Genomic DNA, 288,358 nt, shown 5'->3' with positions numbered 1-288,358 from the left:
CCCTATGCTATGAGAACAGTCTGGAATGACTTTTTTTTTTTTTTTTTGTAACGATTTAGTAGTTAAAGTCTGACCTGCTGGGGAAAGGAAAGAACAGAGGACATACAGACTCAGAATAGACAGGATCTAGCAACAAACGTGTCTGTAGCATGGTCACTTCTCTGGTATAGGGGGTTTTGAGGGCAAAATGGTGAAAAGCTATGGAAATAATGAGAACATAAGAGTGAGGTAGTGCTGAAAACATCAGCACTGAAATAGGGCCAATGAAGAATTCCACTATTCACTGTGCACTTGCTGTAAAGGCACTAAGTCTGGGATACGGCAAGAAGGAGGTATTCCAAAAGAAGCCACCCAGCAAGTAGAGACACCCTGATCAGAATGTCACCCTGATCAGAAAATATGAAAAGGGTGGATCGTCTGACCAGATCATTGTCCCTGGATATGCCTTGAGCAGAAGATAGCTGCTAACCACAGGTCACATAGGCTCAAATCAATAGGACCCAGCCTGTAGGTCCAGCCCCATTCCTGCAGGAGTCCATTATGGGGAAGAGGAGGCTATGGACAAGGATAAGTAATCTACAGAAGATGTCACAAAGTTGCCCAGTTTCCTGGTCACATGCACTGCTTCTGTTCTGCATGGGTATGGGACTGACCAGCACATTCCCTTCAAGCACGTAGGAGTCTATGACCCTGAGAGGAAGCCAGAAATACCAGAATGCCCCAGTTAACACATTGCCCATTTCTCCAACTGCCACAATGTTATGTGTGGGTGGGGTGCAGAAGATCTTTGCGTGGAATTGAAATATTCTTCAGAGAACACAGTGTCTATGTTGTATGCTCAGTGGTCTATGTGTTCAGATCTTCCTTTTACCACTTATTAGATTGACCTTGAGAAATTATTTACCTTCTACAAGTCTAAATTTTCCCATCCATCTGATAGGCTTGATAATAATAACGACTACATCATAAGATTATTTTGAGGACTAAGTCACAACATACAGAAAACATTTACCACAGTGAATAGCATATGGTAAAGGTCCTATATGGGGGATTATAGAAATATTTATGTATTAGAGAAAAAAATGTTAGTTCATGAACTGGCACAATGTTTCGTGTTTTATAAGAACATTATTGATCATTTTTTTTTAAATGCACAATGCCTCAAGAGGCTCATTGAGTAAAAAAGATGAAATTTCGGGTAGAAAAGGTAAATAGCATGACCTGGATGAGCTGGAGTTAGAGCATATTTAAGATGCTTGCTGTGCTATCTGTGCTGTTCTGTAAACACCTTCTGTGCCTTCCTGTCTTCAGCTAGAGTCGGCTACTCACACAGCCTCTGTGAGGGCCCAGGGCATGGGTTGGGAGAGTGTAGTCCTCAGGGCCATGTGGGGCATGTGGAAAAGAGTGTAAAGTGGATAGAATGCACAAGATGGGATGTGTAGAGTGGGATTGAGAATGCTGCAAAAGCAGGAAATCTGAGCTAGTGATGAGCAGGAGAAATGCAAGCCTCCCAGGAGTTCTTGGAGACACTCAAAAGGAAAATGGATATCCAACTACATGTGCAATGGGAGTTTGAGCAAATTTTATTTAAATCTTGAAGTACTGGGTAGCCACAGCAGGTTCAAGGACTCTGAGGACTTAGAAACAGCTGATACTTAGGTTACAATTATTAGTTTGATTCCAAACTTAATCATATTGGTCAATGATTGACAAAAATGGTGATGCATCTTGAAGTACTCATTTATCTGTGTTTTCATGAAGGCATTTGTGTTCTGCTGAAGGAAGGCACAGTGGGCTGAATATAAGCTTGCCAAAGCCAAATCCTAATCCCCAGAACCTGTGAATATGATACATGGGTAAAAGCGGTTTTGCAGCTGCAATTAATTTAAGGATTTTGAGCTGAGTGGATTATCCTGGATTATTCAGGCAGGGCCAGTGTAGTCACAAGGGTTCTTTTTAAAAAATTATTTATTTATTAAAATTTACATCCAAGTTACTTAGCATGTAGTACAATAATGATTTCAGGAGTAGAATCCAGTGATTCATCACCTACATATAACACCCAGTGCTCATCCCAACGAGTGTCCTCCTTACTGCCCCTTGCCCATTTAGCCCATTCCCCCACCCACAACCCCTCCAGCAACCCTCAGTTTGTCCTCTGTATTTAAGAGTCTTTTATATTTTGTCCCCCTCTCCATTTTTACATTATTTTTGCTTCCCTTACCTTATGTTCACCTGTTTTGTATCTTAAATTCCACATATGAGTGAAGTCATATGATATTTGTCTTTCTCTGACTAACTTCACTTATCATAATACACTCTAGTTCCATCCACGTTGTTGCAAATGGCAAGATTTCATTCTTTTTGATTGCCGAGTAATATTCCATTGTATATCTATACTACATCTTCTTTATCCATAAATCAGTGGATGGACATTTGAGCTCTTTCCATAATTTGGCTATTGTCTACAGCACTACTATAAACATTGGGGTGCATGTGCCCCTTTGAAACAGCACCCCTATATGCTTTGGATAAAACCTAGTAGTGCAATTGCTGGGTCATAGGGTAGTTATATTTTTAACTTTTTTTGAGGAACCTCTATACTGTTTTCCAGAGTGGCTGCACCAGTTTACATTTCCAGCAGCAGTGCAAAAGTGTTCCTATTTCTCTACATCCTTGTCAACATCTGTCATTGCCTGAATTGTTAATTTTAGTCATTCTGAAAGATGTGAGGTGGTATCTCATTATGGCTTTGACTTGTATTTCCCTGATGATGAGTGATGTTGAGCATTTTTTTCCTGTGTCTGTTAGCCATCTGGATGTCTTCTTGGGAAAAGTGCCTATTCATGTCTTTTGCCCATTTCTTCACTGGTTTATTTGTACTTTGGGTGTCGAGTTTGATAAGTTCTTTATAGATTTTGGACACTAACCCTTTATCTGGATATGTCATTTGTAAATAACTTCTCCCTTTCTGTCAATTGCCTTTTAGTTTTGCTGATTGTTTCCTTTGCTGTGCAGAAGATTTTATCTTGATTAGGTCCCAGTAGTTCATTTTTGCTTTCATTTCCCTTGCCTACGGAGACACGTTGAGTAAGAAGTTGCTGTGGCCAAGGTCAAAGAGGTTCTTGCCTGCTTTCTCCTCTAGGATTTTGATGGCTTCCCATCTTACATTTAGGTCTTTCATCCATTTTGAGTTTATTTTTGTTTGTGGTGTAAGAAAGTGGTCCAGGTTCATTCTTCTGCATGTTGCTGTCCATTTTTCCCAATACCATTTGCTAAAGGGACTGTCTTTATTCCATTGGGTATTCTTTCTTCTTTTGTAAAAGCTTAGTTGGGCATACGTTTGTGGGTCCTTTCTGGGTTTTCTATTCTGTTCTGTTGTTCAAAGTGTCTGTTTTTGTGCCAGTACCATACTGTCTTGATGATTACAGCTTTGTAATACAGCTTGAAGTACAGGATTGTGATGCCTCAAGCTTTGGTTTTCTTTTTCAGGATTGCTTTAGCTATTCAGGGTCTTTTGTGGTTCTATACAAATTTTAGGATTGTTTGTTCTAGCGCTGTGAAGAATGCTGGTGTTACTTTGATAAGGATTGAACTGAATATGTAGATTGCTTTGTGTAGTATCAACATTTAAACAATATTTGTTCTTCCAATCCATGAGCGTAGAATGTATTTCCATTTTTTGTGTGTGTCTTCTTCAATGTCTTTCATAAGCTCTCTATAGTTTTCAGTGTATAGATTTTTCACTTCTTTGGTTAGGCTTATTCTTAGGTATTTTATGGTTTTTGGTGCAATTGTAAATGGAATTGATTCCTTGATTTCTCTTTCTGCTACTTCATTATTGGTATAGAGAAATGCAACCAATTTCTGCGCATTGATATTTATATCATGCGACTTTGCTGAATTCATGGATCAGTTCTAGCAGTTTTTTGGTGGAATCTTTTGGGTTTTCCACATATAGTATCATATTGTCTCTGAGGAGTGAAAATTTGACTTCCTCCTTGCCGATTTGAATGCCTTTTATTTCTTTGTGTTGTCTGACTGCTGAGGCTAGGACTTCCAACACTATGTTGAATAACAATGATGAGAATGGACATCCTTGTCGTGTTCCTGACACAAAGCTATCAGTTTTTCCCCACTGAGGATGATATTAGCAGTGGGTCTTTCATATATGGCTTTTAAATCTTGAGCTATGATCCTTCTATCTCTACTTTCTTGAGGGTTTTTTATCAAGAAAGGATGCTGTATTTTGTCATATGCTTTCTCTGTATCTATTGAGAGGATCATGTGGTCCTTATTCTTTTTTTTTTTATTAATGTGATGTGTCACATTGATTTGCAGATACTGAACGAGCCCTGCATCCCAGGTATAAATCCCACTTGATCATGGTGATACTTCTTTTAATGTATTGTTGGGTCCAGTTAGCTAGTATCTTGTTGAGAATTTTTTCATCCATGTTCATTAGGGAAATTGGACTATAGTTCTCCTTTTTTTTAGTGAGGACTTTGGTTTTGGAATCAAGGTAATTCTGGCCTCGTATAAGTTTGGAAGTTTTCCTTCCATTTCTATTTTTTTGGAACAGATTCAAAAGAATAGATGTTAGCTCTCCTTAAATATTCAGTAAAATTCCCCTGGAAAGCCATCTGGCCGTGGACTCTTGTTTTTTGGGAGATTTTTTATTACTAATTCAATTTCCTTACTGGTTATGGATCTGTTCAAATTTTCGTTTTCTTCCTGTTTCAGTTTTGGTAATTTATATGTTTCTAGGAATTTGTCCATTTCTTCAAGATTGCCCAATTTGTTGGCATATAATTGCTCATAATATTCTCTTATTATTGTTTATATTTCCACAGTGTTGGTTGTGATCTCTCTTCTTTCATTCTTCATTTTATTTATTTGGATTCTTTTCTTTTTCTTTTTGATCAGTCTGGCTAGGGGGTTATCAATTTTGTTAATTCTTTCAAATAACCAGCTCCTGGTTTCATTGATCTGTTCTACTCTTTTGTTTTTTTTTTAATTTCAATATCATTGATTTCTGCTCTATATTATTTTCTGTCTTCTGCTGGTTTTGGGCACTATTTGCTGTTCTTTTTCCAGATCTTTAAAATGTAAGGTTAAGTTGTGTATCTGAGACCTTTATTCCTTCTTTAGGAAGGCCTGGATTGCTATATACTTCCTTCCTATGACTGCCTTTGCTGAATCCCAGAAGTTTTGGGCTGTCCTGTTATAATTTTCATTGGCTTCCATGTACTTTTTAATTTCTTCTGTTAACCCATTAATTCTTTAGTAGGACGTTCTTTAATCTCGGAGTATTCATAGTCTTTCCAAATGTTTTCTTGTGGTTGACTTCAAGTTTCATAGCATTGTGGTTTGAAAATATGCACGGTATGATCTTGATCTTTTTGTGATTGTTGGGGGCTGATTTGTGTCCCAGTTTGTTATCTTTTCTGGAGAATGTTCCATGTGCACTTGACAAAAATGTGTTTTCTGCTGCTTTAGGATGCAATGTTCTGAATATATCTGTTAAGTCCATTCAGTTCAGTGTATTATTCAAAGCTATTGTTTCCTTGTTGATTTTCTGCTTCGATGATCTGTCTATTGTTGTAAGTGGGGTATTGAAGTCTCCTAATATTATGGCACAATTATCAATTAGTTTCTTTATGTTTGTGATTAATTGATTTATATAGTTGGGTATTTCCACATTGGGCTCATAAGTGTTTACAATTGTTAGGTCTTCTGGGTGGATAGATCCCTTAATTATGATATAATGCCCTTCTTCATCTCTTGTTACAGTCTTTATTTTAAAATCTAGTTTGTCTAATATAAGTATGGTTACTCCAGCTTTCTTTTGGCGACCATTAGCATGATAGATGGTTCTCCATCCCCTTACTTTCAATCTGAAGGTGACTTATGTCTAATATAGGTCTTTTATAAACAGCATGTAGATGGATCTTATTTTCTTATATATATGTATACATAAGTATGTCTTTTTGATTGGAGCATTTGGTCCATTGGCATTTAGAGTGAGTACTGAAAGGTAGGAATTTATTGCCACTGTGTTGCCCGTACAGTTGGAGTTTCTGGTGATGTTCTCTTGTCCTCTATAGTCTTTGTTGATTTTGGTATTTTTTGTTTTGTTTCATCTTTTATCCCTCAGAGAGTCCCCCTTAAAATTTCTTACAGGGCTGGTTTAGAGGTCATGAACTCCTTTAGTTTTTGTTTGTCTGGCAAACTCTTTATCTCTCCTTCTACTTCGAATGACAGCCTTGCTGGATAAAGAATTCTTGGTCTCGCGGAAGATGGCGGCGTAGGAGGACGCGGGGCTCACAGCGCGTCCTGCCGATCACTTAGATTCCACCTACACCTGCCTAAAGAACCCAGAAAACCGCCAGAGGATTAGCAGAAGGGAGTCTCCGGAGTCAAGCGCAGACTAGAGGCCCACGGAAGAGGGTAGGAAGGGCGGCGAGGCGGTGCGCGCTCCACGGACTGGCGGGAGGGAGCCGGGGCGGAGGGGCGGCTCGCCGGCCAAGCAGAGCCCCCGAGTCTGGCTGGCAAAAGCGGAGGGGCCGGACGGACTGTGTTCCGACAGCAAGCGCGACTTAGCGTCTGGGAGGTCATAAGTTAACAGCTCTGCTCGGAAAGCGGGAAGGCTGGAGGACAAAGGGAGGGAGAGCTGCTGAGCCCCCGGATGGCAGAGCTCAGCTTGGCGGGGAACAAAGGCGCCAGCGCCATCTCCCCCGCCCATCCCCCAGCCAAAATCCCAAAGGGAACCAGTTCCTGCCAGAGAACTTGCTCGCTCCGCGCAAACACCCAACTCTGTGCTTCTGCGGAGCCAAACCTCCGGCAGCGGATCTGACTCCCTCCCGCTGCCACAGGGCTCCTCCTGAAGTGGATCACCTAAGGAGAAGCGAGCTAAGCCTGCCCCTCCAGCCCCCGTGCACCTTGCCTACACACCCCAGATAATACGCCAGATCCCCAGCAACACAAGCCTGGCAGTGTGCAAGTAGCCCAGACGGGACACGCCACCCCACAGTGAATCCCGCCCCTAGGAGAGGGGAAGAGAAGGCACACACCAGTCTGACTGTGGCCCCAGCAGTGGGCTGGGGGCAGACATCGGGTCGGACTGCGGCCCCGCCCACTAACTCCAGTTATACACCACAGCACAGGGGAAGTGCACTGCAGGTCCTCACCACGCCAGGGACTCTCCAAAATGACCAAACGGAAGAATTCCCCTCAGAAGAATCTCCAGGAAATAACAACAGCTAATGAACTGATCAAAAAGGATTTAAATAATATAACAGAAAGTGAATTTAGAATAATAGTCATAAAATTAATCGCTGGGCTTGAAAACAGTATACAGGACAGCAGAGAATCTCTTGCCACAAAGATCGAGGGACTAAGGAACAGTCACGAGGAGTTGAAAAACGCTTTAAACGAATTGCAAAACAAAATGGAATCCACGATGGCTCGGCTTGAAGAGGCAGAGGAGAGAATAGGTGAACTAGAAGATAAAGTTATGGAGAAAGAGGAAGCTGAAAGAAAGAGAGATAAAAAAATCCAGGAGTATGAGGGGAAAATTAGAGAACTAAGTGATACACTAAAAAAAAATAATATACGCATAATTGGTATCCCAGAGGAGGAAGAGAGAGGGAAGGGTGCTGAAGGGGTACTTGAACAAATTATAGCTGAGAACTTCCCTGAACTGGGGAAGGAAAAAGGCATTGAAATCCAAGAGGCACAGAGAACTCCCTTCAGACGTAACTTGAATCGATCTTCTGCACGACATATCATACTGAAACTGGCAAAATACAAGGATAAAGAGAAAATTCTGAAAGCAGCAAGGGATAAACGTGCCCTCACATATAAAGGGAGACCTATAAGACTCGTGACTGATCTCTCCTTTGAAACTTGGCAGGCCAGAAAGGCTTGGCACGATATCTACAGTGTGCTAAACAGAAAAAATATGCAGCCGAGAATCCTTTATCCAGCAAGTCTGTCATTTAGAATAGAAGGAGAGATAAAGGTCTTCCCAAACAAACAAAAACTGAAGGAATTTGTCGCCACGAAACCAGCCCTACAAGAGATCCTAAGGGGGATCCTGTGAGACAAAGTACCAGAGACATCACTACAAGCATAAAACATACAGACATCACAATGACTCTAAACCCATATCTTTCTATAATAACACTGAATGTAAATGGATTAAATGCGCCAACTAGGGGCGCCTGGGTGGCGCAGTCGGTTAAGCGTCCGACTTCAGCCAGGTCACGATCTTGCGGTCCGTGAGTTCGAGCCCCGCATCAGGCTCTGGGCTGATGGCTCGGAGCCTGGAGCCTGTTTCCGATTCTGTGTCTCCCTCTCTCTCTGCCCCTCCCCCGTTCATGCTATGTCTCTCTCTGTCCCAAAAATAAATGAAAAAACGTTGAAAAAAAAAATTAAAAAAAAAAATGCGCCAACTAAAAGACATAGGGTATCAGAATGGATAAAAAAACAAGACCCATCTATTTGCTGTCTACAAGAGACTCATTTTAGATCTGAGGACACCTTTAGATTGAGAGTGAGGGGATGGAGAACTATTTATCATGCTCCTGGAAGCCAAAAGAAAGCTGGAGTAGCCATACTTATATCAGACAAACTAGACTTTAAATTAAAGGCTGTAACAAGAGATGAAGAAGGGCATTATATAATAATCACAGGGTCTATCCACCAGGAAGAGCTAACTATTATAAATGTCTATGCGCCAAATACCCGAGCCCCCAGATATATAAAACAATTACTCATAAACATAAGCAACCTTATCGATAAGAATGTGGTCATTGCAGGGGACTTTAACACCCCACTTACAGAAATGGATAGATCATCTAGACACACAGTCAATAAAGAAACAAGGGCCCTGAATGATACATTGGATCAGATGGACTTGACAGATATATTTAGAACTCTGCACCCCAAAGCAACAGAATATACTTTCTTCTCGAGTGCACATGGAACATTCTCCAAGATAGATCATATACTGGGTCACAAAACAGCCCTTCATAAGTTTACAAGAATTGAAATTATACCATGCATACTTTCAGACCACAATGCTATGAAGCTTGAAATCAACCACAGGAAAAAGTCTGGAAAACCTCCAAAAGCATGGAGGTTAAAGAACACCCTACTAACGAATGAGTGGGTCAACCAGGCAATTAGAGAAGAAATTAAAACATATATGGAAACAAACGAAAATGAAAATACAACAATCCAAACGCTTTGGGATGCAGCGAAGGCAGTCCTGAGAGGAAAATACATCGCAATCCAGGCCTATCTCAAGAAACAAGAAAAATCCCAAATACAAAATCTAACAGCACACCTAAAGGAAATAGAAGCAGAACAGCAAAGGCAGCCTAAACCCAGCAGAAGAAGAGAAATCATAAAGATCAGAGCAGAAATAAACAATATAGAATCTAAAAAAACTGTAGAGCAGATCAACGAAACCAAGAGTTGGTTTTTTGAAAAAATAAACAAAATTGACAAACCTCTAGCCAGGCTTCTCAAAAAGAAAAGGGAGATGACCCAAATAGATAAAATCATGAATGAAAATGGAATGATTACAACCAATCCCTCAGAGATACAAACAATTATCAGGGAATACTATGAAAAATTATATGCCAGCAAATTGGACAACCTGGAAGAAATGGACAAATTTCTAAACACCCACACTCTTCCAAAACTCAATCAGGAGGAAATAGAAAGCTTGAACAGACCCATAACCAGCGAAGAAATTGAATCGGTTATCAAAAATCTCCCAACAAATAAGAGTCCAGGGCCAGATGGCTTCCCAGGGGAGTTCTACCAGACATTTAAAGCAGAGATAATACCTATCCTTCTCAAGCTATTCCAAGAAATAGAAAGGGAAGGAAAACTTCCAGACTCATTCTATGAAGCCAGTATTACTTTGATTCCTAAACCAGACAGAGACCCAGTAAAAAAAGAGAACTACAGGCCAATATCCCTGATGAATATGGATGCAAAAATTCTTAATAAGATACTAGCAAATCGAATTCAACAGCATATAAAAAGAATTATTCACCATGATCAAGTGGGATTCATTCCTGGGATGCAGGGCTGGTTCAACATTCGCAAATCGATCAACGTGATACATCACATTAACAAAAAAAAAAGAGAAGAACCATATGATCCTGTCAATCGATGCAGAAAAGGCCTTTGACAAAATCCAGCACCCTTTCTTAATAAAAACCCTTGAGAAAGTCGGGATAGAAGGAACATACTTAAAGATCATAAAGGCCATTTATGAAAAGCCCACAGCTAACATCATCCTCAACGGGGAAAAACTGAGAGCTTTTTCCCTGAGATCAGGAACACGACAGGGATGCCCACTGTCACCGCTGCTGTTTAATATAGTGCTGGAAGTTCTAGCATCAGCAATCAGACAACAAAAGGAAATCAAAGGCATCAAAATTGGCAAAGATGAAGTCAAGCTTTCGCTTTTTGCAGATGACATGATATTATACATGGAAAATCCGATAGACTCCACCAAAAGTCTGCTAGAACTGATACATGAATTCAGCAAAGTTGCAGGATACAAAATCAACGTGCAGAAATCAGTTGCATTCTTATACACTAACAATGAAGCAACAGAAAGACAAATGAAGAAACTGATCCCATTCACAATTGCACCAAGAAGCATAAAATACCTAGGAATAAATCTAACCAAAGATGTAAAAGATCTGTATGCTGAAAACTATAGAAAGCTTATGCAGGTAATTGAAGAAGATATAAAGAAATGGAAAGACATTCCCTGCTCATGGATTGGAAGAATAAATATTGTCAAAATGTCAATACTACCCAAAGCTATCTACACATTCAATGCAATCCCAATCAAAATTGCACCAGCATTCTTCTCGAAACTAGAACAAGCAATCCTAAAATTCATATGGAACCACAAAAGGCCCCGAATAGCCAAAGTAATTTTGAAGAAGAAGACCAAAGCAGGAGGCATCACAATCCCAGACTTTAGCCTCTACTACAAAGCTGTCATCATCAAGACAGCATGGTATTGGCATAAAAACAGACACATAGACCAATGGAATAGAATAGAAACCCCAGAACTAGACCCACAAACGTATGGCCAACTCATCTTTGACAAAGCAGGAAAGAACATCCAATGGAAAAAAGATAGTCTCTTTAACAAATGGTGCTGGGAGAACTGGACAGCAACATGCAGAAGGTTGAAACTAGACAACTTTCTCACACCATTCACAAAAATAAACTCAAAATGGATAAAGGACCTGAATGTGAGACAGGAAACCATCAAAACCTTAGAGGAGAAAGCAGGAAAAGACCTCTCTGACCTCAGCCGTAGCAATCTCTTACTCGGCACATCGCCAAAGGCAAGGGAATTAAAAGCAAAAGTGAATTACTGGGACCTTATGAAGATAAAAAGCTTCTGCACAGCAAAGGAAACAACCAACAAAACTAAAAGGCAACCAACGGAATGGGAAAAGATATTTGCAAATGACACATCGGACAAAGGGCTAGTATCCAAAATCTATAAAGAGCTCATCAAACTCCACACCCGAAAAACAAATAACCCAGTGAAGAAATGGGCAGAAAACATGAATAGACACTTCTCTAAAGAAGACATCCGGATGGCCAACAGGCACATGTAAAGATGTTCAACGTCGCTCCTTATCAGGGAAATACAAATCAAAACCACACTCAGATACCACCTCACGCCAGTCAGAGTGGCCAAAATGAAGAAATCAGGAGACTATAGATGCTGGAGAGGATGTGGAGAAACAGGAACCCTCTTGCACTGTTGGTGGGAATGCAAATTGGTGCAGCCGCTCTGGAAAGCAGTGTGGAGGTTCCTCAGAAAATTAAAAATAGACCTACCCTATGACCCAGCAATAGCACTGCTAGGAATTTATCCAAGGGATACAGGAGTACTGATGCATAGGGGCACCTGTACCCCAATGTTTATAGCGGCACTCTCAACAATAGCCAAATTATGGAAAGAGCCTAAATGTCCATCAACTGATGAATGGATAAAGAAATTGTGGTTTATATACACAATGGAATACTACGTGGCAATGAGAAAAAATGAAATATGGCCTTTTGTAGCAACATGGATGGAACTGGAGAGTGTGATGCTAAGTGAAATAAGCCATACAGAGAAAGACAGATACCATATGGTTTCACTCTTATGTGGATCCTGAGAAACATAACAGAAACCCATGGGGGAGGGGAAGGAAAAAAAAAAAAAAAAAAAAAAAAAAAAGAGGTTAGAGTGGGAGAGAGCCAAAGCATAAGAGACTGTTAAAAACTGAGAACAAACTGAGGGTTGATGGGGGGTGGGAGGGAGGGCAGGGTGGGTGATGGGTATTGAGGAGGGCACCTTTTGGGATGAGCACTGGGTGTTGTATGGAAACCAATTTGACAGTAAATTTCATATATTAAAAAATAAAAAATAAAAAAAAAAAAAATAAGTTTACAAGAATTGAAATTATACCATGCATACTTTCAGACCACAATGCTATGAAGCTTGAAATCAACCACAGGAAAAAGTCTGGAAAACCTCCAAAAGCATGGAGGTTAAAGAACACCCTACTAACGAATGAGTGGGTCAACCAGGCAATTAGAGAAGAAATTAAAACATATATGGAAACAAACGAAAATGAAAATACAACAATCCAAACGCTTTGGGATGCAGCGAAGGCAGTCCTGAGAGGAAAATACATCGCAATCCAGGCCTATCTCAAGAAACAAGAAAAATCCCAAATACAAAATCTAACAGCACACCTAAAGGAAATAGAAGCAGAACAGCAAAGGCAGCCTAAACCCAGCAGAAGAAGAGAAATCATAAAGATCAGAGCAGAAATAAACAATATAGAATCTAAAAAAACTGTAGAGCAGATCAACGAAACCAAGAGTTGGTTTTTTGAAAAAATAAACAAAATTGACAAACCTCTAGCCAGGCTTCTCAAAAAGAAAAGGGAGATGACCCAAATAGATAAAATCATGAATGAAAATGGAATGATTACAACCAATCCCTCAGAGATACAAACAATTATCAGGGAATACTATGAAAAATTATATGCCAGCAAATTGGACAACCTGGAAGAAATGGACAAATTTCTAAACACCCACACTCTTCCAAAACTCAATCAGGAGGAAATAGAAAGCTTGAACAGACCCATAACCAGCGAAGAAATTGAATCGGTTATCAAAAATCTCCCAACAAATAAGAGTCCAGGGCCAGATGGCTTCCCAGGGGAGTTCTACCAGACATTTAAAGCAGAGATAATACCTATCCTTCTCAAGCTATTCCAAGAAATAGAAAGGGAAGGAAAACTTCCAGACTCATTCTATGAAGCCAGTATTACTTTGATTCCTAAACCAGACAGAGACCCAGTAAAAAAAGAGAACTACAGGCCAATATCCCTGATGAATATGGATGCAAAAATTCTTAATAAGATACTAGCAAATCGAATTCAACAGCATATAAAAAGAATTATTCACCATGATCAAGTGGGATTCATTCCTGGGATGCAGGGCTGGTTCAACATTCGCAAATCGATCAACGTGATACATCACATTAACAAAAAAAAAGAGAAGAACCATATGATCCTGTCAATCGATGCAGAAAAGGCCTTTGACAAAATCCAGCACCCTTTCTTAATAAAAACCCTTGAGAAAGTCGGGATAGAAGGAACATACTTAAAGATCATAAAGGCCATTTATGAAAAGCCCACAGCTAACATCATCCTCAACGGGGAAAAACTGAGAGCTTTTTCCCTGAGATCAGGAACACGACAGGGATGCCCACTGTCACCGCTGCTGTTTAATATAGTGCTGGAAGTTCTAGCATCAGCAATCAGACAACAAAAGGAAATCAAAGGCATCAAAATTGGCAAAGATGAAGTCAAGCTTTCGCTTTTTGCAGATGACATGATATTATACATGGAAAATCCGATAGACTCCACCAAAAGTCTGCTAGAACTGATACATGAATTCAGCAAAGTTGCAGGATACAAAATCAACGTGCAGAAATCAGTTGCATTCTTATACACTAACAATGAAGCAACAGAAAGACAAATGAAGAAACTGATCCCATTCACAATTGCACCAAGAAGCATAAAATACCTAGGAATAAATCTAACCAAAGATGTAAAAGATCTGTATGCTGAAAACTATAGAAAGCTTATGCAGGTAATTGAAGAAGATATAAAGAAATGGAAAGACATTCCCTGCTCATGGATTGGAAGAATAAATATTGTCAAAATGTCAATACTACCCAAAGCTATCTACACATTCAATGCAATCCCAATCAAAATTGCACCAGCATTCTTCTCGAAACTAGAACAAGCAATCCTAAAATTCATATGGAACCACAAAAGGCCCCGAATAGCCAAAGTAATTTTGAAGAAGAAGACCAAAGCAGGAGGCATCACAATCCCAGACTTTAGCCTCTACTACAAAGCTGTCATCATCAAGACAGCATGGTATTGGCATAAAAACAGACACATAGACCAATGGAATAGAATAGAAACCCCAGAACTAGACCCACAAACGTATGGCCAACTCATCTTTGACAAAGCAGGAAAGAACATCCAATGGAAAAAAGATAGTCTCTTTAACAAATGGTGCTGGGAGAACTGGACAGCAACATGCAGAAGGTTGAAACTAGACAACTTTCTCACACCATTCACAAAAATAAACTCAAAATGGATAAAGGACCTGAATGTGAGACAGGAAACCATCAAAACCTTAGAGGAGAAAGCAGGAAAAGACCTCTCTGACCTCAGCCGTAGCAATCTCTTACTCGGCACATCGCCAAAGGCAAGGGAATTAAAAGCAAAAGTGAATTACTGGGACCTTATGAAGATAAAAAGCTTCTGCACAGCAAAGGAAACAACCAACAAAACTAAAAGGCAACCAACGGAATGGGAAAAGATATTTGCAAATGACACATCGGACAAAGGGCTAGTATCCAAAATCTATAAAGAGCTCATCAAACTCCACACCCGAAAAACAAATAACCCAGTGAAGAAATGGGCAGAAAACATGAATAGACACTTCTCTAAAGAAGACATCCGGATGGCCAACAGGCACATGTAAAGATGTTCAACGTCGCTCCTTATCAGGGAAATACAAATCAAAACCACACTCAGATACCACCTCACGCCAGTCAGAGTGGCCAAAATGAAGAAATCAGGAGACTATAGATGCTGGAGAGGATGTGGAGAAACAGGAACCCTCTTGCACTGTTGGTGGGAATGCAAATTGGTGCAGCCGCTCTGGAAAGCAGTGTGGAGGTTCCTCAGAAAATTAAAAATAGACCTACCCTATGACCCAGCAATAGCACTGCTAGGAATTTATCCAAGGGATACAGGAGTACTGATGCATAGGGGCACCTGTACCCCAATGTTTATAGCGGCACTCTCAACAATAGCCAAATTATGGAAAGAGCCTAAATGTCCATCAACTGATGAATGGATAAAGAAATTGTGGTTTATATACACAATGGAATACTACGTGGCAATGAGAAAAAATGAAATATGGCCTTTTGTAGCAACATGGATGGAACTGGAGAGTGTGATGCTAAGTGAAATAAGCCATACAGAGAAAGACAGATACCATATGGTTTCACTCTTATGTGGATCCTGAGAAACATAACAGAAACCCATGGGGGAGGGGAAGGAAAAAAAAAAAAAAAAAAAAAAAAAAAGAGGTTAGAGTGGGAGAGAGCCAAAGCATAAGAGACTGTTAAAAACTGAGAACAAACTGAGGGTTGATGGGGGGTGGGAGGGAGGGCAGGGTGGGTGATGGGTATTGAGGAGGGCACCTTTTGGGATGAGCACTGGGTGTTGTATGGAAACCAATTTGACAGTAAATTTCATATATTAAAAAATAAAAAAAAAAAAAAAAAAAATAAGTTTACAAGAATTGAAATTATACCATGCATACTTTCAGACCACAATGCTATGAAGCTTGAAATCAACCACAGGAAAAAGTCTGGAAAACCTCCAAAAGCATGGAGGTTAAAGAACACCCTACTAACGAATGAGTGGGTCAACCAGGCAATTAGAGAAGAAATTAAAACATATATGGAAACAAACGAAAATGAAAATACAACAATCCAAACGCTTTGGGATGCAGCGAAGGCAGTCCTGAGAGGAAAATACATCGCAATCCAGGCCTATCTCAAGAAACAAGAAAAATCCCAAATACAAAATCTAACAGCACACCTAAAGGAAATAGAAGCAGAACAGCAAAGGCAGCCTAAACCCAGCAGAAGAAGAGAAATCATAAAGATCAGAGCAGAAATAAACAATATAGAATCTAAAAAAACTGTAGAGCAGATCAACGAAACCAAGAGTTGGTTTTTTGAAAAAATAAACAAAATTGACAAACCTCTAGCCAGGCTTCTCAAAAAGAAAAGGGAGATGACCCAAATAGATAAAATCATGAATGAAAATGGAATGATTACAACCAATCCCTCAGAGATACAAACAATTATCAGGGAATACTATGAAAAATTATATGCCAGCAAATTGGACAACCTGGAAGAAATGGACAAATTTCTAAACACCCACACTCTTCCAAAACTCAATCAGGAGGAAATAGAAAGCTTGAACAGACCCATAACCAGCGAAGAAATTGAATCGGTTATCAAAAATCTCCCAACAAATAAGAGTCCAGGGCCAGATGGCTTCCCAGGGGAGTTCTACCAGACATTTAAAGCAGAGATAATACCTATCCTTCTCAAGCTATTCCAAGAAATAGAAAGGGAAGGAAAACTTCCAGACTCATTCTATGAAGCCAGTATTACTTTGATTCCTAAACCAGACAGAGACCCAGTAAAAAAAGAGAACTACAGGCCAATATCCCTGATGAATATGGATGCAAAAATTCTTAATAAGATACTAGCAAATCGAATTCAACAGCATATAAAAAGAATTATTCACCATGATCAAGTGGGATTCATTCCTGGGATGCAGGGCTGGTTCAACATTTGCAAATCGATCAACGTGATACATCACATTAACAAAAAAAAAGAGAAGAACCATATGATCCTGTCAATCGATGCAGAAAAGGCCTTTGACAAAATCCAGCACCCTTTCTTAATAAAAACCCTTGAGAAAGTCGGGATAGAAGGAACATACTTAAAGATCATAAAGGCCATTTATGAAAAGCCCACAGCTAACATCATCCTCAACGGGGAAAAACTGAGAGCTTTTTCCCTGAGATCAGGAACACGACAGGGATGCCCACTGTCACCGCTGCTGTTTAATATAGTGCTGGAAGTTCTAGCATCAGCAATCAGACAACAAAAGGAAATCAAAGGCATCAAAATTGGCAAAGATGAAGTCAAGCTTTCGCTTTTTGCAGATGACATGATATTATACATGGAAAATCCGATAGACTCCACCAAAAGTCTGCTAGAACTGATACATGAATTCAGCAAAGTTGCAGGATACAAAATCAACGTGCAGAAATCAGTTGCATTCTTATACACTAACAATGAAGCAACAGAAAGACAAATGAAGAAACTGATCCCATTCACAATTGCACCAAGAAGCATAAAATACCTAGGAATAAATCTAACCAAAGATGTAAAAGATCTGTATGCTGAAAACTATAGAAAGCTTATGCAGGTAATTGAAGAAGATATAAAGAAATGGAAAGACATTCCCTGCTCATGGATTGGAAGAATAAATATTGTCAAAATGTCAATACTACCCAAAGCTATCTACACATTCAATGCAATCCCAATCAAAATTGCACCAGCATTCTTCTCGAAACTAGAACAAGCAATCCTAAAATTCATATGGAACCACAAAAGGCCCCGAATAGCCAAAGTAATTTTGAAGAAGAAGACCAAAGCAGGAGGCATCACAATCCCAGACTTTAGCCTCTACTACAAAGCTGTCATCATCAAGACAGCATGGTATTGGCACAAAAACAGACACATAGACCAATGGAATAGAATAGAAACCCCAGAACTAGACCCACAAATGTATGGCCAACTCATCTTTGACAAAGCAGGAAAGAACATCCAATGGAAAAAAGACAGTCTCTTTAACAAATGGTGCTGGGAGAACTGGACAGCAACATGCAGAAGGTTGAAACTAGACCACTTTCTCACACCATTCACAAAAATAAACTCAAAATGGATAAAGGACCTGAATGTGAGACAGGAAACCATCAAAACCTTAGAGGAGAAAGCAGGAAAAGACCTCTCTGACCTCAGCCGTAGCAATCTCTTACTCGGCACATCCCCAAAGGCAAGGGAATTAAAAGCAAAAGTGAATTACTGGGACCTTATGAAGATAAAAAGCTTCTGCACAGCAAAGGAAACAACCAACAAAACTAAAAGGCAACCAACGGAATGGGAAAAGATATTTGCAAATGACACATCGGACAAAGGGCTAGTATCCAAAATCTATAAAGAGCTCATCAAACTCCACACCCGAAAAACAAATAACCCAGTGAAGAAATGGGCAGAAAACATGAATAGACACTTCTCTAAAGAAGACATCCGGATGGCCAACAGGCACATGTAAAGATGTTCAACGTCGCTCCTTATCAGGGAAATACAAATCAAAACCACACTCAGATACCACCTCACGCCAGTCAGAGTGGCCAAAATGAAGAAATCAGGAGACTATAGATGCTGGAGAGGATGTGGAGAAACAGGAACCCTCTTGCACTGTTGGTGGGAATGCAAATTGGTGCAGCCGCTCTGGAAAGCAGTGTGGAGGTTCCTCAGAAAATTAAAAATAGACCTACCCTATGACCCAGCAATAGCACTGCTAGGAATTTATCCAAGGGATACAGGAGTACTGATGCATAGGGGCACCTGTACCCCAATGTTTATAGCGGCACTCTCAACAATAGCCAAATTATGGAAAGAGCCTAAATGTCCATCAACTGATGAATGGATAAAGAAATTGTGGTTTATATACACAATGGAATACTACGTGGCAATGAGAAAAAATGAAATATGGCCTTTTGTAGCAACATGGATGGAACTGGAGAGTGTGATGCTAAGTGAAATAAGCCATACAGAGAAAGACAGATACCATATGGTTTCACTCTTATGTGGATCCTGAGAAACATAACAGAAACCCATGGGGGAGGGGAAGGAAAAAAAAAAAAAAAAAAAAAAAAAAAAGAGGTTAGAGTGGGAGAGAGCCAAAGCATAAGAGACTGTTAAAAACTGAGAACAAACTGAGGGTTGATGGGGGGTGGGAGGGAGGGCAGGGTGGGTGATGGGTATTGAGGAGGGCACCTTTTGGGATGAGCACTGGGTGTTGTATGGAAACCAATTTGACAGTAAATTTCATATATTAAAAAATTAAAAAAAAAAAAAAAAAAAAAAAAAAAAGAATTCTTGGCTGCATATTTTTCCAATTCAGCACATTGAATATATCCTGCCACTCCTTTCTAGCCTGCCCAGTTTCTGTGGATAGGCTGCTGCAAACCTGTTCTGTTTTCCCTTATAGGTTAAGGACTTTTCTCCCTTGCTGCTTTCATAATTCTTTCCCTGTCTGTGTATTTTGTGAATTTGACTATGCTATGCCTTGGTGATGATTGATTTTTGTTGAATCTAATGGGATTTCTCTGTACTTCTTGGATTTTGATGTCTCTTTCTGCAGATTAGGAAAGTTTTCCACTATAATTTGCTCACATAAACCTTCTAACCCTTTTTCTATCTCTTCATCTTCTGGGAATCCTCTAATTCAGATGTTATTCCTTTTTAATAAGTCACTGAGTTCTCTAATTCTTGTATCATGCTCTTTTGCCTTAATTTTCCTCTTTTTTTTTTTTTTTTGCTTCATTATTCTCCATAATTTTGTCTTCTATATCACTGATTCTCTGCTCTGTTTCATCCATCCTTGCTGCCATGGCATGCATTTGAGATTGCATCTAGGTTATAGCATTTTTAGTTTTGTCCTGACTACATTTTACTTCTTTTATCTCCATACAAAGGTATTTTATGCTTTTTTTTCAACCCCAGCTAGTATTCTTATTATTGTAGTTCTAAATTATAGTTCAGACATCCTACTTATATCTGTGTTGATTAAGCCCCTGGGTATCATTTTTTCCTGTTCTTTCTTTTTGGGTGAATTCTTCTTTTTGTCATTTTGGAGAAAGAAAAAGAATTAATAAAATACAAAATTAAAATTAAAAACTTAAAAACAACACAAAAAATCAAATAAAGGGAACAAGATCCTAGGTGTTTTGGTCTGGTTGTTGAGAAAAGCTTGATATAATAGAGAAAAAAAGGAAAGAAAAGAAAAAAATGTAAGAAAAAGTTTAAAAATTAAAAAAATATATATATGATAAAATAGAATAAAATGAAATAGAATTTTAAAATTTACAAAAAATAAACATAATACAAAGAATTAAATTTTTTTTGTTTATTTATCTTTGAGAGAACACAAGTGGGGTAAGGGTAGAGAGTGGGAGACATAGGATCTGAAGCGGGCTTTGCGCTGACTGTCTGAGAGAGGCAACCCTAATGTGGAGCCCCAACTCACAAACTGCAAGATCATGACCTGAGCTGAAGTTGGAAGTTCAACTGACTGAGCTATCCTGGTGCCCTGACACACTTTATTTTTATCTTCTATGTCTTCAACTGTATTTTTAGCAGTACCTATTTTCCCTTGTGCTCCTTTCAACTCATTTTGTTTTGTGAATGATTTTATATTTTCTCTTCTTTTCTGATTTTTCCCAGCTTATATTCTATCACTTTCTATTTCTTCACCAAACTTCTCAAACTCAAAGAATTATTAATATTACTGCTGTTAGTTAAATAAATGAGCCTATAAAAGAAATTGTGTTTCAAGTTGCATATGTGTCTGGGTATTCAGAGTAACGTCAAGGTATTCCAGATAATATGAGGAAATGTTGAGGAAAGAATGTTGTGTTACCACCTACAAATATAATTGTATAGTGGATTTTTTCTCAGGTGTTATCAAAGAGTGTATCCTGAAAATAGGGGCAATCAATGGATGAACCTTCTTATAATAGCTAATTCTGCTCTTATTGATAGTATATAGTAGAAGTGAGTTTTACTAGTATGTGTCATAAAGAGCAATGTCTAGTGAAGAGTTTGCTAATACAGTGCCTGGTAAGCCTCCTATGGTAAATAGGAAAATAAAGCCTAAGGCTCATAGTATAGCAGGGGATCATTCAATGTTGACTCCATGAAGGGTGGTGAGTCAGCTAAATACTTTTATTCCTGTGGAAATAGTAATGATTATGGTAGCTGATGTGAAGTATGCTCATATATCAATGTCTATTCCCAAGGTGAACATGTGGTGAGCTCATACAGTGAAACCTAGAAAGCCAATAGATATTATTGCTCAGACTATTCCTATCACTGCTCCATGTTCTTGTATTATAGAGGTAATTGCTTAGTTAAGATTTGCTCATGTATGTTAAATATCTGGTGGTAATTTTTGTTTGCTCCTTGGTAACATTATTCTAGTGAGTGTTCTTAACTTGTTAGTTGATTTTCCTTTTCCTTTCTTCTTCTGCTTCTTCTCCTTCTCCATCTAGTACTTTATGTGACTCCTGAACAAATTTATTTTTTAAAATTTATCAGTGAAACAGATCATTTCCCCAGTTATTTGCAGGAGTTTTAGGGAGTGAGAGAGGACCAACACTTTGTGGCAGAATAGCTGGATAGGTAACCATAAGTTTTGTTTATTTGTTTAACAATATAAAATCTCTCTTCCACTGCTGTAGAGACAGATTGCTTCATTAAAAATGGCTCCTTTCTATGACTTCTCATTTGGCTTTGCCTTCAACAATATTTGGAACCAAACTGAATTCCTGCAGTTAATGCATGTTCCTTCTAACTATTATTGTAGACCTGGGATATAAGTTTTTGTACCTTTGTATGTGTGCCTCTGTTCCAGGAAATGTACTTTTATTTTGGATCTTTTGAGCTATACAGCTGCAGCATTCGCCCCAACCCCCTCTGTTTCTTTGTGAGCATTTGCCTGCTTGATCCTCATTGATTTTGAAAGCTCTTTAACCTATTTTATGGTTTGGAGTTTTAACTGTCTTCTAGTTTTGCCAAAAACAACTTTAGTGTTTTGTTTCTCTTTTTCTTCATTGGTTTTGGATGATTTCCAGGAAAGGAAGGCAGAAATGCCAATTTTATGCCACTATTTTCAAACAGGATATTTCTATCTTAAATTTAGACATTCCTCATCCTTGCTTTCCTCCCCCCATTTACATTCTTCCTCTTTGTAATTTATCTGAGTTCATAGTCTCATCTGAATGAATTACTATCAAATTGTCATCTTTATCCCTGGCTTCTCTTCTTTCGATTATTCTCTCCTTTGCCTATTGTCATCTTCACATGGATATTTCTAAGAAATCCCTTATATTACTGTCCTTCTCTATACTTTTATGTTCCTGATCTTAGTCAATGGCATCACAGTTCTCTCAGGTCATCTAGCTGAAAATCCTAGAATTAAATTTGTGTGCCTCTTTTTGTCCATTCTATATTCAAAATTTTTCCTACATCATCTTTTTCTTTTTATTTCCACTGTTATCACTCTAAACTGGACCCCACACGTAGATACTGCAAATTATTATTCTTGTATGCCTTATCCAATGCCAATTCAACCATACACTGTGTCAGAGTTAACTTCCTTAAATACATCTCATTGTGTTATTCTTTTCCTCAAAAACCCCCATGGCTTACCAACATACACATAAAAATCTCTTTGACCTTCCTTAAATTGACATCTGGACTGTCTACCAACATAAAATTGTTTCCTACGAATACTCTTCATTCCTTTATTACATAACTTTATCGTTTGTTCTTTACCTGGTAGGTCTATTTCTTCATCCTCATTTGCTGATATTCAAGGTTCTGCTTAATGAGGCAATTTCAAAATATCCACTTGTAGTTATTTGCTCCTTTCTCTACACTCTTAAAATTCTTTTTTTTTATACTTATTTTTTGCACACATTGTTGCATGTTGTGCATGTGTTTGCCTTCCCCATTCCTATCAATTCCTGAAACACAGGAACAGTGCCTTTTTCACATTGTATTATCCATATCACATAATATATAGTATTTGCATAATGAATGTAATTTCTTGATTTGAATTTAAATAAGTTATGCTAACAGATATTTGTAGTATATCCTAGTGAATAAACATACAAAACTTATTTTATATACAATAATTATATACATATCTTATATATAATTATATATATTGCTAATATAGTATATTATATATAATAATATGTATTATATATATGTATTTTTTTTCTTTCTTTCTTCTTGGATTCTACTTTATTTGGTAAAACTCAGAAGCTAACAACCAATTCACTTCTCTCTGAGGAAGGCAGTTGACCAGAGACAAAAAGTGTTGCTTGGGCATCACCCAAGCAATATAAAACTATCTCCAGGTTTTATGCTCAGGCAATCCATGGCCTAGTGGTCAGGCCTCCAAATCCAAAGCTCTCAGAAGAAATAAAAGAGAGTAGAAGGGAGCTCTCATTTTGAGACAACAAAATCTTCTTGCTCCTCTTTTCCCCTACCCACAACCTGCCCATCCTGTAGCTTCAACAAAGATAATAGAAGACAAAGCATGAATGTGAGAGATAGACAGGCATACACACACACACACACACACACACACACACACACACACAATTTTCTTTCTTTCAAAGAGCTACAAAATCCCTGCCTGGAAGGAAGCCAATTGGCAACACCACTCAAGGCTTGGTGGTCCAAGGTGATCGTTGGAATCATGTGGAACTGATAAAATTAAGGGGAAAAAACATTTCACTGTCAGCTCACTTCCAGGTCTCCAGTGAACTGGTTTCAGTTTTAGGAAATCCTCATTTCCAAAAGAAGTGGACTGTGGCCTCTGGGGCAGCTGGTTTAGGGAAAGGCTTCCCATGATAAGGAAGTCAATGGTGGGAAATGGAGAATCAGGGTAGGAGGGCAAAGCCTTTGAGGAGAGTGTAGGAAAGGAGATCCTTGCCCTTGGATATTTATAAATAGATAATATATTATGATATATAATAAAATTATCAATATTATTTATTGTGTTATATAACATACACTTAAAATTTGTTTGAATTTTTATGTACTAATACAATATCTTTTAGTATTCCTTTAGTTTTTATTTTCCAGTATATATTTTTTAAAAACCCCTGCATCTACCTTTCCAATGGTTTGAAAAATTTGCATGGTTGAGGTGTATGTATCCTGGTTATCAGGAGATTTAACGCTTTTTAACTTGTTGTGGTGTTTACTGTCCTTCCTCTGCAACATATTACTAATTGATAGGTATTCTTTCCATTTATTTCTCAAATCACCAATAGCACAAGGTTGTTGTAGATTTCCTGAGTTTTGACAGTTTGGGGTTATAGAACATTGTTAGAGTGCTCAGCACAAAAACTTCCCAGCCACCTCTGCCATATGGAAGTTATCACTGCACAACCTTCTTAGGATTCTCCTTGCTGATTTCTTGCTCATCTATTCCTCCCAATCCTCAACTATTTTGCAAGATACTTCTCCATAATTCCATAACTCCCAAAGTAGTTATCTATTTTACCTTCCAGGAAAAGATTCAAAATTCTTGTTGCTTTATATATCAAGATGCTTTTATTATTTTTTAAAAATTTTTTTAACGTTTATTTATTTTTGAGACAGAGAGAGACAGAGCATGAACAGGGGAGAGGCAGAGAGAGAGGGAGAAACAGAATCGGAAACAGGCTCCAGGCTCTGAGCTGTCAGCACAGAGCCCGTCGTGGGGCTCGAACTCACGGACCATGAGATCATGACCTGAGCCGAAGTCGGACGCTTAACCGACCGAGCCACCCAGGCGCTCCAAGATGCTTTTAGTAGGTACAGAAAACCCTATGCAAAATGGCTTAAGTCACAAATGTTTATTACCTCATACATGAAGTACAGAGATAGGGAGGTTCTAGCTGGAGTTAAAGGTTAATGACACCATAAAGTACCCTGGTTCTTTAGAGTTTGTTTTTCTTATCTACAATCCTTAGTGTATTGGTTCCTTTCCCAGGCTACCTCTCTTCACAAAATATCTGCAGCAGTTCTCAGCATCATAATTAAACACAACATTGAGAAGTACAGAGAGATTGTCTCCTCCAGTTTCTTATTCTTAAGGGAAGAGAAATCTTTCCCAGAAGCCTCCACTCAGAACTCCCTCACATACCTATAGGAAGCCCCAGCCCTCATGCATCACTGACTTAGATAGGCAAGATTTACTTCTGAGTTAGGGATATGCCCACTTTTGCATAGGAATTCAAATTCTCAAAATATTGTAAGCATGGAAGAAGTAGGGAATTAATTTTGTATAGGCAACCAATAGTGCTTGCATACTTCATTATGCATTACAATTTAATACTTTCTGTTCTTTAAATTTTTTCTGCCTAAAAAGATCGATGGGGGAAACTCATCTTTATAATCATACCAATATAGTGAGGTATCTTCTCTAAAGAGAAGTGCAGTTTTTTTGTTTGCTTATTTTGTTTTGTGAGGAATTCTGCTTTCTTGGGCTCATCAGCTCAACCTGCAGCAATTAGCTATTACACAACATGTTTTTTCCATCTTATGATTTTTTAATTTTTAATTTGACTTCAATTTTGCAAGGTCTTAGTGAGAGCATATCTAGGTCTTTAAAATTACTCAATTTATTTATTTATTTATTTATTTATTTATTTATAAATGTTTATTTATTTTTGAGAGAGAGCATGCATGTATGGGCACATGAGCTGGGGAGGGGCAAAGAGAGAGGGAGACAGAGAATCCAAAGTGGGCTGTTTGCTGACAGCAGGGAGCCCGATGTGGGGCTTGAACACATGAACTGTGAGATCATGACCTGAGCCCAAGTTGGGCCCTTAACTGGCTGAGCGACCCATGTGCCCCCCCTTTTTAAAGTTTATTTATTTATTTTGAGAGAGTGAGAGAGACAGTGAGTAAGGGAGGGGCAGAGAGAGAGGGTGAGAGAGAATCCCAAGCAGGCTCCATGCTGTCAGCACAGAGTTTGACAAAAGGGGTCAATCTCCCTACCCTGAGATCAGCACCTAAGCCAAAGTCAAGAGTTAGACTCCCAACTGACTGAGCCGCCCAGAAGCCCCTAAAATTGTCTCCTTTTCATCAGGCAAATTTCCTTTTTCTTGTTGTAAGAATCAGAAAGAGAACTAGTGTCAACGGAGTATTGGGTTTTTGGCTTCATTGCCTTAACATCAATTAACACTTTGCCTTGACTCTTAATCTAGTAGTGATGAGGCACAGAAAACCACTGGATTACTTCAAGAAATTTATTCTGCCTGGTTTATATAATCTTGACTACTTAAATCCATGATAAATATCCTCTTTGAATGTACAAATAATGAATACAGCTAATAACTTTAACATTTGCTTATCACTATATCAAAAAGATGCATCAAATGTATATTTTTCAACGTCAATATATTTTAGTATCACATTAGTGTTTTCAAAAGATATTTTATGTTGTCTTGATAATATACCAGGTGGCATAAAGGTCAAAACTCCAAAGACTGGGGTTTAATGACCATGTCTGTATATATTTTTTCTTTTATAATACATAATCTCAAGACCTTGAATGTCATAAATGTCATCGGCTATTTCAATTTTAAGGGATACAAAATAAAAAGTAAACTGAAAAAAATTAGTATTCATGAGATAATACAAATCTGGAGGAATGTAAAATGTAATCCCATAGCCAGATTATACTTTTCTCACAAATCTTGCCAAAAATATGTGTGAATTATTTGATTATCATATGTAAGAAAAGACAACCAAATTAGGAGTCTTGTTTGCTTAAGGTTTAAGTAGAAACCAATTCAATTCAATGTGCACTTACTGAGAATGTATATAAGATATGTAAGCAATATAAAGATGATAAAGTACTTAGAGTTTAATTAACAAGTTGATACAAAAAATCATTTTAATTTATGTTACCTAAATCAAATTATAAACTTATTAGTATTACTTATATTTATAAATTATATATAGATCTTTTTATATACAGACTTTATATTTCATTATGTCAGATCCTATCACCAACATGATCTGCTATCAACTAATTTTGATTTGCTGTTGGAAGCCCTGATCACAACAGAAGAAACTCCAATGATACAAACATAACTAAGGATCCTACATTTAAAAACTCTTCAATAGAGTGCTTTGAATTCCTAAGAGGCAACAATAACCTACATTTTGAATTAAAAAATCAGAATTGAGTGAAATGAGATAGAAAATTCTATTAGTTTAACTAAGAACAATGTCCTGCAAACCTGAACCCAGTGTTCAGAAATCCCTGAAATCCCTGAAAAACACCTCCTGAAGAGCCAGGCCCTGGACAGTGTATGACCCTCCTTTAATATAGCAGGGCTTACAGGTGCAGAGCACACAACAAGCTTTTAAAATGCATAAGAGACAGAAAACTAGCCAAAATGATTAAACAAAAGAATTCTCCTCAAAAGAAATTCCGGGAAGTAGTGACAGCTAACGAATTGATCAAAACTGATTTAAGCAATATAACAGAACAAGAATTTAGAATAATAGTCATAAAATTAATTACTAGGCTTGAAAAAAGCATAGAGGACAGCAGAGAATCTATTGCTACAGAGATCAAGGGACTAAAAAATAGTCATAATGAATTAAAAAATGCTATAAACGAGGTGCAAAATAAAATGGAGGCGGCCACAGTGCAGATTGAAGAGGCAGAGGAGAGAATAGGTGAATTAGAAGATAAAATTACACAAAAAGAGGAGTCTGAGAAAAAAATAGATAAAAAAAATCTAGGAGTACAAGGGGAGAATTAGAGAACTAAGTGATGCAATCAAACAGAATAATATCCGTATCATAGGAATTCCAGAAGAAGAAGAAGAAGAGAGAGAAAGGGGCTGAAGGTGCACTTGAACAAATCATAGCTGAGAACTTCCCTGATCTGGGGAAGAAAACAGGCATTGAAATCCAAGAGGCACAGAGATCTCCCTTCAGATGTAACTTGAATCAATCTTCTGTATGACATATCATAGTGAAACTGGCAAAATACAAGGATAAAGAGAGAATTCTGAAAGCAGCTAGGGATAAACGGGCCTTAACATACAAAGGTAGACACATAAGGATAGCAGCAGACCTATCTACTGAAACTTGGCAGGCCAGAAAGGAATGGCAGGAAATCTTCAATGTGATGAACAGAAAAAAATATGCAGCTTAGAATCCTTTACCCAGAAAGTCTGTCATCCAGAATAGGAGATATAAAGGTTTTCCCAAACAAACAAAAACTGAAGGAATTCATCACCACTAAACCAGCCCTACAAGAGATCCTAAGGGGACTCTATGAGTGAAATGTTGTAAGGACCACAAAGTACCAGAGACACCACTACAAGCATGAAACCTACATCATCACAATGACTCTAAACCCATATCTTTCAATAATAACACTGAATGTAAATGGACTAAATGCTCCAACCAAAAGACATAGGGTATCAGAATGGATAAAAAAACAAGACCTTTCTGTTTGCCGTCTACAAGAGACTCATTTTAGACCTGAGGACACCTTCAGATTGAAAGTGAGGGGATGGAGAACTATCTATCATGCTACTGGAAGTCAAAAGAAAGCTGGAGTAGCCATACTTATATCAGACAAACTAGGCTTTAAATTAAAGGCTGTAACAAGAGATGAAGAAGGGTATTATATAATAATTACAGGGTCTATCCACCAGGAAGAGCTAACAATTATAAATGTCTATGCACCAAATTCGAGAGCCCCCAAATATATAAAACAATCACAAACATAAGCAAACTTATTGATAAGAATCTTCTAATTTCAGGAGACTTTAATACTCCACTTACAACAATGGATAGATCATCTAGACACACAGTCAATAAAGAAACAAGGGCCCTGAATGATACATTGGATCAGATGGACTTGACAGATATATTTAGAACTCTGTATCCCAAAGCAACAGAATAGACTTTCTTCTCGAGTGCACATGGAACATTCTCCAAGATAGATCACATACTGGGTCACAAAACAGCCCTTCATTAGTATACAAAAATTGAGATCATACCATGCACACTTTCAGACCACAATGTTATGAAACTTGAAATCAACCACAGGAAAGTCTGGAAAACCTCCAAAAGCATGGAGGTTAAATAACACCCTACTAAAGAATGAATGGGTCAACCAGGCAATTAGAGGAGAAATTAAAAAAATATATGGAAACAAATGAAAATGAAAATACAACAATCCAAACACTTTAGGATACAGTGAAGGCAGTCCTGAGAGGAAAATACATTGCAATCCAGGCCTATCTCAAGAAACAAGAAAAATCCCAAATACAAAATCTAACAGCACACCTAAAGGAACTAGAAGAACAGCAAAGACACCCCAAACCCAGCAGAAGAAGAGAAATAATAAAGAGCAGAGCAGAAATAAACAATATAGAATCTAAAACAACAGTAGAACAGATCAATGAAACCAAGAGTTGGTTTTTTGAAAAAATAAACAAAATTGATAAACCTCTAGCCAGGCCTCTCAAAAAGAAAAGGGAGATGACCCAAATAGATAAAATCATGAATGAAAATGGAATTATTACAACCAAATCCCTCAGAAATACAAGCAATTATAAGGGAATACTATGAAAAATTATATGCCAACAAACAGGACAACCTGGAAGAAATGGACAAATTTCTAAGCAACCACACACTTCCAAAACTCAAACAGATAGAAATAGAAAATTTGAACAGACCCATAAACAGTGAAGAAATTGAATCAGTCATCAAAAATCTCCCAACAAATAAGAGTCCAGGACCAGATGGCTTCCCTGGGGAATTCTACCAGACATTTAAAGCAGAGATAATACCTATCCTTCTCAAGCTGTTCCAAAAAATATAAAGGTAAGGAAACTTCCAGACTCATTGTATGAAGCCAGCATTACTTTGATTCCCAAACCAGGCGGATACCCAGCAAAAAAAGAGAACTACAGGCCAATATCCCTGATGAATATGGATGCAAAAATTTTCAACAAGATACTAGCAAATCGAATTCAACAGCATATAAAAAGAATTATTCACCATGATCAAGTGGGATTCATTCCTGGGCTGCAGGGCTGGTTCAACATTCGCAAATCGATCAATGTGATACATCACATTAATAAAAGAAAAGGTAAGAACCATATGATCCTGTCAATCGATGCAGAAAAAGCACTTGACAAAATTCAGCATTCTTTCTTGATAAGAACCCTTGAGAAAGTCGGGATATAAAGAACGTACTTAAACATCATAAAAGCCATTTATGAAAAGCCCACAGCTAATATCATCCTCAATGGGGAAAAAGTGAGAGCTTTCCCCCTGAGGTCAGGAACATGACAGGGATGTCCACTCTCACCGCTGTTGTTTAACATAGTGTTGGAAGAGCTAGCATCAGCAGACAACAAAAGGAAATCAAAGGCATCCAAATTGGCAAAGATGAAGTCAAGCTTTCACTTTTTGCAGATGACATGATACTATACATGGAAAATCCGATAGACTCCACCAAAAGTCTGCTAGAACTGATACATGAATTCAGCAAAGTCGCAGGATACAAAATTAATGTACAGAAATCAGTTGCATTTTTATACACTAATAATGAAGCAACAGAAAGACAAATAAAGAAACTGATCCCATTCACAATTGCTCCAAGAATCATAAAATACCTAGGAATAAACCTAACCAAAGATGTAAAAGATCTGTATGCTGAAAACTATAGAAAGCTTATGAAGGAAATTGAAGAAGGTACAAAGAAATGGAAAAACATTCCATTCTTTTGATTGGAAGAATAAATATTGTTAAAATGTCAATACTACCCAAAGCTATCTACACATTCAATGCAATCCCAATCAAAATTGCACCATCATTCTTCTTGAAGCTAGAACAAGCAATCCTAAAATGTGTATGGAACCACAAAAGACCCAGAATAGCCAAAGTAATATTGAAGAAGAAGACCAAAGTGGGAAGCATCACAATCCCAGACTGTAGCCTCTACTACAAAGCTGTAATCATCAAGACAGCATGGTATTGGCACAAAAACAGACACATAGACCAATGGAATAGAATAGAGATTCCAGAACTGGACCCACAAATGTATGGCCAACTAATCCTTGACAAAGCAGGAAAGAATATCCAATGGAAAAAAGATAATCTCTTTAATAAATGGTGCTGGGAGAACTGGAAAGCAACATGCAAAACACTGAAATTAGACCACTCTCTTACACCATTCACAAAAATAAACTCAAAATGGATGAAGGACCTGAATATGAGACAGGATACCATCAAAACCCTAGAGGAGAAAACAGGAAAAAACCTCTCTGACCTCAGCCGCAGCAATTTCTTACTTGACACATCTCCAAAGGCGAGGGAATTAAAAGCAAAAAATGAACTTTTGGGACCTCATCAAGATAAAAAGCTTCACACTGCAAGGGAAACAATCAACAAAACTACAAGGCAACCGATGGAATGGGAAAAGATATTTGCAAATGACATATCGGATAAAGGGCTAGTATCCAAAATCTATAAAGAACTCACCAACTCCACACGTGAAAAACAAATAATCCAGTGAAGAAATAGGCAGAAGACATGAATAGACACTTCCCTAAAGAAGACATCCAGATGGCCACAGGCACATGAAAAGATGCTCAACGTCACTCCTCATCAGGGAAATATAAATCAAAACCACACTGAGATACCACCTCACGTCAATCGGAGTGGCTAAAATGAACAAATCAGGAGACTATAGATGCCGGCGAGGATGTGGAGAAACGGGAACCCTCTTGCACTGTTGGTGGGAATGCAAACTGGTGCAACCGCTCTGGAAAACAGTGTAGAGGTTCCTCAAAAAATTAAAAATAGATCTACCCTATGGCCCAGCAATAGCACTGCTATGAATTTACCCAAGGGATACAGGAGTGCTGATGCATAGGGGCACTTGTACCCCAATGTTTATAGCAGCACTTTCAACAATAGCCAAATTTTGGAAAGAGCCTAAATGTCCATCAACTGATGAATGGATAAAGAAATTGTGGTTTATATACACAATGGAATACTACTTGGCAATGAGAAAGAATGAAATCTGGCCTTTTGTAGCAACGTGAATGGAACTGGAGAGTTTTATGCTAAGTAAAGTAAGTCAGACAGAGAAAGACAGATACATTATGTTTCACTCATATGTGGATCCTGAGAAACTCAACAGAAGACCAGGGGGGAGGATAATGGGGGGAAAAAAAGTGACAGAGAGGGAAGGAGGCAAACTGTAAGAGACTCTTAAATACTGACAATAAACTGAGGGTTGATGGGGGGGGGGGCGGTAAACTGGGTGTTGGGCATTGAGGAGGGCACCGTTGGGATGAGCACTGGGTGTTGTATGGAAACCAATTTGACAATAAATTTCATTAAAAAAAATAGTCTGGACTATTTCTCTCACCTTGTTCTTCACAACCTGCCACTTTCCTTGGTTTTTATTAACCTTACTTCACAGACATTTCTTGCAGAAAATTTGTGAATAAGCAGTTTGCAGAGAGGACTACAAAAGGTGATTATCGAATATTTTCAACCTCTAGATGGTGTGACAGATTTTCTAATACTGTTTAGTTTGCCAAGTAAACAAAATTGTGCAAATCTTTTATCTTTTTTGTCTACTTTTGATTCAGTCTTTCAAACACATCACTCTTGTATACCTCACACTCTTTGGCCATACAACCTTCTACTAGGTTTCAGATAACCAAAGAATTTTTTATCACAACTTAATTTTTCCTCATAAAAGTTTATAAATTGAAGATGACAAATTGGCTCAGTAACTTGAAAACGGATTTTTTTTTGTTCAAGTGGGATCTGTTTGAGGGTGCTCAAGAAGTGACTTTGTAAATTCAAAGGGATCCATTTATAAACTGTGAGTAATTTATTGACTGGAACATTTCGTCAGATGAAATATATAGTTGTACAAAACACAAATGATTATATGATGTATGAGTGTATGTACAAACACACACACACATATACATGCACACTTGCTTTTGAATTGAGTATATTTTTTTCCACACCTTTAAAAGACAACAGATAAATAAGCCACTTGATTTGTGTAACATTTAGTTGTAGGCAGACAAATTACGATTTTTTAAGGTGCAGTCTGGTCAGTATTTTTTAAACTCTTATTATGTAGAAGATGCTAGAATGAGTAAGAGACAAGTTTTGTCCTCAAAGATTTACTGAAGGATGTTATATGAGTAGAGTTAACAGAAAGTGGGTGGAGGAATGTGAGTACCAAAGGACAAGTAATAGATTTTGGGTCTTTTTTTTAAATCTTTTATTTATTTTTGAGAGAAAGAGAAAGAACGAGTGGGGGAGTGGCTGAGAGGGGAGACAGAGGATCCAAAGCGGGCTCCATGCTGGCAGCAGAGAGCCTAATGAGGGGCTAAAATCCACAAACCTGTGAGATCATGACCTGAGCCAAAGTCAGACATTCAACTGACTGAACCACCCTGATACCTTTAGAGTTTGGGTCTTTAAAGGAAAAACAAATTACTTTCAGTTCAGAGTATAAGGAAAAATTTCAAGGAGTACCTGGCCTTTTGAAATGAGCCCTACAGAGGGACTGGACCTGACAGGACACTACCTATCAGACACTCCAAATGTTTTAATTTTTTGGTGATTTAATTTAATTTTTAATTTTTTAATGATTTATCTTACCATTTTATAAATAGCATGTGTATATTGCGTATGTACATATTACTGTATATTATGGTTACTATGACCATCAGCTTTTGTAGTTTATCTTGGCTTCCTCCTCGCCATTCCTATTGCTATAGTACACACTTAGCTCCATGAGGCCAAAGTTTGCTCAGCATTGCACACCCAGAGCTTGCACACAGCAGAAATCCAATAAATACTTGTTGAGTGACTGAACAAGGGAAGCATAGGGGAGAGGAAGGAAGGGAGGGAGGAAAGCATCAAGATAATTGCATTTATAATTTCTTCATTTTACTTATTAACCTCATCTTTAAAGTTCACCATTTACCATTCTATAAATGACTTACAGAATAATTGAAGTATTGACAGATGAGATGATCTTTGATTTCCTAACAGATGCTGAGTTTTTAAAGCACAGAGGGAAGAAAACAAAACAGTAAAACAATGACATTCTGTTATTATGAAAACACAAAGACCTATGTCCTGCTAGAGTCTATAAGTTAATCTTATGAAATGAATATAATATTTTGTGTTGATTCCAAAGGAAGTAAAAATAAGGAGAGAATAAAAAGAAAAGATGTTGAATATCAAATTTGGTTGAGGTCTATGAATATTTGAAATTTAATGATAATATTTTAATTCAGGTCTGGTCATTGTCTATCAAAGAGGAGGAGAAGAGTGTGTATAACACACATTAGTTACAGAATTTGGTCCTCAGTCTCCTCAGTAGGCCAAAGCTTACAGGCCACCCCCCCCCCCCCCCACAGAACTCTCCCTGTTTAATATTTTCCTATCAAAAATGACTTCTGGTTTTTCACACCTTAACTTCATAGAATATATTTATCTCTCATTACAATGGTTCTCTAAGTATAAACTTTTTATTCATACTACTAAAACGGAACATAACTTTATTCTTTTCACTTTTTTTATTAGAATTCCTTTTAATACTTAATTGTGGTTTATAATTATGTACTTGAGTCTACTCAGCAAGGTATATTTAAGGAAGCCTTGCTTCTATCCTTGTTTCCTGTGATCTAATGTCTTCTTTCTTCTGCAAGGTATTACTTTTCATTTTTTTATTTGTCCATTTTAAAAATTATAACACGATAATACCTAATATGATAATACATAATATACTCTCTCTCTTTTCCTAGATAAATGATAAATTATACACAATTTTCTCTACCTTACTTTTTTCATTTAACAATATATCCCAGAGACAGTTCTAAAGGAAATATAATATATTAAACAGGATGATTAGGGAAAAGATTTGGCCTTGCATTCCAAATAAAATTGAAATCACTTATAAACTTTTTGAAAAATATATCTGTGTTCAACAAATGTTACTGCGTGCAAAACAGTTGTTTGTTAAACAACCATATTGATAATTGTTTGGTAATCAGAAAGTAATGTTTTAAGCTATAGTTTGGTACATACATATGTATGATATATGCATACGTGCATACACACAAATGCTTCAGTGAGTTTTAACAAAACTCACTCATTTTATAAAATTGACTTTGGGTTGATGTGGAGCATGTTAGTTATAATTCTTCTTTGTTCAAATAATGCGATGTATTCTCCAAGTTAGTGTTATTACACAGAATACCTGATTTCCAGAAAGAGATTACTGATAATAAGAAGATACCTGTATTTTATTTCTCTTTCCTAGTTGCCAGCACGTTATGATTTTACTACCAAACAGTAGATGGCACTATAAGTATACACTCATTAAAAGCCAAATTAATTTCTAATAAACTCCAACATGTAATTTATATTATTTAATATTTGAAGTTTTTGTGCCTAATGCTGTTCAAAGAGGAATGGACCATTGTCTAGAAATATATTTCTGGTATATTCAGAATTTCTATTCAATTTTATTTGAAATACTACTAGTTGTCATTACTAAAGTTTTTTATGTCGATAAAGATGATGTTATGGATACAAAGTCTACACTTTCACATTTTAATTCAGCACGGTGAGTAATTTTGATAGGTTAATCCTTTCAGTTGTAGACTATCTAAAACACGGACTGTATATATTCCTTAACTACCAATGAATAGACTACCCATCCCCCATGTTAAAAATATTTTGATACTTAAAAAAATATCAAAGAAGTCTCAACGTCAAAATCAGAATTTTGTTGGTCTCTCTCAACTTATGCTATGATTTTTTTCTTTCACTTTGAATTTTTTATGGTGTTTTTGAAAAGTTGCCAAAGACCTTTACGTTGCTAAGATATTTTTTCTCTGGCCTCATTTTGTTTGACCTTTAGCAGCATTTCACACTGCTGATCACTTTTTGTTTCTGAGAACATCTTTTTTTCTTGGCTTTCGGGTCACCACATTCTCCTGTTTTCCTTTTACCCCACTGGCTGCTGCTTCTCTGTCTCAGCTGTGTCTTCTCTCTCATTTTCTAATCTTTAATGTTGGAGGGCCCCAATATTGGTTTAACTTCTTTTTCCTGTCTACATTCACTTCCTTACTGATATTATCCAGGTGTGCCGCTTTAAATGCAAGTAAAATGTCCACATTTTAGGTGGAGTCCAAAAGACTCAATTGTATAAAAGGAATTGCTGCATTATTTTAAGGTTAGCGTGATGCAAAAGAAGAGGAGTGATTACTAATTGAGTGATATTTACATTCTAAAAAATTATGGGATGTGTTGTTGTGAGTTTGTGTGTCATCTGAGTGCAGTGACCACCTCTGTGGTGACAATGTTCAAATTTGTATTTCGAGCCTAGACCTACTCTCTGAATTCCAGACATATAGTCAACTGTTCATCTGCCAGTTTTATCGATATCTACTAAAAATCTCAAATATGCCCAAATTTTCTTCCCATCTCCAAGACTCCTACACCATGATCTTATTTATCTCAGTTGACATCAACTCTGTATCCTCTCAGTTGATGAAGCCAAAAACACTGAAAGTTTTCTTGACTCCTCTATTTCCAACCTGTCATGAAGTCCTGTTGGCTCCTTTAACTTCAACGCATCTCTCACCACTTCCACCGTTAACACACTTGTCCAATCAATCATCATCTCTCATGTGAATTATTGCAGTAGCCTTCCAACCAGTATCTCAGCCTCCACTCTGACTGCCTTCCATTCTATATCCAGCAGAGCAGCCAGAGTGGTCTTATCAAAATGTAAGTCAGTTTATGTTACTCTGCTTCTCAAAACTCTGCAGTGGCTCCACACTTCATTCAGAATAGAATCAAAGTGCTTATAACGAACTACAAGGTTAGATAAGATCTGGCCCTCAATACAACTTTGAGTTCTTCTTTTACTCCTTTTCCTCTCTGTCAGTCCATTCCAGTCCTACTGGCTTTTTCCTTGCTTTTCTTCAAACACAACAGGTGCAATCTTACCTCAGGACTTTTGCACTGGCCATTCCCTTTTCCTGAAAGCCCCTCCTCTTAGTATTTACATGTCTTGCTCTTTTACCTCCTTGCTTTCTTCACCTCTCACACCAAGGAGTACATTGAATGTCCTGTTTACAATTTCAAACTTTATCCCTCCCCCAGAATCCCATCTCTCTTACCGTATTATTTTTTTCCAAAGTTCCTGTCACCTTTGATAAAATATTTATTGTATTATTTATTTGCTGCACTAAAATATAAGCTTCATATGAGCAGACATTATTATCTTTTTGAATCGCTTTTCTATCAGTGCCTAGAACAATGTCTGGCATATTGTAGATAACCAATAAATATTTGCTAAATGATGCATGAACACATGAATAAGTGGTGAAGAAGGTAGTACACCACAATCCTTTCAGTATTTGGGATCTCTAAATATCACTTGGTTTTCACATAGCAACTATCACTCATTTTGAAGAATGACTCATTGTTATGATAGTTTGTTTTTTCTTTTAATGCTGGTTGAAACAATGGTGGACTCACTAGAATGAAATTCCAAAGTAATTGGCAATGTCCTAGTTAAAAATATAACTTGCACAACTTAAGGTTTCGTAAGTAGGTGCCTAATATGTAAGGGAAGTTTAATATCTAGGTTGTTTAGTAAGGAAGGACATGGACATTAACTGGGTTGTCAACATACATATGACAGCATAGGCTTTTCACTTATATATTGTCATTTATTTTTTGCATTTCTGTGAGGAACATGCTGCCTTAATTTTGCTGACATGGAGGTTTCTGCTCAGGAAGATAAAATGACTTAAAATTACTTGACCAACATCACATAGTAGCTGGTAACACAGCTGGGATTCAAACCCAGCTTTGCTCCCCAAGCTCACAGTCTTTTAGGACACCAGCTACCTTGCCTCTTTAATATTTTTAAAGGGAAATATGTTTAAATATGTATTATACCAAGACCAGGTATGTGAAAAAAATCACATTGTCCAGTGATTCTTGAATATTTATAGCCAAGAGTTAGTTACCTCATCTTCTGGATTTACCTCAAGTTCCCACCTAGTTCCAGGATGAATTTTATTTTATTTTAATTGAGAAAAAAATAAGTGAAAATGAAACACTGGTGTTAGGTTTCTATGTATATACCCTAGATCTGGATAAGTGGAGGGAGACTATTTCAAGTCATGTTATACATTGAACCCTTTAGTCCTTTTATAAAGAACAAAGCGGTTTAATCTGTATAGTAAAATTATCCTGAGAAGGATACAATCAGCCTGATTACACTTTAACAGCCACTATAGATTTTTTTGACTCCCCTCCCCCAATTAACCTATTTACCTGACCTAAATTTGGATGGGAAAATGATAATAGGACAAAATACTTTTCTCTGAAGTACATTCTTCGGGTACCTACTCTGGCTCATAATGACTCCAAGGGCAAATCACAAGCAAAGTACATGCAAAGATCATATGCTGTTTTGAAGTGAAATGAGGTTGCCCAGCTCACACATTGGCTCTCCACCCCCAGACCTCTGGAGGCTGCTGCTGATCAGACAGAACCCATGTTGTCTCCACACCCGTTCTGTAGCCACACCATCAGGAAAAGTGTTCTCCTGGCACTTAAACTATAGCTCAGAGTCACAGAAAGTTCTTTCCTCTCTCATGCCCCAGTGTTAGTAAAGTGACTTTTTAGGGCTGGGGATGTTTCATGTCCCTTTTATTTTGGGATTTCACGTCTTGAGACAGCTGGTGAGTGTTAATGACCAGGCCCCAGTGCTCAGGTCTGCACGTCCACTCTTCCCATTTCAGAACAAGGGAAACATCCTGGGAAGTAGTTCTCACAACACAAAGGAGACACTAAAGCCTTGGGACGATCCTCAGTGGGAGAGGAGCTATTTTTCAATTTGGCTTGGGACCAAGTACTGAAAAATGTGTAACCATTGATTACATATTACTCCTTTTGGCCAAAAAGTCAAAATTATACAAACACACAAGAAAACTTACTATATTTTTCCCACATTCTTTCTTTTCCCTAGATATATTGTTTAAAATTTGCACAGTTGTACAGAAGATCCCATGGGAATGACACTTCCCACACGAACAGCTTCCTTGCTTATAAGAGATTCAATTCAATTTTCTGGCAGCTGAGGGGCCAATTTAAGTCTAAGTAATTTAACCCTAGAAGTCCTCTTATGCCAGTATGTGGGGGAAGGGAAGGAAATGAAAGATAAATGCAAATCTCTATGAGTTGAGAAAAGATTGTGCTGTGTGGTATTTGGCTTGGCATTATCTTCATGCCATATTTGCCTGGTGATACAAAAGAAAAGGTAAGGAGATATAATTACATAGGTATAGGCATTCATACAAGATATACTGAGATATATTATGGCGTAACTCAGGTCAACTGCCACATGTTAAGATCCATATTCTAGGAAATAAGCTAGTTGTGGGAGATTCAAAGGTGAGTTACATTCAGTCTCTGCCATGAGCTTTGCCATCTAAACAGAAAAAATGGGCTAGAATTTAAACATGGTACCTCACAAACCAAAAGCAAGGATAATACCTACAACAAGTAGTTATGATCGATTACCTTACAATCACTTTCAACACAATGATGCTATCCCTGTGAGCCACTCTCAATCACAGGGATGAAATGCATTAGCAATTTTAGCTAATGAACTGGCTAGACTAATGAGCCATCCAAAGCAAATTGAAATAGAGAAATAGTTTACCTATCTCCAGGACATAATTTATATTGTCATGCAACTGCATTTTACTCCTATGAAACTCAAATTATGACATTTTCTAAACAGAAAAAAAAAATGGAGTATGAGTGAAATTGGAAGGGTTCAGGGAGGCATTCTGTTTCTTTGATAAATGTTGTTGTTATTTTAGTCATTATACTATCAGAGCCCCCATAGTGTCCTGCAGCCCTCATATCTCAAGGACTCAGGAAGACCTCATTCTTTTTATGCTATGGGGATTCACTCTACTTCACATAAAATTCTGATAAAATTCAGTCTACAACAAAGCCTACAGAGAAATGCATTGAATATTACTTTATGCCATGTTCTATATCAAATGCCTGTCCATATATCATTTTATCAGCTTGGTAACGGCTCTCTAAAGAAGCTGATATTATTCTTGTTATTCAGAGGAAGAAATTATTTGAGATTAACCAACTTGCCCAAGGTTACTCATCAATTAAGTGGTTATATTGGGATTCTGAGCCAAGGTATAAACAGTGACCAAAAATGATAAGATATAATTTGTTAATAACAAGCATTTTTGCTTTATGTATAATTGCTAAATAAAAATATCTTTGCTTTTGCCAGAGTGGCTTTGAATTTAACAAAGCTTTAATTCCACTTGAAAGAACAGGGTTGTATCAATGTACTAATTAAGGTCAAATACTTTTCTCAAATAAAAGAATGATTTCTTTTGAGAGAAGAAATTGAGAGAAGGCTGGAATGTTAAGAAAAATCTGTGGTTTTTTTTTAATCCTTCCTTTTCTGGGAAATCAACCAATGTTGTCTTGTTGATATAATTTCTGCCAAGACATTGAAAAGTACCATATATCTAGAATATATATGCTCTATAGAGTAGCCAGAGAAGGGGGATACTTTAGTGGTGGTGTTTGAATGGGAAACAGGAAATCAGGCTTCAAAATAGTGTTAGATAATGTGATTCAATTAGCCTCAAAGCCTAAACATGCTTTTCTTTTTTATGCCTTAATATTCTTTTTTATTCTTTTTTCCACAGTGTAAATTGCTTTTACACTGTGAAGAAAGTATTTGTTTAGTAAAAATGTAGGTAAGAATTAACTTTTAATACAGTGATAAAATCTTACAGAGCATAAAATTTATTTAAAAACACATACACATATAAACAATCCTTAAAAAGACAGAATATCAAAAACAAATCAGCTTCCTGCTTGTCCTGAATAGTCACTTTCTTTTCTGTTTTATTTTTAAGCTTATTTATTTATTGAGAGAGAGAAAGAATCCTAAGCAAGTCCTGCACTGAGTGTGGAGCCCCAACAAGGGGCTCTATCTCACAACTGTGAGATCATGACCTGAGCCACAATCCAGAGTTAGACACTCACCCACTGAGCCACCCAGGTGCCCCTCTTTTCTGTTTTTAATCTCTCCTAAAGTTGGGATGAGAATAGCTGAAAATAAGCTTAGTCTCTGAACTCTGGTTCTGGAGATCTATTTATCTGCTCTTCAGTTAGTTCATAATCTCATTTTATAGCTTCTGTAACACTTAGAAGAAATAAAACAATTCCCTTTGAGATCATAAAGCTATGAACACATATGGGATTGCAAGATATAGAGAAAATATATATTTATTATCATTTTAATGATAATGATAACAATTTTTTAATATAATTGGCTACTTTATCTCTAACGATTTACCTGTGATGTTTAAGAGAAGAAGGTCTTTGCTTTGGTAGTGAACCTGGGAGGATGTAACATATGTAGCTACCACAGGTCATGACCCAGCCATGTGGAAGATGCTGGTTCACAATGGGGGAAATAAATCCAACACACAGGAAGACGCAAAAGTGAGAGAGAGAGAGAGAGATGGAAACAGAGAGACAGGGAGACAGGGAAACAGAGAGATTGAGAGAGAACTGATGGCCTCGAATTCCTGATTCTAATCCCTGGGGGTCCTCAAGCTGCTCTGGCTCCTGGTTTCCTGCAGCCTGGCTTCCCATCTTTAATTCTGCAAGCTACACCAGCAGCTTTCTAGTAAGGTCTCCTGTATGGCTTTCCATTTGCTGTTGTTGCTGCTGGTGTGTTGTGATTTTTGCTTAAGCTTGCTCAGTTGGAGTTTCTGTCCTCTGCAACCAGAAGCTCTTATGCATATAAGAACGTTATCATCCCAAGTGTTGAACTCGAGCTGTTCTGTGACCAAGAAGCAAAGGATTATACAGGGTATTGGTCCAGCCTATGAAATAGTTTTCAGGGGCTAAACATCAAAAAGCCTGGAAGACTCCATGGTAATAGTGCTAAATTCTGGTTTACCTGAAAAGTCCCAATTTACACCCATGGTCATGTTCTCCGGTCTGCTTAGCGTCTGTCTCAGAGGGTTGGTTTTTTTTTTTTACGTTTTATTTATTTTTGAGAGAGAGAGAGAGACTGTGCACAAGTAGGGGAGGGGCAAAGAGAGAGAGAGAGAGAGAGAGAGAGAGAGGAAGACACAGAATCCAAAGCAGGTTCAAGGCTCCAAGCTGTCACCACGAGAGTCCATATTCACTGAAAAGTCAAATACTTAATTTCCAATTATCAAATAACTCATGAAGGATATGTAATTTACAGAAAATGTTTGTTGACATTTATCATCACTAACTGTATGAAAACCAAGAGACATGATCTACTGAAGGAGAATCAGCATCTAGTTGAAAATTGAGTTGTTATTTTTAGAAGAATGTGCCCAAAGACAACCATTTTATAAAGTAAGCTGTAATTTGTGCATTTATTATAAATCACTCATTTAAATCAGTAACTTTTATTAATTGTTTCATGTTTTCAGTTTCCAAGTTTGGTCATGCATCTTGGAAAGAGAAAAGATATTAGGCCCCAAAAATATGTATTTTTTTGTGAATGATTTATTTGTTGACAAGTAAGAATAGAACATTCATGTGAGAGAAATAAATATAGGTATAATAATACCTATATTATTATAGGTATATTATAGGAAGACTAAACCTTAAGTTCCTTCTGTATAACAGTTGTTTAATAAATACTTGTGAGCCAAATAGGACAGGATTTCCATGGGTTACTAGATGGATGTTGAATATCTTTCAAGGGCTGCTGCACTCTAATTAGCAATTTTAAATGTTGTCAGTCCTTTCATCAACTTGTGCAGGATCATCTAAAAGTAATTAATACCTGCACATTTAGAGATTTCACTAAGAGGGTCCTAAATATAATTGCAACAGTTCTTTTTGTTGATACAGATTATTTTGCAAATGGCTCCTGGCAATTTTAAAGAATGAAAAACAGCTGTTGGCTGAACTCCTGGTTAAATTTAGGAACCCCTTTTCTATGCAGGGCTACTATTTCAGGGGCTGCTTGGGTGTCACTTTGCCCATAATTATGACTATATTTTTATTTATTTATTTATTTTTAATGTTTTTATTTTTATTTTATTTATTTTGAGTGGAGGAGGGGCAGAGAGAGAGGAAGAGGGAGAATCCCAAGCAGGCTCCATGCTGTCAGCACAGAGACTGACACGGAGCTCAAGCTTGTGAACCAAACTGTGAGATCATGACCTGAGCTGAAATCAAGAGTCAGATGCTCAACTGACTGAGCCACCCAGGCACCCCATGACTATATTTCAGTTTACTAGATTTGCCTGTAATAATTAGGTAAAAATCTTCTTTCTAACAGGTCTTCAAAATGTAATGGTAGTTCTTTGTGTTTTCTTCTGTCAATCCTATCCTTTCATTGACCTACAAATAAAAAATTACATGCTGAATGGATCTTTAGAACTTTTTTAGAAATTAAACAAAGCTTTTAATATGCTAATATTTTCCTAATTTAATAGTTTTAAGGATTAAGTTATTTTTATTATAATTTGCATGTCATTAAGCAAGGAATTAGGATAAAATTTATCTTCTAAAGAAGTAAAAAGACTATATAGTTTCACTTTTCTTCCTAGTTTCAAAGTCTCTCTCTCTCTTTTTCCCCTCTCTTTCCCATCCTCTCTCTCTCTCTCTCTCTCTCTGTGAATGTGTGTATAACATCAGACCTTTAAAATTGAAATTGGACTCTAATTATTTGGAAATCCGTGGCAAGTTAAATGTAGGAGTGTGTTGGGCAATTTTCCAAAGAATTTAGTCAAAGGAAATAGCTAAGGCTGATAATTAGCAGATAGTTTGTTCATTGCCTAAATTCAACTGATAATTGCTCATAACTGTTTTTCTTTGTTTACATAATATAAATTTGACCCCACTGTACCAAAATATATTGCTGACAAAGAAAGTCCAAGACATTCTGACACTCAAATTTGCTCTTACTCTTCCCTTCCATGTAAGAAGACTTAATTAGATAGACACCTCAATTTATCATCTTATTCCAGAAGAACTATGGTCCAGGCAGATTATCACTGGTTCAAGGTTCTCTCCTGTATCGCCTATTTAAACTTTCCCCACAAAGCCAGAATTCTCCACGGAGGTTTCCTGCATGTGAAGAGTAAAGTGGGAACATTTGTATGTTAAGGTAGCATAGTGATGTAGTGGTCTCGAATCTCACTCCCTTAATACCCAAACAAGACTAGGCACAAATGATAATGATAGGCAAAGCTAACGATTCACCAAAACAAACCAATCACAGAACAGATTGGGGCATACATTTTAAAATGTCAGAAATTTTATCTGTCGATAATGGAAGCCAAAGAGTGAGGTGGTTGAGCTTCTTTCTCAGCAGCCTCATCCAAGAAGCAAAGGGGGAACTGATAAGACCCTGAGAAACACCACTTACAGCCTTCAGCTTGGTGAGAAGCCAGCTAAGGAAAGAGAAGAAAGTACAAGAAAAGAATCTATGTATATATAGGTCAAGCAAAATTTGTCGAGAGTGGAAATCCCTGCATCCCGTCAGAAGACCTCAGTAGAGGTTCCATGGCACTGAGCTGAGGTGGAGAAAATGAATCACAACCCAGAGAGGTCACACCTTGACTAGATGTAAGAGTCTCTGATGTAGGATAATTAAGGGAATCTTGGAAGATCAAGCAGAATCTAGGTCCTTAGCAAATATTTCATTCAGCCCCATCTGGGTTTTCTCCCATCCTTTCTCCATACCCCAGACTATCACCGGTGTACAGCCTCTGATACTACAAGTGTAGAATATAACGGGGTGGGAGAGAATAGCCCAGGGTAACTGGAGAGAATATTTTTACTATCCCTCCCCAGAAAAAGTTCAAAACCAATCATTTAGGAAAATGTCTGTGGGCATAGAAAGCTTCTGAATTGCTTCACAAGCTTGTTTCACATAGACAACTAAAGGAAGAATTTTGACATTAGTCCTCCAAGTGTGTCAATAAAACATAGCTATATTTTTCTAACCCCAAAGAGTATTAACACTCTTTCCCACAGTTATTTTGACTCTTCTGATGTTCCCTTATAATAAAATTGTCATTAACATCTGTTTTAAGCAGCAAGACATTCCCACGGTAGCAAAACTGATGATTTTTTCATATGAAGAATGTAATGGAAACACATGAATTGAGGGAAACAAACAACAACTTGTAAAATCTTTGGATTCAAGAAAAAAAACTTTGATTAATTAACATAAATCTTATTTTGTGGGGAGGAATGTGAGAAGGGTACATTAGTCAGTGGATTCTTCTTTACTGAAAACCTTAGAGAAGAACCAACCCATAGCAGCACATCAGTTATTCTGAGACAAGACTCAACTAACTCTTCTCCATCTTCCTGCCCTTTCTGGGGGCTCTCTCAAGATGGAAGGAGCCTTTCAGATTCAGTCTTTATTGTCATTAATGGGTCTTTGCAATGTGGCAAGACAAAAACTTTTCCTTAATAGCTCTAGTACAGGATAAACCTAGGTGCTGAAAGCTATTGTATGTAACTAGAGAAAGCACTTATTTTCACTATTACAGCCATTCAAAGGCTAAAACTGCTGATATTTCCCATTCCTACTGATATAAATTTTTACTCATTTCCTTCATGAAGAGAAGTAATGAAAGAGGGCAAACACTACAGAACTAACTTTGTCCATATGTTCTTTTTAGAAAGGTTCTTGATTACTTTCATGAACAAGAGCTCTCCTCAAACTGCTCAAAACTCATGTAAGTCTTGTGGATCCTTTTAAACACCACATTGTGGTATTGTACCCAAAATAAGTATGCTTCACAAAAGGCAAGGGGACAGTTGGCCTAGCAAAAGCATTCTATGTGTCTCGAGATGTTGACTAACATTTTAGAAAGTTCTTTGCGTAATTAAAAATTTAAAAGATTAGCTAGAAAAAATTCTCAAAGCTATCTCGTGTCTCTCTCTCTCTGGTCTATTCTTGTTTGATGTACAATTCTCCTTAATTACATTCCTTCTTTTATCTGTTTGAGAGATATTTATTGGGAGCCTATTAATATCTGCTAGGCATTGGGTCTATCGACTGTTGACAAAAACAAATACTCTCTGACTTCATGGAGTTTTAAGTCTACTACAAGAGGCAAAACCAAATTCATGCAAATGACTACATAATACCAATTTATAAATTTCAATTTTTCCAGTTGCACAGAATTTATTACTTTTATAGGTAGTCATCTTATTTTTATAGTGCTGTAAGAAAATTCTCCTAAATATATTTAGTAGTGTGGGCCATCATATAGTGTGGGCCTCAGGTAGTGTGGGCCATCACTTTTCATATGCTTCTAAGGAGCCATCCTAATATGTTTGCACCATCTTCTTTCCTCTTTGCCAGGGTTTTAAATCCTGTGTCTCAGGGAAGTGTTCTCTAGAGAATTCAAATTTACGTCCCACCCCTTTTGACCCACCCTCTGAATTCAGCTCCATGTAGATTCTACAGCTCCTTTAGGGTAGAGTGCCTTTTCTCCTTTATGAGGTCTAATATATCTTGGCTGAGTGACTGCTATCCTAAAAGCTGGGAGGGCAAGTGAGGGTAGATCACCCCTTCGTGGGGAGGAGTAAGCTATTTCTGAGGCTCACATGGCAGGGGAATTTGGGGATTCAAGAATTTCAGATGATCCCATCTCTGTGTCAGGATCTCATTCATTCCCGTACAAATGATAAGATGACTAACTTAAAAAAGTTCAAGGATTCAACAGTGAATCTACTAGAACAACAACAGCAAAAGCTCAGTAAGTTCTCCAGTTTCATTACAAATAAACAAAGCCATAAATTTCCTAAATTTAAAAATCAGAATTTATAGGGGCGCCTGGGTGGCTCAGTTGGTTGAGCATCCGACTTCAGCTCAGGTCATGATCTCACAGTTTGTGAGTTCGAGCCCTGCATTGGGCTCTGTGCTGACAGCTCAGAGCCTGGAGCCTGCTTCGGATTCTGTGTTTCCCTCTCTCTCTGCCCCTCCCCTACTCATGCTCTGTCTCTCTCTGTGTCTCAGAAATAAATAAAACATTTAAAAAAATGTTAAAAAAATAAAAATCAGAAGTTATAAAATACAACTTCAAGATGTTCTATTCATTCCAGTATAAGGGTTAGGTATCGCATTTTGTTGCTAACAACAGTTTGTTAAAATGTCTAATTTTTAAATAATAAACTAATTTTCCTATAGAACCATCACAACCTATAAAATACAACTTTAAAGTCTTACATTTACAATATTGTATCAGTTATGAGATGCATTTTGCTGCTAGTAACAGAGACTGAAAATAGAAGTTGAATAAATAAGACAAGAGTCTCTTTATCTTTCACTAAAAAGAGGCCTAGAGATAGGTAGCCCAGAGTTGCTATGGCTCTACAATTGTTAGGCTTATCTCTTTCTGTCTGTCATTCTTACAGAGCAGCTTTTCAATATCAAGTTTATTCCATGTTTCAAATAGCTGCTGGAGCTCCAACCATCACACTCATAGTACCAAAAAAGCAGGAAAGTGAAAGTCACATGGTGCATGCATCCTATCTGTATGTCTCCACTTTAATAGAAATTTTCAAGAATGTCATCTAACAACTTTCACTTTGTCCCACTGGCCAGAAATTAGCCACAGGCCACACCTAGCTATAAGGAAGACAAGGAAATATAGTCTTTTAACAGAGCCATCTTGACTCTTTTAACCATCTTTTAAGCCATCTTTTAACTTTGCCATCTTGAATCAAATCAATGTTAAGAAAAGGACAATGAATATTAGTGTTGGCAAGTAGTAATCACTGCCATAAATAGCATTTAGAATTACATAATATTGAGCACTACTGAGGATTTGTTCTTGGGCATATAAAATAAGATTTGAACAAATTAAATTTTACTGAAGTTGAAAAATATCTTTGAATGTAATTAGAAGTACAATGGTGGCTTTGGGTGGGAGAAACCCAAGGATAGAATAGATTGTTGTCAAGATGCTAGCTTTTGTTTTGCGTGGTAGTTTGCAAGTGCTTATTTAATTGTTAAAAATTAATAGTTAACTAAATGCATAGGAGCAGACCATTCACAAACAAATAGTAAGAGTGTGTCATGAGCCAAGATTTTTTATTAATCTATTTCAAAAAGAAAGTGCAATTTTGAAATCCTACTTTTTTAACTAAAAAATGACTGTAAAATGTATATGGAAGTGTAAATGGGTGATAAAGCCAAGAAAGAAAGAAAGAAAGAAAGAAAGAAAGAAAGAAAGAAAGAAAGAAAGAAAGAAAGAAAGAAAGAAAGAAAGAAAACTGGGAGGGGAGGAGAATAAAGAAAAAAAATGTGCACTCTCAGATTTCTAAAATTCCTGACACATCATTCTAATTAAGCACTTTGCCTCTGAGAAGGAGGAACCAGATCCTAGTCATTAAACCATGTTGCTATTGATTCATGGTGACATCCTTCGCATATTTTATTGAGAGTAATGGAAAGGAATTCGTTGTTCATCCTCCTACACTAAAGAAAGATGATTATTGCTGTGCTTATACTACTATATTTTCCCATGACTCATCTACAGGTTTCAAGGTGCCTTTTTATGCTGTGTCGTTACCACCTTCTGCTGCAGAGACCACCGGTTACCTATTCCAATATTTATTCCCTCTCTTTCTACTTCAGTCTTATTCATAACCATCAATAATGTGAACATGGAAGTGTGTAACTACCAGAAATTTTCCTTAAAAGACAGATGGTGTGCACCCTTTGGCCTTTCTGCCATTTCTTCCTTCCTGCTGCCTATGAGGCAGAGGTAATGCATTTGGGAGCATGATGGATGGGAGAACTCAGTGCTTCTCTGGAATCCCTGTGACTCCATGGAGGCACTGTTTCAGGCCTGGGCTGCACTCTCTGATCTTTATTGAACATAAATTAGCACAAACTTATGCTTTTTAGCTTCTCTAGTAAGTAGGGTCTCTGTTATATGCACTGACTCCAGTCCTAACTGACACACTTTCTTTCTCTTGGTTATACGCCAAACTATTTTAAGAATCAGAAGGCACAGGAAACCAGCAGCAGACTGCTAGGCAGAACCCACATTCTGAAGCAGGATCTTGAAGATAGTGGTGCAGAAGATTCTTTCTACTGTGCATTGGAAGATTCTTTCATATGCACATTCATTATATTTTACTGTTGTATCTTACAAGTAGGAAAACTACCTCTTCCAAAGCAGCTCCTTCATCCTGAAAAAATGTAAGCGCTCCTTACACTAGCACTACACAAAAAATTGTATTTAGAAATATGAAATGGAGCATTAGTGAACCAAAATTTTCTGGGATTGATTAATATGATAGTTTCAGTACAGAAAGCATGTTTGTTGAAGTGTAAGCTATGTATATGATATCCAGACATGGAGAAGTATGCCATTCCTAAATGTTTGCACCTCAATATTTTTGAAATGTGTTATTTAACATAAGAAATACAGTTGACCTTTGAATAACATGGGTTTCCACTTATATGCGGATTTTTTAATATATAAATACATTACAGTACTGCAAATGTGTTTTCTTTTCCTTACAATTTCTTAGTAACATTGTCTTTTCTCTAGCTTACTTTATTGTAAGAATACACAACGTAATAAATATACAAAATATGTGTTAATCAACTGTATATGCTATCAGTAAGACCCTGGTCAACAGTATGCTATTAGTAGTTATGTCTTGGGAGGTTAAATGTTTTACACTGGTTTTCGCCTGGGGAGTTCGGCTCTCCTAGCCCCTGAGTAGTTCATAGGCCAATTGTGTATCTTTACTAACACTGTTACTTCAGATGGAAAGTCCTTGATCCAATCTGAAGTGGCAGTTACAATGATCCCAGTCAACAATGTGCAAGTCAAAAAGTTTGGTCAACCAGAGGGTGGAGGAACATAGATTTAGGGGAGTTGGGTAGGAAAGGTGAAAAGTAAAGAAAAGACTGGGAGCAAATGGCAGGCTGTTGAGAGAGTGCAGGAGAACTCTCATTGGGTAAATCTGACTGGGTAAAATAAGTTTTGCGAGAAGCTATCACTAGCCCTAAAGGATCATGGGATTCATGGCTATTCAGTAGTTCTAGCCTGTGACATACAGACAAATTCCTCAAAAGTCTATGGACACAATGTCCAACCATCAGAGTCACTTCATTGCTAAGTTGGAAAGTGCTAAGTTGCTTCTTTCTGAGTGTATTTTAAGCATGTTCTTCATTCTTTGAAAAATGTGGAAACATTTTTTAAGAATTAGTTATTCAATGTTTTCATAGCTAGTAAAATAATGCTGTTGTATGATAAGATGTTTCTAAAAATTTAGGTGCCATTATACAAGGCATATTTTAAATTTAAAAATTTAAGGTAGAAACGGTTTTAATTTTTTCCCCATTCTATGTATTCTCTCCGCAGTTTGGTTGAAAGGACATTTGTTAGGAGTCAATGCTGCACTCCCAGATGGAGATATGGTGATGACAAGGACCCTATATCCCTGATTTGCATATAAAATACTTTTAGTGTGTAAATGCTAGAATTCTTTCTGCAGTTATCTTTTCTATTAGTTCATTTAGCAAAATGCTTAGGTTGTTTCACAAATATTCAGTGTTTTGACTCAGCACTAGGGGGAGCAACACTGCAGAAGAAAAACAAAATTTGAGTTTCACAACCATTATAGGAATAACGAAAATTACAAAATTTCAGAAGTGAATGGCTGAGAAATGGTAGGATGTCTAATCACAGATTTGTGATGGTGAGCAACTTCCATAACCAGTCAGGAAAATACTTTCTAAGTGAGGTTAGATGGTGGAAGTTGACTATGCTGCTTTGGGTTACTGAAATCTTTTTAAGGGAAGCTTTTCCAAGACTGGAACTTTTTGAGTCCATACATAAAACAGTCTCCAGGAAACTAGAACATATCACTTTCAAAGACTGTGCTGCCAAGTTTTGCTAATCAGCAGGGATAAGGCAAGGATAAGTAGGTAGAACAGTTTTTGGCCAAGAGCAATACAGTTATGACCTGGTCTTGGCCAAAAACTAAAACTAAGTCCCTAAAACGAAGGACTTTTAGAATGAATGATAATTTTATAATGCAAAGAACATACTATGTTATTTCCTTGTAAGAACTTTTTTTAATTCAAGAAATTTTGAGTTGAAAACAAAGAATTATGGGAAAAATAGATTGCAATACTGAGGATGGAAAAATAGCACCCTTGGACCAAGTGCCTATTCTTATGCTTTATATATGTTGTCATTTAGGCTTCCCTTGGATGATAATGAGATTGGTTATGCCAACCATATTTTTCAAATTAGAACACAGGCTCTGTATGAGCTAAGCATTACACTAATACTTAATTATTTGTTTTTCTCACTATAATATATTTACATAATAAATATGATCAGAATCTATACAAAACATGGTTAACTTTATTTTATATTTAATTTAATTTTAATTTAATTTTATTTTTACCCTGACGAATAGCTTTAGAAGATGAAGACTTTATTAAAATACAGTAGAAAGACATGGTTAACTTTATTTTAAAGTTGAATGCAAACACTGAAAGTGCATGTTATCTGAGAAAAACTTGTAGTATTTGGTATGATATTCCACAGAAAAATAAATTCTTCAAAAGTAAACCATATATTTTATTACCAAAAGAGGAAGCTCAGCCCATATGGTTCTTAACTTTTAAAAGTGGTGGTTTTAATCTTAACTTATTTGAGCTGAATATATCAAGAGGATGTGTTTGTTATCAAAAGTCACTAATACCCTATAAACTCTCTCTAATTCCTTATGCTGGTTCAGATGGTGTTGATGTCACTGTCTTTCAGTGGTTTCATAACACGAATGTGTTGATGTGGACATGAGGATATGATGTACCAACTCAGATCCTTTCCAGTGTCCCCTAGTGTTAGTGACTGGTGAGTAGGACATACTAAACTCACAGCTGAGAACAAAAGACACTGAATTCACCTTTTAAGCACAAAGAATGTCCCTTCTCTCTTACTCCTAAGTTAATGGGGCACCCTATTGTTCAATTTACAAAGTGGTGGGTTCCCACAGAACCCTGAGGGGAAAGAGAAAAATAGTCACCTTCTTGAGAGTATAGTTACTGAAATATCTAACCAGCCCCTAGTCCCCAAATTGGAGGAGGCACTAGACTTGCATGTTCCTAAATTTGGGTTCTAAAAATTGAGGAATACCATTGACTTTTTATCTGGAGATTTATGAAGACAGAAAGCCCACTTGTAAGTGGGTTCACAGAAGCAGAAGGCCAGCAGGGCATGAAAGTAGCATAGAGTGCCTATAAAGAGGAGACATTAAGGGCCACCATACCCTTATTCCTAGAGGGCACAGAAGTTAATATTCAAGATTCCACCTGAGAGAGCCCAAAGTTGAGCAGAGAGACAGGAGCCCCTTAGATTATTGTTCAGTAGAATGTATACTCAGAACGTATACTCAGTATACACCCTTCTGCGTGTATATATATATATATATATATATACACATGTATATATGTATATATATACATATATATATATATATATATATATATATATATATATATATACACATATATATATACACACGCACGCACACACATATATATACCACAGATGAGGGTTTGGGGAGATGTACATTGGCTAAGTAAACCCCAGATGCCGTCTACATGGAGATTCCCAAGTCACTGGAACCAATGACATCACACTGAATCTGATGGAGGACAGGGACCTCCTCTCATCCCTCTGAAAACACCTGACTGTGACTTTGTCTTTGGCCAATTCCAGTGGTCAAACCAGAGGGTAACATTGGTGGCAGATGCCTCTGAGGAGGAACAGATAAGAGGTGGGCGAGAAAATCAGGGAGGTGGAGAAGGATGCCATGAGAATATGACTTAAAGCTGGACAGTATACATTTCCATGAAAAGATTAAGGGACACATTTCAGTGGGCAGGATTGAATTCATCAGGAAGGACCGAATCAGCATGAGTAGTGGTTCAGTCTTTAAGCCAAACTGCTATGTTTGAATCCTGGCTACTCTGTTCACTAGCTATCTGACCTAAAGCAATTAATTGTCCCTGCACCAAAGTTTTTTGAAAAAACTAAATGAATTAGAATAGTATCTTGGACATAAGAAACAATTAATACATGTTAGATATAATAATGATGGTGATGATGACAAAGTCACCACCCAGATACAAGTAGGCTCGTAAATTTGGTACCAGTTAGGGAAAATACATCCTAATTTTGCACATAACTGAGTTCCAGTGCTTGATCTACACCTCTTTCAATGTTTATGTTTATATGAAGCACAATATAAAGTTAATTATTAATTAAATATCCTTTTACCAATTATATAGTTATGCAGTTAAAATTGAGTCCATAAAAATAAATAAACAATTATAACCATTAAAGTGGTTATTTTACTCAAACAAAATAAAAACATTCTTTACTTTTTAAATCAAATCTTAAAACATGGATTTAAAATTCCCATCTTTTGTTGAAATAGATGGCCATCATACACACGGCTTTTTGTAAGATTAAATGTTAATTCCTTTGTTCTGCATAGAGACTTTAGATCTGATACCTGTCTGCTCATCCAACCTCTTATTCTTCAGTCATGATGTCCATTCTTTTGCCTTTACAGAGTCTTTTTTCTGCTTGTAGACACACACACACACACACACACACACACACACACACGATCTCTTTGCTATAGGCAGTTTCTTCTGTTTTGCTCAATTGTATTTATAACACTTTCCTCCTCTGAAATACCTTCCATGAATTCTTTCAACATTGATTTTCATTAATTTTCAACATTCATTTTAACATTCATTCTTTGAACAAATATTTCCCAAAAACATAATTGTGTCAGGCATCATTCCATGCCGTTGGAGTACAGTGATGAGCAAAGTTAGACAAGGTCCCTCATCTCAAAGAAGTGGCACACTGCTAGGAAGAGACAGATAAATAGGAAGACAAAAAAAATGAATAGCATTGACATTTAGGTCACTGATGAGGAAAGACCTTCTGAATCATAAAACTGCCAGGGCATATACTCTATAGTAACAGAGTCTTTTGTATGTTTTCATGGCTGTGTTCCCAGGGCCAAGGACAGTGTCAGGAACATAACTGATCCTCAATAAACATCTTTTGATACAGCCATGAATGCAATGGATACTTTTGGAATTCAAAGGCAGAGTGTTCCGGGCAGAGGAAAAAGCAAGTGCAAAGGTCTTACAGAAGGAAGGAGCTTGGCATGTTTGAGGAGCACAAAGTAGGTCAGGGAGCCAGAGGAAGAGCAGTAGGAAGTGCAGTCAGACAGGAAGATAGGACTTTATAGATTCTGGTCTAGGGTACAGTAGGAAGCCATTAAAAGCAGGTGGAAACTTTGCTATTGTTTTCTTCTCCTATCTTTATTATTCCTTTTATTCTACTTTGGGTTTTTTTTTTCACTTCTTGATTTTGACAGTTTACTCAATATTTTTTGCTAATTTTACTAGTTTCACTAATACATGAATATGACACTATAAAATTTCTCTAAGTGCTGCTTTGACTTTATTCCATAAGTTTTGATAAGCAGTATTTTTAAAATATATAACTGTTTTATCCCAATTTGTATTTCTTTGAGAATTTAATTATTAAGAAATATGTTCTTAAATTCCCAAACATATGGGCTGTTTGGTATTTTGTTTTTAATTTTTTATGGTAAGAAAACATGGGTCTATATAGACATGAGTCACATGGTATTTGTTGAGACTTGCTTTGTAGCCTAATATGAGGTCAAATTTTGTAAATATCCATGTGTGCTTCAAAATAATTTCTTTCTAATTATTAGATACAAGTCTCTCTATATGTGTATTATATCATGTATGTTAATTGTGTTGTTCAAATCACCTATATTTTTAGTAAATCTCAATCTTTTCATCCTGTCATAATCATAATTCATATATGTTGTTAGGGGCATGTACAAGTTCAACAGTGATACATCTTCCTAATGAATTGCTCCTTTTATACAACCCTTTCAAAATATAACAGTGCTGTCCTTCCACCCAAATGTCTCTCATCTGATACCAATATGGCCACATTCACCGGCACTGTCATCTCATTCCAGTTTTCTGCTTCCCATATTTCACTTTGTATCTTTTCTTCTCTTTTCCTACTGCACAAATCATGTTTTTTTCAAAATATCCTGTTGTTCTTCTTATATTATCACATGGTAAAAATGTATTCACTTTCTACCCTTTAAGTGGATAAGTTCACAATGTTCATATATGGCATAGAAAGTGTAAAGATGACTAGCATTCTACTCTCCTCTCAGATTATATAAAATTGGTGGAATGAATTAACTCTAATCTCCTCAGTGATCTATGTGTGTTATTGTTACTGAAATTCATCTTGCTGTTAAGCCCTCCCCTCCCCACAGTGAGCATTTTTGTTGCAGGGATGGTAGTTTTCAGGGTCTATGCTAATTAGTTGAACCATATCTGTTTACCCACTTTCTTTTTCTGTTCTGCACTGTTTCTTACATCTCAGACCTTCCTCCTGGGGTCAATCTCTTTCTTTAGCGAAAATCTATTAACTACCTTATAAAATCTCACAGTCACTGTCTGAAAATGTTTTTATTTTCTCCTTCTTTAGTGATATTTTAATTTGGTTTAGTTTATACTGATGGTCATTTTACGCTTTGAAAACACTATTTTGCTCTCTTCTGGCCTCTGTCATTGCTGTCCTGGTAGTCTAATGATTCTTTCTTCATGGTTAATCTGTCTTTCCTATCTGGTTACTTTTAAGATGTTCTCTCTGCTTTTGTGTTTTGCAATGTCTATTTCAGATGTATCTACTTTTTCCTTTTCTTTTTCTTTTTTTTTTTTTTTGTCTTATTTGGAATTGTGTTGTTTCCTCTCTCTCATGACTTCTGTAAACTATTGAGACATTATTGTTTCAGATGTTTCCTCTCCACCATTCTTTCTATTCTCTTCTTGGGAATTATGAGAAGTATGGCAAAGCTTTTCATTGTTTTCCTGTATCTCTTAAACTCTCTGTCATACTTTCCATTTTTAGTTCTCTCCATCTCTATCCTGGATAATTTATATATTCTGTCAAATTGTTTTTCTGTTACATGAAGTCCTTAGTAGCACTGAATACTTCTGTTGTTGTTTCTGCACACTCTGTCTCAGACAGATGTATGTTTTGTAATTTTTTTCTAGAGAGTGTGTCTTTAGAGGTGCTTGTTTATTTTCCTGAGAGAATCTCATGGGAGTTTGTTGGGTCACGTTCCTTAGAACCAGACATTTGAGATGAGGGTTCACTGGTAGTGTGTATTAAAGGAGTATTCTAGGCAAGCTGGTGAGGGAGTGGAGGAAAACAGGAGGGAGAAGAGGAGGAGTCTGAGCAAGGGTGTGACCTCAGGCAAAGTCCCATAGAAAAAGATCTCAGCCTGATTCTGGAGTTTAATTTATGTTGCCAAGTTGTTGCAACTGAGACTGGAGAGCTATGAAAATCGGATGGGAGAATGTGTCTTGGAGGGCAGTGCTCTGAAACAGGAGGTCCAGTGGTGCTGGCTGGGAAAGCATACCCCAGAGGGAGTCCCTGCCTCAAGAAACAGTAAAAATGGATCTGGGGGGTCTGGGTGAAGCCCAGACACTGACATTATCCACCAAGATGTCTCTGCAGGGTGATTTTACATCCGATTTAGCACTTAAGAGTACAACTGGCTGAGGACCAATATTTATGTTTGCTTCTCAGTTAGAGGATTCTCTGATACCATGCAGGTTTCTATTCTGAAAAGCGCAGGCCAAAGGAATAGATTTCTCATTTAAGATTTGTTTTCTCCCAAAGTGCAAACCACGATGAGCTTGCGTGTCAGTGCCCTGGCTGCTGAGCCACTTTTTTCCCTTCCTAGATCTACGTTAGGGACAGCTTCTCCAGGAAAGGCCTTTCAGCAAGGTTTCATTCAGTTCTACACCTTAATTGTGTTCTGTGTAAGGATTAAAATCTGATCCAGGTATTAGCTGGTCTCATTAGCCTTCCACACCCCTCTCCTACCACTTCTGAGGGCTGTAAACATGTTTGCACACTAGTCTGGTTAGAGACTTGGGGCTGTGTCTATGAAATGGCTCTTACTCTTCTTTTGTTTCCTTGTTTTTTAATTTTTAAATTTTTTTTCTTAATCTTTCAGTGTGGATCTTCTGTCTCTTTTCTCTTGCAGATGAGTTTTATGTGGAGAGAACTTCAAATTCAAACTGTAAGCAAGATTCTTATCCTTCTAGTCTTGGTTAAGAACCCTGTAGTATTAGGTGCTCAGCAGGGTCCTAAATTGTCCTTAATTGTTAAGATCAGTGACAGAAAAAAATTGGAGAGAGAGTGTAGACAAAGCTGTGAGATCAAAGAGCTCCAGAGACAGAAGTGTGGAAATCCTGATATCCTCAAGAAGGATAGACAGGAAGAACATGTCACCACTGTAACCAGAAGAGGAGGTGAACATAGTTGTATGCTCTCTGGACTACAGATGTGTTTGATTTCTGTAGCATGAAAAGGATTGGTAAGGAATCCTCTCTTTTATTGTCTTTTTCTTAGAAAATAATTGGAGGTTTCTGAGAGAGCTGGGGAAAAAACTAAAATGCTACTTGCCTCAGTTTCTCTTCTATCCCAAGGAAACTGAAAAACTGTCATATGCTGAATGAATGACAAGAAATGGGCTTAAAGTCTTGAATGCTAATGGTTTTCTTCAGTACTTTCCTAAAAGTGCTGACTGAATACTGCCCCTCCTAACGTTGTCTTATAAGGTAGCAACCCAGATAAAGGTGTGCATTTTAGGGCATTTAGGCTTCCAGCGAGGAACACTTTTAACAAATGATTCCAATGTAGATTGTAGGATTGATGCTCAACTTCAAGGTTAGTTCCAAAGTATTAAGCATTATCTTGATTTCCTCACATGAAAATAGCTGGGCTGAAAACATTCTAAGCTGGTATTTGTGTAACACATGGAAAAATCAAATATAAGATTCAGGACTATTTGTGAGGAGTGTTGATTCTGCCCAGTTTGGCCAGCAGACCTGTAAATTATGGTCATGTGAGGCCTGCTATTCTGTCAGGAAGAGCTCTTTAACTCTTTATAAAGACATAAAAAGGGTTTGCTGAGAATAACTGGACTTACACTGTAGATGATAATTGTATTCAGTTTCTTACAGAAATCATGCTGTAAAAATTATCAGCTACTCCATTCCTTTCTAATATTAGTTTCCCATTCCCTAGGAACTGGAGAAAACTCTTAAGCAAATATTGTAGTTATCTCAGATTGCATCCTCAGATATAAAAATATCTGCATAAGTCTGGAAAACTGGGAATGGGAAACACAACAAGGGTCTGTTTTCCAACCAAGAAAGAACTCCCCAGGCAAGAGAAAATAGAAGTACAGAAGTTTGATCAAATCCAATATATTATTGTCAGAAGGGAGTGTATTTGCATTTGTCACTTAGATTATCAATTGGCCCAGCCATCCTCAGCCTGACAGCATGGGAGCTACAGTAAAAAAGTAAGCAAAATCTCAGAAAGCTGTTTCTCTACAACCTCCATGAGACAATGAGTCTTCTGGAAATGGTGGAATCTGTACACATCGACAGAATGTTAGCTGCACTAGTGGTGTGGATAATAAGAAAGAGGTGGTTTCAACACCTTCTATTCTCTGCAATAGGAGCCCTGACTAGATATCAAGTCTTGGGCTACTTGGCATCATCAGTGGGCAGTGTCTGGGCAGTGATACTATCAATGTGTAACAATGGCATAGCTGCTACTCTTAACTTAGGCACAATTAGACACATTATCTCAATGATCTGGACCAGGATCTAAGAAAAGTAGTAGGTTTCCCCAAGGTAGTCAACAGAATGTTATTAAAACTCATGTGAGGGGCACCTGGGTGGCTCGGTCAGTTAAGCATCCGACTTTGGCTTGGGTCATGATCTCATGGATCGTGGGTTTGAGCCCGGTGTTGAACTCTGTGTTGACAGTTCAGAGCCTGGAGCCTGCTTTAGATTCTGTGTCTCCCTCTCTCTCTGCCCCTCCCCAGCTCTTGCTCTGTCTCTCTCTCTCTCTTTCTCTCTCTCTCAAAAGTAAAATTAAACATTAAAAAACAAAACTTGTGTGAGAAACCCACTGGATATTCTCAAATTTATTTGGAAAGGTCTTCTGGATGCTGTATTTCTTGAGGAGTAAGAAGGATTATAGATAGATAGCCTTTCTTTCTTTCTTTCTTTCTTTCTTTCTTTCTTTCTTTCTTTCCTTTATTTAATGTTTAGTGATTTTTAAGGGATACAGAGCAAGCTGGGGAGGGGTAGAGAGAGAGGGGGACACAGGATCTGAATCAGGCTCTGTGCTGAGAGCAGGAACCCGATGCAGGGCTCAAACTCATGAACTGTGAGATCGTGACCTGAGCCGAAGTTGGATGCTTAACCAACTGAGCCACCCAAGCAATTGGCTTTTTCTTTTTTAATAGTTGTTTTTATCATCTTGTTCTTAAATTCAAACTGTTATGACTCAGGAAACGTAGGGGACATATGTATGGTCAGAAGAATGATCTCTGTTCTGCTTTCTTTTCCTGACTCATCCAAACTCTGCTCCTCTTCTGTGTATCTGTGGCAGATGCTGAGGTGAGCTGTTCAGATCCCCTTCAAAGGGCCTGCTACCCCACCACAAGGAGATGGGGGTGGGAGCTGACAATTCTCCAGCAATTGGTTTCCTTATGATCTGCATAGGTTTTTGAACAAAGATGAAGATTCTTCTCAGTGTGCTCCCCAGCCCATGACTGAGCAAAGTGGGCTCAGGGGCATGGCTTTGCTCTGGAGATTCCTGTCACAAGGCTGGCAGAGCTTTTGTCAGGTCTGTGTCATGGTCTGACAGTTCCCCTTGTCCAATCCTACTTCCTCCTCTTTCTTTTAAGGTCTTATACTTTCCAATCAACAGTTTGCACTCCTGACTCATCTCGGTACCTGTTTTCTAGAGTCCAAAAGGAAAAGGATCCCACACTGTCCTCATTCCATACAGTTCTGTGTTATGATATTTTGTGCAACACAGAATCCTTCTCTTCCAGGACCTTCCTTCTTAATTATTTCTTATGCAGCCAGTGAATTGGGTACTGTTACAAGAGACCCGATTTTGGATTCAGACTAGGTCTGGGTTTGAATCCCAACCTTGCCTTATGTTTAACAATAGGAACTTGATCAAGTTATAAATTTCTATGAGCCCCTATCTTTTCATCCTTCCAGTATGGGACTGAGCTAGCAACAGATCCCTCACTGGATGGAAACCTGGATATATATAACTTATGTGTGAAACAATTAGACATCCTCCCAACAGTTCCAGAGTCAGAGATCGCATTTCATGCTCACTGTGGACAGCATGGATTTAATTACATTTATGTCAAGATTTTATTTTCCTTTATAAGAAGAATTTACCAGTAACATGTGTAAAATGGATGACACATTATTTTTTCTTCCTCCTATTAAAAAGAAATCCCCAGCACTATAAAATTTGCTTGCACATTTTCCCTTTCTCCTCAGAATTTCTAGTTTTAATCATATCTCATCTTCTGCCTCTCTTTGGAGTAAATCTTCTCTCCTTAAAGTTTGGTATATTTTCCTATCTATTGACTAAGTTTTGTTGCCATTTTCCTATGACAAGTGGTATTAACTCTTGGTTTTTATAATTACTAGTTCAGCTTTTGGATGAGAATTACATCCGTTGTGTTGTTTACTGTGTTTTGAAAGAAAGGTTTCACTCCATTTAACTTCCTCTTTGTCTTTTAAAATAACTACTTGAAATATTTTCCCTGGTGTTTTTCCAGAGAAACAAAAAATTGGGAGAAGGACGAAAAGACAAGGGGAATTACGGAAAATGTTTTAAGTTAGCTTTCTTTTTTTTTCTTCTTTTCATTTTCCTTGCCAAGTTTAAACCCATGAAGTCTTGACTAAATACTAAGTACAGAAAAGCCCCAAACAAACTAAACCTGGTTCAAGTATGGTTACATATCCCTATATTACATTTTGATAAGGGATCTTTTTAGTGTAATAAGTATTTATAATAAATGAGCACCAAATAACACTAACATCTTACCATTTTATGGTGTTTTACAGTTTGCGAAGGGCTTTCACTTTATCTTCTTTTAATCTTGTCTAAAAATACCCCAAAAGCTGAACTGCTCCTTTTGGACTTTTCAGAATCCTGTTTATATGGTATTAAGAAGATTAAAATGATGTGTAATAGAGTGTGAAAATGGAAATCTTGCTTGAGACCTTAAGACAACAGAGACCAGAGATTCCAAACATGTACAGGACAGTCTTCCCCCACTTTCTGGGGAGCTCAGAGACTTGAGAGCAGTCACAAATCACAGCCCAGCAAGTACAACTGCTGGGAGTGGAGTTCTACTATATCTCACACTTCACCTTTCCATCCAACCTCTCGCCTTGTAGAATTACCACGGATGATGTGATGTCTGTTCACTCTGTCCCTCAAACTACAGGAGGCACACATAGAGTTCCACAATTGGTTTCCTTAAATCCCCTCTCCCATGACTTGGGTTTAGGAGGAAACTCCTCATACTCTTCCTCTTTAGGGGGCTCTTTTAAAAGACTGTTCCCAAAGTCCCCTTCAGAAATCCCCTTCTATGCTCTAACTCCTGACTCCTGTGGTCAAGGAACTATTAAGAGTTACATGATTGGTTTTGGCTAGCTAATTTTTCCAAGTGCTACAAGGTGTTCTTCCACATTTTGGTATCTGAAATCTGCTGGTCTTAGCCCAAAATTCTATTTTGAAAGCCAAGTACAAATAAAATTTTGAAAAACAGTAACACACGTGCACAGCTTGCATAGATAAATGTGTGCCATGAGAGCTGATTCTCTACCAAAATCAGTGACTCTGACTTCAGAATTCATCCCTGATACTAAACAAATGGGCTCACATGTTATGAGATCGTCACTCGAGATTTTTCCATGTCTACTTAAATATCAATGAACACAATAAAATTCAGCAAATATTCACTTATGGCTTTCTAGATGCCAAACCCAGAAAAAAATTAAAGAAACAAAGGTTTTTGAAATAATTTCAGATATGTAGGGGTAGAAAAATAAAAATCAAATTCAACAGTAATTTAAAAAATGGGACTTAACATAATAGCAACACATGAGTGTGGGGCTTTACAATAGGATGGGGGGGCACAAAATGTTGGGTGTCCCAGTTGGGTGGGGGCTGGCAGCACAGGCAGTGAAAGAATTCACCCAAAGAAGAACAAAAGAGTTGGAAGTTTATTGAATACACTGCAAGGGAGCAGCGGGACAGGACAGCAAAGGAGAAATGGCCAAAAGACGGTGGTGGGACCACAGTTATAAGGCAGAGTGAGGAAGTATGGGAACATATGGAGTTTTCCTTTTTTTGGTAATCCTAGGAACTGTACCTTGTTGTCATTGGTCAGTTAGGGCTTCTGGCTATTTTGAGGCTGTTTGCTTTCAGCTCAGAGGGCACCATGGGCCCTTTTGCCTTGCTCAAGTTTCCATTGTTGAAGCCCGTTGCCTAAAAGCAGCCTCCACAATGAGATGGTTTCTATACTTTCTATAACAAAATCTATTGACTGTTGCTTTCTTGGGCACATAGCTGGATTGTTTTTCCCAGCTTTATTTACAGATAATGCATGACTGTGTGCGTGGCTTCAATCAGTGGAATATGTGTCACTTCTGACACGAGACTTTTAGGAAGCATGTATGCCTTTTCCACACTCTTTTTTCCCATCACTAGCTGGATGTCTTGCTCCCACCTTCAGACATTCTGATTTAATTTATACAGGGTACAGCCTTGGCATCAGGATTTTTAAAAGCTCTCAGGTGATTCTAATCACCTTCTTCCAGCAAAGCTTGGGAATCTCTATCCCAAGGGATAGCACAGCAAGCAGTTGGAAGAAGCTGAGGTCTTGAGTCACCACATGGAGGAAAACTGTCTGTTCATCAGGAACATAAGGTTTGAACTGTAATATAAATAAGGAATAAGGTTGTGGGGTCTCTTTGACAGAGCAGCTTAGCATTACCTTGGTTAACATACTTAATAATTTAGCAAAATGTGTAAAAGAAAAATCATAATGCTGAAGGTTGCAGTGATAGTAGTTTGCTCACAGGTATTGCTTTTGCAAAGATATATTATAAGTACATATGATATTAATATATAATATGAGAAATGAAGATATTTCTACCATGTAATCAGTAAGCTGATTTAGTATTATATGAAAAAATAATTCAACACGAGAAATGAGATGAGTATAAAAAACTTCTACATACGCTGAAGTAAAAAAAAAAAAAATGTTTGCCTGCTGCCAGGTGTCCTATTGATATTAGAATAAAATTTAAGCTCATTACCATGAGTTTCCAAGACCGGGCGTGTTTGTGTCATCTTACCTTGCTCTTCCTTGCACTTACCATCATCCTTCAGTGGGTGATCTTCTATTGGTGCCTCAATAGGCACACAGCCCCTTATACTTCAGGACCTTTGCACATGCTTTCTTGTCTTAAAGCATAATTATCTTTCCTGGGGCACCTGGGTGGCTCAGTCAGTTGAGCATCCAGACTTCAGCTCAGGTCATGATCTCATGGTTGGTGAGTTCAAGCCCCTCATCCAGGTCACAGCTGTCAGCTCAGAAACTGCTTAGGACCCTATGCTTCCTTCTCTCTCTGCCCCTCCCCTGCTCATTCTCTGTCTCTCAAAAATAAAAACATAAGGAGCACCTGGGTGACTCAGTCAGCTGAGCGTCTGACTTTGGCTCATGTCAAGATCCCATGGTTCGTGAGTTCAAGCCCCTCATTAGGCCCTCTGCTCTCAGTGCAGAGCTCACTTCAGATCTTTTGTCTCCCTCTCTCTTTGCCTCCCCCCTGCTCATGCTTCTCTCTCAAAAATAAACACTAAAAAATAAATAAAAAATAAAAAAATAAACCGTTAAAAAAACAAAAGAAAAAACATAATTATCTTCCCTAACTTTTCTTGCTTTTCACCTGGTGTACTCTTTCTCACCCGCCAAGCTACAGCTTAAATTTAATTTACATAAGGAAACTTTCTGGTCTAGGTTTGGTCTGGCAATTATATGCTGTATACTTTTTCCTTGTAAGAACACCATTTTATTTTAAATAATGATTCTTATTTATTTAACAGTTTCCTTCCTTGCTAGACTTAAAGTCCTAGAAAAGCAGGAGGTATGTCTACTTTCTGTAGTGCTATTTTCTCCAACCACATATGAGACACATAGTAGATGGTAAGTATTTGTTGAAAGAATAAATTAATCCAAGTCGCAGTACTTTTTGTTACAAGAAATAATAGCTCATTGGAGCTGGTGGAAGCAAAATCAACCTGTTGGTTTTCAAGACATTGTTTTCACCAAGGACCAATGAATTGTACTTTCTCTGTCTTAACACGGATATCTTTTTTCCCAAATGAATCATTAAAAAAGGAAATGCACTCTTTAAAAGGCTCACATTTGCAGAATAAAAAAAAAATGTTATTACGTGACTCAGCCAATGTAATCGTTAGGGCTTATCTAAGTTTATTAAATGCCCTCAGGATCCGTTTCCCATATTAGCCTCTGTGATCTGCTGTTCCAGGAACAACATCATGTTGTTGGGTTTTTTTTTTTTTGTTTTTGTTTTTTTTTTAATTTTGACTGTAACCTTATGTCCTTTTATAGCATTTCCTAAGGAAGTTTGTCTACATTCACATCCTCAGTAAGAGCCATTGAATATTCAGTATTAAATGCATGTGTATAAGTCTGTATTTCCAGATTTATAGGACACATAGTAATGGAGATATAGATCTTACTTATGCTTTTGTTTTGTATAAACGTTGTGAGTATCCTTCATTCCTACAAACCATCTTTGGAGGAGCTGCTCTCTGGTTTCTATTGCTAGACTCACATAACAATAGAATGATTTGGAACAAAGTTCATTGCTTTAAAGACAATATACTTGACTCAAAATCCTATTGGGCTCACACCTACAAGTGTCCTCACTGATATCCCTCCAAGAACACAGCTCATTGCTCTTACCTTCTGCAGTTCTCTCCAGGTGAATCTCTGCTCTCATATTCAAAAGGCTTAAGGTACGAAAATACCCAGCTGTCTATGAAGGTTGCTATGAGCTAGTGAGCAAAGGCATGATTTAAGAGATGATAGAAGACTATTTGTTTGGCTAGAGTCCACCAGCCTTTTCTCATTTGTCCTCTGGGTAATCTATGTTTTGCACTTGAAGGGAGAAGAGAAGGAGTAGCAGCCACTGAGACCTCTGCCTTCTAGGTTACCTTGACTTAGGGACAAGTATGCTGGCTGGAACTTGAGTCTGTGCCTCATGGGGGAAACACTGCAAATGCCACCATGGAGGGGGCACTATGACCGCAATTACCAAAAAAACCCTCTGTAGCAATCAGTTTTATATCCTCAATGTGGCAAATGCTGTGCTAGATCCACAGTTGGGTGATACAGGAAATGAGTTGTTTGGGGACAGTATCGAAGCAGGAAAGGATTCGGAGAGGGAAAAGCATAAAAGAGATCATTTGGGCAGTTGGATGAGCAAAAGCAAGGATATTGAGGTAGTTAGTACAGGAGGTGTATCAAAGCTGTAAGTAGTAGAGTTTGGTTGGTATAGAAGGGGTCACTGAGGATGAGAAGGGGTCACTGGGAGGACCTTAAATGACAGAGGAGTCATGAAAGATGTGTGAGTGTGGCGGCGAAGTGTTTGGAGATGAGTTTTAGGAAGATGAATGTGAGGAGGAGCCAAGATGGTGGAACAGCATGGAAGTTTTTTGTGTGTCTTGCATCCATGAAATACAGCCAGACCAACACTAAACCATCCTGCACACCTAGAAAACTGATCTGAGGATTAACACAACAATCTGCACAACCTGAACCACGGAATTCAGCAGTCTACTTCAGTGTATTCATTTTTTCAAATTTTCAAGCCATTTCCTTTTTTTTTTCTTTTTTCCCCTTTTTTCTCTAATCTATCAAGCCACTTTCAACACCCAGACCAAAACACACCTAGGATCTAGCATAATTTATTCTATTTTGTGTGTGTATGTTTGTTTTTTATTTTTTAATTTTAATATTTTTTTAATTTTAATTTTTTTAATTTAAATTTTTTCTACTTCGTTAATTCCTTTTCTCCCTTCAAGATGATGAAATGAAGGAATTCACCCCCAAAGAAAGAGCAGGAAGAAACGACAGCCAGGGACATAACCAACACAGATACAAGCAAGATGTCTGAACCAGAATTTAGAATCACGATAATAAGGAAGATGAATGTAATATGTATGTGTAAAATGGTTTAGGCAGAGAGAGATCAATTAAGAAGTTGATACAATAAATAATGAGACTCGAAGAGAGAAGGGAGGCAGAGAGAGAAAAGAGGTGGATGGAAGTCATTGCTAAGTGTAACATAAATGATTTAGTAGCTGTGAGGATGGAGGAGGAAGAGTAAAAGAAAGTGGGCGATGAATTCAAGATTACTCCAAGGCTTTAAATCTGATTACCAGTGCAATTAAATAAAGCATTGGGAGGTGTGGCTAGTTTAGGAGTGGGGAAAGAGACACAGAGAAAGAGGAGTATACTATATAATGATAATACAGTATACTAATATACTATAGATATTTACATTTTTATTATGACTACAAAGCTCTAAAAATATACACTTTATTTCAGAAAAGAGAGCTTAGATTTTACCAAGGTCCTAAAGAGATGGAGAAATTTTTCCCGACCAACACTGATGTTCTGGGTTTTCCCTACTGACCTCCAAAATTATGTCTAACCCTTATTGCAATTGCTTGTTTACTTATCTTTATTCTGCAGTGTTCTCTAGTCTTCAGGGAGGCCGGGAAAATCCTTATTATATTCCCAGTATATTCCTTATTATATTCCCAAAGAATCTTGTAATTTCGCTATTTCCCACTACTTTGCTATTACCTAAGTTATGAGGATGGCTACTCAGCTTCCTACTTCACAGTTTGGACAAAGAAAGAGCTGACACAGAAAGAAGAGAGGCCCTAACCACCTGAGCAACAGAAAATTTAGGTTTGACTATTTAAATAGTGATTTCATTAGCCCATTGTTAACCGAATAAAGATATACAGTTAAATTCTAATCACTTTAGACCAAGAGCTGTATTTGGCACCATGATTCAGCATCATTACCTGTATGCAAAAATATTTCTGGAAGTTTTCCTGGTAAACAATCAGTTGTGAAGCCACTCTACCACGATGTTTCTCAAACTGGGATATAGGCATTGGTCCCTTGACACAACAGACTAATCATGGAGCATATTCCTAGTGTGTTGATTTTACTGGAAGATTTGAGAAGATATGCTTTTTTTTTTTTCACTGAGGTCAACTTGCATATATTATTTGGCCATTCAATAAATACTTATTGCATTCAGGCAGAATATCAGATTCTGGGAAGTATTGATTTAGAAAATGGATTTGGGGACATCTGGATGTCTTAGTCGGTTAAGTGTCTGACTCCAGCTCAGGTCATGATCTCACAGTTTGTGGGTTCGAGCCCCATGTCAGGCTCTGTGCTGACAGCTTGGAGCCTGGAGCCTGCCTCAGATTCTGTCTCTCTCTTTCCCTCCTCCTCCTCCTCCATTCATGCTCTGTTTCTTTCTATCTCAAAAATAAAACAAATGTTAAAAAAATTTTAGAAAATGGATTTGGTAGTGGTATTAGGTCCATCGGGTAAAGTGCAAAATTCGTATGTATTTTTAAGTTGAAGCATAAGACCACAAGAAATTTTGATCTTGAAGTGGATTCCTTCGGATTGAACCATCATGTCCATGAAGGTATTATTCACTCTTCTCAAGTGCTCACAGTGACTCTTGGGAAGAGCTGGGGAGGTAAGCATGGAAAGCTGTAGAAGTGTGAGAGCAACGTGCCCTGAGGTGCTTCATGGGGCAGGCACAACAGTCTAACATTCCTGCTCTGTCTCTGAGTGGCCATATTTGTGAAAGTTCCACAACGTCTGGGAAGTAGATATTGTCTTCATTGAAACTAAATTCAGTTTCTGGCCCAAAGAAACTTCTTGTGGCCCCTGAACACTAGTGGTGCAAGAATGATTTTTCTCTTTGTTTTGAGTTTAAATAGAGAGTTGAAAAGGGCTGGAAATATCTTTTTACCTTTCTGCACGCTTACCCTGAATTGAATGCCTTGTTAAATATACAGAAGAATACTAATAGTTTTTAAATACGCTTTATTTGATTTTGGAAACTGCATGTAATGTATATGGTATAGATAGGCACATGCACACAAAATACACATCTGGAGGGGTGCCTGGGTGGCTCAGTCGGTTAAGTGTCTGACTTCAGCCTAGGTCATGATCTTGCTGTTTCCGAGTTCGAGACCTGCATCTGGCTCTGTGCTGACAGCTCAGAGCCTGGAGCCTGTTTCAGATTCTGTGTCTCCCTCTCTCTCTCTGCTTCTCCCCCACTCATGCTCTGTCTCTCAAAAATAAACATTAAAAATTTTAAGAAAAAATAACAAAACAAAATGCACATCTGGAGTTTTATGTATACCTAGATGAATTCAGAAAAGTATTAAAATTAGACATACTTAAATATGCTCTGTAAGATTTAGTTAATCAGACATACTATATGGCACAATAAGAAATTACTTCTAGAATTCTGCCTGCTAAATTCTTAAAAAAAATTTAACATATTAAAGAGGTCAGTTTTAATAAAAATAACTAATTACAGAATTCACAAAGGGAAAGCAATTACATGACCTTTAATGTGATTTAATTTAATATAACATCTCTGAATGTCTGTTTAAAGGATTATATAGAAAATACATAGAAGTAGCATATCATATTAACAGGTTTCTTTTAAAATATGTATATCAGGTTATTTTTTTGAGTCATGTAATTAATAGCCTTGAAATGTTTACAATACTAATCTGATGAGCTATTGTCAAAAATACTCCAAATGTAAATCATGTCATCAAAATTGTTATAATACTCAAATTAGCAAGGTCTAAATTTATTTATTTTTATTATTGTTAGAAGCAAAAAGTTTTATTATTTTCAGTTTGAGTAAATAGAAATAGTTTCCTTAAGCATTCCATTTAACTAATGACAGAAGTATGAATTACTAATTGTGGAGATAATTAGGTTTGCTAGCAATCCTGTCTTTACTAAATTTGAACAATGTTGGAGCCAGCCCAGTCCCTTTACTTTGACAAATAAAGTTGAAGTCTCTGTCCCATTTCTGAATCTACATTATTTTTAATCCTTGGTATCATTTACATAATTTTTGTTTATTTGTGTCATCAAGTCAATGTCAAAATTGCACCAAGATATAAGCAGAATATTTAGATTTGCTTGGCCAAATTAAAAAAAAAATCACTCATGAAGTTAATGTTACTGAGATTTACTACCAAGCCAATGAAAAGACAGTGTAATAGATATGCTCTAGAAAAGAATCTTAGCAGGAAAGTGGATGTTATTGCTTCCTGATGTGTCTCTGATTGTTTATAGACATGCACCTGAACTTTGGGGGTCACTGTGGCCTATCTAGAATGAGGAATCCTCCAGTTTGGAGGAGACTTAGACTTAAGGTTTACATGCAATGCAATTCTTTGTTGTCCCTCAGGGACATACTTTTGCATTCTATTCCTTTCTGCTTCACTTGGCCTAAAGTAGCACATAGAAAAATAAAGAGTAAAACAATTCACTTTTCATTCAACACATTTTCATTGATTGTTTGCTGGGTAATGCAATAGATATTGAAGCTACAGAGTTGAAAACGACATGGTCCAAGCTTCCAAAAATTTTAAAATCGCATTGGAAGAGAGACACATAAATAAGTATAATGCAAATGTAGCTCACTAAAAGATATAGACACCAGCAATTATAGAGCCTAAAGACTATAATTAACAAGCCATGTTCAATAGCTGGACAAAGAGGGGAAGAGCGTTTAAGACAAGTGGAGCAAAAGCATGCCCTGTGAGTAACTTGTCCTGTGAGTATTCTGCAAGAACAGTTAACGTATCTAATCAATTTTAATTTGGTAAATGAGTGATGTGTTACAATAGGAGTAGTATGTGACACTGAATGTCACATGACCACAACTAAGCCAATGGTTCTTCTCACACACGTGCGTACATACTGCAGGATTGTAGGTGATAATCTCCCATGCTTGGCTACTCGGTCTCAGGCCATGGTGTTTGGCAGAAATCAGTGATTTTTCAGAACATTAGAAAGTGCCCACAACTGGCACTAGTGTATGTTTTGTCACTTCAAAGCACCTATGGACAGTCCTCTGCTTTTTCATGCAAGAGTAAGGAATGTTTTCCTTCATTCTAGCTCAGACTGCCTGCAGATATAGACCCTTTCCTCTGCTGCCTTATTGCCAGTTACATTAAATATAGCATATGACAAGAATTTGTTAATACTGTACTGTAGTCAACATCCATGTGGGTGTATACAATGACCCTCATGCAGAAAAAGATTCCATTGAAGCAATAGATAGCAGTTTTTCCACTAGTGATAGTGAAAGTCATCCTACACAATAACCCTCCTCTCTCTGGTCTCCCTCACATCAGCCCCGAAGGTTTTCAAAGGTAAGTGCAGGTTAATTTGTTTATTTTTCCTCATATTTTATATTTTCTTTATTATTTTGTATTATGTTACAGTATTGTAATCATTTTTATATGAATATTTTTGGGTTGTGGAATGGATCCTCTGAGTTTCCATCATTTCTTATAGGGAAATTCGCTTTGAAATACAAGTGCTTTGGATTATAAGCATGTTTACAGAATGAATTATGCCAAACAAAGGTTTTACTGTATTAGCAAATTAAATCTAGGAATATATAAAAGGGAGATGATGACATAACCAGGAGGAATTTATCACTGGAATCCAAGGTTGGTTTAATACTAAAAAATCCATTCATTTTGGCATATTAACAGAATAACATAACATTTACAGAAAACATAACATTAACAGAAAGAGCATACAATCAGCACAATAGATGCATAAAAAACATTTGACAAATTTCAACATCTATTTATGATAAACTCTTTCAACAAACTGAACAGCAGGAAATGTCCCTGATCTGACAAAAGGGATATACAGAAAACCTACAGATGACATCACACTTAATAGTGAAAAATTGAATCCTTTTTCAGATTAAGAACAAGCCAATTATACCCACTCTCATTATTTCTATTCAACATCATACAGGAGATACTAGCTAGTGCAATAAGGTAAGAAAAAGGAAACAGGAGACTGACCGGAAAAAAGTAAAACTTTCTTTATTGGTAGATGACATGATCATGAATGTAGAATGTTTTTAAGGAATCTGCAAAAACACTAGAAGTCATAAGTGAATTCAGCAATATTCCAGGGTACAAAGTCACTTCCATATTCTAGTAGTGAACAATTAAAAAATGGTATTCAAAGAATGCCATTTATAGTAGCATTAAAATGATAAATTATTGTAGGGTAGATTCAATGAACTATGTGTGAGACATACACACTGAAAAGTTGAAAATACAGCCGAGAGATAAAAGAAGACCTGGATAGAAAGATGTATTGTGTTCATGGATTGGAAGACTCAATATTGTTAAGATGTACATTCTCCCCAAACTTATTTATAGATTCAACACAATTAAAATCAAATTCTTATCAGAATTTGGTAGGAATTCTCAAGCTAACTTTAACTTTTATATAGAAATGAAAATTGCATTGAAAAGTCCAAATAATCTTGAAAATGAAGAACAAACTTAGAGAACTAATCATACCTGATTTCAAGATGTACTATAAGGCTATAGTACAAAAACAGAGTGGTAAAGGTAAAAGGATACATATGGGTCAATGGAACAGAACAGAAAGTCTAGGAAGAAATGTATATTTGTTCAAGTGATTTTTGACAAAGGTGCCAACATGATTCAGTGGGAGAACAGAACTATTTTTTTTTAACAATTTATGCATGAAAAAAATGAACTTCAACTTCCATCTCATACCATACACAAAAATAAACCCCAAATAGACCATAAACCCAACATAAAAGCTATGAATATATTTTATGTTTCTAGAGAAACATATTCATAACTTTAAAGTAGACAAAGATCTCTTAAAGAAGAAAGTCAAAGCAATAGTGAACAAACAAAAAGCAATAATTGGACTTGATCAAAATTAAAACATTTAAAAAACACCATTAAGAAAGTGAAAAAGCAATCCAAAAAATATTGACACGTATAGCTGACAAATGACATATCCAGAATATACAGATAGTCACTGACTTAAAATGGTTCAACTTGTGATTTTGTAACTTTATGATGATACAAAAGGGATATGAATTCATTAGAAGCTTAACTTTGAATTTTAAAGTTTGATCTCCTGGGCTAGCAATATGCTATATGGTGCTTGGTTGTGATACTGGGCAGTGGGAATAAGCCGTAGGTCTCAGTCAGCCACACCCATGAGCAAAAACAAACAGTGTAGTTACAACCATTCTGTACCCATTCAACCATTCTGTTTTTCACTTTCAGTACAATGTTCAATAAATTACATGAGATATTCAACACTTCATTATAAAATATATTTTGTGTTAGATGATTTTGCTCATCTGTAGGCTAATGTAAGGGTTCTGATCATGTTTAAGGTAGGCTAGGTTAAGCTATGATGTTTGGTAAGTTAGGTGTAATAAATGCACTTTTTTATTTATGATATTTTCAGTTTACAAAGGGCTTATCAGGCCATAACCCCATTGTAAGCTAAGGCAGATCTATAGATGAAAAGTTGCAATGCAATAAGAAAATAACCAAATTAAAAGTTTGAATAGACACTTCATAGAAGAATTGTATCAGTTTTCTATTGTGGGATAACATATTTCCACAAACCTAAGTGACTTATAACAATACCCATTTATTGTCTTATATTTCTATAGGGCAGAAGTCCAGGTGAGCTGAACTGGGAGCTTTGCTTAGGCTCTCCCAAACACAAAATAAAAGGTGTTGGCCTGACTGGGCTCTATTTGGAGGCTCTGAGGAAGAATTCACTTCTGAGTTCATTCGGGCAGTGGGCAGAATTTAGCTCCTCATGGTTGTAGAAATGAAATTCCCATTTTTTTGCTGGTTGTTGGCTTGGGGACTGTGCTCATTTTCTAGAGGCCACTCTCAGGTTCTTGCCTCATGGCTTCTTCACCTAAGCAAGGAGAACCTCCCTCAAATCAAATCCTTCTCATTTTTCAGATCTACCTGACTTTTTCTTCTACCACTAGCCTCAGAAAACTGCTTCTAAAGAGATCATGTGATTAAATTAGGCTTATCTGGATTATCTGCCTACTATAATCTAATTTTTAACCTATTGTAACCCTAATTACATCTGCAAAATCCCTTTTGCCAAGTAACATAATATAACGTAATGCAACGGGAGTGACACCAAGAGCAAAGGTCATGACAGCTATCTTAGAATTATGCCTATCACCTGGAGATATGTGAACGAACAGGTCCATGAAGATATTCTCCCAAAACCATTAGTCACAAGGGAGAGACAAATTAAAACCACAATCAGGAAACTATCCACATCAAATCAGGAACGTAATAAAATTAAGTATTGGCAAGTCTGTGGAAGAACTGAAGCTCTCATACTTTTCTGAAAGGAATGAAGGAACGTTTCAATTTCTTCAGAGAATATTTTGGCAATTTTTGTAAAATTATATGTGTAATTACCACATGACCCAGCAAGTCCACTGCTTGACATTTACCCGAGAGAAATGAAAACTATATTTATAAAACTTTCATTGAAGCTTTATACATCATTATCAAAAACTGGAAATAACCCAAATATAATATACAGGTGAATTAATAAATTGTTGTGTATTCATACAATGGAGTTGTCAGCAATAAGAAGGCATAAACTACTAATCCATGTAACAACATGGATGAATCTCAAAAAAATATAATACTTAACCAAAAAAGCCAGGCACACAAAAATATATACTGTATGACTACATTTACATGACACTTTTGAATAGGCAAAACTAATCTCTAGTGATAGTTTCAGATCAGTGGTTATTGTAGGTGGGTGATGGCGAGATTGCCTAGTCAGAAGCACAAGAGAACTTCCTGGGGAGATAACAAATATTCTATATCTTTTGGGTGGTCATTTTTATGCCCAAAAGATTTCAGATTTTTCATGTATAGTGGATTGTTTCTATTTTATGAAAATTATACTTAAAGTTGATTTTAAAATATAATGTACATATTTCTAATGAAAACAAACAGATTTGTCTTCTTTTATTATTTAACACCATTCTGGAATTTGGAGTTGATTAAAATTAGAGATAGAATATAAATAAACTATAAGTATTTGAAAGTGGTAAGTAAGTTGTCTTAGTTTGGGTTGCTGTAACAAATTACTGGAGTAGTAATTTGTTGACTGGACGGTTTAAACAACAAACATTTATCTGTCACAGTTCTGGAGGCTGGGAAGTCTAATACCAAAGTACCAACAAATTTGTTCCTTAGTGAGGGCCTTCATCCTGGTTTGCAGATATCTATCTTCTCACTCTGTCCTCACATAGGGGAGAGCAGAGAGAGCAAACGCTAGTCTCTTTCTCTTCTTATAAGAACACTAATCCCATCATGGGGCTCATGACCTCATCTAAATATAATTATCGAGGACTGACTTCCTAATATTATCCCATTGGAGGTTATTTTAACATGTGAAGTTTGGGGGGGAACGCAAACATATACTCCATAATACAAGTGTAACACTATTTGCAGATAAAATATTTTCTGCAAAGTCAAGGTAACATGGTAAAACAACACTGAGATTATTGAGAAAGCTTAGCAAAATTGCTCAATATAAGGTAAATATATAATCAGAAAATATAAACAAATAATGCATTCTAATGGGAGTACAAAATGTGAAATAAAAATATGAAATTTGTATGATTGATCATTACAAGAAATGTACAAACCTATATAAATTTGATAGATAAAAAGAAGACTTAAGTAAATGGGAAACCATGTTTTCAAATAGAAAGAAGACTAAAAATATGTTTTTTTTTTGTAAATTATTTCCTAAATTTAATAAAGTTCCAACAAAATGCCCAACAGAGAATAGCTGTTTCCTTTCTCTCGGGTAAATGTCAACAGATAATTTTTTTTTTTTTTTAATATATGAAATTTACTGTCAAATTGGTTTCCATACAACACCCAGTGCTCATCCCAAAAGGTGCCCTCCTCAATACCCATCACCCACCCTGCCCTCCCTCCCACCCCCCATCAACCCTCAGTTTGTTCTCAGTTTTTAACAGTCTCTTATGCTTTGGCTCTCTCCCACTCTAACCTCTTTTTTTTTTTTTTCCTTCCCCTCCCCCATGGGTTTCTGTTATGTTTCTCAGGATCCACATAAGAGTGAAACCATATGGTATCTGTCTTTCTCTGTATGGCTTATTTCACTTAGCATCACACTCTCCAGTTCCATCCATGTTGCTACAAAAGGCCATATTTCATTTTTTCTCATTGCCACGTAGTATTCCATTGTGTATATAAACCACAATTTCTTTATCCATTCATCAGTTGATGGACATTTAGGCTCTTTCCATAATTTGGCTATTGTCAACAGATAATTTTGAAAGGAGTGAAAAGTAGACTGGAACTCGCAGAGTTAAAATATACTTTAAAGCTATAATAATCAAATTCATCAGATCATCGTAATATAGTTTTAAAAAATATGAAAAAAAATGATTCATTAAACAGAATAGGTGGCCCATAAACAGATCTTATTATAAAATAATGGTAAGTAAGTGACAAAGATCAAAGACGGTATTACACATCAGAGCAGAGGAAAAAGATTAAATGGTGATTGTGTAACAAATAAAATATTAACTTAAGTTCTCATCCCATAGCATATGCCAAAATAAATTCTAGAACAGAATTAAAACAAACAAACACCTTTAAGGGGCACCTGAGTGGCTTAGTTGGTTAAGCATCCGACTTCAGCTCAGGTTATGATCTTGTGGTCCGTGGGTTCAAGCCCTGTGTCGGGCTCTGTGCTGATAGCTCAGAGCCTGGATCCTGCTTCAGGTTCTGTCTCCCTCTCTCTCGGCCCCTCCCTCGCTCGCACTCTCTCTCTCTCTCCAAAAATAAATAAACATTAAAAAGTTGAAAAAAAACCCTTTTAAACAGATATAAATAAAAAGTTAGTATTTATTAACTAAAGCATTGGAATACAATGCAATAGTAAAGGCACCAAATTTGCTTAAGTAAACTTTCCCTTAGAAAAAAAAAAGCATCATGAATGCAGAGACCCTGGAGGTCTGACTCATCACTAACCTCTGTGACCTCCAGGAGATCTAGCCAGTGTATGTGCTAATAAATCTTTATAGAATGTATAAAAACAACTGTTTTTATTTTTTGTAAAGGCAGCACCACAATCGTTTTCTTAAACAACAAATTGGGAAACATATTTGTCATGTAGATGTGAAGATTAATATACTCTTGTAAAAAGTTCATGCAAATAATAAAAAACTTCATTAAGACCCATTAGATGGACAAGTATATGAACAAGCTATTCAACAACAGAGGGAATACAACAAAGATTAACGAACATTTGAAAAAAAGTTAATATTAATAACAAAGAATTGCATGTTATCTGTCAAATTACAGGATTTTTTTTTAGTTTATTTATTTTGAGAGAGAAAGAGAGAGAGCAAGCATTAAGGAAGAGGCAGAGAGAGAGGGAGAGACAGAATCCCAAGCAGGCTCCGTGCTGTCATCTCAGAGCCTAGTACTGGGCTTGATCCCACCAACCTTGAGATCATGACTTGAGCAGAGATCAAGAGTTAGACTCTCAATTGACTGAGCCCACCAGGCACCCCAAATTACAGGCTTTTTAAAAATAAGAATATTCAATGTTGGTTTCGGCATAAGTGTAATAGGTCATTTCATACAGTTTGGGGGTAGTTAACACAAACTTTTTAGAAAGGTAATTTCACATTCTATATCACAGCCCTAAAAATACTACTTTTGACCCTGCACTTACTTTTCCAAAAATGTACCTTAAAGAAATTATCTGTTGCAAAGAAAGAAGAAACTTTATTTTAAAAGCTCATCAAAAGATTAAATATGGTAGTGGAAAATCGGCAAATGTATGTCCAATAATCCAGGAATATGGATTTTAAATTATGGTATAGCCAGACAAGGCATTATGCAGGCATTTAAATGATTTCTATAAAGATTTTAAAATTCTATCAGAAAATAATTGTTTTAAAAGGTACTGTGAGGAGACAAATTATTTTGTGATTGGAACAACATAAAATATGATAGAAAAAATAATAACGTTGGCATACATAGTAGCTTTTACTGAAAGGGCAGACACTCTCAACACTTTAAAGGGATTATCTCATGTACCCATTTACCCTTCAAGACTATGAAGCCATATATATTTTTTCAGTTTTCCCCATTGAACCGGTGAGGAAACTGATACAAGGAAAGATTAAGTATTTTGCCCAAAGTGTTTGACCTGAGTCAGGTAGCAGGGTTTGATAGCAGCTTCGCCCTCAGGTCCCTGCTTTAACTCACCATTAAAATGTAACAAAATGTTATCAGTTTTATAGGTTTGGGGGCTCCTTGGGCTCCCTTATACTCTTCCATAATTTCCAGTTTCTACAATAAGCATGACTTTTAATCTTTAAAAATCGTCTTAATAATAGTGATATATCGATATCGATATCGATATAGATATAGATATAAAGTCTCAGAGTCAACCTGATTATCTGTAGTGACACTCAGAGTCTAAATCTGGGGATTATTTGCACCTACTATTTCCAGGTGTCTCTCCCCAGCCGCCTGCGGAGCCCTAGGCCCCCCTTCCGGCTAGTTCACCGGGTCTCCCCGGGATCCACCCACAGTATCCGGATCCCCATTCTTGAAGCACGGTTTCTCTGTGCGCTTGCGCCGTGGCAGTCCGCTCCGGGGTGCAGTTGGCAAACTTCCAGGGGCTGTAGGACCACGGTCTTCGGGACCCTTCCAGATGTCGCCCCGCAAGGCCCCGCAGACCTCTAGCGGCCGCGAGTACAAGCTTCAGTCGCTGGCGGAGGCCCGGCTCTCACGAGGGAACGCAGCGACCTTCCCAAGACTGAGGCGCCCGCGGGAAATCCCCGGGGCTCGCAAGGCGGAGGTCAGTCTCTGTCCGCCAAGCGTGGAGGTGGGGTGGCCGCCCGGGCTAGGGCGCAGGTCCGAGGACCCGCTCCGGGTGCCCGCGCTCCTGGAGCAGTGCCCCTGGGAGGTCGCGCATGGAACCTGGGGGGCACCAGCCCGCCTGCATACCATCCTGTGTCATATTAGGACAATGGTTGAGAACAATGATGACTTCAAGCTGATCGAGGGCTGGCCCCGCAGAAAATCGCGTGTTAATTAAAGAGGGTTGCCCGGGGACAAAATTTACAGCTTGCGCCCTGGGGGCAGTTATTTACTGTGGGGTGAGTGTATTTTAAACACGTTCTCTCCTTGAGAATTAATTCTCTCGCACGCAGGGAGCAAGAGTGGGGGAACTGTTTGTGCAGATGTGGAAGCCGAAGTCCTACTTTCGGGGAGCTAGGGTGACGGTCGCCCTTCGGAAAAGCGCCGCGGCCGGTCCGGAGGAGGAACCAAGTTTTCCCGGTCGCTGGGGCAAATATTAGATTTGAGCCCGCCTGGCTGCTGTGAGACCCTTGCACGCGCCCACAAGCCTGGCAGCGGGGTCTTCTGCCTTGAATGAGCCCCTCGTTTCCCAGGTCCGCTTGGGGGGAAAAAGGTGAACTCCCCAGATCCGCTTCCTTTTGTGGTTAATAAAAGGCGTATAAAACCTGGAGGGAAATTACAAGTGCAAGTTGAGTACCTTGCATGTTTTGACGTTTGAAAACCTGACTCCAGAGAATCATTGACTCATACATTGCAAGTTTCCGTGCTTAATGAAGTTTGGGGCACACATATTACTTGTGTTTGTGAGATCGCCGCATCGCGCACCCCAAGTTTGTCGCTCCGGTACGGAAAGCAGGGCCGAGCGGGGGTGGGGAGGGTCTCCAGTCCCAGGCGCGGCTGCACTCGGGGCTTCTGCCCAGTTTCCTGCCTCGGAGTTGTCGTGTCCGCCCCAGCTCAGAGCAGTTTGTGCAATTTAGAAACCCGATAGGAGGCAGCAGCTGATCTCCCACCACCCTAAAAATAATCCGCTCCGTCGCCCTGCGTGCTTCGCCTAGGGGAGGAAAACTGCCTTCGGAGTAAGTGCGTCTGTATTTTTTACATAAACATGATTTAAAAAATTTAAGAGTAACTGTAAACTGTCGATTTTGGCAATCAAAAGGCTCCCGCGCGCTCACATGGCGCTCTGACTTCAGGGTAGCTATTTCTAGGATTAAGGCACCCGGCCCCAGCCGGGGAAGAGAGGGCGTGGGGATCAGGTTTCCAGCTTTACTTACAAAACTTTGCCGACTCCTACTTAAAACCAGCCAGGAATAGTGCAGAGAGTTATTACTAATTTTTTTTTTTTTTCTCTGAGACATTCTCCTGTATTGTTCATGAAGTTGCTTTCTATCTGCTTAATTTTTGTTACTCTTTACTTTTTAGGAGTTCTGCGTCTGGGTTTGAAATTTACACTTAAAACAGTGTAGGAAGCCGGTGTTTTGAAGGTAGTGCAAGTGCACGAGTAGGGGTTTGAAGCAGCGTCAAGCGACCGCCCAAGGTATTTACTTTTAACTTTTTGTTAAGTTTGGAATTAAAAAAAAAAAAATATATATATATATCCCACTGGCATGTGTGAATCTTATCTTCTGAGTACCATTTCCTTTAGTGTGCGATAGAACTCCAACGGGTGCATTGAGATCAGGCACTAAATCAGGAATCAGTGGTCATTTTTGCTAGTGATTTTCCTACTTGGATCTGTCATTTGTAGATAGATAGATAGACATCTTTTAGTCATATTTTGTGAACCACTGACTGAATGAGAAATTTCAGAGGTTATTAGATTACATGCCCTACATTTTTTATAATGCCATGTTTCTCTCTCATAGTGTATAGTTAATCTCTGAATAACTAAAGAACGAGTTATGTTGTATATAAGAATTAAGTTTTTATATTGCTTTTAGCATGTTTTCTTCAGGTGTTTCCAGCATGTTTAAGTTCCCTGTGGCTGTTGCTCCGTTAAAACTGACACTTTCTTCTGGGTGAACAGGAAAGAGTGTTAGTTTTTACTTACTTTACTTTATAGCCATCAACTACATCCCAATTTTATAACTCCTGAGGGTGTGGAACTTCATATAATGCATTTCAAAGAATACTGAGGGTAGGATTCTTGCGATGAAATCATAAGTTTGGTCCTCAAGGAGTATTTTCTTTCTGTGTTTTCTGTTTTGCAGACCATCCCTGTAATCAGAGTTTCACTTTTGACATTTGTCTTTAAGATTCATTCAGTCAAGTTCTTCGACCCTGTCTGCTGTCATAAACACTTGAACATCTTTCAGTAGACATGTGCTCGTGGGGAGAAAAGTGTCATGTCTTCCCATCTGGCCTCTTTTTCCTCTCCCTCCTCCTGGATGCTTGGGCCTCTGTCTGTGCTTAGTTGAACTAGACAGCTCCAGAAGGGGCAGGACTCAGGGGGGTCACGTGACAGAGTTTAGCCAGCAAGAGCAGCAGCACGTTACACTGTTCCCAAAGCATCCCTGACTTAATCAGGGTTCTGGGAGGGAAAACCCTGAATGACAATCAGAGATTTAAACATTAATTAAAAGTCCTGATTGAATAAAATGCCTTTGGTAAACACAGTAATTATCAACATATCTATAAGTTTACTCCTTTCCTCTTTTTGCCCATGTTGAGTTGTAATAATATGGGCTGACTGTTAGGATGTGCCACATGTGCACTGCATGTTGGAGAAAGAAGCTAAGGGTCAAAGGGAAATGGATGGAGGAGGAAAAGACAGAAACAAAAACAAAAGGAGAGATGTGGTGAGAGGTAGAGAACAGGTTGGGAGCCCCAGGGAATGTGAGGTTAGAGATTATGGTAGAAGGAAGAAATCATTCTAAAGCTTTCACTTTATTAATCTGAAGTGTATGCTTTAGTATGATCATATCATTGTATAGCTCCCTGTCTGGTAGATCATAACCTTTACATTATACCAAGAACTAATGGGATTAGTGAAGTCTGATTTATACAGTCTAAGACCACAGGTACTGTTTCTGTCATATGCACTCTTGGTTTCCCAGTGCCTAGCACATGTTTAGCATCAGTAAGTATTTTTATAGTTAAGTAATGGCCCAGAATTTCAGACATCAGGTACACGACTGGAAATGTTCTTTGACTTTTTCAACTTGCAGTAGTGCTCTGATACTTTCATTCCACCGTTACACATTTATCCAGAGGTTACTTGATTGGTAGGTTTGAGGATTGATTAAACATAGCAGGCAGACTTACTATAGCCAATGAAATATATGTTTTGCAAATTCAAATTATACTTTAGTGTCTGGTGCAATGATAATGATTAAATGTCAAGATTTATAAATGTGACCAATTGGAATAGCATAATTTTGAATAAAATTATAAAATTAGCAAAAGTAAAAATTATTTCCCGTTCATTCTAGGAAACAGTTTATACATGTCTTTCAGTAAGAGTGAGATCAAGTTTCTTTTTATCATTTCTACTTAATAAAAGAAATAGTCTTAGAAGTTCCATTAGTAGCTATTATTTTTTAGGTGTTTGTTTTTTCTAGGTTTACGGACATACATCACTGTATAAGTTTAAGGTGTACAGCATGATGTTTAATTCAGATGTATTGAGAAATGATTACCACAGTAGGTGTAGTTAAAATCCATCACCTCATATAGCTACAAATTCCATTTTACTGTTATTTAAAAACCTCACACTGCTTTTAATTATTCTATGAGGCTTAGAGCCTTAATAGTTGCTAAGAATTTGCCAAGTATATACCCTCATCTTGAGTTGTTTTTAATATAATTTTTTCAGTGAGAAAAGGTCTCAACTAGAGATCATATCAATGATGTTCAATGAAAGGGCTTAACAGAAACAATATGTGAGAGGAATTCCATATAAGTATCTACAGACTGTAAGCACAGGCATTTTAGTTAGTTCTAGTAATACAAAGCTTATAAAACTTGTGCTTGAAATTTGGTTTTTCCAATAGATTACCTACTGTTGCCAGTATTTTTTGTGTAACACTCTTTATTTTTTTCCTAGGAAAAAATATTGTTTGTGACCATTGCTAAATCATTTCTCAATGAATGGGAAGAGAGAAAAGGTACTTATAAACTCATTTAAACTTTCGCCAACCTTTGATAATCTAACTCAGAATCCAGTGTGACATATATGTGTAAATTCTTTCCAAAGTCCAGAAAGGTTAAAATCTTAAATTCTACTTTTTTAATGACAGTAGAGAAGATGTTTAAAAAAATAGGTTGGAGGCTGCATGATGCAGTGGGAGAAAAATAGTTTAAGTCAGACACATGGATATGGATCACCACTTCTCTACTGGTTGGCAAGTTACTGAACCTCACGATGCTCTTATGTAAAATACAAATAATTAACATCGCACGGTTGTTATAAGGATAGTGTATGCAAAGTGCCCAGAATTTGGCAGAGACTAAGTAAATAGGAGGCATTATAAAAGATTTTTTCAGAAGGCTAAAACTTTTCAGAATTTCATAGTAGTATTTTGATGAAGCAAACCCTTGCTCCTATACCATCTGTTTCAGCACAGCAATGAGAGGAATTAATTTAAAATTTGAGTCAGAGGGCACCTAGATGGCTCAGTCAGTTAAGCGTACGACTTTGGCTCAGGGCATGATCTTGGAGTTTCCCGAGTTCTAGCCCCACATCAAGCTCTGCACTGCTTGGGATTCTCTGTCTCTCCCTCTCTCTCTGCCCCTCCCCCACTTGCTCGCAAGTGTGCCCCCTCTCTTTCTCTCTCTCTCTCTCTCAAAATAAATAAACTTAATTTTTTTTTTTTAATGTGAGTCAGAGTATGTCAGTCCTCTGACCAAAACCCCCAGTGGCTCCATTTCACTGAGTAGAAGCCAAAGTCTCAACAATAGCTAGCAAAACCTCTGGTTTATCTTGTTTCCTTTCTAAATCTGTCTACTTCTACTCTAATGTAATATTGATTTCTAATTAAAAGACATGTTTTTTTGTTTTAAAACTTGAATAGGGTGCATTTCATGTAAGAATATTCTCTGACTGTGGGACCTGAGTAATTTCACTAAGTTGTCACTTGAGTTATATTTAATTTGTCTGAAGCACTTGGTTTTAATATCCTTCAGAGAAAGGCTGATTGCTGTTTGCAGCCACATTGGTCTCTGTGTATTCGTATTTCCTGCAGTGAAAAGGGATGGTAAATTTTACCAAACCTAAGTTGTTTGCTAATGCATTTTCAATGAGAGAAGATGAAAAAGGATTTGATATTACACTATTTTGTAATATCGGTGAATAGTTTCATTTTTTCTTTCTTTTTCTTGAGATATGACTATTTTTGTTCTTTGAAATCATTTTAGTCAAACACACGCTTCTTTAAGGTACCATCATTGGTAGATATTAATAATGACATATCTCCCAAGTTAAAATAAAATATCTTTCTCTGAAAAAAAAAAGATTGAAAGAGAATGATCTATAGAATGCACAGGCCTTTCTAAGAAACTCTCAAATGACTTTGGCATACAGTTTCCTGTTTCCACAACTGCAAAAATAAAGGGGGTTAATTTTATAATAAAACCTCTTCCTTAGGGCTATGATTTTATAAAAGGGAATTTAGTAATAAGAGGCTCTTTCTCTTTTCTCTTCCTTTTAGAGTAAACCATATAAGAAGAAATGAGCCTTTCATTCTGTGGTAACAACATTTCTTCATATAATATCTGTCATGGTGTATTACAAAATCCCTGCTTTGTGGATGCCCTCAACCTGGTCCCTCATGTCTTCCTGTTGTTTATCACTTTTCCAATATTGTTTATTGGTGAGTAATCTACTGTCCTATATTTCATCATCTAATATTTATTTTAAAAGGCTTATTAGTGGCTGAGATTTGGTATAATGTTTATTTAATTTTTCCGACATGAAAACTTATGCGTAAATCTGTAGGAAAAGAACAAACAAGTATCTTGTGCTTCCCAATTATTTATATTTGTGGCATAGGATATTCTGTAGATAAAATAGAAGTCAGATGCCTTCTTAGAAATGGACTTGAAGTAGTAGCAGCAGTTTTTTTAAAAAGGGGGAAAGAGAATTATATGAGATAGATCTAAATCCTTTGTTGAGCACTTGTTTTGTGCTGGTTGAAGAGAATGGAAAATGGGTAAGATGCTTATGAGTGGGCCAGCACTATTCAGAAGTGGCCTGGAATAGTACTTGGCCTAGAATATTCACTGGATTTGTTCAGTGAAACAGATGCATCAAAGTCAAGAGAAAAATGACTATCCCACATTGTAAGCCCATGTGCAGATATAGGAATACATTTTCCTGGGCATTAACTTGCTAGAACAACTAATTCTTGGGACTAGTGGGAAAGATTGCATGGGAAGTGACATGTTTGGGGACCTGAGGACACAGAACTTGCAAATTCAAGTAGGAGTGATAAGGGTGCATTCCAGGTAGAAAGAATACTTATGCGAACTATTTGGAAAGGAGTTAAAAATACAGTTTTCCCTACTATTTTTCAGCTTACATATAACAAAAATCCAGTTATTTAGAGCAATTATATATAATTTGCATCACTTCCCCAAAACAACCAAAATAGACCTTTAACTTAAATTTTTTTAAAATACATTTCATGTACAAAAATGACAAAGACTAATATAATAAACATCTATTGAGTCTATCATCACTCATCTTAAGGAATCTAATGGTGAGAATATAAGTGAATCCCTCTGTGTACAATTTCCTGAGCCTGTTACTCTTCCCACATCCTATGTTCCTAACCCTTCAAGAGGTAACCACTATCTGATTTTAGTGTTTGATACTCCCATGCACAATGTTGCTTATAAAAATAAATGAAAAAGCTACCAGACTGATTTTCTTAAGAAAATTAGCATAGTTTAACAATCTGCTTTAAAAGGAGGTTTAAAAATAATTTGTATGATTTTATTTCTTAATTTAACAAATGTTAATTGAGAGACTACTATGTACCTGGCATTGTCACAGTGATCAAAGAATTTCTGTTATATATCTTATCATGCAGAGGCCAGTGCAACTCTTGATATGGACACTAAATATTTGGACTATGATGGCCATATATAAAAACACAAATTGTTGTTTACATGGTGTTGCTGGTAGGACAATGCCCTTTGGCCAAAAGTAGCCTATATATTTTTTTATTGCAATACAACAGTTAATTATTCATTTTTGACATTCATCCAACTTCTTCAGGGCAATTACTGTGACAGTCTTGTCTGTTTGCATCTCGAGCCTCAAACACAGGCTGGCGAAAGAGTATTTGACTCAAGTAGAATCAGAGTGAACATTGTCAAAGAGGTGGGGAAAAATAACAGACTGTTCATCTATAATATTGGCTCCTTGAGCTAGTGAGAGATCATAAATAAATCCTAAAGAAGTATCAGGTATAAGGAAAGCTTGCCTGCAAGAGTTTACAGCATAAATTCTAGTTCAATATTTTAAATGTAACTAATCTTTCAATAATGAAGTTCATTTGGGAACAACTAAGACATGAATAAATTTGCTTTTCAAAGAATGCTTCAGGGGTCCCATTTGTTTTTGCAGAAATTGCTTCCTGCAATATTTTGAGTGCAAACCCCGATTCATTCTTGAAGTATGTGAGGTTTCTCCACAAACAAAAAATTTCTTTGAGAAAAACTACTACCACTGATGAATAGTGCTGGCCCACTAAAAGGTTATAATTTTTCTCACATGATATGCATATGATTGAGTTGACTCAAGTAATGAGTTCTACATTTCATTACCAAATATGGCTTTTTTCATTAGTCCCCCTGCAGATCCCATGTTTTGAAAGAGTTTAGACACCAAATTGCTTTTATTAACATCATCATTAACTCAGTTTCCTTTTGAATAAATCAGGGACCTGTCAGTAAGAGCTCTGATTAGCATGAGTTAACCATGTTACCACCCAGAGTTGGTGTTATTCTTGAGCAGTGCAGCAAATGTCAATGTGTTAACCGAGGCAGTCTCATAACAATTGAAATTGTTAGTTTTTTAACATAATGAAAATAGACCAGGATTTTCATTGCTACCCTAGAAAGCACATCTCGTTCCTGTTTGAGGAACCACCCATCCCCCAAATGATATCACAATGTGAATTATTTCCATGATTATAATTAATACTTTCATCTTTCTATTTCTTCTCTTTTTTTCCAGGGTGGGGAAGTCAAAGTTCGAAAGTACAAATTCATCACAACACATGGCTTCATTTTCCTGGACATAACCTGAGATGGATTCTTACATTTGCTCTTCTCTTTGTGCATGTTTGTGAAATAGCAGAAGGCATTGTTTCTGATTCGTAAGTGATTCAACATAGTTACTATCATTACACTATACTAGTTGAGTATGTTGATATGGATGGGAGTTAAGAGAACACCAGGTCAGGCTTAACTTTTTTAGTTATGACTTATTAAGACAACAGCTGTCACTCATTTCATAGTAGTCCTGTTTATTTATGATTTCATTTACCCATGATCAACCGAAGTCTGGAAGCAGATGATCCTCCTTCTGATGTACTGTCACAAGGTCAATAAGGTCAGTAGTAGCCTAACATTACGTCACAGTGTCTATGTCTTTCACCTCATCATGTACGCATTTTATCATCTCACATCATCGCAAGAAGAAAGGTGAATACAGTACAATAAATTATTTTGACAGAGAGGGAGAGAAATCACATTCACATAACTTTTATTACAGTATGTTATTATAATTATTCTATTTTATTATTAGTTGTTAATCTCTTATTGTGCCTAATCTATGTATTAAACTTTATCATAGGTATGTATGTATAAGAAAAAACATAGTATATATAGGATTCTGTACTATCTGTGAGTTCAGGCATCCACTGAGATCTTGGAACATATTCCCCACAGATAAGGGGGCACTGCTGCCTTTGATAATTATGTGTTTTGTCTGTGTTTTTATGTTGCTACATAATTTCTCTGATAACAAAAATTCAGATCACTGTGGCTTGCGCTTATTCATGTGTTTTCTATTTCTTTGTTCCTTCACTTATGTAGCCCTTGCAGAAAGTTCTCTCCTTTTAAACAGTTTGATGTTTATATTACCAACATAGATATACATAGAAAGATTGTCTATATTGACGTATAGCTCTAAGAGTTATATATTTACATATAAATATATAACCAGTTCTCAAGTGTTTCAGTTTATTTTATAAAGAAGCAAAGGTAGATGAGGCAGGCATTAAAGATGTCTGAGAACCAGTGAGAATATAGCCACAAATTGAGGCAAAACACAAAACTGTCTTAAAATCAGGATTTCTCATAAAGCTCATGTTTTTGAAGGAATTTTGCCATTTATTTTTTTATTTTTTTTAAATGTTTGTTTATTTTTGAGAGAGAGAGAGAGACAGAGCCTAGGAGGGGGAGGGGCAGAGAGAGAGGGAGACACAATCCAGAGCAAGCTCCAGGCTCTGAGCTGTCAGTACAGAGCCTGTCGTGGAGCTGGAACCCATGAACCACAAGATCATGACCTGAGCCAAAGTGTGCAAATTAACCAACTGAGCCACCTAGGTGCCCTGGAATTTTGTCATTTATGAGAATGAAAAAAAACAGTTTGCATTTGGCAGTTAGAATATAGTGAATTCTACTTATAAATTTAAGCATAATGTGGGGAAGATATTTTTATGACATACTAACAAAAAATAGGAAATAATTTTGATAGGCAGTATCAAATAGAATTTTGAAATTATGCTAAATGGTACACCTTTTTTTTTTAGAGAGAGAGAAAGAGAGCACAGGCGAGCAAGTTAGTGTATGGGGAAGGGGCAGAGGGAGACAGAGAATCTTAAGCAGGCTCCACACCCAGAGCCTGAGGCAAGGCTTTGGGCTCTAATTCATGACAGTGAGATCATGACCAGAGCAGAAATCAGCAGTCTGTGCTTAACTGACTGAGCCACCCAGGCGCCCCTAAATGGTACACCTTTAATTAAAGAATTGATATGAAAGTTTTTTTTTTTTTTTTAAAGAAAGCCCTGAAATCATTTTCCTTTTATCTAATCAGGACCTTCCTTGACATCTGTTTATGTTTTTCTGTTGCAATTAATGAGGGATGAAACTTCTAAACTTTCGTCAGAGAGCCAACTATTTTGTAATGTTTTATGACAGTTCTTTTCATAGATATGCACATCTTAGTTTCCGATAAAAAGAAAAATCAGGGACTCTGAAGATATCGCATGCCTCCAAGCATTTAGAAGCTTAATTGGCAGGGTGCCTGGGTTGCTCAGTTGGTTACACGTCTCTTGATTTCGGCTCAGGTCCTGATCTCATGGTTCGTGGGATCAAGCCCTGCATCAGATTCTCTCTCTCTTTTTCCCTCTCTTTCTGCTCCCCTCAATAAATAAATAAACAAACAAATAAATAAATATTTTTTAAAAAGAAGCTTAGTTGACTATTATTGATTACTGTTTAAAACCCTTCGGTGTATTTGTATTATATTGTATTAACATAGCCAATTCTAGTCTTCATTTTTTATTCCCTTAACATACAAGCTAACTCAATGTGTTTCTATGTGTGTGTATAAAGTGAAAGATAGATTAGTCCAATATTTCCTAAAAACTTGACACCATGTAGGCAAGGATGCCTCCTTCTTTCCAGCCTCATGATTGGTGGGTAGATTCAGTCAGAGACTTAGAACAGAGGCTGAGCTAACAATGATGAAGATGTATGCTAATGGAAGAAACTTGTTTTATTGACGTGGTGATAGTAGAGGCCCATCCTGAAACCAAGCAGAAACGCACTCTTGATTTTGTGTTACCTCCTCCCATTCTTTAGCTGCAGACTGCTTTCCCTTACCATTTTCATCCAAGCTTCTCAAAAAGTCATTTTCCAATGATTCCTGACCTCCAAAATTTAGTTTCTTTTCTTGTCTGCCTTGTCCTATTCTGGAAACTGCTTCCACAAGAATCCTAGTGAACATTAATGACACCTTGATGTACACCTTTTCTTCCTTATCATACTTACTACGTTTGACACCGCTGATCGTTCGTTCCTTCTTATTTAAGAAAATATTTGTGAACAGTTCTTTTCTTAAAATATAACAAATGCTCATTATAATTAGTGAAACAATGCAAAGACTTTCCAAATTGAATATTTGGTTTTCTTTTTAGTAAAACAAATATTGAAGCTATTCATTTTTTCTTTTGAAACAAACATCCTTATCTGTTTTGCATGGATTTTTATAAGAAATGTCATTTTTTATGTTTCTATCTAAATAGCTTGTAGTTCTGGTTTATTTACTCTCCTTGGTCTAGGAATCATTTTTGGCTTGCTTTTTAGTCTAATATGGTTGATATATTATTAAAGCATGTAATTTGTTAAATACATTTTGGGACTTATTAACATTTTCATTATAGTTAAATATTTGATTATTTCATATGTTTTTTAATGAGAATTAGAAAATAATTTTCTATTTTCCTTGTTGGAGATAAAATTTTATTGAGTTTACTGATTAGATTACTCAAGTCCTGTGTGGTGATTATTTTTGTATTATTTAATTCTTCAAATTCTAAAAGTGTGTATTAAAATATTCACTATTATTGTTTTCATTTAAGCTTTTATTTTTTTCGTATTTTTTTTTGAAATCATTTTTTCTCCTCCATGATGAGGACAAAATCAATGCATTTTGATTTTCTTTCTTACTTTCTGAGTAAAGATTTTCTGCTATAATGTGATATATGTATGTCTACCAGAACCTTGAAGTCTGTGAGTCATACTCTAAAAATAACAGAGCTTAAGAAAAGAATAGGGTTGGGACACTACTCAAAACTTGTACAAGTTTGTAAGTAAACAACTAACAATATAATAGCAATCCTAATACAGATACTAGCATGCTTAAATCACACATCAAATCCCTAATAAAGAAATGCCACAACATAAATATAAAACCTTACTGTGGCTGTTGCTGTCTTTATTCATCCTTTACCATTGCCTTCCTTAATGATGTTTTATCATTCTTTTTCCTCTTGAATTGACTACATAATTTATTTATTATAAATGTTTTCTTATTGAATATGTTTAAGGTTATAAACTTTTTCTGAATATGGTTTTGACAACATTATTTAAAGGCCTTGATATGTAGTATGCTCATTTTTAAATTTCCTAAATATTATGTAAGTGATTTTTTAATTCTTTCTTTGATTCAGTAGTAAAAGAATGCTGGAAGCATTTCTTAATTTCTGTAGTGATGAAATATTTATTTCCTACTTTTTGACTGTTTTGAAATATTTCTGGGGGTGGTAGGTGGTTTTTAAACCAGCTTTTACGCTATCATGGTACTTTAAAATTTTCATTACTGTGTCTATATTAATGATTCCAGGAATATCAGTGGTCATGTTCCAAATCTCTGCATACACTTGGCTTATTAGACAACTCCCTTTGCATGTTTATTAGACACCTTCACAGCCCGCGTGGCCTTGCTAGAACTTATTGGCTTCCTTTCTCCAATCTGCTCATCCTCTTGAAGTCTTATTTGGTTACCCACCCCCCATCCAGGCTCCTTGGTAATTATTCTCTACGTCTCCATCACCATCACCCTCATACCCTAACACTATTAAAGTCCTGTCCATTTTAACAATGAATATTTTCCGGATGTTGTATTTCTTTCATGTTTTTGCTGCTGAAATTTAATTCAGGCTTCTGTCATCCCTTGCCTGGTTTATACCCACAGTTTGCTAACTGCTTTTCTTCCTTGTATGTCTCTCCCCCTCTCCTCAGATGCACACACTACCTACCTACTGCATCATCCACATTATTACAAGATTGATTTGTCTAAAACCCCCCAAAATCTGACCATGCCACTTACCTGTTAAATTATTTAGATTTTCCAAAAGATTAGATTCTGGCTCCTTACCATGGCATACAGAGCCTTTCACCACATATCCTGTTTCAAACTCTCTGAGAATATTAAACTACTTGGAATTTTGAACATGTTACACAGTTTCCTCCTTCTATGTATTTACACATTCTGTTCTCTCTTTTTAAAATGCTCTTCTTCCACGTTCCTGACTAGTGGATTCCTTTTCATATTTCCATTTCCACTGTCAACTGTACTTCTTCTGAAGCGACTTTCCCAAATGCTCCTTTTTCCCCCACTTTCAAACTAATCACTCCCTATACCGTTTATGTCTGAATGTATTTAAGTAATTTGAGAACAGTTAAATGTTTTACCAGCTTACATTATTAATGTAAATGGAGTTGAGGGCTGTCCACCACGTAAATCCGGTTCTGTCATATTTCTAATCTGCGTGAAGCTCTCTACTACCCTCAGAATGAAATCTGGTCTCTTTTCAATCATATTGAGTTGTTTGTGTTAGACATGTCTGGATCCTCTGCCTGGAACAGTCTTCTTCTCTTCCTTCTCTGAACAGCAGTTCCTCATTCTTAGGGCCTCAGTTCAGAAGCAGGTTCCTTCACACAGCTTTCTCTTCCTTACACACTAACCCTGCATGCACTTATAGTCCCTTCACCTGAACGATAATTTCCTACTTACTCTTGGTATCACCAACAGACTCTGGGCTTTATGACTATGGACACTATATCTTGTCACATTCACTATTGCATCTCAACAACTAATGCCTGGACACAGCAAACACATTTGTGTTGAACGAATTAATAGAAATGGAGAAATCACTAACAGCCATATAGTTTAGGAAAGCCATCAAAAGAATAAGTGTACTTCTCACATACATTAGAGTTCACATTCATCCGGTAGTTTTTACTTGCTTTAGGTGTTAAATTATTTCAGCAGTTCTGCCCTTCAGAATAGGAGTAGTTACATATTTACTTTTGTTGTGAGTATTTAAGATCTTGTTGAGCTGTGGTACCTGCTCCTCTGTGTTGGGATAAACCCTTTGAGCAGAATTATGTCTCCCAATGGAGTCTACCTTTGCATGTTCTCGTAGCCACTGCTACTGCATTCTGTATATTAAATATCTTGTTATTAAGAGAAAGTTTTAGAGAACAAATGGAAACAAAATGAGAATCTGGAACCATCAGCTCTAGACACTGATACTGTACCGCTCTCTGTAGACGGCGGGAGTCACGGCATCTCCACCTCTTCATGCCAGCTGTGATGGGATTTGTCGCCACTACAACATCAATAGTATATTATCATAATATTGAAACATCAAATTTTCCTAAATTGCTTTTAGGTAAGTATGATCAAGTGTCCCCCTCAACCCCAGAACTATTTTTTTCCTCCTAGTACACTCTGTCTGTGGGGGGTTGGGACTGGGAAGCATGGGAAAAACACTGTAGTTTATTCTTCTCTAGTCTCCTGGTGAATGGGGAGATGAAGATACACTGAGTGCTCTAGGCTGTGAAAACTCTCAACCCCCAGGACATCCGTTCACAGATGCCCCTTGTGATGTGTTAGTGTGAGGCAGGAGCAAAGTGGACGGGTGTGCTAGCCTTCTGGCTAGTAGAGGCTGTACTCTTAAGAATCTGAACCCGTGCACCATCCTGCCCCAGCAGCAAGTTGGTGTGTCTAGTTGTGTGTTTCTGCCCCTGGCTTGGAGTCCTGAGGCATTTTCGGAAGGTCTCAGCCTTCACTGAGGCAGGAGCAATGTCACACTCTTCATAGCGTTGCTGCCGAGGTATCAGGGGACTTCGTGCAGCAGAGTATGCTTCACAGCATGCTGAAAACTGTACTGTCCCCAAAGCATGGCCCTTCAGATCTGCTTCATGCCTAACCTTTTCTTTTTTAGCCTCTCTTGCTTCCTTGTCCTATGGAAATAAGAGCCTCTCTAAGGTGTTCTAATTTTATTTTTGCCTCACATTGAAATAGTATCACTTATCCAATTAGTGGTATTTAATACTTTGACCAATCCTTGCATTCCTCGGTGTACATTTTCTTTTTCTTTTATTTATTTTTTATGTTTTATTTTTTATATTTGAGAGAGAGAGAATGAGTGAGTAAGGGAGGGGCAGAGACACGGAGACAGAATCTGAAGTAGGCTCCAGGCTCCTAGCTTGTCAGCACTGAGCCCGATGTGGGGCTCGAACCCACGAGCAGTGAGATCATGATCTGAGAGGAAATTGGACACTTAACCGACTGAGCCACCCAGGAGCTCAGGGTACATTTGCATAAAGAGAGCTAAGATGAAGGTGTAGAACATGGATCATGGTTCGGCTTCAAGGACCTGTGAATATCCTAAAATAGCAGGCAGACCTATCTGTGTGTGAATGAATGCTTACAATTTTATAAGTTTCAGAGAGTTCACCTGATTGCTCAATGATGAATATAGAAATTTGTGAAAATAATAATTAAACCCCACAAATATTTTATTTGCCTGTCCAGAGGACATTAAAATTTTAAATGTATTAGTGGGAAATACTGATTATTTAATTGTGTTGCACCACATCAGATGATTGGGCAAAGGCAGTCTAACACAAATAAGTAGACTGGGTTAAATATTAATTTAAAAGGCTTGTCAAAGTCTGAATTATCTTAATAGAAGGCCGTCTAGTACAACATGATAAGCAGATGCTATCACAGAAATCTTTTTATGAGGATGCCAAGAAAAAGAGTGAAATTTTTAACAGCAATAGCAAAAATATATATACATACCATTGGATATCCAATATGCTAGACATTTAAGTTTTTGAAAAACTAATGATGAATAAGATATAAGAGTTGTAAGATATAATTAGAAGGGAAATATGCATCTTAATAATATTTTGAAGGAGATGTGATCAGAGTCTGGCTTGGAGATCAGAGCAAATACAAGACAGAGGGCACAATTTGATCATATTGTTGGATGGACTTACAGAGATAAAAGTCTAAGTTTCTCATTATTTTAGGAGAGAAATATTTGGGCCCAGAAAAATTACACTTATTTTCAGATCATAAAACTACTGATTTTGTCCCAACATTATATTATGAACATCACCAAATATACAGAAAGTTGAAAAAAAAACAAAAACAAGAGAATACTCATGTACTTAGATTCTTCAGTTTACAATTTATTCTGTTTATTTTATCACATGTCTACATCTTTCCATCCCTATATCCAGCCATCTTATTTTTGGATACATTTTAAAGTACATTACAGACATTAATATGCTTTACCTCCTAATTATTTCAGCATGCATATCATTAACTAGAGTTAAAATTTTTCTACAGTTCTTTTGGGGAGATAAAATTTGCATACTTAAGTATAGAAATTTTAATTTGCTAAATACACACACCTGTATAACCATATCATGATACAGAACAGTGCCATCATCCATGAAAGTTTTCCTGTGTCCCTTTACCAGTCAATTCTCATTTTCATCTCCACAGAGGCAAAATCTAATCTGATTTTTTTCCACCAAAGATTAGATTTGCCTGTTCTAGAACTTCACATAAATTGAATCATACAGTATAAATTCTTTTGTGTAACCACTTCTTTCTCTCAGCATTCTTTTCTTTTCTTTTTTTTTAATGTTTCCTTATTTTTGAGAGAGAGAGAGACACACAGAGCACAAGTGGGGGAGGGGCAGAGAGAGAGGGAGACAACAGAATCCGAAGCAGGTTCCAGGCTCCAAGCTGTCACAGAGCCTGATGCAGGACTCAGACTCATGAACCATGAGATCATGACCTGAGCTGAAGTCAGACACTTAACCAACTGAGCCACCTAGGCGCCCCTCAGCATGATTTTTTAAGGTTCATTCATAACATACTACAGATCAGTATTTTTTTCTTATAATTGTTGGGTATTATTCCATTGTATAAATATACCACAGTTTTCCGTTCTCTTAACAGTATCTGGACTGTTTCCAGGTTTTGGCTATCATGGAAGAAAAGCGGGTATAAACATTCATGTGCGATTTATTTATTTTGAGACAGGGAGAGAGAGAAAGAATGAGTGGGGCAAGAGCAGAAAGAGAGGAAGAGAGAGAGAATCCCAAGCAGGCTCTTTGCTGTCAGCACAGAGTCCAATGTGGGCTCCATCCAACAAACCATGAGATCATAGCCTGAGCTGAAATCAAGAGTCAGAAGTTAAGCAACTGAGCCACCCAGGCACCCATGGATATATGCTTTTATTTCTCTTGAGTAAATACCTAAGAGTGGAATTGCTGGGTCATAGGGTATGTAGGTAAATGTTTATGTTTTGTTAAGAACCCACAAGTTCTTTTCTCAAAGTGGCTTAATTTATATACTCACTAATAATGTGTAGGAGTTCCAGTTTTTCCACATGCTCACCAACATTTGATGATTTAATTTTTCTAATTTAGCCATGCTGGTGGGTATGTACCGATAATTCATTGTGGTTTTAGTTTGCATTTCCCTGATGGCTAATGATGTTGAGCACTTTTTGATAAGTTTATTAGTCATTTGTGATTTTTGTAAAGTGTCTCTTTGATATATTTTGCGCATTTTTCATTGAGTTGCAGGAGTACTTTGTACATACTAGATACTAGTATGTCATTGGATCTATGTTTTGAGAATATTTTGCTCCCAGTCTGTGGCATGCACATTCATTTACTTAACTGGGTCTTTTGGTGAGCAGATTTTAATTTTGATGTAGCATAATTTATCATTTTTTCACATCTAATTATTGCTTTCTGGGTCCTAAGAGATTTTTGCCTCTGCTCTAAATATGTTTCCCTCATTCTCTTGTGTGTGTGTTTTTTTAAAAGAAGCTTTATAGTTTTAGTTTTTATTTTTAGGACTATGATCCATTTAAAATTAATTGTGGTGTAAGGTTGGTGCCAAGGCTTTTTTTTTTTTTTTTCCCCGAGCGGATATCCATGTATTCCAGCATAATTTGTGAGGTAGACTTTCCGTTTCTCATTATATTGCTTTGGGACCTTTGTAAAATATTGAATCAAATTACTATTTAAGTATGATCTGTATGATCTGTTTCTTGCTTCTATAGTTTGTTCCTTTGATGTATTTGTGAGTTTTATAAGATTACTATTCTGTTTTGATTACTATTGCTTTGGAGGTCTTGAAATCATATAGCATACCATACAACTTGTTGTCTTTGCTTTTCTCCCAAGATTGCCTTGGATATTCCGGTTCTGTTGTATTGTCATATATGGTTAGAATCAGGTTGTCAATTTCTACTCTCTCCCCAAAAAATTTCAGTAGGATTATGATAGGGATTGCACTGAATGTTTACAACAGTTTGAAGGAGAATTGACATTTTAACAATATTGAATTTCACAACCAGTTCTTCATTTATTTAAGTCTTCTTTTTTTTCTCTTAGCAGTGTTTTCTATTTTTCAGGGTAGAGGTCTTCCATGTCTTACTAAATTTATCATTAGCTTTTTTTGTTTTCCCATTGCTATTATAAATAGACTTGTATTTTAAATTTCATTTCCCAGTTGTTTGTCATGTTTATGAAATACAGTTGATTTTGTATATTGACCTTATGTTTTGAAACCTTGGAAAATCTCTTTTTTCTTCTAAATATTGCTTTATAGTTTTCCTAGGATTTTCTATATATACAAACATATCATCTGATAATACAGTTATACTTATTTCTTTTCAAACTTTATGCTTTTTTCATCGTATTGTACTAGCTAGGACCTCCAGTAAAATGCAAAATAGACATGGGGAGAGTGAAATCTTTGTCTGGTGTCCAATTTTAGGGGAAACAGCATCAACATTTCATAATTAATTATAAAGTTATTTATAGGCTTTTCGTAGATGACCTTTATCAGGTGAGTAAGTTTTCTTCTATTCAGAGCTTTCTCAGAGTTGTTTTTGTTTTTGTATTTTTAAATCATGAATAGATGTTGAATTCTATTAAAGATTTTATTCTGCATCCATTGGGACAATTATATTTCTGTTAATGTACTAAATTAATTACTTGAATTTTCAAATGATAAAGTAACTATGAATTCCTGGGCTATGTTACACATGGTCATGATATATTATCCATGCTATATATTGCTAGATTTTATTTGCTAAGTTTTTTTAGATCCATGTTGTGATGCATATTGGTCTGTTATTTTCTTGTAATGTCTGTCAGGTTTTCATATGCTGGGTTATACTGGCTTCTGAAAATGAATTGGAAAGTTTTTTCTATTTTTCTATTTTCTGAAAGACATTTTGTATGATTAATTTTATTTCTTCCTTAAATGTTCAAAATAATTCATCAGTGAAATCATTTGGGCCTGGAGATTTTTTTTTTAATGTTTGTTTATTTTTGAGAGAGTGCAAGCGGGGCAGAGGCAGAGAGAGGGGGACAGAGGATCTGAAGAGGGCTCTGCACTGATAGGCTGACAGCAAGGAGATTCGAGATTCAGGGCTCTAACTCACAAACCATGAGGTCATGAGGTCATGACCTGAACCACAGTCGGTCACTCAATGAACTGAACCACCCAAGTGCTCCTGGGCCTGGAGTTTTAACTAAGTGAGGATTTTATTTATTTTTATTATTTATTTATTTATGTATTTATTTATTAACACACATACAATATTTAATTTAAACATAAAGCTTTGCATTTATGCACAGTAAATTGCATTCTGCTAGATTCAGTCTTTCCAGGGTTTAGAAATCCTTTTCTCTCTTTTTTCTTTTTAATCTTGATTCTTTTATTCAGAGTACACACTCTCTATTATGGGCATATGTCCTTCTTGCCTGCCTAGTCATCTAAATGAGGATTTTAAATTATAAACTTACTGTTCTATTAGACATAGACTTTTCAGAGTATTTCTTCTCATGTCAGTTTCGGTAAGTTACAGGTTTCAAGAAATTTTCCCTTTCATCTAAGTTTTTTATTTGTCATCAAGTTGTTCAAGATATTCGCTGATTATCCTTTTTAAGTATACAGGATATGTAGAGATAATTCTTCTTTCATTCCTAATACTGGCAATTTATGATTTCCTTTTTTTCTTAATCAGTCTAGCTGGGGAATTAGCTGAATTAGCAATTTTCTTGATCTTTAAAAAAAAATCAACCTTCTTGGCTTGGTTGGGTTTGTTAATTTTCTCAATTATTTTTTTTTCTATTTCATTGCTTTCTACTCTTATCTCTATCATTTTCATCCTTTTATTTTGTTCATTCTTCTTCTTTCCCTAGTTTTTAAGATGGAAGCTTAGATCATTGATTTTGGATCTTTTTTTTCTAAAATAAATATTTAAAGCCATAAATTTTCCTTTAAGTGTTGTTTTAGCTGCAATCCTTAAATTTTTAATATGTAGTATTTTTATTATAATTTAGCTATAATACTAATTTCCCTAGCGATTTCTTCTTTAACATGTGGTCAATTACAACTATGTTGTTTAACTTCCAAATATCTGGAGACTTATAGATATCCTATTGTGTGGAAAGACTTGAAGTTTACCTTCATAACCTCTGTCCTTGGTGTTCATACCCTGTATAATTCTCTACCTTTGAGTGTGAGTGGGACCTGTGACTTGCTTCTAGCCAATAGAGTATGGCAAAGATGAAGACATCAAATTAGTTGAGCTTCTGTTGAAAGACTCCAGCCTTAGTCAAGGCCTGGATTGCAGTCTGGTGAGACCCTGAAGCAGAGAACCCACTTGACCCATGCCCAGGCTCTTGACCCATGGAAACTGTGAGAAAATAATTGTGTGTTGGTATAAGCTGCTAACTAAACCTGTCATAATTTGCTTAGCAGCAATAGAAAATCAATATGCTTATTGTCCTCGATTTTTAATTTATTTTTATTGTGATCAGAGAACATATGTTATATGATTTCTGTCATTTTAAGTTTATTTTTTCTTGTTTTCTAAGTATGTAGCCTATGCCAGGACCATGCACTTAACAAGAATGTATATGCTGCAGGTGTTTGGGTGTATTTTTATAATACTAAGTATTATATAGCTTTATAAATATCAAACAGTTCAAAGTGGTTGATAGCTACCAGATCTTCTAAATCTTTATTAGGCATATGTGTATTTTTTTATTGTTGTGTCTCTCTGAAAAATCGACTGACCCTTTGTCATTATTAAAAGTTTTCAAAATTTCTGGTAATACACTTTGTCTTTTTTTCAAGTGTTTATTTGAATTCCAGTTAGTTAATATACAGTGTAATATTAATTTCAGGTGTACAATTTAGTAATTTAACACTTACATACAACACCCGGTGCTCATCACAAGTGCCCTCCTTAATACCCATCACCTATTTAACCCCTTCCCCTGTCCGCTTCCCTTCTAGTAACTATTAGTTTGCTCTCTGTAGTTAAGAGTCTGTTCCTTGGTTTGCCTCTCTCTCTCTTTCTTTTTCCCTTTGCTTGTTTGTTTTGTTTCTTAAATTCTACATATGAGTGAAATCATATGGTATTTGTCTTTCTCTGACTGAGCTATATCACATAGATTAGTACTCTCTAGCTCCATCTATGTTGTTGCAAATGACAAAATTTCATTCTTTTTTGTGGCTAAGTAACATTCCATTGAATATATATACCACATTTTCTTTATCCGTTCATCCACTAGTGGAAATTTGGGCTGTTTCCATAATTTGGTTATTGTAGCTAATGCTGCTATAAACATTGGGGTGCATGTATCCCTTTAGGTTAGTATTTTTTATGATAATACTCTTGGTCTTTAAGTCTACTTTATCTGATATTAATATAGCCACTCAGATTTCTCATGTTTACTGTTTTCATTGTATGTCTTTTTCCATCTACTTACTATCTGTTTCTTTATATTTAAGATGAATATCTTTAGTTAGCATGTAGTCTTTTTTTTTCTTTCTAAATCTATTCTGGCACTTTTCATTTTATGCTAAAACAAGATAGATGATGAGCTTATATGCCAGTGTTCAATTCTTTTTCTAAGGAAGTTGTGACCACCTTTAAACTTTAATAATTCTGGTAAGTGCTGTACAATGGATCATCTCATATGTGTTTTGGATTTCTTCTTTCTCATCCCATATTTATTTGTACTGACCTTTATTTAAAGTGTGAAGTATACTGAGCCTTTTATTCCTAGGAAAGTCTCTGTGCCCATCTCATATTTGCTATAAAAGGCCGGCTGTGGGTATGAGATGGTATAGATGCCTACGTTTCTCATCCCACTACTTAAGGTCGAGTTTGTTCTGTAGGATCATTGTTCTTCTCTTCTCTTTGTGGAGGCCTGTGGTATTTTAAACCATTTGGGTGAGATGAGTTACTACTTGAATGCTATCTGGAGAGCAGAAACCCCATTATAAAGCTATATGCATTCCATAATAATTCCAGCATAATACCATTAGATTACCTATTGGATAGGTTACACAGATAACAACTTGTGAATTCTTCATATAATATAATTGAGGCTTCATAAGAAAAAAACACAAAAAACAAGACCAGGAGATCAAAGCAATTTTAAAGTCTACAGAATTACACATAAGTTCCGGAGTGTAGGTTATTCCTATTTACATGTCTCTTTCCATCTGTCCATCTATTACATATAATCAGAGTGGAAGCACTAGCATTTTTAAAAAAGTTTTATTTACTTATTTTGAGAGAGAGAGGGAGGGAGAAGGGGAGGGGAAGAGAAAGAGGGAGACAGAATCCCAAGCAGACCCCACACCATCAGCACAGAGCCCGATGTGGGACTCAAACTCACCAACCTTGAGATCATGACCTGAGCTGAAGTTGGACTGACTGAGCCACCCAGGCGTCCAGAAGCACTAGCATTTTAAAGTCATCACCATACCTTTAGTTCAAAACTCCATATATGTTGTTTTCTTAAAAAATAAAATTATGTGGAAATAGAATATTTAAAATTATATTTGTTCTTAAAGAGCATGATATTTATATTGAAATTTCAATGAAGTTTTTTAAAATCAGGGAAAAAATGCATCTTTTTCCTTTTCCTTTTTATTTTTCCAGCCCTATTTCTGTATTGGGTAATGGCCTTTATTACAAAAACCATAAAATTAGTCAAGTACTGGCAGTCTGGTTGGGGAGTATCAGACTTGCGTTTCTGCATCACTGGCATGATGGTCATCTTGAATGGACTCCTGATGGCTGTGGAGATCAATGTAATTCGGGTCAGAGTAAGTATCTAATCATTTTTGTTTAATTACCAGAATTCAAGACTTGAATATTAGAGATTACAGTCAGCCAGAAATCATTTGTATTTAAGAAGACAAACAAATGTGTATCATCTATGTGTATAAAAGTTGAACTAATCACTAAGTTTCAGACCATTGGTATTCCAGAACCCTAGCATCTATTTATTCATTTGTAAATATTGATTGAATGATTGTGTGCCAAACATTAATCTCAGTTCATATTATAGATGAAACTGTTTGCATCAGAAAATTACATCATCCATGATGTGTCCCAAGCACACCTATATTAAGCAAACTATTGTATTCCTAGAAATTTCAAAATGAAAAGAAGATAATATGTTTACTGATTCCACTGATGAAGAAACTTCTACAGTGATAACTCTAGCTATATCCAAAGTCGCATAGCCAAGAGTCATGCCTGGTCTGTTATTACAAACCTGTTGTAGTTTGCATCACATAATGCTGTTATGTTGTGTGACATAGTTGTGAATAATTTTTTAATATTCATTTCTACCAGAGCACTTTGAGTTTGCTCTGAATGTCAAGATAGAAGCTGCAAGGAATAGTGGAGTATAGTTAGTGAACATCAGCCAAACGATGAATTATCAAAGAGTGACTCAATAATGGTGTCAACACATTTAAAAAAATCTAAGTAATGTAAAAATCTTTATTTAATTGACCCTATCACAGTATATCATGAAAGACTGATTCTTAGCAATAACTATATTTTAAAAGGATAATCTATAATTTTAGAATTGTCTCCAAGCGGGATTAAATGTGAAATTCTGGTATTTAACTAATTAATCTAGTCACAGTGAAAGGAAAGTATTTCAAAGAATATTTCCAAAGGAATGAAAATGTTTAGTAAAATAAACATTTTTGCCTGTTGAAATGAAAATGTAGAAAAGGTTAAAATTTTATTTTAATATGTGGGAAAAGAATTGGGTTAATTATCATTCTGTGGAATTTTTCTTGCCACAGAGATATGTATTCTTCATGAATCCTCAGAAAGTAAAGCCTCCTGAAGACCTCCAAGATCTGGGTGTGAGATTTCTTCAACCGTTTGTGAATTTATTGTCAAAAGCAACATACTGGTGGATGAACACGCTTATCATATCTGCTCATAAAAAGCCTATTGATCTGAAGGCAATTGGAAAATTGCCAATAGCAATGAGGGCAGTAACAAATTATGTTTGCCTGAAAGATGCATATGAAGAACAAAAGGTAATTTAGTATCTGTTTTTCATGCCCATAATTGTAGAAAATAGATCTATTAAATATAAAGTCACTAAGCTTAAATATCTATGGTTAAGGAAGAGCAGATTTTCTTCATCTGTCTTTCCCAGTAGTTTTGAGTCATGTGAATTGGGCCAATGAGACTATACCAGAAGGGCCAATGAAATAAAGTTATATTGTGGTAGTTGCCCAGTTCATACCTGAGGAGGGATAGAGGGAACACTGTTTTTTTTCTGAAACCAACTGGAAAGTTAGAATTAAGCTTAATGGTCATGTATATATGATCGTTATTCCCATATAATGTTAATAATTCATGGAGTTGTTGTTATGAAGCTTTTCAAAGTATCTTGTCAATAATTTTGTTATATAACAGTAAAATAGATCATATCATTAATAACCACATTTAAGAAACCAAAGTCCTTAAATTAATTATTGACTATATTTTGGAGTCTGTATTCCAAACTTGTGAAACTGAATTAAATAAAGTTGTCTACCATTCCTATATGTTTGTCAAAACTGGTCTCTTCTGGTACTTTCTTTGAGCCTTTATAATTACTTTAAACACCTTAAATAGAGTTTTTGGATATTTTCAGTTTGTCTTATAATCATTCTATACAGTCATGTACACCATACATGGTGGTAGATGTATTTTATATTGCAGTTATCTATAAATATTATCATAATTGAAATTATTGGTATTCACAACAACATTGGAAAGGAGTAGGATATGGTGAATCGGTGTGAGTTTTGTCTGTTCTAAATCAAGACAACAAAGCATTTATGGTAAATGATGAAAATGACCTCTGTTTTGTGTCAAAAATGTGTGTTATGAAATTAATATTGCAGGAAATGGTTACTACAAATGAACTTGAGTCATCTCTTTGGTTTCACCTCTGGGAAAAGTATTGCATAATATTTTTTAAACTTCTCTGCTAAAGTAAAGATTAAGAGTATAGCCTAAATATATTTTAAGTGTTCCTAGTACTCTTTATTACAAAGATCAGCTTGAACTTGGTGTGTTAATGTCTTGTATTAATAAACTTTTAAAAATAATTGTATTGTTCGTCTAACAGAGAAATGAATATGAGACACAACTGAATTATCTTCCATTGACTTGGTTTCTTTGCCACAGTGAAAAAACTTTATCTACCTCCTCTCTAAGACTTAATTATGATTATTAAGGTCATAAAATCCTTTCAACAAACAACAACATATGTGTGAAGCCGTGAGTTGGCTTAAGCATATATGCCATTCTTCAATTTTGCATTTCTTTGTTGAATAACTAGGAAACACAAGTCTAACACAACTTTAAAAAGTACTGACTGCTATTCATGGAGACAGGAAATACCTGAAAGAGAAACAACTTGAAGTTAGGATGATCTGTTTTGTTTAGCTTGTAGTAAAATATCTGGAGTAAAATATCTTTAGCTTGTAGTAGATCTCTTGTGATCTATTAACTCCACAAATCTTGACTAATCTTTCAATAATCTTGATCTTAGTATTTTACTATCTTCTTTTCCATACAATGGTATTTGGTAATAGTCATGACAGAAATACATTTTCCAAACCAAAGAGAATTAAAAAATTAATTTGGCCTTAAGAATTTTGGGTTATCCTTTGACAACTAAAAATAAGGCAAAGTCTTTGAAAATGGCCTTTTTACACCTCATTCTATTCCATACTCAGTGGCTACTGTTTGCATAGAGTGCAAGGATATGGGTTATGCATACAATACTAAAGGGACATTTACTTATAAACTTATACTTATAAACTTTACTTATAAACTTAACATATCATCAGAAATATCAGAAGGAATTGCCCATAGTTGGTGAGGTTAAATGCCGCTCCAGTCATTTTATCTTTGGTTCATCTGTTTTTTTCTTTCAGAAAAAAGTAGCAGATCATCCAAACCGGACTCCATCTATATGGCTAGCAATGTACAGAGCATTTGGGCGACCAATTCTGCTTAGTAGCACATTCCGTTATCTTGCAGATTTACTGGGTTTTGCTGGACCTCTCTGTATTTCTGGAATAGTTCAGCGTGTGAATGAAACCCAGAATGGGACAAATAACACAACAGGAGTAAGTCTGTGGTGCTTTTGAAGGGGAACATATTATTGGCAGATTTTATTGTAATTGTTACTTTTTATTAATGCAGTTCTATGAACAGTTCTTACAGTCTTATTTACAGAGAATTGAATGCATTTAAAACAAAGAAAACAATTTTCCTTGTAGAGAAAATCATGTATTTATGTATTCATTGAATGGATCTGTTCAACAAAATTATTTCTCAGATTCAAAGCCTACAGGCATTTGATAAGTATCTACTGTGTGCCAGAAGCCATGCTCAGGAATTTCACGTTGATTATTTTCTTTGATCTTTTTAGCAACCCTTAGAAGAATTTTCATGCATGAGTACATGAGGGATGGCTGAGTCATTTTTTTAGAGGCCTGTGACCGATCATGTTAGCAATGCGATTTGTACTATATACATATTTCTTTTCTTATATGATAAACACCATCACCTTGATTCACAATGATAAGGGCAAGTCACATTATGATATTTTTATTAGATATTATGCTAATATTTGGGGGGCTATATGGTATAAGATACTATATATTTGCTGTTGTAAATATAGTCTTTTATTTTCTGTTCTTAAGAAAATCTCATCATGAACTTCCTAGTTTCTTTCTAAGATAAGAATTGATTTCCCTAGTTTCACAGATAGAAAAATCTAGTCTAGATGAATCAATTTTCCTTTTCTATTCTCTCAATCTGATTTCCTGTCCTTTTTTCTTCACCTATTAAAATTTCATGCATTTTTCAAAGCCTACATTAAATGCCATCTCTTCAGTGAAGCTTTTCTGATTGTTCTGGTTGGAATTTGACTCTCGTTCATACTCTCCAACACATTGTTGATTTCACCTTGGCACTTGCTGTAAATGCTATTTATAAGGAAGCATGTTATTTATGGATACGCTTATCTCTCTGGGTGGTAAGCTCTTTAAACAGAATGACTGTGAACTGTTCATATCTGTGTTCACAATGTGTAGCCCATTTGCTTGCATATAGTAGTGTTCAGTTATTTTGAAATGAACCAGATATTTTCACCATTGAATGCACTTTTGTGATGTTTTGTCTCTACTAGCCTCATTGCATTCCATAAGTTCCACATAGAATTTTTCTATCATCCCTCTCCCTTACACATATTAATCACACATTTTTCTGAGAAGGAAGAACTTACACATTTGTATGTATCCCCATGAAAGAAAAGGAAGGGACCAGAAGTAGAATTTAATGGATCTAACCCACAACAGTATTGCCCAAACTGACATGATGTCCTTATTTGAGTGTTACCTTTCTCTCACTTCTAACCAAGTTACCACATAGTATGGTTCCAAACAAAAAGCAATCAGTTTTGTATATCCTTATGATGACTTCAGTCATATTCCTACTGAAAAATTTTATAAATTGTGTTTTGTCATTGGAAGTGTCAACATGGTGAAATCAATAGCCAAATTACATTTATCATTTATCTTGTTAATATAAATTATGTGAATATTAGACTAAGTCAAATAAATTACAGTCTAAATTGACTTTGATCTTCAATTACTACTTCTCAAGACGGAATATATCTTTTCCGAAAATGTACGTACATTTTTAAATCAAAATTTACCTTTTTACTGCAATCAGGCATTTCCAGCAATCTTAATGATCAATTTGGGATTTTATGCATTGAACTAGTTTGAATTTGTATCTGTGGACATGATGAAGAAAAACCAAAATTACCTTGGCTCATTCCACTGCTGCATTATAAAGACATTGAGTTTTTATATTTAAGAATTATGTATCGTTTGATAAATGTGATCTGTACACCTGGTATATGAAAAGACCAGTTCTAATTTATGTCTTTTTCTTTTGGGACAAGATTTCAGAAACCCTTTCATCAAAGGAATTTCTTGAAAATGCTTATGTACTAGCAGTTCTTCTTTTCTTGGCCCTTATTCTGCAAAGGACATTTTTGCAGGCTTCCTACTATGTAACCATAGAGACTGGCATTAACCTCCGTGGAGCTCTGCTGGTATGTACAAGCTTTGAATGATTTTGTTTCTTGAAAATGCCATATGCCATTCAATGACAGGAAGGGTAGGGGGTCTCAGTTTTGTTTCTCTTTCTGTTTGACTTTGACACTACAACTTCAACACTTCTACGAGCTACTTGATAAAAAAAACAGAACTAATTAGTAGACCCACTGAATTTTAAAAAGTTTTGTAGTAATATATTAAGAAAGCTTTTGAAATCTTTCATTTGATGATCTCTGTTTCAATATGTTTAAAGTCAAATATATGTTTTGATCATATGGCCAGTTAGGTTTGTGTTTAGCTAAAGACTGAAAGTAACAATTCTAAAATGAAAATAGTGGTTGACTGAAGAAGATGTCATTACAGGGATTTTTTTTTCCAAAAATTTTTTTAAAATGTAATATTTTCAATGGAAGTAAATAAACATAATGTTGATTAAGTTTAGAGCTTCAAATACACTCTTTTTTTGCAGGCCATGATATACAATAAAATTCTTAGGCTGTCTACATCTAATTTATCCATGGGTGAGATGACCCTGGGACAGATCAATAACTTGGTTGCCATTGAAACCAATCAGCTCATGTGGTTCTTGTTCCTGTGTCCCAATCTATGGGCAATGCCTGTTCAGGTAAATCAATATAAGTAATATTCTCATTTGCAGAGGAAACAAAACAAAAGGAGTATGAAATATTTAGCTCAGTAAAAGGTAACTTTTTGAACTTGCTAATGTTATTATGCTTTTTTTTTGGAGAGAGAGAGAGAGGGGAGAGGAAGAGAGAGAATCTTAAGCAGGTTCCACACCCACATGGCACCTGACATGGGCCTTATCTCACGACCGTGAGATCATGACCTGAGTTGAAATCAAGAGTCAAATGTTTAGGGGCGCCTGGGTGGCTCGGTTGGTTAAGTGTCCAGCTCCAGCTCAGGTCATTATCTCGCCGTTCATGAGTTTGAGTCCCACATAGGGCTCTGTGCTGACAGCTCAGAGCCTGGAGCCTCCTTTGGACTCTCTCTCTCTCTTTCTCTCTCTCTGTCTCTGTCTCTCTCTCTCTCTCTGCCCCTCACCCACTCACACTCTGTGTCTCTCTCAAAAATAAACATTAAAAAAATTATTAAAAAGTCAGATGTTTAACCGACTGTCAACCAGGTGCCCCCTATACCCTTTTTGTAGAGAAGAAAACTGAGACTCAGAAATGCTCTGACAGGTTAAGAAAGTGGGGTTTGAAATTCTCCTGCTTAGGTTCAAATGTCTGCTCTACCCTGTTTGCACAAGTGTTTAAATCCTCAAAATATTAGTTTCCTTAGCTTTAAAATTGGAATGATAACTGTATCTGCCTTGTAGAATTGTTGGCATCATCAAGTCTAAATAAGTTAGTATGTGTAGCACATTTAGCACAGTGCCTAGTACTTCATGGACATTTAGTAATTGTTAGTTGTTATCATTGTTGACCAAATCCATGCAAGTCATGGAGCCAAGTCTTGACCCCTTTTATTTTGACAGACTCTCTTATAGCATTTCTAAAGTAAAACAGTTGTAATCCATCCCATTGTTTCAATAGCTGATGTATTATACAATGCCAAATTTTATAAGGTGGTAGGAACACTAACAAGCTGGAGGGCTATTTAGCTATTTTTTTTAATGGAAAATAGTATTTTAGGAAAGATGCATTTTCCCCCTAATTGGGTCAAAATAGCAAAAGATATGTTTTTAGCTCTTTCCTCTGTGTGATGGTGAATATGTTTACCTTGAGTTTTGCATCCTGTAGATGGAGCTTAAACTGTAGGTCTTATTTTTTTAAGTTTATTTATTTTGAAAGAGAGAGAGCAGGGGAGGGGCAGAGAGAGAGGGAGAGAGAGAGAATCCAAAGCAGGCTCTGTGTTGTCAGTGCCGAGTTCAATGCAGGGCTAAAAATCACAAACCATGAGATCATGACCTGGGCCAAAATCAAGAATCAGATGCTTAACCGACTGAGCCACCCAGGTGCCCCAACTGTAGATCTTATTTGATCCAGTCTGTCACTTATGTCCCTGTGTACCATGTTTATTAAAATGCATTCAATAATAAAGAAGATATGCTAGTTTTTAAATGTATTGTTTGCCTTTTTAGTTTTATCTTTAAAAAATTGTTTTTTGTAAATGCTTATTAATTTTTGAGAGAGAACAAGCATGAGCAGGGGAGGGGCAGGGAGAGGGAGACAGAGGATCCAAAACAGGCTCTGCACTGTGAGCACAGAGCCCCACGTGGGGCTCAAACCCATGAACCCTGAGATCATGACCTGAACCAAAATCAAGAGTTGGCCACTAAAGTGACTGAGCCACACAAGCGCCCCACCTTTTTAGTTCTAAATGGAAATCCAAGTCAAACAAAAGTGTGTATCAAATCAAAAGTGTGCAGTGCTTGACACAAAGTAGGATATAAAATCTGCTCGGTCTCATTTTATCAAAATGTACTTATATACAAGTCAAGTAAGTAGCCTCCTACGTGGTACAATTTAAAGGCTGCCTCTGAATGATTGCATCATGAGTGACGTTAAGGAAACTTTCATTTTGATTGGAATTCATAAAAAGCCTAATTGGTTGGGCAGTAAATATGTGCGCTTGCCTCCAAACGGCCACTATTAAGCTGTTACCATTGGCATACACTCAAAAGTTAAATGCTTTAACTGCATGAATATAGTTCATTAGTTGGCATTTTTAGCCATGATAATCTGAGCTATTGTGGGGGAAAAGCAAGGAGAGAAGATTGCAGGGTCAAATCCTAAATTTTAAAGGAAGAAGAAGAAGAAAGTAACAAATCTGAGAGGGTTGGCTTACGTGGGTCAGCCCTGGCTTTTCGGAAATATTTTTTTTTTAATTTTTTTAAAGTTTACTTATTTATTTTTAAAGTTTACTTATTTATTTTGAGAGAGACAGAAACAGTGCATGCAGGGGAGGGGCAGGGAGAGAAGGAGAGAGAGAATCCCAAGCAGACTCTGCACTGCCAGCTCAGAGCCCAATGTGGGGCTCAAACCCACGAAACCCTGAGATCATGACCTTAGCTGAAACCAAGAGTCTGTCGCTTACGCAACTGAGCCACCCAGGCGCCCAAGGGAAATAAATTTTAAAAGGGAAGTGAGGTATGATGGGGTGCCACCTTTAGCTTCTCCACAGTTTTAATTGAGCCTAGGTTTCATGTCATCAAGTGACTTCTGGGATCATTGAGGATGTGAGGAGTTCAGATTATTCCTTTAGTCTGCAAACAACCATCCAGTACTCACATTATGATGTCACCTCCAGCTTTCCATCCTTCTCACCTGGAAAAGTTGGTACAATTCCATGAAAACCTGGAATATCAAAGTTACGGTGGGTGGTAACATTTTCAAGAAACATTTCATGTCCTTTTAAAAATGTGAAGACTGCCTTCAAAGGTCGGAAGCATCACAGGACCAGTCTGTAGCTTCATGCAGCAAATTGGTTTGACACCGGTTGCACAGAACATCATCCTAACAACAAATTCTGACTCCTTAGCTTTCCCCAAATAAATCATAGTAAAACCTAGCTGTTATAGTTGAGTTGACTTCCACGTAGATGTATTAGTTAATTAATTAAGAATTAAGAAATCCTATGCTTTCACCAAAATGTATTGCCTTTCATGCTGCAGTGGCCATGCCCCTGTTCATTTTCCCTTTTCCATATGTTTTCCTTTCTAGATCATAATGGGAGTGATTCTGCTCTATAATTTACTTGGATCAAGCGCATTGGTTGGGGCAGCTGTCATTGTGCTTCTGGCACCCATTCAGTACTTCATCGCAACAAAATTGGCAGAGGCTCAGAAGAGCACTCTTGTAAGTTAACATCTTTTGGAAACTTTACTAGGAAAATCTAGTAAGCTGTCTCATTTTCAAAATAATAGGAAATTAATACATGCCACTCAGAATAATTTGGAAATTATTATGTTTCATTTCAATTCTTAGGCAGCAAATGTGTATTACATTTTTATTTTAAGTATTTATGTTTAAAACACTTTTCTTTTAAATGTTTATATTTATTTGAGAGAGAGAGAGAGAGAGGGAGAGCACGAGTGGGGGAGGGGAATAGAGAGACAGGAAGACAGAATCTGAAGCAAGCTCCGTACTGTCAGTGCAAAGTCAGGGGCAGGGCTCAAACCCACGAACCATGAGATCATGAACTGAGCCAAAGTCAGACACTTACCCAGCTGAGCCACCCCGGTGCCCCGCAAGTGCACTTTTTAAAAGTGGATTTGAAATGTATGACTTGATGATCTTAAACTCAAAATGCCAGAATCACAATTCCTGATGGTTTTGTGCCATGAGGTGATGAGGCTTTGAACTTCTTCTAGATCATTGGTCTAGAGAATGTATCTACATCCATTTTGAACCCCCTGCATGTTAATTATTGACATGGGAGAATTGGATCAAAGAATAAATAAAGCATCAGGTTTATTGCTTCTGAAGTGAAATATCCCTAGAATTGAAGCAAACCACGTGATGATCTACAGAGTTACACTAAAGTATTTCAGGCAGCTGCTCTGGCCGAGTATGCTCATGGTCAACTTGGCAAGCAAGAAAAAGCCCAATTATTGACCCCTTCTGGCTTCAGTTTTCCATGAAATCATTTCATTTGAGCAAGAATTGGCTTCTTTTAAAGAAATATTTGTAAATAATAAAATTGTTGACAGCATGTTCAGAAGTAAAGTTTGATTAAATATGAGCAAGGCTGCCTGTAAATCAGGCGTAAAATATAGGGATGCTGCCACTGATGGAATTGTTGCCCAAGTTGGTTTCTACTGTGACAAGCAAGTTGCATGTCATGCAGGTGGTTTTCATCACTGTTTTTCTGCTGCTTCTGGTGACGTTACTCATTATTTCCGTCTGAGCCATCTACCCGTCTTTACTTTAGGACATAAATACAGAGAGGTGAGGAAGAGGAGCACAAAGTGAAGACAGGACTCTCCTCAAACATCCGTCTTTCATTTAGCTGGTCATACTGTACTCATTTACTCATGTAACAATCATGTGATAGGCATCTAAGACCCTGTAGAGACCAGAAGGTGAATAAAAACCAAGCCATTTGCTACTTTTGCTCCCTCCTATCTGCCTTTTGGCCACTTGCACTGCTCCTTTTGAAAGTTCATAGGTCATAATGTACCTTACTAGAAATTCTAGTATTTGGTGGTGGTGGAAATTGCAATGGTTGAGTAAATTGTGGCTCTTGTAACTGCTAAAAATCTCTTTACACTTAACCCAAACTGTTAGTAATCAGTAAATCTAATTTTGGCCTTAAACAAGAGCTTATGAAGAAGTATGTGGAAATCTCTCAAAGTTAAAGGGAATACCCTTGGTTTCACAAAGTGTATTATGAAGACACAATGTGAACACACACAGTGTGAGCATACACAACCCTGACATTCCCAAATAAGAAGCAAACTAACTTTTCTTACATTCATTGTTTTCTCTTCTTCTAAGTATGAGTGATAGTGCTGAAAAGAAAATAAAACAAGTTTGATGTTAGAAGGAAGCATTGGAAGTCTCTGTATCATTTCCATAAATGTTTATAATTACTATCTGCAGACATTATTCAAGGAAATCACGTGAGACTTAAGAAACTGCTTTTATTTAACTCAAAGTAACAGGAGCGTGAGAGGTTTTAGGTGGAAAGAAATTGGAAGCCATTTCATTCAACTCTTCATTTTACACCTGGAGGTGGAAGCACAGAGGATTTGACCCCTTCTCCCGGGGATCTCAAAGCCATAATCAGTGGCAGAGCCAGGCAGAAATCAAGATCTGGTCCATCCCTGTCTGTTATATATATGGTCCTGCCTGTTTGAGTCACTTGGATGCAGCGTGCATTGTTTTCTATTTCTTTGTTTTATAGGATTATTCTACTGAGAGACTGAAGAAAACAAACGAAATATTGAAAGGCATCAAACTTCTAAAGTTGTATGCCTGGGAGCACATCTTTTGTAAAAGTGTAGAAGAAACAAGAATGAAAGAACTATCCAGTCTCAAAACCTTTGCACTTTATACGTCACTCTCCAGTAAGTTGCCATGGCGAGAAGGACCACCAAAAAACATGTGGTCTATTCAGCTTAGGTGGTGATCACTGAGACATTCTACTCATCAGAGGAAGCCCATTTATTTTCCACATGTGTGCTGTTCAGTAGCCACTAGCCACATGAGTCTATTTAAATTTAAATTAAAGAACAGAGTTAGCATAGGCTTAGAGTCAGGTAGACCTAAATTTGATTCGTTATAAGATGCGTGTTTTTGTCATATTACTTTACATCTAAAATTCTTGGGTTTTTTTCATCTGTAAAATGGGATGGGATGAGTACAGTACCTGCTATTGAAATCATCACCAGTTACAGTTGGGATGAATAGGTTTCCAGTAAAAATTTATTTATTTAAGTTGATTTGACTGTATTATTATTGACCTTCTTATCCCCAGAGATCCTCAAAAATTATCTGCAGTTGTCTTACCTATATCTCTGGAAGCTTATGATATTATATTTTCTTGAAAATTATACTTAGAATGCTATTTTTGAAAATCGACGGAAAAAAATGTCAATGCTTCCAAGTAAAAGAAGCCAAATTACATTCACATAAAACCCTCTTTTCCAATAGATTTTCAAGAACTTTTAAACATGGAGCATTTTTATCTTCAACTCTAATTTTTATAAAGCAATCATTTAAAAAATTGTTTTTTTTCCCCCAGAGTGACACTGAGTACTCTCAAGAATAATTACGTTTATGTTAGTACATTTCTTACAAATTTAGCTGAACTACTACCACCAACATTTGATTTGGTTTATGTGTCAGTTTTGCTTATCTCTATTGTTCCCAAGACCTTGAACAAATTAAAGTTTTGGAGATTTATACATTGTTTCCTCTCAAATTCTAAACTAACTTAGTTCTTAGACATTACAAATACTTCTTTTGTGAAATAAATTTAGAGAAAATATTTGGTTTATATAGCTCATTTATTCTACCCTAATGCCTGATGCATTAGAAATGAAATGGGAAGGAGATTTATCTTCCAGCTCTGCACCACTGCTAATATGGTGTCAAAATGCTAGAAGATGAAATGATTGATATCCACTTGTTTATATAATAGTACTTGAAGCTGCTGACCCTGACAATACATTGCTTTTTGCAATAGACTGAAATACTCATGATAAGGATGGCTGCAGCCAGAAATAATGACAATAATAAAAATACAGTGAGATAGCCAGCCAATTATTGGCATAAGTGGCTTTATACATATCATCCCATTTAATCTCCCAACATTCCAATAATTTAGATTCCACTGTTAACTCTGTTTTATATATTAAAAGATGGAGGTGGAGAGAGTTTAAGTAACTTGAACTTCTCTTACATCATGTACCTACTAAATGGCAGAGTTGGGTTGTTAATCCAGTTTGCTTGTCTCCAGACATGAGATTTGGGTTGTTTTTTGAATGTCAGATACAAAAGGAGAGGACGGAAGAGGCCATCACAGGGGAGAAAAACAACAGATCATGAAAGTAAAAATGCAGAAGCATGTGTATATTATAGGCAGCAGGAATTCTTGAGTCAATGGTGTAAAATTCCAGTTGAACCATTTTTAAGTTTTTTTTAAGTTTATTTATTTTGAGAGAGACAGAGAGAGCACAAGTGGGAGGGGGCAGAGAGAGAGAATATTCCAAGCAGATTCCATGCTGTTAACCAGAGCCTGACATGGGGCTCAAACTCACGAACTGTGAGATCATGACCTGAGCTGAAACCAAGAGACAGGTGCTTAACCGACTGACCCACGCAGGCACCCCCAAGTTTTGTGATATGGTTAAATATAGTATTCTTGGGGATTAGGAACTTGAACTATGGTTGATGCATAGAACTGGCTATATATCTCAACTCTGCCGTTTCATAGCAGTATGACTTTCACCAAGTTAGTTATGTCTTCCAAACCTCAATATTTTTCATCTGGACAGTGAGATGATAATAATACCTACCATGTAGGACTGTAGTAAAGATTAAAATAATGAATGCTGTACACGTTGACTGAGTTGTTGATTCTATTCCAGGCACGAGGTCAAGTGCTTCATACTCATTACCTCATACTAAGCACCTGGCAAATGGTCTGGTGCTCACCAACCTCCATTCCTCAGTTTCCTCATCTAAAAATTGGTGTAGGAGTGCCTGGGTGTCTCAGTCTGTTAAGTGTCCGACTTCAGCTCAGGTCATGATCTCACTGATTAGTGGGTTCAAGCCCCACATTGGGCTCTGTGCTGACATCTCAGAGCCTGCTTTAGATTCTGTGTCTCCCTCTGTCTCTGCCCCACCCCCACTCACACTCTGTCTCTCTCTCTCTCTCTCTCTGTCTTTCTTAAAAATAAACATTAAAAATTTTTTTAAATGGTGTAATAATAATACATCGTTATCACAGGTATATTGTGAGAATCAAATGAGTCAGTGAATGTGACACTGTTCAGTAACTGTTAAAAACATTTTATAAATAGTATTTGTAGAGCATCGTAAGAAGACAAAGATAATGAAAGCAGGAAGTCAACTGTCTAACAAAGTGGTTACTGCTGGGTCTTACAGGGCAAACTGACCTGAAATGAAAGACTGCCTCAGCAACTTGGCAGCTCTACAGCCTTGGTCAGTCTTTGGTAAAACCTCAGTTTTCTCATCAAGAAGCTGGGAAGTATTAAGAGGATCTTGGGGAATTAAATAAGACAAAGTGGATAAAGTGTTTAGAACAGTACCTGAAACATAAAAGCGCTCAATCAGTGGTATCTGAAAATATTGAAAAGCAGTTAAACAGGACACTCACTAGTAGAACAGAAGATCCAGCTTTTGTGAATCAGTGTTCTTGCCAGTCAAGATAATATCTGAAGGGAAGAGAAATTCTATCAATTTCCCAGTCTCCATTGCCAAATGGTCGTGTGCTATTTATGGATTTAATCCATTGGTAAAAGACGAGAAGACAGTATTAAATTTTTTTCTCTTTAATAGATCTGAGTTTAAATCCAAGCTCTATCACCTCCTAGTTTGGAATCTTGCATGTTACTCACCTAAGTAACACCCTAAGCACCTAAGCTGCTTTCTTATTATTGTGTGTGGTAGTTGTAATCATTAAATATGAGAACTATGTAAAGCAGTCTTTTATCATACCTCAATGATGGTGACTTGTCAGCAGCAGAGCAAGGTGGTGGCAAGCAGTCTTTATTGGTTTGAATCCCTACTGTGTGACCTGGAGCTTGTCATTCTCATCTTTGTAATGGCATAGGAAGGGTACCTGCTACATGTACCCGGTGCAGATTGCTGTATAAATGTTTTTTCCAATCAAATAGCAGTTGTTCTTGCTCTTCCTCATTAAGGGGGGATTACTTATTCAAAGATGCGGACTGTAAAATGACTTACAAACAATGATGAGGGGAAAAGAAAGAAATACACTTAGAGAACAGGGTGACAGTAGCCTGAGAAACAAGATGGAGGCAGAAATGTGGCTCATCATCTGTGCTGTTATAAAACTCAGAGCAGTGTTTGGATTCCCAGTATTATACAAGAATTTGGATTTGATAACCAAGCCACATCTGGACCTGCAAAATCACAATCTGATTCTGTGTTCAGCGGTCAGGGTAGTTCATGAGAGTGGATCATGAGGACTGATGATGATTTATTTGTGGGTAGATTCTGTCCTGCATGTCAAGAAAACTAGGTTCTAGCTCTCACTCTGGTAGTAATTCACTTAATCTTTTAGCCCCAGCCCCTAAACTTCTATGGTTTATAAAAAATATAACTACAAATTATCAATTTGACTTTGTAATTTTATTGTGACCTCCAAATACTAGTATTTTAGACTAAATTATGAGTTTTTGTTTCAGTTATGCATATCATGTGTATCAAGTATTAGTGCAATATGTTTCTGGAGAGACATTTAAACTAGCAGAGGGTTCAGGATAGGGAGTTGTTTTGTTAAGCAAAAGGTCTATACGTGAAAATAAATATCACTTTTGGAGGCAGAATGTGAAGTGATGTCAAATTCTTTTTTTTATCAGTGTAATAGCTTAATTTTCATACATTTAAGTTAGTTTAGTGGACCATGTGAAATACGGACAGAGAACACCTCAAGAATGCACATTTGTTAAAGTCTAATAATTTGCACCACTAAAGGAGCATTTTATCTGAATTTTGCGGTTTATAACATTTTATTAAAAACAGCTTTTCAGTAATAGAAAATATTTTCTGATTAAGACTCATGTGGCGGGGGGGGGGCTCATACACCTGCGAACAAGGAAATACCAACTGGGAAACGTTTGTGGACTCCAGACAAAAGGCACTTGGTCCTCTCTGTCTTCAAGGGAAGTTAAAGTAATAATAGATGATGCATTAAAGTTACTGAAAATGTTTCATAGTTGAACGAACCTAATATATTCGATTTCTCTCCACAGTCTTCATGAACGCAGCAATCCCCATAGCAGCTGTTCTTGCTGTAAGAAACTTTCTCTTGCTTTTGAACATGGAACAGAGTCAGTGTTTAGAAATGATTCATGAGCAGGAATGTGTGGGTGGTAATATATATTACTTCACCTCTGCCAGTTTTCTCTTTACAGTCCCCATCATAATAGTTCTAATCCAGGGTTTCTCGACTGTGACACTATGAACTTTTTGGCCCAGATAAGTGTTGTTAGGGCCTTTCCTCTGCCTGAGGATGGGTAGCAGCATCCCTGGCTTCTACCAGTTAGAGACCATTAACACTCCCTAGACATTGCCAAATGTGCCCTGGGGAGCAAAATTAATAGTAGTTGAGACCTAAACTGTTCTCATCTCCACAACCTGGTTCCCAGACATCCTTACATCAGAATCATGCTAGATCAACAACCAGAAGATTACATTATATTTCAGACTAAAAGGACAAACCTGGGAACTCGTATTTTATTTAGAAATGTAAATACATCTGCATCAAACACTAATGTTGGCAATTTTAGTAAAGATACACAATAGGGACCCTAAAGCAATGGAATATCTTAGTTTGCTCTTAGAAAATTTAGTATTGCTTGGAAAGAACCTGACTGGTTGTTAAGAACCCTAGGTTCACTTCACAGTTACCCCCCTACTCAGTAATTTGACAGAAGTCAGTTTCCTAATCTATAAATAGAATCTATTCTGCCTTTCTCACAAATTTCTTGCTAAGATGGCATGTAAACCATTATGTACTCTACCAATAACAAGTATTATTTTTCCTCAGGAGTAATTTGGATAAAGCAATTGTTTTCATATTTGTAATGGACATATTGGGGTAGCAGAATATGTTAGGTTTCTAAAATCGAATGTAAGCATTTGTGAAACGTTCTCCAACTTTCTCTAAAGAACTTCTTTCTTTGCACAGACGTTTGTTACCCACGCGTATGCTAGCGGGAACAATCTAAAACCTGCAGAGGCCTTTGCTTCACTGTCTCTCTTTCATATCCTGGTCACCCCACTGTTCCTGCTCTCTACAGTGGTCAGATTTGCAGTCAAAGCCATCATAAGGTATGCACTGGAATGTCTGGAGTCCTTTGCCTGATTATGGAAGTAATATATGCTCATGGTAGTAAATTTGAAAAAGTATAAAGAACAACATTCAAATCACTGCCCATTGTTAAAATTTTAATATGCTACTTTTCAGTCTTTTACAACTATTTTTAGATGAAAAGAATTATGATTTTAAAGTAAAAATTTTGAATTTATGTAGCTTTTGATTCCTTATTTCACTTACTGGTTTTATTTTTTCTCTTCATTAAGATCATGATGTTTATTGGCTCTGCGATAGTCTATTGTTTTGAAGTCCTGTACTCTAATTTATTTAACAATTACTTCCTTATTGGGCATTTGGAATGTTTCTACTTTATACCTAACATAAATAATATAACTAACACTGAGATAAATGTCTGTTTTTGTCTTTAAACTTTTCTCTGATTATTTTCTTAAGACAGATTTCTAGAAGTGGGGATACTAGTTTAAACAGTATGCATAATTTTAAAATTTTTATTAAGGTTTTTATTTTAATTCCGGTATAGTCAACATATGGTGTTATATTAGTTTTAGGCATATAATATAGTGATTCAATAATTCCATATATTACTCAATGTCCATCAAGATAAGTGTACTCTTAACTCCCTTCACCTGTTTCACCCCTACCCCTCCCCACCATCAGTTTGTTCCATATAGTTAAGAATCTGTTTCTTAGTTTGTCTCTTTTTTCTTTGTTCATTTGTTTTGTTTCTTAAATTCCACGTATGAGTGAAGTCATATGGTATTTGTCTTTCTCTTACTGACTTATTTTGTTTAGCATAATACTTTCTAGCTCCATCCACATTGTTGCAAATGGCAAGACTTCATTCTTTTCTGTGGCTGAATAATATTCCATTGTGTATGTGTGCATATGTATGTATATATCTCTTTATATCTATCTATCTATCATCTATCTATCTATCTATCTATCTATCTATCTATCTATCTTCTTTAACCATTCATCTATGGATGGATACTTCCATCATTTGTCTATTGTAAATAATGCGTCAGTAAACATAGGGGTGCATATATCCTTTTGAATTAATGTTTTTGTATTCTTTGGGAAAATACCCAGTAGTGGGATTAATGGATTTGTAGGGTAGTTCTATTTTTAAATTTTTGAGGAACCTCCATAGTGGCTACATGAGTTTGCATCCTCACCAGTAGTGAAGAGGATTCCTTTTTCTCCACATCTTCACCAACGCTTGTTGTTTATTGTGTTTTTGATTTCAGGCATTCTGACACTTTGAGATAATAATATCATTGTGATTTTGATTTGCATTTCCCTGATGATGAATGGTGTTGAGCATCTTTTCATGTGTCTATTGGCCATCTGTAGGTCTTCTTTGGTGAACTGTCTATTCATGTCTTCTGCCCATTTTTTTCTGCCCATTTTTTTCATTAGATTATTTGGAGGTTTTTTTTGGAGGGGGGTGTTCAATTGTATAAACAGTAAGAATATTTTTAAGGTCCTTAATGAATATTGCTATGTTGTTTTCCATTTACAGAGTGATAGGTCAAAAGGTGTACACATTTTTAAGATTTTTTAATGAAAATGGCCATAATATTTCTCAGTGAAGCTGTGTCAGTTTATAGTTGCACTAGCAGTGATGGACAATGTTCCCATCAATCCATAGTTACTATTTTAATTTTAATTTAATCTGGAAAAAAATTTAAGTAAGGCTCATGGCTTCTGCAAATGGAAAGACTCTGCAAAACCACTCCACATTTTTCTCATTTTAAATGTGCTCTCTAGTGTTTTTAACCAGTGTATAGTTTGTCTCAGATTTACAGTTCCCCACAATGCACAACAATGAAAATAAATGTGATAAGATAATGACCATTTCCCACCATTTTTCTTGTATTGTATAAATAAGTATGCTACCAAACTATATCATATAATGCTGTTTGTGCCACAGTCTACTACATCTCATGCTGCATTACAAGCAAGAAAGTCTTAAAGTAGTATTTTGCATATTGTATAAGATCTTATAAATCTCAGCATGTTTCATAAACAGTCATATCATGTCTGGCTTTTGAAAGAACGTCAAGATATTGCAATACTGAGAAAAATTGGAAAATGGAGGCCTTAAATATATGACGCCTGGTGTTGTCATTGATATAAATGTTGAACATTTCTTGTAAGGTCTTTTAAATGAGATAATTTTCCCAATGGTTATGTATTACTAAGAAAACTGGTATCTGATACTTAAAATATCAGAATCTTCAGTTTTAGGCAATAGTTGATATTGGTTTAACAATGGCTTAATACCAAACAACATTCAAATGCATATGCATTATCTTATTATAAACTCAAGTTCTGATTGGTTACAGTAGTATAATCCTCTTCTGTAAGATGTGTCATTAGTAACCAATTCTGGAACTGTTAGAGTTTAAAGATCACTCCCTCTGGCCTCATCTGCCTCATTTTCTTTTCTTTCTGTTCTGACTCTGAAACAGTTGTACCGAACACTGACTGATTTTTGTAGCACCACTTCCAAATTAGGCAGTGCTCTGGAAGGGAAGCTACTTCAAACAATAAAATTGATAAATGGCCAAAGTCTGCTATTTTGGTCCTTATTTTCATTTTCTCCATTTAATCGCTGTCCCTCTCATGGTTTCATTTTTAATTGGAATTTGACTTTGTACCACAAGTGGGGATAGAAAACAGTTAGTTGGTAACTTATAACAGATAACTTCTATGAAGTCAGGAGGTTACCAAGCATCAAAAAGACTTTAAGAGTGTATTTGAAAAAAAAAAAACAAAACAAAACAAAAAAAAACCATCAAAAAACCTAGGAGTTCCTTCCCACTCGTAGTATACAATTCTGCAGTAGTAAATCCCGGTAAAGTTGAGAGTGGATAATATTCGCTATATATTTCTGCATAGCACTCTTTCTTCGTTATGTCTCAGGGAAAGGCATTTGCCAGTTTGATAAAGACCAGTCTGTTTTCAAGGCTCAGCTCCAGATTTCCCAAGCCATAGGCCGAATAAAATCAGCTTATAAACACTTGCTTCTCTAAAATGAGTCTCAGTGGTTGATTTGTGGGTCCTACAGAGATGACCGACCAACAGGGGAGGCCAGGCCTTTTCCCCCCTGTGTGCTGGTTCTGGGAACCCCAATGAGCTTTTTCCCAGTTTTGACTGGGTTTGGCATTTTCTTCTGTGCCTGGGAGCCCGTGACCTGTCTTTGATGCCAGTTGGCCCACAACGAGCTGAGCAGCCTGTTTATAATTGGAGACTTTGGTGAGCTGATTTTGAAACCTCCTGTTCAGGACCGTGGAAGTCATAAGTTCTCTGCTGCATTCTTAAATACATTCTGAAATTCAGCGGGTTAGAATGGAGCACAGCATACTCCCAAACTCGTGTTATACATGCCTGTAAGAGACTTATATACTTCTCTATTGTAGGAAAATTCCATGCCACGTAAAATTCATTCCTACATGAAAATTCTACACTTTCTTTTTAAAATGTTTAGTTTGGGGGGGGTGCCTGGATGGCTCAGTCGATTGAGCTTAGGGCTTCAGCACAGGTAGAGATCTCGTGGTTTGTGAGTTTGAGCCCCACACAGGGCTCGCTACTGTCAGCCCAAAGCCCATTTCAGATCCTCTGTTCCCTTCCCCCCCATCATGCCTCCCCTGCTCGTGTGCGCTCTCTCTCTCTGAAAAATAGATAAACATTAAAAAATAAAAATAAAAATGTTTAGTTTGGAGTGTCTGGGTGGCTCAGCCAGGTAAGCATCTGACTTTGGCTCAGGTCATGATCTCACGGTTCGTGAGTTCGAGCCCTTCATCAGGCTCTCAGTTCTCAGTGCAGAGCCTGCTTCAGATCCTTTGTCTCCCTCTTTCTTTCTCTATCAAAAATAAATAAACATTTAAAAAATAATAATAAAATAAAACAAAGTATTAAAACACTTGAGTAACAGTGATTTTCCAAGATGCTTGCCTCACTTTTCCACTTTGCTTTATTTGTAAGGACATAATTTGTGTGTTTTTTGCTTTTCTGGAGGAGAACATAAGTTGATATGTTGTATCCTTTATAAATAATTTCAGTTTAGGTTTCTGGTATTTGATGTATCATGCAATATCTATGTCTAAAAATATTATTGGCTAAGAGAAAAATGTGTAAAACCAATCCCTTGCTGTGTTGGAAAATAACTCTGTATCTTTTCTCATGTACCTCAGAAAGGAATGTAAGCTTGGCTAGTCCACTACAGTTACATTTGATCAAATAAATTGTTACTGATATTGATCATAGAGCATGCATACATGCATATCATCATGCATATCATGGAGCATGCATACCTTGTCCCTGTTTACAAAAGTTTCATAGTTCCTACAGGAAAAGCGCACAATTGCCAGTATAAAATAATTTATTCCCAGTGAACTTAATAGCACCTGTCCAAGGTGCTCAAGCTTTATACACCCAAAATGAAGCTTGAAAAGTGAAAAAGTGACATGTGTAACTAAAACCTTAAATACTTGCATGAATTATCCAAACACATGAAAAATTAGTAAAACACTGAACTATAAAAATGGTGGAGGAAAGCTAGGAAATTGGTTGGTATCAAATACACCTGCTGTCAAATCCTAGTACTGCCATAGAATACACATTGTTCAACTTCAAGCACGTTATTTAGTGTCTTCGTAGCTCAACATCCTCACTTATCAAATGAGCACAATAGCTTATACTTATGGTAATTGAGATAATTAAATGAGATAGTATATGAAGAGTGCCCAGCACATTGCCTAAATATTTTAGGTACTCTACCCATTTCTATTTTACTAATTTACGCACATTTTATTAATCCCCACTTTGTGCTTCAGAGAGATATCTTCTGTGGGTCCACATGCATTCGTTAATACTTCAGGTACATTGCTAGGTATTAGGAATTGCAAAGATGAAAGGTAGAATGAAATCTGCAGGGAACCCACAGTCCAATTGGAGAGACCAAGAAGGGAAACTAAGTACAATATGGTGTGTTATGCTATTACAGAGCTCTACACAGAATGCCATGGGCCCATATGTAAGGCTCACTAAAGCTCATTGAGAGAGAAGGCAGACAGTCTGGTCAGTGAAGATTTAAAAGAGTTAGTGGTTCCTTAGTAAGATCTTAAAGAATAGGTAGGACTCGATCAGTTGAAGAAAAAGGGAAAACATGTTCAATCTGAGAGAACACATATTCACGGTGAAGGGGTGAGTAAGTAGGTGAGAAATCTTGGTACATTCAGAGGACTAAATTTAGTTGAGTGTAATTGATGAAACTTTCTAATATGCAAAGTGGCAGGGGATGAAGCTGGAGAGTGAGATCCTGATCAGCCTGTAAATGATCTAAGGACACTGAGGGCAAAGGGGTGCCATTTGTTATTTTAAGGAGAGAAATGGATTTTTAATATATAACTCTGGCAGCATGGTGGGAATTACTTGACCCTTGGTCAGGATTCCTGCATTTTCCATAATTGCTTTGCCTCAGTGATTTCTGAAAGGACCTCATATGAATAAGAAATGCTTTTTGTATTGCCCATTTATTCATTTACCAGACATTTCTTGAGAAATTACTATGTTGTATTTTTGGCATTGGGCTAGATTCTGAAGATGAAAATCTTTGCTCTTAAGGAGTTCACGGTGTGATGGGAGAGATAGACGATAACAAAAAATTATAAAACAGCACTGCCAGGGACCCTCAGCCTAGAATGATGGGGCCAGGGGCGGGGAAAGGAAGGAGAGGTTCAGAGAAGTGTTCATCTTGGGATCCTCTGATATTCATTGTAATTGGAGTTCCGAAGTGAGGTGTTACAGAGAGGAAAGAAGGTTCTCTCCATGCCTCAGTTACACTCAGAGACCACTGCTTTCTGATGTTTAGCAAGAATGGGGCTCATTAATTCCATGAAAGCTTCAGTAAGATTTGTGTGTCTACTAGAAAAGTGAAATGGAGAATTGAATCAACTGACTTGACTTAAATGTCTGAATCATTGGTTTATTCCTTCTTTGATTTATTTAGCATTCATTGAGCAATATATGCCAGGAACAGCTAGACATAGTTACAAAGGCAAATGAGCCTGGTCTCTGGACTTCCTTAGTGTGCAAAGACACAATGTCTGATTGTTTAAAAGGTATTCTTAAAAAAAAGGCTTATTTATTTATTTATTTATTTTGAGAGAGAGCACAAGCACGTGTGTGTGTGTGTGTGTGTGTGTGTGTGCACGCGTGTATGTGTGTGTGTATGTAGAGGAGGGGCAGAGAGAGAGAGAGAGGAAGAGAGAGAATCTCAAGCAGGCTCCAGGCTGTCAGCTCGGAGCTTGACTCAAGGCTGGATCTCACAAACCTATGAGATCATGACCTGAGCCCAAACCAAGAGTCAGATGGTCAACCAACTGAGCCACCCAGGTGCCCCTAAAAGGTATTTTTTGAATGGCAAAGCTGAGCTCCCTAAAATCCACTCTTCAAAATATAAGAACAGAATGACAACTAAACTCTATCAAGGTAAAGAAGATATTTTACTACTACTTCTAAGGTAGATCTTAGAAGTTCCTATCACAAGAAAAAAAATCCTAACTATGTATGGTGACGATGTTAACTAGACATTGTGATGATCAGATGGCTATATATATAAGTATCGAATCATTATGTTGTATACCTGAAACTAATATAAACGTTTTATGTCAATGATACCTCAATTTAAAAAGTACAGAAGAAAAGGCTGACATTTAAGATTTATAAGCTACCATTTCATAAGGCATTTCTAAGGCATCTTTCTATAAGTTCTATGTGGTCAGTATTTGCTGACAAAGACTTAAAGAAAGTACACAAACTAAAGCTCTTCTTTTCTCGTTCTTCCTTTGTTTCTTCCTTTTTCTTTTTTTCTTTCTGAGGCGTCTGAAATTATTTTTTTTAATAGCAGTAAAGTATACATAACATAAAATTTACCAGTTAAACCATTTTATGTGTATAGTTCTATCGTATTAAGTATGTTCACATTGCCGTGCATCCATCACCACAGTCCATTCCAGAATTTCTTCAGCTCCTTACATTTGAATCTCTACTCATCAAAAAATAACTCCCTGTTTGCCTCTCCTCCCAAGCCCTGGAAACCACAACTGAGTTTCAGTCTTTATGAATTTGACTATTCTAGGTCCCTTATATAGGTGGAATCATACAGTATTTGTGAGGGCTTTTTTGTGCCTGGCTTATTTTACTTAGCATAATGTCTTCAAGGTTCATCCCTGTTATCATAACTCTAATACATTGAGTCAGGAATTCCAGAACCCTGGTGCAGGTGCTATTGAAAACAGTATGATGGTGCCTCAAAATATTAAATATAGAATCACCATACAATGCATCAATTCCACCTTTGGGTATATGCCCCCCAAAATTCAAAGCAGCAAGAACTTGAATACATATTTGCACACCCATGTTCACAACAGCGTTATTCACAGTAGCCATAAATTGGAAACAACCCAAATATCCATCAATGGATGAATAAATAAATAAAATGTGGTATATACAGACAATGGAGTATTATTCAGCCAAAATTCTTCTTCAACAATTATCCTTCTTAGTTCTCTGTAAATGCATTTTGGAAGGTAATAGTTAGACCAGCACAATGGATTTTATTTACCTTTATGTTTCCAATGAAAAGAAGCAGTTGTTTTTGGCATTCAATGCCACCGGGCTTAAAGATGATAGGCAACAGACTGAGATAAATTTACTTTTCTTCATTTTATTAGTCTGACACACACACACACACACACACACACACACACACACACACACATACCCCACAAGCTTTGCAGACCTATTTGGAGGCACTTGACTACAAGCTTAAATGAAAAAAATATTAATTTTTGTTTCAAATCTTTATTTCTTAGTTTCCTACCAAAGGCAATATTTCCCCTGTGGCTGATGCTGCATGTGCCAAGCCAGTGTATCTACTTTTAGCAACCTAGCATGCTAAAAGGAACATTTCTTTTCCTCTGCAGCTTCACAGAATTTTCTTTAGCATATTATTTTATTTATAGGTGGATGCTTCCAAATCATGTTATTGTTTTATTTGGTTCTTTCTTTTTGCTCCTGATTCTGTAACAGTGGTTTTAAAAAATGCCTCCTAGGCAGGCCAAGGATCCTCGTGCCGTACCCAAGAAGACCATCATAAAGAATGTTTGCAAACCACTCTTCTAGAGCCATAATGTGCTTATGAAGCACTTTAGAACTTTGTGAAAATGAGTATTTTGATTCAGTAGGTTTTGGGGGGGCCAGAGAATCTCTGGTAAGCTCTAGGTGATGCTGATGCTTCTGGTCCTCTGCCAATACTGAGCAACAACTGTCTAGAGGCCCCTCTTATTGCCAGGTTCAAAAAATATGTGTAATGAAGCAAGATGGCAGAATGGTCATGGACCTCAGATCTGTGTGTTATATGCTAAATGCTTTTAAGCAGGCTACTTAACTTCTCTATAACTTATTTCCCCTCATTTGTATAATTAGAATAATGGGTCCTTACCTCATTGGCATTATTATTTTTAACCTCTCTGTTTCAAGTTCCTCCTCAACTCTCCTGGCTTTGACAAGAAACAGAATTGCAAAAAAAAAGGTGCAAAAAAGTTAACTGAATTCAAAGGGGTGACAAATTGTTTCTAATTTCTCTGATACTTTTCTAGTTTTAGCACTGAAAGTCCCCAGTCCTGGGAGCCCATCATTCTTGGGCATTTTAGTTAGGATGTTTGTTCCTCTGAGCTAAATTCCCAGTTGGTGTTGAGAAATGACTCTCAGAGGTGGCTTGCTCAACATGATAATTGGTAAAGGAGATGCTTGTTTATTTTGGTAGAACTTCATCATTGGCACTTTTATTTTTAACCCCTTTTTTTTGTTTGTGTGTTTGTTTGGTTTTTGCAGTGTTCAAAAGCTGAATGAGTTTCTCTTGAGTGATGAGATTGGTGAGGATAGCTGGCGAACTGGTGAAGGTTCTCTCCCTTTTGAGTCCTGTAAGAAACACACTGCAGTGGTAGGTGCTTTTTCTTCTTACTGAAGCTGTGAATACGTAACAGTCCCAATATTGGATGATTTTCAGTGAGTGCAGTTAGAAGAAATTGTAAGCTTTACTTTTAACCTTTATGATGAAAAATTGCCACCTGCTTCTACAACAAACTTCAAAAGTCTAAAATTTATAAACATATGTATAAGGCTTGATATTAGAAATCATCTAAGAATTATCCCAAGAGGGAAAGAACATGTTCAATGAAAAAAAAAATTAAAAGGTTGTCTACCCCAGGGCACCTTAACCTCAGGGTTGAGCATCTGGCTCTTGATTTCAGCTCAGGTCATGATCTCACAGTTCGTGGGATCGAGCCCACATTGGGCTCTGCACTAACAGTGTGGAGCCTGCTTGGGATTCTCTCTCCCTCTTTCTCTTTCCCCTCCCCTGCTTGCAGGTGCACATGCTCTCTCTCTCTTTCTCTCTCTCTCTCTCAAAAATAAATAAACATTAAAAAAAGGCTGTCTACCTGAAACTTTATATAAAAACAATACAAAATGAGCTTAACAACTCCCATATCATATTCTTCCAATACCTTTGAGCTACACTTTTTAGTTTACGAAGTGCTTTTTGATGTATTATATCTTTGACTCACTTAATATAACATTATATTACCTATTTTTATTTTTCAACTGAATATATTGAGTGTGTGTATTGTGTGGCTTGAATATGGCCATATTAGTAAGCAGCAGAGCAAGGATTAAAACCTGAGTCTTGTAACCCTTAAACCAGTTTATTTATCCACTACACAAATATTTACTCAATATCTACACAGCCTGGAAACATGGTCAATATTATTTTGTTCTGTATTTGTTACATGTAATGTGACATGTACCATGTATTTGCCTGTGTTTATAGATTTCAGGAATATAGATATGAACAAGGGATGTAGCTATGAACAAGGCAGACAACCTCATCCTTGTCATAGTTTGCTTTCTGAAGGCAAGAGTCAGATGATACATTTAAAAAATGAGATAATTTCACTTTGAAGAAAATTAAATAACGGATGAGAGAGTGACTGGTATACTGGAAGTAGAGTGGTCATTTCCCAGAAAGCCCCCTCTGAAGAGCTGGCATTTGGGCTGAGACCTTCTCAACAAAGATCTGGGGGAAAAAAGCATTTCAGGAAGAGAACTAGTAGTTGCAAAGACCCTAAGGTGAGAATGAATTCGGTGTGCTCAAGGAACAGAGGGACACTATTGTTGAAGCCTGGTGAAGAATGCAGAGACAAGACAACGTAAGAACAAGGATTGAGGGTCTGGACTGTACTGACATGCAATAGGAAACCATTGGAGGGTTTAAAGTAGGCACTAATATAATTTTGGTTATATTTTTAAAAGATCACTTTGGCTACTAGGCTACTAGGTTGACAGTAATCAGTGGTAACAAGAGTAGAACAGCTAGACCAGTGATCAGTGAGGAGATTGTTATAATCACATAGGCAACAAGAAATGATGGTTAGAGTTAGTTTTTGTGGCACTTGCCACAAATTGGAGTCTCACAGTGGACATTGTGAGAAAGTGATCAAATTCAGTGTACCTTTTTTTGGGTTGAGCTGATAAAGACTTGCTGATCGACTGGATAAGGAGGCTGAGAAGTGAGCAGGTCGAAATTGAGGTAGAATCGAAAGGCATATTTGCACATGGTAATTTTGAGATACTGATTGACATCTAAAAAGACAAGTCAGCTTTGGAGATGTAAACTTTAGAATCATTAGCCATTAATTAATATTTAAATCAATGAGACTTGATCAAACCACTTTCTTGAAAGTTATGTCGGAATAATTCTGAAGAAATTCTTTGTAATTATATGTATATATTTCATAACAATAAAATATAGAAAGATGTTATATTCTAGAGAGAGTCATGTTATAATTAATATTAGTTATTCATGTTACTATGAGACAAAATATGAATATATTTACTACTTGTATAAGCAAACAAAATTGCACATGCCATCTCTTGACTGGAATTAACTGAGGCTTGGAAAGTCCTCTTACCAGGAAGTCAAGCTATATTAAATTTTTCTTTAAATCATGTTTAAAACTACTAAAAATAGTTGAGATGAGCACTCAACTATATTTAGACTTGCTGTTTTCTTCTGCTTTTCTGGAGTTATTCTTTACTCCATTAAGTTATTTTATTGAGCGAGTGTGATTTTGTCTGAGAAGGAACTACCACCCATGCCTGTATACACTGGAGTAACAGTGCTTCAAAATGCTTGTTTGCTATTGTGTGGCCATGGACACAAAAACAAGAACACATTATAGAGTGGAGGAAAAAGTGTAGGAAAAAGGTTTCCTTTGAGGCAGCAGGAAAGTCAAGTATTTGATTAGAACCGGCGTTGTCATCCTTTGAGATGGTAGGAGATAACCACAGAACTTATTAGATCATCTCTCAGAGATGTGAGGATGAGCAGAGTCGATGACCCCAGGAATGGGGATGTGGTAGGTCATGTTTGTGGAGTTAGGGAAATCTGAAGAACCTTTTTGCATGAGATGAGGGATAGAAGAAAAATTGAACTGAGTAAAGGTTGCTGGAAGGAAAAAAGAATCCCCTTCAAGTGCATTCAATATCTTCAGGGTTATTGAAACCAGACTGGACTTCTGATGTCTTTCAGGGTCATTCATCACTGCTGATGGGCCAAACCACAAACGACAAACTTTTTTAAATGGAGTGAAAAAAGCTGTGTGTTTGAAAATAACACTAATGGAAACTTCTTCTTGAGAGCTTAAGATGCTATGTATTCTGTAAAAGCTTAGAGTTAAGTGGTTTTGGCTGTAGAATCTCCATGGAGAATTAGTGACATTCTAGAGCCAAAGTCTCTTCAAATTACATCTGTGGAACTCCGACTCAAATCTCTGTCAACACATCTCCTCCTCCCACCCTCTCCTTGGTTTTGTGAAGAACATGACGTCATTCCTTTTGGACCTCTGGGGCAATACTACTATAGAATTAAAGACTCTAGAAGACAGTGGATTTATGGAAAGGCATAGACCTGTCTCGTGAGGAAGATACACTTAGCTTAAAGGATAGTGACTTTATGTATCTCATGTGACATACTTCCAGGGTCATCTGTGAGATTGTGAAAAGAAAAACAAAACTAAAATAAAATTTCAGGAATAATCCCTATTTTTTTAAGTTAAATGCATTCAGTATTTTCTGTGGGACAGAATCACTGCTCGCTCTGCTCAGTACCTTTTTAATCTGTGTATTTATTTGCATGTAGCCTAGCAATGTACTACTTGATAATTTGATGTTCTGTTGATATAACAATTGATGGAAATTGGAAGAGCAGTATCTTGTTTGGATTAAATTACTGATTATTTAAGGACATTTTTAATTCCCATAGTAGAATTCAGTGGATTTTTCAAAAAACTAAACCTGCAATTCCAGGCCAAAAAAAAAAAAAAAAAAAGTTTCACAGTTCTAGAATACTTTGCTCTTATAGGTAATTTAACAGTTTAAAAAATTTTTTAACATTTATTTATTTTTGAGAAAAAGAGACAGAGTATGAGGGGGAGAGGGACTGAGAGAGAGGGAGACACAGAATTGGAAGTACGCTCCAGGATCTGAGCTGTCAGCACAGAGCCCAATGCAGGGCTCAAACTCACGAACCATGAGATCATGACCTGAGCTGAAGTCGGACACTCAAGTGACTGAGCCACCCAGGCACCCCAGTAATTTTAACAGTTTTAAAGTGTATTATTATTTAGCCTTCATAAAATCTATAAGGTAGTTAAGTAAGACGGATAATTTTTTTTGAAATACTTGTTCACTAGATCAAACTTTGAGCTTATAAATTTTTCTAAATTAGAAGTTTACAGAACTGAATTTTCTACCTTCTCTTTAGCCATGTGTCTCAATATAGACAGAATTGAAGTCAAGTTAAGAGAATAACAAACTTCTATGACCTAATTCAAGTTCATTTTAAGTATGTGAAGACTGTCCAACCTCGGCTGGCATCCTCTGTATAATGAAATGCTTTAGTCCTTTGACAAAGAACAATGCTATAACATTTGGGAAAGACTGGATCATTTTGTTATGCTTACATCAGCATTATATAATGTTTATATACTTATGAAACAATATCCATGCATGTTTGGACCAAAAAAAATCCTAGATTGTTATGCTTTTTCTCACTCTGTAGTGGATCCCTGGGTGATCTGAGTTACATGAGTGTAGGAGATTCAAAATCCTCTTGATTCAGAGGGTGACCAAAAACGTACTGTTGGAGCATGTACAAGCCAAATGGTCTTACACGTAGATTCTAGTTTAACCTGAGTTAGTCTGTTTGGCTTTGACATGCATGCAGTTTTTTTACTGCCCAGGCATATTTACCCGGAGAGCTGGAGAAAGAGTATCCAAAACCTAGTTTGGGGTTCCACACTTTAAATTCCATCTGTTGCAAGTATCACATTTTTGTATTTTTAATTTTTCTTAAAAGGCTTGTGAATTAGGTTTAAAATTATAGCTTAACACTTTTTGTTATTATTTGCTTTTTTATTTGGAGAAGCTATTGAAATAATTAAAATATCATGCTCACTTTCTTTATTTCTTTTTCTTGGAATTCAAGTGGAGAAGTAGCAATATGCCTTAATGTTTAGTAAAACCTCTTTTTTTTGCATAAAACTTCAATTTGTGTTTTTTCCCACTTGGAATGAAGCAGCCGAAAACTATAAACAGGAAGCAGCCTGGGAGATATCACCTGGACAGCTATGAGCAATCAACAAGGCGCCTACGTCCTGTAGAGACAGAGGACATTGCAATAAAGGTTATTTTATTTCCTGGATTCTTGCACTAATAGAAACATTTATGGTACTATTTTATGGTGAAGTTCTGTATAAGTGTCCTAAATTGTGCCCTTAAAGTCTCTTTACAGTGATCACTAATCCTCATAACATTTTCAAAGTGTTCTGATGAGTTCACTTCTCAGTTCTTCGTCACCTCAAAACCACATTTCTTGCTCCAGCAGTATGTTTTAATAACTGGAGGGTGAGCCTTTCTTCTGAATCTGTGTTAGAAGCTAGCATCCAACGTTATTTCCTTTCATACTCTTATGTTCCTCTACCTAATAAATTGATTTATAGAGAACACCAATATTATAAATCCAATTTTTAAGGAAATAGATAGTAATTTCCTTCAACTAGGAGAGGCTTAGACCAGTGTTGCATGCATTCACCCAGTTTCCCAGTAAGTGTCTTTTATCTAATTTCAAACAGCCTTTTGTACTCTCCCAAGCAAGTGTGCTTAGGTAGAACAGGCCACCAGGGAATCAGCGGCTGAGGATTGATAGTGGGGATAAGGTCCAAGGAGGGCTCAGTGCTGTTCAGGAACAGATGCCTGAGCAGTCAAGGGCTTTGGGACATTAGTGCAGCCAGAGTTCTGGAAATTAGCCCTTTTAGAAAACTAGCTGCGTTGACTGCGGGGCTATCCAACTCCCTGTGCTGCCCAGGCCAGTCAGAGAGTGGGGGAGCCTCACTGGGGAGTATAACAGAGCCAAAGGCTACATTTAAATATCTCTCTCTGTATTGCCTGACACAATGCTTGTCCCACAATAGGCACTTAGCAATTGGAGCAAATGTGTTACTGGATGGAATAAGCTAATGCTACCTAGCCCAACCTCTGCCTTCGATTTGATGTGTGCCTTTTGGGCAAATTACTTTGCCTCCCTGAGCTATGGTTTTACCATCTTGAAGTAGAGATGCCATTTTAGTATGGTTGTTTCGAGGTTAAAATATGTCACATGGGAATCTTAAAGAGCTTTAGTGATTCTTAACCCTGGCTATACATTAGAATCTCTTAGAAAGCTGTGTGTGTGTGTGTGTGTGTGTGTGTGTGTGTGTGTGTGTATACATATATATATACATATATATGTATATACATATATATGTATATATATATCTCCCAGGCACTATTTAAAAAAATAGTTCTAGTAGTTCCCTAGACAATTAGAATGTGTGATGGGGTGTGAAGTACTAGGCCATGACAAAGTATGGAATGAGAGACTAGGAAGGGTCCTCTGTGCTTCTACTTCCAGTTATGCCCAGATAGCAACTAATGCATGCATGACTAAAGGAACAGGGTCAGTTTTTTTCTATTAACATTTTCTGTTCAATATAGTAAGAATCTAAAAATACATCTTTTCCATGTGCCTTGCTAAATGTTTTTATTTCGAATGTAAAAAAAAATAGAGGCTATTATTTTTTTCTAAAGTTGACCTTTCACGCACAAAAAAAACCCCAAAAAAAACCCCAAAAACAAACAAACAAAAAAAACAACTCTGCCAAAAAACCACAAAAATACCCAGAAAAACTGCTTAGCAATGGATACTACAGTTTCAGGCCCACCAGCAAGCCTTTCAGTTTTTATTCCTGGTGGAAATTCTCAAGTTGGTAATAACTCATTTGCTTTGAATCATTTTTTATTACATAAAAATAAAGCATGCCTTCAGAAAAGTACATAAAATATATATGTGTGTGTGTGTGTGTGTGTATATACATGTATATATATGTATATATATACACCATTAAGTAAAAAAGAGAACACCTATGGAACCTACACCAGGAAAAGAACATCGCCATTTTCCTCAGAAGGGCCTCCCAACACACACATTTGTTGTTCTCTCTCACATCTCCAAGAAACAGTCACCATGCTGACTTCTATAGTCATCATTTCCTTGATTACTCTTGCTATGCACACTTCCTTAAAAACACACTGTAGTTGTTTTAAGTTTAACTATGTGTGTGTATTTGTGTGTGTTTTGTTTCTTTTGCTCATGATGTATGTATAATTCATCCAGATTGTCCTGTGAAGTCGTACTTCATTCATTCTCATTACTGTGTAGCATTTCAGTGTTTTCCTTTATGGCTTATGCTTTGTTTTTTGTCTCATTCAAGACAAGTTTTCCTTCCAGAGGTCATAGAGATGATTTATAGTAGCTCCTAAAATCTTTGAAGCTACACCTTTCACTTTTAGTTCTTTAATCAACCTAGGATACATTTTTGTGTTTGGTAAAAAGTAGGGATGTGATGTGTAGGGAAATCAGTAACAAGTAATTTGGGTTGTAAATTTAGCAGTAGTAAATTCAGTGGTGGTAATTTTACTACATTTAGTAGTAAGAAAGGTCTGATTTAATTTGTATATGATACCTGGCTGCCCTCATCCCACATATTGGTCACTGTCCCCACCAACAGTCAGTGTAGTCTTATACACACATCAGGGATCTTATATGTCTGGATTGATTGCTGACCTTTATTTATTTTTCTTTCATTTGTTTCTTTGTCCCAAATTCCACTGCTATGATCACTACAACTTTCTAATAAACATTGGCATCTTTTAGGATGTGTTCTTACATGTTACTCTTTCTCTTCTAAAATAGCTTTTCTTATCCCTTTTGTGGGAAAACGTCTTACATGTTTCAGGGCTTACAGCTCTGAATTTGTCCTTTTATTTATACTTTGACTTGGTATTTCCTTACTCCTTGCTTTAATGAGCTTTTTTATACACTACATTTTATTCAGCATTTTTACTTATTTTTACTTATTTTCAGCAGGAGGAAATGAACAATGGTCTGTGTAAGACCCTGCCTTTAAATTCTTAAAAATTGTTTTAATTGAGATAAAATTCACATAACATAAAATTAACTACTTTAAAGTGAACAATTCAGTGGCATTTAGAGCATTCACAATCTTGTGTAACCACCACCTCTCTTCCATTGCAAAACATTTTCATCACCCCAAATGAAAACCCCATACATGTTAAGCAGTTACTCCCCATTTACCCTGCTCTCTTGCCACTATCAATGGCCAATCTGCTTTCTGTCTCTATGAATTTGTCTGTTCTGGGTATTTTATATAGATGGGTCATGTAATAGGTAACTCATATCTATCTCGTTCCTTCCTTTTTTTTCCCTTCCTTTACTTTTAATACATTTTCCCCTTGTGCCTGATCCTCACTCCTATTCTGTACCGTTCCCCTGCCATTATGGTACCAGTTGTAATGTGCTCAATGTTTATGCCTAAATATACTCATATCCTTGTAAAATATGTGATAAGCATCCATGTGCTTTTGGTGTCCTGAAATGTTTTTATGATGGTTTGCTACTTCTCACAGCACTACTGTGTTCTATAGTATGAATCACTGCATTTTCCTTATCCCCTAGTGATGGACACTGGATTTGCCTCCATCTTCCTTCTATCACAAACCATGCTAAGATGATCATTTTTGTACTTAACCTTTTATGAACCTTTGCGAAGATTTATTTATTTTTTTAATTTATTTTTAGAGAGAGAAAGAAAGCATGAACCTGTGAGCAGGGGAAGGGCAAAGAGAGGGAGGGAGAGAGCCAAGCAGGCTTTTGCTGTCAGCGCAGAGCCCAATGCGGGGCTCAGTCCCACAAACTGTGAGATCACGACCTGAGCCCAAATCAAGAGTTGCACGCTTAACCAACTGAGCCACCCAGGCTCCCCTGAACCTTTGCAAAGATTTATATGTTAGCTGATTTTCCAAGGTCAAACAACTAGTTAGGGGAACCAGGATTTTAACCCTGGTGGACACATGAGACTATTTTGTAAAAGGCAGGAGGGAGTGGAAGTGCAGATTGCAGCAGGAGAGATTAATGTTGACCCTCCTCCTCTATCTCTCTTGAAGGAAGCTTGTTCTCTTTTACGTCTGTGTAGCACCAAATCAAGAGGCGACACTGCATTCTTCTAGCTCTTCTCTGCTGCTTTCAGACCATATATTTTCTTCTCCTGCATCCTTGTGAAGCTTTGGCATTGTCTACCTTTATCACATCTATTATCAAAGGACCTCATCAGCACCTCCACACCATTGCTGAAGATTTGGGTGCCCGTTTCCTTGTTCATCTCTCTAGCTTATTTGGTGCCATGCATGGATGTGGTTTAAACTTCCAAGGGCCCAGCTATCTAGTATCCTAGCCCAGAAATTTCTTGCTCTGCTTTCACTCCATTTCCACAACCTTGCCTATGGTCACACCTGGCCACCACCTGAAACTGCTGCTCCTCCAAAATCATAAACTCCTTTATGTCAGTCAGTCACTGACACCACAACCCTACCTCCAACTCTCTCGGGCTTCACCTTTGCTGACACTGCTTTTTTAACCTTATTGAGACCTCCAGCAACTTGAGCCCCTTCCTTTTGTCTCAGTCCTTCAGCGCTTTCTGTAAGCAATCCAACTTTGTGCCTTTGATGCTCCTAGAACAGGCTGCTGAACTCTATGGAGGAAATGACACAATGTACCAGTTGGCAGAGCCACACACATTTATGACCTCCCCATTCCACTGCCCCTCAGTAGTTCCTGGTGATCCTTTACATGCCGCCCATCAGCACTAGAGACTCCTCAGTCTCCAGTAGCTCTGTCTTCTCACCTCCATCTGTGTCTGTCGTGTTGTATTTGCTTCTGTCCATGGTTTATTTACTCAACTGGTTGCAAGCTCCAAGCAAGCGGGGAGGATGCATTATACCTTTTTTGTAGTCTACATAAATACTAACACAGCACCTCACACAGAATGGGTGCTCAGCAAAATTTGTAAAGCAATCAGTAATTCAACCCTTCCATGCCACCCTCCTTCCAGGGCTAATATCTTGCACATCTACGTGATAGACAGTACTAAATGTCACACATCTTATGAGCTAAAGAAAACCTACATGGAAAATTACAATTTACTCTTTTCAAGCAACTTCAATCCAGGGGGTTTGTTGTACCTCTCATTTCCCATTTTTGTAACTATTAAACCTATCAAGTCCAGGAGCTCCTGGGTGGCTCAGTCAGTTAAGTGTCTGACTTCGGCTCAGGTCATGATCTCGAGGTTTTTGAGTTCGAGCCCTGCATCGGACTCCACACTGATGGTGGAGTGCACACACTCTCTCCAAATAAATAAATAAACTTTATATAAAAACTAAAAACAAAAAACTATCAAGTCCACTTCACACTTCTTAATACAAATAGATTGCTTTGGGTGACTATAGGTCTAATGATCTTTGCTGCTTGTTGAGGTTTATCCCACTAAGATATATTACCTCATTTCTGTGCTTTATTCCTCTCTTCCTTTTACTCATTCCTTGAACTTCATTAAATGGCACTAAATCCACACACTTCAAAACCTTATTACAAAACCTTCCTCCTTGGCTAACAGAGACATTTTGTTGGAATAATTTGACATGATTTCCACTCTATACTTTGCATCATTAGGATTCTGGAAATTGCCTAGCAGTGAGAAAATAATCAATGCTGGTGTTACATTGGAAAATATTTGGGGTGATTACTTTTTAGTAAATGATCTAGTAATCCCAGATTTTCAGAGAAAATTGTAATTTTTAGCCTTTTCATAGTATCACTAATTCTTCAAAGACCCTCCTTTCATTTCCATTCTTTTTTTTTTTTCATATATAACTCTCAATAGTTACAATTCTAGCTAACTCTAAATTAGAATTTCACCACTGTGTGTTCTACCTTATATTGAAAGTCTTCCAGTGTCTTAAAGACAAAATGTATTTTAATGGAATTATTCTCTAAAACAAAATACATAATTTTATATTTTAACTTATGTATTCTTCTTTTCTAGGTCACAAATGGCTACTTTTCATGGGGCAGTGGTTTAGCTACATTATCCAATATAGATATTCGAATTCCAACAGGTGAGAGACATTTGTTATTATTTTTTATTTTTAATTATGACAAGTATGGATTTCCAAGGTAATTGATCTTAACAAAAAAAAGATTGTTTAAACATTATTAACGTTATTTATAGTTGTTTATTTGCATCATGTAGCTCATAAGCCACTGTATCATCATGGAAGTGATTGGAAATAAGACTTGCCTTTCACTACAAAATGTGTAGACATTTGGACAAGTTATTTACTGTCCAAATAAGCTGATAACAGCTTGTTGCTGATTTGTCCATTTAAATAATGGGGTAGTTGATTTTTCATGTTGTTTGAAAAAGGATTTAAATAAAGACTATATAAGAAAATTATTTTCTATCCCTGAGACAACTAAAGTGTTCAAGTTATTTTAGGCTCAAATACCCAATAATTTTTGGTTAAGATGCCTAGATACCCGAATAGAAAAAATGTTTTGATCTGGCCTGATGGTCAATAGATTGAGATTTTTCTATTTTACATGCGTATCAAAGTAAGAAATTGGAGAAGTCGGCTTAATACCAGCCCAATCCCTTTCATCTCAATTAATCAAGTTGAGTCAAAACTGCCTTCTTCACCTGAATGAATTGAATAAAAAAGTTAAAACTAATTGAGATTATTTAGGCAATTATTTCGTTGCTCTATTCACTAATGTCAGCTATTCTCATAGTTGGAAACAGTAAATCAAGACCTATATCTTTTAATTTTTGTCTCCTTTGTCAAAAAAACCCTCATGTATCTGAAAGAGGAGCTATTTAGAATAACTTATTGCTGGAGACCAAGTGTGGGCTATTGATTTTGAAGCCTCAGCCTTTTCTAAATGTATTTTGGTTTTATTTTACTAGAATTCCATGTCCTCTTGCTGTTATCCTTTATCTAATTTCTCTAGGTCAGTTGACCATGATTGTGGGCCAGGTGGGCTGTGGGAAGTCTTCTCTTCTCCTTGCTATCCTTGGTGAGATGCAGACACTGGAAGGCAAAGTTCACTGGAGCAAGTATGTGTATTTTTAATTGGTTTCTATTGCTCTATCATCCATCCGATGATCTTACAAAGGGAAGAAATGAGAGCAATAGATTCCTACATTAGGAATATGAGGATCCCCTCAGAAATAAGTGCAGCTTTCTAAAAAATTAAATTAGTAGAAACCTTAAATGTCATAAATTAAAAATTAGAAAACAGTTTCTTACAGAGGGTTATCATGGTATAAACTAGTATGATTGGGATTTTGTAAAGATAGATTTTCAAAGTTAAAAGGAATAACATTCAAAGAAATAATTTAAAAACATCCTATATTAAAAGAAGTTATGGAAAACTTACATTATTCATAAAGCTTAAATGCAAAAGAGCTGTAATGGTTCACTGTTCAGTGAAGAACTACCAAATAATCTTTTAAAAAATCTTCATAAGGGGCTGAGAAATCAGCCGTTTCTTTTCACACCCAACTTAAAGTAGGCGCTGGAAATATCTAGTAAGAGGTACATGGATAGGTCAAAGTGGTGTGTTATGCCACTGTAAAGACATGAAAAAGGTATCTAGCATGGTGCTTCTCCTGAATATTCGAATGGTGGTCTTTGAAAAACATTGTGGTAATGAAGTGACTCAGAACCATAATATCATATAATTGTGCAATAAAGTGTTAAACCAATTTACTCAGTTCGGCTTACCTAGTAGATTCCCCATAAGCAGTTTATGAAGAAATTGGCTATAGCTTATCTAAGAAATTGGATTATAGACCAGTGTTTCTCAACAAAGTATGATTTTTCTCCCAGGGGAGATATCTTTGGTTGTCACACTGGGGGAACAGGTTTTCCTGATGTGGTTGGTATAGGCCAGGGATGCTGCTAAACATCCTACAATGCACAGGACCCCCTCCCCACTGCCCCGGCAACAAAGAATCATCTGACCCCAAATGTCAGTTGTGTCAAGGTTGGGAAACCTTGCTCTAGATCTATAGACGTTTGTTAATATTTTGCCCCTACCACTGTGAACTCTATTGTTGCTTACTCTGCTGTTCACATACACAGGTATGTCTCAAGAATGAGTAAAGACTATTTAAGAGCATTTTTAGAATAGAGTCTATGTTAAACTCCAGGCAAGAGATGGAAATGCTTGGATGTGAAATTTGAACGGGAAACATCCTATTTTAAGTATCATGAGTGAAAGGAGGAGGTTGGGAAATGTTGAGTGTACATTTTATTCCTACTGGGCCAATCTAAAATACAGTAGACATGAAACTGCTTAGTGAATATCCAGAAGAGAGCTTGGTAAATAATTGCCACCTGCAGTTTACTTCATGACAAGTTCTTGTTGATCACTAAGATCAGGCACCAGGCAATTTGCCCTGCCACTATCTCCTTCCATCTTGGATGACTAGAGGTTTTGAGAAACAGATTTTACTGGATTAAATTCTATTTTGTGACATGTACAGCCATCATCAAGTTACTTGGGTTTTATTTTCACCTTTGTCATTAAAACAGAGAGAAAGAATGGGAATCAGTGACAGCTTGAGAAGCTCAAGAAGCTTGAGATTTATTTTCAGACCTCTAGGATGTTCTTCTAATATAGTCTTCCCTTGTGTTATTTAGGATTCCACTTAGGCCAGATCAACTTCCAATATTATCATTAATAATCTTCATCATTTTGCTAACTGATAAATAAATGATATGAGAATTAGGGAAGTATTTTACATAATCTAGTATTTTTTATTTTGCATTCCTACCTCATTTCACAATGGTAGGGAATTATTTTATTTAAAGTTACATAGTGTAATAAAGCTTGAAAAATAAAGATAAAGATATCAAGAAAAATTAATATTTAAATAATAATCTGAGAAGTAAATAGGTAGAAATGCATGCTCTGGAGTCCTGTGTATTGATAAAATATGGACCACAGATTCCACTCTGAGCTTCATTGAAGCTAAGCAAAGAGGAAACTAGAGATAAAAACATACACTTACTCAACAGAGGTTAAGAAGTCTCTCTCATGAAAAGAAAGAAAGAAAGAAAGAAAGAAAGAAAGAAAGAAAGAAAGAAAGAAAGAAAGAAAAGAAAGAAAGAAATCTCATGGATCCCAACAATAAAGCTAATAAAAAATTATGTCTTAGAGGTGGAGCCAAAGGGATGAAGGTGTGTAAAAGGATTTTAGATAATTCTAAGTATTTATAAAATCCTCATAACTTAAAAATCATCTTTTTATGAACATTGCCTTCATTCACTATACTCCCATCTCTTAATGGCAGAAGGACTAAGATTTTCTTCAAAAAATGTTTGTGTTGGCTTAGGCACACATGGCTTAAAAAACTAAGCCTCTAAAAGATTGGATAAGCTAACACAAATTCTATTTTCCTTTAATTACAAGAATTACTTTTTTTTCTCCTATGGAATCCTTAATATCTGATAAAACATATTTTCCTATTGGTAATATTCAGAAGATACTGATCTTCTTTTAAAGAGTTATTTATAATTACTCTTGATTCCATAAAAGGCTGTTGTGCCTCATCCAATAAAGAAAGGCAGAGAAATGTTATTAGAGCAAAGTTAATTTAGAAGTTACCAATATTGATTGGTTGATGAAGTACAAAACCTAAGAAGTGCTTTACTTCAACACACTGAATTGTTTGATGTTTTTTGGAAGCTCAAAAAAAAAACCCCAATAAACTAAATGTTAGCATAAGGTGTCAAGTGCCTTGCTGCCATTATTTCACCACTGCATGTATCTCTGGCTGCATGAATTTTATTTTTAAATGTGCCCTCATAGACTGGAATGAGCAAAGTCCAATAAATACTCGGTCCTCTTGTGGTGATAAATATTTACTTTAGGCAGGAAAGAAGGTATTGCTGCTCACCCAAGGCACACCTACATGAGTAGAACCAAGTGTACAAAGACCTCTAAAGACATTTCTTTGGAAATTGCTACCTTTGACCTAGTCAGCCATGTTGTAGCCTCAGAAGAGAAAAGTCAGAGAAAGGAGGAAGGGACTAAAAAATTCTCCAGAATTGTTAGAATGCCAGGGTTTTTATTTCTGCATCTGGGTGTGCTCTATATTTGTTGAAAAGCAAATGCTCTACCTGAATGAATTTGTCTTGATAAACAATACAACAATGAAGTTGTCTTGATAAACAATAATTCCTACTGACATCTTAGGAGCTAGAACTAAAATGCTCTACCTGACAAGTGGTTCCAGTGACAGAGTCTACACTGTGTAATAATTTTGATAATCATGTGAGACACAGCCATCATTTATTTTTGTTTTCCTTTTCTTTTCTTTCCCTCTTGCCCAGGCTGTCAACAGTCCTCCTGTCAGGCCTCATATGTGCTGATGTTCTATCTTCTAACATCTTGGCGTAATCAGCTTTATAATAGTGGTTCAGTTATTCTAAGACAGGTGAATTGAGGAGTTACTCCTTTTCATGTGACTTTACGTGGCATAAAGGAATAATAACACACTGAATCAGCTTTCCTGGATTAGATGCAGTGTAGTGTGTTTGGGCCCACATCTAGCTCCCATTCTTCTAAATATTATTTCTGATGTAAGCTTGCAAAAGTCACTCTTTCCCATTCCACAAGGTATCAGCCATAATACCTGAAAGCTGCTAGCTACTAAGTTTAATTTTTATTCTTGAAGGAAAATACACAAAAGTCCTGCATACAGAATGGAAATCTATTTTCCACAAGGGGATTTTCCATCTGGCCTCTTTGTTTTCTCTTGCTGCTTTCAGTGCTATTCACTACCACAGTGAATGGTGGAGGATGGGTCTGGACATGGACCCAGTGATTTTCATGTAATCGTTAAGATCTGATGTTTAAACTCAGAAATAAGTGTATTTATTTTGTAAGAGAAAAAGAAATCCTTTGAATTAGATTAAACATATTGCTGTTGTGTGAGAAGATTATAGAGGTGGTCTCTAGAAGTTAAGGACTCTATTCATTTTCTTCATTTTGGCCACTCTGAAGAAATCAGGAGACTATAGATGCTGGAGAGGATGTGGAGAAACGGGAACCCTCTTGCACTGTTGGTGGGAATGCAAATTGGTGCAGCCGCTCTGGAAAGCAGTGTGGAGGTTCCTCAGAAAATTAAAAATAGACCTACCCTATGACCCAGCAATAGCACTGCTAGGAATTTATCCAAGGGATACAGGAGTACTGATGCATAGGGGCACCTGTACCCCAATGTTTATAGCGGCACTCTCAACAATAGCCAAATTATGGAAAGAGCCTAAATGTCCATCAACTGATGAATGGATAAAGAAATTGTGGTTTATATACACAATGGAATACTACGTGGCAATGAGAAAAAATGAAATATGGCCTTTTGTAGCAACATGGATGGAACTGGAGAGTGTGATGCTAAGTGAAATAAGCCATACAGAGAAAGACAGATACCATATGGTTTCACTCTTATGTGGATCCTGAGAAACATAACAGAAACCCATGGGGGAGGGGAAGGAAAAAAAAAAAAAAGAGGTTAGAGTGGGAGAGAGCCAAAGCATTAGAGACTGTTAAAAACTGAGAACAAACTGAGGGTTGATGGGGGGTGGGAGGGAGGGCAGGGTGGGTGATGGGTATTGAGGAGGGCACCTTTTGGGATGAGCACTGGGTGTTGTATGGAAACCAATTTGACAGTAAATTTCATATATTAAAAAATAAAAACAAAATGTGTATAGAAGTTAAGGACTCTAATATTACTCATTAAAAATGAAAGAATAGGGCTTCTTTTTATTTGTTCATGGAGGATGACTACCTACAAATGGACCAATATCTACCATATCTTCCTTACTCTGAGACTAGCATATCTCAGTATATACTAGTATATCTTTGACATGCAAATCACTGTGGTAGTTGTTGGGGAGGAAATAATTGAACACACTGTTCTCATGAAGCTTACTGCTTAGCAGGGAAGGCCACAAGGAAGTAAGAAAATAATTTCATAAGTAATTATTTGGTCAAATTTTTATAAGTGCTAGGAAGAAGGACAGAGTTTTATAAGAGCAAATAATAGGTAACTTCACTGAGCTGAGTCTATGGGGTCAACAAGCCTTTTTTAGGGAGATGCATGAATGAATGATACTTGAACTTATATTTTAAGGATAAACCAAAATTAATGAGTCAAAAAGTAAAGAGCTGTAATACAAATGGAGATAGAAGGTGAAGAAGAATATTCTGATTCTCCTTCAGTCTTTCTGTGGTCTACTGTAGGACCCTCTTCCTTTACTTGGCCTTTAATTTATATCTTTGACTTCAGTTTCTCCCTAAGTATTAACAACACACCAGTGTACATTTCTGGCCAACATCTTTCTTCTGAAGATCTAATAGCTCCTTCAAAAAGTCTTTATATATAAACTGCATGTTGAACACATCTAAACTGAGCTCATATCCCTCATTATCTCCAATACCTACTTCTGTATCTTGGCAGGAATGTGTCCCCACCCACTGAAATCTGTTTGTGGATGCCCAAGTCAAAGCTCAAAGATCCAACCTGAATTCTTCTCTCTCTCCATTGCCCACACAGTCCAACCAGTCACTTTTCTTATGTCTGTCCTTAACACTTCTATGCCTATATTAATTGTCCTAGTTCAGGAGAATTGCATATGTGAACTATTCACTGTAATAATTCCCTCACCTTTCTTCATACTGTTATGAGATGTACCTTTCTGATATGAAAATCTAATTACTTACCTCTTGCTTATAATTTTTGCAATTGACTGGCCAAGAAATATTCCAAAGACCTTTGCATACTATATCAGGACCTCTCATGATCTGGTCCCTGTCTAATCCCCCCACCCTTAGCACTGTGTTCCAGTAACCCTGAACTGCAAGTTGTTTCTCAAATGCACACACTCCTGTGTAACTCCTTTCCTTAGATAGTTAGTCTCACTTTTTTTCTAGTGTCAAATCAGATATTATCTCTTTGACAGAGCCTTGTCTCATTCTCCTAGGTAGATTGAAATGTACCATCTCTTCTGATCCCTCTGAACTGTGTTTAAGTAACTAGTGTGTTATTGGTCTCCTTAGTAGACTGATACACCCTATATCCAAAGCATGTTCTTTTTCTCTTTATCTGCTTTACATCTAGTCCAGGCCCTGGCTCTTTTCTACTTTTATTAGTGGAAAAACAGCACTCTCCCATCTCTGTCTCTGTCTCTATCGTGTTTCTGTCTATCTTTCTAATTTCAACCCCCACCCCCAGGTACCACCCTGGCCCCTTCCTTTTGTAGATGAGAAAAATCTTCACAAGTTCTTTCCCCTTCCTCTTATTCTCCTCTTGTCTCAGTCCACTGCACTCTGGTTTCTACCTCTGCCACTCCACTGAGACTATTCTTATTAAGTCCATCAGTGGCATCCTAATTTTTAAATTCATTGTGTACTTTTTGATCATTGTGTTAATTGACCTCCTGGTCCCTTGACATTGTTGCCCATAAGTTTTGCTTCAAAATGCCTCCTTGCTTAATTTTGACTCACAGGTGAGTTTACCTCAAAGCATTTGCCTGCTCCTCTTGGTCCTTTCTTCAGGTTTCTCTTCCTTAGTCATTCATTAAATAGTGATATCTTTCAGGTTCCAACTTTGTCCCCTTTTTTTCTGCCTCTATGTATACTCTCCGGACAAGCAGATAACTTCTGATGAATTTAGTTTTCTCTATTTGGTCCCGTTCTTTCTTCTATTATGAAACAAGCTACAGAGTAATCCATTAATTTCTACACCTGCTTCTTTTCATCTGTTTTCTGTCTTCCTCAAATTAACTAAAACCGTTGAGGTCATTCATTAACTTTTTACCATTTAAAAAAAATCCAAATTACTTGGGGCACCTGGATGGCTCAGTCAGTTGAGCGTCCATCTCTTGGTTTTGGCTCAGATCATGATCTCATGGTTTGTAGGTTCAAGCCCTGTGTCAGGCTCTGCACTGGCAGTACGGAGCCTGCTTGGGATTCCCTGCTCTCCCTCTCTCCCTGCCCCTCCCCTGCTTGCTCTCTATCTCCTTCTCTCTAAAAGTAAATAAATAAACATTTAAAAACTACAAATTTCTTTTTTTAATATAATTTATTGTCAAATTGGTTTCCATACAACACCCAGTGCTCATCCCAACAAGTGCCCTCCTCCAAGCCCATCACCCACTTTTCCCCTCACCCCATCCCGCATCAACCCTCAGTTTGTTCTCAGTCCTTAAGAGTCTCTTATGCTTTGCCTCCCTCCCTCTCTGTAACTGTTTTTGCCCCTTCCCTTCCCCCATGGTCTTCTCTTAAGTTTCTCAAGATCCACATATGAGTGAAAACATAGTGTATCTGTCTTTCTCTGCCTGACTTATTTCACTTAGCCTAATACCCTCCAATTCCATCCACATTGCTGCAAATGGCCAGATTTCATTCTTTCTCATTGCCAAGTAGTATTCCATTGTATATATAATCCATGTCTTCATTATCCATTTGTCAGTTGATGGACATTTAGGCTCTTTCCATAATTTGGCTATTGTTAAAAGTGCTGCTATAAACATTGGGGTACATGTGCCCCTATGCATCAGCACTCCTGTATCCCTTGGGTAAATTCCTAGCAGTACCACTGCTAGGTCATAGGGTAGTTCTAGTTTTAATTTTTTAAGGAAACTCCACACTGTTTTTCAGAGCGGCTACACCAGTTTGCATTCCCACCAACAGTGCAGGAGGATTCCCATTTCTCCACATCCTCGCCAGCATCTATAGTCTCCTGATTTGTTCATTTTAGCCATTCTGACCAGTGTGAGGTGGTATCTCAGTGTGGTTTTGAAAATCCAAATTTCCTGATACTAAAGCATAATATAAGCAAATATCACTTGGGAAAATGTAGATTTCATTATTTTTGGTATGTGAGCAACTTGGGTCAGAGAATAATCATTATTGAGAGGAGATTTTTAGTCTGAAATTGTTTTTTCCTACCTTAGTTAACCTTACCAGGATGTCATTAGCAGTGTGCAAGCGTGAAAATCTTATCATTAGTAGCTCTAAGCTAAGTATTACTAGACAACATACTTAGGTATATTTTCTCCATAAAAGCATATGGTGCTTTCCAGAGCCAAATGAGATCTACTTTTAGAGTTCCACTGGACTTTAATTTTGTGTGTAGTTTTTGAATTCAGGTCTTGAATTCAACTACATTATTCAAATTTAGAACAATAAAATGAATAGGTGTTTTTCCCCCATAATAGAGATATAACTAAATGTTATTAGGAAAACATCTCTTTGTACATAAATCATATCAAACAATAACCATACCCAAATGTTGTGGTTTGACCTATTGTACATGTCTGTCTTTCTTAGGATTCCTTAAGGACCAAGCTGTGTCTAAACCTTTCAAGTTTAGAGCCCCAAAAGTAGTTCTTTTTTTCATGCCATAGGATGGCTAATTAGGAATCTAAACAGATTAGATTTCAATTTTAAAAGTAGGGAGACTTTGGAGATACCAAATCCTTATACAGACTAGGAAACTATTGTAGGAAGATTACCTAAATTTATACAGCTAGATAGAACAGAGGTGGTGTAGAACCCAGGTCACTGTATGAACCCAGATGTTGTAATGAAACAGAACAGTGCTATCTATCTTTTGGAAGCTTACTAAGCAATTATTTCCTCACTGATGAAGACATAAAAGAAAATTATTATTTGTCTGGTTTGTCTTTGAAATTAATATCAAAAACCATTTGGGAAACATAGCTATTAATATTTCCAATGTTTATTTTATTTTTATCTGATATATGCACACAATCATTCTTATATTTATATTTCATAATTAATGAACATTGTTTGCCATACTTGCAGTGTAAATGAATCTGAACCTTCTTTTGAAGCAACCAGAAGGTATTATTTCTATTTTAATCTGCATTTAATAAGAATAACTTTCCTCCTCAGACTTTACCTAATACTCAGACTCTTACTCCTAGTCATTTTATTCATTCTGATGATGTACCAATTTATTTATTAAAGTGTACCAACATATTTCCAATAGCAGTGGTTCCCAACATTTACAGACTGCTAAAAAAAATTAATTTGCCGAACAAAATGTCCCATTGTGTCAACAGTTTTCCTCTCCATGAGTCATAAATGTCTCAACTTTGGCCGAAACTCAAACTGTTCTTAGTAAATTGTATTTGGGATTTCATAAAATAAAAGTACAAGAATATGTATATTGTTTATGAGTTAAACAGTGATGGGATCTGTCCATAAGCTAGAGATGGAAAGACCAGGGGGAGAAGAAGAAGACATGTCAGAAGTTGGGAACCACTGTTCTACTGCACATACAATTATCTCAGAGACTACTAGCATACTCTATATCATCATATCTTTTAAACTCCTAAGACATGTTTCAGGATGATCATTGAATATTTCTAATTACTCTTTTTCTTAACCTTACTATCTTTTAACCGTGATTCCTTAATTAGTACTTACAGAATGAACTAACTGTGGAAGTGTGACTTTTAAACTGACCCCTTTCCTACCCCAATTCCATCATCTTCTTTATCTTCAACTCACATGTATTTTCCTGGTGATTGCAAATTAAAGTCTGATGTATAGACATCTGGTAGAATGTGTAAACCAAAAAAAAAAACGGGGAGGAGGAAGAAGCTATAATTTTTAGGAAATAAGCTATTTCAATATGTTTTGAAATATGTAGCTTTTAAATGTGTAGTTATTTCAACATTGAAATGGATTCCTCAATGTATTATTGCTTTGAAATAATTATATATTATCTACTACCTTAAAACATTGTTAACATGAATAAGCCACAGACACAGTACCAATTAATGTCTTTTTCTAAGGTCTGCATATAAAATTCAGAGTTATGTAAGGTGCTTTTAATATAAAGTAAAATATCAGTGGCTATTGGAGAGAGTGTATTGCTATTGACCTTTTAATTATTTTAAAAATTGTAGTTATTTTACAAAATAAATTTTCAACCTATAGTTTATACCTCTAAACACTTCTTTAGCATAGCAAAATCAAATTTTGCACATTGAGGAACATTTTGATTAAATTCTAATCTTTCTAATTTAGGTGAAATACTTAACCATAAATAGTAAGTTTGGTGGTTATTAAAATATTCTTTCTTAGAAGCTTTCCATTTCTGTATTTAAGATATTTCATCAACTTTTGTTCTTCTTAGTTTTACTAAAATACACATACAGCACAACATCTTTTTATACCTTCGGTGTTTTGTTTATGTTTTCCATTTTCCAGTAGGAACAGGTATTCTGTGGCTTACGCAGCTCAAAAACCTTGGCTATTAAATGCTACAGTAGAAGAAAATATTACTTTTGGAAGTCCTTTCAACAAACAGAGGTAATTTTGAATGTAAAATTTAGAACTAAAATGAGCAACTATTTCTAATGCTTATGTTTGGTCCATGGTTTCTGGAACCTGCAGAGCCATGCCTTCCTTTTTTCCCTGCATGCCCTGCTTCCATCTTCATCACCAGGTCTTTTGAGTCAACTTTTTAAATAGAAGTCTGACTGGATGTTTCAGCCCATCCTGTATACTTATTGTACACCAAAACTAAGCTGCTGAAATGGAATCATGGAGGGTGGAGTGTGGAGGGGTGGAGGGGCTGGTGGTTGCGAGGGTGCTGAGGTTATTGATAAATAGAAGGAAAAATCCAAGGAAGAAAGAAAGTTACCTGTGGAAAGAAAAGGAAGAATGTGGGATCTGAGAGGTTCTAGTTACAAACAGCAGCCAGAATACACCATCTCTCAACCGTCTTTAAATACCACCAGAGTGTACAAAGGCATGACCCTTAAGCCAGCCTCAGAAGGCTAGGTCTTAAAACCCTAAGCCAAACCTTGAAAGTTAAGGAGAATTAGTTCAAGGGGGAGGCACAGGGAAGGGAGGGAAGAGGAAATCAGATAGTGTGGGAGGAAGAACTTAAGTTACATGGGATCATTTGGGACCCTGGGAACAAACCAGACAGAAAAGGATTTATGTATATTCACGGTGGCAAAATGGATTTAAACGAAAGCTGAGATGAGGTAGCGGATGCCTTAAAAGCCAATTTGATATAATTCTATGCATTCTGGGGAGGCACAGCAAGTTTTAGAAAGGGGAATAATGAAGTAATTGTGATGATTAATCTAAAAGTGTAATGATAGATACATAGGGATGAATCTGCGCTAGGAGCAAGGAGACATTTAGACATTTGTTGGAATAATTATCCAGGCATGCAGTGTTCATTGCCTGCCCTTGGGGGTGACTGCAGAAATAGAAAAGAAGAGACGGCTGACAAAAAAACAATTCTTGAATAAGAATGGAAAAATAAGAGCAGGGAGAAGAAGAGGGAAGAATCAATAATGACTTTTTAATATTTTAAGACTAGGTGATTGAGAAAATGAAATTATTGATATTTTCCCTAGTGCTCCCGTCTCCTATACTTGCAATTTATCATTTCCAGTCCAGGCGTTAAATCTGTTTGAGTATCATCAATCCTCAACACCTTCCATTTCTTTTCCCTTCAGCATGCATGATAATATGCACAGACACCCACCCACAACCTGTGTTTTAGCTCTTGTGAGCCTCTTGTTGTCCCTGAGATGCACCATGGCCTTTTCACCTTCATGCAGCTCCTGAAGTCTCCCTCCTTTCCATCATTTTCTTCCTAACAAGTTACAACCCATCTTCCAGATACAGCTTACATGTTGCCTCCTTTGCAAAGACTTCTTAGAGTGGTCAACCATTTCTTTCTATGTATGTTAGAAGCATTTTCCACCTACATCAGCTGTAGCACCTAATAAGATCCATTTTATTATATGTTTCTTTATCAGCCTTCTCCATTTACTAGTTTTATAAGAGTGGAAACCAAAATCTATTTATCTTGGTTTCCACAAACCCAATGTAGAGGCGAATATATACCAAGTTGTTCAACAAATGTTGTATTTTGGCTTCCAAGATATTGAACTTGGGACTTACTTTATGGGTAGTATATTAATAGTGATCTAAAAATTGAAAACAATTTCTCCCAAAGGTACAAAGCAGTTACGGATGCCTGTTCTCTTCAGCCAGATATTGACTTACTACCTTTTGGAGACCAAACTGAAATTGGAGAGAGGGTGAGCTATGTATAGTTTAATTAAATAAAACAAACATCTAAAAAAGTCTTCTGGTTGTCTTTAACCTTTAATGGAGCATAATGAAATCTGAGAGCTTAGGGGCTGTGCATTGTCCTAGTGGCAGGTTCCGGAAATAGGAGCACAGGAGCTTTAATGCCAGTCTTCAGTATCTGTTGGGTAACCACCATATACTTAACATTGTGCTAGCTACTAGAGAGTTCTCAAGGAAAATAAAGCAGTTCCTGCCTTTGATCAAATGTATTTTTACATACTTGGAGTTGAAATTGAGATTGCTTCCGACTTCTTCCATTCTTGTCAACATCTATTTATTCTTGTTAAAGTATCCTTTTTTCTTTGTGTAAACATGTTTAGTGGTGATGTCATACTGTTCTGAGCAGCCAAAAAATATTTATGCCTGCATACAATCTTTAAAACAATTTTGGCTAAATTTTTTAAGTTTATTTATTTTGAGACAGAGAGAGAGCACTCATGGTCATGAGATCATGACCTGAACTGAAATCAGGAATCTGAAATTTAACTGACTAAGCCACCCAGGCGCTCCTATAGTCAGTGTTCTTAATGGCTGTTCTTATTTGCAGCATAATATACTGTTTAAGAGCATGGACTTCTCTGAGCCTTAGTTTCCTCGTGTGTAAAGTAAAGGGAATAATGCCTAGACATTGGAATTGCTATAAGGAATAAAAGAAATAAGGAATGTAAAAGCATTTACACAAGTCTTCACATACTAAGTGGTCAATAAATACTAGTTTAAAAGTTGTTATAATTGGTACTTGTTTATAAAAACATATTGTTGTATAGACTGTTGAACATAATTGGCAATATAAATTTTAAGAGGTATATGTTAAGTAAACTAGAGATACAATTTGCAAAACTAGTAAAAATTTTGGAATTGCTGGCAGTGTTTAGTGCTAACCATGTGTTTGGTTATTAAAGCTTTTGTACAGCAGAGCTGTCTATCAGAGTGAAAGAAGAATTCATGTTACCACTCAAAAATTCTCTTAACTATGATTCAAGTATTGACTAATAGACAATTTTGATTTTATCTTACTAATGTTATCACAGTTTAATCAATAAATTACCATTACTTTAAAATTTTTGAAAAACAAGTTTGTATTTTAAAGAGAATTCTTCACCGTCAGATCATTTGCTTTTGGAAAGGTTGGATATTTACGGTTATTCTTCTCTAGGGCATCAACCTGAGTGGGGGTCAGAGGCAAAGAATCTGTGTGGCACGAGCTCTCTATCAAAATACCAACATTGTCTTTTTGGTGAGAATATGATCTTTGTTTCTACTTCATGTTTCCCTCTGGACAAATGAGACTTTAAAGATTCAAGTCAGGTTACTCAAGGAAAGATGGGTTAACTTCTGAAATAATAAAGAACATAAGGGAAACAAAATCTCACAGTACAAATCAGATCAACCCATAAGGCTGAGAGTTGGAGTATCCAGATTGGTGTCCAAGTGACTTAGGTGCCCTAAATTGTTGCTTATGTGAGTTTCTTAACCATGAGTATCATTAATGGAAAAGTCTGTATAGTGTTGGATCAACTGGACAGGATCATATGCCTTCTCATTTATGTTGGATGACAAAGAAAGAAAGGCTAGAAAATGCACTCTTGGTGGATATAGGGGGAAGTAAGCATAGTACTCCATTACAGTGGTGTGCAGCTCAGACTGTGCATAAGCTTTGACTGAGAAGCTTTCTAAAGCTATAGAAATTTTGGTACCACCCTTGACCTACTGAATCATAATTTATAAGGGCAGAGTCTAGAGCCTGGGTCTTAAAAAAAAGCTACATGGATGACCCTCCTGTATATACTGGGTAAAAAATCTTGTTCTACCTATGGATCCACAAACAGATTTTGATGATTATATTGATTATGAATTTTGCCCTAGTTTGGTTCCTCTAGCAGGAGGTAGCCAAAATAACTGAACTTTTAAGTAGTATATTAGACACCAGCAGAGTATGTAAATGCATCCTTCCCCTGCCTTCTCCTTCTGTGCAATTATTAACCATCTGTAATTCTGGTTTCCAGACTTCTTTATAATTTTCATTCCATCTAAAATCTATAAGCTCTTCAAAAAGTAGGTTGGTTTTGAAGTCTCTCACGAAATGTGGATCTATTGCTGGGGATAGGAGTAGAATTTGGACATACTGGAAATTCACTTCAGGTGAATCTCCCTAAGAGTACCTGTCACCAAAATTCTCCAGAAAAACTACACCACAAAAACCATAGCAAGATCTAGCAGTAACTTATGTACTTGTAAATCCCTTCCATAGTGGATGGACCTACAACTGGAAATGACTTCTTGAATTTTAGGATCAGTTAATAGCTGAACCACCTGAAGACGAAGTGACTTGGAAATCTGAAAGAGACCAAGGTCTTATGGGTCTAGTATTCTATCCCTGTTCATTCCACTGCCTTCAATTTAGTGACTGTTACTTATTACAATTGTAGAATCAGTTGAGAGTTGTTGAGAGTTGTTGAGAGTTGGGGTGTTGAGAGTTGGGATATCCAGATTGGTGTCTGGTTAACTTATTCAAAGAATTCATAGGGTTAACTTATTGTAGATTCCCATCCATTCATTATAGGATTACTTTTCATATTGCCTCAACAGCTTTTTGATGACTCTGAAGACAGATTGCTTCACTTCCAGGTGGCCTTTTTGGTCACTGTATACGTTTCCTATTGCTGCCATACCAAATTGCTATATTTTGTGGTTTAAATAATCTGATGGTTCTGTAGGTTAGAAGTCTAAAATGAATCTCACTGAACTAAAATCAGTGTCGTTAGGGCTGTGTTCCCTTCTGGAGGCTCTAGGGGACAATCCATTTCCTTGCCTTTTCCAACTTGTACAGGCTGCCCACATTCCTTGGCTCATGGCTGCCTTCCTTCATCTTCAAAGCCAGTAACTTTCTATCTCTGACCATTTTTACTAGTCACATCTTCCTCTCTTCACAGCTAGGAAAGTTCTCTTCTCTCAAGGATTCATGTAATTAGTTTGAACCTATTTGGATTATTCAGGACAATCTTCCAATCTAGAGGTTTTTAATCTTAATCATATGTGCAAAGTCCCACTTGCCATATAAGGTAACATTTACAGGTTCTGGGAATTAGGACGTGGACATGTTTGGGGGCCTTTATTCTGCCTACCACAGATGGCTCTTATCGGGAAGTTATTAAGTGATTAAAATCTACTTCCTTGGATTTTTCATTAATTTGTTTTCCTTCTGCTTCTACAGCAGCAAATATATTTCTTTTATGCAGTCATATTCAACATTTTAATATTATTTTCATAACTTGTCTTAATTTACTTTAAGCTAAGCAAGCTTAGTATTTTTAATTCTTCCACAATAATATAATTTTGATAACTTCTCTTAATCCTGGGTATAATAGTATTTGTCAGAGTCCCTTTGAAAAAGTGTGTTCTAGATGCACTCTGATCAGCTTAGATAACCTTACAACTATTGGATCTTATGATCTAAATATTTACTTCATTGCAACCTGAAATTGAATATTTTAGCAGCAAAAAATATTATTGATGTGTTTTAATAATTACCTCAGAATTATATCCTATAATTTCTTTGTAGAAAAATTCACAAGGTACTCTGAACCACAGTGTTATCCCATTTGATCTTATGACTGTGCTGTGAGTGTAGATGGTATCCTCATGTTAGATGAAGAAACATATGCATAGAGTGCCTTACCCAAGCACTAATGACTAGTGATTGGCAATGTCTGGGCTAGAGCTGCATGCCTTTTGAGTATTGTTTTCTGATCAGCTAAGAATCTCTAGTATTAAAAAAAATTATTACTGTCAAGTTAGCACCTGTATTGTCCTTTTTTCCCCTTCCTTTTGCCTTTTCCCATTATCTCCCTACCTTCCTTCCTTCCTCTTTTCCTTTCCCCATCCCTCTCTTCCCTTTCCCAAACCCTTCCCCTTCCTCCCTTCCACTCTTTCTTCCTTCCATCTTCCCATCCATTAATATTTAGTGAATGTCCTCAGTGCCAACTTCTGTGTTAGACAGAAGAAACAAAGGAGAAAAAGACTTCTCCCCTATCTTTCAGGATCTTACTTGTACAAATAATTACTTAGATGATGTTTTGTTTTACTCTAATTAAACTTTATCACATTAGCCTTTACATAATATCAAAGCCAAATGGAAACATCTTAATGGTGTATGAAGTATACTAGTTATTTTTGAAGCTTTATGGCATATACAAATGTGCTGTATCAGTGAATATACTTACAAGTTATTTCCAAAAATATATCCATACAAAAAATTCATACTATTTATAGATATTCTTTGAATATAATAAGAATACACTAGTGAGAACTGTATGTACGTATATAAAAAATAATAATATGCTCTTGAAAAAAGGAAGAATCGTTTATTCATTGAATTGGCTTTTGACAAATTGTTTTACTTTCTTTAAAAGAAGTATCTCCCTTGGGGCGCCTGGGTGGCTCAGTCAGTTAAGCGTCAGACTCTTGATTTCGGCTCAGGTCATGATCTCAGGTTCGTGAGATCGAGCCCTTCATTGGGTTCTGCGCTGACAATGTGGAGCCTGCTTAGGATTCTCTGTCTCCCTCTCTCTGCTCTTCCCCACCCCACTCAAAAATAAATAAATAATTTTTTTAAAAAAGTATCTCCCCTAAATCCAAAATGTTAATATACAAACTGAATCTTGAGAAATGATTCCCAACCCATATAACCTAGATTTTTATTAAGTTGTATAAAAGATTACACTTGACTGTAACACCAAGATGCTCCTTAATGAAGCTATGGCATATAAATGATAGCAACCATTCTTAAGGGATCTCTGTGATGTAGGCATGATTCTAAGTACTTTATACATATTAGCTCACTTAATTCTCAGAATAACCCTATTAGGTTTAGCATTATTACGATTATTATTATTATCGTTATCGTTATTACTACTGCTATTTATGGTTGAGGATACTGAGGCTTTGGGGGATAATTTATCTAAGGTCATATAGATAGTAATAGTGAAGCAAGGTTACAAACCCAGATAACCTGATTTCATAGCCTATGTTTTTAACCACCTTCCTTATTAAGAGATTCTTAGAAGTCAATAAACTCTCATTGTGATGCTTGAAAGGGATTAGCAAAGTATTAATCTATTTATAAGAAAGTATAGAATCTATTTATAAGAAAGTATTTATAATCTATTTATAAGAAAGTAATAATAAAATAACACTTCTACAACACTCCGCAGAAACTTTTCCCATGCTACTTTATTTGATCTTTGCAAAAAGTTTATATGCTCTCTGAAAAGTCTCTTTATTACCCCCATTTTGCAAATGAAATAATTGAGTTTGGAAAATTACCCAGCATCAGAGAGGTGGAGTCATGACTAAAATTTGAGGCTCTTAATTTAGAGATAATGGACTTTACATTATGGCTTACTATCTTATACGTTTAAAGTCAGAATTTTATAGAAAACCAAGCTGAATTATTATTAAGAACTTGTTTCCAGTTCATGTGCTATTTCTACGTGAAAACTTCTCAGAATCATTTGGAATAGTTTGTATCACAAGGGAGTCTTACGGTTCTTATTGGAATCAGAGGCAGGAGGTTGTCTCAGAAACAATCAGATTACCTCTATAATCATTATCTGATTTTGGAAAACCAGTGATATGCTGGTAGCTAAGTCTTGGTATTATATCCTTGCTACCTTATTGGAAATGGAGATAGAGAAAACTTCACCAGTATAACCCTGATACTAATGGTATTTTTTCCACTGCTGTGGAAACATTGCTTTATCCCACATCACTTAATTTTTTTTTTTTACATTTATATATTTCTGAGAAACAGAGAGAGACAGAGCACAAGTGGGGGAGGGACAGAGAGAAAAGGAGACCCAGAATCTGAAGCAGGGTCCAGGTTAGGAGCTGTCAGCACAGAGCCCAATGCAGGGCTTAAACTCACACACCATGAGATCATGACTTGAGTCAAAGTCAGACGCTTAACCAACTGAGCCACCCAGGTGCCCCTATTCTACATCACTTTATACTGATACCTGAACTCTCCTTTTTAAAGTAATTCTTAAGTGCCATCAGAACTTCTCTATGTTAAAAGAAATTCCATATAATAGTAATTGATCTTTCTATCACTTACCCAAAATCTAACAATTAGAAAATTCAAATAAGAGATTTTCTTCTTGTTACTAAAAGAAGCTAAGTGACAAAAAGCTGATGTCTGTGATGATTCAAAAAAGAAACTCACTGGACAGTAGTAGAAAGCTAATTCAATCTCCTATGCATACATCTTGGAACATTTCAGAAATAATTAATGTTCATTAGGATGATCCATAGGTTCTGAAAGATTTTGAAAAATCTCCTATGTCATCCAGAGAAATTTCAGGACAGTCAAGATAATTGTGTCATTAAGTGCATTGTGTTTAGTTACCGTGTTTAAAATATATATACTCACATTAATATATGTATGTATATGTGTATATACGTGTGTGTTGATATCACTTTGTCAACTTATTACATTGTCCAAAATGTTGCATTATTTAAATGATCTAAACAAATGAGATTACAGTAAGCATGTCTCCCCTGTTAAATGTATTCCTATAAAAGCTGTTTGAGGACATTAATTACATCACCTCTTTATTCGTAATTATGAAATCAGTAAACTGATTTTTTAAAAACTGTTATAATTTTAAATCACCCTTTAGCTATCTAAATGCCTTGTTAATATCTCTTTTTCATACAGGCTACTCCTAAATACTATAATAAAGCCATCTTGCTTATAGCTTCTGTTGATGCAGGCAGAGATTGGTGGAGACTTTTGTGAAATTATTGAGTAATCATATCACTGGCATAATGATCACATACATGCATTTATTCTAACTTCCAGATAACAATTTCTATCTCAATAGAAATTGCTTTTACTTTTCATTGTCCAGATAATTATCCAGTACAATTTATCTGTATATATACTATAACCATGCTTTCTCAATTGTTTAGAAAATTTTCCCCAGTTACAGTTTTTAACTATTTCGCTATGTAGCATATGTGTAGTAGAATGAGTAGACTTCTTTTTTGGTCCTAAAAGACAAAGTACAAATTTGTTTCATATTGCATGCAAGTGCAATATGCAAGAACAGCAAAGAAGTAAGTGTGATGAAGAAGACATTTATGAAATTCCTTTTTCCCTGTTCCAATCGCTCTTCCCAATTCTTTACCAGAAACCTCTACTGTTTTCTACTGCTTGTCCCTTTAGCGCTCCCTGAGATTCTCTCAGTCCCCTGCCATGAGTAGCACTTCCAACTGGTAATTACATTATCTGCTCACCATGCTCTCTGCAGGTAACTTTGCTTTATAATTCATTATTTTCTGGAAAGATTCCAGTTTTCTCTAATAGTTTCTAGTTTTCTTCTTTTAAGAATTCCAAAATGTCAAGCATCTACTTTGATGCTGTATGTAACATTATAGAAATAAAATGTATGTTAAAATAAATAATAGGAATGTCATCACCAGCCAATTAATATAATTCCCTAAATCATTTTCTAAGTGACTTAATCACTTGGTACATGAAAGCTTCCTTTCTTCCCAAGACAGTTGTCAGGTCAGTGGTAGGTATGGTATTCTTGTCATTACTACTATTACTACCAATAATATAATAAAGCTATCATTTACCTAGTGTCTATTATTTAGCTGGTAATATACTAAGTACATTATTTGTATTATCTCATTTAATCCAATTAATATTTTTATGCCTGTTTTACCATATTTTTTTCTTGTTTTATGTTTATTTTATTTTTGAGAGAGAAAGAGGGAGAGTAAGCACTGGAGAGGCAGATAAAGAGGGGGACAGAGGATCCAAAGCAGGCTCTGCAATGACAGCAGAGAGCCTGGTGCGGGTCTCAAACTCACAAACTGTGAGATCAAGATCTGAGCTGAAGTCGGACGCTCAACTGACTGAGCCACCCAGACACCCCTTACCATATATTTTTAAGTCCTTGAATATATCTGTAATAACTGTTCAAAAGGCCACTAATTCTTACATCTGAGCCATATTGAGCCAGAGTCAATTTCTACTGACTGCTTTTTCTCTTTACTCTGGTTCAAACTTTCCTGTTACTTTATATATGTGTTAATTGTTTTCTGTATCCTGGATATTGTAAGTGGTATATTGTAGAGCCTCTACATTCTTAGTAGTTTCCTATGATGAGTGTTGATTTATTCTAGCAAAGGAAGTTAACTTAGCTAGAGTCAGATGCCACCTGAAATTTCTTTTTTAATCGAAGTATATTTGACAAATAATTTGTAACATATTTAAAATGTACAGCATGATAATTTGTTATATGTATACATTGTGAGAGGATTCCTATCATTGAGTTAATCAACACATCCATTACCTCACATCTTTACATTTTTGGACAAGGCAGGATGAAAGCACTTAAGTTCTGCTCTCTTAGAAAATTTCAATTTTATAATACAGTGTTATGAACTATAGTCACCATGTTATACATTAGATCCTCAGACCTTTTTCATCTCATAACTAAAAGTTTATATTCTTTTACCAACTTTACCTATTACTCCCAGGCCCAGCCCGACAACCACCATTCTACCCTGATTCTGTGAGTTTGACTCTTTTTTTGTTTAATTTAGATTCCACATAGAAGTGATAGCATGCAGTATTTATCTTTCTCTGTCTGTCTTATTTCTCTTAGCGTAATACGCTACAGGTTTATACATGTTATTGCACCTGTCAGGGTATTCTTTCTCATGGCTGAATAATACTCAAGTGTGTATCTGTGTGTGTGTGTGTATGTGTGTGTGTGTGTGTGTGTGTGTGTGAGAAAGAGAGAGACAGAGAAAGAGAGAGAAACATTTTCTTTATTCATACATCTTATCCATCTTTGACAGAAACTTAGGTTGCTCCCATACCTTGGCTATTGTGAATAATGCTGCTAAGAACATGGAACAGATATCTCTTTGAGAGAATGATTTCATTTCCTTTGGACATATATGAAGACGTGGGATGGTATTGTAGTTGTATTTTAAAATGTTTGAGGAATCTACATACTGTTTTCTATAGTGGCTACACCAGTTATATTCCCATCAAAAGTTCCCTTTTGCTTCATATCCTCACCAGCTTTTGTCATCTCTTGTCTTTTTGATAATAGACGTCCTAAGAGATGTGAGGTGATACCTTATTGTGGTTTTGATTTGCACTTTCTTGATGACTAGTGATGTTGAGCACATTTGCATATACCTGTCGGCCATTTGTATGTCTTTGGAAAATGTCAGTTCAGGTCCTTTGTCTATTTTTAAATTGGGTTATTTGGGCTTTTTTGCTATTGAGTTGTATGAGTTCCTTATATGTTTTGAATATTAACCCTTTACTGAATATGTAGTTTGCAAATATTTTATCTCATTCTATAGGTGGCCTTTTCATTTTGTTGATGGTTTCCATTGCTGTGCAGAGCTTTTAAATTTGATGTAATCTCACTTGTTTATTTTTGCTTTTGTTGCCTTTGCTTTTGGTGTCAAATCCAAAAAAACCATTGCCAAGACCAATGTCAGAGAGCTTGCCTCCTATAATTTCTTCTAAGACTATTACGGTTTCAGATTTTTATTTAAGTCTTTAATCTATTTTAAGTTGATTTTTGTGTGCTGTGTAAGTTGTCCAGTTTCGTCAAGTCTTTTGTGATTTTCCCAATACAGCTTATTGAAGAAACTATCTTTTCATCATTGTATATTCTTGGCTCCTTTGTCAAAAATTAATTGGCCATATACACATGGGTTTACTTCTAAGCTCTTTATTCTGTTCCATTAATTATGTGTCACTTTTTATGCGAATATCATACTTTTGATTACTACAGCTTTGTAACATAGTTTGCAATCAAGAAATGTGATGTCTTTACCCTTGTTCTTCCTCAAGATTTTTTCCTTTTCTTTTTTTTTTTTTTTTGGCTATTTGGGGTCTTTTGTAGTTCCATATAAATTTTAAGATTTTTTTCTATTTCTTAGAAAAATATTATTGGAATTTTGCTAAGGATTTAACTAGCTGGACATTTTATTATTAATATTAATTCTTCCAGTTCATGAACACAGAGTATCTTTCCATTTGTTCATCTCTTTAATTTTTCCACCAACGTCCTCAGTATATGGATGGATAGTCACCTCTTTGGTTAAATTCACTCTGGGTATTTTAATTTTTTTGAGTGATTGTAAATGGGATTTTTTTTCTTAATTTACCTTTCTATAGTTCATTCTTTTTTTTTTTTAATGTTTATTTATTTTTGAGAGAGACAGCACAAGCAGGAGGGGGGCAGAGAGAGAGGGGTCAGAGCCTCCAAAGAGGGCTCTGCCTTGATAACTTCAGTGCTGACAGCAGTGAGCCTGATGTGGGGGGCTTGAACTTACAAACCATGACATCATGACCTGAGCAATCTTCCAATAGCTCTTTCAGTCTACTGGGAGGATCACAATCAGCACCCACATTCATGCTAGTTAGAAGCTGTGCCCTCAGGTAGTAGCTTGTAAAGTATGCAAACTCTGCTCAGGAAAAGACTGGGAAGAGGGTTTGTTTTTTGTTTTTTCTTTGTTTGTTTGTTTGTTTGTTTGTTTTTTGCCTGCCCCTTTGGCTCTGAGCCCTGGAGGGATAGATGTAGTAAGTGCTCACATGTGTGTTAACAACTGCTTTTTTGCTTCCTGTATTTCTGTGGGACTTATCAATGCAAGCCCCACTGGCTTTCAAAGCTAAGTGACTTGGGGGCCTGCCCCTTGGATAGCAGCCATAAAATCTGAGGCACTAGCTGTGTGGTCCCAACCCTTCACTCCTCAAAGAGAAGTTGGGAGTTGGGGATTCTCTCCAATTGTATGGTGCTGCGCAGAGGGTAAGGTTTGTGGTGAGAGTTGTCTCAGCCTTTACTGTCTTTTAAATGGGTATTTTCTCAGTTTTCCAATGTGTAGAAGTCACTCAACTAGTTTCTGGATTTCTCTCAGAAGGAATTGTTCTGTGTGTAGCTGCATAGTCAAAGCATCCATGGGAGGAGGGAAATTTAGGAGCCTCCTATGTCGCCATCTTGATGTGGAGTCTATGCCTATTTTTATTATCTAAATTTCAACTGTAGAATTATTTTTTGTTAAGTCTATTGTGGGGTTTTTGTTTTTTTTAAGTTTATTTATTTATTTTGAGAGAAAGAGAGTGTATGTGAGTGGGAGAAGGACAGAGAAAGAGAGGGAGAGAGAGAAGCCCAAGCAGGCTCCATGCTGTCAGCGTAGAGTCTTATGTGGAGCTTGATCCCACAAACTGTGATATATGACCTGGGCTGAAATCAAGAGTCAGACACTCAACCAACTGAGCCACCTAGGCACCCCTGTTTGGTCTATTGCTAAAGGTTGTCATGAAGTGTTGTTTTTGAGCTTGAAGATTCTAGATATAATAATGTAAACCACTTTGGATATTATTATTCACTTTTTGAATAATTTTTAAGGTAAAAGAGAAAATAAAAGCTTCATTTTTAATTTAATACTTTTTCCCAACAATTTAAACATGTACAGTCTGTTTTTTTATAAATATATTAAGGATAATTTGCTCTTAGTTATTTGTATTTCTACTTTCTAGAGAAATTGAGTTACATCCAGAATATAGAAAATGTTTCATATTCTCTCCATTTTACTGATTGTAGGATGATCCATTCTCTGCCCTGGACATTCACTTGAGTGATCACTTAATGCAGGAAGGGATTTTGAAATTTCTCCAAGATGACAAAAGGACACTTGTTCTTGTAACTCACAAATTACAGTATCTAACACATGCTGACTGGGTAAGAATTTAAAAGAAGTGTCATACTCTTAAATACAGAGAACAAACAGAGGGTTGCTGGAGGGGTTGTAAGAGGGGGCATGGGCTAAATGGGTAAAGGGCATTAAGGAATCTACTGCTGAAATCCTTGTTGCACTATACGCTAACTAACTTGGATGTAAATTAAAAAGAAAGAAAGAAAGAAAGAAAAGAAAAGAAAAACCATTAATTTTAATATTATAGTCATATAAGTAAATAGGCACATTAAGAAATCCTGTCTGAGGTAAAAGTAATTCATTGGGCCAATTAGGGCTTTTTGTCACAGTTCTGCTAATATGTGCTTTGCTTAGATCATAGCCATGAAGGATGGAAGTGTACTAAGAGAAGGGACTTTGAAGGACATTCAAACCAAAGATGTTGAGCTTTATGAACACTGGAAAACACTTATGAATCGGCAAGATCAAGAATTAGAAAAGGTAATTGCTCATAGTTCAGAAGAGTTCAGAATCCACTCCAGAAGAGTCATAAATATACTGTATAATTATCAAAAATTCTTCTAAAGAAGTATTATTATTTAATATTGATGATATAATGGTCCTCATATGAAACCCAAAGTAATTGTATGTGTATATGTATATGTATATAATTAATAATATAGTTAATAAATAATAGTTAATTATAGTTAAAGTTACTTTGAAACTATAAAATTCTTTTTTTGAAACTATAAAATTCTAATGATATTTTTGGATGAAGTAGTCTCAGGTTTTTAGACGATTTTGATTTGAATTTGAATGATATTACAATTATGTGTCTAAAAAAAACAATTTTCTAAAGCATGGCATATCATTATTTTATCTTATTTTTCCTTCTGTGTATCTCATTTTCTTCATCTGTAATATGAGGAAATTTTCACTCACCACCTACAAATGGAGGGCAGTGATCAAAACAAAATCTAAGATGATTTTGAAAGAAGGAAGAACTGTGAGCTGTAGGTGAAATTGCCAAGCATGTCTGGAATAGGGCTGGGAAGTGAAGGAAGGTGATCAGGAGGAAATAACAATTAACTTTTACGTAGATGTAGTTTTTCAAGTCCACAATCTCATTTAATTTTCACAAATCCCCAGAAAAAAAGCAAATAAAATATGGGAAATAAGTAAAGAAAATATGATCTCACTTTTAGAGATGAGAAAACTGAAGCCCGGAAAGGTTACATAACTTGTAAGTTGGGTAGTACATATAAGTGGTACTAGTTGGATTTAAACCCAAGTCCGTAGTCAATGTAATTCCAGTATAGTGTTATGTATGATGTTATATTACATTGAATGAGATGATAACAGAGTCAGAAACCAGACTGATTACAAGGAAAGAACAACTTGTAGTTGAAAGGTGAAATTATAAATTACATTAGTAAATTTTTGAAGTGTCTTTTGAGTCGAGCCTAGGAAGTGTCCAGAATTTGTTACTCCTGGCATGGAATGAGCATTATAAAATGAAATTTTTACATCAGCAAATTTCTGAGAATATCCAGAAATTAAAATGACTTATTTTATAAAAGAATAAAAGGATCTATGTTTCCATAGAGAGAGGAAGATAAAAAGTCAGACAGACCCTAGCATTTTTCTGTCTTCTCCGGATTTGCCAAAGATCTCAAAAACAAATTACCTAAGGAAGAAAAGATGCAAGTAAATATCTTTAAGTAGAATAGGAAAAATCACAGAACCATTCTAATGGAGATATTCATCAAAAAATATATATAAGGTACAATCAACAAGAGCCCACTTAAGAATTATACTGTGAGAAACTTGATTATAAACTTACTGGGATGGCTCCAAATGACATTTTTTTTATGGTGACCTAGATGCCAGGGACAAAAGGATATGACGTAAACTTAAGGAGTGGGGCCACTTATGGTTTACTTTGGAAAAAAGATCTGGAAAAAAAAAGAGGGAGAAAGTTGTTGGCTTGATTTTATAGTAATACTGACTATTAAACAAGCCAGGAAGAAAGTCCATTAAGTTGTATTTAGAAATGAAGAGATCACTTGAGATAGCATAGCTCTATAATTAAAGACACATTACAGGGTTATAAATCAGCTGGTGGAGATATGGAGCAAGTTAGAGTGTGGACAGAGCAAATGCAGTTGTGAGGTTGAACAGTGGCCAGTAAAAGCCAGTATGAACCATGCACCTGTCCAGAATCATCACCTGGTGATAGAGGGTGGTTACCGCCACCTAAGGAAGGGCAGGCACCTGAAATTCATCCAAAAGCAGGGAGAATCACACTATGGGGAAAACAGTCTCTTGTTCACTTTGTTGTGTGGCAGGATCGAGTGTTTGCCTAGAGCACCAGTTCTCAACCAGGGCCCAGTTTGCTTTCTGGGGGACATTTGGCAACATTTAAAAATGTTTTTGGTTGTCACAGTGGAGGGGCAGGTGCCTCTGGCATCTAGTGGGTAGAAGACAAGGATACTGCTTAGCATCCTGCAGTGCAGCCCCCACAACAAAGAGTTGTCTAGTCAAAATGTAAATAGTGCCACGGTTGAGAAAGACAAACCTAGAGCCAAAGCAGATCAAGCAAGCAGAGAAGGATGGCAAAACAAAGTATCCTGTCACTGAGCTTTGGACAGAACTGTCAGTTTAATAAGGGGTAAGGGGGAAACAAAAGAATATGTTAAAAGGATAGCAATGAAAACTACAACAAGGAGAAGGAGTTAACACTTTTAGCTGACTTAAATGTTATCAAAAATTCTAGCTTGGATGACAACCATTATCTTCATCATAATATTAAGCAAAATAAACTAGCATCATTTGATGTTTCCTCCCCCAGTCTCCAGCCCTCACCCTGATCTGATCCTTAACAAGTATTCAATAAATATTTATTAGATAAATTAAACTAAATTCACATATACTTAAACCAAATATCAACATAATTTAAAATATTTAACTTGTAATGAGCTTAATACGTGCATTTACTTATAAGAGAAATGAGTAAAGATTTTTTTTAAAGCATCTTAGATGTTAAATCTTTTACTCACACAGCATGGAGAGTTGAACAAGAACCACATCTTCTGTTTCCCAATTTGATCACATTACACATGAAGGAACAAGTCATCTTTATTTTTGTGTTTAATCACATTTGTAAGCATTAGTTTTCATATCATTAGGCAGAATTAAAGCTGATATGAAATTGTCTCCGAAAGAAGAAACACTATTCAAGAGACACTTTAGTTTTCATTCTTTTTTAACCAAGAATCTGGAGGCAATAGAGCCTTCTAGCAAGTATCCTGTATCACACATGTTGTGTAAGAGGCCAAAACAATAACAACAACAACCATGATCACTACCTAGAGACTGACCAGTAAGGGTTTATTAGTTTATTGATGTAACAGTCAAACTGCAATTTGTGTGTGTGGGTGTGTGTGGGTGTCAGAGAGGGGGAGGAAGCACATATACAGAAAGCCCTCAATTTACCAGATTCCAAAAGTCTGTGGGTCAGTTTTTTGGAACTCTGAATGCATTTTCCCGTAGAAACAAGGATATGGTTAGTTTCCCAAACTGTCCAGCAGCAGCTGACTTAACCCACAGTGTATCAGAAAGATACCACTAGTCCAGTTCCAAAGCCACAGGGACGAGGGTGTTCGAGGCAGAGGAGTGGAGAAAATGAAATTCTCCTCCCTTTCTTGAACACAGAACAAGTCTGAAGCAACCCTGAAAAATTGACAAAGTCTGTTCAGGGCACATTTCCTTTCTCTTTCTGTGTATTTTCTCCTCCTGGGGCTTCCTCCTAAACTTCTAGGCACCTAACTACCCTCATTTTTCATTTGCTTCAAAATTACCTACCTTCCTTCAATGCCTATTGAAGTCCTTTTCTTTTGTGCAGCTACCTTAGTGAGATGCTAAAGAAACTCACTCTGATTTAATAATTTATAATAAGAGGGGATGAGTGATAGTACTTGAACCAGTCTAGAACTGCATGCATTTTTAAAGGAAGATATTTTTTACCATGAATAAATCTTTAGTTAGAGAATTACAGGGAGTATATGAAAATGATGTAGAGATAGAAGAAGTAGCACTGGTGGAATTGCGCTTTAAGGTGGGAGGAGGTGTCCCTCTTTCTGGGGTCAGCTCCATTGTGTTGTTGCTACTTTTCCTGGCTTCTTACTGCCCAACACCTCTAAGCTCTGAAGCTTTACGAAGTACTCACAAGTACTCCTGTGTTAGGAGTTGTGGCTCTTCTACAGAGAGCCCGAGACTGACAAAGGTAACGAACGACTGGTACCTGTGGGTCACTGACTGGTACGTCAAGATCTTCCTGTGGTTGTGAGCTTCTTGAATGATAGTACAATGTTTGCTGTAGGATATGGAAGCGGACCAAACAACTTTAGAGAGGAAAACCCTCCGAAGAGCCATGTATTCGAGAGAGGCCAAAGCCCAAATGGAGGATGAAGATGAAGGTAGATCTTTCTTTTGTATCTGAAACATTTAAGTGGGATGTGACTGTTCTTCCTTGAACTGAAGCACGAGTGTGGCTGTGAAGAATAATGAGCCACTTTCCAGGGGGGAAAGACCTAAACCAAATACATAATACTGAAAATGAAATGAAAAGAAAAGGAGCAAAGGAAAGGTGTACATAATCCATCAACAGGCATCATGAGCGGTTTCTAAGTGTGTCTCAGGGTGTTTGTGCTGTGTGAGAGAGAGCAGAAAGGAAAAGACAGTATTTGTAAATAGATCTAGGCCCTTGTTCATAGAAGTTGGAAAGGTCTAGTAGAATGACCAAATCAAGCTATTAATAAAATGTCAGTCCTTCAGAAATAAACAATAAATAGGGAATAGGAAGAAAGTACCATTTTGAAATCCTTATATTTGAATCATTCAGTAAGTCTTTGTGGAGTTTTCATGACAATACAACAATGAAGAATAAGAGAATTCCACAAAAGCCGTTTGTTATGTTTCAGTTGTCTGGACCAATAAGGTACAGTAGAGAAAAAAAATGAGTTCCAGGAAAATTGAGGAATGAGATGAAATAATTACATTGCCTTGACATTTGTTGCCAAGAAGTTTATAAGATAAATTGCACTTAAGTCCTTAAGGTAAATACACTATACTTCATGTTTCCTATACAGTTTTTGCTTAAGACTGCATTTTTACAAGCCAATTAAGAAACAGAGAAAATTGTAATTTCAGGCCAAAGAACACCAAAATGTGCTACCTTTACATTTCAGATGAGAACTATTTAGTATTTCAGCAAATACTCATGGAGAGAATGAATGAATGAACAATGAATAAATTGATTTTGCACTTCAATTCCTTAGATTTAAAAATATTTTCAAAGAATGTATGGTGCTGTAAACAGACATCAGCCTCTAGAATTTTAAACCAGTTATTTCTAATGCACTCTAAATGTGGAGTCATGCCATGTTACTCTCTCCAGTGTTCCAGGGGTGGGTATATGGCTGGGTACTGTACCCTGGGCTTCCTGTGTTAATCCATTCTCTCAAGGATAAAAGAAGACAGTACTACTTTCTTACAGAATAAAATGAGGTAATGAATATTCAAAAGCCCTGTATGGTACATATTTCCCACTAGGTTGCTGTTCCAGGTCCTGGTCAGTATGTCCATTCCAGCCACCACACATTGAATCTACCTCTACCAAAGGACAGATTATCTGAGATCTGTTCATTTACTGCATCCAGCTCAAAATATTAGGATCTTTGGTGATGCTCAGTCTTCCCATAGTGTCCATTTTTAGAACTGTGTGGTCTGAACCTATAAACCAAAGACAGGTTATCCATCTTTCCTACCCACAACCTGCTCAATATACAGTAGTGGAATATATAAACAGACAACTGCAATGAAAACTATCTCTGGAAAAGGAAGTGATGGGCAATGCACAACAGCCCCTGGACCACACAAATAATCACATTTTGCCAATCAGGAAATGCCAAAATTCCCTGTCTTCATAATGAAGTGTGTTCTTAGGACAGCCATCTTGGAGTTGCCAGGTGGTTTAAACATCTGAGAGGAACTCCTTGCCTACTGTCCTCTGCCCTCTGGAAGGTTTCTTCTTGCTCATGCTCCTCCATGACTGCATCTAAAATGGGCCATAGACCTTTTGTAGCAACATGGATGGAACTGGAGAGTGTGATGCTAAGTGAAATAAGCCATACAGAGAAAGACAGATACCATATGGTTTCACTCTTATGTGGATCCTGAGAAACATAACAGAAACCCATGGGGGAGGGGAAGGAAAAAAAAAAAAAAAAAGAGGTTAGAGTGGGAGAGAGCCAAAGCATAAGAGACTGTTAAAAACTGAGAACAAACTGAGGGTTGATGGGGGGTGGGAGGGAGGGCAGGGTGGGAGGGAGGGCAGGGTGGGTGATGGGTATTGAGGAGGGCACCTTTTGGGATGAGCACTGGGTGTTGTATGGAAACCAATTTGACAGTAAATTTCATATATTAAAAAATAAAAAAAAAATAAAAAAAAAAAAAATAAAATAAAATGGGCCATAGAGACTATAGATTATGCCCTTTTGGGTATCTACAAATTTCAGAGTCTGTTTCCTTCTGGTGAAGTTTTATGAATCCAGAAATTTAGAGTACAAAAAATTGTGTTTGCATAACAGGGCTGTGGTTTTATTGGCAACACAATTGTTTCAGTAACCTTGTAAACTTCTAGTCTACACTTCTGTCAATTTGGTGTGTAATAAATTGGCAAATTATCTCATCTAGATATAGATGTTGTTTATTGCCTTGCCCATTCATTCATTCTTCACCATTTTTAAATGAAGTTTTTCCCTGCTAAGAGCATTCACAATTTCTAAGACTAACATTTGTATTTCTAGAATTTTGAGGCATATTTTTGTATGCTTTTTTTGTAGGATGATACATATTCTATCTACTGTTGACTGAATAAAGCTTAAACTAATACTTTATTTGCAGAAGAAGAAGAGGAGGAAGATGAGGATGATAATATGTCCACTGTAATGAGGCTCAGGACTAAAATGCCGTGGAAAACCTGCTGGCGGTACCTTACTTCTGGAGGATTCTTCTTGCTCTTCCTGATGATTTTTTCTAAGCTTTTGAAACATTCAGTCATTGTGGCTATAGACTACTGGCTGGCGACATGGACTTCAGAGTACAGTATAAATAATACTGGAAAAGCTGATCAGGTATAATGTATTCTGTTTTTAAATCATCAAGGAAATAATGCTGAGATTAACAGTGACACCCTTTTATTTAGTTTGATATTAGAATCCCAAATGCCATAGGATTTTTATAATGACTCAGTAAGTTAATTAGAACAGGACCTGAAATAGAATGAACTGTCAAAATGGAATTTATTATGATAACTTTTGTGTTTCAAAGTTTACTGTAAGAAACATTTAATGATAATGTTTGGTTTTGGATTAGGGGAGGTATATGCACTCGATATGTGTGTGTGTGTGTGTGTGTGTGTAACTTATACACAGCACTTTTGTTGTTGTTTTGATGGTATTGATTTTAACTACCTATGCCAATATATTAGCTGGTCATTCTGAGATTAGGGATAGGAAGGAGGAGCTCTACAGTGTAGAAAGCCAAGAATATTTCAAACCTGAAAACAGATTCTAATGTCTCATCTGCCCTTGGAAGAGAGTGGAGGAAATAGGTGGGGGACTTGACTTTAGGGCTACGGTTGCAGTACTATCTTTAGTTCTCCAAAAACCGCTCTCCTTCAACTGCTTAAATTGACTCAAGATAATGAAGTTAAAGATATTGTCTGACTTCGATATTTGGTGTTCTAGTAAGAAAAAGCTGTGTCTTTTTGTGTGTTGGTTGTTTTTAGACCTACTATGTGGCTGGATTTAGCATACTTTGTGGAGCAGGTATTTTCCTCTGCCTTGTGACATCTCTCACTGTAGAATGGATGGGTCTCACAGCTGCCAAAAATCTTCACCACAATCTCCTCAATAAGATAATTCTTGGACCAATAAGGTAAAAAAGTAACTAATTTCTTACTTCCCCACATAAAATCATAAAAACATGCATCTTTAAGTGAAATGTGAAATTTTAGTGAGTTTGTTCAGTCTTTAAAAAAATGAATAGGGACCTTCTCATTTACTTGACTCCAAGATATCCATTAGTTGCTTAGGTTCCAGATAGCTTAGTATTATTATACATCCCAATGTATGTGTATTATACATTCCAGTGTGTTGTTTATTGCCTAGATTCTTTGATACCACCCCCCTGGGACTGATTCTCAATCGCTTCTCAGCTGATACAAATATCATCGATCAGGTAAGTGCCTGAGTTACTTCCAAGTTCAAAAATAATTTTTTCAGTATAAGCAAAGTAACATTTAAGATAAACCATGTTTCTTGTTAGCCATAGAGAACATCTAAAACTTAAATGAAAGCCTATATGTATCTATATCAATATTATATGCATAAATGATTTCTAGAATCAAAACTTAAAGGAAACCTTAATTCAAAATAATTTATGTGGAAGAGGATACTTAGGGGATCAGAATGAAATAAAGAAAAATAGCAAAGAATAAACTAACATATAATTTTTTATTAAAAAAGGAATAATTTTGTCAGTGTTGTATCTCCATTCATAGTAAAGTTCTTAAGAGTTTAATATTGATGCAGAGTGTCTTCCATAAGCAAAGGATAGAATGCCAAGGCGTCTTAGAGGTCTTTATTTCAATTAGATGGGCTCTTGCATGAGGCAATGGTGTGATATTTTAGAAAATATTGCAGAGATACCAAGTTTAGTTTTAGATCCTTATGCTTCTAGAAGTTGGTCCTGAAATTAAAGTCCTCAATCTCTAAAACTGGATCACTCCAAGAAGAGACCTCTTAGGCTAACTGGACAAAAGAATCCATCAAATCTAGCACTTGTCTTTTCTGATTTTTCAGAGTTGCTTTAGGAATAACTAAATTATCCTCAATTTAGAAAAAGAATGCTTGATGCATGCAGCTGACTATAAGTATGTTGAAAATGTTTCATGTTTCGTTGGTGTCAGTCACAATGCATCTAAAACTCTTCATAAGGAATGAATATGGGGAAAAAAAGAGATAAAACAGTCCTTATTTGGACATGATTTTGCCACTTGGAGAGTCCAAGACAATGGGTACAATGAAAACCCAATTTGAAAGTTCAGAAGAGTGTCTACATAAGGTGTATAATAAAATTCAGTAACTTTCTCTACACTAAGTGAAAAATTAAGTGAAAAATAAATTATATTCATACTAATGACAAAAACAAAATTAGAAACCTTAAATGAACAAAAGAGATCCAACAATCCCGGAAATCCTAAAAATCCTATATAGAGAAAGAGAATTTCCATTTCAGATACCCAGAAAACAGTATAAAAATAAAATACTCTGGTGATCACAGAAAACAAGTAGATCAAAAGAACAAAATGGAGAACTCAGAAACACCAGCATATGGAGAGATTTAACATAGGATAAGTGTGGTATCTGGAATCAGTAAGAAAGGATTGTTTTTTTTTCAATAAAGGATGTTGGGACAATTAGCTATCCATAAAATACAAAGCAAAGGCATGTGGAATAAAGATAGCCATATAAAAACATAAAGCTATAAATAAAACGTGGGAGAGTAGTTTTAGAGTTTTGGGGTACAAAAGGGCTTTTTAAGTAAGACACAAAACTCTGAATAAGGAAAAAGGCCAACAGAAATGACTATATAAAATTTTAAATTTCTATTGAGCTAAAAGCATCAAAGACAAATTTAAAATATAATAGATTAAGTGGGAGAAAGCTGGTAACATATATAAAGCAAGAGGAAAACATCCGTAATCTATAAAGGGTATCTAAAAATCAAAAGGAAGGTAAATAATCCAATCAAAAACATGCAAAGGATATGAACAAGCAGTTACAGAAAATTAATGTAAATGTCTTACTGGAGAGAAATAGCTGTTTTTTTAAAAGTATCAGCCATTGTAAAGAAAGAGATTTGTATATGGTTATGTGGGAAGATTTATAATCTATCTTGTCCAGTAAAATAAAACAAGAACACATGGACAAATAAGATTTATAGTATAGTGCCATTTACATGAAATTCCCAAGATAAATAGACTGATACACTGACTGATAAGTAGATAGGTAGATAAATGGATACTAAACTATGGGAAGTTAGTGAAGTTGGAGTGAAGACTTGCTTACAATGAAAAGATTCATATACTACTTTTGTAACTAGTTACATTAATGTTTATTGCATTGTAACCAAAATTTTCTTTGAGCTAAAACATTTTCCTTTCAAACTACCTTCTTAATAGCACATCCCTCCAACTTTGGAATCTCTAACTCGCTCAACACTGCTCTGCCTGTCTGCCATTGGCATGATTTCTTATGCTACCCCTGTGTTCCTGGTTGCTCTTGTGCCTCTTGGGGTCGCCTTTTATTTTATCCAGAAATACTTTCGAGTGGCCTCCAAGTAAGTAAAACAAAGTTCTGTTCATTTTCAAAAACCTATATATTTGATTTACTGTGATCCAGATTTGCTGTAGTGTTTTTCAAGATTAGGTATGGAATTTGGAAATGCAACCTATTTTTAACATGATGAAACCTATATTATGCTTCATTTGGAGATCTATTACAATTGTTTCTATAATTGGTTGTGTAAACCTTCCATAGCTCTGGATATATATTAACATGTGGATTTGACCTGTTGAGTTTTGAATCCACAAACTACGCCAAATTTTTCATTATATGGTCCTTTTGCTTAACGTAGCATTGACAGAAAACCTGTAAGATCAAGGGTAAGTGATTTAATATTGTTCTATTCCACAAGTGGGAAAAAAGGGATAAAATATTGTAAAATGCTAAAATGCATTCTGTAAAAAACTAGAAGAATTTTAAAAGGTTAAAGTGATAAGTCAGAGTGATGACCAGAAAAGTAGATAACCGTGAGTGTCTGATAGAAGGGCTGTAACTTTAAGAGATTGGAACTTTTCAAATTGGATCATTTAACACGTACTTGAGTACCCAGCTAAAGATAAATAAAAGTAGCCATGAATCTTAAATTCTTCTATTAATGTAAGATTTATCACTTGCTGAGATGCATCATAGTTAAATGAAATGTAGTACCAGTTGTTTTAAAATTTCCAGTTTAGTTTTGAAGTCTTGCTATAAATAGTAAATTTTATATCATTGCAATAATCACTTTATTTCAACAAACACTTATCAAGCATTTTTGTGTTGAAAAATAATTGTGTAAGCCATGTGGCAGATGAAAAGATCCACCTGACAAGAACCTGTTCTTGAGAAACTTAGAATCTGGAGAAAATGAAGTGTGTATATATATATATATATATAGCATATATATATAGCATATATATAGCATATATATATATATATATATAGCATATATATATATATATATATTAATCCTTGTATGTGGATTAAGTGCTGGAATAAGAAGGTAGATATTGAGTTTATTCGGTAAAATGAAAATATTTAATAAGACTTGAGTGCAAGGATGATGATGAAAATTTGGGGAAGGCAACAAGAAAGCCAAGATTATAGTTGGCTCTTGGGGCGCCTGGGTGGCTCAGTCGGTTAAGCGTCCGACTTCGGCTCAGGTCATGATCTCACGGTCCGTGGGTTCGAGCCCCGCGTCGGGCTCTGTGCTGACAGCTCAGAGCCTGGAGCCTGTTTCAGATTCTGTGTCTCCCTCTCTCTCTGCCCCTCCCCCGTTCATGCTCTGTCTCTCTCTGTCTCAAAAATAAACGTTAAAAAAAAAAATTAAAAAAAAAGATTATAGTTGGCTCTCAATATATCATATAACATTTTTTAATTTAAAAAATATAGTTATTTCTCCCTAGGGGTTATGAGTTAGGGTTCTTCAAATGTTATAGATCTGTATTAAGTATTTTTTCATTACCAGCCTCATCCTATTTTCCTGTAGCAAATTTAGACCGAAAGGGCGAAGTTAGTCATCAGTTCACTCTTTCATTTCTTACAGTACTATTGCGGATGCTGCTTCCTAGAGGGGCAAAAAGTTTAGTTACTGCATTTCTGCTGACTATTTCCAAATCTGTCCTTATCTTCTCACTATTAAATTAAATATTACAGTCATGTCTTACTTCAGTCACATATTCATTTGGCCTTATTATTGCCCCTTCACAATACAAATTGAGTGCAAAGGCCAGGCAAATATTCCTAGTCATTTATAAATTGGAATTGTGAATTCTGTTTATTTTAAGAAGGAATAATCTGTTATTAGCATTGGTAGTAAGTGACCAAAATATAGAGGAGATGATCACTTTTAAAGAATTAACACTAATAATGGATTATGAACCATACTTATTTGAAATTCTTTGAAAGTGAGTAAATATGGCCACATGACATTCAATTTCACAGACAAAAAAAAAAATCCCTTCTAGATGTTGAGGCTCCACCGGACTCACTCATGTTGAAAAGCTCAAGCAGCTTAACAGACTGCTTTCTAAACACCACAAGGAATTAAAGTGGGAGACAGGAAATGTCATGGAATTTAGAATATCTGAAATCAAAGATCTAATGTGTGGTTAGCTCTGTAAGGAAGTGTTTCTTACAAGAATACAAGGTCAAGTTATATCGTCACCTGTTTGGTTTCACAAAATGTAGTCCTATAAACAAAGATTTGTCCTTCCTAATTTTTTCCCTTCACAACAAACCTCAAATGTAGTGACCACCTGTTGTTGTGTCAAATTTACAAATAGCCACTTAGTTTTATGTTTAAAAAGTAGCAAACGACTCACATTCCTTCATATTCATTTTCCTCCTTCCCTCTTTCTTTTTCTTCCCTCCTCTGCATTTTCTAAAGTGAATAAATCCATTGTAGAAACTCGAAATAAATTTGCATTTGTTTGGAACGAGACAGGCTGCCCAGTATGGCCCAAGTTAATTGTTGAAGATTAAAGTAACAGTATAATTCAGTTGACTCTGGAAGGTGACAGTTGATGCCACAACTCTAAATCCTCAATCCCCCAAACCTAAAAACAAACAAAAAAAAAAAGTAGAAAAAAAGACTGAAAGAAAAAAGAAGGATGTTTTGAAACATATAGTATAACTCTTAGCCTATTTTCGAGAAATGCTAGCTTACATGGTTTAAGGAAATGTTTTCATGAGTAGTGTGCATCTTTGTGAAAGGGATGGTCAGGCGTTTGTCTACCAAACATACATTGGATATTATATAGGTCCTTGGAGAACCTATGAATAAAAGTTCCATGAAGGCAGAGATTCAAACTCATTGTGGCCAAAGGCAAACTCATTGTCTTTTTCCTCAAATTGCTTTGTTCCGTGTCCCTCACCCTGACAAATAACACTGTCATCTGTCAAGTCTGCTAAGCCATATTTGACTCTTTTCTTTTACTCACCCTGCTACAACTCGCTGATTGTTATAGTTTAGAAGCCTACTTCTGGAAGACTATCTCACAATCCTCCCCCTATTTTAAACCCCACTAGTATCACAGTAATTCAGAACTTTTAAAAATCTCTGAGATAGACTCTCCAAACTCACTTTTCTCTTTCATCCATTATAGCCTCCCAAGTTATGTTGCTTAAGCACAGCCTGATGATTTCTAGTCTTCAGTGACTTTGTCCAGTCCACCCGAGATCTTCTACTGTCTAGTCCCACCTCTCCTTTATACAAACTTTCTCCACCTTAGCACTCACAAAGGACTCTGGACCCCAGCCAGACTGAACTTGCTAGGTTCTTTAGTCTCCTGTGTTTGCTCTTGTTCCCATTAGCTGGAATGTACTTCTTCTTGACTGTTTGGTTGAAGCCCTCCTCAAAGCTTGATGAGATTTGGCCTAAATTCTACCTCCTCAAAAAAAAATATTACCCATCTTCTAGGTATGAAATAATCATCCATTCCTCTGTGTCCCTACAGCACTTTAGTTGTTTTATCAAGCAAATGTTTGTTTGTTTGTTTGTTTGTTGAGAGAGAGAGAGAGAGAGAGAACACATGGATATGCAGGCAAGGAAGGGCAAAGGAAGAGGGAGAGAGAGAATCTTAAGCAGGCTCCGTGCCCAGCATGGAACTCAATGCTGGTCTCCCATCTCACAACCCTGAGATCGACCAAAGCCGAAATCAAGAGTCAGATGCTTAACCGACTAAGCCACCCAGGTGCCCTATGAGTAGTTTTTTTTTTAACAACACATATATTTGGCTTGGACAAAAATTCATTATGTACCCATATTTCTCTTCTTCTTTAGATTATAAGCTGTTAAAGTTTTTGTTAACTGGGTTCTAGAAAAATAAGTTGCAACGACAAATAAAAACCTACCTGAGGATGAATACAGTAGTCTCTGAGCATGAATGCATAGGAAATTAATTTTGCACTTCTCTCTGCTCTAGGGACCTCCAGGAACTTGATGACAGTACCCAGCTCCCTCTGCTTTGCCACTTCTCAGAAACAGCTGAAGGACTCACCACCATTCGGGCATTTAGGCGAGTAAACATGTTTTAATTTTGTGGATTAAGCCATTACATCATCAACAAATATTTATCTACAAATAACTGATAACTGCTACCATTTTTTGTATGCCCACTGTGTGCATGGCAATGTTCTAAACTACAAGAATGAAAAATATGGCAATAAATGTTCAGAGTTAATTACCTAAAATTTTAACAAAAATAAAGAAAGAATGAAACAGCATATTGAGAAGACACTAGCTGTATAATGTAGACCATGCTTTGCAAACCCTAGCCCCGGTTTACTCATCTGTGAAATGGAGAAATCAACTGTGCTTCTTAGGTCCTTGGGCTAATTGAAAAATGCGTGTGAAGTATTAACCACAGTGATTAGTGAAGAAACACCCAATAAACAAGTTAAAATGAATGTATTATTGATAATAATAAAAGAAATATTAAATCAAGGTTATTTCAGGATTTAATCCATTTTCTTCAATGTTGGTAAATAGTGATAATCCAAGCTTTTGATCAAGAGTGTTTGCTTAACACTTAAAAAATTATCTGCCCTATTTACCCTGTTGAAGTAAACTCACTAAAGAAGGTGGTACCACTGAATATTTCATTTAATCTTGGAAATTGACATATTAAAGTATTAAGTCTTCTCGCAACCCTAAATGCAAATATGTAATGATTTCAATTAGAGATTTTTCTAACCTAAGACATATTTATATTATTTTACATATATAAACTTGAATTAAAAAGAATATAGAGGGGCACCTGGGTGGCTCAGTTGGTTAAGTGTCTGACTTTGGCTCAGGTTGTGATCTCATGGTTCGTGAGTTTGAGTCCCGCATCAGGCTCTGTGCTGATGGTGTGGAACCTACTTGGGATTCTCTACCTCTCTCTCTGCCCCTCCCTTCGCTCACACAGACACACACACACACACACTCTCTCTCTCTCTCTCTCTCTCTCTCTCTGTCTTTCTCAAAATAAATAAATAAACTTTAAAAAAGTAGAATATAGAGATATAGAGATATAACCATCCACAACGTGTATCACAGAATTTCTACATAAAATCTACATAGACTTCATCATGAAACATTCACATTTTCTGCAGTGGTGTGTTTTCCCATCAGGGTGCCTCTTATTGGAGATGGTAAAATTATTTATTGACATTGTAGCCAGCAATGACCACTGGTACTCATAAGTGCATCATATTAAAGATTACATTTTTCACCAAATAAGTCCTTTGAAGTTATTTATTTGAGTATTGAATATATGCTAGGTACTACTCTTGATGTGGATATTTAAAGATGAAAAAGACATGGCCTTCCACTTCCATCCCAGATAAAAACCACAAAGAAAACAAGATAGCATGGCAAGTGAGGGGCAAGAAGTTACTGGATTCAGTCAAGCTGGTCAATGGGACAACAGAATACTGATGGGTTCGACATATAATAGCCCCTGCTCTGTTTTCTCTCTGAACAAGTTGAGATTATTTTCTAAGAGAGAGAGGACTAGAATCAGGTAAATTGTCATGAAGGAAATGACAGTTCAAAATGAGAGAAACTTGACCAAGAGTCAAGGTTTAGGCTTTTCATTTACGTTTGTCACTAGACACAAGGACAGAATTTAGCATGACTATTCCTAATTTTACATGAGGAGAAGTCTAGGTAGTTGTAAAAAGAACCAAATATTACGTGTTAAACCTTCACGCTTGAATTATGATTGAAAGAAACAAAAGACAACTTTTGGGTAGAAGTATCTGCATCATAATCATCCAGATTTACATCTTCCAGGGTTCCTTTCTAAAGTAAATATTAAATACCACAAGTATCAGCATTTTTAAGCCAAAGGGAGTTTCAAAATGTGGGGCTAGTCCTGCTGCCATGAATAAAATTCTGGAGTCTTTACATTTGGTGCTTGTGGTCAAGAATCAAACATGTTCTTTTCCCTCCATTTCTTCCTTCCTTTCAGGCTCCCTGGATCCCCAGAGTCTTCAGCTCTTTTGGAAAGTTATTATTTACTGATTAGGCTGCTTTTCCTCCCCTGCATTCAGGGATCATGGTGTACTCACACACAGCAGTGTACTCCCTCAAGTAGTTTACCACGAAAGCATCACAGTTAAATTAGACTGAGATTTCAGGGACCTTTCCTTTTTTTTTTTTTTTTTTTTTTTTTTTTTTTTTTTTTTTTTTTTTTTTTTTTTGTCCAACAGAATAAAGGTCTAAGAATGTTCAGAAGATGAGCTGGATGTGGATGAAAAGATACAGACTGAGTGTGTCAAAGTTTCCATTAGGAAAACAGAAGGTTTCTTGCCAAATAGAAACACACAGAAAGAATGTTCACTGCATTTCCACCCCTCCCCTCTCGCTGCTGCTTCAGACCATTGCCAATTCCATTTACAAACTCTTTAAGAGTGTATCTGAAACAATATCCCAAAACTAAATGAGGAGTAAGAAGAGTCCCAGACAAAGCACTTTGTCAGAATAAAGTGTTTGATGTTTATCTCAAATGTAGCCCAGTGGCTTTGGTCCAATGGGCCCCACCTCCAATCTCTCCACTACCACTGTCCTCTACAGAGAGAACACTGTCTTGAGCCCCAGAACATGAGTTTTCTCATTTCTGTTCCTTTGCTCATGTTGTTCCTACTGCTTCCAGTGGTTTGTCCTCCCTTGTTCACCTGAAGAATTCAGTTCATCCTTTAAAACTTCACTCGCACCATCCCCACAGTGCTCTTTGAAACTTTGCTTAATCCTCCTTCTCCCCCTGTTCCTCACCTCATTCCCTGCCATCCCGACCCTCTGGTCAATACAAATCACCCCCTTCCTTAATGTTCAAGTAGCATTTTGTGCACGGAGTCATTATGACTAGATTCTGTGCTGTGCCATCCTTGTTTGTTAATAACACGTTTACCTCCTTCACTAAAGAATGGGCTCCTCGAGGGAGAGGTTATGTCTCGTTCATGTAGGTATTCTAATGTCTCATTTAGAGTTGGTGCTTCCTGAGTGCTTCTGAATGAGTGGATGAAAATCGACATAACACTGCACACAGAAAGATTGGCCCTTACATGGATAGATCTCTTTACAATTCATATCCACTATCTCAGTAAATCCTATAATCCTGTGAGCCATTCTACCTTTTCATTATTCACTCTATTCATCTCTAAAAGGGTCATCACAGGACAAGGTAGCCATGTTCTCTGACTGCTCAGTCCCCTTCAAATGTGTTGCTGTTCAGGGCAGGTCCCCCTGTACATGGCATTTAGATCAAGGCTGCAAACTCATAACTCAAAGTGAGGTAATTATTTGGCTCTGATTGCCAAATCCTTTGATTACTGTAGATCAGATGTTGCTGTTTGACTCAGTTATCTGATTTATCTGGTTTGGCATATTGGAATGATCAGATCAATTGGACAAATATCAAGTATCTGCTTTATATTGGCCTGTATAGATGGCTTCATGGGCCAAGGGAACACCCCATCCAGGACTTTTTCATTCTTTGATATAGTGATGGTTTAATATAAAGTTTTGCAAATTGATTTGCAGATTTGGGGAAACTTTGGGAAATCTGTTATCAAACAGGAATCATTGCTGGGCTGTCAAATGAAATTTGGCTATTCCTCACAAATGCAACATGTAGTCAAGCAGTCCATATAAGAACAGAGGGTGGATAGACCACATTTTGATTTGGCATTTCCTCCAACCTTCAAACCAGTTATTTTGATTATATTATCCAGCTTTCCATTGTTTCGGTTATTCAGGGAAAAATAATTGAAAATGAAAAGAGACTATTTCTGTTATTTAGATTTATCACCATGTAGCATGAGTTCTGTGAGAGAGTAGCTCACATGTTGAAATGGATAAGATTTTTCTTAGAAGTTTCATTTATAACATGGATTACACAGAATTTGGTCTGATGGCATTGGTTGCCAAGAATGAACTTAATTTGGTCAGGAAACAATATCTAAACTGTATATGTCATAAAACCCTGTGGGTACCATAGACTAAGAGTTCCTTCCATGCAATGGCCATCCTTACAAATATTTTAGAATCTTGAGCGTAAGATACCACATCTAGCAAGAACATTTGCCATCTCCAAGGACCTCCATCCTCCACTTCTTGCCACCCAGTTTCCTTCTTTGGTTCCCAGAAACACCGGGCAGCAGTAGATATTTAAAAGTATATATTTTCCTGTTACACGTGCATAGTTTCCTGTCTTTCCTGGTCCTCATCCAGCACCTCCCACCCAACTCTGTGTCATTGGGAAAAGTAAAATATGCAATAAAAAGTAGGCATACTGCATTTCTGTACAACTTACTCTGGTTTTTGTAAGGCCCTTGCAACATAGGCCATGCCTTGTCTTTGTGGCTACAAAATTATGTGGAAATTTATGAAGTGATCTTTAATAGGAATTTGTCATCCAAAAGCTTCTTTTTCATAGCGGAGGTCTGAGAAAGGAGGAAACACCGAACCACACCCTCTCCAGCAAGCATACAGCAAAGCAGTAGCAGCTGGCCTTTATTTTGAAGTCAGAGTCCATTTACTAGTCATTCCATCCCATCAGTTTGTCCCTGTCGAGTAAATAGTGTAGTAGTAAGTGTGACTGTTTCTTATTATTTCTCCTGTTGTGTGGCTAGCATGATAATAATTTTGTTTTCTACAGGCACGAAACCAGATTTAAGCAACGTATGCTGGAACTGACAGACACAAACAACATTGCCTACTTATTTCTCTCAGCAGCCAACAGATGGCTAGAGGTCAGAACGGTACGTTCATTTCATGATTTCGAAATGGAAACCAAACAAAAAAAGGGGGCTGATGCAAAGAGGGAGACAGTTGTAAAAATTAGTCTTGCGCTGAGATTCAGCACTAACCTCACTTTTCCAGACATTAAAATAGCTCAGGTTTGTTTATGTTACAGATGAAATTTGTCATAATGTTTTAGCTAATGGCAAGACAAATAGCCCAAAAAGCAAAAATTCATTTTGTGTTCTTTAGTCTCTAGATTACATAAGTTAATGGAATGGCAAATGTTTGTATAACTTCAGGTTTTTTTTTTCAAAAAAGCAAATTTGACAAGTGAACAGATGTACTCATTTTTCTTCATTGAGCAGGACAAGCCTGGAAGAGATGGTGACTTTCTATGTTTTAAGCCAGTGGAGGATCACGTTAGCACAAAACATAAAAAACTGCAATTAATCATCTGTTGCCTTCTTCTTTCCTTTATGAAGTAGGAGAACAGGCACATGCTTTGGCATCATACAGACTTGAATCTAGCAAGTTAATTAATTTATTTGAGTCCTGTTTCCCATCTGTAAAATAGAAACAAGAATATGGGGGTGTTGCGATGAAAAATAATAATATAAGTCCTCTAGTTCACTGATTAGCAAATGCACTCGACAGATGAATTTTGAATGAATGGATGAATAAATAAATGAGTGGAAACAGCACCTACCCTGGTAAGTGGTTCATAAGCCAACCGGCTGGAGTATGAACCAGGAGACGAATGAGATACAAATTCCAAAAAGGAAGGAAATGTAGTTTGCAGACTAGTCTGCATAATCAGCACTATAAATAAGCTATTTTTGTGGTAATGATGAGTTGTCTGTAAACTTTTTAAAAAATAATTACCTGTCCATTTGTCAAAAGGAAAAGTAAGTTTATCTGTACTATTGTAAGGACATCGCGTCTACTAATTAAGCATCCCTACTGTATGCAGGCTTTCAAAACTCAACAGACCAGAGAGGGCAGATAGTGAAAGGAATTTGATGAGGTTAAAATGAAGGAAGCTAGGTTATAATCGTGAGTTGTTGATAGACGGATACAAATTGATATAGATTCTTAGAGCCCCCTGTGAGCTTTAGTTGTCATGATTTTCCGCTGGTTTAGAGATTCTTTTCCACTATATTGGTAATAATATAGAAATTATTCAGTGACATAAGACAATTATATTTTACAAATTTTAGATTGGTTGTTGGTAAGAAATTCCTTCCAGGTAGCTCTGGGGGCAGGACAAAATGTCTCCTGAATTACCTATATATAGATAGCATGAAAGCAGATGAAGTATTGCTTAGGATTTATAACCAGACTAAGACCTTATTTCTAGATCCTATCCAGACCCTAATTCCTCATTTTAAGCTTCTATTTGTTTGTTTAAATTTGTTTTCTCTAAGGAAGAAAAAAACCCAATCATATCTGAATAACAGAATTAATCATGAAATAGCTTAATGAAAGAATGTCCCCAAACCACAAGGGAAAATATCAGTAGTTACCTTTGTTATCTGATTTTCTTAACTTGGAGATCAAGCATGTTTTTTAAGGGGCAAGTGTGTTTGCTTTGGATTTGAGGTGAATGTGTGACTCGACTCCTGTTTCTGCTCTTTCGCACTTCCTACTGTCAGGTTAATGGACAAGTGTTTAACAAGAATCTTCAAGCAAACCGTATGTTCTACTCTCATAGCCAGAAGACAAGATATTAGAGCCTTCAGACTGCCAAAAAAGGGGAAGTCAGGAAAAATTAGAGAGGAAGAGTGGCCAGATTCAGAATGGCTTAGTTCAGTTTGACTCATGGCCCGTTACTTTAACCCCCAAGTGAAAAGGCAGCAGACCAACCTGAATGTAAAAGAATTCTAGTTCCAACTGTAGAAACTGAAAGAAAATACTGGTATTTGAAACAGGAAGGGCAGACTTTGCTATCTATTTTGTTCCTTTATAATACATTTGTTAGTATGTCTTGTCTTTGTTTTCTGTGTATTATAATCCTTCCGACATTTGCTGTCTAATCTCATTACCAGAGCTCTCCCTTAAAAACCAATACAAAAATAAATAAGGAATCTTTGGCTTCTATTTCTTATGGATAAAAGTAAATTTTGTAAGGAACTTGTTGATTCATTGCAAACTTCCAGGCATATCTGCAGACAGAAATCAAGTTCCACAGTCTTTTGTATATGATTTGTCTCTTTTGCCTAATTGTGTGTGTCAATAAGTTTATATAGGATTATATAGGTTTATATAGGTGTGCACGCACACACACACACACACACACACCCCTCTAGACAGCCCTCAGTGATCCAACTTAAAACTAGTCAGATTCACTCTCTTTCTGTTTTTTTCTCTGAGTACATTGAGAGTGTTCGTTAGAACCAGGATGTTATTTAGAGTATGTAAATATCAGAATATTTATTTGAATATAAATGCTGTAATCCAAGAACATGTGCTACAGTAGGAGTATTGAATAAATTAACTAGATAACTCCTATTAGGAAATAACCTTTCTCTGAATTGTATACATATAAAGAACTCATTACTACTGTCCTCCTGTGGACATGTCCACATCACTGGAGACACAATTTCAGCTTGAAATAAATGGACCTTTTGTCAGAAACATGAATGTTGAGATATAGGACCTTGGAGACTAGGGTGTGAACTCTTCTCTGACCCTGACAGCTGTGGACATATTCTTGTAAGTCATTAAAAAAATAAGTAATGAAAACTTCTATTTGTTGCAGTGAATCTGCTTTGATCTTACTTAACCCACAGTATTGACATAACTCCTCCTTTCTCTATTCTTTGCCATATTACTCAGCAAATTAAGAAAAATATTTGCTTATAGCAAATATTCTTGGAGTTCTCAGAGCAGAAACACAACTAAAGTGGTACAAGGAAGGTTGGGGCATTGGGCATGAATCAGAAGAAGCAAGTGTTTGCTCTCCTGTGTGAGGGGAGATCCTGATGCAGATCTAGGGATTTCACCAATTCTAATTCACTCATCACCTTAATGAAGAGAAAGGGGAGAAAATTTATCGTGGTCTTCTGTGGCTATTTTTGCCTCCCTTTCTCTTCATTCTCAATTTGAGCTTTCAAAAGCAATGTCACTGGATTCCCTGGATGGAAAATCTCAAGAAGAAAGGAAGGGAAACCAGAGAAAACCACCTTTTGTGGGATTCGGGAAGATCCATGAGCCCCATCCAATTTTTGTCCATTCTCTAATTTATTTTAAATATATGGCTCTCATTTCTTTCCCTCATCAACTTAAGTGAGAGTTAAGACAATCACAAGTTATTCCCCTTCTCTGAGTGAACAGCTTTCCCTATGGAAGATGTAGCCCTGACCACTGTATTCATTTCATACTCCTTCCGAATTAGCAAAAATAGATAAAGGTCACCATACACTCACATCGAAAAAGGACAAGAGTCTAAAAGAAAATAATTGGCTGGAGGAAAACTAGCAAGACCATGACCACCCAGGTTGCTTTGGCAGAGAGGGGAGCACTTTTCCGGTGGGTGCCAAGTGGAGGGGGCCACAATCACGTGCAGAGTGTCACTACAGCCTAACCTTTGAATGCTGCTTATGTTCTCTGGTTCGACATGGCGTTTTCTCTTCAGCCCTCTGCACTAAACACTTCCAGTTCTTTGGCACCGGTGTTTCCACTTGCGAAAATTGTGTAACTCTATCTAAAGGCTGTCTTTCCAAGGCTTTGTCTTGCTGTGTGGTGAAAGGATAAAAGAAAATTCACATCAGGAAGCCAAAAAGAAAGTCTTTAGAATCAACAGACTGAAGTGAAAATAGTATTCAGGGTGAGCTTGCACGAGAGCCTGTTTTATGAAGCAGCACAGAGCTGTTTTGTGTGTTCATAACTCCACAACAGACAGGTGTGCACTGATCTTATACTTTGGAGGCCCTGATATATTCCCCCAGATACTCAGTGGTGCCATAGACCAGTACTTCTGAGGGCTACAAAAGGAAAGAGATTGAATCTCTATTAACTATTTGCAAGTCTGTTTTATAGAATTATAGTTTTCACTATAGAAAAGATAGATAGATGCCATTGAATCACTGGAAATCCAAGAAGAGGCCTCTCTTTTAGCTTTGAAAATCAAAGGCTTCTCTTCTGGAGGGAAGTGTTGAATTCACAAACTCGATGGAAGTTATAATTTATCACTAGATAGATAAAAGGTCCTCTGGTGGGGACCTCTTTGAGAACTGGCAGTTCACATAAGCAGTAGCTTCTATTTCCTAAACTGAATTTGTCATTCCATTGTATCGTTTTGACCACAGGTGCTTTTATTCAGTGAATTGATTGATTAGTATGTGTAAGGACTTAGCAGTAGAATAAATGCTGCCTAGTGACCACTAAGTGCTAAGTATTTGATCTCCTGTGTGAGTTATTCAGACCAGCTGCTTCTCCTTTCTTAATTAATTGCCTTGAAGCCATTTTGTTGTTCACATATTTGAGAAGAAAGGAAAGAAGGTATAACTGTACAATCACTTTGTAATTCATTACATTGCTTAAGTTTAATGGTAAAGAAACAAAAAGTAGGGAGCTAGCATAAACTCTTACATTATCCACCAATTTCACATACCTATACTCTTTTCCTATTTGAAGGGAAGTTAATAGAATTTAGTATTTTTGCTATGAGTTCTCATTATAAACATTGTGCACAAAGCAGCTTCCTTTCTTATGCAGATCAAGGTAAAATTCTGATCAAATGCCTCCAAAAAATTCCAAATTCATTACAAAAAAATTTCTTTGAGCAGTGGAAATAATCTAGGAGTGAACTGAAAATACCTAGTTTGGTCTAACCAGAAGACAACATGGATAGTACTTTCTAAAAAAAAAAAGATAAAGAATATTTTTATTATAAATAAAATAACTTTGATATAGCTTTGATATAGGTACAGACATCCTGGCTTTTAAGCCCTCATATCTATTCGAATTTAGTGGACTGTAGATTTTGAAAATGGGTTCATCCACTGAAAATGTGCTATAAATGTACTTTAAGAAGCTATGCCTTATCACTGAGATGTCAAAAACATTATCTCTTAAAACCAAAAAACCAAAAACATTATCTCTTATAAGTAAATTTTGGTATATTTTATTTACTGTGATAATAATTAAAATAATAGTGTCTAATTATCATACTGGAAACCTTACAAGCAGTTTTAAAAACATTAGCCATATGAAAGAGAGCCAGAAAATATATATTAACTCAAACTTATTGATCAGCCTTTTCCTTTCCCTCCTTCATCTGTTTTTACTTCTCTTGCTGGCTTTATTGCCAGGGTAAACTATCTGTTACCAGAATTACCATTTTAATGTAATAGAAAATAATTTAAATAATCATCTAATTGCATTTACCATTTAGTTCTATAACAAGTGAATCTAAGCCCCAATATAAAGTATAACGATTCCATAGTCATTTTAATGGAAGGGGAGAGGGGTGAGAGAAAGAGAAAAAGAGAGAGAAGGAGACAGAGCGATTGAGTACATAATGTTTTGCATTTCCTTTATAATGTTTATATTAGGGCTACTGTCTAATTTCCATTGTTGAGACTCAGTGATTATTTTGTTGTTATATTTTTAAAAGAATGTATGCAATTTTGAAAAAGAAAAGCAAAGCTGGAGGCATCACAAGTCTGGATAAAGCTGTAGTGATCAAGACAGTATGGTACTGGTATAAAAACAGACACACAGATCAATGGAACAGAATAGAAAACCCAGAAATGGACCCACAACCATATGGTCAACTCATCTTTGACAAAGCAAGAAAAAATATCCAATGGAAAAAGTCTCTTCCACAAAGGTATTGGAAAAACTGGACAGCAACACGCAGAAGAATGAAACTGGACCACTTTCTTACATCACACACAAGAATATATTCAAAATGGATGAAACACCTAAATATAAGACAGGAAACTATCAAAATCCTTGAGGAGAACAGAGGCAGCAACCTCTTTGACATCAGCCATAGCAACTTCTTACTAGGGATGCAAGGGAAACAAAAGCAAACATGAATGTTGGGACCTCATTAAGATAAAAGGCTTCTGCACAGCAGAAAGATAAAGGGTTAGTATCCAAAATCTATAAAGAACTTATCGAACTCAACACCTAAAAACCAAATAATCCAGTTAAGGCATGGGCAGAAGACATGAATAGACACTTTTCCAAAGAAGACATCCAGATGGCTAAAGACACATGAAAAGATGCTCAGTTTCATTCATCATCAGGGAAATACAAATCAAAACCACGAGATACCATCTCATACCTTCAGAATGGCTAAAATTAACAACACAGGAAACAACAGATGTTGGCGAAGATGTGGAGAAAAGGGAGCCCCCTTACACTGCTGGTGGCAATACAAACTGGTGCAACCATCCTGGGAAACAATATGGAGGTTCCTCAAAAAATTAAAAATAGAACCACCCTATGATCCAGCAATTATACTACTAGATATTTACCTAAAAGATACAAAAATACTGATTCGAAGGGACAAATGCATCCAGATGTTTTTAGCAGCATTATCAACAAGAGCCAAACTATGGAAAAAGCCCAAATTTCCATCAACTGATGAATGGATAAAGAAGTTGTAGTAGACATATATAATGGAATATTACTCAGCCATAAAAAAGAATGAAATCTTGCCATTTGCAACAACATGGATGAAGCTAGAGTGTATCATGCTAACTGAATTAAATCAATCAGAGAAAGACACATACCATATATGATTTCACACATATGTGGATTTTCAGAAATGAAGCAGATGAATATGGTAGGGGTGGGGGAAAGAGAGAGGCAAACCATAAAACGGACTGTAAACCATAAAGAACAAACAGGGTGGCTGCAGAGAAGGTTGGGGGGATGGGTTAAATGGGTGATGGGCATTAAGGAGGACACTTGTAATGAGCACTGGGTGTTGTATGTAAGTGATGAATGACTAAATTCTATTCCCGAAACTAATATTATACTATATGTTAACTAAATGGAATTTAAGACTTGAAAATAAATGAATGAATGTATGAATAAATCAATAGATGAATGAATGAGGCTCTTCTTCCCAATAAGGCCAGCTGGGAGAAAGTAGAGAATAGAAATTAATAAAAATGTGCCTTGTTTCAAAGCCTTAATGTGTACATTACCCACAGAAATTTCTCAGAAGCTGAATGGTGTATTTATTTATATCAAACTGAGAAGGAGGACCTTGCTCAAAGTATCCCCCGATACTAACTTGCTTTCTGGTACTTATCACAGAAACTTTTTATAAGTCCTTTTTAAAAAGATAATATAGAAATTACAAATTTACAGCATAACTTCAAAAGTACTAACTTTAGACAGAGGGCTGGAAGGAAAAATTCATATTGCTGTAAATATTTTAGAAGTATTTTGGGAGCATGTTGGCATTTGTAAGATGTAAGAGTGGCCCAGACTGGTTAGATTATGCATCCATGTAGTTGTTGCTTCAAATAAAGGGAAAATGAAGAAGAACTGTCTAATTGGGATGTGACAAGTTGTTAACACATGGTCCCATTGGAAGAAGCAATCCAAGGAGCATTTACTACCTCTTTGGAATTTACTGCCTCAAGAGAGTAACTCTGCATGATTTCTTTCTTTATTCTTTATAAAGATCATGGGAATCATTATGGAATTAAATTTTAGTGCCTCTTTTAACCTTTGATGTTTTATGATGCACATAAACTTCTGAGCTTGCTTCAAACGTTTGAAAATCATCCAGAGGAAAAAAGACATCCTGATACATGGAGGTGGTGAAATCTAACGGGCATTTAATCTTTTTTAGTCCTTTCAAAGTCTTTGAATTAGGTATCATTTCTATTTTCCAAAGAAACTGAGTTTCAAAGGGGTTTAAATGATTTGTCTGGTAATTGGCAAAGTCAGGGTCTGAGCCCAGATCTCTGATTTCAAGGCTGGGATTACTGATTGCTCCTCAAGAACTAGGTCTTTGGAGCTGTTTTAAAAAGAGTTAGGAAAGCTCACATGGGAGATGATTTGAGTAACTTCACTTGTTACTCCAGCATGTTAAGCAGTCCATTACTGTCATTAAAGTCTTTTTTTTTTTTTTTTTTTTTTTTTTTTTTGCTGTCATTAATGTCTTAGCATCTAGTTATTTGGCTTTTTTTTTTTTGAGGGATCAGAGACATATCTCGACTTGAAAGGTCACAAGTGAGATGAGACTTAAAATAACTGTAGAAGTGCTCGTGCCTGAAATGCTACCTGCTTCTGGAACATGTGACTCATCAGCATGAAAAGTTTGAAAGATTTCTTTTACAAATGATAAGACATAACAATGACTAAGAGTGCTGGGAAATGGGAAGGAACAAGGTGTTTGAAAATGGATGGTTGTGCCCTGTTTCTTATTTGAGATAAAGACTGGCCTCAGTGAACTTTTAAAAATTTCACAAAAGAGTTTACCATTGAGTCATAGCTCATCCAGATGCTCTAAGACAGGCCCACACTTCCCATTTAAGAACAAATATAAACCCTTATCCTTATTTACATGGAATCTGGAGACTTAATGTCCCAAACTCTAAGCCTAGATATTTGACAAACAGTTTAGACAAGAATCTAAAGTTAACCAGATGCAAATTTCTGCCAAGCCCTTACTATATAGCACAAGGGAGCTAGATCACAACCCTGACATAAGCACACATGAAATTGAAGGTAGTAAATCAAGTTTCGAAATAATTACTTGTCCGGCAACACAATGCTATAGCAAGGGTGGGGGAGGAGAAAAAGAAACCCTATGTCTGATCCTGGTGGTGCCACCAACTGCAGCTTAATTTCCGGCAAGTTATTTAACTTGTATGAATCCATTTCTGCACAGATGCAATGAGAGTGCTGAATTACTCCCACTCCAGCCCTAATATTGTGAGTTGTCATTCATCCACATCTTAGGTAACCTTCCCCTGAAATTTATGTGTACTGTCTTAGTACCCACCTCTCTAAATTGATTGGTACCTTTTGTTTGAGAACTCGACGAAAATCTTTTAGCATTTTTTTTTACTTGCTCCTTTTTAGGATTATTTGGGAGCTTGCATTGTCCTCACTGCTTCCATTGCATCCATCAGCGGGTCTTCCAATTCTGGATTGGTGGGCTTGGGTCTTCTGTATGCACTTACGGTAGGTATGGATGAAAATGTCTCTTTTCATGTAGTGTTGGAGGTGCTTTCTATAGTCATCGTCAGTTCTTATTCATGGATGTTAGAGGAGCAGTTTGAAATTCATAATGAAATGACATCTTGCAAATAATGGTAGGATGGGGCACAAGCTCAGCATTTTAGGACAGTGTGGATTCAGTTCTTATACTGTGAGTCAGTTTTTAGAAACTGCTCAAACTCTATGGTGATAGCACTCCCGAGGTGTGAAATCCCTGTCCTAAGTCGTTCACAACCCATTCTGAGAAACTAAAATGAATATGAATATAAATGAGAGAAGTACAAACAGGTAATACAACTTGTGCAGGGAAGCAGGGGACAGTTTACACAACACTGACATTTGAGGACACTTGAAGAAGAGTGGACACTTTCTTTGCCTGCTTTATCCCATGATACCCTCCCTGGTCTCTGATATCTTGCAGCACTTATAAGTCATAGCACATGATGTACACTAACTGTCCAAGTCATCCTATCCTAAAATATCCAGTGATTACAAAGATTGCTACTTTATTTTAAACGTGTTAACTTTTTTGTCACCTGACACAGATAACCAATTATTTGAATTGGGTTGTGAGGAACTTGGCTGACCTGGAGGTCCAAATGGGGGCAGTGAAGAAAGTGAACAGTTTCTTAACTATGGAGTCTGAGAACTATGAAGGCACCATGGGTATTGTTCTGAATATTATTTTGTTTCACTTAAGTGTTTATTTTATATAAATGATAGTTGTGTGTCAGACACTGTCTTTTTTGCTTTTGTTTTCCACTTTAATATCCAGAGAATCCCTTCTCATCTTGACTTTGCTTTATAAGGTATACCTGAAATAATATGACTACTTAGGCCTGAAAAGTTTTGGATACAACCAGAATCCAAATAGATATTACTTAGTAATATTTAAAGAGAATTATAAAAAGTATTTGGACTTTATTACATTAGTTACCAGCCTAAACTATGTACTATTGTGTTTTCTTTCTCAAGATCAATTTAACTTAGATGTCAAGAAACTTGGATCTTAAAACTACTCACTGAGATTCTCAGCTTTGCTAGAATAAAATTGGCAGGAAATTCAATACTGAAGACGGAATGATCTTTCTTAATTTCATGCTTAAAATGCATTCTTCTGCCTAAATACTTCAATAGCTATCCAGATCTTCAAGGACAGAACCCAGATAAGTTAAGCTAAGATCACTAGACTCCTCATTAGTCGATCCTTACCCACCTACCCTAGTCTCATCTCTCATCATCTATCTACACACCTTTTACTCTGGCCATACCAACATACTATGGTTTCTTTCTATGGTTTTCTTTTTATCTTTTTTTCTCTTTATATATATTTGAAACAAATTTCACCACCCCTTATCCTTGTAAGACTCATCTCAGCCGCCATCTCCTCTGGAAACCCTCCCGGAACTCTCAGGTTACCACCATCTGTGCTCCCAGAGCACCTTGGGTTGGCCTCCATCACTGACTCTCCTTGCAGTGTTGCAGACACCAACTTACTTGTATGCTTCCCCCAGGACACAGTGAGCACCATGAGGTGTGTCTTTCGTCTCCATATTTCCAACACATTGCACAATACCTCTCACATTTTAAGTACTCAGATGTTTCATGACTGACTGACTGAACAAAGGAATGAATAACTATCTTAAAGAGAATCAAGTTATGGAATGCAGAAAAAACATGATAGTTCATGCTCCAAAACAAACACAAAATAACTATTTTGGAAGTTCTTAATCAATAGGCCTTTACTCTGAATGTAATTTTAATTTTAAAAAGACATAGCATTTGGTTCAGTATTACTTTAAATTTACCAAAAAAGTATATGTTTGTATGTATAAATGTATATCAGTATGCGTATGTTTCTTTCTGTCACTCTCTCCTTCCTTTTCTCTCTCTCTCTGTCCCTTTCTCCCTCCCTCCATTCCACTCTCTCTTCCTCTCTCTCTGACTTCCCCTACTCCACCCTCACCCCCCAGACCCTTCTCAAGTTCCAGAACATTGGCCACAGGAAGGGGAGATCAAGATTCATGATCTGTGTGTCAGATACGAAAATAATCTGAAACCTGTTCTTAAACACGTCAAGGCTTACATCAAACCTGGGCAAAAGGTATGGAATTCATTGCCATTTGTTTCATACAAAACCTTTGATGGAGCCATTTTATCACTACCTAAGCTCTTCAGACATCCAGCCAAGTACATTCTCACTGGGCTCATGTAACACTCCTGGTACTTTACAGATCAAATTATCTACATAAAAGAGAGGGGAGATAGGATCAGGATAAAATACATGTTCTCTAAGTTATATTGCCATTCATTAGTCTCCCACGAAGATCAGGGAAATCAACAATACATGTGTTTTTCCAAATTTTTGGCTTCTGGCTCAAAGCCATATTGGACATCCCTTGAGAAATTTTGCATTTGTACTAGCTCTAGTCCCAAAATGGTTTGTTTTAGTTACTTTAAAAAGAGAAAATGTGCAGAAAAAAATTGAATCAGTCTTGTTTGTTATAATATCATCACTTCTAAGATAAAGTTGAATACTTACTTATTAGACCAACAATACACTAAATACAAAAATTAAGCCATAAAGGAAAAACAACACAACCACATACACATAAAAAGAGCTAGAATGAAGTCATTGAAGATTGGTGAGGATTCTATGTTTTCATCTTAATGGTAATACATAAAGGAACCCTAGGAAAAGAATAATGATTTATTATAACTATTTAAACAGAAATGCAGTTTCACCATGGTATCTTGTCTAAATTAAAACTACTTTTGCCCATTTTCTGTGTCCTCTTCTCTTTGGGTGACATTTGCTTTTTTAGGTGGGCATATGTGGCCGAACTGGCAGTGGGAAATCATCATTATCTCTGGCTTTCTTCAGAATGGTTGATATATTTGATGGTGAGTTACTAACTCAGTTTTTTTTTCATGACTATGTGGTGATTTTCCTTAAAAAAATGCAACATCAACTTACCTAATCCTGCAGAAATAACAAGCGAATATTTATAAGGACTTTGTGTCCTGCAACCCATGGCTTGAGGTAGGTGTCCCAGATAAACACTCTAGAAGTAAAGAATGAACATAGAATTGCTAATAAAATTATTAGCCTTGAACTCAACTCTAGAGACTGTTATTGAAGAATTCTAATAAACTGGTAAAACGAAAACAGTACCATCCATTTTGAACAGCAGTAGATTCAGGTCGCATTTTAAGAGAAAGGAATAGGGGAAACTAAAAATATATCCATTCCCATCAAAGGAAAAAAATGCAAGGAGATAAGTAATCTACATTATTAATTTTGCTGCATGACTCTTACTATCATCTTAGTAACATGGTTTAATGATGTTGAACATTTTGTGAGGCAGCAAAGCTGCAAACTGCCAAGCACATGTTGAAAACATACAAAAATATTTATGCATCCACAAAATTACTAATAATATGATACGTGGAAATAATTTAATCTTTGCTTTAGAAAAAATATGTCACATTATTTAGTCTATCAAGTGGCCTATAAATAGCCCAGCACATAAGCAATCTTGAATAAAAGGGGATCCAGCAATGTGCTTGATCATGAGCTCAAGGAAGTGCTTCCTATTATTATCTGAAATGATTATGCTGACAATTATAGTACTTCACATTTTTATTATACTTGACAGTTTATATTACTTAATGTAATCTACACAACAGCTTTGTGAGATAAAGAGGTCAGTTTATGAACAGCGCAGATGAACAGGAATTGAAGTCTCTTCAGGGTTTAGACTCAGAAGCAGAGTAGGCATCAGCCACTGGGTTAGCAGCCTGCCCTTCCATGGCAAGTAATAATACACAGGTACTTTGAGGACTTTCAGTGGCTTTGCATTGTAAGTCAATGACATAATCCAAAGACAATTGATTGACACTTTTCATTCAAAAAACAAAAACAAAAACAAAAAACCTGTGGCTGTAACTGTACATATTAGATTAGCCTTTTCCTTCCTCACGAATCCAGAAACATGATTTTAGGCTCCATGTGGACTTTCAATGACTGATTCTCTTATTTAGCATTAAGCTATTAAGATTTTAATAGATAATGTGGTACTCCCAAAAGAAAGTTTAAGTTGATCACTTTGCTTCTTCTTGAATCTAAATCTAGCTGGAAAAGAGACTCCCACCTGCCATTTTTCACCTGGCCACTCATTTCATAGGGCAATACTGTCTTTACACAAAGTGATATGATAAAATAGCTTATCAATTTGAGGAAAAAACATCAAGATTGCACAAGTCTCTGATAAGTCTAAACACAGTATGGAGAAATTCATTAAAATTTGATTTGTATGTCATAGAATTTCCTTTCTTATTTGCAAAGCAATGTTCTGTTCAATCAATACAAGAGTAAATAATTTAGATAAAAATCACTGTCTTCAAGGAGTTATCATTGTGGTTAGGAGAAAAAGACAATTAAAACAGATAGGTAAATGTATATAGAATATCTTGTGAAGGAAAATAAACAGGGAAGGAGGGTAAAGGAATATCAGAAGAAAGAAGACCGATTAAGGAGAAAAAGTACTTTTGGTTTGTATGAACCACAGAAATTGAATAGAAACTGAGAATCTCTTTAAGGGAAAATACATAAGATAAAATATCACCAAAATGTATATTTTTCTTAGAGATGCATAATGATGTTTTTAATACTTAAATGGAAAGCTTTATCTTCTGAGTTTCAACCCTGAACCCGGCAAGTACTTTCAATTTGTAAATAATATTGTTTTTCTTTTGATTTTCCTACGTGCTTATAATTTTTGTTTCTCTTTAACAGGAAAGATTGTCATTGATGGGATAGACATTTCAAAACTACCACTGCACACACTACGTTCTAGACTTTCAATCATTTTGCAGGATCCAATACTATTCAGTGGTTCTATTAGGTAGGTGATGTATTCAACAGAAACCTGTATGCCTCAGGATTTACCTTTTGGCTCATGGGAGGGTTTTACTCAGAACTGTTTTTCAGGTAGGTGTGAATGATGTTATCAGGATGATAAGATCAGAGAGGTACCTGGCTGGCTCAGTGGATAGAGCAAGCCACTTGATCTCAGGGCTGTGAATTCAAGCCCCACATTGGGTGTGGCCCTACTTAAAATACAATTTTGTTTTTAATTAAAAATAAAAAAGCAATCAAACAAACAAAATAAGGATGATAAGATCAAATATTCTGACCAACAGTTTGGATTGGGAAACCCTAGAGTTGCTGAATTAACCTATAGAAGCCAGTCCCTTATATATTTCTAGGAGCTCTGCTCTTTAAGTTTGACTCCACAAAAGCTACTTTTTCTTCTGTACTTGGAGCAGTGATTGTTGACAGACATTTCTAAGGTGTTCTGCCTTTACAGATATCCTGCCTATTGCTTATGCGTCTGGCCTGGGCTCAGCAGATATTAAGTTCAGTGAATCCCTTGGCTCCCCTATCCCTCACAATTACTCTTTCAGCCAAAATTGCTTTTAAGAAGCTGCTACAATCTTCTCGATACCTAGTTTATGGTTTCCCACAGTAAAAAAAGAAAACGAAAGAAAGAAAGAATGGCAGTATCTAGGTATCTACTATCTGCTAAGTGCTTTGAATATATTGTCTCATTAAATCTTCAAAGCATTGCTCTAGTATACATATTATTATCCTTATTTTACATACGAGAATTTTAAACCTCAGAGAAGCTCTAATTTGTCCATGTTTATACACTTAGTAAGTGGTAGAACTCCAATTCCAAATAATGTTCGTCTGACTCCAAACCCCACCATGGCATTATCTGCCGGGTCATGTCTCTCATTCCATACAACCTTTGTTCTCTCTGGCTCCCCTCCTCTACCTTAATTACAAAGAAGTATTTGCCACTTCTTTTTGTCTTGAAGAGAAAATGTATGTAAGGTTGCTCAATATTCAGCTGTAAAATCATTTTAATTAAAAGTTGTGTAGGGGTACCTTGGTGGCTCAGTGGGTTAAGAGTCCAACTTTGGCTCAGGTCATGATCTCATGGTTTGTGAGTTAGAACTCCATGTTGGGCTCTGTGCTGACAGCTCAGAGCCTGCTTCAGATTCTGTGTCTCCCTCTCTCTCTGCCCCTCCCCCACTCACGCTCTCTAAAAAAAAAGAATTTTAAGAAAATAAATAAAAGTTGTGGATGTATCAAGTTATTTAGTGATACCATAGTGAATTTCTATCTCTGAATATATTTATGATGAATACTACTATTGTGGTTGGTGCAGCACAGCTCATCTAAGATATCATTATATGTTCCCATATAATCATCAGTTCTGTGGAAACACTTTGCTAGACATTATTCAAGTTACATTAAATATAATATGAAACTGGATAAATCCACATAATGAATTTTACCATGTCATGTCTCACATATAAATATACTAACTATCATCAAAAAACATTGTTCATAACATTGAGGTCATTCATTTATTCATCAAACATGAATTGAATGCCTGCTCTATCCTGAGCACTGTTCTAGGTACCAGGGATATAATAATAACCAAAACAAACAGGACTTAAGATTTTTTTTGAAAAAGAGAAACCACACGTGTGTGAGTGCAGGGGGCCGGGGGTAGAATGAAAGAGAGAGAGAGAGAGAGAGAGAGAGAGAGAGAGAGAGAGAGAATCTTAAGCAGGCTCCATGCCCAGCACAGAGCCAACAAGGGACTCCATCTCACGACCCTGAGATCATGACCTAAGCTGATTTCAAGAGTTGGATGCTTAACCAACTGAGCCACCCGGGTACCCCAGGATTTACATTTTCAGGAAAGAATAGCAATAAGCAAGCATATGTAAAAATTCCTTTATTTTTATTTATTGACTAAATAACTTATTTCTTCCCCTACAGATTTAATTTAGATCCAGAGTGTAAATGCACAGATGACAGACTCTGGGAAGCTCTAGAAATTGCTCAGCTGAAGAATATGGTCAAATCCCTGCCAGGAGGTCTAGGTATATTTTCTAAAGAATACATTTATTTTAATATATGCAATTAATTCTATATATCTCTATCTATATTTTATGCTAGAATTACATAATTCATATTAAATCCCCTTATATTTAAAATAATTTCCAAAAGGTCATTAGTACACTTAAAATCTAATGATTTGCATGGGATGCAAAAGGATGAACCTTATAACAAATTCTGTTCTATATGAACACTCTAAAATATTCCTCTTAATACACTTAACTCTTCAGTCTTTTCACCTTTAGTGGTACAGGTCATTTTAATCAGAATATTTCCTTGTGATCATTCTACTCACATGATATACATGACCTCTAACCCTCAGTAAATGAGTAAAAGGATTGAAGAGGCTACTAAGTTCAAAGTGGAGGTACCATTTAGGAGCAGGCAGTTCTCCACATTGGCAACCACTTTCTTTGTTCCCAGGAGGGACTGTTTCTTATATTTATGTAACATAATTTTGTGAAGACATCATTTTCTATGACCTTGCTGCAGTATCAGTTTTAGCCACCTGTGTAAAGGATAAAACACGTACTCAAACAATCACTGATATAAATTTAGCTCAAGAGTAAGGTGGACAACTTCTGGCAAATAACTGATGACAGAATAAAACAACAACTTGAATAATGAAAGAAAGTGATTAACAAACCAAAACAACAAAGTGTACAATGCAGTCTTCAACTCATAAAAATGAATTATTGTTTTGGACTTAAAATCTGAACTCATTTATGGGGTGCCTGGGTGGCTCAGTCGGTTAAGCATCCGACTTCAGCTCAGGTCACGATCTCACAGTTCGTGGGTTCGAGGGCCGCGTCAGGCTCTGTGCTGACAGCTCGGAGCCTGGAGCCTATTTCAAATTCTGTTTCTCCCTCTGTCTCTGTCCCTCCCCTGTTCATGCTCTGTCTCTGTCTCAAGAATAAATAAACATTTTTAAAAAATCTGAACTCATTTAAGAAAGTAATCAGAAAGATCAGAGCTGGTTGATTAAATTAAATAGTAATAAATTAAATATTAATTTAATTTAATTATTAAGTATTAATAAATTAAACATTTATTAAATTAGATTTTAATAAATAATTTTAATTGTTTTAATGAATAATAAATAAATTTTATTTTATTTTAATTTCAATAAAATTGTTTTAATAAATTTTAATTTTAATAAATAACACGTAGTTCCCATATTGGTTGTGTTATATTGGCATCTAGAAAGAAAATCAGCCTCCAAAATAAAACCATGTTTATTATTAGTTTATTTGGTTAGGAGGACCTACTCAAAAACAATATGATTTTAATTAGGTTCCAAGGCGAAGGCATCCCACAAAGAGAAATTGAGATAGCATGTCTTTAAGGGTAGTTTTATTGACCTTGCCAGTGTTAGACCATGGGAGCAATTCCAGAGGTCTGGAAGAACTTTCCTATCATAATTTTTGACGTCTCTCATGGTAAGCCCAATAAGTCTACTTGAGAAATTGATAATGCATATATACCCTTCTTGTGGTAGAGACACTCACACCGTTAGTAGTTGGAATACAGGCAATGAAAACTTTATAGTCCTCTTCACTCACATGAAAGATGCATGCACCTGTTTTGAATCATGGGCATGATGTTCAAGGGTTATGGTACAGTGTAAGCAACAGGAGATTGTATTTACACAATGTAATTGAGTGTTGTTTATGCTCATTGTCCCCATAAAGATTATATCAACTGCTTGATAAAGATCTGGTTCAGGCCAACTCTGATGAAGAATATTCATCACCTCCATCACCCTCCTTATTTATTATGTAAATTAAAATTTGGAGAATAAAGGCATAGCCCCCAAGCACGAAAAATTATAAAAATTTGATGCAATGAGAATATGATCAATAGAAGTTTACCTCCAGGACCCTAAGAAGAAGTGTTTGAAACCTAATAAAAGAGATGTTTTGGAAACAGAATTTATCTTAACTTCATAGTAGGACAGTTTATGACATATGGATGAAAGCAAACAAAAATGATAATGAGGATGTAACATTCATCTATCCATACAATGTTTTATTCAGCCACTATGTCAGATGGACACACTGATGGACAAAAACAAAACCCAGTCCTTAACCACATGGACCTTACAGTCCAGTGGGATGGTATAATGAAAAAAGAATGGATACTAGAGTCAAGAATGTTCTGTTTCTCATCAAGCTCTACTACAAATTAGCTATGTGATTACGGGCAAGCCACTTCATTTCTCTGGGCCTTAGATAATTATAATAAATAATCTCCTTAGATAATTATGTTCAGTAATTAAATGACCTCTAAGGTCTTCCAGTCTTCAAGATGCCGAATGTATTTTATATCCTAGTATAAGGAGGTAATTTACAATCTGTTGTCAAAAATAGGATGGCCCAGGATCATCTTCATTTTCCCAAAGTAAAATTCCTCTTTGCCCTCCCACTATGAAATCTTCGCAGCAGTACACTGAGGTCCAGCGTGCTCTTGTAGGACATAACTATTTTCCCCTACTTTGCTCAAGGAAAATGTTAGTAGCATTTCTTTAGTGAAATCCTTGCTTCTCTCTCTGATGTAGATGCAGTTGTCACTGAAGGTGGGGAGAACTTTAGCGTTGGACAGAGACAGCTGTTTTGCCTTGCTAGGGCCTTTGTCCGCAAAAGCAGCATTCTCATCATGGACGAAGCAACAGCTTCCATTGACATGGCCACAGTGAGTAGATAATGTGCTCGCTTTTTAAATTGAAGAGTTGGAGAGACACACGTAAAAACTACAACTTATTTTTCCCCAACTGGGTTCAGAATCCTCAGTACTGTTGTTTTGAGTGTCTTCTCATTCATTTCTTTAATCAACGGATGATAGCACATTGAAAATTATGATAAAGGAGACATGACACTTTTAAAGCAATTCCTACTACCGGTAAACATAAAATAAACTTGCCATCACTTTTTGATAAATTCTTTTTTTAAAAAAAATTATTTTTGAGAGAGAGAGAGCAGAGAAGGGGCAGAGAGAGAAGGGGACAGAGGATCTGAAGTGGCTCTCTGCTATCAACACCGATGTGGGGCTCAAACTCACAAACCATGAGATCATGACTTGAACTGAAGTCGGACACTTCACCACCTGAGCCACCCAGACACCCCAGTTTTTGATAAATTCTTAAAGCAGTAAAATTCCAATGCTCAGTTGACAACAGTACTGTACTGTATTCAAGTGTTCAAGTCTTATGCCATGGAAGTTGTAAAATGAAGTATGCAAATTTCTATTTAATAGAAATTGATAAACAAAATCAATCATTATTTTCTAAAGCAATTTGAAGAAGAAGGATTCACTAGAACTGACAGTGGTCTTCTCAGTGTGATCACAGGAACAAGCCAGAAACTTTAGCTTTTGAAAGAAATTATTTAAAACTGTTAAATACACCCAAGAAGGATCTGTCTAGAAGAATGTGATGGAGTGGAGAAAATGTCACATTAAACCACAAACTGTATGAGCTAGCAATTAATGTTGTTCTTTTACAAGTTAACTTGATATTATACATTTGGCATCAGAAAGGACAAAAATAAAAAACATCCACAAACATACGGTATTCTCTTGCTGCACACTTTAGGTTGGGTAAAAAATATCCAGACATATGAAACAGTTTCATGATTATTAAGAGTCAATTATACATGGAGATGCTAATTTGACATCAGTTCTTTCTAGTAATTCTAATCAATTACAGAAAGTTGTATCTCCTTCTCAAAGTTAACATAATTTGAAGCATATAAAATAGTTTCTAATTAAGCCAATTCACTAAATAAACATAACTACATCAAAATTAGTATTAATTACTAATGACTTATAATATTGGGGATTATCGTAAGTATAATATAGCCTTAAAAGAGATGAGAGAGAAAGGGAGAATGAATTAATGGGCGATAGGCCACCTTAACTGGAAGGAAGTCTTCATATTAAGACTTAGGAGTCTTAGGAATCAGGTTGCCTGGGTGGCTCAGTCGGTTAAGTGTCTGACTCTTGATTTGGGCTCAGGTCATGATCTCATGATTTGTGGGATCGAGCCTCATGAGGCTCTGCACTGACAGCATGGAGCCTGCTTGGGATTCTTTCTGTGCCCTTCCCTGATCGCTCGCTCTCTCCCTCTCTCAAAATAAATAAATAAACTTAAGAAGACTTAGGAATCAAGTTTTCCTCTAGGAGAGAGAGAATCATTACCCAAAACATCTTTCAGGGTATAATGGTAACAGTTTGTAGTGAGGATAAAAATGGTTTTTGCCTAGATGGTTCTTCTTTTATGGGTCAAAATCTGAATTGGGGCATGTATTTTTACTTTTTCCCTTTTCTAACCCAAAGATTAACACCATTTTAGGGTTTTATTAGTTTTGAATACATACTGTTCGGTATAACTCAAGTGAGCATTTCCATGCCCATTTAATTTCATTTTCCCCTTCCAGTTCCCTGGTTAACAAGTCTATCAGTCATTCTGTGTTGATCACTGAGTTTTATTGGCCTTTTGAAGACACATACAGAACCCAGCATAAGCTTGCTGCTGGCACTGCCCGCTGTCATACCTTCCTCAGAAGACAAGAGCCGGGAATTCTCAGAAGCCTGGGGGTCTTTGGTCTTAGGGAGGAATAGTATGGCAAGAAAAAGAAGTCCAGAGAAAATTCAGACTTAATTTATTTATTTTTTGACAGGAAAACATTTTGCAGAAAGTGGTAATGACGGCTTTTGCAGACCGCACTGTTGTTACAATAGCTGTAAGTATTGGAGACAGGGTTATTTATTCCTCTTTGGGTTTTGTTCCAAGATTCAATAATCTTAACTTTTGGGCAATTCAAGTATACGCACGTTGAATGATATATTTCTCTGCCAGTGCTTCTGTGTGTGTGAAACACACACACACATACACACAGCTATGCTCTAAAAGTCTTTATATTGTTTTTCCCCAAACTGTCTGTTCTGCCTACCTCCCCTAATGATGTGATATCCTAAATCTAAGGATTCCAGCAGGAATGCCTGTGTTTTTTCACCAGACACAGATGGTAATTCACATGGGGTAATTCTCTTTTTGATAATCTGATCATCTGATGAGCAGTTTCAGAAGCAAAATTCTTCAAAATGACTACCAATTCTGCTACTACTTACACTTAATTTCTATGTCTCTATTCATTTAACTGTTTAAACAAGAAAGAAATCAATGAGATACAGCTGAGGCAGATACTTTCTCTGAGCACCAAATTGAAGGATCGCTCACATCTTTGTATTTGTCATAGCTTACTTAATGTAGGCCATGGTTTTCTTCTTCCTGTCTGCAGATGGATGGTTTCTTGCTCGCATTTAGGCTTAATGTTTAACAATAACTTTTTTAAATGAATCACCTGGACATTTTCCGTCTTGCTGACTCTTGTCTTTCCATTTCTCTTTTCTCTCCAGCACCGTGTCTCTTCTATTTTGGATGCAGGTCTTGTTTTAGTCTTCTCTGAGGGTATTTTAGTGGAGTGTGATAATGTTCCAAACTTGCTCGCCCACAAGAATGGCCTCTTTTCCACTTTGGTGATGACCAACAAGTAGACCGTCATCAGCTCCTCTGCCAACTAGCCCATTCTCTGGTAGTTATCTAGTGGCATCCCCTCAGTCAGGCAGGACTAATGCAGGGATTAAAGGGGATGGGGATATGGTGAAGGAACTGCCTATGGGGTATTCTCATGCAAACCAGCTCAACCTGCTGCTTCAGTTATGTTCAATACTTAATGAAGCACATGCATAATTTTAAGTACGTATATATGCAGGAGGTAGTATTTACGAAAACCCGAGAATCAGATTTACCTCTGTCCTATGGACCAATTTCACTATTCTTTGAGGATATATTGTAAGTGTCCTTAAAAACACTGTACATGTTCCTTATGTGCCCTGAAGATTGCATTATTTAATTTACAGAATTATTTATGTTTAACCGCTGAGTACTGGGAGCTATGTATGAAGTGCTTGTATGCTTCCATTTTTGTGACTGATACATGGGGAAAGAGCACCTTTTGAAGTGCAGCTTTTCTTAAAGTGGTAGGAAATGACTCCCATCAGGGCCCACCTTTTATACACTGGGCCTAGGTAAAGAAAAAGCCACTTTTTTCTCACTTTCCCAATGAACTCTGTCCTGGAGGAGAGTTACCTGATTAAGTCATTCACACTGGAGTGTGAAGGATTTAATGGGTGAGAGAATTAGCTAACTTGAAAAACAGTTCTCTAATATTTTCAAGAATTTTCTCCCTGGAGAAGGTAGGGAGATATTTGGGGGGAGAAAGAACTTCCTGTTGCCCCTAAATGAGCAGGTAAAGGGGTGGGGGAAGCAGACCCTTGCCTACTCAAAAGACTAGTTTTCTGTCTTCTGCATGAAGCATGGTATTGCTGAGTAGCCCCATTTAGTCCACACCTAGATTACTTGAGCATAATTTGTATGTCTTTAAATTTGTTTTTAATCTTTATTTATTTCTGAGAGAGAGAGAGAGATAGAGTGTGAGCAGGGGTGGGGCAGAGGGAGAGGGAGACACAGAATCCGAAGCAGGCTCCAGGCTCTGAGCTGTCAGCACAGAGCCCAACATGGGGCTGGAACTCACAAAGCGCGATATCATGATCTGAGTCAAAGTCGGACACTCAACCTACTAGCCACCCAGGCACCCCATAGCAAAATTTCTATTTTTAACCAAAAAATTATGTTCTCTTTCTTATCTGCCTACATTCACTGAATACTTTTCATAGACTTCTGTATCTTTCACCCATTCTTCATTTCAAGACCACTAATGTAGTCACTAGGATACCTCCCCATTGGAACACAGAAAGCCATGGGTAGGATGAATTACCGTGGGACCAACTTCTCTTAACAGGCTCTTAACAGAAAGAGAAAACCACCAACTTGTGACAGAACCCTTGTAGAGTGATTCTCAGCTATGTTAACAGTTACTATTCTTTCTTCCCTGCTAAAAGCTGTTCTGTTAATTTTGTTGACTGAAACTGAAAATAGTGAAAGAACTTCAAAAGACAAATGTCTTTGGGTTCTGAAAGTAAGCCTTCATGCACGAAAATAGTGCACGGCATTTATTTATGAAAGTGATTTATTCTTCACTCTTAATTAATTTCTCTAGAGCATTTCAAAAATTGCATCAATGCTATTATAATTGACACCACAGTTTCTCAAGCAAAAAATATTTTTGATTAATTGAATAGACACCACGTACATATTTCATTGGCCAAGATTTTTCCATGTTTTTATTTCTATTTTTTAAGTAAATGTTATTTTAGTAAAACAAGGCAATGTTTATTATATTCTATTTATGGATTTAAAGGCCAAATTCCTTTTTTAGCATCTATGATATGATGATTGAAGAATAATCTTTTTTGGAGGGAAAATACACAGCAGATATTAAACAATTCATTAAACTTAAGGTTTTTTTTTTTTCTAAATGCATGGGTATACAAGTGATTCTGATCTTCTCTCAAAAATAAATAAGCAGTATCCTACAAATTTTGGTAATTCCTAAATATATATCATTCAACATTTATTATTGAGAGACAGAAACAGAGCATGAGCGGGGGAGGGGCAGAGAGCAGAGGTGACACAGAATCTGAAGCAGGCTCCAGGCTCTGAGCTGTCAGCACAGAGCCAGACACGTGGCTCAAACGCACAAACTGCGAGATCATGACCTGAGCTGAAGTCAGATGCTAACAGACTAAACCACCCAGGTGCCCCTATATCATTCATTAATAGTCAGTAAATGATAGGTTTGTTATGGATATTGGAAATACTGGTACATGTTCTAAGCTGGCATCTTTATTATACTCCGTATATGTCTTTCTTTTCACCTTTAGCTGTCCACCTATGTCTCTTTGCTTTTCTGAGAGCATAAGCATTGAGACTACTCCATCTACATGGCCCAGGGAAGAAGATAGGCCTTTGTCCCGGGGATGGTTTTAGGTTGGATGCTGGGTTGTAAGGAGAAGGAACTTTGGAAAATTGTGTATCAGATAAACAGATGGTTTTTCTGGGTCCGTCACTCCCATCAGCATTCTGATGTTTTGACCTGCATAGTCCACATCCAGTATGGTAGCCCTGAACCATACGTGGCTATTGAACATTCAAAATGTGAGTAGTCGAAATTAAGAGATACTGTAAGTGTGAAACACACAGGATTTCAAGAACTTAGTACTTACAGAAAAATGTAAAAGATATCATTAATAATTTTTAAATTGATTATATATTGAAATATTTTAATGGCTAAAATATATCATTAGAATGGATTTCATGGGATGCCTTGCTGGCTCAATCTGTAGAGCATGCAACTCTTGATGTCAAGGTTATGAGTTCAAACCCCACACTGGGTGTAGAGCTTACTTAAAAAAATCAACTGGATTTAATGTAACTTCAAATAGATCTCACCTGTGTACTTGTGGTTTAAAATGTGGCTTTTAAGAAATTTAAAATTACATGTGTCTCACATTTGTGGTTCACATTATATTTCTATTTCTCAGCACTTATCTTACCAAGAGAAGTGAAAAGCCCACAGCACAGACTTTTCCCTTGTAAATTTTAAAAATAAAAAAAAAATAATAGTGTCTGACATTTAGTATTTGCTTGTATGTGTCAGACAAGATGCTGATTTTTTTTTTTACATGGATAATCTCATTTGATCCTCACCACCATTCTGTGAGGCAGGTACTATATTATTACCATCATTTTACAGATGTGGAACTTGAGACATACAAAAATTTAGTTTGTTGATCAGGATCGCACAACCAAACATGATGAAACCAAAATACAAGTCCAGTCTAACCTCAAAGTCCATGCTCTTAACCATAACACTAATAATGGTAGGCGAACAATCCTCTAAGGTACCAGATACTCCCTACAAAACAGTTTGATAGCAGGGTGGAAATATCTCATGCTTTGAAGTTAGTAAGTCTGGTTTTAATCCTGGTTCTGCTACTTATTATATACGTGATCTCCTGATTTTGCTTTATCTCTGTGAGCCACAGTGGTCTTGCAAACAAAGCAGAGAGAGATAACACCCACATTTGAGGAATGTTTTGATGATTAACAAGTATGTGTGTGGAGCACTTAATGTATAGCATATGCTCAGTAAGTGATAGTTTTTATTATTATTAGTTACTAATCCCAAAGCTTCTCTCCAAAGGGTACTAGGTGGAAAGAGAGAACAAGAGTGTGGCAGTGATGTCTAAAGACTAAAACATGGCGTGTCTAAAGTCCCGGATAATTCATTCTAATACTGCATGCCAGAATGGATTTCCTCATATTGTGTTCCCAGAATTGAACCACCTTCCAAGGTTCTTCAGATGTGTGTTAGCCCACAAATTAGTTGACTCCACACAAGAGATCGTTTTAGTCTAGACTAAATGATAACCCAACTGGTCCATGATGGTTCTTCTTATCATTTAATTATTTGACAAACAAAATTAGCCTCCTTACACATCCATGACAGTACTGAAACTACTATATTAGCTACACTCAATTTAATACAGCCCATCCCAAACCCAGTTACACTGGCCAGCATTTAAAAGTATGTAAATAATGATATGTTAAATAAGAAAAAGAGGCTGTGTTTTGTGCACCTCCTAGTGCCCTGAGATAAAGAATTGTCCCTGAATAATCGATGAAATATGCATATTCCATAGCTTTGCCTGTACCTTGAAATCTGTAACAAATACATGTTTTTTTTTTCACTCACAGCATCGGGTTCACACTATTCTGACGGCAGACCTAGTTATTGTGATGAAGCGAGGAAATATTTTAGAATATGACACTCCAGAAAGCCTCTTGGCTAGAGAAGATGGAGTTTTTGCTTCTTTTGTCCGTGCAGACATGTGAAGGGATGTCTTGAAACAATACATGGATTTAAAATAATGCAGTCATAACCTACTTAATGGATCATCAGCTTGACCTTCATAAAGTGGCTTCTTAAATTTTTACTCTTTCGTAAAGCTTATTTGTTGTGTTGTGGGACTTTGTACTTAGCAACAATGTCACTTTACCGATGACACTTTACTGTATTTCCTATATGGATACTTCCTTTTTGTTTTTCTTTCCTAGACTCTACTGCTTAAATAGGTTCATTACTGATGTTTTTCTAATGATTAAGCCACTTTACCTTTAAGAATAGCAGGTTGCATTAAAACATGTAAGCTACTTTAAGTGGTAAGTCAACAGCTATATTTTCTCATAATTTTAAGTCTGTTAAATAGCTCTCAGGTATAGAGGTTATCATGAGTATTCAGTATTGTTGTACTCTGTAAGAATATATTTTCCTTTTTGTTGGTGTCTCCAGTTGTTATTGGAAGAGGATTAAAAGGACAGGTTTTCTAATCAGTGAGAAAATAAAACACTCAAATTCATTATCTACTGAATGTGAATGTTCTGTGTTCATTAGTATTAGTAATACTGATGCTTCCTTAACCAGTTTTTTTTCCCTCATCTAAATTGTTTTCTGTTACCAAGAAGTCACCACATTTATAGTAGCTTTGTAAAGCCAAAGCCTTAACTGGAAAGATCATAAAAAGAGTTTGGACATTTGAAAAAGTATACTCAAGCTTCTGTTTTTCCCTGTCTAGTAAGGAGAGAGTTCTTAAGGTATCAGGCATAATGTGGTTTTTCCAGACTAAAGTTCAAAGAATAAATAGATTCAATCCTTCAGTGGCAGGCCAGCTAATGCTCTCTGTGATTTAACTCATCATTAGATGTGTTTATGATTTTGAGCCCTAAAATTCCACATTATTCAAGATTCAAATTTATATTTGCCTATATAAGTATGTATATAACAAGTGTCTATTTCAAGATGGGAGAGTATACCTCTTTTTATGCACAGTGGTGTCACACATGTATCCATTTTGCTCTAATTTTAACGTACATGTAAAAAGGAATCAAAATGTTATTTTAGTATTACTATGTGTGTTAGGAGTGCATCAGAAATGTATGGAATATTAATGCTGTTTTGCTTAAATATAAATTAACAAATTTTAAAATACCAAATTTATCTGCACTTGTCATGCTAGCAGCCAAAGCATTCTACTATAATTCTGTGCCCACGTTGTATAAATACCATTGATTCTCATATGAGGATCCATATGCATTGTTAGATTTTGAAGAATTATGACTGATGGAAAAAGAGAATTTATGCTTCCTCCATATAGTTCTTGTGTTCAATTTATTATATTATGTACTCACTCTTGGGAAATATGTAATACTTATTTATCCAAAATATATGACTGGGCCTTTACCTGAATATAGAGTCCTGATGTTTACCTAGTAAGTTCCACGAGGACGGACACAATGTCCTATGTTATTTTGCTTGAATTGTCACTCTTTGTTGCATATAAAGAACTTCACTGGGAGAAAAATCCTCTTACTGTTCCCCAAAAGCTAAACAAAATGGAATCAATAACTATTAAATCAATCTTGAAAATATTTTCTAAAATTTCTACCAATCTCCTCCAAGTATTTCTGGCATGGGAATGTTTTACAAGGCTGCATTTACATGACGCTTGTTATCAACTTATAGCTCATTCTCACAGAGAAATGGGGACTTACCCATAAGAGTGATTCCTCACAATATTTGTAAGTTATACTTCTGTACCAGCAATGTCAACAGATCCGCAGCTAATTACACTAAACCTAGAATCACGTTTATCATTCTAACACCCGAGTGGTCACTGGCTCCCTCATAACTTTTAGTCACTTAAGTTGAGTGTTTGTTTACAAAACTAAACTGACTGAATAAAGTCAGGGATGATTTTTTAACTGTTTAATCATTTATTATATCACATGTTTGATCTACTGAATATAGAAATGACTCATCTTGAAATAATTCTTTACTAAATAGGTGCATATCTATAAAAGATGAGACTTAACCAAATCAAATTTTACACTCACAAATTTTACATTTAACTAACCAAACTTAATTTTATAAATTTTAATTCCTTAATATTTGATAAAATCAACTAATGCATAAAAATTTATGTGAAAACCAACAAGATAACTAGTATCACTGAGAGGTAAAAAAAAAAATTTCTCTTAAAGGGTTGTGCATCCTCTATTTTTATGCTACTACTCATCATCCATTTAAAAGTCAGCTTAGCGCTAGATTAGATACCAGAAGACTGGTATTTGAGTTCAAGTAACTGATATTTGAGATCTGGGACCATGTCTGTTTTGTCTTTCTGCCCTTTGCATTTAATGGTGTCTAGCTTGCAGTAGGCCCTAATAAGTGTAGATTATTGATCCACTGATTATCTTACCACTAGCCATGTGCCTAGTATTATGGATTATTCCCTTCACCTTCTGTGTTATGTTTATTCTACTGTGAAATTATACTGACTTGGTATTATATCATAAATTACTCTTTTTCTTTGCTTGATTAAATAGGGTTATTATTCATTCACTTACAGTATCATTGGGTATCAACCAAGGTGATCAATAGATGTAAATTAACACCAATTGCTGAGATAATACCCTGATTTGACAATTTTGTTTCACATTTGCCACAGTCATGCACTTCATTAGTTTTATATATAGGTCCTATGTGGAAGTTTCCATTAAGTGAAACAGCTATATGGATAAATTTTATGACATCTCTAATGAAATGGCTAGATGTCTGGACTTTTCCCTAAGGTTTATTGATCAATTTTTATAGCTGTCTTCCATTGTATCTTTTATCACTTATTTTGTACTACATTCTTTGGAGTTCTGTGATTTATAGTACTATGATAAATCCCTATTGATTTATCTAAAGTTAAAGGCAATCTTCTAACCTTAGCATTTTAGCATAAGAAACAGTAGTCAAGAGGATGGATCCTGTAACTTAAGTTTGATTTCTTCTTTAGTAATTACACATCATTCACAATGGTTTTTCTCAAGCACTAGTAAGGATCACCTGGGTCAAACTTTCCAGTGAAAGGGCTTCTGTTCTGGCAAGTGTCTCCAGATGAGATTCATAACTAGGCAAGTTTGGGAATCACTGACCCACCTCACTCATCACTGTAGTTTCCTTTTGTTATGCATAATGTGAAGTCAGAGAATAGTGAAGGTGATTTTCACATGTTTGCTCTCTTTCCTGACATTACCTTACTCCAGATGTCTAAAACAAGCCTTTCAGTGTCATTGAGTGAACCCCTTAGTTCCATCATTGAAACATATAGTTAAATGCACTGAATGTTACCCAAGAAGATGGGTTCTGAATGTATTTTCTTTTGTTTTGTGGTTTAATCAGCAATATGGAATCTAAGGGGAAAATGTCTTCACAAAAATACAAAGCTTCCCCTGCCCACATCTGAGTTAGGTGTTGAATCATTTGTATGTTATTCTGATGAATTTGGAATCATATTTCCAAATGTTCACAGTCCATAAATGTGAAGGGTTTGGGTAAGTTTCACTGTCGATACCTCACACTGTGGAATGAAGGTGAGTTATCTGCGATGATTATTCACCTTTCCATCTTCACATTTTTTTCTACAGGTGTTTGTCATCATCACTGATACATAAATGTTGATATATTCATTCTATATATCTACTACATAGGATTTAAATTATTTCTTTTTCTACAGGCAGTAGCAAATTTCCCTTTGCCGTTCACACCATGGTCACCAGTGCCTTCTTCCTAAATTAACAAAAAGTCAAAGGAGTCATACCTGGCTAAATAAGTTAGCTGACTCTAAGGAGAATGCTCTCTGTGAACTTCGTGCCACCAACCATCACAGATCATGTCCAATTATACACTACACACTAATGACAAAGAGCTTTGTTTTCTGACCATTTTTTTTATCACCTACCTAATCTGCCCATTGCATAAAATAAGTAATGTGTTTATATGCAGCAATAGTACAACGCTACTTAATGCCATTCCATTCCCATTTTTCTCTTAGAGCCACATTATGCACTTTTTATACACATTATCAGTTATTGTTAAGTGAAAGACTATTGACCTTTAATATTATCAGAGTCAAGTGGATTTAGACCAGCTCTTCCATATCTAGGTATTTGCTCTTTGACCCATAGTAATTGGGGCTTTGTTCCAACACTAGTTTAAGGAGCAATTAAAAAAAATTAATCTTTCAGACACCCAAAATATTTATCAAGTCTGAATGTAGACATAAATAGAATTCTCAACTCTTTAAATTCTTAAGGTGTACTGTTAACCCTCTTTCAAAGGTTACATCCTATCCTCCAAATCCTCAGTACATGTGCATGCCACCCTCCACATGCACATATATGCTCACATTTTATCTTGCTGTCCTAAAGAAGAATAAAGTTGAATTAACCTTTGCATCACATATTAATACAAATGCATAGATAAGCGTACAATGGCTAGCATAAAGAGAAATTCTTATAATCACAATAATCTATAAGTGTATCTTCTAGCCCTAAGGCCACCTTAGGAGGACATTTCACTTATGGATAGATCATAAAATGTGTTTCCAGTGATATGAAATTCAACTTTTTTTTTCTATTATTTTAAAAAATAACAATGGCAACATATTGTTGGGTTATGTTGAGTGGGCTTTTTTTAGTTCAACAAAGAGATGATAATGGTTGTCATAAGGGTAATGAACCGAGCAGGGCATCTATGAAAGAAAGGTGGCTATCTCCTTATTAAGGGATGCTACATGAAAACAAACTTTGGTTTTTCATCTTGAGTAATACTGTTATGAATATCTGCTATGTGTTCACCTTTGAGTAAAAAAACTATTATTCAAGGAGATTATTTTTCAGGGTAACACAAAGCTTTACTGTATATTAAGATAGTATAAAATCTTTTTTTTAATTTTTTAATGTTTATTTTTGAGAAAGACAGACAAAGAGACAGAGACAGAGAGTGAGCAGGGGAGGGCCAGAGAGAGAGGGGGAGACCCAGAATCCAAAGCAGGCCCCAGGCTCCTAGGTGTCAGCACAGAGCCCACTGCAGGGTTGGAACCCACAAACTGTGAGATCATGACCTGAGCTGAAGTTAGACGCTTAACCAAGGTGCCCCTAAAAATAGTATAAAATCTTCTGAAATAACTATCTTTATTTTACTTATTTTACAGGTAAGGATCTGAGGTTAAATTTTAAGTGTATCACCCCCAAATCACTGATCTATCTCCAGAGATGGCACTTCAAGCACCAGGGGATGGGAGTGGGAGACAGGGATGTGTTGAAAACACACTTCTGCATTGGAATCTAAGGAAAGCAGAATTGTCAGATCTCAGAAGTGACGACTAGGCCAGGTCTAATGGCCTGTCTAAAGACAGTCCACTCCCTTAATTCCATCTTTCTGTCTCAAGCTTCTCAGCTTCCTTCTACCCTTCTGTGCATTCTATCCTTCTGTCCACTTCTTTCTCACTTTGCATGTAGCTTTTACCACCCACTCCTATCTCAGATGAAGGCTTCTAGCACCGGGGCCCATAACTATCTCCACTTCTCAGATTGTCAGTTTCAAAGTATCAAGCAAGGAATCTCCTTTGTCCAGCTCATCTTTCTATCTTACACATGACCAGCCCACTTTGTACTACTTCACTTTGGGTCAGGGATTGACCTCTGACCTAAAAAGCTTGTAGCCAGGCAGTATATGCCAATTGGAAGTAATATCTTATGCTGAGGAAAATTTAACACAGTCTGGAGAGTGACATGAAAGCAAGAATACAAACCAAAATCACAACCAGTAGTTTCAGAAAAAGAGTGATGATACCAAGCTGGCTACTGATTATTTTCCTTTGGAATAAAAGAAAAAACTGAAGGGAGGGAGACCCATTCTTCTATCACATGAGCAGCAGAGTGAGCTGGTTGACTAAACCCTTTGGACATTCTTTACATGGTCCCACACCCTACCTTTGCTCCAGAGAGAGAGGGAAAGTCCAAAAAAGAATGTAATTTTCTTTTAACCAAGAAAACAAAACAAAATCTCCTGCCATAAGTAATCACCTCCAAACATTGACTTTTTAAGCCCAAGTTTTATTTCCCTGTGGGAATGACTGCATAGCTCACAGCCTGTGAGACGCTTTCTCACAACCACCCATTCAAAACAAGCAGTAACACCCACCTAGAATTGCACTCTCTCATCCATTTTAGGATCCTCAACACATATGACAATTACTAGCATATTTTAGATAGAGGCACCAAGTCCTCCCAGTGACCTGTCACTCTCAGACACTTACAAATGCCAAGCACTTGGCCCAGGCACTGAATTTGCTATGTCATTGGCAAACTGGAAAAGAGAGGTAGCAAAAGACTATGACTTGGGACAAGATTTCACCTGAAAATAGGAGCTCCTTTTCTTTGTTCCCACTTCACTGGACTTCTAGCATATATTAAATTCAGTAAAATATTATATTGGAAACACAAGGCATCTAGGCTTTTGGCCAGAAACGTAGGGAAAAAATTAGCAAGCCTAATATTTCATGAGAAATTCTTGGCTTAAAGAATATTTTAATAAAGCTTAGCTATGTGTGCCAATAAAGCAGAGAGATGACATAATGACTTATGATTTAAACATCATATCTCTGTAATGTCTAGTACCATCTTGTATCAAACAACACGAGAGAAACAAAATCCCTGGGGGAAAGAAGAAAAGAGCAATGTAAAATCAATTAGGATATCAGTAGAATGCGCATCGCATAAACCATTTCATTAAAAATTTGATGAAAGGATAATTACAATGAACAGGTTGAGCAGATATGACGTGAGCCTTTTAGTATCATCTCATTTAATCTTGACAACAATTCTACAAGGTAAACATTATCACTATTTTATAATTGAGGTTCAGATTGGCTAATTTGCCCAAGGTTTAGTGGAACAGAGATTCAGGCAATCTGACCTCAAGGCCCACACTCCTGGCCATGCACTATACTAGACTGAGGATTCACTTAGTGAATCTATGAACTTCTCTTGGAAATAAATGATTTATATGATCTATGATACATAAAAGAATAATATGTTAGTCTCTGGAGAATATATTGAAAAGAATTGGATCAGGAATTAGAAAACCTGAGTTCTAGTCTTGGGTCTATCACATATTGGATGTGTGGACTTGGATTAATCATTTTAAGCCTGAGTTTCCAAGTATTCATTCACAAAAAAACAAAACAAAACAGAACAAAACAAAAACAAAAACAAAAAACACAAAAAGGCATGATAACTGCTCTGTCGGCTTCATCAAGTTTTTGTGAATCTCTGATTAAATGGTGGTAAAAGGATTTAATGATTTGAAAAGCACATTCTGATATGATATTAGTCTTGAGAATCCACTACATATACCATATCTTAATAGTATGATGTGGGATTATTTTTTAAGTCACAAAATAAGCTTTTTCCCTCTTAAAAAATTGATATGCTTCCAACTTTACAATGGTGAGATGATATAGTCAAGCTGAGATATTATATAAAAATGGCTCTAGAATATTGATAGCCATGGGGTTCTGGAAAGAGCAAATGCAAAATCAGTCTGTTGGGGTATAACCTAGATCTCCTGGAAATTAAAAACAAACAATAAAATTAATTCACACTCAAAATTAAAACCACATGAGAAAGTGAACCACCATGAGGAGAAGCAAGAGACACAACAAATAGAAATATTAGCACAAGAACTAGAAATACTTTTTAAACTATTTTTTTTAATTTATTTCTTTCGAGAGAGAGCACAAGCAGGGGAAGAGCAGAGAGAATCCCAAGCAGGCTTCACACCTTCAGTGCAGAGTCTGATTCGGGGTTCAACCAACGAACCGTGAGATCATGACCTGAGGCGAAATCAAGAGTCAGATGCTTAACTAACTGAGCCACCCAGGGGCCCTAAGAACTAAAAATATTAAAACAATCTATAAGAGATTTAAAAATATGTATGTTTGCCAATGAGGATGTGAAAATGTACTCAACATCATTCTTCATCAGGAATGCAAATAAAGACAGCTAAAACTACAAAGACTAGCAATAAAAAGACTAAAACTACAAACCGTAGCAGGTGTTGGTGAAGTTACAACTTTCATACACCGCTTAAGGAAGTATAAATGGCACAACTTGTATGGAAAATGGGCTTTTTCTACTAAGGCTAAATATGTGCCTATACCAGGACTTACAGTTCCACTCCTGGGCGTATATCCAAGAGAAATGAGTGCTTCTGTCTACAAAAAGACTTGTACAGAAACGTTCATAGCAACTTTATTCATAATAGTAAAAAAAAAAACAAACCCCCCCCCAAAAAAAACTAAAAAAAACCCCAAAATTTATTTATGGGTAAATAAATGGTGGTTTAGTAGCACTTTGAAATACATGTAAAACAACACAGCCAAATCTCACACAAAATTAAGTAAAGGAAGGCAGGTACTGAAGAGTACCTACTCTATGAGTCCACATATACAAAGCTCAACAGCAAACAAAACAAACTAATGATGAAATAAGTCATAATAGTGCTAGCTCTGGTAGGGAGCAATGACAGTCTGGAAAGGAGCAGCAGGACATCTTCTAGAGTGATAGGTATATTTTATGTCTTGATCTGTGATCCATGCAGTGGTTAAATGGTGGTATGCACAGGTTTTTAAAAGGTGAGAGAAAGTAGATTAATTTAGAATAGCCAAATAGAACTAGCAAAGAAAAAAGAGCCATTAAAATTAAAAACTCAGGGTGCCTGGGTGGCTCAGTCGGTTAAGTGTCTGACTTTGGCTCAGGTCATGATCTCACAGTTCTTGAGTTTGAGCCCCACGCTGGGCTCTGTGATGACAGCTTAGAGCCTGGAGCCTGCTTCGGATTCTGTGTGTCCCTCTCTCTCTGCCCCTCCCCTGCTCACGCTCTCTTTCTGTCTCTCAAAAATGAATAAACATTAAATAAATTTTTTAATAAAATTGAATTAAATTAAAAACTCAATGGACAAATTAAATAGTAATTAAGCTTAGATGATGAGGGACTTTTTTCCATTGGACACAGATCTAGAAGGTACCCAGAATGCAGCACAGAACAAGCAGATAAAAAATATGAAGCATAATAAGAAAATATGGAGAACGTATTAGAAGTTCTGAAACAGGTGTCTCAGAGGGGAAACAAACAAACAAACAAAGAATGAAGAGGATTTAAAGAGCCAAGAACTATTCCTAAAAAAAATCAGACTCAGATGATTTCAAAATTATTGCACTTTCAAGGAGGAACTAATCCCTATTCTATTTAAACTATTCTGATCCAGAGAGAAGGAAAATGCATCAGTTAATTTTACAAAGACTCATAACATTCATCCAAAACCAGGCAGAGAGAACACAAAGAGAATAATACAGACCAGTCTCACTTATAAATATTTATGCAAAAATCCTAAATAAGTATATGCAATTCAGCATTATATTAAAATAAAAATTCACCATGACCACGTGCAGTTTATCTCAGGAATGTAAAAATAATTCAACATTTTTTAATCTAGTGACTTAATTCACTAAGTTAATTGGCCAAGGAAGAAACAAAAAAAAATAACTTTGACATTTGCTAAAAAGGCATTTTATGTAATTCACCAGCCATTATTAATTTTTAAAAACCTAGAAAAGTAGAAAGAACACCTATCTACCTTGAAATGATAACTATGTAAATTACATATTCTGGAAGCATTGTCTCAAAATCACTAAGGAGAAGACCGTGCCTGTTACCACCATTATTATCCAGTATTGATCCAAAAATATTAACAAATGCAGGTTAAGAAAATATTAAAATAGTTATAGTGATAATTAAATACTAATTAAGGAAGCTGTCTCAAAGTTATGATTTTTTTAGAACACATTACATTTTAAGTATATTGGTGTGTGCTAAATCCCTTACATCCTCACCTAGTTTCAGCTCTACAACTCTGAGAGGCAGACGTTAGTGTCTCCATTTTACAGAAAAGGAAATGAGGTTCAGAGTGATAGAGTATGTTGCTCAAAGCCACCAACTAAGGAAGAGGCAAAACTGACAACTGACCCCACATCTTTCTGACTCTAAAACTATGTGAACTTAAACAAAAGGTTACAGTATATTTCATGCGTCTTCCCCAGTTCTTCACTTTTTAAAAAAAAAAAAAGATTGACCCGGGGCGCCTTGGTGGCTCAGTTAAGCATCTGACTCTTGATTTCAACTGAGGTCACGTTCTCACGGTTCATGGGTTCAAGCCTCACATCAGGCTCTGCACTGACAGTGCAGGGCCTGCTTGGGATTCTCTCTCTTCCCCTCCCTTCCTCATGCTCTCTCTCTCAAAAATAGATAAACATTAAAAATTTATTAAAAAAAAGATTTACCCAACTGCATAATAAATTTCTGTAGGTTTACAGAAAGATTATATCATTACCCCATTTATTTTAATTTTTTTAAGCTTACTTATTCATTTTGAAAGAGAGACAGACAAAGCTAACATGGGAGGGGCAGAAAGAGAGGGAGAGACAGAGACTCTCAAACAGGGTCTGTGCTGTCAGCACAGAGCCAGATGTGGGGTTCAAACCCACAAACCATGAATGAGATCATGACCTGAGCTGAAACCAAGAGTCAGACACTTAACCGACTGACCCAGGCACCCCTTACCCCATTTATTCTAACAATAAATGAGGTGACTTGGCATTTTAAATTGGTAACAAATACCAACTATTTAATTCTGATATGAACCTGTTTAGAAAAATGACTTTGTGAAAGCTTTTCTGGCACTGATAATTTTTACCTAAAGGAAAATCCAGGTCATTTAGTAGCAGGGAAAAAAATCGTGGCAAATGATCGTGGAGTCTAAATATCATTTTAAAACTTTCAACTTCTATAATCCCTTCTGCAACTGGCATTTATGAAAGGTGGCAATAAGAAGTCACCCTACTGAGAGTTCTGGAAAATGTCAGATTTCCCTTTCCAAGCACCATATGAGTCACTGATTTTTCAAAACATTGTGACGTGAAAGCTTAGCAACAGATCAGGACATTGTTGGGAATTGCTCTTTCCCTAAGAGCTTCAGAGAAGCCTGCAAAGAGTTCCTATAGCAAGACAGATCCCAGGCTCATGCAAACTTGTCTTTCTTGGCACAAGAATATCAAAGCATAATTTCAAGGTCACTATTCTTCATCTTCTCTTGGAAAAGACCCTACCCGTTTTATTTAGTACTAGAATTTTGTGCCCTACCAGCAGAAAATAATTACCACAGGTACTCTCCACTTGACTGAAGGAACCATTTTTCTCTTGGAAACACTGTTATAGTAAAGCAGACATGTTGATTTCCTGGGTCCTTATTTTATTAGTGTCTTGGCTGGCTTCTTTTCAGTTCCTGGTGTCTTGATTAAATTCAAGAGTTGAGGAGACACCATTGCAAGTGTTGGTTAGTGAACACTCCGAAGGTCAGTGAGTTCTCAAAAATAATACTCAAGTCTATAAAATGACACGGGTCATGTCTTTTTTTCTCAGTCTTAGGTTAGGGAAGATAGTTAACTAGTAGTTAACTATTAGGAATCTGTGGATCTATACCTTCCCCCCTTCCCACCTCCACACCCAGCTCTGAGATCTTTCGACCATCACCAAACCAAAATCAGCATTGCTACATTAATAAGAACCGACATTTAATATGTACTTTTAACAGGCTAGTCACTATCTGAGTGCTTGATATGGATTGTGTCATCTTGCCCTCATAACAATTCTGTGAGCTTCTTATACCTGAGTGGGCAAGAGAATCTCCAGGGGAACCTTTAAATAGGCTCTATTTTATTAGAGTATTTAAGCATTCTCATTAAAGATATTTTCATGTGGGGGCCTAAGATTTTATATCTTATTCTATTCTTGCTCAATAAAAACCTAGAGGGGCATAAAATAATGTTAACCAGGTATTTCTCATGTAGCTGGATGATGGAATAACAACCATCCCTTTGAGATACTGTCCAGTGAGAAAAGCACAGGATTTGGGTTCAGATGTTTTGAGTTTGTTGCAGCTTTTCATCTACTAGGTATTTGATATGGGGTAAGTTATTTAGCCATACTTTAATAGAGTCGTGTGTGAAAGGAAGAAAACAACCCAGCATAGCTGTATAAAGGATTAGGTCAATGTTTTTCAGAGCCTAGTATATGCAGACTCTCTATGCTTTGGGTAAATGGAGGGGTGGATAGATAAGTGAATATTCTTGCCACTTTCCCCCCACTTGTCTGTTTTTCCTCTTCTCCTTTCTATATTTGATCTTGTTCCTGTTCTTTGAATATACCAAACCATTTCCTTTATACTTGCTCTTGAGCTGCCTGAAGCACTCTTTCCCCCTGTTGATGAGCTGGCTAATCCTTCCTTCAAATTCCCCCTTCTTAAAGTGGCTTTTTCTGAGCCATATGTAAAATTGTCCATTTCTGGCTCCAGTTACTTTCAATACTTTTCTGTTTTATTCTCCTTATAAATCTTGACACCATTGATAACTACACAATGTATTACTCAGTTACTTGTTTGCTAACAGCTTCCTCCCCAAGAATGCCTTGGCACAGAGGCTTTGTTTTGTTCACCTAGATGTGTACTAAAAGGTAGTGATTACTACGAATGCCTCCCTTCCTGACTTGTGGATCCACACCTTGAGCTGCCTTAAGTTTGAGGAGCTGAGCATGCAAGCTGGGTGGATTCTTTTTCATGAATGGTGCTGATGGATATCCTTGAAGAAATGGGGTGACCTAATTTCAAGGACAGGGAGACTTTTTTGTACATAAATAGATACACATCTCAAAAAGAAATGGTCTCTAAACTCATTGGAACAGATAAGTAAGAAGAGTTATACTGTCATTGCCATTTCATGATAACTCAAAAAAAAGTGAGTTTATAACATGCTGTTTTGATTACTAGTTTATGTAAGAGTTTTATTAAGCTGATTCCCAAGCAATGTGTTCCAAAGTGGTTTATATGAGGACACTAATAAGGCAGCATACCAAGCAAATAGACCAACTGTTACTTGGGCTGCTAACATGAATCCTTTCCATTGTCATGTTGAAGACTCTCCAAATTCTTACATCTAATATGGCTCAGGAAATCCAAGAGTTTGATATTCACAAGTCTAGTCAAAGGCAAGCACATTAAATGCAAGGACTTCACCCTTTATCTAGAGAGTACTTTCAAGGATTTCACCGATTTATATTTGATAACCAAAGCCATAGACAACTGGGAAAAGCATCAACCTAATACTTTCTCCACTTGTTTGAAGGCACCTGACAAACTTTGTTTTCAGAAAAATTAGGAATTGCATAAACTTCTTTATTCACAAATAAAATGCTCATAGGGTCTAAAAGGAACCTAACAGATGTTTACTTAAAAGTGAACAGATATCCTTGAATTGCTTCCCAGTCACATAAATTCCTCTGGTATGCAACATGAGCAGATTCTAACAGAATTTTTAACATCTTAAAGTCAAGAAAATCACAAGATTTTAAAAGTTAGCTCTGTTCTAAACTTATTACTGGTCTCCTCAAGAGTGGAGCACAAATTAGTCTTCACTAATCAAAGAACAAATAGGAAAATTATTGAAGAGTAAAGAAAACACGTGTAACTGTTAGTGGATGACAGCAAAATAATGATTAAACAAGTAGACCAATAAAATAAGCCTTAAGTAGTAAATGTGTTCTTAAAACATTGATTTCTTTAACAAGCTTCTCAAAGGTAAATTTAAATGTTCACTATTTGGGCCATAATATGAGAATAGGAAGATCAAAAAGGAGAGAAACTAGATATCGATCAATAATAAATACAGCTGACTCTCGAACAACTTAGGGGTTAGAAGTGCCGGCCCCATGTACAGTTGAAAATTCACATATAACTTCTGACACCCCCAAAAACTTTACTAATCACTTACTTTGACTAGAAGCCTCACCGATAACAAACAGCGTGTATTTTATATATTATATGCATTATATACTATATTCTTACAATAAAGTAAACTAGAGAAAATAAATTGTTATTAAGAAAATAATAATAATGTTATTAAGAAAAATACATTTACAGTACTGTATTGTATTTATCGGGAAAAAACTGCCTAGAAGTGGACCTGTGTGGTTCAAACCCATGCAGTTCAAGTGTCAATTGTATTTTTCTGTCACCACAGTAAATATCACAGTCAGCTCTGACTTTTCCCTCTCCCACTACTGATTCTATGTAACATTCTTTTTGTATATATTTGCTTAGCAGCCCCAGACCGCAATTCCTTTTTTAATTAATATAATAGTTTCCAGTATCTCCCTCTGCCAATCACAGAGTTTTGGAGCCCAAGGGACTCTACTCAGAAATGCACTTCCCAAAGCCATCATAGCCCCTGCTTCCTGATCAACCCTACTAAATCAGACTCTTACTGTGTTTTTTCTAATCAAAATCTTTCCATGGCTTACCCTTATGCATTGAAAACTGCCCAGACTCCTTTGTTGAGCATTTAAGGCCATCAATGCATTTATTTTCAAGTCCCCAATACGGTTTTCAGCCTTACCTTTTCCACATATTGATTCCAAAGTATTTTGTTAGCACCTCTGTCATTTGAGCTGTGGTAAGCTAGAGGCTTAGTTAGGACCCAGAGGTAAAGGACTCCCAGCCCTGCCCTCTAGTAACTCTCATTTAAGGGGGGGGGGGGGGAGGGGGGTGAGTGGCATGGAGACAAGTACATGAATAACCCATGTGTTGAGAAGAGTGGTGACCACGGCTGCCCAGGCAACACTGAACGCCAAGTGTCTAATCCTGCCATCTTGTTGACCTTGCTTCATCGATGGTAATTCATTTAGCTTCTGTTACTAAATCATAGCCCACTCCTGCCAGTACTTCATAATTTTGTTCATGATGTTTCCTCTCTGTGGAATGTCTTATCTTTGCCTTTCTGCATACCCCAAATATACGTTGTCTGAAGACTGGATCAGACGTCAATTCATCCATGAAGCTTTCCTTATTGTCTTTGTCTTACTATCTCTCATTTGAATTCCTATAGCAATTTGGTTGTATTTCTTTTTCTCATTTGGTTCACATCCTTGCTTGTATTGGAATTTATTATCAAACTCCCATTTCTCTCACTACAACCATTTGCCTCTTCAGACAGCAACTATGATTGTATATATATATATATATACACAAAAAAAAAACCAAAAAATCTTTACAAAATAGGTGTTCAATGAATATTCCCTGAGCTAAAATCATAATAGGGAAAAAGTTGTACACCAAACTCAATTGTAAAATAGAACAATGAGGGGATTAACTATACAAATAGATCCCCACACACTTGTAGTAAATCTATGACATAAATTACTGGAAAAATTAACATCAGTAGAGAGGAGAGCTACCACTAACAGACCAGCATCCCCAGGCTGAAAGACGCTAAGATCTATCCACAATGGGAAAAAGTTCTTCACTGCCATTATTAAACACTAATTTTAGGTCTTTTGGAAATTAAGTGAACATACTGTTTATTCTCCATACACTTTGTGTCCTGAGTCTTGGAAAATACGTGAAATTTCCAAGAATTAAAGTTTCCATTAACACAAGTGCCAAATCAGGAGGCCTGATCTATGGGACAAAGCACATTTGTCTTTGCTGGCTCCTATTCAAAAAGCTATAGAAAGATATTCACTGTATAATCTTTCTTGTGCGCAATTGCTCTGTTTTATCTTTCAGACCATCTAGACAAGATAGAGAAGCTGCAACATTTCAGAAAGCAACCAATTACTGAAAAATGGCCATCTGAGTTCTAAGTGTTGACAGCGATTTTTTGTTGGGGGTAAACTTTCTCACTGGAAGGAACCCCAAATGTTTTTTTGTTTTTGTTTTTGTAGGTTGGGGGTGGGGTGGGGGCGGGTGTCTTAGTGTGCCTGTGTGCACGTGCGCGTTTAACTTCCTGAGAACTAGCTTTGGCTGGTGAAGAAACAGTTTACTGGGTTTCAGAACATCTTCCACCTGTATCATCCCCACTAGTTCGAAATTTAATGTGTGTGCACATTATGTGTGCACACAGCGTGAACACCTCGGAAAACTGTTTTCTGATTTCTATACCTGGTTTTATTCAATCTTAAGTAGCCCAGTTATCTACCCACATTACAAAATAAAAAATAAATTCTCTTTACGTCAGTGAACTTGGACTCAGCAAGTTCTCCCTCCTGAGCAGGGAGCCTTTTAAAGACTTGCGTGTCAAACTGGAGGCCCGGGGGGTCGCCGCTACTGGAAGAGAACTGGCCCTACAGGTCCCGCCCTCCCTACCCCCCCTCCCGGTTGCCCCTCCCCTGGCCAGCTCCCTACCTCCGCGGGTTGCGCCTTCCCCCACTCCCCTCCCTTCTCTATCTCGCCAACTCCGGCGGCCTCATAGATCTGGCGCACGTCAAAGCCTGAACCGGGAGGCTGATTTGTAGAGCATCAGCCCCAAGGTTCTCTTCCCCCAGCCCCTCCTCCTTGCACTGCAACGGCCAGGGGAGTAGCGCTGAACCGGGGGAGGGGAAGATCTACACCCATCCCCCTTCCTCTAGCCTTCCCGCGTTCAGACTCAGTTGCACCTTTTATTATTTTAACTCTTCTCCTTAGGACACGCGGTCCCCGGATTTGTCCCTCCGGCATTCGCGGTCCCCGCACCCGCGCGCCGGGATGGGAGAACGAGGGACCTGCCCGCGGTCGGCCGGCCTGTGTAGGGAGGTGCAGCTGCCGCACCCGCTGCCCAGAGTCTGTAAGTTTCAACGCTCCTCCCGGGGAGGGGAGGGGGAGGCTGCTCGCACCCCCGCAAATGATTTAAAATGCCAAACACAGCACAAGTTTTACAGTATTAGAGAGACTTTTCGGGGCACACTCTTCTAACTCTATCTTGCAATCCGCAGGTTATTGTCCGGGTTTTTCCTGCGGCTTGTATGTTTGTTTGAAGCCTTCGCTGTAAAGTTTTCAATTTACAATATTATGAATTCCAATGGGATTTTTTTTCTCTTTTTTTAATGCAGTTCATACTTGTTTAACATTTAAAATACTTCTTCATCGTTTTCAAGTTACATAGCACATCGCTTATTATTATTTTGTCAAATTTCACTAAACATGTTATTTATACTGCGCAAGAGGCCACGGCCTTTTCTCTGCCTACTTCTAAAAATAACGGAGGAAGAATTTCCTCTCTGTACTTTTCATACTGCTATATCGTCTAAATAATAAGTGGATCGTAATACCCAGCTGGTTTTAATTTCCACCATAGACGCCGCGTGTTTGTATCTTTGCACTAATCTACAGACGCGGTTAATCTCGGAATTATCATTGAGCCTGCTGTTTACAGGACGGCTCCTGGTTTTGCTTAACTAAGGCTCTGCCCGTGTTCATAACGATACGGAAAATTGAAACACTTCCGATTCGTACCAAATAATTTCTCCGCGACTCCAGAACTCAAGCGCAAAAACTAGAATCGTGTTGGGATTGATAAAATCATACCTTAGCTTTGCAGGTCACCTGGAACGTATACACATATCCCTGAATGCAAGAACTGAAGAGGTGAGAAAATGGGGGAGGGGGGAGTTTTAAAATCGTCGTTTGCCTTATGCAGGAGGACGTCCCGAGGGAAGAGGAGTCAGGTCAGAGACAGGTGAATAAGCTGGCTATGGTGACAGGACGATGTTGGCCAGAAAGAGCATCATCCCCGAGGAGTATGTGCTGGCGCGCATCGCCGCGGAGAATCTGCGCAAGCCGCGCGTCCGAGACCGCCTCCCCAAAGCTCGCTTCATCGCCAAGAGCGGGGCATGCAACCTGGCGCACAAGAACATCCGCGAGCAAGGGCGATTCCTTCAGGACATCTTCACTACCTTGGTGGACCTGAAATGGCGCCACACGCTGGTCATCTTTACCATGTCGTTCCTCTGCAGTTGGCTGCTCTTCGCCATCATGTGGTGGCTCGTGGCCTTTGCCCATGGGGACATCTACGCTTACATGGAGAAAAGCGGAATGGAGAAAAGTGGTTTGGAGTCCACTGTTTGTGTGACTAACGTCAGGTAAGAATGCAGTGGGATGAGGCAGGGATTGAAAACGGTGTGGGAAAAAATAGGAAACTGCCCTTGCTCTCCTCTTACAGTTATTTTTGTGGAAAGTGAAATAAAGCATTCCTTTAGTACCTTTGGGCACAAAGAAGTAAAAAAACAAAAACAAACAAACAAACAAAAAACTAATCTGACACATTAAAATCGTTTTAAAGGAAGCTTTATGGATGAGGAGTCTCTGCAAACGTGGAGCTTCAATCCCTCTGGCTAGCTTTAAAAATACTGCACTGGTTATTATAAAAATGGTTATGATTCAGAGGATTCCAGGATGCCTCACTCAGAAAAAGCACATATTTAGTTTTCAGTATGAAAAAGCTGCTGGCTATAGTTCTAGTGTCCACGGGTAAATATCTCTGAACAACAAAAAATATTGTGTCAATGCTAGCAATATTGTTCCAATATTTCTCTTGCCCATGACATTTCCAGCAATAGTGAGGGAAATGGGAAAACACTGGCAGAGAGGTGTCCTAGGTTAAAAATCCACTAAAATTGAAATAAGTAGCTACAAGCCCTTCTTTATCAAGAGTATCTTATATAATAGCTGGTTGCTAGCATTGGTTATGCTAAGATGCAGAACTAGAAAAAAATTAACTTTTAATGGAAATTGATCCAAGTTTTTCATGGAAGGGATTATACAGAAGTACCTTAATGTTGTGATTTTCTTTACAAGTTTTAATAGAGTAAAAACAAGACCATCCTCAGACTGCCTAGCTTTTGCTTCTTTCTCTTGTAAGTGTTTCAATGGTAAGTAAAGTGAATTTCATTTCACTTGGCCTAAGAACATATTTTCACATGGCCTAAGAACAATTAGATGGGGTGATCTGTCCTTTAATTTTTGTTGGAAGGTGCAAAGAGATCATGTATATCGATTGCAAAAATAGTCACTCTGAAGCGAAACAATGGCAATAATACTGGAAACTTTGCCAGGACATTTTCTGAGTAATATTACAAATTCGCGTAGTGTACAAAGCAAAGCAACTTGAACAAGCACCATTCTGCCAGGCAGCTGTAAAGAATGAGACCTTTGCTGACCCTGAAATCTTCTGAACTTAGCATACCATTGCCAGAAGCGGAAACCCAGACTTTGAACTTGTCCTTGTCCGTCCTTCCATTTCCTAAGTACCTTCAATGCCAGCGTATCAGGAAGAGATGCAACATTTGTGTGCAGAGATCACACATCACAGATTTCAGCTCAGATTTTGAGAAGAGAAAAATATACTGAATTGATCCATTGCCTTTATCATCAAGTAGATATTATTGTGTCTTGAACTTTTCACAAACTTTTCTCTGAAAGAAAATATAGATGAAAAATGTCGGTGATCATCAGCGTACCGGATATAAAAGAAACAAAACATTGTGTTTAACAGGTATTTGTAGGCCAAGTATCATTTTCTATAATATTTCTCTTTAAGAAATTTATGGACACTGATATTGGTGAACCAATTTCATATCAAGATAAATTTTTAACAAACGTGCAGTAGATACTCATAAAAAGATTAAAAAACAATAAACCTCAAAAATAAATGGCAGATTTTATTTACAAGACAAATATTTTGGCTTTTCCTGTGAAAAAGAAGTCATGAAGCAGTTTATTAGAGATATAGCATTGGGGCGCCTGGGTGGGTCAGTTGGTTGAGCGCCCGACTTTGGCTCAGGTCAATAATCTAGCAGTTTGTGAGTTTGAGCCCCGCGTCTGGCTCTGTGCTAGCAGCTCAGAGCCTGGAGCCTGCTTCGGATTCTGTGTCTCCCCCTCTCTCTGCCCCTCCCATGCTCATGCTCTATCTTTGACTCTTAATAATAAATAAATGTTAAAAAAAAATTTAGAAAGATATAGCATCAAAACTAACATCCTTTTGATGATTTTTTAAAAAGAACTTTATAGAGTGCACTGGTTGCTAAAAGCTGTTTTACTGCTAGCTTTTATTTTTCACAAGATGTGTTCTGAAGCATTTTCATTACCCTGATGTATTCCTGCTGGTATGAATATTCCATTTACTGTGAGAAATGACGTCTCAAATACAGTGAGACAAAGCTGATCTCCTCAGCATGACAATTTTTGATTTTTAGCTTTGCTTCTTACCTAAAAAAATAACTTGAAATCTTTTAAGGTTAAAATCTTACTAATTTTATTTTTAACGTTTTCCTACTGTTTATACTTCATCTCAACATTTAGTTTAATCATAACCAACCGCACATAATAAAAATTTTTTCACCAAAAATATAGAACTGGAAAATCTCCATTCTCTCCCAAAGGGGATTAAAAGATGTCTGATAATATTTCTTATTCTTTACATTTCCTTACCTTTCGTAAGTTAAATGTCCCACCATGTCATCAAAATTAGAAACAACTTAGAGTGATGGTTACTCACCAGTATGTCCAAATAACATTCTACCATTCTCATTTTAGGATGGCTCACTTTCTCTTTCATGTGGATGACTTTCCAACATGAGTCAGAAAATAAACCAACATGTTTTCTTTCATTCAGCCTAACTCCCTCTGTACCAGAACAAATGAACAGCTGAACACTTTCATCTTCTGAGGGTGTTTAGCATGACAGGTGTCCATAAAAGGCTGGGTCTTGTACCACGTAATATTTAGAATTAAATTCTTTCATAAAATAAACAATACATAAAATACAGCATATGAATAATCTCCCAAGCCATTAAAATGAAACGTGGGAATATTCACCGTCAGTCTGCTCCATGAAGTACATATACATAATTAGAAATCAGTGCTGTATCCAAGTTCCTCCCCTGGGGTCCATTCTTAATCTTTACGAGTTTTTGTATCATACAACACATCTTCTGTGTAGCTAGTGCACAAAGCAATTATTGTGGTTTCCATGAATCTTTTTAGCAGCAAAAGGGGTAAAAGGGCAATTTTTCACGTTCCACTGGAAAGCTAATCAACAGCATCATATATGCTTACCCCTCATGGTGTTGCACCAAAGGGCAGTGCGGATACTCAGTATTCAAATGTTTAAGCATTTTGCCCACTCATTGTGCATGGCATTTATAGATAGATAATACTCTGGAAGATAGCCTACGCATGGTTAATCTATAAAATTAGAGGACTTTGGAATTGGCATTGGGGGCACACATAGGACTAACCTTGTTTATGTAAAGAAGCCATGGCAATATAGGTTATGTGGGTAAGTGAATAAATTAACCTTAAGAATAACCAAATGTGGTGTATCTTAACCAGGGGAACAAATCAGACTTACCTGAGAGCTTTTTGTAAGTTTTGCCCAGTCAACTTTGAACTTACCAAATCAGTGTTTGCACTAGATATGGAAGAGAGGTACAATTTGAAAGAACTTCCCAAGAAAATACTGACACTTGTCCACTCTTTCCTTTTGCTTCTTTCAAAAGATCACTAAGCTAGAAGTGACAGAATTCAAGTTCTCATTAATTATGTGATCTTGACATAGCCACTTACAAATCTCTTTCTCAAATTTTTCCTTTAATGGCTTCAGTATTCACTAGAATTAGAGAACAAAATGGGACAATCAATTTAAAAAAAGTTTTCTTTCCAAATGGCAAGACATTCTTTTTTTATTAAAAATACTAATATTTTTGAGTCATGTGTTTTGTACCACCTTTAAGCACCATGCTTTGTCTGTATAAGGTATACAATAAGTGTTAGCCAATGAATATGATTTTAAGGGTTGTAAATAATAAAATGTTCATTTATTACTCAATACCTTCCCATATGACTCAAGTCACTTAAACACAGATATGCAATAAATAATAAACATAGAAAGTTTCACCAAGTAAACTATGCCTTTGTGAAAGTATTTCACAAAGTAAAATATGCCTGTAGATACAAATATGTATTTATTATTTTAACTTATTCTTTTAATGCTTTCATGTAAGTAGGCCCATCATTATGTGATGTAGAAAATAACAGAATTGTATCCCAGAAGTATGAAAGTGGAGGCATTATGATGAGAGAGGGGGAGAGAGAAAGTGCTTGTGTTTAGAATCAGACATTTGACAAGTTAAGTTGCCAGGTGTTTCCAAAAGTATTGAATAGCTTTTGGAGGAAGAAAATGGAAAATTCAGCTTAGCATGTTATTTCATTATTCAAAATTTGATCTGATGGCACCGTTTTCTGATATCACTCCTTACAGGTCTTTCACCTCTGCTTTCCTCTTCTCCATTGAAGTTCAAGTGACAATTGGATTTGGAGGGAGAATGATGACAGAGGAATGTCCCCTGGCCATCACAGTTTTGATTCTCCAGAACATTGTGGGTTTGATAATCAACGCAGTCATGTTGGGTTGCATTTTCATGAAAACAGCTCAGGCTCACAGAAGGGCGGAAACCTTGATTTTCAGCCGCCATGCTGTGATTGCCGTTAGAAATGGCAAGCTGTGCTTCATGTTCCGAGTGGGTGACCTAAGGAAAAGTATGATCATTAGTGCCTCAGTGCGCATCCAGGTGGTCAAGAAAACAACCACACCTGAAGGGGAGGTGGTGCCTATTCACCAGCTGGACATTCCTGTTGATAACCCAATTGAGAGCAATAACATTTTTCTGGTAGCCCCTTTGATCATCTGCCATGTGATTGACAAGCGCAGCCCCTTGTATGATATCTCAGCAACTGATCTTGCCAACCAAGACCTAGAGGTCATAGTGATTCTCGAAGGAGTGGTCGAGACTACTGGCATTACCACACAAGCAAGAACCTCCTATATCGCCGAGGAGATACAATGGGGCCATCGCTTTGTGTCCATTGTTACTGAGGAGGAAGGAGTGTATTCTGTGGATTACTCCAAATTTGGCAACACTGTTAAAGTAGCTGCTCCAAGGTGCAGTGCCCGAGAGCTGGATGAGAAGCCTTCCATCCTTATTCAGACTCTCCAAAAGAGTGAACTATCCCATCAAAATTCTCTGAGGAAGCGCAATTCCATGAGAAGAAACAATTCTATGAGGAGAAACAACTCTATCCGAAGGAACAACTCATCCCTCATTGTGCCAAAGGTGCAATTTATGACTCCTGAAGGAAATCAAAACACATCGGAATCATGACAGCAAGACAACCTCAAGAAAGTCTTTTATCAAGTTTTGATAGTTTGTGCAAAGCACTGTCAGACTATTCCAGAATGGAAACACAGTAATTTGTCCTTCTATATCTTCATGCACTAGATGATACTCATATTCAAGCAACAGCACTTTCTGTGTCAATAAACAGTAACACACAAGGCAGAGGATTCATGGCTGACACTTGTTTCATACATGCAGTATTTGCAGCTATATTATGTATAGGAAACAGTATGTTCTCATTTTTCTCCATTTGAAACCCAAGAATTGCATAATAGACCTTGAATATAAAAGTTGGCCAAGGAATGATTTGTTCAAAATGCTTAGAGGTTAAAACCACTAAAAGAGGTTAAAACAGATTTCTCTGTTTCTGTTGGTCACTCTGGAAATGCAAATAGGATGAAGGGCGGAAACCCAAAATTTTGTTGTTAACACCTTTTGTATATCAACCAGTATGTTATGTTGCCTTCTTTTTGTTTTTTTTTTCCCAGATACTGTACCTGGTGAGAGGCCTGAGGCAAAACCTGCTGGTCTCTAGTTGCTTCTAAACAGGTTCTGTTCAGTCACTTCTTCACAATGACCTTTGCAGGTTTCCTCATCCTCCTGATGGCAGCCTATTGGTGGAACTGGGCAAGGAGCTTTAGAGAAAAGTAAGAGCATTCCTGTCTCATTTAGGACTGGATTGCCAAAAGTGACAGTTACTTTTTTGGCTTCTCACTTCTTACAAGGCCCCATAGGGAAATACTGTATTGAATATTTTATTAAAATATTTTCTTTGTATTCACTGTAGTTTTGTGATTTCTCTTTCACAATATTATCCCTAGTCAAAGCTCAAGGGGAAAAAAAAGCATTTTTAGAGGCATGTGAAAGAGATATACAGTGATGATACCTCTCAGATCTTCTTGCCTTTGCAATTGGTTATTCCAAGGGCACTACATCTTTTTCTTTCATTTTGGTTTTATTTCCTTCCCAGATTTGAGATGTTTTCTTAGCTCTTCTTTCTGAGCCTGGTGTATCATGGAAATCTTACAACCTTTTTTCTTTGAATCTCCAACCTTCTGTCTTAAAACTATACTTCCTTCCTGAATTCAGGCCTACCATACATAAGTTTAGCTTTATTTCACTTGCTAAAGTGATATTTTCTATCAAAGCTTAAGTTAATCATCCTGAGCTCCCGTTTCTTCAAGGAAGGGATGAGGGCACAAAGACAAGCACTTAGTTGAGAGGCTCTGGGTTTGCTCTGTTTCACATCAGAAACATCAGAAACATCAGAAAGCTGAGCTCTTGTACAGCCTTTTACACAGATTTGGAGATTTTATTTTACTTCATTTATGAACATTTGAAATAGGCAGATAATCACTAATATATTAAAATCCTAAATTAAACAAAAGACTCATGATTCTAATCGATGAATGGAAATTGTTTGTTGAGTTACTGAGTTAATCATTTCTGAACAGTTCTAACCACTCCTTTGAACTCCAGACTCATGTAGCAAGCAGGTACTTGAAGCTGCACCTGGTTACCCCATATGCGTTTAAAACGTGCCTGAAACCAAACACTCCATTTTCACTAACAAAACCTACCCCTTATCCCCACACTTTCTTCCAATCAGGCCAAAACCTGGGAATCATACTTGACACCTCTCTTTCATACCTCACATGCCATGCATTAGCAAAACCTGTTAGGTCTGCGGTGGAAATACATCCAGAGTATGACCAATTCTCTCTACCTCTCCCTCCATAGTTCAAGCTGGGTGCTCATTACCCAGAATATATAGATGCAGCTCTACCAATTGTTAGAATATTAAACCATCTTTGGAAAAGGATGCCAAAGAAAAAAATAGATCTTAATAAGACCACCCAACGGAGGTTTCAGAGGTTGGTATCAGACTTCGTAGCAGTTCTGGTACAGGTGCAGGTCCCCCACTCTCACCCCGGGGCAGCTGAGCAGACCCAGAAAGGCAGCTGCCACACCAACAGTAAGACTGTGTATAATGCCTGCCTGCTGCCCCATAACAAGCCAATGTTAGCGGAGGTGACACAGGCTACAGGGTAGGTAGTGTTGGGTACAGTCAGTGGGACTGAAATGCAGGATTTTTGAGTCCAAGTGATACAGAATTCCCTGGCACCGGGGCAAATTTAGCTATAGAGCATGAGCAATTCCTCCATCCCCCTTCCAGCTGCAACCAAATACTAAATGCCAAACACCTAACGACCATCAGTTCAATGGGGAAGTCAATCAAGAAGTTCGATGGGGCCTCCTATGTCAAGTCATGGCTCAGGCAGGGACATCATTTTGCTGGTGACGTCCACATTAAAGAAAAGATCACAGTAATAATTCCTAAAAATATACAAACGTTTTAGAATACTACAAGAATTTGAGAACCTATGGTTTTTTTTAAATATATTTAACTGGCTAAAAAGTTTCAGGAACTATTTAGTTTTAGAAAACAGGAAGACTCTGTGTGTGTGTGTGTGTTGGGGGGGGGGTAATTTTGACTTATGTATTGAATTTAAGTATTATTTTATATTAAATATTTAGTCTCTACTCCCACCCTAATCTTCATACAGCAGCCACAATATTCTTTTTTTTTTAATTTTTTTAATGTTTATTTTTAAGAGAGAGAGAGACGGAGTACGAGTGGGAGAGGGGGCATAGAGAGAGGGAGAGAGGGAGACACAGAATCGGAAGCAGGATCCAGGCTCTGAGCTCTCAACAGAGTCTGATGCGGGGCTTGAACCCACGAACCATGAGATCACGTGACCTGAGTCAAAGTCAGATGCTTATCCAACTGAGCCACCCAAACACCCTGAGCCTCAATATTGTTTTAAGTAATACTACATCGCAGTAATACTACATCGCACCTCTGCTTAACACCCTCCCGTGGCTTTCCGGTTTTCTAACAGTGAAAACCAAATCTTTCCCAAAGCCCGTAAGCCACTACGTCTCATCACTCTTTCCCTTCTCTACCACACTGGCCTTGGTGTTCTTTGAAAAGGAACCATACATACTTTCTTATATCATGGATTTGCTTGTACCTGGAGCATTATCCCCAGAAAGCCTCACGGGCCTCTCCTGTCATTAGTTAGTGACTGGAGTGCCGTCTCATAAGACAATACAATATTATGGTTAAGGAAATAGACTGCAGCCGTACTTAGCATCTGTGAGGTCTTGACAAATTAATTTTTGCACCTCATTTTCCCCATGCATAAAAGCAGAATGATTATGGTACCTACCTCATAAGATTTTGTAAAGAGTGAGTTAACATGTATAAAGGGCTCAGAAGAATTTAATTTCTTTGCCCAGAACAAAAGCTTGAAATGAAGGACTGCCTTGAAATTAGTTGCACTCTTAGTAAATGAGTAACTCAATGCATTACATTTGTTCTCTAAGACAGAGACAAAAGATCTTTGCAGTGTAAATCTAATCTCTTAAATCTGCACCAGAGACCTTATATCTGCCCACTTCCAGTTATTATGTTTCTTGATTCTTTGATACCTGCCACTTGCCTATCATCAACTAGTATAATGTATAAAACACTATAATGTATAAAAGGAAACATTTTATATACAGAGGATATTTCTGGTTTTACATATCTATCATTCGTTTATTCATCTGGTAATATATTTTCAATGTCTGACATTTACCATCTGGCAAAAAATAGCTAGGTGTGTTTCGCTTTATGAAAAAGGACCAGAAATTTATAGGCAAGGTAGGTGCTGATTCTGCTCTTAAGTAATCTAAGATGGAAAGTATGAGGAAACACTGGCTTGTGTATCAGAATTACAGAAAAGAGGGGTGCCTGGGTGGCTCAGTCAGTTAAGTGTCTGACTCTTGGTTTCAGCTCAGGTCATGATCTCACAGTTAGTTATAAGACCGAGTCCCACACTGGCCTCTGTCCTGGTTGCGTGCCTGGTTAGGATTCTGTCTCTCCTTCTCTCTCTCTCTCTCTCTCTCTCTCTCTCTCTCTCTTTGCCTCTCTCCCCCTCACACTTGCTCTCTCTTTCTCAAAATAAATAAATAAACATTAAAAAAAAGAATTACCAAAAAGACACTTCCATCTCAAAATCAAAGTTAAGACCTACTCTTAGTACTAAGAGGGCATGGGAAGACAACAGAAGATCCAGGGCCATTGCACATATGGTTTTGCTGAGAGCTGCATAAGAAACCAGAACATTGTTAATCCTTAGAACTACCATTGTTTTCCTGCTTTACCTTATCCCAATATCAGTTTTATTCTATAATTTCTCACCATTTGCCATTTGTCTCAAGACTTTTCCTGAGTAAAAATCCTGTTTCCCAAGCCACAAACATTTCTAAATACCCCTGGCCAAGTGTTTTGGCACATAAGTGTCTCAGAACCAGCAGTGACTTAAAGAAATAACCTCAGTTCCCAGAGTCTAACTCCCAGAGAAGTTGCTAGCCACTTAGTCAACACGAGGCAGTATTCTTTCCCCTCCATTGATATGAATCATTTTTGTTGTTGTTGTTTAATAATTTGGCATTTAAGAAACAAGAAGTTTCCTCTTTACAAGTAAATTAATTATAGATGAAGAAGAATGACAAGTTATCTATGTCTCTTGGGGTTCGCACTTCCAACTTTTGTCATTTTCAGCATGTCGAAGGTAGAGGCAGATCTGAAATTAGTGTCTCTAAGGACCAGTGCATTAAAATAACCATAACAAATCCTACAGGCTGTTTAAGAGGAAACCCAAGGGCCATGCTCTTCCCATGATCTTTACGCACAATTCTCATCAATGGTGATGGGAATTTCCCCGTAGACCTAGGAAGGAAGTGACTCTAATTACACCCCTTGATAATTTACTGCACAGATTCAAGTTTAAGTTCATGAAAATCTTAATCAGTCTTTAACTTCAGATCAAAATATCACATCGGAGCCAAATTTCATGTCAGATTATTCACATATTCATTAGCACTCTTTTTTGATTGTTGCCCCAGTTCTCATGAAGATTTTCTTGGCAGTACAGTATGACACCCTTCCCCCCAACTCTAATACTCTCTGGGGTAATTTAAATGAAACTATTACTTTGCACAGTGTTTATTTTAATCACTTGAAAAAGCAAAAATATTAAGGCTGGATTTCTGTATACTATTGGATTACTTTGGTTTGCATTAAATAAATTTTGAAAATGTAGAAGACAAAATAGCTATCTGTAAAACTGAAGTTAAAATAGACTTTTCATGAAAAAAAAGGCTTCAATTATTTCTCATTGACTGTTGATAAAAGCCCACATTCTTTAAGCATGATACTCAAGGCTCTTTGTGGTCTGATTCCAACACATCTTTCCAGCCTCACCTCCCAGCTTCCGTCCGCAGTCCTGCCCCTCTCCTCAATACCTTATACTGCTTCAAGTTTATTGAATGCTCCATTCAGTCTCTCACACAATTCTGCAAGTCTCTGAGGTTGAAATCTGTGCTTTTTCTATCCACCATAACTATAGCTTTTACAAAGCCTTTTCAAATCCTCCACCTTAAGTACTTCTTCATTCCCATAATGTGTACCTGTTTATTGGTCATTTCATAATAACTGGTACTATATAATGTTTTGATATCATATTTTCATATTCCTAACTAGATTAAAAGTCTGTCTGTTCCCAAACTACTTACCACAAATAAATGGTAACAGCAAATTGATAGTTACCTTCCCCCAAATCTATTCTTCCTTTCACAGCAACAAATTTGTTTAGCTAGTGATACTACCTTCCCCAGACTCTGTTGCTGTTAGTTGTAGTCACATGCTTAATTGGGGTCAACAGCCCATGGACAGAGGTCAATGGATGTCTTCCCTTTCTTGACTTTAAAATTTCTGAGCTTAGGGGCACCTGGGTGGCTCAGTAGATTAAGCGTCCAACTTTGGTTCAGGTCATGATCTCACAGTTCATGAGTTCCAGCCCCACATCAAGCTTGCTGCTGCTGTAAGCACAGAGCCTGCTTTGGATCTTCTGTCCTCCTTTCTCTCTCTGTCCCTTCTCCACTTGCTCTTTCTCTCTTTCTCTCTCAAAAATAAATAAATCTTTTAAAAATTCTGAGCTTATAAAATTAACAACACAAGAAACAACAGGTGTTGGTAAGCATGTGGGGACAGGGAAACCCTCTTGCACTGCTGATGGGAATGCAACTGATGTAGCCAATCTGGAGAACAGTATGGAGGTTCTTCAAAACACTAAATAGAACTACTCTATAATCCAGCAATTTCACTATTAGGTACTTACCCAAAGGATACAAAAATACAGATTCAAAGGAGTATATGCATCCCAAAGTTTATAGCAGCATTGTCAAAAATTGCCAAACTATGGAGAGAGCCCTAATGTCCATCAATCAATGAATGGATAAAGAAGAGGTGGTATATATATATATATATATATATATATATATATACACACACACACACACACACACACACACACACAATGGAATACTACTCAGCCATCAAAAAGAATGAAATCTTGCCATTTGCAACAATCTGGATGGAGCTAGAATATATTATGCTAAGCAAAATAAGTCAGTCAGAGAAAAACAAATACCATATGATTTCACTCACATGTGGAATTTAAGAAACACAACAGATGAACATATGGGAAGGTGGAAAAAGAGAATAGAGAGAAGAAAAACACAAGAAACTCTTCAAGATAGAGAAAAAATTGAAGGTTGAAAGATGGAGGTAGACGGCAGTGGGCTAGATGAGTGATGGGTATTAAGGAGGGCACTTGTCATGAGGAGCACTGAGTGCTGTGTGTAAGTGATGAACCACTGAATTCTACTCCTGAAACCAATATTGTACTGTACATTAACTAATTGAAATGTAAATATTTTTAATGTTCAAATGAATAGCTAAATAAATAATAAGAAAATGTCCTGAGCTTATATTTCTGCACCTTCTTTTTCCCTCCCATGGACCAGACACGTATGTGGTGGAGGTCAGCTTTCACCAGGCTAATGATGACAAAACCCAAGGAGCAAAAAGATGGAAAAACCTGTGACACTAAATGACTTTGTGGAATAGAGTCACACTAGCCTGGACTATCTACCTTTAGACAGTTAGTTACATGAGCAATAAAGAAATATATATATATTACACATATATAATATTATATATATTTTTTAATATATAAAAATATATATTTAATATTATATATAATATTAAATTTTTTAACATGTATTTATCTTTGAGAAACAGAGAGAGACAGAGCATGAGTGGGGAAGGGTAAAGAGAGGGAGACACAGAATCCAAAGCAGGCTCCAGGCTCCAAGCTGACAGCACAGAGCCCAACGCAGGGCTCGAACTCACAAACTGCAAAATCATTCCCTGAGACAAAGTCGGATGCTCAACCGACTGAGCCACCCAGGCGCCCCAATATATATATAATTTTAGTGGGGTATTTTTAGTTTTTCAAAATTTGCTTGTTTGTATATTTTACTACTACACTCAAGCTTAAATTTTATCCTAAATACTACAATGCTAAATTAGATCAAATGGACTCACAACCCACAGAATAGCAAAAGACATTTGTCATCCTCATATGCTACAAAAGGTCATATCTGTCATTTATATAGAACTCTCACAAATCAATAAAAAAGTACAATAAAAAGTAAAAAACAGCCAAATAGCAATAATTGGCAAGCAACATGAAAAAGCATATCACAAAAGAGAGTCTAAAATGCCAACATATATATCAAAGCATGTGCAATTTCACTAGTAACTAAAAAATGCAAATAGCCACAATTCAATACCATTTTATATCAACAGAAAATTTAATCTTAAAAACCTAAAAGCAAGTGTTAGACACCAAAATCGTTATTATGTAACAATAAAAGGGTCAGTATATCAAGAAGTAAAACAACTGTAAATATTTATGTGCCCAACATTGGGTATATAAGTTTATAATATATAAATGTAATATAAATATATAATATATAAAGCAACAACAGACAGAGCTAAAAGGAGAAGCAAACAGTAATATAATAATGGTTAGAAACTTTAATACCCCACTCTCAACAATGGATAGATCATACAGGTGAAGAACCAATAAGGAAACAGCATTTGAACATCACAGTCCTAAGACATATACAAAACATTCTATCCAACAACAGCAATACACATTCTTCTCAAGCATACATTGAACATTTTTGAGGATAATCTACATGTTAGGTCAAAAACAACTCTTAGCAAGTTTAAGAAGACTGAAATCATACCAAGTTGGTAAGCATGTGGGGACAGGGAAACCCTCTTGCACTGCTGATGGGAATGCAAACTGATGCAGACTTTTCTTATCACAATGGCATGAAAATAGAAATAACAAGAGGAAAACTGGAAAATTCACAAACACATATAAATTAAACAACAATATCCTAAACTAATGGATCAAAGAAGAAATTAAAAATGAAGTAAAAATTTCTTTTTTTAATTAAAAAAAAATTTTACTGTTTATTTTTGAGAGAGACAGAGCGTGAGGTAGGGGAGGGGCAGAGAGAGAGGGAGACAAGAATCTGAAGCAGCTCCAGGCTCTGAGCTGTCAGCACAGAGCCTGACACAGGGTTCAAACTCACTAGCCATGAGATCACGACCTGAGCCAAAGTGACACAACCGACTGAGCCACCCAGGTGCCCCAGAAATAAAAGTTTCTTGATACAAATGAAAATGGAAACACAACATAGAAGAAATTATAGGATACAGCAAAAGCAGTTGTAAGAGGGAAGTTCATAGCAACAAACATCTATATTAAGAAACAAAAAAGTTTCAAATAAACAATTTAATTCTACCCCTTAAGGACCTAGAAAAAGAAAAACAAACTGAGTCCAAAGTAGGCAGAAGGAAATAAATAATAAAGATGAGAGGCAAAATAAATAAAAATAGAGAAAGAAAAGCAATAGAAAAGGTTAACCAAACTAAGAGTTGGTTCTTGGAAAAGATGAACAAAACTGACAAACCCTTAGCCAGACTAACCAAGGAAAAAAAGACAAAGGACCCCAATTAATAAAATTGTAAATGCAAGAGAAGACATTACAACTTATACCACATAAAATCAAAGGATCAGAAGAGGCCACTCTGAACAACTATATGCCAACAAACTGGACAACTTGGAAGTAATGGAAAATTTTTTAGGAATATATAACTTATAAGGGCACCTGGGTAGCTCAGTTGATTGAATGTCTGACTCTTGATTTCAGCTCAGATCATGATCCCAGGATTGTGGGACTGAGCCCTGCATTGGGCTCCACACTGAGAGTGGAGTCTGCTTAAGATTCTCTCTCTCTCTCCCTTTGCCACTCTCCCCCACTTGTGCTCTCTCTCTGATATATATATATATATATATATATATATATATATATATATATATTCACATACATACATATATATGCAGACTTATCAATACTGAATGAGGAAGAAATTAAAAATCTAAATACAAATTACTAGTAAAGAGATTGAATCAGTAATCAAAAATCTCTCAACAAAGAAAAACCCAGCACCAAATGGCTTCACTGGCGAATTTTAGCAAATATTAAAAAAAAAATTAACACCACTCCTTATCAAACTCTTCCAAAGAATCAAAGAAGAGAGAACACTCTAAAATTCATTTTCTGGGGCACCTGGGTGGCTCAGTTGGTTAAGCGTCAGACTCTAGGTTTCAGCTCAGGTGATGATCTCACAGTTTCATGATTTCAAGCCCTACATCAGGCTCTGTGCTGATAGTAAGGAGCCTGCTTCGGATTCTCTCTCTCTCTCCCTCTCTCCCTGCCTCTCCCCCTCTCACGCTGTCTCTGTCTGTCTCAAAATAAATAAATAAACTTAAAAAAATTAAAATTCATTTTCCAAGGCCAGGATTATTCTGATACCAAAACCAAAAAAAGGACTGTACTAGAGAAGAAAACTATAAGCCAACACCCTTGATGAATGTAGATGCAAAAGTTATCAATAAAATACAGCAAACTGAATTCAGCAGCACATTATAAGGATCATTCACCATGATCAAGTAGGATTTCTCCCTGGGATGCAAGAATGGTTCAACATACACAAGTCAATCAATGTGATACATCAAATTAATAACAGAAAGAAAGAAAAGAATCATGATTATCTCAATAAGCAATAAACAGAGAAAAGCATTTGAAAAAATTCAACATTCATTCATGATAAAAACTCAACAAATTAGGCATAGAAGGAACATATCTCAACATAATAAAGGCCATATATGACAAGTCCACAGCTAACATCATACTCAATAGTGAAAGGATGAAAGTTTTTCTTCTAAGATCAGGGAGAAAACAAGGTGCTCACTCTTAACCACTCCTAGTCAACATAATACTGGAAGTCCTAGCTAGGACAATCAGTAAAGAAAAAGAAATAAAATGTATCAGAATCAAAGAGGAAGAAGTAAAACTGTCACTATTAGAAGACAAAATGATTTTATATACACAAAATCTTTAAAATCTTTTTATACATAAAAAATCCATATGGGGAAAAAGGTTACAGAGTGGGAAGGAGGCATACCATAAGAGACTCTTAAATACTGAGAACAAACCGAGAGTTGATGGGGGGTGGGGGAGAGGGGAAAGTGGGTGATGGGCATTGAGGAGGCACCTGCTGGGATGAGCACTGGGTGTTGTATGGAAACCAATTTGACAATAAATTATTAAAAAATCCGTATATAAAGAATATCTTTATGTATACAAAATCTTAAGTCTCACTCCACCCCCCAAAAATACCTGTTAGACGTAGCCATGACTTACATAAAGTTGCAAGATACAAAATCAACATACAAAAATCAGTGGTATTTCTATATACTAACAACAAAATTTCTGAAAAATAAATAAATAAATTGAATCAATTTACAATAGCATCAAAAACAATCAAATACTTAGGAATAAATTTAACTAAGGAGGCAAAAAATATCATGCTGAAAACTATAAGACATTGATGAAAGAAATCGAAGAAGTCACAAATAAAGGGAAAGGTATCCTGTGTTCATGGATTGGAAGAATTAATATTATAAAAATGTCAATACTACAGAAAGTCATATGTAGATGCAATGCATTCCCTATCACGATTCCAATGGCAATTTTTACAGAAGAAAAAAAAATCCCTAAAATCAATATGGAACCACAAAAGTTTCCTGCATAGCCAAAGAAATCCTGGGGGGAAAAAAGGAACAATGCAGGAGGTATCATACTTCCTGATATCAAGCTTTACTATAAAGTTCTAGTCATCAAAACAATATCACACCAGCACAAAAACAGAAAAATAGACAAATGGAACAGAATCAAGAACCCAGAAATAAACCCACTATAAACCCAGTCAACTAATATTTGAAAAGGACCCAAGAATACTCAATGGAGCAAAGACAGTCTTTTCAATAAATGGTTCTGAGATAATTGGATAGTCACATGTAAAAGAATGAAACTGGATCCATATCTTATACCACTCACAAAAATTAACTCAAAGTGGATTAAATACTTAAGTAAAAGAGCTGAAACTATGAAACTCATAGAAGAAAACATAGGAAGAAAGTTTCTTGACATGGGTCTTTGTAGTGATTTTTTTGGATAAGACCTCATACAGCTCAGTAGAAAACAAACAAATAACCCAATTTAAAAAATGGGAAAAGTACCTGAGTAGACATTTCTCCAAAGAAATACAAAAAATCAACAGGTACATGAAAAGATGCTCAACATCACTAGTTATTAGAGAAATGCAAATTGAAATCACAATGAGATTTCACCTCACACCTTTTAGAACAGCCATCATCAAAAAGACAAGAGATAATAAATGCTGGAGTAGATGTAGAGAAAAGGAAACTCTCATGCACTGTTGGTAGGATTGTAAACTGGTGCAGCCACTATGGAAAACAGTAGGAGGAGCCTCAAAAAATTAAAAATAGAACTACCATGTCATCCAGCAATTCTACTTCTGGAAATGTATCCAAAGGTGATGAAAATACTAACTTGAAAAGATATCTGCATCTCCATGATCAAAGAGCATTATTTATAATAGACAAGACACAGAAACAATCTAAATGTCCAATGATGGATGAATGGGTAAAGAAGTTATGGTAAATACATTCAATAGAATGGTATTCAGCAATAGAAAATGAGGAAATGCTACCGTTTGTGACAACATTGTTGGACCTTGAAGGCATCACACTCAGTGAATAAGTCAGACCGAGAAAGACAGACACTGTATGATCTTATTTATATATGGAATCTTTAAAAAACAAAAAAGCAAATTCACAGAAAGAGGTCAGACTTGTGGTTACCAGAGGCAGGGGTGAAGGGAGGTAGTCAAAAGGTACAAACTTCCAGTTATAAGATAAATACTAGGGTTGTCATGTATAACATATAGTTAATACTGTTGTATGATATATAGGAAAGTTATTAAGAGAGTAAGTCCTAAGAGTTCTTATCACAAGTTGAGAGTTTCTTTCTTTGTTCTTTTTTCTTTCTTTTCATTATCTAGATGCAAAGATGATGTTAGCTAAACCTATTGTGGTAATCATTTAACAATATATGTAAATCAAACCATCACGCTATATACCTTAAACATATACAGCAGGCTCTGTCAATTATTTCTCAATAAAACTGGAAGAAATGTTTTTAAAAATGTGTGCTATGCGGGGCACCTGGGTGTTTCAGTCGGTTGAGTGTCCAACTTTAGCTCGAGTCATGATCTCGCAGTTCATGAGTTCAAGCCCAACATCAGGCTTGCTGCTGTCAGCGCAGAGCCTGCTTTGGATCCTCTTCCCCCCTCTCTCTGCCCCTCCCCCACTTATGCTCTCTCTCTCTCTCTCTCAAAAAAAAATAAATAAAACTTTAAAAAAAATTTTTAAATGAGTGATATGCAAATTCCCCCCAAAATTCTGTTAGTATGGGGCTCAGTGCTAGAAGAGTTTCCAGGATGGTGAATACATCCATGTGCTGGAGAGGTATGTATCCCAACTTCACAGGGACAGAAGCTCCTGAGGACCCTTTAAGTCCTTACCCTATATAATCCAACCCTTCATCTAGCCACTCATCTGTATCCTTTATTGGAGCCTTTATTATATAAAAACTAGTAAATATATATCAAAACAAAAAACAAGTGTTGGGGAAGATGAGGAATTTCATATACTACTAGTCGAAGGCGATTATGCCATTAGCACCTTAAAGGACTGTTTCATAGGATCTTCTAAAACTAAATATAACAAACTTTACGATTCAGCAATTCCACTTTGGGTATATTCTCATAAGGCTCGTGTACGAATGTTTATAGTATCAGTATTACAGCCCCAAATAGGAAAACAACGCAAATGTTTATCTATAAGATGGATATATAAATTGCAGTACAGTTATATGATAAAATTCTATAGCACAATGAGAATAAAAAACTTACAACTACTCACATTGGAAGATATCTCATAAACAATGTTGAGCAAATCAAAAGAGTTAAAAACAGCCAACACAACTCCACGGTGTTTACAAGTCAGGATGTCATTTACCTTCAGAAGGCAAAGGGCAAAGGATCGTACCTGGAAGACAGCATGGGGGGGCTTCCATGGTTCTGTTAAGGTTTTGTTTCTTGAACAGTGTGCTAATTACTTAGGTATATTTACCTTGGGAAAATTTATTGAGCTGTACATCATCACTTGTGCACTTTTTTATAACCACAGTTCCATTCAATGAAATTTAAAAGAATTTCAGCACACAAAATACATTAAAGAGAAAAAGAATGAGAGGCAAAAAACGAATCTCTTAAAACTAATCAACACTGATAGAATTCTACTTTTCTAATCATGTGATAAATGCACTGAATTTTTCTAAATTGACTATCAAAAGACCCTATAAATTAATGTTATTTAAAATTCACTTAACTCCATTGGTATCACAATCTATTAGATTTACAGCTCATGCTAAAGCCTGAATACAATCATTCGTTTATTATTTATTTATCAACTACTCAGTGTCAGATACTATGTTAAACTGTGGGAACACAAATGATAACAAAGTCATCGCAAGATGCCTACAGTCTAACGGATTACATTTAATTATATTATTTCTATGCTATTGTGTATATAATACACATATAACACATACATTATGTATATATTATATATAATTTTATATAACATATTTAACATATAGAATACATATAACATATAAGACACATAATGCATATGTATTATAATGCTGTATAGTATATATAGTTATACGTAGTAATTATATCATATATACCATTATATATAGTTACAATATAGCAATTATTTATTTTATATAACATATTTAATATTTTGAGGAGTTAGAACACTCAACTGTGTTCAACACAGTTTATGTCCTCAATGAATCATTTATTTTCTTGTTTATTTACTTAGAGAGAGAGAGAGAGAGTGCACATGTGTGCAGGTGCATGAGCAGGGCAAGGGCAGAGGGAGAGGGAAAGAGAATCTTAACCAGGCTCTGCGGTCAACATGGGGCTTGACACAAGACTCCATCTCACAGCCATGAGGTCATGACCTGAGCTGAGATCAAGAGTCAAACACTTAATTGACTAAGCCACCCAGATGCCCCAACCCTCAGTAAATCTTAAGCATATCATTATAATTACTATTATTTTGGCAGTAACTGGAATGGTGTGATGCTCCCACAGTAGTGTTAACCAAAAGGCAGAAATGAAAAAAGAATAGCAGAAAAGGCAATAAGAAACCATGAAAAGGGAAGACCAGTAGATTTATTCTAGATCATCTCCCAAGTTCTTAGAATATCCACTGTGACTGCACAGGAATACGATGAAGGGTAAATCCCATCTTCGACCAAAGACACTGAAAATTGCTACCAGGCTATCAACTCCTAAAGTCCCTCCTCCTCCCCAAGTTGTGTGTCTAATTTCACAAACAGACATATCTTAGACATGAGTGTTTAAAGGCAGAGAAAGGAAAGAAAGATGCTATCAAAACTCTCTTCTCATATTAATCTCCATCTTTATGTCATAGGTAACAGGCACATACAGAGGTTAAGTGGCTTAGGATCAGAGAAGCATGAAAACACTGAGTGCGTACAAGTAGGATGTTTAGGGAAAAACAATAAGCTATGCCTAAAGCTTGTCCTCTTGTCACTGACATAAGAAAACCAAAAAATTTTTTAAATCATAATTAATTTATTGAAGTCCCATAAATAAGAGATCTTTTTATCAGTGGGAGAGAAACCCCGAGGAATCCCTGGAAAATGTAAAGATGAAACGGACTTGCTGCGAAAATCAGTCAGAGCTGAGTCATATTACCCAGATTCACCAAAAAGAAGGTAGAGAGTCTCTAGACAAGTAGTTTTTCACAAAGGTCAGGAAATATCCAAAGTTCATAGACCGTAGGGCTGGGAGCAGAAGCAGGAGCAGACAATGATGTGGGGACAGTGCGGGGCTGTGCAGATGCGTGATGCTCTGCAGACAGACAGTGATGATTAATTGGTCCTGTAAGTAACTAGGCATCCGTTACCCTCAGGTAAATTTCTAGTGAGGCCACAGGGGCTTTCAGCCTGCAGATAACCTAGGCCATCGCAAGTGATACGGAGAGAAAGAGGATCTTTTTAATCCAAGGATTAAAAGTTTTATTCAATGCCCTCTGAAGTTTCCTAACATTTGGTCACAACTTATGTTTAAAGATTATGTATGTTGATACACTTTTTGACGGATCACAATTTTGGCATTTTCTAAAGAAACTACATTTGGTACAGACATTAAACCTTTTTAAACAATTACCCAGGAACATAACTCAAGTTACTGTATTTCCATTCTAGGTGGATCTACATTAGGCAGAAAGGATTTCTGGGGTAACTTTGCTCTTTTGCAGTTGAATGGTGTTACCCTGCATTTTGGAGAAATCGCAAGATGATTTCAAGACTAAAACTAAGGGGCGCCTGGGTGGCTCGGTCGGTTAAGCGTCCGACTTCGGCTCAGGTCACGATCTCAAGGTCCGTGAGTTCGAGCCCCGCGTCAGGCTCTGTGCTGACAGCTCAGAGCCTGGAGCCTGTTTCAGATTCTGTGTCTCCCTCTCTCTCTGCCCCTCCCCTGTTCATGCTCTGTCTCTCTCTGTCTCAAAAATAAATAAACATTAAAAAAAAAAAAAAAAGACTAAAACTAAGCTGTGCAGGACACTGCAGTAGCCATGGAAATGTGCGTCATGAAAGAAGCAACGTTACGGAGAAACACATATAGAGAGCTTAATCTGGAATGCTGGAATGGCAAATATCATAAATACAACAAAGAACAACTGTTCAGTTAACACACAGAATTTATCAAATTTAAATAAAATTTCTGGCATTTGAATCAAAGATTTTCTGTGTGCTCATTCAAAATAAAATTATTTTGTCTCCGATTTCCTTTTGCAAATTACCAGTAAAGTCAATTATACTTCATTGGGGGAAATTGTGACTCCTTTTTCTTTTTAACTTAGTAGAGAAAATTTCAAACATGTGGAAGTGGAGAGAATAATATAATGAACTACACTTATTCATCAGTCACCTCAGTAATGACTAACGGACCAATCATTTTTTCCTCTTTTACCTTCCTATGCTTCCTTCTTTCCTTCTCTCATTGTTTGAAGGACTCCCAGCATCATATACTTTTATCTATAAATATTTTACTACATATCTAAAAAGATATGGAGGGCTCCTGGGTGGCTCAGTAGGTTAAGTAGTCCAACTCAATTTTGGGTCAAGTCATGATCTCACTGTTCATGAATTCCTCACTGACAGCACGTAGTCTGTTTGAGATTCTCTCTCTCTCTCTCTCTCTCTCTCAAAAATAAATAAACAAACTTTAAAAAGATATGGAATCTGTACAAGCAATTATCACACCCAGAACAAAACTAACAACAATGTCTTCATGTCATCAGCATGCTCCAAAATTAGCATTGCCACAGCCAGGGTAATGCTTATCTTCAGTGGCAATTAGAAATAAAAACTGACAGAAAAGTTTATATATATTCGATAACACTACAAGGTAGCAACAAGATTAAAATTATTAGGCAGGGTATAGAATATCTAGCCCATCAAGAGACCATAAGTGGTAGAGACTAGCCAAGGAGGGGCACCTGGGTAGCTCAGTCGGTAAAGCATCTGACTCTTGACTTCAGCTCAGTCATGATCTTTGTGGTTTGTGAGATGGAGCCCCACATTGGACAGCATGCTGACAGCACAGGGCCTCGGATGCTCTCTCTCTCCTCTCTCTCTGCCTCTCCCCCTACTCACATGTTCTCTCTGTCTCTGTCTCAAAATGAATAAATAAACATAGAAAAGACTAAACAAATCCAGTTAAAGTCAAGAATACAAAAAATAAACAAATACATAAAACAGAGAGTGGGAAATGGCAGAAATAAGATGAATTATATCAATGTAAAAGAGATGCTTCTGGAAACAGGCACTAATGGGATTTTCACAAATTATACTTGAATATAATTTGATATTTTGCTAATTTTAGATAGATACTATTTACCACTTTCTACTTTTTAAATTCAAGTCAAGTTCACACTATGGTCCTTTTAGACCTCTTAGATACTCACATGCATGGAACCATTTATTTGACTCCAAGAACAAAAAGGAAAATTCTTTATCATTGATTTTTTTCTTTAAAATAATGTGATTTACATTTTCTGCCTTTTACAACTATTAATTGGTACCAGTGGACATTATCAGTTCCTGTATCAATAATTAGCGCCAGAGACAAAAATACCATTAAAGCCAGCAAAGCTATGGGGACACCTGGTTGGCTCAGTCAGAAAGCATGCACCTCTTGATCTGGAGGTTGTAAGTTCGAGCTCCACGTTGGGTGTAGAGATTACTTAAAAATTTTAAAAATTATAAATAAATAAATAAATAAATAAAACCAACAGAACTATGAAATCATTTGTGAAAACTTCCCATTATTTCTTGCGGTATTTCTTGCCTTTTAATTCAATATATCAGCTATGTATGTAATTATAATTGTTTGGCACAGTAACTGGATGTAAAGATGAATATAATAAAACTGCATTGCTAAAGAAAATTATAATCTAATGAACAGATGGTAGAAGGTTTAAAATAACAAGCAGAACCTGACAAGACCACTATTTCAACAGGTAGAGAGAGTGAGGAGTATATCAATTCAGAATAAATGACACTGAATCATTCATTCATTCATTCATTCATTCATTCATTCAACGTATGTTTGTTAAATAAGGAATGGCACTATGTTAAACGAGGTGGGAACACAGCCATGAGCAAGACAACAAAATCCCTGGCCTGAAGGGGGCGCCTGGGTGGCTCAGTCGGCTCAGGTCTGATCTCATGGTTCGTGAGTTCAAGCCCACAGCACAGGGCTCTGCACTGACAGCTCAGAGTTTGGAGCCTGCTTCAGATTCTGTGTCTCCCTCTCTCTCTGCCCCTACCCCATTTGTGCTCTGTCTCTCTCTCTCTCAAAAATAAATAAATAAACTTAAAAAAAATCCCTGGCGTCATGGAGTTTATCATGTTGTGAAGGAGGACAAACAACAAAAAGGTAAATACACACACACACACACACACACACACACACACACATATATGTATATATGTGTATATATATGTATATATGTGTATATATGTATTATATTTTAATTTTATATTATATTATAATCGAATATATATGATAATAAATATATTATATAATAGATATAATATAAATATTATAATATATATTTTTAAACCACAAGATGATTTCTGCTGGATATAAAAAGTGATGAAGGAAACAAACAGGGTTATGTACCTGACTGGGTGGGGCAAGGGCAACCCTTTAGGTGGGATCATGCAGAAAAGACTGTAAAAAAGGCACCATTTCTATTGAGGTCTGGACAAGAAGTTGCCAGGGGAATGGCAATGAGAACGGTAAAAGCCCAAGACAGGTCTTGTTCAGAGGAATAGAACAAAGGCCTTGTGCCTGAGTGAAAGAGCCTTTGGAGGGTCAGCACAAAAGGCCTCCATTTTTATTCTCGAAGCAATGGGGAAGCATTGAAAGGATTTAAGCAGGGATTATCATAGCCTAATAGATATGTATATATATACATATATGTTTACAGTTTATTCTGGTGGCTGTGAGCAAAGTGGTAGACAAAGGGGCTTGCTCAAGTATAGCAAGAGGGGACAAGACGAAGTCTTATGGGAAAAATAAATGAGAGGAAGAAGGATGAATTCAGAAGGCAGATTAGGAGTTTATAGAAGGCTTTGAGTGTTGGGATGAGGAGTATGAATTTACATTTGAAGGTAAGAGAAAGTCTTTAAGCTTTTTTAAACAAAGGACATAACAGTGGTTCTACTTTATGAAAACTATGTCATTAACAATTTGTTGGATGGTGCAGAGAAAGGAGAGGCATGAAGACCAGATTGAAAGTAATTGTAGTAGCCGAGGCAACAGGTAATGAGGGCTTGAACTAGGATTAGAGTAGTTACCATTAAAGCCAACAAAGCTATGGGGCACCTGACTCTTTTTAGATGCACAGGACATTGTGAGAGAGGAAAACTATGAAATTTGAAGCTGATTTATTGAGAAGACAAGGGGGCAACAGGGGTCAAAGAAGAGTAAGTATAATCTATGTTGTTTTTTTCATCATTCGAAGATCCAGGACGGAAAGCAGCACGTGTGTGTGTGTGTGTGTGTGTGTGTGTGTGTGTGTGTGTGCAGGCACACATGTGTGTTTATGTGTATATTTGGAAGGCATGTGCATAGACAACTCAGATGACACCACAGAAGTGGATATTCCTGACAGGGAAAAGAAGAGAGAAAATGCTAAGTAGAGCCAGGAAGAAAACTTGCCAAAGTTCAGAGAGATAGAAGAAGGGAAAGTCTGTAAAGAAGATAGAGAAGTATAAGAAAGGCAAGAGAAAAACCTGGGAAATGTGTCACAAAAGCCCTAAAACAGGAGAACTCCCCAAAGGATGGGAATGAACAATAGTATCGAAGTGACAGAGAAAGTTAGGAAAATACATCTCTTTGAGTCACTATGGTCATTTTCAAATCATATTTTAAGGTGATTCAATATCCTGATTTGACCCAGATACATATGACTCAAGAGGTTCATCAGAGGCTATATGCAAGTATTGACCAACTACTATCAAACACTTGGGAATTTCCACATTAAGCCAATTGGTTCCATATTAGCAGCCAAAGATATCTTGGTGTTTCTCAGATGTTGAAGCATTTTCTCACAGTTCAGAGCTTAAAACCCCTTTCCCAAGGCAACCTCCACTTTTCAGAGTTTCAGATGCTTTCTTGCCTGTACTAATGTGTTACCCATCTCATGGAGTCTAAACGTGGTGGGAATATGTACATGAAACAGATTATGCTTTCTCCAAGCACTGTCTTATGTATAACATGTCAAATTTCCCTTTCTGATAGGGAAGAAAATCTTGTAACAAATTTTTGCACAATTTCCAAAAACATTCTCCACTTAAAAATTCCAATCACATATCAGATTAATAACTTCTATTCTCCTGTCCCTAGAAAGGCTTGTAGCCCAGGGGACTGGAAATAAATGAGTGGATGTGGCCTGCTCTTTTTTATCTTCCTCCCTCTCCCTCACATTGGAGAAAAGTCCTATCATTAGGACACCTCCTCTCTCTTCCTTTTTGGCATCACGGGTATTGGGGAGATAAGAGTGAGTAAGTGATATAGTAGAAAAATATATAACTGGTGCCCAGTATGTTTCCATGTTGCTAGTAGCCTCCGCCAGTGTCGTGGTCTCTATCGACATGATGTGTGTGTATTTTTCTTGGGGTGATTATAGCTTCACCATTATATTACTGAGTACCCCCTTCAGTGAGGGGTTTACCACTCTTCATTCATCCTTTGCCAGTGGCCATGCCTTCACTACCTCTGTATTAGTTATCTTTTGCTATATAACTTAATAGCTTAAAACAACATACATTTAATATCTCAAAGTTTCTGAGGTTCAGAAATCCAGGCATGGCTTAGTTATGTCCTCTGCTTCAAAGTTTCTAATGAGGCCCAAACAACTTTCATCTGAACACTTGTCTGGAAAGGAATTTGCTTCTGAGCTCATGTGGATGTGGGTAGGATTTAGATCCTTACAACCTATTGGATTGAGAGCCTCAGTTCCTGGCTGAATGCTGGCCAGTAGTCACTCTCAGTTCATGGGCTTCCTAACATGGTTGCATACTTCACCAAAGCATGCAAGCCAAGAAGGCAATGGAGAGAGTCAGCTAGCAAGATGTAAATTACAACCCTAGTAATAAAATCCCTAAAGTGACATTCTATCATCTTTGCCATATTCCAATAGTTAGAAGTCACAGGGTGTGAATATTAGGAGACTGAGATCATTAGAGGACATTTTAACGTCAACCTGCCATAGACATTTGGACCACCCTCTTCCTCCTGCCCCACCCTCTACCCTAACTCCTTCACTTGGAGCCTCAGAAAGAACTGAGTTCCACTCTTGCATCCTGCAAAGGCCACAGAGACTCTGTCTGGGTGAAGTTGCTCTCATTTTCCCAGGGACATTATACCACAATATCTTCACTCCATTGTCACAATCAATTCTAGCAAGCCTTATACCTTCAGACTTCTCTAAACAATGAGACCAAGTAATCATAAAGGCTTTGAAAACTCCAGAGAGCATGAATAAAACTGCCAGAAAGTCACCTATGCGCTCCATGCTGAGCGCATGCTTCATGCAAACATCCATCCAAAGAATGAGGTGGCAGTCTTCACACTTTGCAGGCAACCCTAGACTTTATGAGGGCTCTCTTGGAGACCTGTCTCATAAAGAATGGGAGGAAAAGCCACAGAACCCCCACTAACACGTGACATTAGCCATTTTTCCTCTTCTCACAATCGTCTTACATAGGCACAGAAAGTGCAGACAGGTTGGAGACTGTGGCTGGCGATGGGAGTTGGGTTCTGTCATCTCTTATAAATGCTAGGGGTAGGGGGTGAAGAGGCTATGGGGTTCCCACAATTCAATAAGGACATGGGGTATGTAGTATTCTTTGACCTCACTGTTGAGCCCCAGTTGCCAATTCTGGGAAAAGAGAAAGTCCCTCTAATCATCATCTTACACATGCAAGACTGACAAAAACTTTAGGTGGGCATTTCCTAAAGCCTTTCCCACACCATCCGCCTAGAACCCAGAACCCTTTTAGCTGATCTAAGTACTGGTTCCATTTCATGTGCATCCTACCACACCACATCTTGAATTCATTTTTTTTCTTTTTTTTTTTAATGTTTATTTATTCTTGAGAAAGAGAGAGCGACAGACAGAGCATGAGTCGGGGAGGGGCAGAAAGAGAGGGAGACACAGAATTCGAAGCAGGCTTCAGGCACTGAGCTGTCAGCACAGAGCCCGAGGTGGGGCTCGAACTCATGAACCTTGAGATCATGACCTGAGCCGAAGTCGGGCGCTTAATGAACTGAACCACCAAGACACCACAAGTTTTTTTTTTTCAAAGTGGTCACTTTGCCTATTGTTTTAGTTTAGGATTTGTACTCTCATTCTCTCTCTATTTCCCTAAAATAAAGCAACTTCACTTACTTCCAAAACCTCAATTATTTGAAGACACTAGAATCTGTGCCTGCATTGCATCTCTATTTATGCATCCTTATATTTTAGTGCCTGTTAGCAGGGCAGGCACAGGAGGGTTCCTTAGAAATGTCAAGTTATTTCTCATCTTCCAGAGAAGGATGAGGAAATTATAGATTCTTTGAAAGTTAAGATTAAAAGGAAGCTCTGATGTTATGTAAGGCAACTCTCTTTGCTCTATCGACAAGCATCCTAAAGGTCAAGTCATTTGGGAGAGGTCAAACCAATTCTCCTGGCTTTTAGTATTCTGCCTTCTCCACTGTATAATGATATAGTTGGGGGAAAATATCAAAATAGTTGGGCAGAAATATCAAAACCATACCATACTTATCAAAATTATAGGTATCACATGTATTACACTATTTAAACTACACCATATATACGATGTTATTTTAACTGAATTGCTACATTTTTTCAACTAACGTGAAAAGAGGTCCTAATTTTGCATATTATAAATGAATTGTGCTATTTTGTTTTATGAGCATTGAAATCAGACCACGTATACAATGCTTACCGAAAGTACTTGCTTCTCCACTTAGGATGCTTAGTGACCCATGTTGGGAGTGAGAAGGCAATTGAATCTTCCAGAATATGAGAAAAGGAACTTTTCTATTGCATCTGCCAAAAGGGAGACTCCATTTTAGTTAATAAGAAGGTTGTATTAATTCAGCATTTGGATGAGGTCCAAAGTCAGTTGCAATAAATCTTGATAACTACAGCTCATTTCAAGCCAGAGCCAGGCAGTTTGTTTACTTTAAACGCTTGCTCGATGGGTTACTCCCCTGGGAAAATGACCTTGTTTTCATCTCAGGCCCAAGGGAAGCTTCTTACACTGTGGAATCTTATTCTAGAACATGTCTGGAAAGACAAAATTTCAGCCTATACTCAGCTAGCACCATTCACTACAGTAGAGGTTTTTTAAAAAAATAAAATTAGGAAGATCGAAAAATTTTAACCCTTCCTCTCTTCCTACCCCCACCACCAGTCTGAAATCCCAGTTGAGAACTGCTGACCTACATTACTGAATTCCCTTTTCCTTCTAGTGCATCATAGATGATAGAGGTCACAACCCCCTTGAAATGAAAGGAAACTCAGGTGATTCTGTGGGTCCTGAGTGGGTGTGAAGCAATGCGAGAGGTAAGCCTTCTGCAGACAACATGAACATCTGGGATAGGCAGAAAGCAAATTTGGATTGATCTTCTGTAATGTGGAACCTGTTGTCACTCTAGGACACCTTCTTAACTCTCTCCTCAGAACACTAACAATTAAGCAGGTATTTGCTACGCATGCCTATGGTTAGGAAAATAGGCCTCTCTTACACACACTTCTAATTTGTAAATACACCTTGGGTGATAACATCTTATGTTATTTTAGTCATTGACAAAAATCTCTGAGTTAGTTATTTTTTTTACTTTTTCTTAGACCTTTGCTGAGGAAATAAAACTGCAGTAAAAGAGCTTTGTAGCTAGAAAGGAAACATCAGAGGGAAAATTTTGGAGCATCTGACTTCACCTGCTTAAAAGGCTTTGGAGGAGAGTTATAAAAACATGGATGTAAGCCATGATCTCACCATCTCCAGAAATCCTCATGTCTAGAGAGTGGGGAAGGGGGAAGGAAAGACAAGATGAGAAAAAAGGGACAAAGTTACATAAGAAAAGAGTGAAAACAAAATTAGAGTAGGTCACTGTCTTACCTAGGGCACACCCACCAGGCCGTTGAGTTTACACACGGTAAATTGTCACTCTGCTTCTGGAGCAGGCCTTCCACTGCTGGTTCCTGCAAATACAGTCCTGTCTGCCATCTGAGGTCATGCAAAAATCATGCTGACCAGCACACTTACCAAAGATACATGAAGACTGCAACAGCTTGTCTAGGACCATGAGAACAGGCACCATGGTGAAAACCCCAAGATGACTCAACTTGGGTATCAGGTGAAGCAGCCTAGGCTGGAGGATGGCACCCTGTGCAAGGGAGAATCTTTCAGGGAAGACAGGCCAGCCTGCTGCTTCTGCTGGCGTCACTACAGGGCAGAGGTGGAAAAGGGAGAATGGAGGATGAGAGGCAACCACCTAAAGCTGCACACCCAGAGTCCTAGACAAGCCTCCCTAATCACTCTTCAGACATCTCAGAACACAAACTCGAAATAGATTCTCCAGGCCTAAATAGGAAAGAGATCCTTTAATGCTCCATTCTCTTAGAAAATTTACTCAAGACACTCTGGCTGGAAGAATAATCGGGGGGAAAAATCAGTATGTCCCACCTCCTAATGATCAAAAAGAAAAACGGAGTGATTTACCCATGCAAAAAGTACAGCACATTTCCAGCTACACCAGGTAGGCTGAAAGGCAGGTGGAATTTTCATGGTAAAACAGATTTCCAAAAGTAAGTGTTGTCCTACTTCGTGTTCCATATTCATGGCATTCAGTGTTTATTTGTGTTAAGACACAAATAAGTAATATTTTATTTTAAAAAATAGCTTCTTCACTGAGCTACCCAAATTCTTTTAAGGTCTGGGCAAGGCACTTAATGCCTTATGATTTGCTAACTGATAGTGAGCTATCAAATAAGTTTTGGCAAGGACCTAACCAGAAATCTATCATGTAAGCCATGACTGTATCTACTTATAAAGTAATAGAAGAAGACAACAGACTGTCTTTATTTCAAATTTCATAAGCCTTGAAAACTAGAAGCTCAATAATAGAAGTTTGCACTTAAGCAATTATTTTAAAACATATTTTGCAGTTGTAACTTTAACACAAGAGAGGCTCTTCCAAATAGCTAGAATGCGTAGCTTGATGTAGAAGATATTGGCCAGCAGCTTCACCTGTAGTTTGTAATATAGAAAGAGAGCACATAACTGTCCTGGGGAGGTACTCTGCTAAGATACCACTATTAGCACAGGAGCAGCTTCCTCAGAGAGAGACAAAGACCAAGAGGCAATGACTCCCATGGTGATATACTCAATTTTAAGAAAAATTAACTTATAAAAATAAGGATTTATAAAACAAATGAGTTTGGGGTGGTCACTCATGTTACAAAACACAATCCCACACAGTGACATCAGCAAAATGGCAGATGAGGAAGCACCAAGCCCTCCTTCCTTCAAAGAGAAACTGAGTTAACAAATATATACAGGCAAGAATAATTCTGTGACCTCTAGAGACCTGTTGAGAAGGCACAGCACCCAGGCCAATGTAAAACCAAGAAGGGATTCCAGGAAAATGGGTGGAAATCATTTTGCAAGTTTTGCATATCAGTCCACACCTCCCTCCCCATGGGCTATAATGCTAGTGCAGCACAACTGGGAAGGGGTTCTCCATAACGGGGCTTTTCCTTCTGGACAAAACAAAGGAGTAGACCGTGCATCCAATGTTCTGGCTTGTCGGGGATCTGCCTAATTAGACTGATTTTTGTCTCTTCTGATGCCAAATGCTGACTGGACTGGTGGCATAGTATGGAAGCTACTAGAAACAGGCTTGTACCCAGGCACATCAGAGTACAGTTTCACATGCAACTGTCCAGGGAAGCAAGAGCTCAAAAAATGTTGGAGAGGTCCTGGAACCCCTAGCCAGGGTTGGTGAAGGTCTTCTTCTGCAGAAAGACAATAGGCAAAGACTAGGAGAGGTGGTTTTTTCAAATGCCCAAATCTCAGCAAAAGATTAAGAGGCATACAAAAAAGCCCTGTGAGGAAACAACAGGTAGAGGTGAGAGAAGTAAGAAATAAAATCAAGAGAGGGTTGGGGGGGGGGGGGATGCGGATAACAGAAGGTAACCAGGAAATTAGAAAGTCTAATGGGGTGCCTGGCTGGCTCAGTCAGTTAAGCATCCAACTTCGGTTCAGGTCATGATCTCACGGTTCGTGAATTTGAGCCCTGCATCAGGTTCTGTGCTGACAGCTCAGAGCCTGAAGTCTGCTTCTGATTCTGTGTGTGTGTGCCTCTCTCTCTCTGTCTCTCCTTCCCTTGTGAGCTCTCTCTCTCTCTCTCTCAAAAGTAAATATGTAGACATTAAAAACAAATCTAAAAAAAAAAAGAAAAGAAAGTCTAAGAATAGTCCTCATTCTCTAGCTCCTCACTAGCACCCAGAACTCATTATCTGGCCCCCTAAAGACTCTCACCTTTCTATTATTTTCCTTCCAGGACACTCTGTGCCAGGATACTGGAGCTACCATCATGGCTTGTAGTTTAAGGAATCCTTATTTCTCTGTCTGGCAGTTGAAAAGTGTGGAAAAAGTTGCTCAAGTCCCAGCAGAGAGAGAAAAGTCTGGCAGGTATTCAAAGTATAAAATCTAAATACATATTCTCAAACAAATGCATTTATTCTTAGAAATTGAAAATACTCCCTTATACTTCAGGTGGCTTATGAGATGTAAAAGATTGCTGTTGATGTTCTGCCCAGATCCTAGGAAGAGGGCACCCATCCCTCATCTATTTTGAGCCGGCTACTAAGAGATCAGCACTACACCTTTTTCCCAGAATTACCATGGTCTGACAGGAACTACTTTGTATGGAAATGCCTGGAAAATTATAACTTCCCTCTTTAGGGTTAGCCTGAGGCCAATGAATGATTAATTTAGGGTTATAAAAGCCTAGCCCCTTACCTCAATTTGGCACAGTACAGTGGCACATTTTAAATTCTAGAACTCTGCATGGGATTGGTGAGCTCATACTGTAGTTGAATATCTTTGCTTGACTTTTCCCCATGCCCTACCCTGCTTCCCTCAGTTTTTTACAGGTTTTTCCTCTGAGAGAACTACCTCAATGACCTGCAAAAGAATCCCAAGATCTGACTCTGCTTCTAGGAACTACACCCAAAACATAGGGACAATAGATTTTTTTTATGAATGGGCCTCCAAACCTAATTATCATATATGCTGTTAATAGAAAAATGCATTAAAAAATTCTGCTTCTGAGCAATCACAGACTAAATAAACTACTCTTTTGCTGAAGACAATAAAAAATTGGTGAAGTATTTTTTTAATTCTGCTGAAAGCGTCAGAGAGCTAATAAAATAGTAAAGAATTATGAGATGAAATCCATGGAAAGAGGGAGGCTTAGGAAGATGAGCTAGAATTTAAGGCTACTTTCTTCCTAGAAGAATTCACCAATTCTATGCAGGTGAAGACAAAATGGTGATACATAAGGAGACAAGATGATATGAATAAACTAGCAGAAATAACAGACAGTAGAAATAGACCCAAAAGAGCTCTAGATATTGGAGTTATCAGAGAAGTACTTTAAAACAACAGTACTCATTAGGTTCAAGGAAATGACAAGATTAAAAATTTTAACAGTGAATTGGAAATAGACATATCTAACAGCAGATTAGAACTCAATAGGTAACACAATTAAAGGGTATGGCAGCAGGTAACAAAGAGTGAGGAGAGAATTACCGAACTGAAAGAGAGATCAGAAACTAAAACCATAGTGCTTTCCCTCTTCTTAAAATAAACATTAAAAAAAAATAAAATAAAAATATTTCCGGAAAAAAAATTTAAATTTTAGAGATAACATGTATATATATTATCTGTAGAACTGAAATAATATCACTTGACAAGATTGTTGTAAGATCAAATGTGGTAACATGTATGGACACCATCTAGAAATTAACTGTGATCTCAAGTGTTTTAGTGATAATTCTAACTTCTTTTTTTCACTAGGAGCTAAATATTCTGAAAAAGCCTTTATTTTATGCCACAATAAGTCTTCGAAATGTTAGGTTAAAAAAAAAAAAAAAACCTCCATATAACTAATACATTTGAGTCAAATAGCAAACACCCTTAATAATGAGTTATAATTTATTAATTATTCTCCTTCTTAGCCTTTATAGTTTTTGAGTATAATATTTATCAAATAAGAAGTTGCTGGAATAATTTGGAATTACTGGAGCCAAGTGGGGTTTTTGGCATCAAGAAAGGAATGTAGAAGGAAACCAGCAGGCCAAATGTATGACTGAAATTCAATAGTCTTTAAATGACTGTGGTATGGGATCAATATTTGTTTATATGCTTTTGAGGATAAAGATCATGAAAGTTCCAGGGTTTATGTGATTCCCAAATAAGTCTTTTTTTTTTTTAATTCGTATCTGATTTTCAAAAAAAAGTCACTATTAGATAATTACTGAACGTTTACAATGCCAGGAAGTTGGGAAAGCAGAAAACTTGAAACTAGCTAGCTCATAAACATTTTAGTGACCTAATAAAAACTATTTTCACCTACAGATATTGATCAAACTCCAGAAGAGGAGAGAGTATTCAGCCAAGTTTACTATCCTCACATGACCTATCTTGGCTGTTTATCTTTTTTGCCCTCTGCTGAAGTTCAGATCACGACTTTCATGTTCAAATAGGAGGATAATTTACTAAGCAAATTAAAGGAGCTGGCTTCCAGAGCCAAACAAGCAAGGGAACACCACAAACATCTTAGTTATCTTCTGGGATGTTTTTCTGGGATCTTTAAGTGATTGGCAACATACTTTATATGGCACACATAATCCTGTTGCTCTTAAAGTTGTCATGTCTTGTTTGACAGTCATAGATATAAATGATAGCTCTGTTTTAATGAATGACATCTTTACATTTCACTGTTCTTAAATATACTTCAACATATAGGAAAAATAAAGAAGTTATTAGTAGCAGAGTTTTGTGCCTTTGGAAATAGAAATCAATAATTCTGAATTCTAAAGACTGTGTGTAACTAATTGGTCTGACCTTTAACGAAACTGAGTTCTTGTTTAAACAACAGAAGTTTCATTATGTGGAGGAGGCCCAGACATTAATCATTACACAGAATCAATTGGAAAAGATAGCAACTGCTTATCCTAGCCTCAGATTTCTATACCATAAAGACTTTATTTGTTAAAACCCAGTTGATATGAAAATGACTCTTGAAACTCCCCAAACTAGGGGCGCCTGGGTGGCTCAGTCGATTAAGCATCCGACTTTGGCTCAGGTCATAATCTCATGGTTCTTGAGTTTGAGCCTGACATAGGCTCTGTACTGACAGCTCAGAGCCTGGAGCCTGCCTCGGATTCTGTGTCTCCCTCTCTCTCTCTGCCCCTCCCCTACTCGCACTCTCCCCCACCTTCTCTCTCTCCCTCTGTCTGTCTGTCTGTCTCTCTCTCTCTACCTCTCTCTCAAAAATAAAGCATTAAAAAAAGAAAGAAACTCTCCAAACTAAATAGAGTTTTTCTTGACAGATTGGCAGATATCACATGATTTCACTCATATGTGGAATATGAGTAACTTAACAGATGATCATAGGAGAAGGGAAGGAAAAATAAGATATACACAGAGAAGGAGGCAAACCATGAGAGACAAATACAGAGAACAAACTGAGGATTGATGGGGGTGGGAGGAAATGGATAATGGGTATTAAAGAGGGCACTTGTTGGGATGAGCAACAAGTTATATATATATAAGTGTTATATATAAGTGATGAATCACTGGATTCTACTCCTAAAGCCAAGACTACTAACTTGAAAATTGTATATATATAGTTATACATAATATATATAATTGTAATAAAAATTAAATAGAATTTTTCTGAAATGTTCTTTGTTATAAAATATGGTTCCCAGAATGGTTCACACTTTGTTATTTGGAGAAGCTGTGGTTTTTTTTTAAAATCTGCATCTAGGGGCACCCGGGTGGCTCAGTCAGTTAAGTGTCCAACTCTTGATTTCAGCTCAGGTCATGATCTCACAGTTCGTGAGTTCAAACCCTGCATCGGGTTCTGCGCTAACAGAACTTGCTTTATATTATCTGTCTCCCTCTCTCTCTGCCTCTCTCTCTCTCTCTCAAAAATAAATAAATAAACATTAAAAATTTGTTCTAAAAAATCTGCATCTAACCTCAAACTCATTCTGCTGTTATTGATGAAAACATGGAAATAAGAGCAAGTACACCACATGGAAGACTGTCTAGACAAGAATGTTAGGGGTTATGACTTAAATAATTTGCCTAATGCTAAGCATTAGGCAAGACATCCAGAGAATAGGATCCCAGCCATTGAACTCACAATTTTAGCCAGACACACAAACAACCGAATCATGAATCGTAAGTTACAACAGCTAAGAAAATGATATACGTTTCGCAGGTGTGAATTTTGATGTTGATTTACTTTCTAAGCAATAAAAGACTAAGAGATACCAGAAATAATCATCATAAAGATTATCAATGCATATTATTAATATCAATGCATATTATCCAGTTTCAGAATTAGCCACCTGACTGAATTTTGAAAGCAGAATTTTTACATTTAGCAATCATGGGGATGCATTTTTTAGCAGCAGTATATATAAAACATTGTATTGCATGGTATTAGGAAAAGCAAATGATGCTTAGCTTAATTCCTAAGCATAATTCTTTGTGTGCATTCATTTCCTAATTTCCACTTTCCATTTCTTCTTGCCTTCATGATCACTGGCTTTATTTGATGCATAGGATAGTGAGCCAGTAAGATTATTTTTTCCTTTTCTTTTTTCCTTTTAGAGTAAATTGTATATGCAATCATATGGATATAAATGTCACCCTGTCTCAAGAAACCAGAAAAACCAAAAACCTCAAATACTATTCTTGTCACTTTTCCAAAAGGTGCTAAAAGTTTGACAAATAATCAGCTTTGTGATTAGACACCTACACTATCATACAATTCACAAATTTTCAGTCTTTACCCTGCTATGGAAATTACGTGGTATTTAGGCTTTGACTAACATATAACAAACACCTCTGGAACCTTTGTTTCCTCATCTGTTAAATGGGGATAATGCACAGTTCTCATGAGAATTAAATTAGTTAATGTATGTAAAATGCAAAAACAACAGGGGATCTTTAGTACACACTCAATAACAGTGAGTGTTATTATTGAATACCATATTTATTAAATAATATAATCTAATAGCATATTCATTTAAATAATGTAATCTTCAAGTTTACACACTGTCCAAGTTTATCATGCTAGAAAAAATAATGAAAAAGAGAGAGGACAGATATATTTTTAAATTATCTACAATGAAATCTCAAGGAAATGAAAGCATTTGTCTTATGTTTTAGGGAAATAGAGCATGAGAATTAGAGGAAACTCCATGAGATACAATTCTTTCACATAGGACCCATTCAATAAAAAGACCATAGCTGATCAATAGGAGTGGGTATAGGTTGGTGCATCTTGAAGCTGATAACAGGTGAGGTTCTCTTTAAGATAATATACATAATTATTATATATACATTATTATAATAATATAATATATAAATACACTTAATACACAAATACTGTGATATAGATGGGATCCATATACATAAGGATCACAGAAACTTAAATTTCATTAGCTTCATGGTGGATCTGTCCCTGCTAGTGAGATAAGGTGAGGTTCATAGCCTTCCAATAGTGGAGGGTAGAAATAAGAAATAAGGGTTAGTGTTAGCACTTTGAAAAGGAGTTGTGGAGGGCACCTGGGTGACTCAGTCGTTAAGCATCTGACTTCAGTTCAGGTCATGATCTCAGTTTGAGTTCAGGAACCATGTCGGGTGAGCCAGAGCCCCGCTTTGGGTAAAATACAGGAGCCCTGGGTAAGCCCCACTTCTCTCCCCTCCGCCCCTCTGCCTCTCACTCACTTGATCCCTCCCTGTCTCAAAAAGAAGAAGAAGAAGAAGAAGAAGAAGAAGAAGAAGAAGAAGAAGAAGAAGAAGAAGAAAGAGGAGGAGGAGGAGGAGGAGGAGGAGGAGGAGGAGGAGGAGGATAAAATAAAAGAAAAGTAGTTATGGAAGTCAATTAACATAAAATTTCATTTACCTTGGAAACTGCAGCAACTAAGAAGCCCCATCTATACGTTCAGAGAATGTAACATGGATACATACACACTATTAGAGTAAGATCCTGTTAAGATCATATTCTATAAAAGGTGCTGCTTACCACCAAAACCCAATATCAACACCAAGGTCGAAGTAGAGTGTACATAGTCCAAATATACAAAATAATGTCTACATAGACTGTTTAACACTGGATTACCAAGGGATTTGTCTGGAGTGTATTTCATTATTTCATTTAACAAATTCTCCTTGGGAGGTTACTATGTGGTGGGCATTTTTTTAGGCAATGAATTGCAACAGTGATGGAACAGATTTTAAAACAAACAGGGAAAGCAAAAACCTTTGTGATGCTTACCTTCTCTTCAGAGAGCACACACACATACACACACACACACACACACACACACACACACACATCACAAATCAGTAAATCTCATAGCACATTTGCTATGCGCCATGAAACATATACTAGGGAAGGGGAGAGGGGAGGATATGATTTTAAAGATCTAGGCCAGGAAAGGCCTCACTGTGAATGTGATACTTGAATAAAAGACTTGAAGGAGGAAAGATTTAAAGTAGCAAGCTATGTGGATATCTGAGGAACAAGAATTCCAGGAAGTGGGAACGGCAAGTTCAAATTGCCCAGAGCAGTGTCTGGCACACAGCAAGGGCTCAACACTATGTATTCAATAAAAAGGAAAAGTGGGTTGGACTGATCAAGATGAGTTTTAGGAGGTGACATGGGAAGGAGAGCCGTTTGGTTTTCCTTCTGGAAGGGGGTCCTGCAACAAAGGGCAGAAGAGCTGATGCCTCTACGGTAGAGGTTACATGACTCTGCAGCACCAGGGGCTGCTGTGCCATTACTTGAGATGGACCCCCTGAGCCCTTGGTCCTGTCCTGCCCCCTCAGCATGGCTTTAACTTTGTCCTCTTCAGTACCAAATTCTTGGCCTCCACGAGAAACTCCATTCCTCCCCTCATCCCAACAGCTCTAAGAGGCCCTGGGCTCTGATGTGGCACATTCCTGCTTCGTTCCAATCTCAGCCGCGGGGACCTCAGCTTACTTACTTCACATGACCATTCTACAAAGTCCCCAAGAATGGCACTGTTGTTTTATAATGGTGATTGGCATGAAGCAGTCTCCTATACTACCAGGACAAATATGGCACTCATTTTTTCATAATACCAGGCAAAACTATAAAGCAGATTCTAGAGTCAAGTAAGTGAACTGAATCAGGAGGAGGAAGTTGTTTACAACTACCGAAGAACTCACCTTCTATGCTTCACAAGGACGAGAACACAATTCAGAGAAAATCCGACAGATTATTGCATGCACACTACAATAGCGCACTGAACTTCTTCTAGTTACATTTCCTGAGTTACAGTTCATTTTCATTGGCTCACATAAACACTCAAGTCTGTAAAAGTTAGTAGTGTGAACAGTGCCAGGCTAAAAGTAGACTGGAAAGAATTTGCTTATGTAGACAACTATAATAATTTGAGAGACTGTAATGAGCTATGGGTTAGCCTATCATTTATTCTCGCATCCCAACATGATCCTCTGCTACAGCCGTCCTGGGACATCCATGCTTTCACTTCCCTGAAAAGGATCTCAGCAACTAAAACTCTAAGTCTTTAATTTATTGAGTACCCACTATAAGCCAGGCCCTGAAGGAAGGGTGCTACATACAGCGCCTCATTTAAAATCACCTCTACCCTGGGGATGAAGATACTAATATTATTATCCCTGTTTTACAGCTATGAAAATTTAAGCTCAGATAAGGCAAGTAACTTTCTCAAGGTCACCCAGCTTATTTGTGTCTAACCCTGGATTAAACCACAGAGCTATGGGATGCTAGAGCTGGAGATTTTAACTACATTCTCTACGTCCCCAGGTGTAAATCCTGATAGGACAGCAAGATCAGGCAGATGGCAGGTACTGTCAGCCTGACAGTTACAAACAGCTTCCCAAGATACCTCGCTGGGATAGACATTATTTGTCTCCCTTTCCCCTCACAATGGAAGCCAGATTTTGTTTGGGGTTGGAATATACCTACCTAAAAACTTTTTTCATCTTTCTTTGCTGCCACAGCTGGCCACATGACACATGGCCAATAATATGCAAATTAAATTCTGCAGGGCGGTTCTGAGAAAGGTTGTGTTTCTAACCTTTCCCAGAAGGAAACGAGGGACAAGACTGACCCAAATCTTCCTTCCTCCTTTCTTCCTGCCCCAAATGTGACCAAGAGGATAGTGGAACTTGCAGCTGCCACTTTAAAGCCATAAGGGGAAATCTAAATCAAAACAAAGCAAAACAAAGCAAAACAAATCTCGGCGATGAAATTGAACTCCTGAACCCACATCAAACTACCTACTTCCAGACAACTACTTATGAAAGGAAAATAAATCCTTATTTATTTATGCTATTGCCAATAGACACTGACCATTGGAGCCCAGCTTAATCCTGGGACAGTGATCTATTCTTGTGTCCCAAACACCATCAATCAAAGATTTAAATGTTCACAAGTTACAGAATCAAGGTTTGACTAGGTACTTTGATGTCAGCCATCTCCTCTCTTTACATAATGCAATGTTTTTCCTTTCTATCATTTATTTTCTCCCTTTTCTGTGTGTATGTTTGTTTTCTCCACCAAATTTCATATTCATTCTAAGACAGGGAAGCACTATGCATATACCAGGAATTGATAAATACTGGTTTAATAAGATACAATAAATCAAAGGGTAACTTGAACACTGAGACATGTTTCAGGTAGATTTAGCTCTCGTTTGTGTTCAACACTTGCTTTCAGGCTGATGGTTTATTTTTTTTAGACAATAAAAGTACACACACAGTTATATCAAATATTGGTACTATTGAGTGGCAGACCAATAGGAACAATCACGTAATGATCTCCAGTCTATCTCTGTCTTCCTCTGAGTCTTGTGCAACTAACGAAATCAAGGAATGTGTTATAATTTGGCTTTTGGGTAAGTCCCAGCTGAAGAAGGACCATGACCTGACACCTTACGCTCAGGATGGCTAGGGTAGAGGACTCAGTTCAGTCTAGTGAAAAGAGACATCATTTCCCAAAGTTACCGGAGGTGTCTTTCTGAAAGCTTCTATCTACACCTATCCTTGTGACATCAGCAGAGAAATGAAATCACCTGAAGATTAAAGTGGCTACCTGAGATGTGTGGTGTTAGAACTTAAGGCCATGGTACCCAAAGTGTGGTCCCCAGATCAACAGCATCAGCATCATCTGGGGACCTGCTAGAAATTAAAATTCTAGAACCCCAGACATCTGTGTTTTAACAAACCCTTGAGGGGATTGTGATAATGCTAGTTTGGGAACCACTGCTTTTTACTAGGTTAACAATGATAGAAGGAAATAATTGAGTGACTGGGCAGAATCTGAAAGAAGAAAGAGAGAAGGAATGAAGGAGAAGAAGGGAAAAGAAGGCAAGCATTATGGTCGACTGTGGCACACTTTTCATAAATATCCCGCACCCTACCATGACAAAGTTCTGTGCGTATATAGAAACTGGTGAAGGGGCTGAGTTCGTGGGTACAGGTTAACACAGGAGGGAAAGAGAAATTGTGCAAACGGAGGGAACATGGAAGGCCCCACTGGTGTCTGAATTACACAAGGAATCTCCCTAAATTAGTTCTCCATGATGACATTTGACACAGAATCTAAGGTTCTCGTAAACACTTATCTGCTTCCTGTCTTTCCATCCTAACACCCGTGTATAAGTGCACTGCCACCCTATACACAGACACACGCAAACCTTCCCGGATTTAGAAGAATATCGTATTGCTTCAGAACTTCTCTAATTGGACTTTTATCAACGTCACTCCTTGCTATCAGGTCTTGATGTAACATCCTGATATTGTTTCTTCTCTCGGATCACCCATGAGATTCCGGGTTCTTCCTGGAAGTGGATTTCCTGTTATCTTTAAGGAATCTTGGGAGGAAAATATCCTTTCAAAAGCAGTTGCTGCCATTCTTCTTCAAAATGGGATTTTAACCTTGCACTTACAGGTATTTTCACTCTTGCATTGATTTGCAGTTCTCTCCATGAAGGAGTTGAGCTCCTTCATGACAGGAACTTGGTACTATTTACCTTTGTGTCCCAATGACAAGTAACAGTGCCCGCCACATAGTGAATACTCCGTACATGTGTGGTGAACAAGTTAACGAAGTTAACGATGTCATCAATAGATACTAACCTTTCCAAGGCCTCACTGCTCCCCCTCAACTCCTGTGCTAGATACCTTCCCTTTGTTCCCCGAATCCACTCTCCGCTACCTCCACTCCCTTGCTCTCTGACTTCTTGCTGGTTTGGCCAGTGGACAACGGTGACAGGAGACTGGAAGGAGAGAGGACACTGAGGCCAGTGCACATAATCCCCCACTCCCTCCTTCCCTGTAAAGTCACCTTGAATCGATTGTGTCCCTTGACTTAAGGTCACTCGCTTAAGGTCACTCCATGTTCTTCTACCCTTCTAGTAACTTCTTCTTCCCCTCATTACTTTGGATTAAAGACTAGTAAAGTTTCTGCTGACCCTAGCCAGGCTGATGCATTTTCCTTTGTAGTTCCACTACACTCTGCCCACACCCATGTAAATAGACCCATTTTTAAACCATCCTCAAATGATTCTTATCTGAATGTGCCATCTGTCCAACGCTGGGACACTGATTCATGTAACTGCCAGACAGAAAAATATTGGAAAACCTTACATATCTTTAAATATGCACCAACAACCGGGTTGTTCTCAGTATATGGTGTTTTTGCATAAATATGCTATTTTAAGTATTTCATAAGTATAATATTTTACATTGGAGGAGTCATAAAACTTACACCCTCCCTAGTCTCCTGAAGACACAGTGCAGAGGGCACTGAGCCAATATGTGTCTGTCTGTAAAATGCTCTAGAAGAGCCAGGATTCCTGCCAATAACTTCATGCAAGCAAAAGATTTCAGAGAATGCACAAATATACATATAAAACATATTCCATTTGGTTTTCACATGCATAATACAATTTTTCCTGTGGGTGTAATATCTTTGATTTATTTCTTTTGGTTTTTGGTTTGTTAGGATATTAACATTTTAAACCTTTCTTTTCAGAAACAAAACCACTTGTAGAACTTCAAAATATATACTTTGAAATCTACATATTTTTAAAAGCCCATCAACTCTTAAAAACTGAGAACAAACTGAGGGTTGATGGGGGGTGGGAGGGAGGGGAAGGTGGGTGATGGGTATTGAGGAGGGCACCTTTTGGGATGAGCACTGGGTGTTGTATGGAACCAATGTGACAATAAATTTCATATGTTGAAAAAAAAAAAAAGAAAAAAGAAAGCCCATCAGATGGTTGTGCTTGGAACCTGGAGGGGAGCCCCAGTATATATTATAATGGCACAGGGTTAGTACGAGATATTTTTACCTGTTAGATTTTTTAATAATGTTTTGTAAGTGTAGTACCACAGTCTGGAATTGTAGGTAAGAAAATACCCCAGGCAACAGAGGGCCCCACTTGTACTACTCCACCACTGCAAGGGACGAGTCATTAATTTTGCTCCACCTTGCTATTCTCACTTGTAAAATGAAAGAGCTGAAATAAATAATCTCTAGAGCTCTTTCCAAATCTGCAGTTTTTTATCCTGGTGTCATTAGGAAAAAAAAAAAAAAGGAATATAGTACATGACTTTTCACAACTCAGTCTTCATAGCTACATACAAACTGAAAATAACCCCAAATGATTTGAAGCCCTGTGTACATTATTTTCCAAGTAAGAAAAATTCAACTTGCCCCCAGAAAAATTCTCTAAATTATTCCTGCCTATAACTCCTGCTTCATTCACCATTATTACCCCAGCTAATTTAATCAGTTCATGCAGTTACTGAAACACCCCCTTCTCCAAATCTCAATCTCCAGCACTTCTTGCTTCATGCCCTGTGTGTAAAACGAACACAACTGTCCACACCACCTTCTGGTGCCTCACTGGGTCTATGATGCCCAGATCCACTCCTTAAAACTGTATGACCGAAGTGCTTCACCAAGTGACTGTACATTGCTTCCCTTCTTTTGTGATTTAGATTCACAGAAAATCATCCTCTAGCCTTTCAGTCTCAGTCCTCTTGAACAACTTCACATTTCTTATTTTGGACTTCTATGCCAAATGTATATCCAAAAACGTACCCAAGTTCAGCCCTTTTCTGTGACTACTGTTTCCTCCACACAGCTTCCCTGGGTTACATTCACTCCTTGATGGCACCTTCGAAGATGGTATGACCTCAGCAACATCTCCTTTACTTGTACTTATTCATTCAACAAACATTCAGTGGTAGTACCCTATACATTATCGATAAATGCTTTTATCCTTTCACACATGAGTATTTAATCTTGTCTATTTCATAACCATTCATTAGTCCAAGGGATAAGTATCTGCTTGTGTTTGCTTGCATCAGCATAAACCTGTATGAACAAGGAAGCACATCTGCTCACCTTAGCATAGTCATGGCGTGAGCTTGCTTTTGAAGGCATTACAGGCTTTCAGAATGCTCCTGGCATGGGCCCAAGCACTAGTGAACACTGTGGTATATGCTTAGATCTCTTGCTATGATGAAAGACTTATTCCCCCTGCTGCTGGGAGTACGGCCTCCAGATGGTTCCTAGTACCAGCTTCCTTCAAATATTTCGTCAACTGCAGAGAGTCAACTTGTCCAAGTCAAGTTTTTTTCAAGGATGTCCCAAACGCTAACAGTGTTTGGCATGGGACTAGAAAGGCCCCTCTCTCTCATCTCCACTAAGGGAGGTGGCATGTCCTTCAGAACTTCCCATAGAGTTTACTGAGTCTGTCGTTGAGAGTGCCTTGAAGCTAGACTTTTTCCTCTATCTCACCTTCTCTTCATAAGCATTGATCCTAAGGGCACCCTGTTAAATCCCTCCTGCATGCTGATGTCCATCTTAGAGTTTGTTTCTCAGGGACATCAACCCACAACACACATAATGAATTAGAAAATGTACCCACCATTAAAGGAGTAGGAATATAGACAGAGAGCCCACCCACAGCAGACAAGATCTCAGGTCCCACTTTCATTTTAGCTTTTTGGAAAGAGAAATGAGATGCAGAGAGCATATGTTAAATAAGCAGAGCAAACTGATTCAGCAAGGTGCCTGTACTTTTCTAGTCATGGTAAATCCTATAAAGCCCAAATTTGGTACGGAGGAGTAAACATTTATTGAGCAACTATTAAGTTCTAGGCATTTTATACACATTATTTCATTCACTCTTTACGGTTACTCGAAAAAGGCTAACACACCCAGAGAGTTAAGGTAATTTGCCAAACATGACACCATTAATAAGTTAGTTAGAAACAATAGGACTTGGACCTCTGTGAAGGATACGTGGATATAAGTTTTTAGCTCTTAAAAATAGAGGCAGAAATTTAACTTAAGTTACTCTCTTTTGCATGACTCTTTAATACAGATTTTAAAAAGATTTATACTCTCTGATTAAAGTGGAAACCACTGTTGCCAAGTTTGCCTTTCAAAGCCATGTTGGAAGCTCCTACCAACTCTCAGTTGCAGAGAAAAACAATCCCTTCTCGCTCTTTAGGATTTATACAGTCAACAGAACAAGACCTTTGCAATCAAACATTATCACTTTCTGAAGATGGCAACATGTTATCTACCAAGAACTGCTACTATTGGTACATATAAAGTAATTTTGTGGAATACAAGGTTTTGGTAATCTAAGAAGAAAATAATAGAAGACATTAAATCATACCTTTTTTTAGATCAATATATCGCTTTCTTGGCTATTTTTGTCAAAGACCACCAGCCCACCCCACCTGCCCATAAGCTATTTAAACTCCTGTGAGGGGCTGTTTAATTTACGGCCCAAAGAAACCTGTTAAGTATTACAGAATTGTGCCAAGAGACTGCTTAACTGGGCTTTTGTTAACTGATCTGAAATTTTCTGAGCCGTTTACAGGATTCGAAAATTTCAAACTGAATTTATATATGTTTATAAGAGCCAGAAAAATCAAAGTGAAAGGGACCAGAGAGAGCTTTGGAGTGCAGGTCTCTTTCTCATGTAGACAGTTTAATAGCTTCATGTGAAACAACACCATGCTATTAAACATTCTTTTGGAGAGCCTATTTCACCCATAAAGCAGTGGATTTCCTGCGAGTATTGCAATATGTTGCCATTGGCCCTTCACCACTGGAAGGCTGCTGTTGGAATCCTGCAAAACTGGCTCTCTGTGATTAACTTGAGCAAAGATCACATTCAGCAAATTGTAAGAAAGGACAATAGGTCACTGGCTCACAAAAAAAAAAAAAAAAAAAAGTACCATTTCCCTAGATAGGTCTCTATCCTGGTGGCGTTCATGTCTTAAGTAACGTCAAGCCCTTATGGAGCAATCCATCTTGATTTTTTTCAACTTCCTGCCAGCCTCTGTGTCAGAGGAAATTAAATACCTGTCCTTGCAATCTTTATGTCCTGTGTAAACAAAGTGTCAGAAAAATTCTCAAAACCCACGAAATGTCAATTTTTCTAACATTAGGAATTTTTGTATTTTTCACACATTGCTTTGAATTCTTCTAATGGTAACATTGACTTTAAAACTGTAAATGGCCTTGATTAAAGTGGCTAGGGTTGCCTGGGTGGCTCAGTCAGTTGAGCATTCTACTCTCGATATTGGCTCAGGTCATGATCCCAGGGTCATGAGATCAAGCCCAGCATTGGTCTCCATGCTGACAGCACAGAGGCTGCTTGGGATTCTCTCTCTCTCTCTCTCTCTCTCTCGGTCTCCCTCTGGTCCTCTCCCCTGCTGTGTACTCTCTCTCACTCTCTCTCTAAAATAAATATTTTTTTAAAATTTAAAAATCATTTAATAAATAAAGTGGCTAAAAATGGTGAATAGTAATAGTGATCATTTATTAAACATATACTCCTCTTTACTATGGGCCAATTACTAATTTATTCAGTTGGCACATATATTATCTCAACAGCTCTAAAATAATATTCAGAAAGGTTAAGTTAAAAACTATACAACTAAAACTTAGTCCCATGCCTAGAGAGCTAGAGACTTTACACTGTGATTGTAACCCTTGACCATACAACATGGTCTGAGTGAAGCTAGAAGGCAAGTGATGAGCTCTTTCCCCTTTCTCCCTTCCAGAAATGTTATTTACAATCCTTTCACAAAGCAAGAGAAGATGAGGAGCTTGGTACACTCATATTTTATCAGACAATGACTTTGAGAGAAAAGAATTGAACCTGGCTTCAGCCTGATGAAATTCTTACACATAGGGCTTGCTGTCGTGATTTTATTTGGCAGATGCATACATACATACACATACACATACACTGTAAATTACATATAACATATATAAATTATATATACATATATAAAACACAACAGTATCTGTAGCAAAGAAATAGTACATAGGCATTTATGCAGAAGATACAAAAATGTTCAATGGAAGAATTCAGTAAGGGAATTCTGCCAAGATATTCATATTCTGTCAATAGTTGAAAGGTATACCTTTTGATTCCATTTTATAAATGAGGAACCTGAGGATAAAGTTAAGTACCTGGCACATGGCCACATGGATATTAAAGCTAATTATCTAAACTAAAACACTCCTTCCAATTCTCAAACTGTCAACTTTCTTATCATAACAACCTCACCATTTCCGGCTGATTTCCAACAGCTGTTTTTGTTATTGTTCTCGATGTTATTTTCATTTCCTGCTCTCCATTTACATAGAGATATTTTCAGAAAAAAAATCAGCCTTTCAGCCAAGATCAATTTGTTCTACTTTAATTCTCACCAAATGATATAATGTAGGGTTGACGCTGGTGGTGGTCGCCAAACTATGCTGACACCAAAATCACCTCGGAATCTGGAAAGACATACTCATGCTATGTTCCTATTCCCAGATATTCTGATTTAATTAGTATGGGCTGTGATGTGGGGATCCAGGTGTTGTAAAGTTCCCCAGGTGATTCCAGGATGCAGCAAAATTTGGGAACCTTGGCCTATGCATTTTTTAGTCTTTTCTTGGGCTGATATCTAAAACTCTCAGTTCATGCCACCAGACAATTATCATTCACTATCTCTCTTTATTCCAGTCATTTGTGGATATCCAGGACCACCCCCCTGGGAGGTCAGCAATGGTCAGTCCAAAAGGACTTCTGCCATAATTCTTGGTGGTTTTCCTATCCAGGTAGACAAGCCCTCCTTTATCTTGTCCTTTCAGATTCATGCCTCTTTTCTTGAATTGTGCCTGTCCTTCATTCTGCCTAACTCACCTTGGCACAATGATATCTTCCATATGCTTTACCAATAACTACACCATTCCCCAAGTTCAGTTTCAAATGTACCTCTCTCCAGCCCCACATCCTACCTTTTAAGATTGTGTACTTTTCTCCCTGACTCTAACAATTAGGTACTCAACTTTATTTCCACCTGTCTTTGGACCTCCAATTTTTCTACAACCTCTTCACTGTCCCTTATCCATCTCATGTTCTCACTTCCTTCTTATCCAGCTTAGATTCTACAATTTATCAGTACCATTACTCCCATACACATGCCCTCTCACCTTTTTTCCTCTCCACAGTAGTCCTCTGCCAAAACTCCACACCTGGTTAAATACAACCCTGTGTCTAGTTTTCTTATGCACCAAAGGAGGAGAACAGAGTTGGGAAAAAAAATGCATTCAACCATGTTGACTGGTCTCACTTTAAAATGATGATTATTGGGGCACCTGGGTGGCTCAGTTGGTTGAGCGGCCGACTTCAGCTCATGTCATGATCTCACAGTCCATGAGTTCGAGCCCCGCGTCGGGCTCTGTGCTGACAGCTCGGGGCCTGGAGCCTGTTTCAGATTCTGTGTCTCCCTCTCTCTCTGACCCTCCCCCATTCATGCTCTGTCTCTCTCTGTCTCAAAAATAAATAAACATTAAAAAAAATTAAAAAAAATAAAATGATGATTATTAACTTAAAATAGACCCTTAATGCTGCCAGACAATTCTACTCATTCCCCTAATTCATTCACTTACCCATTTTCCTAGCTCTGCACTCTGAGTTGATGACCTAGATTCTTATTCTGCTGAAAAATATGAATCAAATTACAAGAGAAAATCCACATGGGTCTACTATAAAGCCTATCACACCGTCTTTTCTGGATGCTTCTGCACTTGATTTTTCCTCCCGTTCTGGGATGAACCTCCTGGGCTCTTGTGTAAATCCATCTCTTCCACTTGCACACTGAATTCTATTGCTCTCGCTTACTTAAGGACCTCATTCAGGCCACATTCTATTTTTTTATAAGTCATTGTTGTTAATATAAAAACTTACTATAATAGTTCCTGTTTGAAGAAAAAAAATCCTCTCTTGACCCATTAACTCCCTGTAGCAACTGCTTCCTTTCCCTGATTGAATTTACTGAAAATCTTCTCACAAGATTACCTGTTCTCATTCTCTCCATTTGCTCCACAGATACATTATTTCCCTGAATATCCCCTTTTTCTCTTGAGGCCACACTAACTGGGCTATTGTCCCTCTACTGAAATAGCTTTTTACATGGTCCTATATGACCTCCACACTTCCACATCAGAAGGTCAATTCCTACTCCTCATCTTGACCTCAGCAGCCTTGGAGACAACGCACCATTCCTTCCATCTTCAATCAACTTCTTCACTTGGCTTCCAAGACACCAATTTTTTTGGTTCCCTTTCTACCTGCCCAGCTGCATTTCTCATTCTCTTTATTGGTTCTTCCTCATCATCCTAAACATGGTTCTTGGGAATCCTTGTATTTTTACACTTTTTTTTTCCTCTTCATACACTTACTCCCAGGTCGTCTCCAACAGTGCCATGATCTATGATCTCTATGCCCAAATGATTCCCCAATTTTTTTCTTCAGCCAAGACTACTTCCCTGAACTCATCTCAGGTATCTACTTACCTACTCAACATGATCACTTGGATGCTAACGGTCATATCAAAATTTGTAAGTTCAAAAGCAGACTTTAGCAGCTGTGGGCATGTGTCCATGAGGCCTACTTGCTGCAGCTGGACTCATGAAGAGAAGGGGAGAAGAAGAAGATGCATTAGGCTGAAATGAAAGAGAAGGGAGATGAGGCAGGGGTCCGAGTAAAGTGCCTTGAAGCTGATTAGAAGCCATAGAGTGAGCTATGAGTTAATCATCACCTGCTGCTCTAGAAAGTGCTTCCAATGTCTTTACATTGTATATTAAAGAAGTTTCTTTTCTTTCCTTCTTTTTTGCAAGTCTCAATCTGATTTTGTTGACCTAAAAATAAAAGGTCTGAAAATATGATAGAAAGCAAGAAAGCAAGAGGGAGGGGAGGGGAGGGGAGGGGAGGGGAGGGGAGGGGAAGGGAAGGGAAGGGAAGGGAAGGGAAGGGAAGGGAAGGGAAGGGAAGGGAAGGGAAGGGAAGGGAAGGGAACTCATTTTTTATTGCTTCCAAAACAACCTGCTATTCCTCTAGTGGATCCCATCTCATAAATTTCACCCTATTTCTCTCAATTGCTTGGAAAAAAACCTTAGAGTCATTTGTGGCTGTCTTTCTCTCACACATCACATCCAGTCAGTCAGCAAATTTTGTTGGTTACTCTCAATATGTGTCTTAAATCCAAGTACTTATTACCACTTTGACCACCACCACCCTAGTCCAAGCCACCATGGTCACTCACCTGGACTGTTGCAATTAGCACTCCAAATGAGCTTACTATTTCTACCACTATTCCCCTACAGTTTTCCCTCTAGCTATTGCTGGAGGTTTCCTTTTAAAATATAAGGCATATCGTGTCCCTCTTCCACTCTGTAGCTCCCAGTGATTTACTGTCTCAGAGTAGAAACAAGTTCATTATTTGGATTACAAGGTCCTCCATTATCTGCCCTTCTGATATCTCTGACAGCCCTCTTATCATGGTCCCCCTGCTCAATACACTCTAGCTACACCGGCCTCCTTGCAGTTACTCAAACATGACAAGCTCACTCCCACTTCATTTGTATTTCCTGTTCTCTTCCTCGGGATTCTTTTCTGTCAAATCTGCAGAGCTTCCTTGCTTTCTTCCTCACTTTCTTCGGGTTTGCTCACATGTTACCTTCTCAGAAAGCACTTCCCTGATCACTCTACACAAAAATTCACCCTACCTTTTAAAACCGTTTACTGCCATCAACACATTATTCCCAGAAGTCAACCAAATTTTGATGTGAAGGGCCAGATAGTAAATATTTTAGGCTTTGGGAGCCAAAGTCTCAGTCATGACTACTTAACTCCACTGTTGTAGTGCAAAAGCAGCCACTGGTTAACATGCAAAGGGATGGGCATGGCTGTGTTTTAATAAAATAACATTTACACAAATATGTGGTGGGCCATATTTGGTCTTTGAGTGATAGTTTCTCAATATCTGCATTATATAGTACCTGTTTCTTTCCTAAACTCACCCTCTAGAATGGAAACTCCTTTTTAAAATATATGTATTTCTTTATTTATTTTGAGAGGGAGAAAGAATCCCAAGCAGGCTCTGCACTGTCAGCATGGAGCCCGATGCGAGGCCTGAAACCACCAACTGTGAAATCATGACCTGAGCAGAAACCAAGAGTTGGATGTTTAACCAACTGAGCCACCAGGTGCCCCTAGAACAGAAACCCCTATTGACGAAGACTTTTCTGTTTAATGTTTAATGTTTCATTTTAGTAGATGGTCAATTAACAGTTTTTAATAAATACGGAATATTACATAAATCTATTTCTCTTTGTATAATTGTTGCTTCTGTTTCTATTCTGTCATAGGTTGATCAGCACTAGATGACAATAATTTTCAAGAAGTAGTTGTCCATGTTTGGGTAGAAATTTCAGCAGTTTCTACCACAGAATTATATTGTTGAAAAAAGGAAAATCTAGTGGTCACTGGTAGAGTTTCTTCATAAAAAATATAAAATCAATCCTTTGCATGTTTTGTGGTTATGGGCATTATTCTTGCTATTTGGCATCTTTGAATTGCATTTTCTTTTTTTTTAATAAAAATTTTTAATGATTATTTATTTGTTTTGTAAGAGAGTGTGTGAGTGGAGTAGAGGCAGAGAAAGGGGGAGAGAGAATCCCAAGCAGGCTCCATGCTATCAGCGCAGAACCCAATGTAGGATGAGATCATGACTTGAGCCAAAATCAAGAGTTGGATGCTTAACCGACTGAGCTACCCAGGTGCCCGAAATTATGTTTTCTTAAAAAACAAAAATTGAATTGAATCTGAATCAAATTGGATAATAACCTAATCTATGTTTGATGTTTTAAAATAAGGTAAAATTAAAATTAAATATTTTAATGACCCTTTTAAAAATATTTCTCTCTAAATAAAGAAAATGGTCATTACTTCCAGTTTCACAAATCATAGAAGATGCGCATGAGCTCAGGCTCTCAAATATACGTCAGGCCTAGGAATCCACATGAATCTCTATATAGACGCTATAGCGGCAGATTGCTCCAAATACTGTCAGAATCCCACTGCCATGAAACTCTCAAGTTGTTAGCTCAAAAATAAATGAAAACATATGATTCTCAGCAATCCAACCTACTGGCACGTGTCTACAGTCACTGATGGTGGTGATTGCTTCTAAACACATGTTCAGACTAAATTATCAGTGCCTATAATTTACTCAAGTTTAGTATTTTACTATCATAAAATTTTCAACTTTATAGCTTGTCCTGAAACTAAAGTGCAAGTTTCTTTTCTGAAGTTACTTGATCTCTTGTGTGCTCCTAAATTATGTCTTTAAAAGCTTCCTCCTGGTGTATCTAATAGAAGTTGTCCTAAGATGTCAAGATTTCTTATTTTCCTAATTGTCTTAGAAAATGAAGAAAGTTTTGAGACTGTAATGAGTTCCCCAAACACAAAATGCTTTGCACTCAACACCTCCCAAGAACAACTCTGCTGCCACCATCAGTTAGAGATTTTTGATCTGCTATTAGATTACTGTTCTGATAAGAACATAAAATAAGAATTAAGAAAAATCTTCTGTAATAAAAGGCAATCTTTGCTTCGAAATTGTTGATCAAAAGCCAAATAGCTAGACAGATAAAATTATCCAAATTAAATTTATTTCTCATCTCAAGATGCTGTTCAGCACAGAAATCTTTGGAAAATAAGTCTACTTTTGTTGGACTCACTCTGAATATAAAAATCCTCTGTCTATCTAGGCCTTGAGATACCACCTTGTACTTTTCTAAAAACAAAAGTACACTTGGTTTACAATGCATATTTCTAAAGGAAAATAAACTCATTTTATTCAGATGTTTGTGAAACCAAACACGGACACCGTCATCCCAGGAGCAGAATTTATGGGAAAAAAAAGAGAAAAGATGGTTCTGGGATAGTTCAAATCCCAAAGGAAGAGAAAGACACATATCACTTAGCAAGAATTCCCACCAGAAACAAGAACACATGCATTTGAGACCATGAAAAACTGAATGAAACCCAAAAACAATAGACAGATAAGGAGGCTTAGATGAGTGAAAACTATTTTTTGTTGTTTGTATTACAGTGTTACAACTAGATTTTAGGGCAATTTTCCAGTGATAACTTTTTAAATTCCATTCGAGTGTGAAAGTTGTTCAAGGTATTTACTTCAATATTTTAATAAACATTGGCTTCGATAGGAAACACCAATGCGTTAAAAATTCTCAGGATTAAAATTTTTGCTTGAGATTTATTGATGGAGAAAATTCATGTCTGTGTTCTAAGGAAAAGTATCAGATAAGTAAAATATCTGTGAGAGCTACTTCGGAAAGTCTCTTCAGGAAACATTCTTTGCAGATGTAAGTTATCATCAGTTAATACCCTGCTTCTTACGCTCTTGGACTATGGTGCAGGCTGGCAATTATTTCTCTTCCAGCATGAAAAGAGTAGTAGTCTGACTTGAAAGAAAGAACATACTGAGTGCTATAATATTCTCTGTCAGTGTATCTCAAGGAATATTAAGGCTTAGTGTAATGCTATGCAAAATCCCAAATAGATACTTTTAACTTGGCAAATAAATAATCTTAAATTTCTGTAAGGAGATCAAATGGGCAAGAAAACCAATGAATTTTTGTAAGGATAAAAATAGTGACATGAGGAATTTCTTTCCAGATGTTAAAATTTACTGTATTTAATGGTATAACTTACAGTAAAATTTACTATAAAGCGATAATAATCAACACTGTGGAGCTAGAACAAGCATGAACAGGTCAATGAAATAGAATAGAGAGCCCAAAAATACACATGAAACTGGCATATGATACATGTGTTACCAGTAAGAAATTATGTAGTATGCATTAAAATATGCAATAAATAAGAAAACATATAATGAGTAGGAAAAAAATTCAATAAATGGATCTAAGAAATTGATCAATTAATTGAGGGAAAAAGTTAAATATTAAAACTTCAGAGCAGAAAAATCTAAGTGAGGAAAAATGTAAATAAATATTTTCAATGCTTTATATGCAAAAACTCACAAAGAAAAAAATTGTTAAATTTAATTTTTTGCAAGAACTATTAAGAAATGCTGTATCAAAATTAAAGGTAAACACTAAAGGAAAAATAAATATGAATCTAACAAATATGGGCTCAGATACTGTCCTTAATATACAATTAGTTCTTATGAACCTGAGAGTAACACATGACATAACAAATTAAATTGAGAAAGAATGAAAAATGGACAGGTCACAAAAGAAAAAATTTAAATGGAAATAGATAATAAATAGGAAATAGATAATGTCTTTAATAAGCAAAGAATGTAATTTAAAATAATAAAAATGTGTTTCTAAAATTAAAAACATATATATATTCAACAATAATACTGACAGCGCAAAAATGGAGGGAAAGGGCACTATAATGGACTGTTGCAATGATAAATTGGTAAAGGTTTTTATTTTAAATAAAAATATTTAAAAATATTATTAAAAATAAAATGAAAAGTGAAACAATTTAAATGTCCAACAATAAGTAAATAGTTGAATAAATGATGGCTGGCAAGATTATGCATTTGGATAATATTTCATAGCAAAAAGATTATTATGAGCTATTTAAAAAAAAGCATCAAAACCATATCTAATATGATCACAGATCACAGGTTGTACACACACACACACACACACACACACACACATTTTCAAAGGATAAGATCCCCAAAAAATAGAAGAACGTATTTGTTGCAATTTTTTGACGATTTCAGGTTTGCTTTGCTATCTTGGCTTTTCCCAGAATATCCATGGGAGGTACGTATTGTAGTTTTTAGAAATTATATTATTTAAAGTAACATATTTGCAGCCACCAGGCAGATGATGTCTGGACTTGACTATAATTAAATGAGGTAGTCTGTGTCCTCAAGAAGCTTATAGTTTCACTCCATACAACCTCATACATTAAAAAAATTCAAATACATATGACAGGGTATATTCAAATATCAAAATAGGCAATAATTTGTCTTCTGAAATTCAGAGGCACTGGGGAGTACAAAGTCTAGGAAGGGTACCTGAGGTGGGTCCTGAAGGAAGATAGAAATTTGTGTAATTAGAAAAGATAAGTGATAAAGACTTGAAAAGAAACAGTCAGGACTGGCTCTGACAATACATCTCATATTTTCTATCCACTCAATGGTTATTTTACAGTTGTAAGGTATCTGGAAAACCAACATAAATATACTACTAACATACTAAATACAGCATTTAACAACTTTCATTTTCTAACAGATCTTCTGTAATAACCTATATCTTTGAGGAAGAAGCAAAACGCATCTCAAAAACTGACAAAGGATGGTGCCTGAGTGGCACAGTCGGTTGAGTGTCCAACTTCAGCTCAGGTCATGATCTCATGGTTCGTGAGTTTGAGCCCTGCTCTGTGCGAACAGCTCAGAGCTTGGAGCCTACTTCAGATTCTGTGTGTCTCTCTCTCTTTCTCTCTCTCAAAAATAAAAGTAAACATTAAAATAAACTGATGAATGAGTTATTTAAATGTAAGAGAATTCTAAAATTTCTTCACAATTATAGATCGGCAACAAGTTTGGCATTGTGACTACATCTAAATTCCTTGGAGACAAATGCAACTATCCACTACTAAAAAGTGGCTGTGGTGAGCAGGACTCATATATGTGCTATGCAGGAAAGACAGAACTTTCCCATGACCTAAAGAGACTCTGCAAAATGACCACAGATGGTTTATACCAGAAAAGCTGGAAAAATTATATGAAGTCCTGTGAAAAAAATCTTAGTTTGGAAAAAAAATAAGAGGAAACAAATAAATAAGAGGTCCCCAGCAGCCTCCAAATTAAAGAAGGTCTCTCTGAATCAGCTTTTCTGAGATTTTAACATATGGACTTTCTAAATCACAAAGGTCCAGAGAGAAGATGAGAACCAAAGTGAGTTCCAAATCCCTGAGTTTTATTATCCCAATGTTAAGCACTAAAGAGATTTATGGGAGCCTCTCCCATAAATGTTTTTAGTGTACTAACAAAATGGTTTGTTCTCACTGGACCTTTTTATAAAGAAGCAATGCAGTGTGCCAGAAAGAGTCCTGAGTAAATGCTTAGTAATCAGAACTCTGAATACCTTGATCATCATCTTGGGGAAATGGCATCTGAAACCTAACTTCACAGGGTTTTCACTTTCACTATCTGCAATGTGAAGATCATGTCTGAAAATGAATTAACAAACGTTCTAATTTGGCTGGGAAGATGGCTGCTGTTCGGTAGCGCTAGTCAGAATATTCAATCGGAAGACTCCAGCTGAATTCAGGAAAGTCTAAAAAAAGCAGAACACCCTCTAGACCACCAGGGAGAAGCCTTAGGATCCCCAAGGCCATAAATTCTACATTAGAGCTAGAAACCTCCAGGCCTGACCCCTTCATTTTACTGAAACAATACCTCATTGATGAATGCAATCTAATGACAGGCTTGAGGTAAACAGTACTTTATTTATAAGGTAAATAATAATTACAGGTAAATGATATATGTATAAGATATGAAATGATCGACAGATGAAAAAACTTGAGGTGTAAGAGAAATTAAGTCCCTTGTCAGAGATGAGACAGCTAAGTGGCAGAGCTAGTAGTTGAACATAGTGCTGACCATTCCAGACCATGCTCTTATTTTTTTTGTAAAGGAGTGAATGTTTTATTCTTTAGTGTTTAATAGAATACCTAAAAAGTCACATAATCAATGATTCATTACTTCACACACAGGGAGGAAACCTGTGTCAAGTATTTCTATCATACAACTGGGTGTGAACTGGGCAACGCCATACTCTTAAGCAGTTTGCTCTACCTTCTCCAAGAGGGAGGAGCTGGGACCCAGCTGGGGCTAAGAATTTCTAAGTACCTCCCAAATAAGTGTTAAGAAAGATCTAATATCAAAAAAATAAAAAAACAAGTATACTGAATTGCCTACTGGAAATACAGTATAGAAACTAAAACTAACCAAATAGCAACTTATTAGAAAAATCCACATTTTAATATTATTTTAAAATTTCACTGAGATGTTTTGTAGAATGGAAGATGTAACCTCAAGATATCAACATGAGTCACTTTCATGCTAAATGTTGGTGTGGAAGCAATGACATGTTTTTTTCACTCACCATTCACAAGAAAACAATAAATCATAGTTTTTTATAAGCAAAGATTTTTAAGAAATAGTGATTAAGAGAGCACATGATGGAGTTAGCTGGGCTGAGCTAAATCTTGGTCCTGTGACGTATTGCCTGTGTGATATGTTGTCTTAGTCACTGCTATATGGTGAATGCCTAGCAAAGGGCCTGACAATAAACTGGTAATAAAAGTTTAATTTTTAGCATTTAATTCATTTTTCCAGAAAATGGGGACTTGGTCTCTCTCTCTCTGTCATACACACACACATAGGTACACACTCATGTAGACACAACCAAGACTTCTTTTAGGTGGTGTCTGGGTGGCTCAGTCAGTTAAGCATCCAACTTCAGCTCAGGTCGTGATCTCATGGTTCATGGGTACGAGCCCCACATGGGTTCAAGCCCTGCATAGGTTGGGCCCTGCACTGGCAGCGTGGGGACTGCTTGGGATTCTCTCTCTCCCTCTCCCTGCTCCTCCCCCACTTACACTTTCTCTCTCTCAAAAAAATAAACTCTTTTAAAAAGACTTTTTTTAGAAGATAGTGCAGCATACCATTTCTGGTTTGTTTGTTTTTTCTTTCTCTTTTTTGCTCATTTTTGAGAGTAGCTACTTAACCTTGGATGGTGACGTTTGTAGAACTACAATATTAAAGATATGTTGTGAATAGTTTAACCATAGGTTCAATGGGCACAAATAAGGAATTCATATTTTGAAGTCTAAAATAGCCAGTTTGTCTACTTTGATCACAGAAGATAAAATATTTCAGTCCACTTTGTGCCCTTTGGACCTGTCTGATCAGAATGTCTTTGGCTAGTATTTTTCTAAAAGAAGCAAAAGAAGTTGAAGAACTATTTAGATGGTATCTCAGATGTATTAGATGGTATCTTAGGTCTAAGAAACACAAAGCTCCTTAAATGGGCTTTGATATCCACTCTTATGAGTATGACAGCATTCAATAAAAATTAAAAATCATACAAGAAGCTACTAAATATTTCAAAGCACCTAAAGCCACCAAAATGCATAACAAATACGATGCCGTAGGGATCACAGATATGGAAGACAGGAAACAGAAAGTTCTATATCATGGAACTTGAATTACCCTTAAGGCTTTTGACCTCCTACTTTAAATTTGTATTTTCTTTTCATTGTAAACCCAGTTATAATTAGACTATTCAATTCCTCTTAAACAATACAGACTAAGAGACTTTGATTAATATCCTAGCTTTATTACTATGAGCTAGATGATTTAGCACAAATGATTTTACCTTCCTCCATTTTACTCTCCTCATGTTTAACTGAGGCTGTTGGAATAGTTAATTCCTAAAGCCCTTTTTAGCTGTAAAAAACTATGAATTATCAGCTTAATAACAAAAATGCGGTATATAAGATGAACTGTGTTATACTTTTAGTTCATTTATTCAATAATAATGGTCAGTATTTATTGAGTCAAGAACTTTTCTAACACTTTATGCATATATAAACACTTTTAATCTTTCCAATATCCCATGAGATAAAAATACCATTATTATTCCAATTTCATAAATGATAAAACAAAAGCACAGCGAACACAAAGTCAGTGGGCAAGCAATGTACCCGGGATTCAAACCCAGCCCATGAGGCTCAGACCCCATGTGTTGAAGCACTTTGAAATTCTGTTGGTGCAGATTTCAAAATATTTGTCCTGATCTAGAAGGGAAAGCCTCCATCACTGGCCATCATAGCAGGTGGTAATGATTCTATTAGTGCAGAATATCATGTCTTCTTACAAATACATTTTTAGTATTTTGAAAGTTAAAATTGACCCTCACCCCCTAAAAGAGAATTATGTACATATCCCCTAACTCCTCTTACCTTTTTAGTATTCTCTAATTTTTTTAATTACCTGGTCTGATTGCTGGCATTTAAAAGTACTTCTGATGGGGCGCCTGGCTGGATCAATCAGTAGAGCATGCAACTCTTGACATTGGGGTTGTAGGTTCAAGCCACCATGTTTGTGCAGAAATTATTTAAAAATAAAATCTTTTTTTTAATGTTTATGTATTTATTTTGAGAGAGAGAGAGAGAGAGTGCATGAGCAGGGGGAGGGGCAGAGAGAGAAAATCCCAAGCAGGCTCTACACCGTCAGTGTAGAGCCCAACTCAGGGCTCAGTCTCACAAACCATGAGATCATGACCTGAGTCAAAATCAAGAGTCAGATGCTTAACCACCTGAGCCACCCAGGAATCCCAGAAATAAAATCTGTAAATAAATAAATAAATAAATAAATAAATGTAATTCTGATATATCAGTGTTTTCTTCTTTGTGTTAAGACATGTAGAAATGAACACTATATAATTATCCCAAATCTATCAAGACACCATTAGCAGATTCAGTTATAAAAATATAAGTATTGGTTTCTTAAATGTAATTACCAATTGTTCTGACTAAGGCTATCATAAAATATGTAATAGATGAAGGAAAAATTTGTGCAAGTGGTAAGTTAGGTATGCCTTTAAGTATTATATGCTTGTGTATGTGTATGGGTGTACATAAATATGAATTACTAAAGATAGTAGAATTCAGATAAACTTGTTACCTATTTTCAACAATTCCAGAAGGAAAAACATAAATCAGTAAGGTTTTAGGTATCTATGTATGTTGATAAGCTTGTATGTACGTAATAAGGCAAGTTCATAAGATCTAATTTAGATTAAGTCAAAACATGTGGTGAATTTACTATGTAGCAGCCAACATGGGCTTCTGCCATTATGACAAAGCATCACAGTGATATGAAAGAACAAGAATGATGATATTTCCTTGAGGGGAAACTCCACAAGAAAATTAAAGGGCTGGCTAATTTCTCTTCACCACCTCCGTGGGAGGGTCATGATTCTGCTGCTGATGAATGGAGACCATGAATGACAGAACTAATGAAAATTCAGTTGGTGATGACAGGGGTTATGTGTCTCCATTCCACCATTTCCAAAAAGGGAAAAACATTTATACTGGGAAAAACACATAAAAATCACACAATCAACCAAATAAACTATGAAACATAAATCATGGTCTCTGTTCATAACTACAAAATTTATGATTAAAGAAATTAATATAAAAAAGAAAACCTTAGCAATACTAAGTCCAAATAATCTGCTTTCTTTCTTGATATTTCAGTAGTACAACATCTATCATTATCTTAATGAATGTGCAAAATATGCAAACATTGTGTATTTCAATTACTACTAATAAATATTTTTTAAAATGGTACCAGTTATGATTTGTCATAAGGCTTTCACTCTCCTGGGTTATTTCCTTCTGTCTGACATTCCAAAGAGGGTAAGAGAAAGTACCAGAGGGCTCAAAATCACATACAGTGTGATTCCATTTACATGACGTACAAAAATGCAACATTAATCTGCACTGTTAGAAGTCAAAATCTGGTTTAGAAGGATGGCAAAAAATGGAAGGGGGAATAGAAGAGGCTTCTAGAGTTCTCATAATGTTCTTTTTCTTGATCTGGTTGTTGATTACTGTGTGTGTTTAATTAACCAAATTGTCATAATAAATACATATTTGGTATGTATGCTATACTTTAATTTTAAAGTTTTTATTTTTTAACGTTTATTTATTTATTTTGAGAGAGAGAGAGCATGCATGGGCAGGGGAGAGACAGAGAGAGAGGGAAAGAGAGAATCCCAAACAGGCTCCATGTTTAGCATGGAGCTGGATGCAGGGCTTGACCCCATGACCGAGAGATCACGACCTGAGCTGATATCAAGAGTTGGATGCTCAACCGATTGAGCCACCCAGGTGCCCCTAATTTTAAAAAAAAAACTTAACAAATTAGATTCTAGAGTCACCTGGGTAGCTTAGTCGGTTAAGTCCCCGACTCTTGATTTCAGCTCAGGTCATGATCTCACAGTTTGTGAGTTTGAGCCCCATGTCAGGCTCTGCACTGACAGTGTGGAGCCTGCTTAGGATTCTCTCTCTCTCCCTCTCTCTCTGCCCTTCCCACACACACACACACACACACACACTCTCTCCCTCTCTCAAAGTAAATAAACTTAAAAAAATTATATTCTTATGCCCCAGCAATATCAGAAAATATAATTTTAAAAAGATATTATTCGCTTCTATTAGATAGGCTAATTTAAAAAAATGACCATATCATGACCTCATACCATACATGAGGATGTGAAGCACCTGAAAGTTATTCATTGCATCTGGGAAAACAAAATAGTATAGTTAGGCAATTTCTTATAAAGTCATATGCATATTATGACCCAACAATCCCACCCCTGAGTATATATGCTAAGGAAATAAAAACTTATGTTTAGATGAAAACCTGTACACAAATGCTTATATCATTATTCATAATCACCCCACACTGGAAGCAACCTCAAGGGGTGAGTGCACAAACACACTATGGTATATACATGCAATGGAATACTCTTCAGTAATAAAAAGGAACAAACACACAACACAGATAAACTTCAAATGCATTATGCTAGGTGAAAAAAAGCCAGTCTCAAAAGGTTACTTAGTACAACTGACATTTTGGAGAAGGCAAAATTATAGGGATGGAGAATAGATTGATTAGGAGTCAGGAACACAGGGACAGTTTGACTACAAAGGGCAGCATGAAGGAAGTTTTTTGGGTAATGGATATGGTTCTGTGTCATGACTGTGGCGATAGTTACACAAATCTATGTATATGTTAAAAAGTCATATAACTATGCACTAAAGAAAATTCAAATTTACTGTATATAAATTAAAAAATTAAAATGAAAAAAATCTTACTAATTTCAACAAAGATATCAAGTGCCTTGAAATAAATATAACAAAAAAGAAGCCAGCCCATTAGAGAAAAAAATAAATAAATCTTTATTGAAAGACAGAGAATATCTAAATTAATGGAAAGTTATACTAGGGTCACCTGGGTGGCTCAGTTAAGTGTCTGACTTCCACTCAGGTCATGATCTCAAGGTTTATGAGTTTGAGCCCCGCATTAGGCTCTGTGCTGACCCCTCAGAGCCTGGAGCCTGCTTCAGATTCTGTGTCTCCTTCCCTCTCTCTGCCCCTCCCCCGCTTACACTCTGTCTCTTTCTCTCAAAAGTAAATAAACATTAAACAAATTTTAAAAAAAGACATACTA

General features: G+C 36.9%; 2 protein-coding genes across 7 annotated transcripts; both read left to right on the top strand.

The window, feature by feature from the left end:
- Positions 1–78,635: 78,635 nt before the first annotated feature.
- ABCC9 (ATP binding cassette subfamily C member 9) lies at positions 78,636–208,548 on the top strand. 5 transcript variants are annotated; one of them, XM_042946008.1, is made up of 41 exons: positions 78,636–78,698; positions 79,822–79,936; positions 82,445–82,505; positions 84,048–84,209; positions 86,582–86,723; positions 92,473–92,594; positions 101,223–101,389; positions 102,389–102,631; positions 104,531–104,725; positions 106,573–106,725; positions 107,199–107,354; positions 110,416–110,550; positions 112,601–112,763; positions 117,162–117,202; positions 118,100–118,242; positions 127,154–127,262; positions 131,958–132,065; positions 137,878–137,950; positions 138,843–138,948; positions 147,738–147,776; positions 149,154–149,255; positions 150,928–151,012; positions 152,221–152,301; positions 162,713–162,850; positions 163,179–163,304; positions 167,185–167,281; positions 169,770–169,999; positions 170,656–170,804; positions 171,038–171,107; positions 173,113–173,270; positions 177,181–177,273; positions 181,903–182,005; positions 191,049–191,150; positions 191,732–191,852; positions 193,160–193,290; positions 194,012–194,090; positions 195,985–196,093; positions 198,049–198,152; positions 200,726–200,859; positions 202,845–202,907; positions 207,887–208,548. In XM_042946008.1, the coding sequence occupies exons 4-41, from the start codon at positions 84,068–84,070 to the stop codon at positions 208,022–208,024; spliced, it is 4,650 nt and encodes a 1,549-aa protein (XP_042801942.1). In that variant the 5' UTR covers positions 78,636–78,698; positions 79,822–79,936; positions 82,445–82,505; positions 84,048–84,067; the 3' UTR covers positions 208,025–208,548. The 5 variants fall into 5 exon arrangements, with proteins under 5 accessions (XP_042801942.1, XP_042801943.1, XP_042801941.1 ...); XM_042946009.1 differs by lacking the exon at positions 78,636–78,698 and adding an exon at positions 79,349–79,475 and having other exon boundaries at positions 131,961–132,065; XM_042946007.1 differs by lacking the exon at positions 78,636–78,698 and adding an exon at positions 79,349–79,475.
- Positions 208,549–224,417: 15,869 nt separating this feature from the next.
- On the top strand, positions 224,418–231,959 carry KCNJ8 (potassium inwardly rectifying channel subfamily J member 8). 2 transcript variants are annotated; one of them, XM_042946005.1, is made up of 3 exons: positions 224,418–224,790; positions 225,643–226,084; positions 230,263–231,959. In XM_042946005.1, the coding sequence occupies exons 2-3, from the start codon at positions 225,711–225,713 to the stop codon at positions 231,161–231,163; spliced, it is 1,275 nt and encodes a 424-aa protein (XP_042801939.1). In that variant the 5' UTR covers positions 224,418–224,790; positions 225,643–225,710; the 3' UTR covers positions 231,164–231,959. The 2 variants fall into 2 exon arrangements, with proteins under 2 accessions (XP_042801939.1, XP_042801940.1); XM_042946006.1 differs by lacking the exon at positions 224,418–224,790 and having other exon boundaries at positions 225,574–226,084.
- The last annotated feature ends 56,399 nt before the right edge of the window (positions 231,960–288,358 follow it).

Source organism: Panthera leo, chromosome B4 (assembly GCF_018350215.1).
Source record: "Panthera leo isolate Ple1 chromosome B4, P.leo_Ple1_pat1.1, whole genome shotgun sequence".
NCBI lineage: Eukaryota > Metazoa > Chordata > Mammalia > Carnivora > Felidae > Panthera > Panthera leo.
The sequence above is the reverse complement of the archived record's forward strand: the minus strand, read 5'-3'. Positions and strand labels throughout refer to the sequence as shown.

Bases quoted from the DNA above. Each gene is read 5' to 3' on its own strand.
- ABCC9 (XM_042946008.1), top strand. From the start codon at position 84,068: ATGAGCCTTTCATTCTGTGGTAACAACATTTCTTCATATAATATCTGT. The intron at 84,210-86,581 runs GTGAGTAATCTA...CTTTTTTTCCAG, and splicing joins TTTTCCAATATTGTTTATTG to GGTGGGGAAGTCAAAGTTCG. The intron at 137,951-138,842 runs GTGAGAGACATT...TAATTTCTCTAG, and splicing joins AGATATTCGAATTCCAACAG to GTCAGTTGACCATGATTGTG.
- KCNJ8 (XM_042946005.1), top strand. From the start codon at position 225,711: ATGTTGGCCAGAAAGAGCATCATCCCCGAGGAGTATGTGCTGGCGCGC. The intron at 226,085-230,262 runs GTAAGAATGCAG...CACTCCTTACAG, and splicing joins GTTTGTGTGACTAACGTCAG to GTCTTTCACCTCTGCTTTCC.